General features: G+C 39.0%; 27 protein-coding genes, 2 long non-coding RNA genes and 6 other non-coding genes across 51 annotated transcripts in view; 15 read left to right on the top strand and 20 right to left on the bottom strand.

Moving 5' to 3' along the window:
* Positions 1–276: 276 nt before the first annotated feature.
* LOC135629741 (uncharacterized protein At4g28440-like) lies at positions 277–4190 on the bottom strand. 2 transcript variants are annotated; one of them, XM_065137620.1, is made up of 3 exons: positions 4014–4190; positions 3409–3634; positions 277–718 (listed from the first exon to the last, which is right to left on the bottom strand). In XM_065137620.1, the coding sequence occupies exons 2-3, from the start codon at positions 3629–3631 to the stop codon at positions 528–530; spliced, it is 414 nt and encodes a 137-aa protein (XP_064993692.1). In that variant the 5' UTR covers positions 3632–3634; positions 4014–4190; the 3' UTR covers positions 277–527. The 2 variants fall into 2 exon arrangements, with proteins under 2 accessions (XP_064993692.1, XP_064993691.1); XM_065137619.1 differs by having other exon boundaries at positions 3993–4151.
* Positions 4191–4796: 606 nt separating this feature from the next.
* Positions 4797–10305, top strand: LOC103986282 (protease Do-like 1, chloroplastic). 2 transcript variants are annotated; one of them, XR_010493296.1, is made up of 9 exons: positions 4797–5310; positions 5390–5512; positions 5728–5899; positions 6648–6685; positions 6904–7102; positions 7214–7366; positions 8274–8408; positions 9398–9535; positions 9960–10305. XR_010493296.1 is itself a non-coding variant. In XM_009404243.3 (8 exons), exons 1-8 carry the CDS (start codon positions 4871–4873, stop codon positions 9473–9475), a joined length of 1338 nt encoding a protein of 445 aa, XP_009402518.1. In that variant the 5' UTR covers positions 4797–4870; the 3' UTR covers positions 9476–9628. The 2 variants fall into 2 exon arrangements, 1 of the variants encoding a protein (XP_009402518.1); XM_009404243.3 differs by lacking the exon at positions 9960–10305 and having other exon boundaries at positions 9398–9628.
* Positions 10306–10800: 495 nt separating this feature from the next.
* LOC103986291 (uncharacterized) lies at positions 10801–15319 on the top strand. The gene is made up of 10 exons (XM_009404255.3): positions 10801–10950; positions 11030–11104; positions 11216–11302; positions 11604–11660; positions 13208–13300; positions 13721–13793; positions 14122–14197; positions 14303–14393; positions 14531–14652; positions 14942–15319. Exons 1-9 carry the CDS (start codon positions 10897–10899, stop codon positions 14648–14650), a joined length of 726 nt encoding a protein of 241 aa, XP_009402530.2. The 5' UTR covers positions 10801–10896; the 3' UTR covers positions 14651–14652; positions 14942–15319.
* Positions 15320–15749: 430 nt separating this feature from the next.
* On the bottom strand, positions 15750–17828 carry LOC103986302 (beta carbonic anhydrase 2, chloroplastic). Its single transcript, XM_009404265.3, has 8 exons — positions 17626–17828; positions 17400–17461; positions 17278–17326; positions 17034–17150; positions 16893–16946; positions 16587–16672; positions 16293–16398; positions 15750–15952 (listed from the first exon to the last, which is right to left on the bottom strand). The coding sequence occupies exons 2-8, from the start codon at positions 17456–17458 to the stop codon at positions 15818–15820; spliced, it is 606 nt and encodes a 201-aa protein (XP_009402540.2). The 5' UTR covers positions 17459–17461; positions 17626–17828; the 3' UTR covers positions 15750–15817.
* Positions 17829–20338: 2510 nt separating this feature from the next.
* On the top strand, positions 20339–23729 carry LOC103989453 (proline-rich receptor-like protein kinase PERK13). Its single transcript, XM_009408302.3, has 8 exons — positions 20339–21231; positions 21300–21638; positions 21727–21813; positions 21882–21952; positions 22227–22303; positions 22446–22593; positions 22730–22891; positions 22958–23729. The coding sequence occupies exons 1-8, from the start codon at positions 20385–20387 to the stop codon at positions 23189–23191; spliced, it is 1965 nt and encodes a 654-aa protein (XP_009406577.2). The 5' UTR covers positions 20339–20384; the 3' UTR covers positions 23192–23729.
* LOC135628638 (uncharacterized) lies at positions 22536–26616 on the bottom strand. The gene is made up of 3 exons (XR_010492917.1): positions 24594–26616; positions 22992–23431; positions 22536–22908 (listed from the first exon to the last, which is right to left on the bottom strand). It is a non-coding gene; the product is annotated as an uncharacterized LOC135628638 (long non-coding RNA).
* A 2366-nt stretch (positions 26617–28982) lies between these two features.
* On the top strand, positions 28983–29054 carry TRNAG-UCC (transfer RNA glycine (anticodon UCC)). Its single transcript has one exon. It is a non-coding gene; the product is annotated as a tRNA-Gly (tRNA).
* A 139-nt stretch (positions 29055–29193) lies between these two features.
* Positions 29194–29265, top strand: TRNAG-UCC (transfer RNA glycine (anticodon UCC)). The gene has a single exon. It is a non-coding gene; the product is annotated as a tRNA-Gly (tRNA).
* Positions 29266–29392: 127 nt separating this feature from the next.
* TRNAG-UCC (transfer RNA glycine (anticodon UCC)) lies at positions 29393–29464 on the top strand. The gene has a single exon. It is a non-coding gene; the product is annotated as a tRNA-Gly (tRNA).
* A 784-nt stretch (positions 29465–30248) lies between these two features.
* LOC135629370 (uncharacterized) lies at positions 30249–42411 on the top strand. Of its 7 annotated transcripts, XM_065136624.1 has the most exons (12): positions 30533–30673; positions 31713–31807; positions 32256–35115; positions 35219–35312; positions 35447–35508; positions 35610–35675; positions 35764–35853; positions 37514–37690; positions 39309–40064; positions 40436–40531; positions 40626–40757; positions 42146–42411. In XM_065136624.1, exons 2-9 carry the CDS (start codon positions 31731–31733, stop codon positions 39342–39344), a joined length of 3462 nt encoding a protein of 1153 aa, XP_064992696.1. In that variant the 5' UTR covers positions 30533–30673; positions 31713–31730; the 3' UTR covers positions 39345–40064; positions 40436–40531; positions 40626–40757; positions 42146–42411. The 7 variants fall into 7 exon arrangements, with proteins under 7 accessions (XP_064992693.1, XP_064992692.1, XP_064992691.1 ...); XM_065136621.1 differs by having other exon boundaries at positions 30249–30673; positions 31713–35115; positions 35219–35246; XM_065136620.1 differs by having other exon boundaries at positions 30249–30673; positions 31713–35115; positions 35219–35300.
* Positions 42412–42918: 507 nt separating this feature from the next.
* LOC135628340 (uncharacterized) lies at positions 42919–43548 on the top strand. The gene has a single exon (XM_065134960.1). It carries the CDS (start codon positions 42919–42921, stop codon positions 43546–43548), a length of 630 nt encoding a protein of 209 aa, XP_064991032.1.
* A 989-nt stretch (positions 43549–44537) lies between these two features.
* Positions 44538–45226, top strand: LOC135628891 (uncharacterized). Its single transcript, XR_010493076.1, has 2 exons — positions 44538–44708; positions 44870–45226. It is a non-coding gene; the product is annotated as an uncharacterized LOC135628891 (long non-coding RNA).
* Positions 45227–49912: 4686 nt separating this feature from the next.
* On the bottom strand, positions 49913–56317 carry LOC103986343 (protein REDUCED WALL ACETYLATION 3). The gene is made up of 17 exons (XM_009404327.3): positions 56148–56317; positions 56003–56068; positions 55772–55863; positions 54923–55060; positions 54772–54828; positions 54613–54685; positions 53362–53520; positions 52309–52458; positions 51960–52215; positions 51770–51891; positions 51503–51589; positions 51327–51415; positions 51176–51238; positions 51036–51092; positions 50520–50616; positions 50283–50441; positions 49913–50201 (listed from the first exon to the last, which is right to left on the bottom strand). Exons 2-17 carry the CDS (start codon positions 56033–56035, stop codon positions 50196–50198), a joined length of 1638 nt encoding a protein of 545 aa, XP_009402602.2. The 5' UTR covers positions 56036–56068; positions 56148–56317; the 3' UTR covers positions 49913–50195.
* A 9888-nt stretch (positions 56318–66205) lies between these two features.
* LOC103986350 (eukaryotic translation initiation factor 3 subunit D-like) lies at positions 66206–68354 on the bottom strand. The gene has a single exon (XM_009404340.3). The coding sequence runs from the start codon at positions 68255–68257 to the stop codon at positions 66485–66487; it is 1773 nt and encodes a 590-aa protein (XP_009402615.2). The 5' UTR covers positions 68258–68354; the 3' UTR covers positions 66206–66484.
* Positions 68355–70175: 1821 nt separating this feature from the next.
* On the bottom strand, positions 70176–76727 carry LOC135583489 (pentatricopeptide repeat-containing protein At4g02750-like). Of its 2 annotated transcripts, none has more exons than XM_065137418.1 (3): positions 76358–76727; positions 72650–74143; positions 70176–71899 (listed from the first exon to the last, which is right to left on the bottom strand). In XM_065137418.1, exons 2-3 carry the CDS (start codon positions 73964–73966, stop codon positions 71093–71095), a joined length of 2124 nt encoding a protein of 707 aa, XP_064993490.1. In that variant the 5' UTR covers positions 73967–74143; positions 76358–76727; the 3' UTR covers positions 70176–71092. The 2 variants fall into 2 exon arrangements, with proteins under 2 accessions (XP_064993490.1, XP_064993489.1); XM_065137417.1 differs by lacking the exon at positions 76358–76727 and adding an exon at positions 75011–76104.
* LOC135629678 (monothiol glutaredoxin-S9-like) lies at positions 76257–77217 on the bottom strand. The gene is made up of 2 exons (XM_065137419.1): positions 76725–77217; positions 76257–76443 (listed from the first exon to the last, which is right to left on the bottom strand). The coding sequence occupies exons 1-2, from the start codon at positions 77215–77217 to the stop codon at positions 76427–76429; spliced, it is 510 nt and encodes a 169-aa protein (XP_064993491.1). The 3' UTR covers positions 76257–76426.
* A 1954-nt stretch (positions 77218–79171) lies between these two features.
* LOC103986378 (uncharacterized) lies at positions 79172–89915 on the top strand. The gene is made up of 6 exons (XM_009404377.3): positions 79172–80599; positions 82343–82483; positions 82592–84347; positions 85820–86046; positions 86946–87895; positions 88552–89915. The coding sequence occupies exons 1-6, from the start codon at positions 79319–79321 to the stop codon at positions 89723–89725; spliced, it is 5529 nt and encodes a 1842-aa protein (XP_009402652.2). The 5' UTR covers positions 79172–79318; the 3' UTR covers positions 89726–89915.
* Positions 89916–96444: 6529 nt separating this feature from the next.
* Positions 96445–99811, bottom strand: LOC135628861 (uncharacterized protein At4g28440-like). The gene is made up of 2 exons (XM_065135809.1): positions 99483–99811; positions 96445–96901 (listed from the first exon to the last, which is right to left on the bottom strand). The coding sequence occupies exons 1-2, from the start codon at positions 99730–99732 to the stop codon at positions 96711–96713; spliced, it is 441 nt and encodes a 146-aa protein (XP_064991881.1). The 5' UTR covers positions 99733–99811; the 3' UTR covers positions 96445–96710.
* A 15195-nt stretch (positions 99812–115006) lies between these two features.
* LOC103986402 (la-related protein 6A) lies at positions 115007–122819 on the bottom strand. Its single transcript, XM_009404415.3, has 11 exons — positions 122413–122819; positions 121772–121853; positions 117394–117488; positions 117169–117240; positions 117000–117079; positions 116839–116923; positions 116635–116682; positions 116473–116541; positions 116266–116400; positions 115882–115966; positions 115007–115343 (listed from the first exon to the last, which is right to left on the bottom strand). The coding sequence occupies exons 1-11, from the start codon at positions 122746–122748 to the stop codon at positions 115192–115194; spliced, it is 1239 nt and encodes a 412-aa protein (XP_009402690.2). The 5' UTR covers positions 122749–122819; the 3' UTR covers positions 115007–115191.
* A 2283-nt stretch (positions 122820–125102) lies between these two features.
* TRNAY-GUA (transfer RNA tyrosine (anticodon GUA)) lies at positions 125103–125190 on the bottom strand. The gene is given in 2 exon segments: positions 125103–125138; positions 125154–125190. It is a non-coding gene; the product is annotated as a tRNA-Tyr (tRNA).
* An 893-nt stretch (positions 125191–126083) lies between these two features.
* On the bottom strand, positions 126084–126173 carry TRNAY-GUA (transfer RNA tyrosine (anticodon GUA)). Its single transcript is given in 2 exon segments — positions 126084–126119; positions 126137–126173. It is a non-coding gene; the product is annotated as a tRNA-Tyr (tRNA).
* Positions 126174–126568: 395 nt separating this feature from the next.
* TRNAY-GUA (transfer RNA tyrosine (anticodon GUA)) lies at positions 126569–126655 on the bottom strand. The gene is given in 2 exon segments: positions 126569–126604; positions 126619–126655. It is a non-coding gene; the product is annotated as a tRNA-Tyr (tRNA).
* Positions 126656–126771: 116 nt separating this feature from the next.
* Positions 126772–127590, bottom strand: LOC135628628 (photosystem I reaction center subunit VI, chloroplastic-like). Its single transcript, XM_065135414.1, has 2 exons — positions 127225–127590; positions 126772–127132 (listed from the first exon to the last, which is right to left on the bottom strand). The coding sequence occupies exons 1-2, from the start codon at positions 127477–127479 to the stop codon at positions 126953–126955; spliced, it is 435 nt and encodes a 144-aa protein (XP_064991486.1). The 5' UTR covers positions 127480–127590; the 3' UTR covers positions 126772–126952.
* A 387-nt stretch (positions 127591–127977) lies between these two features.
* Positions 127978–134474, top strand: LOC135628617 (DEAD-box ATP-dependent RNA helicase 35-like). The gene is made up of 2 exons (XM_065135383.1): positions 127978–129038; positions 133211–134474. Exons 1-2 carry the CDS (start codon positions 128074–128076, stop codon positions 134073–134075), a joined length of 1830 nt encoding a protein of 609 aa, XP_064991455.1. The 5' UTR covers positions 127978–128073; the 3' UTR covers positions 134076–134474.
* A 383-nt stretch (positions 134475–134857) lies between these two features.
* LOC103986427 (uncharacterized) lies at positions 134858–135571 on the bottom strand. Its single transcript, XM_009404451.3, has one exon. The coding sequence runs from the start codon at positions 135484–135486 to the stop codon at positions 135001–135003; it is 486 nt and encodes a 161-aa protein (XP_009402726.1). The 5' UTR covers positions 135487–135571; the 3' UTR covers positions 134858–135000.
* A 5108-nt stretch (positions 135572–140679) lies between these two features.
* On the top strand, positions 140680–142094 carry LOC135628892 (probable aquaporin TIP4-3). Its single transcript, XM_065135848.1, has 3 exons — positions 140680–140860; positions 140943–141193; positions 141563–142094. The coding sequence occupies exons 1-3, from the start codon at positions 140734–140736 to the stop codon at positions 141947–141949; spliced, it is 765 nt and encodes a 254-aa protein (XP_064991920.1). The 5' UTR covers positions 140680–140733; the 3' UTR covers positions 141950–142094.
* Positions 142095–143846: 1752 nt separating this feature from the next.
* Positions 143847–151978, bottom strand: LOC135628618 (calcineurin B-like protein 4). Its single transcript, XM_065135384.1, has 9 exons — positions 151822–151978; positions 150822–150963; positions 149666–149748; positions 149513–149572; positions 149159–149267; positions 148931–148983; positions 146165–146245; positions 145943–146055; positions 143847–144238 (listed from the first exon to the last, which is right to left on the bottom strand). The coding sequence occupies exons 2-9, from the start codon at positions 150901–150903 to the stop codon at positions 144169–144171; spliced, it is 651 nt and encodes a 216-aa protein (XP_064991456.1). The 5' UTR covers positions 150904–150963; positions 151822–151978; the 3' UTR covers positions 143847–144168.
* Positions 151979–156376: 4398 nt separating this feature from the next.
* On the bottom strand, positions 156377–162649 carry LOC135628616 (calcineurin B-like protein 7). The gene is made up of 9 exons (XM_065135382.1): positions 162493–162649; positions 161451–161592; positions 160919–161001; positions 160758–160817; positions 160403–160511; positions 160168–160220; positions 157667–157747; positions 157450–157562; positions 156377–156829 (listed from the first exon to the last, which is right to left on the bottom strand). The coding sequence occupies exons 2-9, from the start codon at positions 161530–161532 to the stop codon at positions 156760–156762; spliced, it is 651 nt and encodes a 216-aa protein (XP_064991454.1). The 5' UTR covers positions 161533–161592; positions 162493–162649; the 3' UTR covers positions 156377–156759.
* Positions 162650–169385: 6736 nt separating this feature from the next.
* Positions 169386–175440, bottom strand: LOC135583471 (E3 ubiquitin-protein ligase SINAT5-like). 3 transcript variants are annotated; one of them, XM_065134801.1, is made up of 3 exons: positions 175111–175440; positions 170323–170709; positions 169386–169932 (listed from the first exon to the last, which is right to left on the bottom strand). In XM_065134801.1, exons 1-3 carry the CDS (start codon positions 175297–175299, stop codon positions 169570–169572), a joined length of 939 nt encoding a protein of 312 aa, XP_064990873.1. In that variant the 5' UTR covers positions 175300–175440; the 3' UTR covers positions 169386–169569. The 3 variants fall into 3 exon arrangements, with proteins under 3 accessions (XP_064990873.1, XP_064990874.1, XP_064990876.1); XM_065134802.1 differs by having other exon boundaries at positions 170323–170722; positions 175111–175426; XM_065134804.1 differs by lacking the exon at positions 175111–175440 and adding an exon at positions 173880–174160 and having other exon boundaries at positions 170323–170722.
* Positions 175441–178033: 2593 nt separating this feature from the next.
* LOC135583469 (uncharacterized) lies at positions 178034–181177 on the bottom strand. Of its 2 annotated transcripts, none has more exons than XM_065135825.1 (3): positions 181022–181177; positions 180474–180671; positions 178034–178523 (listed from the first exon to the last, which is right to left on the bottom strand). In XM_065135825.1, exons 2-3 carry the CDS (start codon positions 180653–180655, stop codon positions 178337–178339), a joined length of 369 nt encoding a protein of 122 aa, XP_064991897.1. In that variant the 5' UTR covers positions 180656–180671; positions 181022–181177; the 3' UTR covers positions 178034–178336. The 2 variants fall into 2 exon arrangements, with proteins under 2 accessions (XP_064991897.1, XP_064991898.1); XM_065135826.1 differs by having other exon boundaries at positions 180914–181022.
* A 1971-nt stretch (positions 181178–183148) lies between these two features.
* On the top strand, positions 183149–184871 carry LOC135629139 (probable pectinesterase 53). Its single transcript, XM_065136326.1, has 5 exons — positions 183149–183573; positions 183665–183854; positions 183919–184125; positions 184293–184528; positions 184605–184871. The coding sequence occupies exons 1-5, from the start codon at positions 183215–183217 to the stop codon at positions 184750–184752; spliced, it is 1140 nt and encodes a 379-aa protein (XP_064992398.1). The 5' UTR covers positions 183149–183214; the 3' UTR covers positions 184753–184871.
* Positions 184872–185205: 334 nt separating this feature from the next.
* LOC103986507 (U-box domain-containing protein 4) lies at positions 185206–200037 on the bottom strand. 2 transcript variants are annotated; one of them, XM_009404529.3, is made up of 5 exons: positions 199883–200037; positions 197500–197780; positions 194051–194167; positions 191880–193919; positions 185206–185489 (listed from the first exon to the last, which is right to left on the bottom strand). In XM_009404529.3, the coding sequence occupies exons 2-5, from the start codon at positions 197773–197775 to the stop codon at positions 185430–185432; spliced, it is 2493 nt and encodes an 830-aa protein (XP_009402804.2). In that variant the 5' UTR covers positions 197776–197780; positions 199883–200037; the 3' UTR covers positions 185206–185429. The 2 variants fall into 2 exon arrangements, with proteins under 2 accessions (XP_009402804.2, XP_009402810.2); XM_009404535.3 differs by lacking the exon at positions 199883–200037 and adding an exon at positions 198000–199812.
* Positions 200038–201851: 1814 nt separating this feature from the next.
* On the bottom strand, positions 201852–217188 carry LOC103986525 (golgin-84). 2 transcript variants are annotated; one of them, XM_009404543.3, is made up of 21 exons: positions 216996–217188; positions 214793–214873; positions 214589–214638; positions 213891–214505; positions 213738–213800; positions 212031–212108; positions 211711–211914; positions 210632–210688; positions 210444–210518; positions 210299–210370; positions 209111–209173; positions 208925–209023; positions 208170–208247; positions 207816–207884; positions 207037–207084; positions 206847–206942; positions 206655–206731; positions 203887–203932; positions 203711–203809; positions 203573–203617; positions 201852–202129 (listed from the first exon to the last, which is right to left on the bottom strand). In XM_009404543.3, exons 1-21 carry the CDS (start codon positions 217021–217023, stop codon positions 202058–202060), a joined length of 2115 nt encoding a protein of 704 aa, XP_009402818.2. In that variant the 5' UTR covers positions 217024–217188; the 3' UTR covers positions 201852–202057. The 2 variants fall into 2 exon arrangements, with proteins under 2 accessions (XP_009402818.2, XP_064993191.1); XM_065137119.1 differs by lacking the exon at positions 201852–202129 and adding an exon at positions 202193–202396 and having other exon boundaries at positions 216996–217169.
* A 3324-nt stretch (positions 217189–220512) lies between these two features.
* On the top strand, positions 220513–224448 carry LOC135628610 (chaperone protein ClpB1). Of its 2 annotated transcripts, none has more exons than XM_065135366.1 (7): positions 220513–221798; positions 222139–222320; positions 222423–222708; positions 222783–223119; positions 223200–223479; positions 223574–223771; positions 223865–224448. In XM_065135366.1, exons 1-7 carry the CDS (start codon positions 220640–220642, stop codon positions 224171–224173), a joined length of 2751 nt encoding a protein of 916 aa, XP_064991438.1. In that variant the 5' UTR covers positions 220513–220639; the 3' UTR covers positions 224174–224448. The 2 variants fall into 2 exon arrangements, with proteins under 2 accessions (XP_064991438.1, XP_064991437.1); XM_065135365.1 differs by having other exon boundaries at positions 220520–221798; positions 222423–222704; positions 222779–223119.
* Positions 224449–226237: 1789 nt separating this feature from the next.
* LOC135628611 (protein SPA1-RELATED 4-like) overlaps positions 226238–236759 on the top strand; it is a 14834-nt gene continuing 4312 nt past the window's right edge. Inside the window, exons 1-6 of one of the 2 annotated variants that reach the window (XM_065135367.1) lie at positions 226238–227195; positions 227294–227451; positions 227721–228687; positions 228752–228898; positions 229016–229327; positions 229531–229590. In XM_065135367.1, coding sequence (XP_064991439.1) covers positions 226488–227195; positions 227294–227451; positions 227721–228687; positions 228752–228898; positions 229016–229327; positions 229531–229590 — 2352 coding nt within the window. In that variant the 5' untranslated portion in view covers positions 226238–226487. Of the gene's footprint in view, positions 227196–227293; positions 227452–227720; positions 228688–228751; positions 228922–229015; positions 229328–229530; positions 229591–236759 lie in introns of those variants that run through there. The other variant, XM_065135368.1, reaches the window with a different exon arrangement.

Raw genomic sequence — 236759 nt, 5'->3', positions numbered from 1 at the left:
CAGGGAATGAAAGGAGTAATGGAAGAAAAATAAAAGCTCCATTTATTATGGAAAACTTGTTCCACTGTAGAGAATACGAATGGGAGGAAGAAAGCTAGAAACCATTCGGTTTGAGGGAAGAAAAGAAGAGGAGAAGACTAGACCAGTCCGGGCATGTCTCATCTGATTCATAATCTGACTAGACCTCACTAAACTTTGATTCATAATCTGATGGTGAATTGGTTCATTTCAGAAAATTGAAGCTGCTGCCACAAAGAATTAATCAGAAATTTGCAATAACAGTAAGAACAATGCAATAGCATTTGAAACTGAAAATATTTTGTGAAAAGCAATCTGATTCTAGATGATAATGTTTTGTGATTACCAGCATGTTGCCATTGTATCGCTGAGTGTTTTCATGTCCGGAAGGTAGCTTCCTGATGATTATATCTAAGACTTGTCTTTCAACCTCAAAAAACCTTCAGCTGAGCAACTTCAGATTAGAGATAAGAGAGGGAGAGCCATGCCTTTGCATAACTATTTTTCAGCTACTGTTCAACAACTGTCACCAGTTCGTATTCGATCAAAGACAAATTGCTGTCCTCTTTCACGGTGAAATCAGCCGGATCTGTGACTTCTATACGTCCCCATTTGTCCACAGCAAGCCTCATTGATCCTTTAAACATGTCAATCTTTGCATTCCTGAGTATTATGGTTGAATCTGGCTTCATCACATCCACTGTGATTATGAAATTTCAAGCATCAGACCAGTATATATATATATATAATACAAGAAAAGTATCAAAAATATGAAGCTTGCCAACAATTTTATCAAATCATTGACTTCATAAAAAAAAAAAAAACCCCATGATCGGTTGTGATTGTAGATTAGTATCTCAGATTGTACCGGAGAAAAAAGAGAAATTACCATTGCACAGATAACTACATGCATTCACTGTTCTAAAAGATGGATCCACAGGTAACACTGGCCTTGGGAGGACAACTAATTGCCCACCTTAGGAGCCTACTAAGACACCCACTTTAATATTAGTATCTTATTTAAAAATTTATGAGAAATTTGATGTATAAATTAGTTAAACAGGACGAAATGCAAGCATATTCTACTATGAAGAAGGTACAGAGTGCAAGTATAAACTTGCTGGAACTTCAAATATGATTATTCATAAATTTCAGGAATTTCAGATATGATTTTATTATAAACGAATTTGAAATATGATTTTGTTATAAACTTCAGGAATGAGACCATTAACAAGAAACTAATGCACATAATGCATTTTCACCAATTGTCAGCATCTCATTAGAGATACAAAATATCAGGTTAGAAACATCTAATTCAATGTTTAAGGAAGGTTGCTGGAATTCATGCAGCAATGAACTGCTTTGGCAAGTACTGTTATATCTAGGAAACTTGGAACAAAAAAGTTACATAAGCAAATAGCATCCCTCCAAAGTTGCAAATGTAACAGATGCCATTGTAGTCATAAATGTAACATTTTCTATACATGCCCACAGCCTCACTGTGTTTTGGCATGTGATTGCATAATTATAGCAAGACTAAGGTTTCATTCAAATTAAAATGTAAACTGACCGATCTACTACTCATTTTTTACTCTTTTCTTGAGTTGTTTTTGTCTCTTCATAGTATGTCTTTGCTGTGAATGATGGCAATGTGTTTATTCACCTGGAAGGACCATAAACTATGCTACTCCAATGACAAAGTTCAATCTTGATATGTGTAGAATTTCCAACCTTATATGTCTGCCACAATAACTTACAAGAATATTTCCCATCTTTTTACATTTCCACCAGAACCAAATTACATTTTCTTTAGCTAAAAAGAAACAACTCATCAACAGACCAAGTATTTTGCATGTGTATCTCCCATCTTGGAACATTTCCCCCACAACCAAATTATATATTCTTTATATCTTGTTCATATTAGAGCAGAACCAAGAATTTCCAAGGTTATGTCTGCCACAATAACTTAATAGAATATTTCCCATCTTTTTACATTTCCACCATAACCAAATTACATGTTTTTTAGCTAAAAAGAAACAACAACTCATCAACAGACCAAGTATTTTGCATGTGTATCTCCCATATTGGTACATTTCCTCCACAATCAAATTATATATTCTTTACATGCTGTGCATATTAGAGCAATAGATAAGTAATTTAAGTATTCATAATGACTAGATTAAGTAATCATCTTTATGTCGATTTCATAAAATTCAGATGGTAGAATTTCTTCTTAGGATCACAACACCAAGAAGATGCACAATTATATGTTCTCCACATTTCTGTATATTAGAACAGTCATGAGTCAATAAGTTATTGACCATAAGTCATCACCTTTATGCCAATGTCACATGATTCAGGAAGTAGAAGTTCTACTTAGGATTGATGTGCCAAGAAGATGCACAAGGTAACTTATCCAGTAATTGAGTCATCATATAGGGTGCAATATTCTGTTCTAGGTAAAAAAAGGGTCCTAATCATTGATCAAAAGCAGTCACTTTCGACTGTCAAAGAAACCCTCCAACCTATAGTGGATCTTTATTAATGCCAATGAAAAAATAATTGAGATTTGCGAAAATGATCATATAAAAGTAGGATGAGAAAAAAAAAGGTGCTATAGCACACAAAAAGGCGTGCATTATTTTTGACACAAGGCTAAAAGATGAAAGAAAAGAAAAGATACAACACAATGAAGCTAAGGCCATTAGCAGCAGCAGAAAATTTAGGAGCATTGGAGAGTACGGGCAGAACACAAACCCTATGATGTAACCAAAGGAGAACCTTTAGGTAAGAAATCTCCTTTATATTCATTCTAAAGTTGCTAAAAACCACAACCATTTCGAAAGTATCTTATAATGAACTTTCAGGTCATACATTCAGTTCATGTTACTCAAAACATGTGGAAGAGGTAATTCCCATTATTTATCTAGCTATCAGCCGGGGAGGGTTTCTCTCCATTAATTTTTCCCTTAATTATCTCTCTGAAGCAACTCCGATATCATTCATATTCTATAATAATAAAAACTGGAAAAATACAAATAACCAAGTTAAATGAAACAAGGGAGTAACCAACATTGTATCAATTATCTCAAAAATCTTTCACTTATTGTTTAATAGTATTTTTTCCTTTTTTATTTCTCAGCTATAAAGTGAACTAATTGCACATTTCTAAAGGCATTAATTTCACTATATAAATACATATAAATTACTGCTACATATACCAATATTTATCATGAAAGATAAGACAATGTACACTAACTTTTCAAAACAGAATGGAAGCTTATCCATATGTGCATAATAGCCATGTGTAATTACTGAAGACCATCCACCAAGCCAAATCTTAAAACTTAGTCCTTTTTATCTAAAGAAAAAGAAGAAGAGAGACCCTACCTTGATCATTCCTGGCTGTGAAGACGATCATTCCAGTTTCATCCCCCACCAAACATTCCGCTAGGCGCATCTGACGAACTTGTGGGCCAGCAGTTCGCCCCTTCTGCAGCACCATCTTTGAGCTCACCACCTTCACTGTGAGCGTATGACCGGTGGTACCAGGCCTGAGCTGATCAACCTTAGTAAACTCTGGCTTCCTCATGGTGGGTTTTGATTCAGCCATTTCCTGCAGATTAATTAACCATCACTTGACCCCATCTTAAATTTGACTCCATAACAACCAGGAAATAACATAACCATATGAATAATCGATAAAACAATATCTACAGAGCGTAATTCATTCTTCATATAAATGATGATTAATCAATACATCTGTGTACAAAGCGATCTTATACGAGTAGGCACATATCAAACATATGGGGTCATCAGAAATAGAATTCCGTCAAACAAATCAGAAATCCAACTCATAATAGTCGTCGTGAACTACCGCTAAAAAGGAAAATCTATCCAGTGATTTTTGGTATCCACATAGAGGTTACAGAATCAAATTAGAAACATAACGATGTATCAAGCCAAAGCAATACCGGACGAGAGATGGAACTGACAACAACACAGGGAGCAAATCCGAGAATTAGGGTTTCCAAAGACCTAAAAGCTCCAAGTTTGGGGTGGATTCCTCCCCCGATAACAGACTGCAGAGATTTAACCACCGGCGAGACACGTTTAAACAGCCGTCGAAAAGAAGCACATCGTGGCCGTACATTTAGCCAAACAAGATGCCGGATCAAGGATCGTAAAGCGGTGGGTCGTCGCGTGTCGGGTTGGGTTGGATGGAAACAAGTCGTGGGCGGGTGAGCCCAATCGTTGTTCTTATATGATCATTGTCGGGTCGAATTCTACTAATATTTGAATCCGATTCCAGAAAGCTTAGTAGACGCCCCCAAATGGACTCATCGTTCATGTCCTGTTTCGGGTTTCTAGTCGTTTCGGACTTGAACCCAATATCCCTGTCTGATCTAGCAATTTGTTTGGATCCAATATGGAGCCATACCCGATACCAACCCGACATCCCTGTCAATAATGGCAAGGGTTACAACTGGTTTCCTACACATGTGAGATGCTTCTTATGGACCCATTTATTTTGCATGGACACGGCCGAACCACATTTATATGAACCTAACATTAACGCGTCCTAATCGAATCATGATAAAGATTTGGTCCGAGTCAGATTAGCATTTCCGGGTTAGCGTACTGATTGCCGTTCTCAACAGGGAACCCAATCAGGTCGATTTGCCTGCCTCGTGATTCTTCCAGTCCGGCGGACACGGTGATTTGGTGCGCGTTACTGATCTGTCCACTCAAATAATCTAATTATATCCGTTTTGCTCGCCCGAAATAATTGGTGGTACCGATCGCAAGTTCGCGAGCAAAGCAAGCAGCTCGTCCGCTTGTCCGGCTAACAATGGCTGCTGCTGCTGCCGCCGTCGCCTCCTCCTCGTCGCCACTCTCTCTCTTCTCCTGTTTCTCTTCCTCCTCTTCATCCTCAAAATCACCATCTCACTCTCCAAGATTAATAAGAGCTTTCGGCCCCAATTTCTCCACCTCCGTTCCTCCGAGATTACTCCTAAAGAGATCTGATAAGTCGATTGCATGCCCCTCCCGAATCTTTCTCCTCCTCCAGAGATTAACGCCGATCGCGGCGACCAGTGGGCTGTTCGAATCCGTCATCACCGTCCTCGCTTCCGTCGCCCTTTCCGCGTCGCTCCTCGTCTCCGACGTCGACCCAGCCTCCGCCTTCGTCGTCACCACCCCGAGGAGGCTCCAATCCGACGAGCTCGCCACCGTGCGGCTCTTCCAGGAGAACACCCCTTCCGTCGTCTACATCACCAACCTCGCCGCGCGGTTGCTCCCTCGATTCGATTTGGTTCGCGCGCGATAGTTCGGTCTTGTGAGCGATAAAAATCGGTGCTTTTGGATGTAGGCAAGATGCCTTCACGCTGGACGTGTTGGAGGTGCCGCAGGGCTCCGGCTCGGGCTTCGTCTGGGACAAGGACGGCCATATCGTGACCAACTACCATGTCATCCGCGGGGCATCCGACCTCAGGTTCATCTTCTTGGATCCTCCGTTACCGTTTCTACAACTAGTTGTTTCTGTTCGAAACTTGTTCAATTCATTAGTGTCAATAAGAGTACCTTGCCGTTGAACATGCTTTTAGTTTTGGTTCTTGTTTCGTCACTCACTGTTTGCTTGTTGTTTTAAGATGTTTGGATTGTCGTTCTCGCAATTGGAATGATGCTGGAATTTCTCGTTGCTTACAGGGTTACTTTGGCTGATCAGACCACATACGAAGCAAGAGTCGTCGGATTTGACCAAGACAAGGATGTTGCTGTCTTGCGCATTGATGCACCCAAGGAAAAGTTGCGACCCATACCGGTTGGCATCTCATCGGACCTGCTAGTGGGTCAAAAAGTTTATGCCATTGGCAATCCTGTGAGTAATCCAACAATCTGCAAGTTGTCTGTTTTAGATTTTCTTTGTTGCAGGCGACTCTTGTACCATAAACTTTCCTCTCACCCTTAAGCACAATCAGCAAATAGATATAGAAGGGCAAAGTTCTTTTAAGTGTTGCATTCCTGATAATACAGAGAAACCCACTCCAAAGAAACTTTTCTAGGATCACCCTCTCTAACTTTTCATGGAACATTGAGGCTATTTATGGTTGTTTTATTCCATGATCTCTGAAACCTCTACACCATTATCATGTTTTCTTAGAAAAAATGTACTTCGTGGTGGATCGATGAGCATAGGACATTAAGTGTAAATTGAGCTGGTTTTGATATTAAAATTCAGGAAGATTTTGTTAAGTAGCTATTATAGGGGCTACTTTCTCTATCTTTACGTGTGGATAACATATCCTTGGCATGTTTATTTCTTCTGTAACTAAAGAAAAGTAAGAAAATGGTGTCATTTTCTGATGCTGAAAATGAAACCTCAATAAATAATTTTCTTTTGGAAAATCTAATTATGAGGTTTTATGTTTATTTTCTAACTCAAGTTTCCATCAGCAAAATCTGGGATTTTTTTGCTCACTTAGTGATAATTCTACGAAACATGCCCTGTTGGTAAAGGATTTTACAAAATTTTCTGATTTACAATGATCACACCATTTAGTGTGCAGTTAGCAAATTATTTAAAGAAATTATTACAATTTCTTTTCTTTTGTGGATTCTGTTTGCAGTTTGGCCTGGATCACACGCTTACTACCGGTGTTATCAGGTTAACAATCTTTTCTGCTGTTTTTACTATCAGACACTTGATTGCTTGAAACATAGAACCAGGTGTTGCAGTAAAATAGTGGCAGGCCATGACCTTGTCTAATTTCTGCTGATAATATACTAAACTGCAAGATTTATTGATATTTGAAATATGTAACATATTTATCTTCTTTCTTAATTTGTTATCATATGGATTCTGTCCATGTTGCACTTCTGCAGTGGACTTCGGAGAGAAATAAGCTCTGCTGCCACCGGACGTCCTATACAGGATGTAATACAGACTGATGCAGCTATAAATCCTGGTAATAGTGGTGGTCCACTGCTTGATAGTTCCGGAAACTTGATAGGCATAAACACAGCGATATACTCCCCCTCTGGAGCATCCTCTGGTGTTGGATTTTCCATTCCAGTTGATACAGTGCGTTATTTTTATTTAGCTGACTCTAGTTATTAAATAGTTATTAAATATATATAGTAGAGCCATTGAGTTAGTGGCTTATCGAAACAAACTCTAATTGCAAAATTTTAGGTCAATGGTATCGTTGATCAGATTGTAAAATTTGGAAAAGTTACACGACCTATATTAGGAATCAAATTTGCACCAGATCAGTCAGTTGAACAGCTTGGAGTTAGTGGAGTGCTTGTCTTGGATGCTCCTGCAAATGGTCCAGCTGGAAAAGCGGTATTGTCATTGGCTTTCATTAAATTAATTTTGTTCTTTGCCTAAATGATTTGCTACCAATTTATAGATAACATATTAATCTTTTCTTTTATGTTTCTTCAAGTATCTCTTACCAATCATTGGATACGTATCTTTTGTAATTCCATGATTTCTGCAAGAATTGTGATGGAATTTGATAATGCTGAATCTTAATATTTGGTTGTATGTCAGAAAGAAAAAAAAATCCCAAAACCATTAAAATGGTACTATTCGTGCTAGAGCTATCAGGCTAATTGTTCTTGAAATCTTACTGAAATTAGTTTCAACAAGCAGGAAGTCCACCAATTCGTTTACTTCACGCTTCAAAGGATTCACCACAATTTTTTATATTAGAAATGAGTGGAAACCTTCTGATGTATCTGTCAAGGTTTGCTATGTACACAATATGTTTAGGGCACTATCTTCTGTAGACACTTCTCATGTGTTCTTCCATGTCGATAACAAAATACAACTTCTAATGTTATGTAGACTTCATGAACAAGATAAATATATAAAATAAATGATAGCTAAAGAGATCTCTCAGGAATAGCCGACATGCCAGCATACTATTAACAAAGAGGATGTCCGAAGGAAAATCAACCTCGAGGGTGAACTGCATGGTTAAGCTTGACTATGTGCCATCACTAATTACATAACGAAGCAAGTTATTTTTCGAAATTCAGCTGTCTGACCATTCGATTACCTGACTATGGTGTTCCTTAACAAGTAACATACTCACTGTATGGCTTCATGGGTCAAGAAATTTCATTCAGCAATCTTTGTCAAGAGTGTTTCATGTTCATGTATCTGTAGATGGAGTTGTGTGTTTAATTTTGTTTTTGGATTTTGAAAGATGGATCAAGCTTGCACAATACTTTGATATTCACAGGGCCTGCAACCAACCAAGCGGGATGCATATGGCCGGCTTATTTTGGGAGATATCATTACATCAGTGAATGGTAAAAAAGTCACAAATGGCAGTGATTTGTATCGAATCTTGGATCAATGCAAAGTTGGTGATACGGTAATTTCAGTTTCTTTCTTTCTTGATATGGAGAATTATTATTTTTGCTGAAAACATTATGCTTTATATCTGGAAACTTAAACTTGCAGATCTGCATGGTACTTAGTTTTAATTTGTCACACCATCCAGTGTACTTCTGTAAGCTGTGCTTTATTGAATTGGGAAAAGAATCATGAAACCGCAATTCCTAATAAAAAATGCATCGACTGGTGTTTCATTACTATATGTGAATATCCTTGTGGCTCTTGGGTACAGATGTATGTCATATCATGCTACAATGAATCAATAAGCATGAGTTTTGAACAATTTTTTCATGATGAAAGTTCAGGTCACCCATGTGTGCATTTCTGTCAACAAAGCTGGTCCAACCAATTAAACAAAGTTGGTTATTCCGTCTCACTCAAAATGGTTGTTTTCCTGGAAAAACAAGGCTGTCAGTTACCACCCAATCCCGATATGACTGAGATCATTACACACATAAAAGAAAATTGTGAATAAAACTTGAGAAGGATTGCATGCTGCCTTGGATCTGCTGATGATGGTGTATCTGAATGAAAAAAAATGGATGCTGTTGCTGTTACTAAGGATAATTTTTATAATGTTAGCATACCATATCTCTTAACCATTTTCTTGTATTATAGCAATAAACTATTTTATTTCCCATTTATTTTTGCTTGTAGGGGCATCTTCTTCTCTTCAAGTTAGAGTAACACTGAAGATCAAATATTACTTCTTTTAAGGATGAACTTTTAAATTATTACTGCTAGTGGAATTAAGATCAAATATAATTTTTTTTCTAGAAATTTGTTGAATGAAGCAACTTTGAGTCATTAGCCACATTTTTGCTGGAGTAACTTCATGTGCAACCTCTTTAAGTTTCCAATACCTTATAATAATTGTATAGTGAATAAGAACTTTTTTGTGGTGCAGTTGCATGTAGGTGTTATTCATGCTTTAAACTAATTCTCTGTTGCCCTCCTCTACTTTAGGTGACTGTGGAAGTTCTGCGTGGTGATCACAAAGAGAAAATCTCTGTAGTGCTTGAGCCAAAGCCTGATGAGTCATAAGAATTAGCATAATGGCTACTCAGCATTTTTACAAATCCTAATTGGGACTTTCTGCTCCATGTTAGTTGTTTGTACTTTGTACATAATGTGGCTTCAAAGGAGATTCCGTTGTATCATGTACTTAGATTCATATTAAGGAAAGGCTTATCTGTACATTATGACTACTGGCAATTAACCATTAGCATTTATTTGCCAAGTGATAGCACTATAACAGAAATGCCAGTGCTTGTGCAGAATAGTTCAGTAGCTGATACATTCTGAAGGTAACATTTAACCATAGTAAATTAATTTTACATCAAGATGGCTCATCCAGTTCTTCTCAATATATATATCAGTAGGCATTGGCTGTTGTTCTACTGAATTATCATCAAATGAAGAAAAGGAAGATACAAGAATGCCATATTGGTTAGATCTAGTTAAAGAAGAAAAAAAAAAAAAACTGATCTGGCTTTTGGCTGATGACGTTATGCTCGTTTGCTTGCAGGTTTTTCAACGGTCATGCAAAAGAAAGATGGAGGAAATGCTATCCCATGCCTCATCACAAGCTGGCTGCTGGAATTCCTTGTGAACAATACTAGTATCTGCAAGGATGATGATGAATTTTAATGTCTGCTATCTTAGTCTGGTAAATGTATAACTGTGGAGGTTTCTAGTATTTGGCTGGGCTCTCAAGGTAATAAGTTGTTTAAGGGGTCATCCCAAGCTTAGATTAAGTATATACATGAGAGGTAAAGCCAATCATGAATTTTCAATGTATGGATTGTACTCATGAATTTTCAAGCAAAAAAGATTACATGATGCATGTGAATTAAAGTGGTATTTCTCTTACAGCTCTACCTTTGTACTGAATGACTCACATCTCACAGGTGCATGCTAAAGGTTGGCATAATACTGTTGACGACAACATTGTTGATTATATCTTTATTTATCTCTTTTTGTTCCATCAATCTTTAATTTACTTCACTTGATTTTTTTTCTATTAGCAAAAGAAATGCGATTGAGCGAGCCAATAAAAGGATGATTGTGAGACATGTTTCAAAAAATGTCTCTTTTTAATTTGGGTATTTGATATTAATATAAACGGATTAAGCAGATACAAATATTTAAGATTTTTTATCTTTAAAATATAATTATAAAAAGATGACGAGAACGCATAAGAATTTTTCTATATTTGAAACCAAACCTAACTTTCTTTACACACGTGTTTGTATTTGAATCCGCTCGTATGCTGTCAACATACATATGTACGAACCGGTTATGAATGGTTCAAATAGATCCGACCCGAAAATTTTGGACCCGCTCCATTTCTAAGCCCGAGCCAAAACCCCTAATCTGCCGGCCGCATACACTCTCTTCCATTTGCTTTGCCTCGCTCCTCTGCTCCGACACGATCAGTACCCAAAGAAACTCTAACCTCGGAGATGAATGCAGAGACCTCCGATGCCCCGCCGACGAGCCTCGTCGACAGAACCGTCGTGAGTTCACCATTCCATCAATCTCCCATCTCCTTTACCTTATCTTGCGAGTCCGTCGATCACTGAATTTTTCTCTTAGGTCCCCGGCGACACCGTTCTGGATCTCACGGCCATGGCGAACCAGACCATCAAATTGGGAGCAGGGCTACGCCAGGTGTTGTTATGTGTTGCAGAATTTTGTGTTTTCGAAGATTGTGGTTTCTGTTCTTGCTTCTCTTTTTCTCTTGTGAACCTGATTTGCTTATTTTCTTTGATTGGTCTGCAGGATTGCGATACGATATCGGTCATGAAGGCTGGGAAGCTGAGGTTATCGAAACCGAACAAGTACTGGGTCGAGAGCTCTCACAAAAGAGTGAGCGATCTTTTTCTCTTCTTCTTTTTGGTCTTCGTTGTCTATCACTGGCAGCAAAAGTGCAGTATGCTTTGAGAGTACTATCTGGTGAGGTTGGATACTTGTCTGTCACCAAAAAAAAAAAGTTGAACCATCGCTCTGATGCACCCTTTGTTTGGTGATTGTGCTGGAGAATCTTTGTGTATTTATGATTAGGAGCTATTTTTTCCTCGATAAAATAATCTTTATGTAGTATATGAGTTCATATTATGTCTCAATCATTCTTTTTGGGTTCTTCTTAATGGTACTTTATATATTGCAGTATGTGCCGTGTGTGGAAGATACAGTTCTTGGCATTGTGGTCGATTGTAAACCAGATGTAAGTGTCTTGACAACGTCAGGCCTTTTACATATTCACATATTCGTGTTGTGTTACATTTAAGAGCAAATGTCTGTCCGCATAATCTTTCCATTTGCATACACTGGGATCATGCATAGAATGGAGAAACAAAGATGAAAAATAAGCGGAGGACTTGTCCTTTTTTTTTTCTCTGTTTATGGTCGTACCCTTCTAGACCTACCATAAAAAATGTCATACTAAAATCCTTCATATTGTCCTGATTTCTTGTGTGTTCTTAACTAAGTAGAATGTAATTAATCCTCTTGAGCTTGGCATGTAAATCTTGTCTAAACTTAGCGCGAAGATATCTTTCATATTTAGCCTTGTTTGTTTGAGTCATTCTTAGCCAGGTCCCTTTTATGTAATAGCCATCAATTTTATATGATAGTTGGACCCTTGGTGAATAAGTTCTCATTTATATGTTCTCTTGCTACATCCTTTAATATCTCGTTATTTTACATTGATGCTACTTAGGTTGCCATGTTCTTGGTTAAGCTTCTCATGGTTTATAAAGTTGATTAATATGTGGGCAACAACAAAAATTTCTCTTAGGATGTAGGAATTGTGGACTAATGATTAGTGCATATGTCAGATAAGAAATACAACAAAACAAGTAAATGAGCTACAGTATATGGATTAATAGATTATGAGGCAGATGTAGTTTTACAATGATGAAATACATGGGTTAAATTAATGTGACAAATGGAAAAGGTTTTGAGTTAAAGAATCTAATCTGAAGCTTCTAGCATGCAAGGATATTTCTTTTCTTAGTTTCTATTGGTTCATAGAGAGGTAATAGGTGGTTCCACTTTGTATCAGCCATTGAGTAACTACCTCAGTGTGATCTCATTTTTTTAATCTATAATTTTGCTAAACAAGACCGAATGTGTATATTAGCTATAACAAAAGATGAATTGTAAGGATAGTTAAAATGGAATGCCAAGAATTTACTAGAAGTAGACGTTTAAGGTGTTTTATATTTTATAATTGATTGATGAAGTTACTATTCCTAGTGTTAAAGCAGGGTGGTTAATAGGGAGATCGATATTAGTTCTATGTGATTGGTATTATTCCTAGTGTTAAAGCAGGATGGTTAAAAGAACATTTTTGTATGATAGTTGTAAGTTGTGCGATGCTTTGTCGACCAGAATATTTTACTTTTAGGAAATAGCGCATACAAAATGTTAGTGTTGCTAAGATGAATGTGTGAGGATACTAGAAAGATCAAGAAATTTTAACACTTGTTAACGTAGGAAAATATCCTAGGAAGTTCTGTAGATGTTCTGACTAAACTAGGAGGTTGATTGAAATTAGTGGTATAAGATGAGGTAGAGACCCAAGAAAACTTTATTAGAAGTAATGAAAGAGATTGACTAGTAATGTTGTCATAAAACAAAAAAAAAGAGATTGACGTTATGGCTTGTTGTTTGAAGTCGTCCATTTGGTTTTGCAGAATTATATTTGTGTTCGATTAAGAAGTAGTTTTGTTCTTTATGAGTATGTTACTGTTCTTTGTTTTTACTCAGAACTTTCTGGTTGACATAAAAGCTCCTACGTTGGCATTTTTACCTGTGCTTGCATTTGAAGGTGGAACTCGGAGAAACATACCAAAGTTTGAGGTATTAGTTTACTTGGTGATTTTACCACCATTTTCCTTCAGATCTTCCTTTAATTCTGTCTGTCACTTTAATGGCAAAATTTATTATTATTATTTATTGTGATATAGTGGATAGTATTCAGTTTTATCATTTAACCATTATGCAACATGCTTTGTTTTTTTCTGGTCTAGGTTAAGATTACATGCTTTATTGTGTGCATCATCTCATGCATCTTGAATTTGTGAAACAATGCTGATTTTTCCACTTTTCAGTGTAGCCTGTGCTTTACATCCAATAGAGGATCCTAAAAGCAATCTTGGATGACTTGACTGATGTTGTGCATTGTTTTTCCATGTTGCTTGTCCTATAATTTTATGCTACCTATGAGTTATGATATATATCTGTTGCTTATCTGTACTCATCGGTGAACATCTGCTGCAGATAGGTACTTTGCTATATGTCCGGGTGGTCAAAGCTAATAACAGCATGAATCCTGAACTTTCTTGCGTGGATGGTACTATGTTCTTGCTGAATCTATCTGCTGCTTGCTTTCCTTTTCTTACTCAACAAAAGAGTTCTTATGATGCTTTTATTTAGTCCCAAACCAAAAGTTGGAAGATGCATGTGATTGTTTATAGCAACTATATGAACTTGTTACCATTAACTCAACTTAAGGATTTTGAATCATGTGGTTTCAGACATCATTAATGTGTTTGTTTATTCATCATTTGGGTCATGACAATTTCTTAGTGATGCAGAATGAGAACTACATCTTACTGCTTGGTGGTTTCTGGTTTTGGCATGCTTATATGCTGACTGAATTGTCTGTTTTCCTTATATAGAGACTGGAAAAGCTTCAGAGTTTGGTCAGTTGAAGGATGGTTACATGTTTGAAACATCAACTGGCTTATCACGGATGTGAGAAGATGTCAACTTAGCTATTGGTTTAAGCAACTCAATTCGAACTGACAAGTGTTTATCAGATTTTTTTTTTCTTTTTATTTCTTACCTTCTCTTCTTCAGGCTACTAAGCTCTCCGACATGCCCTGTTCTTGAGGCTCTTGGAAAGACATTGTCGTATGAAATAGCCGTTGGTTTAAATGGCCGAGTCTGGGTATCATATTATCATTCTTGATGTTATTCTGTCTTGATTATTGGAACTAAAGAGAAGTTACTATAATTGTACAGTAGAACCATTACCAGATTACACTTTTCTCTGTTTGTTAATTCCTTTTCGGCTTTTTATATTAGGTAAATGCTTCCTCCCCATCGACAGTCATTCTCGTATCAAATGCAATCATGAACTCGGAATCTTTGAGTGGCATGCAGCAAAAGATCATGGTGGAGAAACTCATGCAGAGACTTCAATGAGGGTCTGTAGTTTTCCATATTCTTCATCGGCTTCTTCCTGGCTACGGATGTCTAACAATCCAAGTTGGAATATGATGCTAAGAGATATTTATTTAATCGACTTTGTATTCTTGACATTGTGTTCCCATATGGTACGGTTGATGTTTTAGCTTAGAAAAGCTGTTTTACGCTTTTTTCCAGGGTTCCGCTATTTTTTTCCTTCCTAGTTTGATCCATTCTGCTTTTGAATTGCTGATTTGAGATCTGCTTGAGATATGAAACTGTTAATAAGTTGGGTGTTTCAATGCGCAGGGATCATTATTGGCACATATCATCAGTCAACAACTGCTCGGTGTCTCTGCTGCAAGAATGGCTTGCAAGCCTAACAAAACCTGGTTGTTGTCGGTGATGAATCATCCAAATCTGTTGCTGCTTTGAACATCTGGGGATACAAGATTGAACAGTGGAAATATGTGGCAAGCCATATTACTTGTGTTTTCTGGACGCTTAATGATCCAAGCAATGGTGAAGGAGCATTAAAGGATTTTTGTCACATTAATCTGACCATTCTTTCGCTTCAGTCTCTTTCTTTAAAAAGCCATCCAAAGGTCCCTCTCTTTCTACACATTACATCTACATTACATTCCCAGGTTTCGTTTTATACAAAACTTAAATGATTTAAAAGATTCATATTGACGGCTCTCCAAATGGTTTGGTTATTGCAGCTTATTGTAGTATTAAACTCTGATGTTAGTTCTTCCATGTAGTGAATCTTTTTTACTTGTGTCGATGCCTCCATAGAGTGTTCAATTCCTGTATCACTAAAATCACAAAAGGAAAATTTATCCTGATCTTAACGATAAATGTGTAGTTGAGTTTGCTTCGAATTGTGACCTCTACTACTGTTTGCCAGTGCAAAGACAGATTCAATGACGCACAGTAATGCAGCTTATTTTTCTCTCTTTCAGAAAATAAACTGGATTAACTGTTCTCAAAATATTAAAATATGTTAAATGTTGATTCAAGATCAACGAATCTTTTGAACACCAAAATTGTTGCATAGATAGATATTGGTAAATAAGAACCAAATGAAACATGATGATTTAAAGACCCTTAATCAATCAAAAGCATGATTTATTACTGAGAAACATGGGATCCTCAGCGCCAAGTGGTGAAGGATCGATCGGCTCAGCTCTCCCATGTCTCCAAGCTGCCACTAACGAAATCGTAGTGGGCTCCGATCAGCTTCAGGGAATTCTTCTCCACAGCTTCTTTCACAAAGGGATAGGTCTTTAGGTTTTGGAGGGACACATTAACAGCCTCCTGTGAAAGGATGAAAAGGACAGAGCAAAGTTACAAGGAGATATAACTAACAATACATGTCCTATAAATTTTCATCAAAGAGATTTTTTCTATTATTGTGAGATTTTAATACCATAAAAAAAGAAAACATATAAAAAGAAATTTGTTTATAAATATTTAAAAATATATGATGTAGTTTTAGATGTTATTGTTACGTTTCGAATTGAGATAATCAAATAATTATCTTTATATCGAGGTTAATATTATTTTTAACAATAAATGTAGAATAAGATGACAAGAGAAAAATAAGAATTTATGCACCATCTAAATCAAAGGAGGGAGAGAGGGCAGAAAGGAATACCATCTCGCACCGAGTGCACTGATCTTCCAAAGACAGTGCCGAGTGCTCCGCCTTCACCTTCTCTCTTGCCGCATTGCATATCTTCACCCAGTCCTCGATGAAGTCACTGATCACAAGAAGTCAACTCAAATGGTAAGCAGAAGTATGGAGAAAATGGAACGTTTCAATCCTTGAGTTCTTCTGGCAGTTCTCTCTGTGCATGTGTTGCGAAAGATTGAGGTCTAGTTGTTTGTGTAAATGCTCATAAGAATTGGGTTTCTTCTCTTTCTTTTGGAGGATTGGAGGGATTCTTACGTGCTGGTGGTGCCGTCGTCCTTGATGGACATGAGCCCCTTGATCCCACCGCATCGGCTGTGACCCATCACCACTATGTTCTCCACCTGCACCATAACGCTGCATAGCTCAGTTAAGTTCGAAACGAGGAGTGGCATTCTCCTGCTCCTGATGAACTCAGAAACAAGTCGATTGCTTGTTTATGAGGGGAGCCTCTGTGGTCTCTTTGTGGTTGTCGATAGAAGCTTCAACCTTCTCTTGAAAATGCAATGCGAGGAGGAAGAGATTGGAGTGGCAGGAGGGTGGAGAACCAAGTTAATTACTGACCTTGAGATGGTGCACAGCGTACTCGATGGCTGCTCCGGCACCACAGCACTTCGTCTGCATGAGGAAGGGGACACGAGTACAAGTTCAACAATGGTGGAGCTCCAGAGCTCAACAGGAGGAGAGTTGGAAGGGGCACGGAACCTGGTCATAGGGAGGCACCATGTTGGCTATGTTGCGGACGGCGAAGGCTTCACCGGGCTGGAAGTTGAGCACCACCGACGGGCACACGCGGGAGTCGGCGCACGCGAACACCATGAACTGCATCACCAAAACCACCACAACTTGAGCTCTTCTTGATATATGAAAAGAGGACCTCCCAAACATAAACATACACTCTCTTCATCGAATTCTCTTGGTTATTTAGAATAGGGGACGTGAACATCACCTTGGGGCTTTGACCCTCCTTGAGCTGAGCAAACATATCGGGCTTCTTCCTGCCATGAACAGCGGAGCAAGAGGTCAGCAGGTACATGCCATCGAGAGGAAGAACACATGAAATCTACTCACTCGTAGACCTCCTTCTTGAAGTGTTCAAAGCCAGACTTGATCCGCTCCAGTGGCTCCATTTCCTGCAAGCAACAACGACACTGATCTCCTTCAGGAATCTGTCATGAAACCTTGTACATAATCATCTCATTACTGCAAAGCTATGAAATCAGGCTGTAAGTTCTGGATAAGAGAAAGAGAAAGAGCAGAAGAGAGGAAGAAGGGAGTGGTGGTGCCTCCCACTCACCTTCCTTGCTTTAGCTCTCGTGAACTCTGCTTCAAAATTACACTGTTCTGCTCTGCAACTACGGAGCTAACAATCGGCTTTCATGGTCATCTTATAGCTCGAGAGTGGAGCCATCGATGGCTGATTCGATGACACTTTGCTCGATCTCGTGCACTTCTCCTGAGCTCAGACTTGATCTTGTCGTCGGCGAGCAGAGACTTGCGGCGAGTGAATGATTTAGCTTTAACGCGAGACCGAGCTTGAGGAAGAGCGCAATCTCCGCCTGGGATTTGCCCGCAAACGGTGACAAGACCGGGGGACTCGCTCGCTATAATTACTAATTAGATGAGAAGGCTGCAGCTTAGTCTCTAACGGATAAAATTAAGATTAACTTATAGTTGATAGACCAATTAACCCATCAAATCCATAAAATCAATGACCCTAAATAATTTCTCTTTTTATGATGTTTTTAAATGAGAAATAGTAGAACTTAGCAGTAACGATGAAGCAAAATTATAATAACTATAATGCATTAAAGATAAAGAAAAAGATAACTTTAGTCACCTCAACTTTGGTCACCTCAACTTTAACAGCAAGGAGGGAGGAGGTATGTATATATTATGATTGAAAATGAAAAAGGGGTTGATGATGCATTTGCTCATATTTGAGAGTCATAATATACTATTAATAGGTTTAAAATTGTAAGTATACATGGCATATGTGTTGCTGAGGTGTTCACTGCCAATTAAGTAGATGAGAACAGGGAGCGTTTTCGGTCCTTGGGTCAGGGTCCAGCGTCGTTCCCATCGTACAAGGCCGCGGGTGAAAGCGGCGGAGCAACTGTCGGCGCCGGAAACGATGAAGTCTCGGCCCAGCAGTTCAACACGCGTCCATCACGTGATGGAACAGCTGGCTAAGGATTCAAACGCACTCCCGATCCCATCATCCGCTGCACCTTCCACGATCATCCTTGCGATTGGCGCAGTTTAACTCTTCCGGCAATCTTCCCCCTTCTGGCGTCGCTGCCAACTCGATCTCATCCGTTACTTCCTCTTTTCCCATTGATTCCGCAATCAATCCTGCCTTAATGGTTCAAAACCCACCTACTAAATCCTATGACACCCGTGATTCGGGGACTATGACGGTGGATCCGATGAACAAGGCGAACTCAGCCATGGATTCTGCGATCAAGCAGGATCTGGCGGCTTTGGATGATCCCCGAATCCTTGGCGGGATCCGTCCCAGCCTGCCTTAATCGCCACCGCCTCTTCTACGCCTTCGAACTCGGAGATGAATCATGCGGAGGAAATGCTGCACGCGGAACATACTCTGGAAGGAACGCCGACTTCAAATGCTGCTACTCCTCTCAGCCTTCTTCCTGCGCCTCAACCGAGCCTTACTGCGCCTTCTCCAAATCCCAACGAATGAAAGGTCTCTGGGAAGTGCAGAATCAAATATGAGAGACTGCTTCTCCAACATAACGAACTCTGTGACGAGAGGTGATACGGCACATTTCGGTAAACTGACCCTTTGACTGTAGCCCATGCCAACAATCACATCAACAGAGATGGTCGGGTATAAGTCCGCCGTGAAAAACTTGGGACAACACTGTGAAGTATAAGCCTATCCCGAGAAACTCGGGACGATGCCATCAGACATAAAACCACCTCGAGAAACTCAGGACGATACCGTCGAGTACAACGCAGCCCCGAGAAACTTAGACACATCATATGACCAACTCCCATGTACATATATAAATGTCCACTGCCTAACGCGGAGGGGACACATTCGACTCACTCTTATTTTACTCAATTCTAACTTAAGCTTCAAAGAGGTCAGATCGGAAAAAACTCCTCTCGACCTTGGCCTGACTGTTGAGATTGGTGACACGAGGGTAACTTTTGCGACCCATCCCAACTCGACGTCCCTCGCTCATGAAAGTTCTCGCATGAGCACCCTTGGACATCAGAAGCTCGATCAAACTATACTAACTCTTCGATCACGACATAAAGGTGTACTAACAAGAGGAATATATGCATTCCAACTTTAAACCTCTGATACTAACTTGAAAAATAAGAGAATAAGAGCTAACATTATTTTTATTTTTAAAATTAAATGATGGGGTTTTTCTTGGAAATTCGTTCAAAATTTAATCAAAATGTGTAACGCCCTTCTCAACCGTTAATTGAGAGATATTAATTACAATGAGATATATATTACGTTGAGAGCGGCGGGGGAAGGAGGGGATGACGCTGGATTGCGCGGGAGGGGCTTCTTGAAGCCCCCTATTCTTGGGGCCGCTTTACCGCCAAACGAACGGACGAGCTGATCTCGAGACAGCTACTACTGCATGCTCGTCGAATTCTTCTCCCCGGTCGTTCCTCTCCATCGCTCTCGTCCCATCCCACGGTTTTGGATTCCTTCCCCGGCCATTCTCGACCCATTTCAGGTCGCTTCAGCCTCCGCCAAGATTCCCTCGGTGCATCCGCTTCATGGATGCACATCCATCGATCCTGCTCCTGTTTCTCTGCTTCCGAGACCTACGGAATGCAGAACCCGCATCCTCTTTCTCCTGGTAATGTCGTCATCTTCTCCCACTGCGCCTGTTGCGCGTACGGGTTGTTCAGGATGACAGATCGCCTGAAAACCATCGTTTTGAGCTTTGGAATTGTAACAGAGGAGTAAAGGGAGAATAGATTGGAGAGGGAGAGAGAGAGAGAGAGAGAGAGAGAGAGAGAGAGAGAGAGAAAGAGAAAGAGAGAGAGAGAGAGAGAGAGAGGATGTCGGAATCAGCTCCATCTCCTGCGACTCCAAGTTCTGATTTGACGTCTCCTCCACCTGTCGCTTCTCCGCCGACTCTGCCTTCCCCGGCGGCGGCATCTCCGCCACCGTCAACCTCCCAATCGCCATCTCCACCATCTCCGACGCAACCTCCTCCGGTCGCCCCAGCGCCACTTCCCGCTGAGAAATCAACCCCGCCTCCACCAACACCGACCCCACCTTCCACCTCCAATGAATCGTTCACCCCTCCGCCAGCCGTCTCCTCCTCCCCTCCTCCTCCTCCCCCTCCCAAAACCGTCTCCCCCGTTCCTACTCCACCACCTTATGACTCAGCATCCCCTCCTCCGCCTCCTCTGCCAGCATCATCGCCTCCACCTACCCCGGCATCGGATTCCAAATTCCCCCCTCCGCCGCCAGACGCCCCTGTCGTCGTGACAGCTCCTCCTACACCAATCTCTACTCCATCACCCCCTTCCCCACCCACGCAGACAACTCCACCAGGCTCTGCTCTATCTCCTCCATCCACTTCCACCCCTGCACCTTCAACCACCGCCGCTCCTCCTCCTGCGACAGCTACCCAAATAAACACCCCTCCTCCTCCAGCATATACTAGTTTGCGGCCGTCCTCCACATCTTCTACCAAAAACTCAACTGCCTCACCATCGACCACACCATCAGCCCACTCCAACGACAATTCCGTGGCCAAAACCCTCGTCGGAATAGCTGTTGCCGGGGCGTTGGTCGCGCTGGCGGTCATCTTCTTTGTGGCCTTGAGGAAGAAGAAGAGAAGCACGAAGGGTTCCCGAGGACAATACCGGCATCCACCTGGTCAAATCGCATTTCCAAGTAAGTGACCGACTGCAGAGTCCTAAATCTTCAATCGATGATCGACAATCCAGGCAATGGGCATGCAGATACCAAGACAGAGAGCCTGTATGGCAGCAACGGCGGGCAGTTCACGTACGACGAGCTGATGGGCATAACCAGTGGGTTCTCTCGCGACAATCACATCGGCGAGGGCGGGTTCGGACCTGTGTACAAGGGCACGCTGCCGGACGGGAGGCAAGTCGCGGTGAAGCAGCTCAAGATCGGGAGTGGACAAGGAGAAAGGGAGTTCAGAGCCGAAGTGGAGATCATCAGCCGCATTCACCATCGCCATCTGGTTTCCCTGGTGGGCTACTGCATCGTGGAGCACCACCGGTTGCTCGTCTACGAGTTCGTCTCCAACAAAACACTGGAGCACCATTTGCATGGTAAGTTAGATTCATGAACACGCTCTTGTTCTTGTTTGGCTTGAAGAGATCGTTATCGTGTCGAACTCCATCGATCTTTGGCTATCAGGGGAAGGGCTTCCTGTTCTCGACTGGGCAAAGAGAACGAGGATTGCCATAGGCTCAGCTCGTGGACTGGCATATCTGCATGAAGACTGTAAGTGGCAATTTACGTTCTTCATCTGTGACAAGCAAGCTTCATTCCTGATTCCTGTGTTTTCCCAGGCCATCCTCGGATCATCCACAGGGACATCAAGTCAGCCAACATCCTTTTGGATGAATCTTTCGAAGCACAGGCAAAACTCTTCACCTAGTTTCTTTTTTTCTTATTCTTCACAATAATATCAATATGAATCTTTTCCCATCATGCAATAAAAATCACTCTTTTTTTTCCCCAAATTTTTCTCACATTTTCCAACAACAATAGGCATCTCCAGTGCATGTTGCTACTGTCCTAAATAATTCCTACTCAATTGATCCTCTGTAATAGTTCACCAATAATGATTTTTTTCCTTCTTTCTCGAATTACTTTTATCCAAGTTTCTAAAGCTAGCTCTTACCGGCACACAGGTTGCGGACTTTGGGCTGGCAAAACTATCAAATGATGCCCACACTCATGTGTCAACTAGAGTCATGGGAACCTTTGGGTATTATTTTTCGCTGCTTTGCAGACTAATTCCCTGATCATTTTTGTGTAGCACCAATTAATTTGATCAGTAGAGACATTAGTATTATTGTTATTATTATTGAGACTACTAACCCAATCTAAAATTCTTCCATGATTTTTAGGTACTTGGCACCAGAATATGCATCAAGTGGAAAATTGACAGATAGATCTGATGTGTATTCCTTTGGAGTTGTGCTACTAGAACTCATAACTGGGAGAAAGCCTGTGGATCCATCTCAGCCTTTAGGGGATGAGAGTTTAGTCGAATGGGTACGCTCAATTAATCTACATGATTGTTGATCATTATGAAGCTAAAGAATGTGTATGATCTTGATGTCAACTTCATATAGTAGATTTCCATGCTCCATTGCTCCTTACATCAAACTCTGTAACTTCGCTTCTGCAGGCTCGACCGCTATTGGTTCATGCTCTCGAAACAGGTGAATACGAAGAACTGGTAGACCCCAAGCTCGAAAACAATTTCGCCAAGAGTGACATGTTACAGATGATTGAAGCTGCTGCTGCTTGTGTTCGTCATTCTGCTCCCAAGCGACCAAGAATGGTGCAGGTACTCCACGGGTTGTTCTGCATGCCAATTCAAACAATCAAATTTACCATCTTCTTCTTGTTGTAGGTGTTGAGAGCTTTGGATGGCGGGGGAAGCTTACCTGACCTATCCAATGGTGTCAAATTTGGACAGAGCACTGTGTATGACTCTGGGAAGTACTCGGCTGACATCGAAAAGCTGCAAAAGATAGCGTTCGGGAGCAATACCTTCAGCATCGACTATGATCATTCCACAGAACACGAACACGATGAACAGCAGAGCGTGACGCAGACGCAGACGCAGAGCAGCAACGGAGTCTAGAGCTTGGCGGACTCTGAAGTGAATCCTTGAGATATCTGAGGAATGTATACCAGCAAACTGGTTCTGAGCAAAGAAGAGATGTGATGCATGTGTTTTACCACCATGGAGTAGCTGGGAAGAAAGAGTTGAGCCCTTGATGTTCCTCAGCAAGAAAGAAATGCCTCGAGTAGGATTATAGTGCAGAGAACCCTGTGATCGGACCACATTCTTCTCGTCTGAGTTGCTGCCGATTCTTGAATCCTATAAAACTAAACAAGTCATAGCATTTCCAATGTTCTACATATACTATATATAAAAGAAAAGGCAGGATGACAATTTCCACATTGTTTTGTTAAAGAACAGCTTCTCAAGAATTTTCAAGTCTTAGTAGCTTAACATGTACTCTGACATGCAACTGACCTCTCTTTATAATTCTGGTGCTATTGCCAGCGAATTAAGAAGGATTTAGTTTGTGGTACAAATCATGGTTTTAAACTTCGCTCAGATCAGTTCACACTAGTTCGTATTTGCCAGTCTGTACTTGAACTGACATGCAAAATGTGCAAAATCTGACTCTGAATAATGCTGGTATTACTACGATAGTAAATTTCGCTTGGATCAGGTGGCATTTACTGATCCGTGTTTGACCTGACCAATTTTGCCGGATCCAGATATTATTTTATTTTTGAGACAAACAACAGTCTTTTTAACACACCTCTTAATCCGATTTTTTTTATGCTGCATAATCCTTCTCTCTCTACGCCAATTTTCTTTGCATCACCTACTGTCTTGCATTGCCTGCTGCCTTGTCCTCTCCGTTACTCCTCCCACTCCATTTTTCTCCTCCTCCCCTCATATTCTCCTCCTCGTTTCCTTCTCCTTTTCTTTTCCTTATCCTCCCCTCTGGTAGTTAGTTGCTAGTCCGGCCAAGGACCAATACATATCCATTATCCACATTTAAAACCATGATATAAATTTCTCAAAAAGCTATGTAACCAAAGAAGATACTGTGTTAGGGCAGTTGAGCATTAAAAAAATATATATATTTCATGGGTAAAAGCATATCGTTGGAACCAAACACTAAATCAAGATATAAGCAATGCCCTCTAACTGATGTAAACGCTAATACCATACATCTTATACTTATAGGACATGTATAATATCCCTAAACAGCAACTCAGACCTTAGGATAACCAAAGTTTTCAGACAAAATAATCTAGCATCTACTACGACAAAAACATAAGTAGATTTTTGAATGTAGGAAAATGCCACAAGGGAGATACCAATAATGGCAACATTTTTTGGAACAATCTACAATGTCAATCATGGAATATTTTTAGCTAGTGAAAAAGGAAGAGGAGGCATAAGACCATGTGGACTGAAATTATGTACTAACAAAAGGTCCAGTGAGAAGCTTGCTAACCTTTTCCAATAGGTTGTTCATTTCATCCACTTGATTGTCCTTTAGGTTTGGGATGGGACCCAGTAAGCTAGGAAATCACCCTCTCAAGCATAGAACACTTGATGTCTGTATTTGAGAACTTACATTTCCAGGCATATAATAAAGCTCATGATTAGTTACTGAGATGCCAAAGGCCCAACGTTATCTAATCTTTTCAAGGCCTTCTATGTGTCCATGCCTTTCTCAAACAAAGCACAAGCGTAATCTGAACCTTAGAACATTTGTGTATCACATTCAACCAAGGCTCAGCATAAGCCAAATCTTGGATGGCAAAGCAGTTTCAGGTGCAAACTTCAGTAGCAGAGATGCAGAATGGTGGTTAGTTTCCTCTTTCTGCTTACTCTTCTGCTTTGATCCAGATACTTAAGAAGCACTTGTAGGTTTGTGTTCCACCTCTGAAACAGATTCAGCAGTACCTTCACACGTACCCTACTTCCTTTTTCTGCCGAATATGTTCAATTCAGAATGATCACCGAATCCACTAATGGTAGTAGGTTGAATGTCCACATTGGCTGGATCTTTGTCCTTGTCTGTTCTCCTACTCAAGTCACCTTTCTTTGGCATTATTTCTGAGCTCAGGACATGAATCAACCTTGTTTTTAACACTGACACCACTACCCTAGCTCATTTCTCTCTCCTTTGTGCCATTTACACTACTATCAGCTTTGCCATTCTCTTTTGAACTTTTTTAGTGCAAAGTCTCATCATAATGCCATTCATATATTAATCCTCTTTCCTGCAGTTTTCACCTTTACTGAACTATATAATTCATGTAGTCCTCCATAGAGGAATTCAACAAAGAAGTCAGAACCTCGAGGAAACAGAGTTCTAAACATGTCAAAGAAGGCCTAATCTGCATTAGCTGCCGACAGGAACAATGATAAGATCCCGTTATTGGAACCCTGATCACCACCAGATACATACACTACTACACCTATCATCTTTTCCTTATCTGAAACCTGATAAATGTGCCCTAATTTTGCAGGGACCAACGAGTGGATGATAAAGAAGCCTACCTCCTAACTTACGTATAGGGAAGTGAGAGATGCTAGTTTCTCTTGCAACTTCACCCACCAGACCTTGTCTCCTGTTCAGCCAAAACACCATCATCCATTGAAAACTCTGCTTTTCTCACCCTTCCTTGTTCACTTATGGAATGACCATGATGAGGGATCTGGTCTATAAACTTGAGAGCTTTCTCCTCTTGAACCCAACTACACTGAACATGAACTCAGAGCTCCTGTCACCTTTCTTGCTTCTCTGTTGGGACTATGATGTTGATGATGGCCTGGTCTCTCCGATAACAAGGGCTCCGCTATTTCAGAAATTTTATCAGTGATGAGTTCCACAATGCTCCTCTCTTTCCTCCTCTGTCCGGAATCTCTAGCATCTCTAATCCCTTACTTATCCTGACCTCACATTCCACTTCAAGCCTGTCCATGGTCGAACCATCCAATTAGTTCAGTCGGGAATTGCATTGCACATTAAAAAGTTCAATCCCAGCAACTAAGCACCACAAGCTCAAGCCTATCAACACCTGAAACATCTCAGGCAGCATCAAGCAGATGCTCATGGAATTTGGCCAGGGAATGATTAGTGACTGCATGCTTACCAACCCCTCCAGCAACTTATTGTTCGAAGCAGGTAAACAGCAGAAGAGAATCTCCAACTCCAACCACTTCTCTGTCTCAACTAAAGCATTCTTCACAGATTTCCTGAAGTTAGCAGAACTATCAGCATTTGCAGGAACTCCCATGGTCTCAATTGAGATAGCTCAAATGGAGTGGCAGCAGCATTGGCATCACTGAAGAAGGCCATGAGGTAACATCAGCTGGATCCCCACTGCATCTCCCAGTTATCACGGAAGCACACACCGACAGATTGGGAATCTCCCACCGCACCATGACATGGTCAGAGTCAGGAATCAAGGGCTCCCCAGCTATCTTCTGACATGTCTGTAGCTCCAACGCACCATCTCAACATACCTGAGGAGAAGAAACCATCTCTCAGATGCTGCATCTGCATCTGTCGAACTCTTTTAGAAGCTGCAGGATTAGGGACAGAAACGGATTTGGTTTTGTAGGAATCCCAATCAATTAAGATCGAATCAGAGATACTTTAATCTGGTTTGCAACTGACTCGAGTGAAAAATAAGATTGGTTTCAGGATGAATTCAAACAGAAAAAATGAATATTGAAATGAAATTTAAATATCTAGCTAGTCAAATTCAAATTCATCATTCCAATCCAGGATTTCTTCAAACAGGAATTTTAGTTGGTGCTTTATCCTACGAAGAGAAGCAATAGAAGTTCAACAACTTCACTGAGCTCTTTTTTTATTTTTTCAAGCAAAGGTTGATTGCATCTTTCAATTGGCCTTAGTCTAGAATGGTTTCTGGAAAAACAGACAATTCATCTTCTTGCAAACATTAACAAACAATTGATCCATCCTGTCCTAATGATAAAGACAACAAAATAGACAACTACTAAATTGAATCATTGAGATATTATGAAATCCATTTTAACCTTAAGATAAAACCTGATGGAAACAAGATAAATAGAAGAATGGAGAGATTGGTATTGAAACATGCTAGTCGGTACGATCAGGTATTTATCGGTCTGATTAAATACTCAATGATATCAGGTGGTAGAGATTGGTATAAAACACAGTATACTGGTAACACATTGTTCGAGCACCAGGTTGATAAAACCATACTGGACCAAAGACTTAAATCCTTGACCACAATCATGAAAATGCTTACATGCCTACAGATCGTGATGCGAGCACTAACATAAACAGATTAAGAGATGCAAGATAAACAAACAGAGAGAGGCACCTGATATGTGGATGACAACACTTGGAGGACTACGGATACCTCACCAATACATGAACAACACCTCATTGTCATGCGGATGACACATCATCACCATCCGGATGACGTGGCAGCCCTATGGAGTTAGTTACATAGGAAGCTGATTCAACCAGTAGTTAACCTAGTTTTTCGAAATTCGGTACTACATGGATGCATCTATAGTCAAAGGTATCAAGAAGCTAGGCATTTAATCACAACCTCGAGTGAAAGGGTATCAGACCGTAAAATAAAAAGGCCCCTCATGTATGTTCACCGGGGGGACTTTTTCGGTGTTTTGATTTCATATAGACTCGGCACTTGATTAAATTCTCGGAATCCGATCTAACTTAAGCATCGAAGGAGCTTTGTCCGACATGCCCTTCGTAGTCTTGTAGGACATCGGCATGGATCTCTTCTTGCTCAACACCATATCGCTCAGAGACAGACGCAGAGTAAATCCTTGGTTGACTCCAAATCAACATCCAAATTGGACAATCGTAATTTACTTTAACAAATTAAGAGAAGCAAGATAAACGAGTCAGAGAGAAAGCTACCAATATAAAACAGTGAGATCATTACAAACTAATTTAACAATTACCACAATGACAGTAACAAGTTGTACGTGACATGAAGTAAACAACAAAATGTGATCGACTAAACAGAACCTGAATTCGCTAGGAAGAGTTCAAGGACTGATCATCGAGCTCAATCGAACAGATTAAAGGATGAGCACAACTGTGCAAACCTAGCCATCGAATTGTTTGCATCTTCTGTTTCGAGAAGGAGTTCACACGATGGAGATCTTCGCCCCGACTTCCTCGAGCTGCTTCTTGGCCTCCTCGGCCTCCTCCTTCGACACGACCTCCTTGAACTTCTTCGGCAGGCCCTCGATCAATTCCTTGGCCTCCTTGAGCGCCAGGCTGGCCAGCGCCTGAATCACCTTGATGGTCGCGATCCTGGCGTTGCTCGGGACGTCCTCGATGACGTTAGACATCAGGGTGCCGAGCTTCTCGATTTTGGGGGAGACGGCGGCGCGCGGAGGAGAGCGGCACGGCGGTGGGTGCGGAGGGGCAAGTATCGGGAGTTAAGCTTTAGGGCCGAGGAGGGAGGCGGAGGAGGAAGGGGTGGAGTAGGAGGAGACGAGAAAGAGCGTGGCCGCCATTCTCCGCCTCGGCTAATGCAGTCCGGCGGCAAGAAATGGGAGGTTTGGACGGTCAAAAAAGCGATCGTTTCTTCGAGGGCATAAGCCCACTGCTGATGATTGTTGGGTTCGGTTAAAACTATGCTCGCCAGCGGGGAGGGTTGAGTCAATTTCACTTCGAAAAATTAAAATAAAATAATTTATTTAATTTCAAAATATTATTGTTAATTTATATTTAAGCATTTTAAATTCATCAAGTTAATCATTCTTTATCTGGTAGAATTGAACCATAACAATTGAATTCATCGACTCCCCGCAAACGCATGTTTGTGTTTTGCTTTCGATATCTAATCAAGTTGCGTTTGTAGTCCAACGGTTAGGATAATTGCCTTCCAAGCAATAGACCCGGGTTCGACTCCCGGCAAACGCATGTCGGTTTTTTGCTTTCGATATCCAATCAACTGTAAAGGCGTAATGCAGTGGATCACTTCTTTTCGCATTTTTGTTTTTGTTGTTGTTTTTGTTTTATATTATTAATCTTTATAAAATGTAATCTTCATCAGGAAGTAGCGTTTGTAGTCCAACGGTTAGGATAATTGCCTTCCAAGCAATAGACCCGGGTTCGACTCCCGGCAAACGCATGTCGATTTTTTGCTTTCAATATCTAATCGACTGTAAAGGCGTAATGCAGTGCAATCACTCTTTTCCACATTTTTATTTTTGTTTTATACTATTAATATTTGTAAAATGAAATATCCATCAGGAAGCGCGTTTGTAGTCCAACGGTTAGGATAATTGCCTTCCAAGCAATAGACCCGGGTTCGACTCCCGGCAAACGCATATTAATGTTTGTTTTGGATATCTAATCGACGGTAAAGGCGTAATACCCCTAAACTCTTTTTTAAGATAAAATTGCATATATCGATAGTAAATAAGTCCTCCTGTAGCTATTTTTATTTTGTCTAATTTTATATTTTTTTAAAAAAAATAAACTTTACTAAATATAATATTATATTTTTTAAATAAATAGAAAATTTTACTTTTACAAAACCAACTGTTCAAAGCAGAATTGAACAGCTCATACTAAGACCAGATTGGCCAGTGACATTGACAAAGAAAACTAAAAGACAAGTGTTATTAAAAGCGGAAAGGACACCAATAATGTCTACATTATTGTCAAATATTTAAAATAATAATATAAAATTATTTATTAAAAGGAGTGCTTATTGTTAAAAATAGAAAATAAGGATTTTTTCGACTAAATAATCCATCTTAATATTATATCTATATGGAGTGAAAATATTAGAAAGATCCAGCCTATGGCCAAAAGAAAACTAAACTTAATTGTTAAGCTCTCTAAATATCAAATTCAAATTAAAATGTATTTAAATTCATGATATAAAATAAAAATACCTTCTTTTTTTTTAAGACATCTTATGAGTTTATAATTAGTAATAACACCGATTGAAATTTCTTTCAGCAATAAGTCAAATAATAATCTATGAGGGAGGTAATTACAAAAATACATACACACGTTACGTACACAGCGAGAAGGACAATAAAAAATAATTAATTATGAGGGATATATATAAATATATGTGCAAGTTTACCTTTTCCTTCCGCCGGTAATCCTCAGTCGACGGATAGTAGAAGAGAAAGAGACGACTGAAACGAAGCCTTGAATCCAAGCCCTCCCTCCTCTGTCTCCGTCCCCATGGAGGACGCTCGGAGCCGAAGCGACGGCAGCTCTGAGCAGTCCGCCGACGCCGACGTCCTCGGCGATCGGTCCAGGCGTGGTGCCCCATTCGCTGATCGCCTGGGCGACTACGCCGAGATCTTTGCCGACCACGCTGGTTCGATCTCCATTCCGTTTCTCGATCTACCGCCGGCTCTGGACGGCTTCGATGCTGCTGCCCCTGTCCGGACCCGGGGCGCCGGCTTCGACTACTCCGATGTGTTCGGGGGTGTAGACTCTGGAGAGTCCGCCGCTCTGCACGATGAGCTCTTTGCGGCGCCTAAGCTGGAGGAGACTTGTTCTTCGAAAGGGAGGTGTGGGTTTGAAAGAGCTCTCCTTTCCCCGTCTTGTTTGAATGCTAATCTTTATATGCTTCTCTCCTAGCGATCTACTGACTCTTGTTCCCACCAGTGGTTGAGCTTATTCTTCTCTATGTTTGTGCTTCCAGCTTAATTTGCACTCCTAATGGATAATTAGCTTTAGCACCTTCAAAGGCTTCATGTCTACTTCTCTTGAAATGAGCTGTTAGAGAGACAAAAAAAAAACATGGTTCTTCAGAAATGAAATTGTTCTTTGCCTACTAAGGGAAGTAGAGGACTATTTGGAGTTTGCCAACCAGCTGTTACTATGGTCTTCCAAGAACACTCGTCTGTTTTTGCATTGTTGGTAACATGATGATGATATTACCTTACTATTATCTTAAAGTACGTCAAATATCAGGTCGCATATATGCATGTTCCATTGTTTCCCCTTGTGTTCATGATTGCTGAAGGATTTACAGATAATTTTTTCTCTGTTGACAATTGTAAATCCATTGTTTGAATCTCTTTTCTGTTTATTTTGGTAAAGAAAATTGCCATTGTAATCCTATAAAATGCTTTATGATAAAGGATATTGGGTTGAATAGGTATGTTGTCATGGACGTCTGGAAAAAACCCTTCTAGTGCATTTCAAAGTCAGGAGTCAAACAACATTAAGATTGTCTCCGAGTTTCGCATTACCTGGAAGTCCTTTCTTTTTCTAATCTATTTGCATCTATTCTGGTGACCTTAGGAAATTCTTTTGACTGCCTCAAGGTGGACTTAAAATTACACAGGAAGTTTCATCATGATTTGATCTCCATGGGGAATTTTATCTGGGAAAGTATTTTTTAGGAAATGTTGGATACAGATGATCGACTATTTTGCTCATATGCATTCAGTCTCTTTTATCTCTTTCTATGATTTAATTTTATTGAATAGGATATAAAATTTTGTATTGGCAAGTATAATTATTTGTATAAATATCTTTGTCCTAAAAGGTACGCAGATATGATCATTAATTAGTTTTTGTCTTTCTTTCATTCATCAAAAGGACTACAGAGGAAGCAACATGCAGCCAGCACATGACGAGAGAACCGAAAGTCACCCCAGAACAGTCACATGGGGGTCGTATGACTTGTCAAGAAGGTGATAGGTCCTCACCAAACTCCACTCCTTCAGATATTTGTTCCACACAATTCAATGTGTCATATAACAAGAGTAGCCAAGGAAGTAAAGAGGGTGCAATGAGTGGAAAAACACATATAACTCAACTTCATGCCATTCCTGCATTTAGCTTTGTTGTTGACACAGACACCCCCTTCCAGACTATTGGAGGTGACGGCCCTCGAAACATGTTAAATGAAGGAGTAGATAACAGGAAAGACCAAAATAAAGTTTTAAGTGCCTCTTCTGGCAATATTTCAAAGAGTTCAGAAAATTACTTGAGAGCAGATCAGAAGAATACCAATAGATATCCTGTTTCTGATAATGGGCATGCAAATGCAAGTCATCATTCACACTCTTTTAGTCATTCCATATCAAATGGGAATGTACCACCCTCTGATACTGTGTTTTTTACTGCATCTGAATTCAGTCTTCAGACACAACCATTGAGAGTGCCACCACCATCAAGGCCATCTCCTAGGTTATATGATAAGCAAGAACTCTCCAAACCAAGGTTGTCGTCAAGTTCAAAATTTGGCCTGGATGAAGTAAGCTTCCTAAAATCAATTCCTAAAGAAAAAGACTTCCATGTGCGTCAAGAGGTTGCCAAGGACAACTCTCCTAGCTTCACTGATGTGCAGGTCGATATTAGTTCAGCTGCTGCAGCTTCTGTTGCTGCTGTAAAAGAAGCAATGGAACTTGCTCAAGCTAAACTAAAAAGGGCAAAACAGTTGATGGAAAGAAAACATGGTATCCTTCGGAACAGCAGGAAGCTAGGTCACCTTGAAAGCATGAAATATAAAGAACAAAAACTGTGTCAAGCGTCACCGAGGCGTGAAGATTTTGATGAAATGCTAGTTGCTTCAGAGAGAAGACAGGAAGTTACAAGTACTGCCAAACTGACTCCATGTGATGAAAAGAAGGAAAAAGTTAAATTTACCGAAGAGGAAGGAAAGGCAAGTCAAGTAAATGACTTGAAATCATCTGAATTGCTCAGTGGATCAGCAGGCAAATACAATGAGCTGGTGAGCAGTGAGAATCACATACTGATTGAAGAGGTATCTGAGAGGAAAGATTTTATGAGGAAAACAAAAATAATTACAATGATCGGTGAGATCAAACAAAATGAGAGCACAAATGATACACTGGCTTGTCAAACTGAAAGCAACAGGAACTTGCAGAAAGATAAGGCAGCACCTGTGGTTTGTGTACATGAAGACAATTCTAACTTAGAAGCTCATGTGTCTCATACGGAGGAAGTTGAGAAGCCAGGAGAGGTTCACAAACTCCACATACAAGAAGAGGTAACAAAAGCACCATGTGCAGGTGAAGAGACTCTTTCATCTGCAAGGAGTGAAAAGAAAATGGAACCTTCATATTACTGTAATCTTCACTATACTCATGTTGACAAAGAAGAAAACAGCAAACTGAAATCTGCTTTAGGGAAGTCAGCAGCTGCTAAACCTCAAGTTCAAAACTATTCAAAGGAAATTGACATCACTAACATAGCTCCTGTACCTGGTAAGGGTGAAGATAAGTTTAACATGGCCAGTGTCACTGTTGTGCAAGAAGAAATGGATATTGAAGTGCCTTATGTATCATGTGTATCAAAAGGGGAGGGAAGAGTAGCAGCTTCTAAGTGCACAGATTCTGAAAAGACAAGGAGAGAAGAAAAGCAATGTGATGCCGAGAATGTAAATCGATCTGAAGGAATGATGGTAGTGCATGAGCAGGAAAGACGAGAGGAACTAAATATGAAACAGCAGACATGCTTATCTGCAGAAAATGAAATAAGATTTAAAGAAGATAAAGAAGCTGATGAACTTGAAGAGGTTCTGAAGAAATGGAAAACATCAGGAAGAGCAACAACACTTGAAGACCAAGAGAAGCTGATCAAAGCAACAAAAGCTGCCTTCTGGCTAAATTATGATGGAAATAATCCAAAAGAAACTCAGCTTGAACTGCAGCAAAGGGACAAGAAAAAAGATGCAACCCCAGAGCCATACAACCTGGAAAACTTTGAGGGACAGAATAAATATGAAAGAGGTTTTCAAGTTTGTGGAAATGAAGGTATTATAGAAATTCAAGTTGAGCCTCATTTTATGGATAAAATATTCTCCATAAATACAATTCCAATTATCTGCAACAGGCCTCTTCACATGGCTTTGAATGCCCAGCCATCTAATTTATCGGAAAATGAAGTTAACTTATCATATTCATCTCTAATTGCAACTGATAGACTTCCTGTGGCTTCTCAAAAGATTATTTTGGATACTAAGAAAACCGAACAAAAAGAAAAAGAATTAATGGAGAAAAAAGGAGTACAGATAAAGAAACCATCAAGAAATTTAAAAGAAAAAGAGAAGGAAAGAATTCAAGAACAAGAGGAAGAGAAAACAAGGTTATTGCAAGAAGCAATTGAGAGAGAAGAAAAATTAGTAGAGGAAGAGAGAACAAGATTATGGGAAGAAACAAAAGACAGGGTAACAAAATTGGAAGAAGAGAAAAAGCAAGGAAGGCTACTAGAAGAAGCCAATGAGAGGGAAAGAAAATTGAAAGAAGAAAAAGAACGAGCAAGGTTATCAGAAGAAGCAAAAGAGATTGAATGGCAAATGGAAGAAGAGGAGCTAGCAAAGTTGTTAGAAAAAGGAAAAGATAGTATAATGAAAGAAGAAGAGGAGCAAGCAAAGTTGTTCAAAGAAGCAATAATGAGGGAAATGAAAGTAGAAATGGCACGAGTAAGGTCATTAGAGGAAGCAAAGGAGAGAGATAGGAAAGAAGAAGAGGAACGAGCACAGTTATTAGAAGAAGCAAAAAAGAGGGAAAGGAAATTAGAAGAAGAGGAGAGGGCAAGGTTATTAGAAGAAGCAAACGAGTGGGAGAGAGGAAGAGAAAAGGACCGACTTGCCGAGGAAAGAGCAATCCATGAAGCACATGAAAGGGCATTTACTGAAGCCAGAGAAAGGGCAGAAAGGATGGCTGTAGAGAGGATTACTTCTGAGGCTCGGCAAAGAGCACTAAAGGAAGCCCAAGAAAAGGCAAAGAAGACCTCTTGTGATGCTCTGGACAAATCATTAACTGAGAAGGCTTCTAGAGATGCTAGGTTAAGGGCTGAGCGTGCTGCAGTTGAACGGGCCACTGCAGAAGCTCGTGAGCGTGCTATAGAAAGAGCACTTGCTGTAAAAGTTGCTGCAGATGCCAGAGAGCATGCTGAGAGATACAATGCTACTTCTAGAGACACAACAAGGAAAGAAAATGTGACGGAAGAGTGTTCAAATACCAGAGATAAGGTAGAGGTTTTCTTTTTGCTAATTCAAAATTCAGCTTTTCCTCTTTTGCCTTCTTATTTATCTCTTGGATAATTAACTAAATGAGTTGTGGTGTGACATACAGGATGGCCCACTTGATGCACAATTTCAAAGTACTAGTTCTTTGAACAGTTACCAAGCAAATTCAGATTCTAATTATCAACAGAGTAGTAATTTTGGTGAACCATTTTTTTGTTTTTGCCATGTGCCATCAGTTTATAATTTAAAGCTTCTACAGTTCTGTTGAAACTCTATATATTTACTTTTCTTGTAACTTGGGGTTATTCTGATAATTGATTTGATTCAAATGAAGGTGAATCAGCTTTAAGGTGTAAAGCTAGACTAGAGAGGCATCAGAGAATAGCTGAACGTGCTGTATGTCCACTTTCTATCACATAACTTCTGTTTTCTGTAGGGCAAAATTGGATTTGGGATTTAGATTGTCAGTCTCAAATAATTTGCTTTGTGGTCCACAGGCCAAAGCTCTTGCAGAAAAGAACATGCGGGATGTTCTTGCACAAAGAGAGCAAGCTGAGAAAAATGTAAGCTTTTTGAAAATTAACAAAATGTAGCAACAATTTGATATGTTCTTTCTGTAGATGACCAATCTCAATAAAACTGTGGTAGTAGAGGTTGGCAGAGTACCTGGATGGTGACATTAAGAGATGGTCGAATGGAAAAGAAGGAAATTTGCGTGCACTGCTATCAACACTGCAATATGTATGTATAGATTTTGGTTTCCAGTTTTTATTTTAATATTGTTGTTTAAACAATTTTATTTGCCAATGTTCTCTGCCAGTTGCTCTTTTGTGGAAAGAAAAAGGTGACTTTACTAAATTTTTTTTTATAACACAAATTTATTTCTTCACTATTTCTGAAAAATCCTAGGGACTCAGATCGAATAGACAAGTTGGAAGTTTTGGTTTGTTAAATGGCTAGGCTATGCTATTGTGGTATATTGATGCACTAAAATTCTATATCAAGGTAAACTTATATTTGGATAAATGATCCATATCAATTGGTCTGAGAAGTTCGATTGCTTCTGATGTTTCTTCAGATGGATTTTAAAGAAGTGATTTTGATACCATTTATAAGTACCTTAGGTGACTCTATCTTCTTTGATGTTGGGTAATGGGTACTGAAATCCTAACTCTGATGTCGCTTTTGTATATGCTCTTGAAAATTGGAATGTGTTAAGCTGAAGTGTGTAATTTCAGACCTTTTACACAGAATTAACTGATTTTTTATGTTTAAAATGTTTAAGCTGAAGAATGTCATTATTACTCAGTTTTTTGGGTTAAATTATTATTGAGTGGTTAAATTTCTTTAACAGATATTAGGTCTGGTTTACTTGGAAGTGAAAGAATGATTGGAAAGTGCCCATGTTAGGCATTCTCTAACTCACTTGACAGTTGGTGTTCTCAAATTTCAACAACGAAGGACTCTTTTGATATCAATAGGAAATTCTTGCTGATTTTTCTTCAAATGATTTTGTGTTATGTACTAATATGTCTATGTTGCTTGATAAAAATCTTAGTCAATGCAATGCCTGAATAATGCATTTAGTAACATAAGTTGTCTTGTATTTCTCTTAAAATATAATGCTGACTAGCTTCTACTATCACTGGTATTTTACACAAAAATCTTAGCTTCTACTATCACAAAGTTTTCTTGGCATACTGATACTTTACATCAAGGATTGAAATTACGTATCGTACCAAAATTTCGAGACTTATTCGATATGGTATCATATACCGAGTGGTATATTTCGGTATACCGCTTGGTATATATATATAGGTAAACCGCTCGGTTTACCTTTATGCAAGGCGACATCGCCTCTCTTCCCGGGCGACATTGCAGATAAAAAAAAAAAATTTGTGACGTCGCCTCCCTTCTCGGGCGACGTTGCCAAGACAACGTCGCAGATAAAAAAAAAATTGCAAGCGACATCGCCCGAGAAGAGAAGAAAAAAAAATCTCCGCCTCTCTTCACCCCACGACGTCGATGCCTCTTCTCCCGTGCACGGATGAGAAGTCGTCGACAGACGAGGAGGAGAGCGGCGATATCCAGGTTCTCCCTTTTTCTCCTATTTCTTTCTTCCCCTTCTCCCTCTTCTTTCTTCTCCCTCGGTCACCGTCAATGATAATGCCTCAATCGACGACGATAACGCCTCAATCGACGCTACCGCTTAGTAGCTGGCGGTCCGTGTACTGGTCTGTTGACGGACCGGTACGTACCACCCGGTACGGGCGGTATCATTCAGTATTGCGGACCTTGCTTTACATAATTAAATAGTGAAAGTGTGAAACTAGAGGTAGCAAGCATGTCTTGACTAAAAAAATATTCTCAAAATGTTTTACTTGATGTTTTCCATTTGCAGATCCTTGGCCCTGAGAGTGGTTGGCAGCCTATACAACTGACAGATGTTATCACATCTTCTGCAGTAAAGAAAGCTTACAGGAGGGCTACTCTCTGTGTTCATCCAGATAAGTTACAGCAAAGAGGGGCCAGCATTCAACAGAAGTACATTTGTGAGAAAGTTTTCGATCTCCTTAAGGTGACTGGTTAACTTTATTGACTTTCTTGATAAGATGGACAACTTTAAATGGATGAAAGCTTTTACAAAGTCTTTAGTAATCAAAGGGGTTTTTCTATTTGCTGAACTTCTAGGATCGATTTAAGGGAACAAGAAAATCAATTTTGTTTTGGTGGCACTAGTTCCACTCATTTTCTAGCTGGTAAACCATTTTGTATTTGGAAAGTGATAATAGTGGTTCCTGCTACATATGTTGGATTCATGAATGCTTTTGAAACTTCCAGTGATCTGTGCTTGTTATGATATAATTAAAATATACACTTACTTTTTGGGGGACATAATTTTTTATGCTATTTGACCCACCCCCCTTGAGCCTTTTTCTTTAACATTTTTTCTGAGGGATCCATGATTAGCAATATGCATTTCATAAGGTTTGAGATGTAACATTAGAGAAGTATGGTAGTACAGGCCAGGAGGGGGAAGGTGAGTGGTACATTTAAAGTCATTTGTAGCTCAGTATATGTCTTTTTTTTATTATACAAAACCCACTTATATGAGATCTTCTCAATGTCACTACGTAAGTGCAGAAATGTTTAGTAAGCTTCCTTAACAATGTAAATTCTGATGTTGCATTGTACTGTCGAAGAAAGTAAACAACATGCTCTCATTCAAAAGTTATTTTCCTTGGTAAATAGAGTAATGTCCTTGAATTTGTGCTTTTATTATAAAGATGTCTCCGTGTCAATGTAATATCTAGTATCTGTTTAACCCTGTTCCAGCTTTTGAGATTCTATGATAGTTTGTTCTAGAGCAGCAGATTAAATCCTCTTGATCAAGTTCATATCCTATGTCAATTGAGGATCAAATGTGGGTTTATTCATCATGAATTGTCACTGTCCTAATTCATTTTACTGTGTATTTAACCACTAATGATTTATATCATACCTCTGCTTTTGGCTTTGGCCAGCATTTGATATTTCTAATGCTTACAATTTTGAAAAGGTTAAACAGTCATCAATCTGTAAAAAATGTGAATTAGTTCTTAATGACACCATGTTCACAATTTTGTCAATTTGTTATTGGTGTTAGCATTGTCTTGTTAAAATTCTTTATTCAGGCTTGCTGGTTGCCCGTGAGCAATATTCTTTCCTAATGATTGTCAAATGTTTATTCCTACTTGCTTAATAGATGTATTTGGTGTAAATAGTACTGTTTCATGCATACATAACTTGAAGCAAATAGGTAGTCTTCATGATGTTAGTTTCTTGCTATAGTTTGTGATTATCGACCTTGAACCATCATCACATGAAGTTTTAAATCATAAAGGAAATTTCACCACTTCTTTTGCTGCATATGGATTCCAAGCCCTTTGTATAAATTTATATGTATAATTTGCATAAGCTTTTAGTGCTTGCCCATCCAACTCTTCATTCTTTGCTCTCATTAGTTAAGTACCAGTATACATAAGCTCGACTTACATTCTTGTGTCTGAGAGTCTTAACAAGCCAATCCAAGCTGTATGCATGACCTAGTGAATCACACTCCACTGTCTATCCCACTGTCACAGCACTTATGTTCAAGATTGTGTTTTCTTATATCTGGTTAGATTTGGTTTTAACTCTGACGAAACTTGATGCAGGAAGCTTGGAACAGATTCAACTCAGAAGAAAGATAGCAGTTGTAATGTACACTATAGCATTTGCCTCTCAATCTTTCAATTATTGTCTAGAAATAATGCATTGAAGTTTTGGAAAGAAAACATCAGTTTTGTAATGATTATAGCGACTGAGCATTCTTGGCATTTGAGGATTTGAAATTTGTGCAAGTGCACTCTCTAAAATACTAGACTTGTTCTGATCTTAGGATAAACACCAAGCAGGGGTGCTTCACGTCACAAAGTGATTTGTGACAGTAAGATTAGCTAGGCATTCCTCCACGGGCTAAATCATTTGAGAATTGAGATCATCTTTTCATCTTGACAACGTCAAAGTATGATGGCAACATGGCATGGTGACAAACATAGTGGCAATGATCTTTGTTGTGTTGCAAGCTTTCTACCAGTTATGATCATATCTCCCTCATCTGCATGGCATGCAACCTGATCGAGCAGCCACCTGAGGAGATTCTTGAATCCATCGATAGAGGAGAAAATGGCAGGATGCTGTGTCTGAGAGTCGTCAATCCCTCATGTTGATGTTGCTTGGCGTCGCCAATAAGAAGTTGCTCTCACCACTGAGACAACAGTCTATTCGATTTTTCCTTTTTTCAGGCTATTAGACTTCCACACACTTCTTTGTTCATCTGAAGGTTTCAGCCTGAGGAGGCCAGCAGATGGAAGCTTCCATTTTCTGTAGAGTGAATGCTGCTCTGATCACTCTTAACATCTCCAATTTCGGTGAGTTCATTGTAGCTTTCTTCGTCTTGCTTTCTTTCAGACTTTTATTAATATATATGCCTGCACACACATGCAATCAAGAAATTGAAATCTGAACCTATGAAAAGTTTTTGTGTTGACCATTATATACTGCAAGAGCAATGCTTGTAGCTTTATATTGCTTTCTTTTACATCTCCAGTTTTTTTACTCAACACACACACAATTATATATATGAATCTTAACGCATTGTTCATGCAGAGGGAGAGTGTGTGTTGTAATAAATTTTGTAAACCTTTTTTTTAAATTAGTAAACGAATTCCTTCCATGCAGTGTCGTGTAGCCTTGCATGAAACTTTAGCAAGAGTGAAACTTAGTGATTAATAACATGCAGGAACTACTACTGCTTCTCAGATGATACTACCAGAAGGAAAAGAGAATTGCCCATGAAGATAGAAAATTGCAATATGCTTACTGAAACTGGAACATGGTATCAGTAATACTAGTCCTGAGCTTGATAGCTTCATTGAGTAACTACTTTGTTGTCCAGGGACATCTTCAATGTACTTTGTCTTGTTGGACAGGGAAGCATCTTTCAAAGGGAGACAAATGTTATCGGCACTCCAGACCTTCGATCTACTACTGGCATCTACTAAACTTTTATCTGAGAAGACCAAAACAACTCCGGTAGCATTTATCAACCTTAGCAAACATTAGTAAGTTACTTCCAGTTGCTTTGATATAATATTTTGATAGTCTAAACAGTTCTTTTTGTTTCAGAAATAGTATAACCTTAGCATTCACAAAATTACATCACGTACTAATGTGTGTTTTTTGGTTTACTGCTTCTCTGCTCCTTTCAAACACCAACTAGATTACCTAAAACAACAGGTTTCTCTCTTTAACAGCACACTTCTTGCAAATTAAGATCAATCCTGACTTTCCCTGTATACAATTTCTCTTGCTGCAAACAATTTCTGAATTCAAGTCACAAGTTAAATTACACTCTTACAAGTGTAACACATACTACTACTATTCTTATAGGAAAGCAGGTTCTGCTCTTCTCCACAAGGTTTCATATTGTTTTCTCTGCGTCACTAAAGAAGCAACTGTATCACTGCATGCTAAAACAACAGTAAAATCTTCTTTCTAGATTGATGACATTTCAAATATCTATTCCACAAGTGCAGCATCCTAACTTTAGATATCAAAATGATACAAAAATTGATTAGTTACTAGAGTATTAAAGCGAATTATGCTTAATTTCCTGACTGGTATGAGATTTAACCGTTGATGTCTCTAGAAATGCAACAGTACATGAAAGAGTGTGTGTGTGTGTGTGTGTATCATGCTCATGGGCAGTGATTCTATGGTCTGCATGAGATAGTTGAGAATTTATTTCTAGCTCATCAATGAACTCATGGTTGCTTCCCTTAGATTCAGCTTTAACCTTGTTAATTTCCTGGTAAAGCATGTATAGCTTCAAGTGCACTTGCATATGACTAGATAGAAGAAAACTGGGCATGCATGATTTAGAGGCTTTGCTAGATATCATGTTTGATCACAAGAAAGAAAACCAAAAGTTTGTGCAGTGGTTGCTGGGAATCCAGCTGCAGAAGAACTTGCTTCTTTTTTCCTCTCTCTCCATTCATCTCATTGCCTTTTTGAAACCACTACAGCAGCAACAGATAAAGGCTAGGTTTTAGGGCTCTATCACCCTGGAGCTAATGGCCATCCCCTTGAAGTTGCCAGATTCTTGAAAGAAGTGGGTTTGTAAAGTAGGAAAGCCAGGGAATCTGATTCCAAGGAGCCAAGCACGATGCAAACACTTGGTATCAGAGACCACGTCACTGCATGATATATAGACACACACACATGTGATATGTTTAAGCTTGATAAGATTTTATAATCTCGGATAGATCGATCCGGGAAATCAAGTGAGAGGGAGGGTTTTATCAGAATTAATGTTTCAGAATAGAACTTTAATTGGTACATTTTATATTTGCGAATCGATGAATGCCTTTATTTTGATGAGTCTTTACCTAATCTACACTTTTGTGGATGAAATATACATGTTTTCAATCATATCATTTTCTTTCCGCAGCCGATCTCCCAAAAGTTGTACCTGGACATGGCCGCCCTGCAGTGGCGTTTGGCTTTCCATGTGTGCTGCTGTCTCCATTAGAATCGTAGTGCTTGAATTGGCAGCCGCGAGTTCCCAACCCGTCCGCTTTGAGGAAGAACATGCCTTGTCGATTCTGTTTTGATAGTGACTGTACTGTCTTCAGTGTTTGATCCGGTGGTGACTCATTGAGTTTAAATTCTTTGTCTATTCTCATTTGCGTTATAGATTTAGCTTATATTGCTCAACTCATGAATGACAGCACAAGGATCAACCAAATTATATATAAGCTGCTTCCTTGCCACGATCACATGCAAAAAAGGAAAACATAATTAGTCCATAAATTAGCCAAAGATCATAAAAAAATCACCTTCAATAATAAAAGATGTCATTTTGTGCTTTTTATTCGTTGTTTTTGTTGAAATTTAACTCATATTGTTGAATCTTAGCATGGATTTTTCGCTTGCTAAGAAACACAACACGCAGTCCACCAACAATTGATGCTTTAAATATATATATATATATATATATATATATATATATATATATATATATATATATATATATATATATATATATATATATATATATATATATAAAGAAGCAAAAGTGGCGATGCCACCTCTATAAAACCCAATCGGCCTCCGACTTCCCAAGAGCTCATTTCGGTTCCCAGTTACGGAGTCTCCGTTTCGTCATCCGGTGCTTTAAAATTCGTCACCCGGTGATTTGTTTTGGACCGTCAGATCCCGGAAATGGACGCGATCCAAGCGGCGAAAAGGAGGGCGATGCGGCGGTACCGCCGGCTCCAAAGGATCGGAACGCTGCTCCGCTGCCTCGAGGCCTCCGCTGCTCTCTTCCTCCTCTCCTGGTCCTCCGCCCGCATCCCCGCCGGTTTCCTCCGCCACCTCGCCTCCGTCCTCCTCAGCTCCCGCTTCGTCTTCCTCCTCGGCAACGCCATCGTTCTACTCCTCCTCGCCGACTCCGGCCGGAAATTTCCCGCCTCTCCCAACTCCTCCTCCGGCGATTTCTACGAGGAGTTCCTCGAGACCCGCGGCAGCCGGCTCTCCTGCCCCCTCCCGCCGCCACCGGTGGCGGTGGTGTTCGAGGACAAGGCGGTGTGCGTGGAGATGCGCGCAGACCAGCGGAGCCAGTCGGACGGGGTGGATCCTCGCAGGGGGGCGCCACCCGAGCTCCCGGGCGACAAGACGCAGGTGACGGAGGAGGAGATTCCGGCGGATGCGGAGGAGTTCCGGCGCGCAGTGGAGGCGTTCATCGCGAAACAGACCAAGTTTCACCTGCAGGAGCGCATGGCCATCGTCTCGGCGCCCGCGCCCTTAAACTGTTCCGTGGGATCACCAGAACCGACTATTTTACAACAATAAAAATCATATATATATATATATATGGAAAAATAAAAATGTAGATGATATAAAGAGTTATCACGCAATGTGATGACTTCTCTGGAATTTGGCGGCATTATATTCCAAGAAAAATTAGTTTTAAATGACATCAAAGGAAGTATCCACCAATCAAATAATCACTGAAGTAAAAGATTACAAGTAATAGTTAATGTTGGTATTCAAATAATATCTTTTAGAAAATTAATGAGTTTGTAGAATACATATGATCAATAAAATATACTCTTATATAATGATGATAATTTTTTTAAAATATAAATGAGCAATAAATAAATTTATTTATTTATAGTTCTGTTTTTTATCTTACATTATTTTCATTTTGTCTATAATTCATTAAAATTGTACTTCCATGGAAATCAATAAATCATTTTGACATGAAATAGATATTAGTATATTACAGATCATGTTAAACTTATTGCACATCGTTACATGATCCAAACTCATTAATAACCCAAAAATAATATTGAAGTATTCCATATTTTATTTCATTAATATATATTTAAAGTGAATTTTATTCAGTATATATTGATCTGATTTCAATTTTAGTAAAAAAAAAGAAACTATGTACATCGACATTGAGTTTTCTCTCTAGATATAAAACTCAATCGAATCCGTAAATATCGATCGATAGATATATCTTGATCTAATCAATATTTAAAATCTTATGAAGTAATAGTAAATTGCATATATTTAATTAAAACCTCATCCAGTGGTGCTCACTTTAGCTAGATTCACAAATCCAACATAAGATAAATGGGTATTGCTTAGTGGCAGGTTTTAGTCAAAAAGTCCCACAGGCTTCGAAAGAGATATGTCCTTTACGTCAACTTAGATTGTATTTTTGTGAACAAGTGTGGAGTGACTCAAATGATTCTGGAATTCTTGGATGAGGTTGTAGTTATCTGAACGAAAGAGACGAAAGTAAGATCAAGGAATAGATTCTAAGTTCTGATGATGCCTTGTTCAATCCTTCTACTGCCAACCCAACAACACCTTCCCTTCTCCTCTCTCTTTCTCTCTCTCTCTCTCTGATCGTCATTCCCAGTTGATTTGCTTTGTGTTGAATCACAGCAGCTTTAAGAGTGTCTCCCTTTTCACCACATTGATTTCTTTAGCCTTCTCTGGTAAAGCTTGGACGGTGTTTGTTTGAGTGCTTCAAGTTGTATTGCTAAGCCATAACTTGTTGCGATTTTTTGAAGGCAAATTTGATTTCTCGCATCAGATACTCATGCAGCTAAACTAGAAGCACTGAGTACATTTTGCTTTGGCTTGTCTACTGCAACAGGCGAAGGTGCATCTTTAAGACCATGTCCTCATCATCTGGATCCTCCCCACCATTCTAAAAGTCGAAGTAGTGTAGACTAAGTGGAGGCTGTTCTCTGCGGCAGCAATCAAGTTGGGAATGTATTTTACAACCAATCATCTGAGGATTGATGACAGGCTCCGTTTATCTAAGATTTCAGTGAGAGACTGCTTTTACTCGAGAGATGTTCTTGCCCCAAGTTTAGGTCTAAGGATTGAAGTTTCCTCAGCTCTAAGTTGTAGGTCTTTTTGTGCCCGAGTTTAATCTTGATACAGTTACTTCGCATTATGTAGTTTCATATCTGTTATTTCAGAGATAAACAAAGAATCTGTGACTTAATCTAAGCAAGCCATCATCTTCATAGTGGATTCCAACATCCACTAAAACAACATAAACCTAACGAAAGCAGCATATATTCTCATGGCTAAGTAAAGAATGTATATTACTTGTCTCTTTCCTAGGAGGACTCTAACCCTTTGTTTCAGACATCCACTGATCATTAAGATCATATCCTCAGACTATTCTCATGGTTCCCAAGTGAAACGAGGACACTTACCCCATGTACCTCACATGAGAATCTGATTCCCCTGGTCACTGTCCCCCAGCTCTCGCAAGCATCGCCAGCTCTCGGAAATCACTGTGTTTGGCTTCCTGCAATAGTTCGTGCAGATTCTGTGACTAGTTAAAGGATTAGATCCACGGAAAATGTTCAAGAACTGCTTTGTTTCTATTTTAAGAACAATTTATCCTTGATCAAGCTTTAAAAATGGTGAAGATCGATCATTTAGGGACCAAGCAAACAATGTTTTCAGTTCATATATGAAACCCTTGCAGAATTTACGACTCATAACAATATTTTTGCATATTAACTCTTCTTTAATATTCTGGTCACTAAATTAAAAAATTTATATTAGAATCTATATAATTATAGAAGTAAAATATTTAATCTCATCGACTTTACCGACGAAAGATACAATGACAAAAAAATAACTTCAACGTCCTAATTATATTTTTTATTATATTTTAATTAAAATTTCTTAGTCGACTGTTATGGTGGTAGTAGATAGTGGTGTTGTCGGTGATCGCAAGTGGCTGTTGTGGTAGTGGTTGGTCTTGTCGATGTGGATCCAAACATCTACAACTGAGGTAGGGGCAATGATCATAACAATGGTAATGGTTTGATGATGATAGTGGTAGATCTCATAAATGTCCTTAGAGACATTCATGGTGGAGTCCTAGAGGTGGAGTTAAGGACTTCTACGACTTCTCATGAGGGGAGGATGAGAAAAAGGAGGAAGAGCAATGACGGGATATGAGGCAAAGGGAGAGCAAGAAAAGGATGAGGACAATGGCCACGCTAACACAGATGCAAAGCAGCATCACTCTACTATACATCTATAGCTTTTTCTCTACATCGCCCTATATCTGGGTTAGCGTCAATGGAAATGCAAAGTGGCGCTTATCCTTCTTTCCCTTTTCTGCGATCTCTCATTCTTCTTCCCAGTCATCGTCATCATTCTTTTCCTCCTCTCCCTTTGCCTTACTTCCCACCACTGTCCTCCCACAAGAAGCCACAAAAGTCCCTTTAGCACTATCTCGTCTGTGTCCAAAGACATCTCCGAGATTCACCGCCATCATCATCAAATCGCCATTGCTGCCATACCCGTCCCCTCTGTCTGGATTATCAATATTCAAATCTACATTAGTAAGATCGACTATCGCATCATTCTCATCAATCACTATCACAACAATCATGGCTCTAGTGATGTCGTTATCTGTCATCACCATAATAGTCGATTAAGAAATTTTAATTAGGATATGATAAAAAAAAAATATTATTAAAATATTAAAATTATTATTTTTTGCTTATATGTGACCGATCAAAGAATTATCGACCATAGGCCATTTGAAGGTGGGTCTGCTCTGATAACGGTGAGTTTAATGAATGGGCCAACTCCTTCTCGGGCCTTCAGCTGCCTGTCAGCATCTCGTTAGGCGATGCACCGTTCCTTTCCCGTCGGAGATCTATCTCTCTCTCTCTCTCTCTCTCTCTTTCTCTCTCTCTTCAGGAAACCTGTCCAAAGGCCATCCGCGGCTGGTACGACGTCTTCCCTCGAATTCGTCGTGTGTTTTTGGTGACCGTCTGCATGGAAATTGATCCCTGTCGGATCATACTCTCATTAACATAACTTTTTGTTTGGATAATATTGCTATAGATTAGTATTAGAATGTTTGAATATTAAAAGTAATTTATAATTTAATTATACACTCGTTGCTCATGAAAACCACGAAGAATGTTTCATGATTGCATACATGCATGCATTGATTTCATTCCCTAATTCTCAACATTATTAAAGTTCTAAGTCATGCAGTAATATTGCCCAAAAAATGTTAAGCTCATGTGTCAGTTGGGTTAAGATACGATTCAACTTATATAGCCAAACATAATTTAATTTAGAGTTAAACATGAAGCTTAACCTAATCCGTGAGTGAGATTTAACCTAGTTCAAAAATTAGATCTATGCAGTTATAGGAATGACACTAAACACATCGTAATCTCCTCTATCCAATCCATTGTATTTTAACCCAACTTATTATCTATGATCGGCATCTATACTATATGTGATATATCTAAGACTCAAATGGGTTAGTTTGATGTAGGCTAACACTCTACAATATAGTCTAAATTCATCTTTTAGAATGACTTTAGACCAATTTAACTGAGTCAAACTCACTTGATCTAATTAAAAAATTATAAAATTAATCATAAAATTAATTAGAATGACTATAAAATTATAAAATTGTTGATGTAAGAAATGTCATCTTACACTTAGGTGATGGTCATACAGAGGATTGCAAATTTTAGATGATAGCTTTGGAACAGAGTGAATTCTTCTCACCTTTTCAGAACAATCAGTCAAGCAGGTTAAGACAGATACATCTCACATAAGCAGTAGCCTTGTAAATTTTCTCCAGAGAGGTTCATGAAAAAATCTTAGTCGTGTTGATTGATTCTTCCCCCAATTAATGAAGATATTTTAGTAAAATTATTATTTTTTAAAATATAAAATAAAAATAAAAGATATATTCATTGTATTTAAAAGCCTAACAACACTCACACAAATGAACTAACCAACTCAATCATTTATAAAGATTTTATCTATCTTAACATAATCATCCCTCTCAAGAAAAAAATGAAAATAGAATACTTGTCTCAACTGTTTTGTTGTTTGAATAAATTTTTATTTTCAATTGATTTTTTTAGACATGCTCTTCTTACATGGTGAAAGGCATTTAAACAATTATCAAGCATGATCCTTAGGACTTATAGAAAATATATGTATATATATATTAAATATAGTTTTCTAATTGGATCTTTATATATGAATTTTTTAATATTTATTTTGAAGATATTCCAAATGTAAAAGAAGAGCCTTTCTTTGGCGCCGTTCACATGAAGAAGAAATAGAAACGTGGGTCCTTTTCCAGTGAATCACCACTGTCCGTGGACGTTGTTGCACTTGTCAGTGTATCTTTGCGATCACCGCACCCGATTGATTCCAGACCGCAAACCATATTGAATGCACTCCTCTTCGTCGCCACCGGATAGATACGGGCGGGCGTTGCATTTTCCATTTCCCTCTCCCTTTATATCTTCGATCACTCCGAACCATTCTTTGCTCTGCTAAACTGAGCAATGGCCGGGAGAGTTGTAGCAACCTTCTCCTCCTCTTTCCTTGTGTCTCTCGCTTGCGCACTGGTACTCCTCTCTCTAGCGCCAGGTGCTGTCTTTATAAAGCCCTCTCCTTTTCTTGCTCCATTCATCTCTGTCGATGATTCTAACACATCTTTCTCGCAGCAGGAGGATCGGTGAAGCTGGTGCAGGCGCAGGAACAGGTAACTTTCCGGCTCATCTTGGCAACAGTTTACTACTTACTGTATGTATCGCCTGGGGATTGCAGCAGCTTCCTCTGTGCGTTTGCAGAAGACTTGGTGCGTGGCGAAACCCTCGTCGGACAAAGCAACTCTCATCGCCAACTTGGACTACGCCTGCTCTCAGGTGGACTGCAGCGTGCTGCAGCGGAAAGGCGCCTGCTTCGACCCGGATATCCTCATCTCCCATGCTTCCATCGCCATGAACCTCTACTACCGGGCGATGGGCAGGAACAGGTGGAACTGCTACTTCGACAACTCGGCGCTCGTCGTGACGACCGACCCGAGTGAGTCCCCCATCTTCAAAAACCGATCACATCAGGAGATGTAAAGGATCAAAATTGCATTGCATTGCATTTTTCTTCTTGCAGGTTTTGGCAGCTGCGTGTATGGCTGAAGAGCGGTCCCAAGATTTCGTATGCGATCCAACATCCAAGTTGAGATTATGAATGACGATGGAAGGTTTTGGTGAGACGATCTCGGATTAGAAGATTGTAAGCGACTCAGTATGCATTACCATTTATTACAGTCTTCGATGTTGGTGTGGTTAGTAGAACAGATAATTTGATTTTGCTCTTCAATTATGTGGTTAAATACCTCGAAAACTCCTAATATAATTAAATTGTATTCACCAAGGTTTCCTTGAGGAGACTCCTGTTAACTTGTGAACATATACATCCAACCTGAGTCCAGCTGAGTCAAAAAGCCTAAAGTGAATTAGTTCTTACAAGAAACCTAAAAGATGGAATGTTAATCTATTACTTTCATCATAAGAAACAAACAAGCATATTTATGTTCTATTCCTAATCTCTAACCAACATCCTGTGGAATAATGCCATGAAATTACAAACCCGATTCCTCAATAAACGTTTACAGCAATTTGTGCTAATCTAAAAGTTTCATGAAGTTCTGCTCGGCTGTCAGTCAACACAGTTGAGTTATTAGCCGCGAATCAATACAGTGTCATGATTTATTGTGGTGAAGACATGAAGAAAGCCTTCCTCTTATAATTTTTCCTGTAATGTCAATATAAAATAAATGAAATATTGACACTAAAGTATCCAATTATTTAGAGAAAAAGAAAAACCACCATAAGCCCCCACCAGATTACTAGTGACGAATGGTCATTCAATATTATCGGTAAAACACAAAAGATTGGCTTGTTTTTGAATAAAATTGCCCCTAACCTTTCTAAATACTTATCTCCAATTGTGTGCCAAAACAAGTTGTCTGGTATAACTGAGGCATATAATTATCACCAAAATTGCATTTATCGGAATGTTACAAGTTGCGACAAACAGGAACCGTCTCGCCAAAACCGAAAGATTTGGCAGCCCAACAGAAGACCTCATTTTTTGGTGCAGATTGTGGCTCTTCATCCCTGTTAAAAAGGTCAATTAGTAATAAGTAAAAGCTCTTCACAAGGTTTTCGAGATCTTTAACAGAAAACAAGATGTCATACCGATATCCCAGGAATGTGAAGAATAACTGTTGAGATACAATATAAGCAGAAGGAAACGATAGCTCCAGATATAAGATTATGAAAGAGGCGTTTGTTGTCTTTACTCGGAATGAATGTTGCCTTCAGCAAATTTGTCAGGTCAAATATTCTGTATGATATCTGCAGCAACGGTACAACCAATTATTTTAGTTGAATTTATTTATGGAGTTCTGCTGAGTTGATGTGAGATCAACTTACAAAGAGATACATGGCAGTAGTAAGCAGGAAATTGAGCAAAGGGTAACTTGGAATGAAACAAAGAAGCCACTTGGGCTGGCCATTTGGCATGTTTGACCTGCATATCATGTAAAACAAACATTGAAGTCCATTAGGACCTAAAATTCCTGGTAATTCCGATAGCGAAATAAGTTTTAAGAGTCAAGACGTGGAGGCTGGAACATGAAACTTCAAAATATTTTGTACCCACATTTATTTGGTAGTCAATTCATCATGGACATTATGGCAACAATAGGTGCATTATAGTTTTAAACTTTTAATTTTTGCCCTGTGAAGCTTTGTCAGCTACAATAGATTCAGGAAGATAACTGGACATGGTTGTCATTCAAAAGACTTCAACCTCACCATAGTTTATTGCTTGAGTTTTTTAAAACATGAAATACGATGCAGTTGTATGCTCAAGTTGTCAAATTGTGAAGTTCATGATAATGTTAAGAACAGGCCTGTCAAATTGCAGCAGGACTAGAATTATCATACCGCAGCCAGATATGGATCTGAGAGATGTAGGTCTCCAGGGTGACCTTGCCAAGCCACCTGGTGAATAAAGAGGTTAAAAAAATTCTTCCAAAAGCAAATATCCTTAAAGCAAAAAACCGGAGAAAATGATTGAAACATACGCAAAGAGAGTGAGGGAGGAACTGCGAAGCTGCTGGGTGAAATTCCGTAGGCAAATGTAAACACTGGAATTAACAAAACCAGAGTCATGACCTTTTCGAGAGGACACCAAATTAAAAATTAAAATGACTTTGAACAAGCTTTCATACGCACGTGATGGGGATCCATGATGTGTATGGATGGAACTTGTTGTAGGTAATTTTGTCTAGTTTGTAGATGTACTCATACCATAAATAACCAACCTGCAAGAATAAAGAAGATGTCCCTTTGAACTGTTATACTGTACAAGTCACTTTATAAAAGTTCAAAACCAATAAACAATGAGTCACCAATAATGAAGCAGAAACTATGCTTGTTTTGATATACAGCCTCCTTTTTGTATCAGATTCTTCGATCTTCTCCATCCATCTTTCAACCTGTCACAAGCTTGAAAATATAAGCAGCTGAAGAAAGAAGAGATCAAATGCACAACAATCAAAAGTAAATGTGAAAGTATTCCATGAGTGCCACTACTACCAATAATATGAAGATGCTTCCTTCAAACAATTGAAAAGACTAGATCCATGGATCACATTAATTGAATACAAGACACTTACAGTTGGATGGTAATAAGCATATATCATTCCGACAATCCAAATATAGCGATCAAGGCCTGATCTGAAGTGCCACTCATGTAAGAGTGGTAAGTTTGATTTGGAAGGATCGGGATCTTTGTATCCTGCATCAGAAAGTCTAAGAAGAATAAAAAAATTCAAGTTACAGACAGGATATGTAGTTAAAATTTACCTATTAGGAACGTGAAAGGAGCCCACAGGAGATCAAATACCCCGGGAACTTCCCAGATTAAAATAACCACCAGAAAGCAGCATATTATCTTCACAGCCATTACGGGTGCAATCTCATTATACTTGTTAAAAATGCCAAGGGCTCCATACACCATGAGAGTAAAGAGTGTGTGCATGGGGCAGATATAGTACAGGGTGTAATCATTGTTCAGGACAATGCAACAAAATGACACAAAAAAGTTAAGCCGCCACATCATCTGCATTTTGATAGATATTGTGCTTCCAGATTAGTAAGGGAGAATATTAGTAACTTAAAGCACTTATCAGGGGAACAGAACTAATGCAAGTACCTGAGCAAACCGGGCAACACTAAAATCCTTGCGAACATAATAGTAAGAGAAGTTTCCGAAGCCAGTCATCCAAACATAAGCAGCAATGAACACTCTTATCGCGTTGTATATTTCATAGGCAGCAAAGTAGTGATACATTAAGAATAGAACCTGGGAAGAAGATGGTTAAATAAATAACTGATACAGATAAGCTCAATCAAAATGGTAGTGTTCAGCAGTTTGCAACAGTCAGTTTTACTGTTGCACATTATTTAGTGATAACTAAGTGAGATGTGGTTTGTTGAATGATACTAAAATCAGTGTAAAACTATTATTTTGAAGCAATGCCACTCAGAATTTGGGAAGATACACACTTCAAAATTGAAGTCTCATTAAAATATCAAGGCAGCCTGAGATACTTGCAGGGGAATTATTTATCATGCTAGTTACAATTCAGCAATGACAAAATTATGTTCCAAAGTCATATCCGTACATTATATCAAGTTGTGTAGGCTTTCTACAAACTTACAGTGGTTAGAAATTATTAACCTACTAGGTTAACTTAATATTCATCTGGTGCAGTTTCTGTTGCAACGACAACAATATGAAGGGCTATCATCAAAAATTTGTATTACTATTGGGAAAGAAATCCCACATGTTTGGATGTGATAAAGATACTTGACAAACTAACTTAGCTCTAATTTGTACCAGTAACTGACAAACAATTTAGACAATTATGCTCTTCAAGACTCCAAGTAGCATCTTCATTAACTGATATAACTGATAAGCTCTTGGCCTACAATTGAACTTAAAATTTAAAAATCTTAGATCCAAATAGAAAATGGCATGCCATGCAAGCAAACACAGTGACATCCAAAAGGATGTGTCAGCACACCCTGAGAACAGAATCAGGGTTGTGCTGATTATCATGCCGGCACAGAAGAATCTCAGATGCTGAACCAAGGAAAATGGTAGTAAACACTCTCGTGACAATTTTGGCGACAATCTATGAATTGATGTCCTACAAGAGTTAAAAGAACTAGCACGCTAAGAAGGAAAAAAGTGACAACTGACCTGCATCCATCCTTTCCATTCCTCAGTTTGATGACGATTTAAGTAAAATATAGATTTCCCTGTAAAAGTTGACTTGTCATGGTGCTTCTTCAGAGAAGTCAGGGCTGATGCTATAATAAGAAGGATATAAAGAAAAAGAAACAGGTCCCGGCTGTAACTCTGGAAAAATTAAATCACAGAGATAAGGAAAAAAAACTTCAATGGATTAAAATGTCAGTTGACAAAATCAAGGAATTCTCAACACAATTTTATTGGAAAATTATAAGAAAATAAAACAATTGCCATTGTTCACATAGTCTGGTTCACATGCAAAAATGATAACCAGATGCGAACTACACTGTGTTGCACGTACAATTACAGAGACAGGTGTAAAGAAAATATTAAAATATCTCAAACTGTAAAATGGGTACAGAGAATGATTATATCTGCAAGTTGGTCCATAACTGCAAGTTAGCAATAGCTCTACTATAGCAATTTCATGGCATCATCATGTTGCTCTGGTCATTCATAAAGCCAACTGTAAGCTCTTCTATGAAAAGCAGGAACCCAGAAAAGTGTTCATTCTGGTCATGTATTACTGCAAGTTAAAAGCAACCAAGAACCAGGATACGATGTGTCATCTTTATGTAAGAATGTCCATAAGAATACAACTTATTCTGATGCAACACAAAATATCCTGAATATGAGCATAACATGAGGGTCTGTCCAATATCACTATCACAATCACATTTCTAAATTCTGAAGTTATCCGGTTAATACCAAAAAACATTTTAATCTTTTAGCTACCTATAATATATGGATAAGCTTTGAGATGCTGGATGCTGGTTTTAGAAACAAAATGCCATATGTTTTTTACAAACAAGTGCTGATGCTTAGACAATTGCATAATTTTTTTTTAATTCATACAGATCTTATATTTCTATAAACACTTTGCATAGTTTAGACAAAATATATACTTCTGGATTATCAATTTAGCAAGCACGAAACCAAGCATATAAATTTCGGTCACATATAAGAATTGGTACGTTTCCGAAAGATACTGGATGGCACACCAATCTATATTTTGTGGTATCATTGAAAATAATAATAAAAATAGAAAAAAATAATACTATGCCAACATCGAGCTATATGTTTCGATATCGATAATTGGTTAGACCAATAAATAGTTATTTCTACTAACCAGCTTAGTCAAGATTATAAACTTTGCAAAGAAGAATACACAATGATCAAATCAAAGCACAAGGCAAGGACCTTGGTGGATTGTGAGAACAGAGTTGTCCGATCACAAATATAGAAGTAAACGAGAATTGACCCAAATTCTGCCCTGCATAGTATCAACCAAATAATCAGAGTTAGATAGTCATCCTTTGTGAACTTATCAGATTGAAGTATATCATAGTGGCATCTCACATGGCTCTCAATGCTTCTCGATGTTCAAGCAAGAAAGGCTCATCCATTGATATAAACCTAGAATTTTATAACAATTCCAACATCAATATTAATAATTTAGTTAAAATACAGAATGATGAATTACAGCACCTTCCGTCACTCTTCAACTAACCTGATTAAATTTGCTCTAACTGACAAATTATGAAGTCTTGCAGAAGAAGGTCTTGATAAACCTCCTTCAAGCAAAGCATCCCGATCATCTTCCCTGACTGTTTCATTGTCCAGGCCATCCAGATTTACATCTGAGTGACTGAAGCACAAAAAATAAAGAATTGCTAAAAGGCATATAGAACCATTAAAGTAGGTGATACATGCATGTTGATGTTCCATGTTTTTGAATTGGTAACAGCATGTAAGCTGAGAACATTCCATATAATTCTTAATGAAATCATAGTGTCATTTCAGATAAAGCAAATTGCATCAGACAAGCTCTACCAATGGTGTATCTACTAAAGTATTATGATCCAATACAATGTACTTTGATGGATGAAAAAAGTACAACAATGCCACTGTTCATTCATCAGTTAACAAGTTAAGATTGCTCTTGTCAGGAGTTTGACTTGTTCCCTGAGTATGTGTTCCTGCACTAGTTGTCATAAACCATGTTCTTAACTGTGAGAAAGTACTAAATGCATTTCATAAGCTGAAACACTTTCAAGCATCATGATCTATAAATTACTGCAGTTTGGCAGAGGAACTTCAGGACACACTCGGGGAAGTATTTCAATTTACAATGAAGGTTTTAGTGATTAACCAGAAAGTAAAATTCTTCTTCCACAACCAAGTAAACAAAAAGGTCAAAAGTTCCTACCTTTTATTGTTGCAATTGCATATAAGGCTTTTCGTATCCTTTATAATAAAATTGATTATGCCCATTATTTTCTAATACAATTACAAATGCATATTCTTTGAGGACGAAAAAAGTTTAATCATATTGTTTGCTTCAGATTAGATATCTTACACTTTCATCGGAGAGGAAGACTTCCGGTATTCCAGAATTTCTGAATATAGCCACGCAATAATAACAGGAAAAAGGCCAAGCAAGAATGACACCTGCAACAGAACACATGATAAAAGACATAAATACCATGCCATTCAGAAATCGGCATACAAGAAATGGAGGAAACAAGAACAATTGAATGCGTCAGGGTAACCCAAGAACTAAACCAAAAAGCGCAAAGGTTCCGCGTACCTGACCGGGGGTCACTGGACTAGACACCGCCATCTTCCTATAGAATTGAGCGCCACAAAAAGGAAACTGCAAGAAGCGATTGAATCAAGCACCAAGCAGATCCAACATCAAGACCGGAAGAAGGAAATCGAACGCGAGATCTCACCCTTCTTCTCCGGATCAGAGGGATAGCAGGTGGATCTTCATCAACACGGGCGGAATCCAAAGGATTCAAGCCCCGGCGCTAGGACGGATCTGAAGCAACCGACGAGGAAGTCCGAAGAGAGCGGGGTTATAATGGCTTGAGTCGGAGAGTAGTCGCCTTCGTAGGGCGATGCATCCCTCCATTTCTATTTTCTCCGTCGAATTTTGTTCATTTAAAATCATTTTTCAATAGGAAAAACCCCAAAAAAAAAATGCAGCGGGAGATAATATAATTGCAGAGGAAAGAATGGTGAGCGGTAGACGAGACTCGTCCGTTCGATTTGCTCGTCCTCATGACTTCTACGGTCGATCTGGCATCTGCATAGCTCTGCTTCTTCTATTTATTGCTTGCCTATTTTATTTAGCCAAAATGAGATATCATATTACATAATGTGATAATAATTATTAAAGAAGATAAAGGAATTATTATATTAGACAAGTTGACATGGTCAACGTAAGCTCAAGATCACCTGTCAGCGGCGAGCCATGGAACACGGTTCTCCCTCTCACAGAGCCCGCATGTCTGACGTCCGAATCTCAACCCATGACATCAGCAAACGGTGCATGGGCAACTCTAACTTTGTGTTCCCTGTCTTCCAGAGACAGGCGAGCTCTCAAGGCACGTTACAGTGACCACGACAACAATGTGAAAATATTTTTTTCTGTCATTAAATAACGTCAATTTTTTTCTTGTATTAAATGATTAAATGCCATTAGATACTTAGAACATGTTGTGGAGTGAAGTAAAAGAAAAGGTGGTTGCAATGCCATGGTTTGGGAGCAATCAAAGTCTCTGGTTGGTGGGAAGTGACAATTTAGGAATAAGAGAAGTGGTTGGCTGTATGGGTTGGTCAAAACGTCAACTATAAGCAAATCAGTGATGATGGGAATGTCTGATGTAGCCAAGATGTTCTTTTTATTTTTTATTTTTTTGGGACATATTCTTTTTCTTAAGTTTACTCAATTCAAATATTGAACTAGAATATTTTCCTCGACTTTATAGGATGGATATTCATAATCGTCTCACCTACTTAGGTTGAACTAGATACTCATTAATCAGATTTAGGAGGGCTAATTATATATTAACCATTCTAATTAATTATTTTTAGTATTTTAATTTTTATATTTTAAAAAGTTACATTGGCATCTCTATAGATATGAAAGTGAAACATCTAAATCTATTTACCTTGACATTGTTAGTTTTACCGATGAAAACATAAAAATAAATAAATAATAATAATTTTAATGTTTTAATTTGTGGTGATGGATGATGACGTGTCGAGGGCTCAATAACCACTCACAAGCCAACCTTCTAGAGCTTCCCTTCTCGATCGATGATAACTGCGATAAATAGAACTCCTCCTTCGATGAACCCTCCATCTCCCCTTTTTATTGCCCATGTCAAAACTTATACGGGAGCAAGGGGAATGGTAGGGGCTCCAGTGACCCTAGCTTTGGGTCGAGCGATCCACCCAACGGGTCAGCGACATCATCTTTGACGTAGACATTGCGATGGCCACCACCATCTACATCGACGCTGATGCAGTTATTGAGCGGTCCTTTTGCCGTTTGGCATCTGTGCAGATGTCGACTACATAGACACCAATGCAAATGCAGAGCGACACCGCTCTGCATTTGTATCGACGCTGTTGCAAATGCCAAGCAGTCTTTCGCCACTCAACAACTATGTCGACGTCGGCATAGATGGTGGTGGCCACCGCATCATCTACGACAAAGATGGTGGCCACCTAGGGTTGCTGGAGCTCCTACTGCTCTCCTCACTACCACGTTTGTTCCGACATGGGCATAAAAAAAGGGAGATGGGAAGCTCGTCAGAGGAGTTCTATTCTCACAAATGACGTCGATCGAGAAGTGAAGCTTTGGAAGGCTGGTAGGCGAGCGATTATCGAGCTCTTAACGATGTCACCGTCTGTCACCATCGATGTCATTCGTCACCACTAACTAAAATATTAAAATTACTTTTATACCTTTTATTTTTCATATTTTCATTGATAAAATCAACAACATTAAGATAAATAAACAAATATGTTTTATTTTCATAATTATAAGAAAACTAATGTAACTTTTTAAATAGTAAGGATCAAGTTGTTAAGATTAGCTAACAACGTGAAATAATATATAATTAATCCGATTTAGGATAAGTAAAAAATATGAGCGTTGGGTTTAGAATTGGTTTACAACCTAAATAATCAATCGATAGGTTTCTGATAAATTGATAGAGGTTTTTTCGGTCATACTTGGACTGCTTAATTTGGATTAGAATACTAGTTGATATGGCAAAAAATGGCAATGTGACACGTCATCCCCCTGACCAACGCACTGCCCGAGGCTCGCCATACCCTGCAGCAGCTCGGCCTCCCACGCAACCAAAGGTACAGTCCTGCCCTGCAGACAGCTACATCAGGTAACATTAAACCTCCTCTATAAATACCCCCGAGCCCTAAGCAAAAGGGGGGATCACACACTCAACGCACGGAGGTTTTCTCCTCCTCCTGAACCCCCTCCACATCTCTCTAACTTGATCGTCGGAGGGGTCGGGCCGAGTCTCCGACCCGACCTGTGTGCAGGAACGAAGGCGAGGTGGCCTCTTCCCGGCGCTGCTGCGGAGCTGCCGACCCGATCTACCGCTCCGAACGACCGATCCCGACCGGGAGACCCCGAGGGAGCTGCGCCCGAGATCCCCGACATTCCGAGCCCCAGAACCGAGCCGCGACGGCCCCGAGGCCACGGCTAAAAAAAAAGTTACTTACACTAACATAATGGCGCTAGAAGGAGGGCCCGGAATGACGGTACGTTAGCTTTCTCCTTGGTTGCTCCACTGCAGCCGACCTACACCAGCAGCAGCAGCGACTTCCGGGGTCGGTCTCGGCTTCTCGGCCCCGCGCGTCTCGGCCACTCGGCCCCACGCGCGCGGCCAGACCGCGCGCCTCGCCCCCTCGGTCCCACGTGCGCGGCCAACCCGCGCGCCTGGGCCCCTCGGTCCCACGCGCGCGGCTAACCCGCGCGCCTCACGCGCGGCCAAACCGCCCGCGTCCCACGCGCGCGGCCAAACCGCCCGCGTCCCATGAGCGCGGCCAGCCCGACCGCGCCGAGCGTCTCGGCCACTCGGCCCCACGTGCGCGGCTAACCCGCGCGCCTCACGCGCGGCCAAACCGCCCGCGTCCCACGCGCGCGGCCAAACCGCCTCCCATGCGCGCGGCCAGCCCGACAGCGCCGAGCGTCTCGGCCACTCGGCCCCACGCGCGCCTCGGCCCCTCGGTCCCTCGCGCGCGACCAGCCCGCGCGTCTCGGCTCCTCGGCCACGCGCGTGGCTCGGCCACAAGCGCCTCGACCCCTCGGTCCCACGCGCGCGGCCAACCCGCGCGCCTCACGCACCGGCCAAACCCCCCTCGGTCCCACGCGCGCGACCAGCCCGCGCGCCTGGGCCCCTCGGTCCCACGCGCGCGGCCAACCCGCGCGCCTCACGCGCGGCCAACCCGCGCGCCTCACGCGCGGCCAAACCACCCGCGCGCCTCACGTGCGGCCAAACCGCCCGCGTCCCGCGCGCGCGGCATAACCGCCCGCGGCCCATGCGCGCGGCCAGCCCGACCGCGCCGAACACCTCGGCCACAGCCTACCCGAGACCTCCTCGGCCATAGCGTGCCCGAGACCTCCTCGGCCACGGCTTACCCGAGACCTCCTCGGCCACAGCCTACCCGAGACCTCCTCGGCCACGGCTTACCCGAGACTTCCTCTACGCGGCCTAAGTAGCTCCTCGGCCATGGTATGCCCGAGAGCTCCACGGCCACGGCTTGCCCGAGACTTCCTCTATGCATGTGCAAGTAGCTCCTCGGCCGCGGCATGCATGAGGAGAGATATGGCGTCGCTCGAGAGACTTGGCCCATGCGCGGCCAGCACGTAGCCTTGCTGCCACGCTGCCTCGCCACCTTGGCCCCTCGGCCTCATGCGCAGCCAGCACGCTGCCTCGGCCACTCGGCCTCGTGCGCAGCCAGCACGCAGCCTCGCTGCCTCGGCCTCATGCGCAGCCAGCACGCTGCCTCGGCCACTCGGCCTCGTGCGCAGCCAGCACGCAGCCTCGCTGCCTCAGCCTCATGCGCAGCCAGCACGCTGCCTCGGCCCCTCGGCCTCATTCGCAGCCAGCGAGCGGCCTCATGCAAACACGCCGCCTTGCTGCCTCGCTGCCTCGGCCACTCGGCCGCATGCGCAGCCAACACGCCGCCTCGCTGCCTCGGCCACTCGGCCACATGCGCAGCCGGCAAGCAGCATCGCAGCCTCGGCCACTCGGCCACATACGCAGCTGCCTCACTGCCTCGGCCACTCGGCCACATGCGCAGCCGGCAAGCAGCATCGCAGCCTCGGCCACTCGGCCACATACGCAGCTGCCTCACTGCCTCAGCCACTCGGCCTCGTGCGCAGCCGGCGAGCAGCATCGCTGCCTCAGCCACTCGGCCTCGTGCGCAGCCAGCGAGCAGCATCGCTGCCTCAGCCACTCGGCCTCGTGCGCAGCCAGCAAGCAGCATCGCTGCCTCGGCCACTCGGCCTCATGCACAGCCAACGCGCTGCCTCGCTACCTCGGCCCCATGCGCAGCCAACACGCTGCCTCGGCCACTCGGCCACATGCGCAGCTGCCTCACTGCCTCGGCCACTCGGCCTCGTGCGCAGCCAGCAAGCAGCATCGCTGCCTCGGCCACTCGGCCTCATGCGCAGCAAACACGCTGCCTTGCTGCCTCGCTGCCTCGGCCACTCGGCCACATGCGCAGCCGACACGCTGCCTCGCTGCCTCGTCCACTCGGCCACATGAGCAGCCGGCAAGCAGCATCGCTGCCTCGGCCACTCGGCCACATACGCAGCTGCCTCACTGCCTCGTCCACTCGGCCTCGTGCGTAGCCAGCACGCAACCTCGCTGCCTCGGCCACTCGGCCACATGCACAGCCAACGTGCTGCGCGCTGCCTCGGCCCCATGCGCGGTCTATCCGCCCACACCGAGCACCTAGGCCAATCACTTCCGAGATCCACCTCGGCGCGGCCCGACCGCCTGTCGTGTTCCTCGGCCGCGTGGTGCCCGAGGCCACGTCCTCGCGTCCTGCCCGCCTGATCGTGCTACTTGGTCGCATGACCCTCGCGACCACGCCTGCGCGGTCACCCCGCCTGCGTCGTGCTCCTTGGCCCCATGTTCCCGAGACAGACCAGTGCCGCCAGTACGCCCGCGTCGTGCCCCTCGGCTCCATAAACCCCGAGACACGTCTGCACGGCCAGCCTGCCCGCGCCGAACTCCATGGCCCTACCCACCTGGTTCACGTCCCTCGGTCGCAGCCTGCCTGCACCGAGCACCTCGGCCAATCTCTGCCGAGACCCGCCTCGGCGCGGCCCGACCGCCTGTCGTGTTCCTCGGCCGCGTGGTGCCCGAGGCCACGTCCTCGCGTCCTGCCCGCCTGATCGTGCTACTCGGCCGCATGGCCCTCGCGACCGCGCCTGCGCGGTCTGCTCGCCTGCGTCGTGCTCCTCGGCAGCATGATGACCGAGACCACACCTGCGCGGCCTGCCCGCCTGCGTCGTGCTCCTCGCCTCCATCATCCCCGAGACACACCTGCGCGACCAGACCGCCTGCGTCGTGCTCCTTGGCTCCATGTTCCCGAGACAGACCAGTGCCGCCAGTACGCCTGCGTCATGCCCCTCGGCTCCATAAACCCCGAGATACGTCTGTGCGGCCAGCCTGCCCGCGCCGAACTCCTCGACCATATCCATCGCCTTGCCCACCTAGGTTACGTCCCTCGGCCGCAGCCTGCCTGCGCCGAGTGCCTCGGCTCCATGCTTGCCGAGTCCACCACCTCGGTCGCGTAATGCCCGAGGCCGCCACCTCGGTCGCATAATGCCCGAGGCCACCTCGGTCGCATAATGCCCGAGGCCTCCTCGGTCGCTTAATGCTCGAGGACACCCCCTTTGGCTCCGTACCAACCCGAGACCACGCCAGCGCGACCTGCCCGCCTGCGTCGTGCTCCTTGGCTCTTCGGATTTACGCCACCCGAGACCTCGCCAGCGCGACCTGCCCGCCTGCGTCGTGCTCCTCGGCAGCATGATGACCGAGACCACACCTGCGCGGCCTGCCCGCCTGCGTCGTGCTCCTCGCCTCCATCATCCCCGGGACACACCTGAGCGGTTCACCCGCCCGCGTCGTGTTCCCCGACCTAGCTCTCGGGACACACCTGCGCGGTCCACCCGCCTGCGTCGTGCTCCCCGACCTTCAGCTCTCGGGACACACCTGAGCGGTTCACCCGCCCGCGTCGTGTTCCCCGACCTAGCTCTCGGGACACACCTGCGCGGTCCACCCGCCTGCGTCGTGCTCCCCGACCTTCAGCTCTCGGGACACACCTGCGCGGTTCACCCGCCTGCGTCGTGCTCCCCGACCTTCAGCTCTCGGGACACACCTGAGCGGTTCACCCGCCCGCGTCGTGTTCCCCGACCTAGCTCTCGGGACACACCTGCGCGGTTCACCCGCCTGCGTCGTGCTCCCCGACCTTCAGCTCTCGGGACACACTTGAGCGGTTCACCCGCCCGCGTCGTGTTCCCCGACCTTCAGCTCTCGGGACACACCTGAGCGGTTCACCCGCCCGCGTCGTGTTCCCCGACCTCCAGCTCTCGGGACACACCTGAGCGGTTCACCCGCCCGCGTCGTGTTCCCCGACCTTCAGCTCTCGGGACACACCTGAGCGGTTCACCCGCCCGCGTCGTGTTCCCCGACCTCCGGCTCTCGGGACACACCTGCGCGGTTCACCCGCTTGCGTCGTGCTCCTCGGCTCTTCGGCTTTACGCCCCCCGAGACCACGCCCGCGCGGCCAGCCCGCCTGCGTCGTGCTCCTCGGCTCTTCGGCTTTACGCCACCGAGACCACGCCTGCGCGGCCAGCCCGCCTGCGTCGTGCTCCTCGGCTTTACGCCACCCGAGACCACGCCTGCGCGGCCTGCCCGCCTGCGTCGTGCTCCTCGGCTCTTCGACTTTACGCCACCCGAGACCACGCCAGCGCGGCCTGCCCGCCTGCGTCGTGCTCCTCGGCTCTTCGGCTTCACGCCTGCTCGGCCTGCCCGCCTGCGTCGTGCTCGTCGGCTCTTCGGCTTTACGCCGCCCGAGACCACGCCTGCGCGGCCTGCCCGCCTGCGTTGTGCTCCTCGGCCCTTCTACGCCATCCCGAGACCACACCTGCGCGGTTGCCCCGCCTGCGTTGTGCTCCTCGGCCCTCGGCTCTACGCCTCCCGAGATCACACCTGCGCGGTCACCCCGCCTGCGTTGTGCTCCTCGGCCCTCGGCTCTATGCCTCCCGAGATCACGCCTGCGCGGTCACCCCGCCTGCGTTGTGCTTCTCAGCCCTCATCGGCTCCATCGGCCCCGAGTCTTACCCTGCTCGGCTTCCTGACTAAATTACGCACCACGGCCTCATGCTCCTCGAGACGCGCTCGCGCGACCGGCCCTTCTGCGTCATGCCCCTCGGATCCGCATGAACAACCTACCTAAAGTAAGGAGCCATGCATCGGACTCCCTGCATGCAAGAACCGACGCATAGCTCCTTTCGGGGGGGCATATGATATGGCAAAAAATGGCAATGTGACACGTCATCCCCCTGACCAACGCACTGCCCGAGGCTCGCCATACCCTGCAGCAGCTCGGCCTCCCACGCAACCAAAGGTACAGTCCTGCCCTGCAGACAGCTACATCAGGTAACATTAAACCTCCTCTATAAATACCCCCGAGCCCTAAGCAAAAGGGGGGATCACACACTCAACGCACGGAGGTTTTCTCCTCCTCCTGAACCCCCTCCACATCTCTCTAACTTGATCGTCGGAGGGGTCGGGCCGAGTCTCCGACCCGACCTGTGTGCAGGAACGAAGGCGAGGTGGCCTCTTCCCGGCGCTGCTGCGGAGCTGCCGACCCGATCTACCGCTCCGAACGACCGATCCCGACCGGGAGACCCCGAGGGAGCTGCGCCCGAGATCCCCGACATTCCGAGCCCCAGAACCGAGCCGCGACGGCCCCGAGGCCACGGCTAAAAAAAAAGTTACTTACACTAACACTAGTGATCGATCAGATTTGGGAAGGATACGCGTAGAAAAATAGGGAGCCGAGTTAGATTTAGACACCGATTTGACTATTTAGGTAGTTATTGAATTCTGACTCGAGTAAATAAAAATCACAAATATTGTACTGATATGATCAATTTTGATCGTCTATCATCAACATAATGAATTGATCCGATCTATCTCGTTTTCTAACTACTGTCATGTCGAGGGACAAAAATTCGACGGGTCACAGATGGATGATCAGAGATTTGCTATTCAAATGTGCAAATGCAAAACGTGATGCAAAACGTCCATTGTTCAAATGCAAAACGTGATTTGCTATTCATTTCCTAACAGATGATGCAGGATCAGAGTATCATATAAAGGGATGCAAAGATCTTAATTAAGAATTAAAATCTCAGACCAGTCTCCATACCTACAACCTACAACATTTGGAACAAGAGCTACGCCTCATGAACTCTGAGATGAGAAGATAGTACAATGTTTTAATGTTACCTTGTAAATGATTACACAAGAAACCTGTATCTACATATAGAATCTTTTAAACATCAAATACATGTATTAAACCTGACTAAGATAACATGAGCAACTATAAAAGCTTGTTAAAAACCACAGTTTCACTGAACTACAAAAGTTTCAATGAGAAGCCAGAAGCATTATCAATGTTTCTAACTACATGCAATGATGTGGAAACCAACCACTAATCATGACATAGGGGTATCAGATTGCTGCTTAGTGATTCCGTTTATGTTGATCCTCCCAGACAATCCCCACCAACAAAGATAGGGGAATAAGGTATAGGAATGGAATAAAGACACACAAGATTCAGAAACCAAATAACATACCAGGCAGTGGGGCTGTGCAAGGTCCAGTTTGGTTTGCAGACTAAATGAGCAAATTCTGATTTGAGAATTTCCCAAACCAAGTCTAGCCTTTGTATCAAGAAAAATGAACCATAATATTGTGGAATGGTCTAGTTGCTAATATTGGTTTACACACTCATTTATGTAACTTCAAACATGCACTCATCTGATATGTATTTTTTATGAAATTTCTGATCTCATCATTGAAAGCTCATGAAGAAATGAGAACATTGTTGACAATGAACAAAATAATGGGCTCAACAGATGTTTGTAGACAAGGTCTTTAGGGTAAGCGGAAAAAAATTGAAAGAATAAATTTATATAGCTTGTAATGGTTGCACTGGTTGAGGGAAAAAGCAAAAAGAAATCGAATTATTTTAGGTCCTAACTATTTTAGCAAACCAAACTGTTTTTCTTACCATCTCACCAAGCCAAACAACATATGTTGGTTTAGTTCACTATAGTTTAATAGTTTAGACAATGGGATTATGAAATGCGGATATCAGGAGGGAATCTAGCTAGATCACACAACCCTTCTTCAAAATGGCAATAAAGAATACTGAGTGACCTTATCTAGGTATGTTAAACCACAAGGATAAAGATGAGAAAAAAATACACTACTTTTCTTTCCTAAAACATACGGTTCTATCAAAGGATTTTAGTTCAATTGCTTAAAAAACTCAAATAGCAAGAGGTGAATTCAGCTGTTCTTTATATCAACAAAGGAAACAGTCATAATGGAAGTTCTGAAGAAGTATCTGAAAATAGTAAAGGAAAATCGTGGCTCAACATCAGCCTACAGCTTGACCTCCAAAAAGAAAAGCGATTGCCAAATATAATACCAGCATAGATACCAAGATTTCTAACAAATTATAAAAAATCTTCCAATCAGTTGGTAGAATAGCAATGCCTCACAAGTGAAATCAAGCCTCAAACTATGTGTTTTACTGTATTCATACATCTTCATAACTTTTAAGAAAAGATAAATCTTGCAGAAACTTGTCAGATATGTATGTATATAAAAATAATAAGCCCATCAATTTACCAATAGTAAGGCTACCTCATCAGTTGGACAATGAAGGCATGCATACTGAATAACAGAACATAACATAAGCTAAACATATCAGCAAATGTCCTGCCAAAAATGAAGCAAGCTAGCATTTTGACCAAGCACTACCCTAACAGTGAGAAGCATAAGCCAGTCTTAGAAGACTCAACCCACTATTCAAGCATAACAAAAAGAAAATAATCCCACAAGTTCAAAACTTCAGATGGCACAGCTTAGTCCTCATGAAAATGTTGTTGCTACTAAAGATCAAAAATATTAATGAAGAACACGAGTAACCTTCAGACAGTGGAAGCGCTAACATCCTTCTCCTCCTCTGCTGCTCCAGCAGCAGAATTGGCCTCTGCTTCTGCTGCTGCATCCATAGCATTGCCAGTGGCATCTTCCTCTGCAGGCGGCTGCACCTGCTCCTCCTCTGGCAGTGGCTCCTCCACATACTCATTCTCAAATGCATCGGCCGGCACCTCATAGATCCTTACCTGCGGCTTGACAGGGTCCTTCACAAGCACATATTTCCCTTCATTTAGCTTCATGCAAAGGTCTACGATCGATTTTACAATCCCCCACATGTTCGACGTATTGAGGTTGATCTGAGCGGCAAAATCCCTCGGCTTGTAGCCGATCACACTCAAGATAACATGGTTAAAGTGGTCCCGAGGATGGACTCTAGAGACATAACCCAGTTTCATCAGGTCAGCGCCTGCAAGGAGGGCTTGAGCGGTCCACTTGGCTAGCTTGTTGGTGTTGTTCTTGAGCTCGGTGGCGAGAACTGCTCCCCTCTGTGTCTCAAGTTTCTGCCTCCAGTCTACCCCCGAGTACTTCGGATCAAACTCATTGAGAGCGTTCAGGGTCATGAAGGCTCGTTGCCCCTTGACGTCAGTCACACTGTGCACCTCACAGCGGGCGACGAGGTGAGTATCCTCATCGAGCTTCCAGCGGCGGTACCGGTATGCAACAGAGGCGACCTCCTCGCCTTCAGTAGCAAAGGGGTTAGGTTCATCAAACGTAACCTTGTTGCCATCACGCACAAGGACCTGCTGCGAGAAGTTCTGGTTGACGTAAGTGGCCTCAATGGCGAGGGAGTAGGCAGAGTTAATGTCCTCCTTGGCATCGGGGAGTGCCTCCTGCGAGGTCTCGTTGACGGAGAGGAGGTCCAGTTGAGACCCCTCGCGCTTGTCAAAGAAGAGCTTGTTGCCGACGCGCTGGATGACAATGTCCCAGGATGACACGGACCGCGGGGAGCACATGAGAGCAGAGAGGATGACGTCGGTGGCGAAGACGGTGGCCTTGTCATCAGCGGCGAGACGGCGGATGACGGGGTCGTCGGTGGTTGTGACCTTGAAGAAGTTGCGGGACTTGAAGCGCTCAAGGCGGCGCTCGTTCTTGGGATTGACGCGGTCGAAGGAGCGGTCGTAGAACTCGAGGGCGCCACAGACGAGGAGGTCCTCGGGCGGATCGGGGACGGAAAAGGAGAGCTTAGAGAAGGTGGAGAAGGGGATCTGGTCCAGCATGGTCCACTCGGGCTGGATGTCGACAGAGGACTTGGGGGCGGGGGTGTCCCGGCGAGGACCGTGACCGCCGGCGGACGAGGAGAAGCGATGGTTGAGGTGATAGAGGCGATCGCGGCGGGCGCGCTCCTTCTCGGCCTCGCGCTTCCGAGCCTCAACCTCTTCGTCGCGGCGCTGCGGCAGCTGCGGGCGCTGCTGGAAGCGCCAGCGAGGGCCGAACTTGGGGCGAGGAGGGGGCTTACCGTCAACGAGGCGGAAGGACGAGTCATCGGTGGCCGCGCCGGCGAGGGCGGAGGACTCGTCGAGAGCGAAGTCGAAGACGGCGTCGCGGCCGCCGCCGGCAGATCGGGAAGGATTGGCGGCAAAGTTGGAGTTGCGAGTCCAGTCCGCAACGCGGCCGAGCTTCTCGGATCGGGAGAAGGGGGCGAAGGGAATGTTGGCCGGGTGAGCGGCGCCGTCGTGCTTGCTGAGGAGAGGGGAGGCGGGCGTCTCCGGCGGACCCCAACCGTCGGAGTTAAAGGGGACGGTGCCGACGTCGAAGCCCATCAGCTTTCCCGCTTCGCTAGGGTTTCAGATCGGGACGGCGGCCGCGAGGGGAAACGAGACCAAAGAAGGACTTTGCTCAGCTTTTTTGTCTTGAAGGTTCGGGATGATGTGCCGATGGTTAGATCGCTTTAGGATTTGGGATTCGCGATCCATTTGGTTTATGACGGCTGGATCTTAATCCAACAGTTGGATGAACGCTCGCGATTATAAGTGATCACATCGGACCGGTATTTACCAGAATCAAGTTTGGGCATCGAGTCAGGTCGAATTCGGGTGCAATAGGACCCGGTTGACATCCAATAGCGGATCCGGATCTTCGGATGACGATGCAGGGGTCAAGTTAGGACACAGCCCATTAAAACTCTTTCGGATTATTTTTTAGCACTCGAAAGAACGGAGCAATGTTGTGATTCTTTCGGTTTACCTTTAAAGCTTCCTTTATCAGTCGTTTCATTTCTGAATGGTTTGATTCGATTCTCTAATAAATGACAAAATCGAGTTATTTTTTCATGCATACTCTATACGGTTTAAAAGCATCAAAAATTGTCTCATAGACTTAAAAGTTTGATTAAGTCGATCGTATGAGAATCGGTTACCTTATATTTTATCATCAGACAAGCTTTCATATTATGTATGATTTGTATCTTGAATATTTTATCCATCATCCCATAGGATCTTTTTATATTGTTGGAGTTCATCGATTTGGGATATCTTGATTTCCTTTTACCCAAAAAAGTATTCCTAAGGGTCAAGAGTTCATACGGTATCAACAAGTTGTATCATTCGAGGTAAGAGAGTCCTTAACCAAAGTACATTCTCTATTTTTCAAGGTCAATCCCTATCATCTCTCCAAGTGACTATACAAAAATTTGAAAATTCATCCACGTGAAGTTGATAAGCTCGCCTTTATTATAGCACTAAATCAATCTTTATCGAACAACCAGGTTGATTCTAGTCAAGCATGATCCCGTCCAACTCATCTACCTCAATATACAAGAAATGTAGTTGGGATCCATCTTGAGATCCAATTGTTGAATGACCTTCTCAAAGAGAGGTAAAGGTTAAGTAGCACCACTAAAACTCTCGAGTTGCTCTTCAACTTTGGCTCTAGTATATAACTTCATCAATATACAGTAAGTTGAGACTATAGTTCGGAGTTTGATCAGATTCAACCTTCTTGTAATGGCTGTGTAGACCGAAGATATATTAACCAATAAAAATTTTGATTTGATATTTTTTTAACGAGGCAAGCCAAATGTCACATATAAATTAGTCATCCCAAGCAAGGAGATAGAGTCACCCATGATATTAGTCAAAGTAGAAGATGTCAAAACCCATTTTCTGATAGACATAAAAAAAAGGTATATCGGTGGAACTACCTATATCGATCATTACTCCTTTGATAAGTTCATTATGAATCTAAACAGAGATGACCTATGCATCATTATCATCATTACTCCTTTAATTACTCCTTTTCTAATAAACGAATCGTTTGTTCCGACATGGGACTACCAATGATTACGTTGATCTACCTTTTAATTGACCCCTCATGACATAGGGATAACTCCTTTATCTGTCGCAAAAATACTTGTTAAGGTGACCTCACCCCTTGATTTGCACTTTAAGATCATAACAATCTTTGGTATCATGCTTATGGTCTCAATGAAATCTATAGTTTTTTATTTTATCCCGTCTAGTGTGGCTCTCTTAGTAGCTCCTCGTTGATATGAAAAAAGACCTCAGCCCAAAAAAATTTTAAGGCTACGGAGTCTATTCTCAGACAAGAGTGACCCCTCGAGAAGGACCGACCCTGTGGTGAGATGGCTGTTGAGATCAGGATCACCAGCAATGTCGAGGATGAAAGAAAGACCTATGCAATGCTACATGTTTCCACAAAGGTTAATAGCAATTCTAGACGAAAAAAAGAACAATCTTTCCGAGGTGATGTATTCTGTTTCACAAAGTTACAAAGCAGTTCTATAGGTTTCACAAAAGTGAAATAACAATTATAGATGAAAGAAATAATTAACTATCCAAGATGATGTATTCTGTATCACAAGATTGCATATAAATTTTACGTGTTTCACTGGATTGGATAGCAAATCTAGAAGAAAGAAGAACTACCTACTTGCTGGTATTCTTCCACATCGATCTCTTGTATTGATGATTATTCAACAATACTATTACACTGATGGATCTCTATGATGTGGCTTTAGAAGTTCTATGCATTCAACTCACCGTTCTCTTTTTCTTGGATCTACCAAACTGTAGTTGAAATCCCATTTAAGTGTGATGGGCAGCTCTAAGTATAATATAATATGTTGCCTTCAGTTGTCGTGTATATACTGGATGGCGTTGGCGTGCGAGGATCCTTCTGGATCATTTCATCTATCTTTTATCTTCAAAATTGGTAACAGGTTGATGTTGAACTTCTTTCTGTTGACAGGTATCCTTTCGGCTGGGATATCAAGATTGATGATCACATAATAGCTGCTCAGTTCTGTTGGTTCAGTGTATGAGCAATCATATTCCACCGATAGAAGAAAGTGCAGCCATTACTGTTGAAAAGAAAAGGCACTGTATCCATAATTTATGGGCACATAAATTTGTAACAAACCTGGTTATTCCCCTCATACATGCTGCAATTTAGCCTTCCTTTTCAAACAACTTGTCCATGTTAAACTCGTCTTTCCAGCTTATTGAAACACCTGCCAGTGAAAATTTTCTAGTATTCACGTACAGCCAGGAACTTTCTTACAGTTTTCTCTTGAAACACCTTATATGTTGAAACACCAGCAAAAATACTCTAGTCTTCATCGAAACACCTTATACATGTCACCAGTAATCCCCACATGAACATGAGCCACCACTAAAATGGTGAAAACGGTTAGAATCTCGCAAAATGATCAATCTATTCTCGATCACAGATATGAACTTAACAGCATTGTGACAGTCTTCACATACTCTAAGGTTCTTGATTACTCGAATTGGCCTTCGGGATGGCACATTTAAAATACCAAATGCAACTGCTAGCTTTTCACTGTGATATTTGAGCATGTGTTCTTTCTCTTCCTCTTCCACGTCATGCAAAACCATTTCTGTAGCTGATACATAGCCTTCCTTTTTCATTTTCATATCCAATTCCTCAAGAAAAGCATATATCTTATCCTTATCAGGGTGCAGCATGTCCCCAACAGAAAATGTATGCACTTTATTGTTTGCCTCAATCCAACTAAAACCAGGTACCTTTTTGACACCCCTTTCCCGCATCATCACTCTCATCTTATTGACATTAGCCCATTTACCAGATGTTGCATATATATTTGAAAGAAGTACGTACATTCCAGCATTATCAGGTTCCATCTCAAAGATCCTTTTTGCTGCCTTCTCTCCCAGTTCAGTGTTCCTATGAATCCTGCTTGCACCCAATAATGCACCCCACATAGTTGCATCTGGTTCAAATGGCATGTCCTTCATAAGAGCCTGAGCATCATCTAGACGTCCAGCTCTGCCAAGAAGATCTATCATGCAAGTATAGTGTTCTGCTTTTGCTGTTACACCAAAATCTCTATGCATAGTATAAAAGTAATTGATGCCTTTATCCACCAATCCAGCATGACTACATGCAGATAAGACTCCGACCTAAAAAGTTGAAGATGGATGAGAATATGAAACTTAGGGAGGTCATTTCAGCACAGAAAAAGTGTGCTTGATAAGAAGCCCAGTTACATACCAACAGAATGCACCTCAAGATCTAGTGAGCGAAATGGAAGATTGTGCATTAAAATTAAACTTTGTAAGATAAAAATTTTCAACACAAATGAATCTTTTACAATCAGACAATTCCAAAAAGGCAATGTAATTTGTATATTGAATATACTATTGTTATAAGGCGACTAGTGATTCAGAAGGTTTAACATATACTAAAAGAAAGAATAAGATGGCTGCATAGGTACAGCTGCAAAAATAATAGTAGTAATAATAATATAGTCATCTACAGCTAATATCAAGTATGAAAAAAGAACTGAGTAAGAAATGGAAAAGGATCTTCAAATAGCCAGCAGTTGATGCTTACTACTCATGTGGTTCCTAGACAAAAAAGATTAAGACGATTAAAGTTATATGGTAACTGTATGTTGACTCCGTCTATTATCGTAGTTTGATTTAATACCACTATTACTGGTGATGTCCACTACATTTTAATATCTTTTATTTGATCAGATGATTCATCCTTGCATCATCAAGTACATTACTTTCCTTTCATGATCTCTAATTTCTGTTTTCAGTGACTAGTTAGTTTAGGGTTTTGGCTCGTGTCAGCCAGGCAAAATAGGTAACTCTACTGGTATAGTGCAAAAGAGTCTGCAGTATATTAACCACAAAACCACTTACCATGGTCACATCATCTGGTCTTGTATCTGTCATTCTCATCAAATTGAAGACTTTTAATGCCTCCTTTCCATACCCATGTCGAGCATAACCAGCGATCATAGTGTTCCATGAAACCACATCCTTCTCTGTCATCTCCTCGAATGCCTCGTAGGCCTCATCTATGCTCCCACATTTGCAATACATTGCAAGGAGGGCATTTCCAACAAAGCAGCCCATTCCATATCCAGCCTTAACAAGCCTCCCATGCACTTGTTTGCCACACTCCAACATCGAAATGTCAGCACATGTGCTCAACACACATGTAAATGACGACCTATTTATTCTCTCACCATACCTACCCATCTCTATGAACAGCTGCAGAGCTTCCTCACTGGACCCCTCCTGAGAATAACCAGCAATCATGGCAGCCCATGAGACTGAATCCCTTTGTGGCATTGTATCAAAGATCCACCTTGCCCGTTCGACCATCCCAGCCTGAGCATACCCAGTAATCATCGAGTTCCAGGAGTTGACATTCCTACAAGGCATCACATCGAACAGTTCCTTTGCCTGATCCATCTTCTGGCACTGCACGTATGCTGCAATCATGGCATTCCATGAAACTGAGTTCCTCTCTGGCATCTCGTCAAACACCCTCCTTGCGTCTTCCAGCATCCCATTCTGTGCATACCCAGAAACCATGGCAGTCCAAGTGAAGACATCCCGAGAAGGAGATTCGTCAAAAAGCCTCGTTGCTACAGACATATCCCCATTCTGGGCATAACCCGAGATTAAGGTGTTCCACGAAACGATGTCCCTCTCCGGCATCCGATCAAAGAGCTGCAGGGCTTCGGCAAGACTCCTCCTTTGCACATAACCAGCGATCATCGCATTCCAAGATACGGTCCCCCAGTCAGAATTCGAGTCAAAGAGCCGCCGCGCCAACTCCAGGCGTCCGTTCTGCACGTAGGCAGCAAGGATGGCGTTCCAAGAGATGGCATTCTTGTGGGGCGTGCGGTCGAAGATCTCGCGAGCCTCCTCGACGAGGCCGCTCTGGGCGTAAGCGGAGATCATGGTGTTCCAAGTGACGGTGCCCTTCACGGGCATTTGGTCGAAGAGGCGGCGGGCGGAGGCAAGGTCGCGGTTGAGGACATAGCCGTGGATCATAGTGTTGAAGGACACAAGATCCGGGTCCGGAATGGCGTCGAACAGGCGGAGGGCGAGGGAGAAGCAGCCGTTGGAGAGGTATCCGGAGAGCATGGCGTTCCATGAGACGGTGGTGCATCGGGGCATGCGGCGGAAGATGGCGGCGGCGGCGGCCATTCGGCCGTGGCGCATGTGGGCGGTGATGTCCTTGTTCCATCGCACAACCTCGGAGTCGGACGCCAGAGGAGGCGGGTTCTTGCCGCGCTTGGTAGTCCGGCGACGCTTGGTAGTCCGGCGACGCTTGGTTGGGTTCAAGACGGAGGGTGGGTTGGAGGCGGCAACGGCCGCGTGGAAGCGGCGGGTGAAGTCCTTGCAGCGGGGAAACATAGTTCGGTAAGGTGTTTGCGAAAATTGGCGTTGCTTTAAGCTAAATGACAGGTTTCCTTCGGTTTATTTTTTTATTAAATGTATTAATATATTCCATGATTCCATCAACACTAAAGAATTGTGACAGTTGAAATTAAATATATATATATATATATATATATATGATCGATAACAAGAAATTGAATTGACATAAGAAAAATGCAGCATAATAACTTGACCACCCAAAAAGAAAGGGAAAATATACTTCTTTTTTACCCTATGCAGCAGTTACCGACAACTATTTATGTAGTGTGTTTTAACAGGTAAAGGAATATTTTTTTATTTTTTAAAATAAAAATATTATATTAAATTAGTCATCACTATGTGAAATATAATAATCATCAAAATTGGGGGCTCATGATTTGTAAGATTAAGATATCTATCCAAATATGTAAAAGAAAAAAATTATTGAGCTAGGATGCAACTGGTTGAATGTCTAGTATGATTGTACATACATATCTCCCAAATGGTGTTGTTGATTGAGTTAATGAGTTGAAGGGAGTCTAAATAAACTCTAATATGATATAGGGTGTGGAGTTGGGCTTATTTGAGCCCTTCCATCATCCGCATAGCTTTGCTACCATCGACGCCAAGTACAATATGTCATTCCCAATCCTTGATCATGTATCTTCCTAATGCAAGTCCACAAATCGAAGCTATTACATTCAAGACTTAAGGATGAAAATAATTTTTGTTCTGCACGAACATTCTGCATCAAATTGGCCCCCTCAAGTGCGTCAACAGGACACAAATCATTTGTGTCACCAATAATATTACAGAATAGGAAAAACCTATTAAAACAGTGATTACCAAAGTGATAATTGATAACGAAGCTCTTAATCCAGTGGCAATCATGCTTTGAGAGATCGGCCCCTCGTTTAATCAAGTTCTAGCTCTTCAATCGTAGAAGGTCTGGAATGAGTAGGGAATCTTTTTCTCGGATCAAGCTTAAAACAAAAAAACAAAGTACAAGAGAAAATAGCTAAAAGACGAGAGATAGATATGGTTGGCAACCAAGAGCCATCGGTTTCTAAGTCCTAATTAGATCACTAAATGATGTTTATGTTAATGCACTTGATTGCTTGGGATATTATTATGTCCTGCAAAAATTTAATGTGAGTCTAAGAGTACATGATTTTTAAATTACTAATAATTCAACGTGCGCACTAAATTGATTGGTAATGAAAAAACCACTAGGAATATATTTTTTTAACATTACTATTTACAAGATTTTTATAATTTTTATATAAAAAGATAAATGATGAAGATAAAATTTAACTTTATAATCTTGCGATGATTTATCAAAATATTTATCTCTAAGAGCTGAAAATTTTGATTCTTAGTATATTTGTGTCGTCTAGATCTTATCAATCATATCAATACAATACGATTAAGATTGCATTAGTCACTAATTTTAATAAGAAGAGACATCTTAAGAGTTGTATGTCACAAAGTTGTTGTTACAATTAGCTTTTTCTCCAGTTTTATTAAAATTAAATAGTAAATGCTTGGGATTAGATGGCTCTGTATTCTACTGCAAAGGAATAATTGATTATCTATTAAAAATATTGTAGACTGATTCATAATTAATATAGATATATTTTCTTTGCAAAAAGAAAACCATATTTGTTTTTTTGGGGATAAATCTGGGCTAGTGAGGTCCAAAGTTAGCAGTCCTCAGACCTGTCAAATGTCCACAAAAGGCTGCAGAATTAGAATCCATAATATAAAGGATGCTCCCAGATAAATCTAAATCTCCCTTTAGAAAAGGAATGTCTTTGTCATGCAGTGTATCTGTGTTGGATTGATTTGGGCAGGGAATATGACCTTTCAGATGTGGGCGGTAATCTTTATGATTGTTAATGTGTATAAGATGAAAAGATATGGACTGAGAGGATAATCTAATATCACTAATGAATAAAAGCTTTAATTTATATTATTATTTGACCCATAACCTATAAACTTAAATCTTAAGTTGAATTGGTGCTAAAAAAAAAGTCAAGCTTAATGATGCGATCGAATGAGAATAAATCATACCATCATGACGGAAAAAATGTAAATAAGTGAATCATCCAATAGCATAGGAAAGTTGATAGATTCTCAAACTTATCATCATGACGTGAGCATGCTTTCTGGTTCGGTCAAAGTCCCACTCACAAAGCCAATGGAAGTAGGTGAGGTGTTGCCTTCGATTTGATCGAGTGCGGCCAATGAAAGCTAGTGAGATCAAGTCTCACCTTCCCCTGAAATTGTAATTCTGTTAATTTCAAGATCTCAATTTGAAAGTTCAGTAGCCAAATTGATTTCGAGGCCGTGAGAACGGAAGATATATGCAATAACGGAATGCCATCATACTGTGTTGTTAAAACAGTTTATATACGAGCATGATAACTTGTAAAACCAATCGAAGGGACCATGAAATTTCAAATATGTAGATCTTCATTTTTTATGCAACAAAATTATTTATATATATATATATATATATATATATATAAGAGAAAAAGAAATTAGAGCCAGAGTGCACCGGCTTCTTTCAAGATGGGGACGAGCTCGCCGGTGATGTGGACGGCGACGAGGCGATCCAGCCCCCCCAGCAACCTGCCCCCGACGAACACCACCGGGAGCATCGCCGGCGGCCGGCGATTTCCCCCGAGGGCCTCGATCTCGGCCGCAGCCTCGACCAGAGCCGTCGCCTCCCCCGCGGCCGCGGCCTCCTCGCCGACCTCGCACACCGCAGGGTTGACCCCGAGCCCCAGCAAGAGGCGCCTCGCCGCGTGGCATATGCAGCACCCCCTCTGCGCCACCACCACCACCGGGTTCTCCGCCACCATCTGCTTCATTGCCCCGTCGCCTTCACCACCGAGAAAGGGGGAGGAGGTGGACGACGACGATGAAGACCGGGAAGAGGAGGGTGTGAGCAAGCCGTCCTGTCCGCCGCCGACGGCCGCACGGTCCCTGTTGCTCGCCGGCGAGGGGAATCGCGTCCGCGCCGATCGGCACCGGGTCGCTTTCCGCATCCTAACCTGGGGCAAATTAAGGAGAGAATTTGAGAGAAAGTACACAGAAATCAGAGAAGGGAGGCGGATACGGTTATATAGTGGAGGGGCCGATGACGTCAGGAGAAGCTTCTTCTTCCCACAAGTCGTCGGCAGTTAGGGAGGCGCGCTCTGTTTCTCCTGCTCGTTCATCACGGGCTTGGGTTCTCCCTGACGCGAGTCGCACACGTGTCCTTGCGGATCGTGGATGACGGCGGCCTGGCGTCAGCCCCGCCTACGCGATGCTCGTGACGTCAGGCGTGAGCCTAGCTGGTGCGGGGCCCACGGATATAGCCTGCGATCGAGCGACAACCACGTCTCATGCGACGTGGCGTCATTCCTCTCGGCGCTATCTGTCGCTCGGTAACGACGGTAGGACGATGAGATGTCGATGACACTGCTGATTTCATGCATTATCTGTGATTTCCAACAGCAAATCCTTGTATTTATAAAAAATTGGATCATTATTGTATACAGCACCAAATATTGTATTTTAGTCTGTGAACATTTGTAATTAAAATTAAATCCCTAAAACCAGTTATTCAGTCTTTCTTTGGATAGAGAAATGATTGGAGTGTTAAATATTCATTTTATTTTGCGTTTATCACCCATAAAAAAAAAACCCTCATCTTGCGTCTAAAAATAGGTTAGTTTCGATATTTAATAAATTTTCGATATATAACCAATATAGATAAGTTGACATGTTAATGATTTACCTCACACCATGTTAGTGCTTAGACAATAATATATCATCAATCATGTCATTGTTGAATCCCTGATAACTTAATCCTGATAGATACTCTGTATTAGTTTTAATTCAAATTATATTTTATCGTATATAATTAGAGTTCTTCTAATTGTATAGGATCAACTTTGAGTATTACAGAAGTCTTAATCTTTTATAAATTTTTATAATTCCATATTCATGTGGAATAAATTAGATATGGGATGACCCATTCAACATGTCTAGTTATCAAATTTAACTTTAATATAAATAAAATATCACAACAAAAGATTTGAGTGAACATTCATTGCTCAAAGTTATATGATGAGTTATCTTTTTAATCTTTTATGTTTATAAGCGAATAAGTAAGTTTACATAAAGACTCATTAATTTTATGTGATTATTGAATTATTAATTAAATAAATAAAAAATTATGATTGTCATATAATTCTCAAGATAGGATAGGATTTCAGAATATCGATTTCATAAAAAATTAAGTTACAATATCGTCCTTGAGAGTATATCAATGAACACCTATAACACACAATATTGTGAAATGGATTTTTGTTGAAGAAGGAAATTTTATTGAAGCTGTTTTTTTTAATCTGATGAAATATGGTGAATTAAAAATAAAATTTTATAAAATATAATTATTTTGAATATATTATTATTATCATTTTTGATCTCGAACTCAGATTAATTTTTTTGTTGTTGGTGTTTAGTTATAATATAATATATATGTTCCTCCAATTACTATCGGCCACCAAAAGTATCCATCTCGTTAACATTCATAAAACAAAACTAAAGTTAATCATCAGTAATTATGATCATCACTATTAAAATATAAATGAGATAATTTTCGAAATATTACTATTTTAATATAAATCTAAAATCAATTTCCGGAGATCAACCATATATATATGTGGTGACCTTAAATTTAAAGAGATTAGAATCACTTAATTTAATGAGATATATGTATATATCTGCTGTATATTTTTTGTTTTATTTGTCAACACCTCTAAGCAGATAAAATTGGCAGCTTTGTTTTATATAATTCATTGTTTATATTTTTTTGGGAGATCCGAAATTTTTGGAATCAGGATAAATTTATCCTAACATTTGTCACCACTACCAAAAAGTGTTTTTAGAAACAAGAATAAAAAATAAGTGTTAATGAATTTATGTTTTCTGTTTCAGAGCACTCGGGTCTAATCGCATTTCCTTCCTCGAAGCCTTATGCGGCGAGCGACCCACTCGAGCACAAGGAAACCCTCGTCGTCTCCTTCCTCGTCGTCTTCGCTGCGACAATAGAAAGCTAATCTCTCCGTTTTCTCTCTGCCTCGCCCAGCTCTTCTCTCGATGCCGTTGTCTCAGCACGCGGCCGCACCAGGCTCTTCGCTGATCCGCGGGGGTAAACGGCGGAGGGGCCGGTCGAAGGGATCGCGCGCCAAGAAGAAGCAGAAGAGGCTGGACTCAATTTGCGACGCTCCTGGCCCTGCTACCCCCGCGGGTCCGCAATCGCCCGGCGACGACCGCGCCCTCATCCGCCGCAGCTCCCGCGTCCGCCGGGCCCCGGCCTTCCTCGACTCGTCCCCTGCCCCCGCGCGCCGGAGGAAGAAGCGTAGGCTCCGGGATTCCCCAATACGGTCCGGCTCTGGTGTTGGTGGTGGTCGCAGGAGGAAGAAGAAGAGGCGGAAGAGAAGGGATGATGGAGATGATCTAGAAGAGGGAAATCCGGTTTCGTTGCAGGAAAAAGATGGTTCTCCTACTCAAGAAATTAAAATGTCGGAAGAGGAAGCAGAAGATTGGAGATCACGACTGCGATCTAGGGTTGGAAAAAGAAAGGGAAAATCACTCTCTTTTGAAGAGGTCGCTACGAGGAAAGAAAAGGAGTCAGTGAAGCCAGTGACAAGTGGGAGCATACTTAGTTCACAGGCAATTCGATCCAGTAGGAGGGGCCGAAGAAGGGGTTTTGGCGACGAAGTCAGTGTGATCGCTGAAGAAACTGGATATCAAGGTGAGGTTTTGTCTTCAAATGATCATGAAGATAGTCGTGACAAAGCCTCTCATGGAGAGGAACCTAAAATTGTCACAGATTCGCCAGTATTTAGTGAACCAAACCAGGAAATTGTAGCTCCTTTACCATCCGAGGAGGGTAAAGAAAATGCAGACCGTACAGATGTGGCTGATAAAGAAGATCTCGAGCAGTCCGAAGAAGGAACTGCAATCCCAAATCTGCAGCTGGATGATGTTGATCCTGGAAATTGTTTAGCTACCTCATTAAGTGAACATGTTGAGGACAAACCTGTAAAGAGTGAAGACATCTTAAAGGAAGATAAACCGAAGCCACCCATTTTTGATGATAAGATTGCAAGGAAGCATGTTAAGGAGGGCCGGAGGTGTGGGCTGTGCGGGGGTGGGACTGATGGAAGGCCACCTAAGAGACTTGTTCATGAGTCATCAGGGAGTGATAATGAGGCTTATGAAGGATCTTCAGCTTCGGAGGAACCAAACTATGACGTATGGGATGGGTTTGGTGATGAGCCTGGATGGCTTGGTAGGCTCTTGGGTCCCATTAATGATCGGTTTGGCATTCCTCGTATTTGGGTTCATCAACATTGTGCTGTTTGGAGTCCAGAGGTAATTGCATGTGTCAAGCTATTGTTCCTTTTATTATTTTGTAATTTAATTGGTGATTGTTGACATAGTTGTTTCTTAATTACCAGATTTATGTTGTCCTTATTATAAAGTCTAATTTATTTGTTTTATTGATCCATTTGTCAAACACTTCTAGTTTCCAATAACAACAACTCAGTCTAAGATTCTGATTCTGCTCAGTTAGACAAATGACTAGGGATGAGTATTAGACTGTTAATGGTTTTTTTTTTTTTTATGCTAGTGTTTGTTCCAGGGGCGAACTAATCTAGGTCAAAACTCAGGTAGCTTGTAGCTAATGCTGACATGGTCTTGAGGCTTTCTCTTATCTTTCATGTCTGGATTTAGCTAGGCTTGTACTTTAGTTGTCCACTTCTTTTTATTTAGGAACATTGTGGGCCTTACACAATTTAGAGAAATCTTGCAATTTCTGTTTGTTTGCTCGCTTTTTCTTAATTTGTCTTCAGTTAGGAAGTGCTTTCCTAACTGAAAGCACAATGTTTATGAACATTGTGCTGCTTTCCACCCTCTCATTTCGTATACTTTTTCAGTCGTTGGACCATTAATTCAACAGATGATGAGCTCAATCTTCCTTTTGAGGGAAAGTGATTGGCTCAAGTGAACCTTTCTGAACTTTATCTTTTGTTCAGAGCCAACTTCAGTTTCTTTTCAGTCAAAGATGTTCAAGTAAAGATAAACGTAGAATGATTTTTTCAACTTAAATCAAGGCCTGCATTTAGTTTTTTTTTTCATGTCCAATCATTTGTAAAATATTTGATTTGTATGATCAATTTGCAGACATCGGCCATTTGGAAGGATTTCCTAGGTATTTATGCTGAAAATAAAATATGAAAATGATTCATAATAAAGGTTGATGTATTTGCAACTGTTTTAGACCAAGGAACAGGGATTTCATTTTTTCGTGTCCTTCAGATTTTGTTTCTTTAATATGCTTCCTTCTTTCCTTTTTATGGCCTATAGGGACTGTGCCTATCTAATATAATTTGATGGTTCTTTATATTTGACGATTTTAATTTGATGTCTAAGTTTCTTATTGATGTTATTCTTGAATACTTCTGGTTTCTTTTGTTGAAATGTTTTGACATCAGAAATTATGTGAAAAGTTATCTATCTGGGTACCCAACTTTAGGTGCAATGGACCATCAGCAGCACTGCAGAATTAGTGCTTTTAATCTGGAGATTTGGCATTATGAAATTATTTCTTTTTGTTCCCCCGCCAGGCTTCAATGTATCTTAAGTTAAAAAAAATTTAGGATCATCATCTGCAGGTCCGGCTTGTAGGTTGATGGCATGCCTTGGAGAAATGAAGACTATTATTGTGATATAGTGGCATATGGGATGCAATCATTTCATGTTTCCATAATTTTCTTCATGTCTTGGAAATAACTTCTAAGGCTGCATACATTGAGCTCACCTAGACCTCATATTGGCAGGAGCCTCGTGCACTAGGTTTTCTGGTAATTTCCTTCATGTATGAGCATATTTGATATCTGACAATGTTTCCCTGATATTTTCATGAATCTGCCTTTTTTTCTTGTTTGAATTATGGGATACTGCATATTTATATGAATATATATCCTAATACCAGAAGAGCCAATATCCTGGTAGTTCCAGATGCTTCATTCATTTGCTTCTATGTAGATCTTCATGATGATCTTTTCATAAATAGCATCCTTATTTTTACTATATTCATGGTTGTTATTCCAGGTTTATTTTGCTGGCTTGGGCTGCCTGAAAAATGTTAGAGCTGCACTATGTAGGGGAAAAGCATTAAAGTGCAGTCGCTGTGGGAGACCTGGAGCAACCATTGGTTGCCGTGTTGATCGATGCCCTAAAACTTATCATCTGGTTACAGTCATTCCCTTTATATAGGATAATTTTTTAGTCTTCAACCCCCCTATATTTTATTTATGCTCCTCCAGTTTTCTATTTATATGTCATTTTTTCTTTTTGCAGCCTTGCAGTCGGGCAGATGGTTGTGTATTTGATCATCGCAAGTTTCTCATAGCATGCTATGATCATAGGCATCTATTCCAACCTCAAGGAGCTGAATATGCTCAACAAGTTAAGAAAATGAAAACTAAGAAGCTAAAGCTAGAAATGAGAAAACTTTCACATGATGCATGGAGAAAGGACTTAGAAGCTGAAGAGAAATGGTTAGAGAACTGCGGAGAAGATGAAGAGTTTTTGAAGCGAGAAGGCAAGAGGCTTCATAGAGATCTCTTAAGAATTGCACCTATATATATTGGGGGTTCTGAAAATGAAAAAAATTTTCAAGGCTGGGAGTCTGTTGCTGGTCTGCAAGATGTCATCAATTGCTTGAAAGAAGTAGTGATATTACCTCTTTTGTATCCTGAAATCTTCAATAGTTTGGGCCTTACACCTCCTAGGGGTGTTCTATTGCATGGTTACCCTGGTACTGGTAAAACGCTGGTTGTGAGAGCATTGATTGGTGCATGCTCTCGTGGGGATAAAAGAATTGCTTACTTTGCTCGCAAGGGTGCTGATTGTTTGGGAAAGTATGTTGGTGATGCAGAGAGACAATTAAGACTTCTTTTTCAGGTAGCAGAGAGATGTCAGCCTTCTATAATCTTTTTTGATGAGATTGATGGTTTAGCCCCATGCCGCTCTAGGCATCAAGATCAAACACATAATTCGGTTGTATCTACTTTACTTTCCTTGCTTGATGGTTTAAAATCTCGAGGTTCAGTGATTGTAATAGGTGCTACTAATCGTCCGGATGCTGTTGATCCTGCTCTGAGGAGACCAGGTAGATTTGACCGGGAAATATACTTCCCGCTTCCCAAACTGAAGGATAGATCTGCTATTTTATCACTTCACACAAAGAGTTGGTCGAATCCTGTATCTGGACCTCTTCTTTCATGGATTGCAAACCAAACCGCTGGTTATGCTGGAGCTGATCTGCAGGCACTTTGTACCCAAGCAGCAATGAATGCCTTGAAGAGGAATTGTGCACTGCATGCACTGTTATCTTCTGCTGAAAAAGGGTTTGGTGGTGGTAAACTTCCTTCCCTGCCTTTGTTTATGGTTGAGGAAAGGGACTGGTTGACAGCTCTTGCAGCTGCTCCTCCCCCGTGTTCACGTAGAGAAGCAGGAATGGCAGCAAATGATGTAGTCACTTCACCTCTTCACTCTCATCTCATTCCATGTCTTCTCAAGCCACTGTCAAAACTCCTGATTTCGTTTTACATTGATGAACGGCTCTGGTTACCTCCTGCAATTCTGAAGGCGTCAGAGTCTCTTAAGAGTGTCATTACTGCAGCACTTGAACAGAAAAGACTTCACATTGGCTTTTGGTGGTCTCATTTTGATTCTTTGATTAACCAACCATCTGTTGCAAATGAGATAGAGAGAACTCTTTGTCACTATGGCCTTGTAACTGCTAGATCAGGATATGATCATTCTTATATGCTGGATGATGTCAATTTTGACTTTGAAAAGTTTGATTCATATAGATCGAAACTGTCTGAATTTTCTGATCCTAGTAAGTCAAAAATAAAGCTTGTTGAATTAGGACAATCATCAGGGTTCCGAGCTTTAATTGCTGGAACACCCAGGTCTGGCCAGCAACATCTAGCCAGCTGTCTCCTTCATGGCTTCTCAGGCCATTTAGAAATTCAGAAGGTTAATTTGGCGACTATGTCACAGGAAGGACATGGAGATATCATTCATGGATTGACACAGATACTCTGTATGTTTTTTATTTTCTTTTTTTGTTATAAAATTAAAGTTGGTAGAGGTGCTTAGCTTGAAAGGCATAGGGATGGACATTATCCATTTCTGAGGTCGTTCAGAACAGGATAACATGTGAACTTCTTGCTTATTTTGGTTAAACAATGTCTTTTGTTTTGTTGATCTGTTCTTTTCAAATTGCATTTTAATTGCTTAAGTTCTGCATGCAACACATTAACCAAACTTTAGCAAGAATCTACTAACTATCATTTGATACCTGCTTCTGTTTCATGGAGATCTGGCTTCCACACCAGGTTGAAAGGTGTTTCCACATTTGTTATTTTTAAATTTTTTACCACCATGCTTTTGCACATGGAATGCTTGTGGACCTGCTGCAATATCCTATACCTGCTTATTGCATTGGGGATACCCACACCGGAGTATCATATTAGAATCCCATGGCCCGGTCTTAACAATTATGTAGTATCATTTACCTTTTATTCCATATCCTCCATGTTCACCCTGTCCATATCTTGGTAGATAATTAATTTATAACATAACTCTTGCTTAGTGGATGTTCTCTGGTGCTTTTGTGCACTATAATTTGCATTTGAAATTTGAATATACACTGTTTTTGTAATGGAGCCCTCTTTCAGCTCATGATCTCCCATATTACATTTGACATGTCTTTCTTTTTCTATTGATAGTGTGTGTGTTGTATTTGATGATATTGTCTTAATTGATGAGAGCCTAAGTGGAATTTATTATAAACTTGAGTTGTGGAGTTAATTCTTAGAAACTAAATGTTTTAGATTAAGTAGGATTAAAACTAAATGTATGATATATAATTTTAGTAATTCTAGGAATAGACAGTAGAATATAGTTAAGTTGGATTGACCAATAAGATAGTTGTGAGACCAATAATGTTTTATGGATCAGAGTGTTGGACAATTAAAAAACAACATATATAAAAAGTTTGTGCTGCCGAGATGAGAATGCTGAGATGGATGTGTGGAGTTTAATAGGAAAGATGAGACAAAATATATTTTTATTCGTGAACAACTAGGTATCGCTTCAATGGAGGATAAAATGAGAGAAAATTATTTAAAATAGTATGGGCATGTGCTTAGAAGTCCTTCGGATGTGATAGTCAGAAGAGATGAAATGATTAATATTGATGGTACGAGGAGAGATAGAGGAAGATATAAAAAACTATAATAGAAACTATAAATAAAGATCTAAGTACTCTAAACTTAATGACGACAAAAGATATAAGTACTCTAAGCTATAAATAAAGATCTAAGTACTCTAAACATATGATTTTTTATAGATCTCAATGGCGGTAAAAGATCCATGTAGCCAACCCAATAGGTGGGACTTATGGTTTTGTTTTTGTTGTTGTAGTGCGTGTGTTGTATTTATCTACTGATCTTGTGATTTCTCGCCAACCAATTTTTGAACGCCAATTAACTGACATATATTCTTGAACAGTGAAATGCATGAAGGGAGGAAGATGCATGATCTATATGCCTAGGATTGATCTGTGGGCAATTGAAACTCTCAGGAAGGAGCCCGAGTATAATGATTCTGGCCCAGAGACCTGCAAATTATCCACTGTGTCTGTGGTAAATGACGTGATAAGAATTGCTTCAGAAGCTTGGAATCTTTTTGTCGAGCAGGTGGATTCTGTGACAGCACCTGCTTCTTTAATCATTATGGTAAGATTGAGATATGGTGTAAGTTGCTTACTTAGTCTGAATTGTTTTCTTTAGTTGTTCAAATTTTAGAGCCTTTCAAGGCTTTTGTATCTTAGCTTATTTTCTTAAAAAAACCTATTTGTTGTCTCTCTGTTTCTATAAAGGTATTAAATCTTCCTGCATTCAAGCAACTTAATGTTTTTTCTCTTCGAGGTTCTTTATAGTATCTATTTTTGATGGGCTTCAGACCCATGGTTCTCTTTATTCATCAGAATAATTGTTCCATTATTGCTTGTGATCTTTTCTTTATATATCTGAAATATAAGCACTAACTTTTTAAAACTCATTTATAATGTGAACTTATGGTAGACTGCTGCTGTTTAAGGCTTTTTATTTTCTACTTGCCAATTACAAATGCTGACTTCGTTTTATTTCTCAACATGATAAAGTCAGTGACAGATAAGATCTTTGTCTTATATGAAATTCTTTAGTGTATTCTGAATGACAATGTGTATTTTGGATCATATTAATCAGTAGCTAGGCTGGATAGCCTCTGCTTAGTCACTAGTTGATGTAAGTTGTACATCTCATCTTGGTTCTTAAAAGGAGAAATAATTGTTAATGACTTCAATATAATTCATATTTGTATCTAATTGATGAATTTTTTGGGCTGCAATTTTCGTTTGTCTTATATAGCATTTTACATATTCTGAAGTTTATGGTTTCTGCAATTGTTTAAGAAGGTCCCTTCTCAGTAGATATATTAATATTTTTCATCAATGCCATGCTTGTTTCGTGAAGATGGTTTAAGATGCAAAAGTGTGGCTAACCATTTTATTCGCTATAGCTCTCTCTTTGTGCTTGTTTTCCTTTGAAAAACTATACTCCATCTTTTGTAATCTATGGTCTTTATTCAACAGGCCACTTGTGAAATGCAAATTCATAGTCTTCCAGTTGGAATAAAGAAATTCTTCACAAATTATGTGCCAGATGATGCTGGTTCAATTCCTCTCGAGCACACTGTACCACGATTCTCAGTTGATGTAGATGGAAAATTTAACCATGATCTGCTAATTAGTTCATGTGCTGCAAAATTATCAGAGGATTTGGTGCAGCATTATATTCAGTTGATTCATCACCATACTCATTTGGTCAATTCTCATGATGTGAATGAAACCTTTCAAACCATGGAAGCTCATTCAGAACCTCAAACACACTGTGAGAGACAAGCAACTTTAGTCACTAACAAGCAAATGGATCCTAATCAGAAAGCTTCAGGAGTTGGAGACCAAGATCAGCAACATGTAGCTGGCGATCAGGTGTGGCCCCTGCCATCTACTTTAAGAGGTCATGACGAAATTGGCAATCAGCACCATAGTCATCAAGATTCGATTCCAAAAACTCTTCATAAAGGCGTGAAGGGTGGTTCCGTGTTGTCAATTGCAACATTTGGCTACCAAATTTTACGATGCCCTCATTTTGCAGAGCTTTGTTGGGTAACCTCAAAACTGAAAGAAGGACCTTGTGCAGATGTAAATGGTCCTTGGAAGCGTTGGTCATTTAATTCTTGTGTGATGAATACTTGCAGCTCACCTGAAAAAGTAGTTACTGGAGTAAATAGCAATCCTAAAGATAGGGAACTCTCTGGTACAGTAAGAGGCTTAATAGCAGTAGGCTTATTGGCTTACCGTGGTATTTACACATCAGTCAGAGAAGTGTCATTTGAGGTTAGAAAGGTTTTAGAGCTCTTAGTTGGACAGATTTGTGCTAGGATTTCAGGCAGGAAAGACACATTCCGTTACCTTCGTATTCTCTCACAGGTGGCTTACCTTGAGGATGTTGTTAATAGTTGGGCTTACACTTTCCGCAGGTAATTTTTTTGTCACTGAGGTCTCCAGTCTAGCATTCTATTTAATCTTCAGTACCCTCGTAATTGGATGCCAATTTCATGCCTGTCCCAACTATCTGTCTTCATTTTGGTAATCATTATTATAGAAGGTCATTCTATGCTGAATCAGGGGCCAGAGCATGTATTAGGTGGTATGCACTGGTACACTCATTTGGGGGATTCCTTATTGTCTTCATCTATCTCTTAGTTATTCTGTATAATATAAGATACTGAGTTGATAATCTCCAAGCTTAAGGTATTGAAATAACTGTGGTATCTTCATGCTGTCATATTTGATCTGGCCCTAAAGTTGTATCTGTTTCTATTATATGGTTTCATAACTATGTTTCGTATCCAGATTCTTGTGATATATTTTTCTTAATTCTACTATTGGGTACCAGAGAACTTGCTTCCTTAGTTATTAATACTTTAAGCTGTACTTGGCTACCTCCAGAAGTTCTATCTTCTCTTGAGTTTGTTATTTAATTATAAAACTGTAATAAAACTTCTATCTTCTCTTTCTCTTGAGCTTCTGTATTATAAAACTGTTAAGCAGTTTAAGTTTTGGGTTTCATCTGTAGGATGAGCTTCATTTCTCTGTTCTTTTTCCTCCTCTTTTATTTTCTCTTCTCTTACAGTTTACCAGCGGAGAGTCATAGAACAGCACCAAATGCTAAGCCAACAATTTTAGGGGATGCAGCAATGGATATTGGCCTTAATGAAAACTACATTCTTGGAAATAGATCAAGTGTGCCAATTGTTCCTGAAAAGGGCTGCAATGAACTTCAAGACATGTTAGCCAGAGGAAATCCTGATGAATTTGTGAATGATGGTGAAGACAATAATTTGATCCAAGGACTGGCATCTCAGTCAGTGTCTACTTCTGATGTTTGTGTCTTAGAAAAAGGTGAGCTTTTCCCATCTGCTCCTTGTCCATCTGGATTATATCAAAGTTCTGAAGCTGCAGGTGCACTACCAAGTGGAAACGGAATGAGCAGATTTGAGAGTCCAATTGTGAAAAGTCCAGAAACCAAGGATCAATCTAGTGGCTTGGAAAAGACAGAAAGCAAACTTCCTTCAGTGACTAATATCTATAATGATGACAGCGTAGTGAAGGATACAACCTCTTACTCCACAAGATTTTCAAATCCTTGCAATGATTCGGTAAATGTTCTTTCTTCAAACAATGCTGGGTTTGTTACTGATGAACTGGCTACAGCAACTAACTTCGCACATGGAAGTAGTAGCAGTCTTTCAACTGTTTCTGGTATTTCGTGTCTTTACTGCTGTTGTTGCCTCTGCCTGCAAACTTTGTTTGTGTTGGTTCGCGGGATTCTCTCTGATTCCTGGAGGTCTTGTGGTCATTGTTCAAGGATTGATGATATTCATGATATTCTTGCTTCATGTTCCTTGAATATCGTAGCAACAATTAGGCAATGCTTTTGTTCTCCAAGTAGTCATGGTAATGAAGAAAGCTTTGGAAGAGAACAATATGTCAGAATGCAGTCTGAACATTGTGCCTGTGAGAAACACAGTGATAAACAACTTCAGAAGGTACCTGGCCATTGCTCTTCTTCTGAAGTCGAAAGTGTACCTGCAGAATGTGTTTACCACTTAAGAAACAAGAATGAGACTGGGACAACTGATTATGAGAGTTATTCCCTTGCACCAGTTTTGAAGTTTTTTCTTAAAGATGGTGTATTGATGCCTGCAGATCCCCAAATAGGAGCCGCCCTCCATTGTAGATTTGATAAGCTATGCCTTTCTTCCATAGTACAAATGATTTTACTGAATAAGCAACATTTGGATTGATATCATGCAGTTGTGTTGATTGAAATCAATTCTCTGTTTCTCCTGCATCAATGTAACTGCACAGATGCACAAATTTTCTCCGTTCAAATCCTGCTTGACCCTTTACAGGAACATCGTGGTTTGTTATTTTTTATATGGAATTAATTCTTTGAAAACATTTAGGTATGGATAGTGATGTATCCTTTTTCGAGATCTTTCAAACACTATCTTTTTCAAAAATTGGATTATGAGGTGGAGATCCAAGAATATGACGAACTTTTTCGATTGCTCGCAACCTGCTCATCAACATAATACAAACATAGACACTTCCATAATGCTTGCTACAATCATTTATGTCCATGCTGGACGACAGTAAAATGCTTACTGTTCTGCAGAAATTTTGTGGAACACCAGATTATACAACATTGCAACTAGACCAGGTCATGAACTGCAGGTATGCTTAAAACACTAGCTACTTTGTTCCTTGCACTCTACTAAGATGAGATGATTGCACTGATTATGTCATGCTTGTCATTTCTCTTATGGCATGAATTCCCAGGTTTCTGAGTTTAAATGCTTCTATCCAGCTTCTGTCCTTTTATGTTTACGAAAAAGACTTTCATAATGCATTTTTCCATATTTATTATAATTTGTTAAAAGGTTTAACATGGGTTAGCAGCAGGCTATAGAATTCTACTGGGATCTCCGATAGAGCTTTCTTGGTTTAGACTTCAGCAGGTGGTCACATATGAAAATAAGGCTTGGAGATTAATAATATGATGAAAAAACACTTATATGAGGTTGCAATGCTAGTTATATTTCACAATTTTCTTGCTGCATTAGATATCTTTCTTAAAGAACAAAAATCCATTTTGGCTGTTTATGACACTTCTATTGCCAGTGAATGCTTGCTTGGCCTATTCTGGAGTATTATTACATGTGATTCTTTTATTTGTGGTTTATTGTGGTCATTAGCTGCATTTTTCAAGTGATTATGTTCAAATGAGTTATTAAATATATGTTTTCCTTTTTTTTCTGGTCTTTTGTGGCTTTCTCAATTTCCATAGGATGCTGTTGAAATATGAAATTAAGTGCTTTGAGGATGTTCAATATTGCAATTTCCATATTCATGGCTTCGCAAGGGGGGGGCTTCTGCTGGTTGGTTAATCTTTAGATGCCAGCAAGTCTTTGAAACTTACAGAGAGTACTTCATATAGCCCTGATCTTGTGGTTCTGATTTCATGTAGGGGTAGTTTCTAGCTTCATATCATGAAAATTCCAAGTTCAGGTGTCTCATTTAGGTTGAGATGACTAGCTTAATGGGGTGTCAAAGTGCACAAGGTTCCCTTGGACATGGGATTTGGGAATGGTCAATGTACATAGCTCTTGCCTGCAAGCAAAGAGGTTAGTTTTGCAACTTGAACCTGACCACTTAGATCATAGACTATGACAGCAAGATCTGCTATTAGCAAAATAGCGAGACTTTAATATGAGTTAAGTCATGCAAGTCATACAGTTCAGCAAGGTCCGCAATACCGTACCGTACCGGAGTTTCGACCTGGGCTCGGTACCGATACGGTGCGGTATACCGAGCGGTACACCCAGGTGTACCGAGCGGTATATTCAGGCGTGTCGAGCACTGTAGCTGTGCTACAGTGCAGCTACAGTGTCGGACCTGTACGAGACGGTCCGCGTACCGGAAGCCTGTCGGACCGGTATGTACCGCCCATACTGGGCGGTACAATCCAGTACTGCAGACCATGCAGTTCAGTACTTCAATTGTGCTTCTTTATAACTTCTAAGAAGCTCATACATAACTCTTAGATTTTAAGTGAGTTATTGGATGTTGTTGACTGATTTTAAAATACTTTCTATTTTGTTTATTTCCTTGTAAACATATTCCTAATTTATAATTTTTTTTATGATTTTTCTTTTTTTAGTATCCTTATTGTGGGAATAACTTTTTCGATTTTGACGAGATTAGTCTCCTGAAATTGTATGAGTTAGTGTCCCCATTTATGCAAATGTGCTCTATAAATTTTGTAACCTTCTTATAGTCAAATGAGTGAAGAAGAGTTTCTTTCTACATGGTATCAATGCCTATCTCATAGATGGCCAAAAGCTTTTGATTGTTTCTTCATTACCCCAAAAATCTTTCTTTCTCATGTCCTATTCAACCCAAACCACTTCTGATTCAACCTTTAAAGAAATCATGCATCAACTGTTCACTAGTGAACTTCATAGGGTAATTTCTCGAAAAAATCCCTTATTTGGAGAAATTCCCAGATAGTGCTCCCTTTTTCAAAAATTCTCATAGAATGGCCTTTTTTCCCTAAAAGATGATTTTGCCTTTGCCTTCACATTATCGATCACCGCCTTCGCCCCTGGTCATCCATGCCTATGCCTCCACCCAGGCCCTTGGCCACCTATGCGTCCGCCCCACTGCCTCATCTTCGCCCCATTATTCCCACCCCCACCTCCTGTCGTCCCTGCCCCACTACTGTCATCCTCGCTGTCACCTTGGCAGAGGGGCTGCAGGCAAGCGCACGTGAGCCCCCTTCCCTCCGGTCATCGTCTCCATCGTCCCTATCATCTACCTTGGTGGAGGGTGCTACGGGCGAGGTCGGCGAGGAAGGTAGAGGAAGAGGGAGGGCAACTTTCATGCCACAATGTAATATTCTTTATCTGCATTTCAGTACTATAATGGTGTGAAAGGATCATGGATTGAATTCAATTATTACAAAATGTTAAGATGAACTGTAGCAAAGATGCTGCTATATTACTAATGATTGTTGAAACTTAAAAGAGGTTTTCCAAATTCTTGGTTGGATTTAACATGGAATATAATCTACGTGCATATTTAAGTACTTGGAAAAGACCTGTTTTCAACTTGAATTCAATTATTATCAAAATGTTAAAGATGAACTGTAGCAAAGATGCTACTATACTACCAATGATTGTTGAAGCTTGAAAGAGGTTTTCTGAATTCTTGGTTGGATTCAACATAGAATATAATCTATGTGCATATTTTAGTAGTACTTGTGAAAGACCTGTTTTCCCTAGTTAGAGCCTTCTCTATCATTAGAGCTGGAGCAAGGAAAAAGGTATATAATACTAATTGCTAAACAATCCAGCAACTGAAAGGTCTGCACTTGCTACAATCAAGAGCCATTTGAGATCTTAAGTGGTTTGAGCTCTAACATGGTTCCTGAGAAAGGAGAGACATCTATAACACCAAACAACAAAGTGGCCTTTGGTATGCTTACTGTAAGAAATTGAGACATAACAAAGAGACATGTCAGAAGTTACACAAAAAAACAATAAGAAGGAATTCAACAGTAGTACGGAATATGGACAACAATGTCAAGCAAACTACGCTTAGTCTGAGACTCTGAAGATACTTCTATGTATGGAAGCTTGGTTTCTAATAACTCTGAGATTGGGGGACTAAATAAACAACAGATTAAGAAGCTTTAGAGTTTTCAGGTAAATATTATACATCTCATATTCTAAATGCCTTGAAAGATTATTGGTGTGGATCTTGGGTGATTGATTTAGTAGCCACTAACTATATGACTAACTCATCTAACCATTTTATATCTTATAGCTAATGTTTTGGAAATCAAAAAATTAAAGTAGCTGGATGGTACTTTAATTGAAAAATTAAAGTAGCTAAGACAGTTGCACAGATACCCTTTCTTTAAAATCTGTGTTGCATGTACCTTGCCTGTCAATAAGCCTTTGGGATTTAAATTATTAGAGATTTAAAATATACTGTAACTCTTTCCATCTCATTGTAATTTTCAAGATCAAGTTATGGGGAGGGCAATTGGGCTTTCCAAGTAAAAAGAAGGCCCTACTATCTTGAATTAAGTAATAGTAATGATTGTAACTATTTACCATTATTCTATCTTGGAAAAAAAAAAGAGAGTCTAAATTTGACTTCAATACATGTACCTCACATTCATCTTTTTTGTTAAAAAACATGTAATTTTAATTATTTCAAGGCTTGAACATTAATGAATTTTATTATGATTCTTGTTAGTTAGCCAAACACCAACATTTTTCATTTCCACATGTCCTTACAGATCCCAAATATTACTGGAGCTCATTGGTATCATATTCGTTATTTTTAAAAGATGATTCGAACCCAAATTGATGTTATTAAAAGTTTCATAACAACATGATGTTGTCGTTTTTATCCTAATTTATAAAGATTATTGAGGTTTTTATCCTATTTTTGATTTGTGGAAATTTAGTTACCTGATTCCTTTCTACAGTTGTCCTAATTTATCATCTCGTTAGGAGCCATTGATCACAATTCTTAGCTGATATTTGAAATTGGGGTATTGTAATTAACCTATGGTCCATGAATTAAAGACACATTGGTCTCTAGTGTAAGTCTTTGGCTTTATGACCAAGGAAGGATTGAAAAATAACAACCAAATAGTGGTATCTGAAAAATTCTATGTTCTAGTATAGGATCCACAGAACATGGCACAAATTAGCACAGTGGTTCATGTTAACATGAAAATCAGTTGGAATGATCTAGTACAAGCAAATAGGCTATAGTTAGCCACTGGGAAAATAGAGAATGGACTCAGGTATTCCATGTTGATACAGATGAAACATAATTGAGGGGTATATTTTTTGCCCTTAAGTTGATTTGTCTTGTATCAGACTAAAAGCAGACACAATGCTGTCATTAATTTTGAGGTAAATGTAACTGGAATAACAACATTAGGGAAGCAAGTTTTATGCTATATGATGCCATGCATCACATATGGACAGAAAGCTATTATGCAGTCTGTGGTATAAACTATAAATTCACATTCATATACTATTGTTGTCCAGAAATTTCGTGCAAACTATGGTATGAGTTGATCTAGATAGCTATTGTCTTCATAAACCAATTATTGTGTTGAAACATTGGTGGAGCTTTAAATGCTAGCATAAAACTTCGAGTGTGTGCATGAAAGTCAAAGATAATGTATATTTTAGTTGGTCTAGGCATGGTTTAAACTTTAAACTACGTACTGGTCTGTTACAAAATTGTATTGGCTTGTATTTATTGGTCCGACTAGGATCCAGTAATGGTATATGGCATCTGTTGGTCCGATCAGAATATATGAAGGCATCTTTTTTCCAGTGTTATCGGGTGATACATGTCTGTGTACCACCCAATGCACTGGTAAGGTACTGTCCTGATGGTGTATGAAAACTAGTACAGGATGGGTATTTAAATTTTTGGTTTTAGGCTTGGAAGAATCTGAAAGAGGTTTCTCTGGGTACTAATCATAACCTGTGTGGGTATCATATTTACCAATATCCCACCGACGATGGAGGAAAGTTTCAGTTGGAGGTGTCTTAAAGAGCGTTAACTTGGTCAATAATGTTCAGTTTTGCAATTGTCCATACTAGTGTTGTTCCAATTACTCATTAAAGTTTCTGGTTGAATTTGCATGTATTAAATGTCTCTGTTCTTGAATATTCAATAACGCACTTATTTTTATTGCTTATTCTATATCAACAAAAACATGAAGAGTTGACATGAATTCTCGACTGACATACACGCTTTGAGCTTGTGGACCCATATTGTGGTGATAATTCCAACTCAAAGGATGTAACGACTCAAAGGATCTATCTAGACTTTTTAAGACAAGTTTCGCCTGAAAATTAAACTGCTTTTGATGCCCTGACGCAACATTCTACATCTTCCTTGCATGGGCCAACATCCATCGGATTTACTTTCTGTGGTGCCTAAACTGCTACTTGTTCTGCATGTTTCAGAGTATCTCTTGATGCAAGTTTTACTGGATATCCTCCATTTGCTCCCTGGTAATTATCAACTCTGCAAACATCTACAGGATATTTTTTGTGGTTTGTGAGTTTTAGTCAAGAAAGTTGTAAGGATATCGTTTGTGTAGCATGACAGATGATCCAACTTTTTTGCAATTCTGTTCTTGTTTCAATGTAGGATAAGATGCTATTAGCAAATCCTCCCTCGCGAATAGGCTTCACAAAAGATGCTGACGAAGTCCATGTCTTCCATTCTCTGCCTCAGAGCAGCAGCGACGGCGATTGAGAGACTTGGTTCGTGAGTTTGTTGTTCAGAATAATTTTGATGAGTAATTACTTTTAATCTTTTTCCGACAATAGAAAAGAAGCAAGTTGCATATTATTCTAGATTCTCAGATGTCTTCCTAGTTCTTGCATTCTACATGCAGAGATACAAGACGGGACGTTGTTATGTTTGTTCTGTTTGGTATAAAAACTAAGCAAACAAGGGAATTATGTAGCAGTGATCAGAACATTCATTTCTCTCAATTATATGTGACGAAAGATCTACATTAATCACCCCCAGAGTTCTGAAAGATCTACATTCATTTCTTTTCTTCCTTTTTTCATCTTATTTTTCTTCTATTTCAATGTCATTGTTGCGGTGCGCCAACGGTCGGGTCTCTGGCTTCCTGTGGCGGCATCTCAATCTTTTTATTTTCTTTCTTTTACAAGTTAATTCTTTCTGAGGTATATTTGCATTTAGAAATAGTATAAACAAAGGATTTTTTTTAATTAATTGTTGTTGCATCTCTGAGAAGAACTCCTAAAAGTTCTTGACCACCTGATGCGCGATTGCATCCACTCCTAGTGTTGGCAACGCACTGCTGCATCAACAAGTCAAAAAAAATAATAAATAAAAATAAAAATAAAAACATGACATAATGAGACAACACAAGAAATTAATTTGAAGTATCTGGATAGAAGATGTGAAAGTGTCAATCAGTTTTCAGAGTTCGAAATCTGTGCCTCAGACAATAATATCCAGTGAAAATCTTAAAGCTTTAGCCCTGACTGATTACAAGGTTTACATGGCCTGACTACCTCCCTCAAACTACTTGCCTCCATACCCTCCTCCCTGCACACTCAAATCTATCACCGGACGACGACGTAGAACCGGCGACTCCGGTCGGTCAAATGTGACCGACCATCTGCTAGGGTGTACCCGTCACTCGTCCGCCACATTCACCAGCTCATACTCGATGAGGGATAAGTTGTTGTCCTCTTTTACCGTGAAATTAGCAGGCCCGGTGACCTCGATGCGCCCCCACTTGTCGACGGCCAGTCTCATTGACCCCTTGAACATATCAATCTTTGCATTGCGGAGGGTGACTGTGGTGCCCGGTTTCATCAAATCAACTGTCAAAGAATATAATCATTCATCAATACTGAGAGAGCAAGTTTTGTAACGCAAACAGCATAATTGGTAGTTTTCGTAAGCTACAGTTACGGAAACATAAGTATGTTCAGAATAACAGAGCAACCATAAATGCAAACATCAACATAATGTCTGTCCAAGACAAATTATAGCTTCTTGAAATCAAGGATATCTGAGTCTAGTAGATAAATACTGTTCATTTCAAACATCATATACTACTCCGACCTGGCTGATTTTTCACTACAGCCATATTTCTGGACCTTCTGAAAGATCAGCACTGTCACATGCCTTTTCAACATATGGGAACAAACGTAAATCCTAAGAAATAATTCTGACAACAATCCATGGCTCAAAATGCTATATATATGCCTATATGTGACAAAAATTAAATTAATAATTTGAGGATCTTGTGCAAAACATATAGGTATGAAAGATGAAGCAGGTGCACCATTATCCACTGCAGGGTGGTGCTACTGCACTCGAAAGACATGAGACAACTGTGACTTCTTTGTGTGTAGATCTATTGCCTATGAAGGAACCATGTAAGCATTTGCATGCATGAGCACATGCCTAAACACACCAACATACTTGTATACACAGAGAGGTCCTTTCCAGATGCACTTTTTTTCAAGAACACTAAATATTTTTAACATTAATGTTACAAGTTTTAAAAAAAAGGAAAAAGGACAACAAGCAAAGGGGGAACGTTCAGCATTCTGACACAATGGATATTCTAAAATAAAATAACTGCTAAGACATTCCCGAAAGTAACAGTACGATGTAGAAAGTCTAAAATTATTGCCTTATCAACTGTTATGCACTTTTAGATGGAAAAGACAATGAAAAGAAAAGCAGTTCACTAGGAAACACTCATCTCCTTGCACAAGCTATACATATCTTTTGATGTGTAAAAGTGGGTTTTGTAGAGGATGGTTATCAGAAGAAAACAGCGATTTAATGTTTAAGCACGAGAAATTATTAGTAAAAAACATCAAGTTATTGATATATCAAGGTCAAGCTGGAACTCTAAGACATGTCATCCAAATAAAGTACAATGAAAGACTCCAAAATTTTTAATAAGGATAAACGTTTTTGCTGCTCATAAACTATTTGAAAAGCTGAAACAATCCTCAAAGAGTAGAAGACAAATATAGATACTGATTGGAGGAATAAACTTTGCAGGTGTTAATTTCCTGGGAATTGGTGAGGCTGAATTTGACCTTGCACCTTTTCTTGTTATTTTATTTTGGACGGTTCACCAAAGATGTGGGAAAATAACTCCATCCTTCAATGTTTGAACTAGAATGTATTTTAATCACCTACTTTCCCATACCTTACAACTTGCAAGTGTACTCTCATCCTTATCTTTGCATAAGTCACTGCTACCAAAGAAAAAATTGTCTTTCTTTCTCTTCTAATAAGAAAGCCCTAAGAAAAATTCAATAGAGAAGTTTCCCACTGTCAATACCTTGAATGTGTGGGGAAGATCACATATAGGGTTGTTCAAAAAGGTTAAAAATACTATTTAGTTTGGTTAAAGCAATGTACTCCAAATAAAACCATTTCAGACCTACCTAATCAAATTGGTTCAAAACCGATTAATCTGATTCGGTTAACTGGTTTTCAATTTTAAGTAATTTGAATATATATATATATATATATATATATATATATATATATATATATATATATATATATATATATATATATATATATATATATCAAATGAATCGGTTCAATTCGGTGAACCGATTCAGTTTAATTGAATCGAACAAGAATTTTGATTCAATTGGACCTACATTCTCAAAATGTTTATATCACAAATATCATTCTAAATATTTTAAACAACAGTACCTATGCACAAATGATTTTTTATTTTTTTTATTGAAAAACACTCTAGAGGAATAACGACTTCATATGAAATTCTTTTTTTTTTTTTATGATGAAGATATGCATTGATATATACAAATCAACAAAAGGGATTATTAACGAAAAAAATGATGACAAAAATATGTGGTTCACAAGAGAGCAAGGACAAGAAGGGAACGGGGACGACGATGAAGAGCCATAGAAACAAAGGAAGAGAGATGAACTCGTCAAAGTTTGAAAAGAGCTTTTAGGGTTCTTAAGTTTGTTGGGTTGAGTTAAGTTAGATTCAGTCCGAACCGGTTAACCAAATCCTTCCAAATTGAAAAGAGCTTTTAGGGTTCTTAAGTTAGATTCAGTATCCTTCCAAATTGGAACCATATATAGTCTTCAAACTCGAATCATTAATAAATAATGATTTTCCGGTTCGATTTGAATACTCCTAATCATATGTACTGCTTCAAAGAGCATCTTTCTCACTATGCTTCCAAACTTATGATGTTTCAAGATTAACTTTTTTCTATGGTCACTATCTCAAAAAGGATCAGAAACCCAAGAAGAGCATTTAAACGAACAGCTAACCATCAAGTCCAACTTCAACTAAGAGAGTATAGATGCATGTAAAAGAGCAATCGCCCGCTTAGATCAAAATAGCATTTGCCGACGAACAAAAGATAGATAGGGAGGGTACCGAACCCTGTTCGTTGCGGGCGGTGAAGAGAATGGTGCCCGTCTCGTCGCCAATGAGGCACTCTGCGATCGTGGTCGGGTGGAGGTGGACGGCGGCGGCACCGGCGCGGCCCTTGTGAAGGACGGTCTCGGAGGTGAGCACCTTGGCCGTGAGGGTGTGGCCGCTGGTTCCGGGCTTCAGCTGATCCACCTTCGTGAACACCGGCTTCCTCTTCGCGCCTCCTGCTCCTCCCTGCTTCTGCTGCTCCGTCGCCATGGCTGCCGAAACCCTAACCCTAGAAAGCGGACAAAAGCAAGACGAAACCGCTTAATTTATGTTGACCGAAATTGACTGGTGCGGTTCGGTTTGCTTCGGTTCGATTCGCATGCTTATCTCGCCCAACTGGTTATATCGTAAATTTAGTAAAAATCATTTAAAAGCCCAATTTTATCCCTCCTGATATAAATGAAGAAAAATAAATATCTTAGAAAGCTTTCTATTTCTATTGATAGTGAAGCTTTTTTATTGTAATCCCTTTTTGCTATTGATAATCATAAAAATGCTAAAATATAATTGTATTATTTATTATTACTAATTTTATCTTCGTTTTTCTCTTAGCATCCTCGCTCGCTTTATTTCCCCTCCACCTCCTCGAGCTCTACCCACTTTCTTCCTCCTCCTTCTTCCTCACCTTTTGTCATCCAACATCATTTGACGGACATCGCTCGATGATTCGATACAGGTGGAAAATGATATTCATAAAGAAAAAAAGAGAGAAAAAAATAATATTTATGTTAGAGATATTTTTAAAATGTTAAATATTTTAAAAATAAGGGGTTGTCAATAAAAATCTGCAAAGAGATCAAAATCATCTTCATCATTTATGTTTATAGAAAAAAATAAAGAAACATATATATCATTGGGTGTTCGATTCGAGGTCTAGAATTCGGATGCAACAATTGTTTCTTGAGCCTCAGATTCGTTCTTTTTGCATTCCTTAATAATTTCATATAAATTTCCTTTGAATTCTCTTTGATTTAATTATATATTTTAATCTAAGAAGCATATCAATTTATAACATTCCAAGTCTCCTCTCCTAATATTAATATATTTTAAATCTCAATCTCTTTCCCTCTATTCTTTGGATATCATTTTTAAATTTATTTTTTTATTATATTGAATTATATATCAAGTATTCACCAAGTATCTACCTAATAATATTACATAGTGTTCCAAATGCATCTACCTTCATATGCCAATACCCTTCTCTCCATTTATCTAGTTTACAGCAATAATACAATCATAATATCTCAATTATTTGGATTGAGTATATGATTTTTTTTTTATCATCATTGAGTTATAGAGATATTATAATCAAAATAAATCCCTTATTTTTCCTATGATCATTTCATAAAGCATGAGATGTACCAAGTGGGAAGAGAAATTATAACACCCTTGATTAGTTTTACAATGAAAATAGATAAAGATTAAGTCTGATGAGTATATTATTATCAACTTTAGTTTAAATATTTTGATCGATGATTTAAATCAAACGAAGTTGATAGATCAGTTAACCCATCAGGGTCATCGTAGGAACACTAACAAGAGCTAGTCAAGCCATAGAATAAGGTCAATTGCATTGACAATTCTATGACAAATCTTATTGCAAACATCACAAAGGGTAAATCTTGTGATACCCAAACACATCCTGTCATGTTCCTTTCTTTCCCATGCAGAATTGAACATTTGCTACAACATAATTCTACAGGTTATGTTCTTCAACTAAATCATCTTGGTTGAAGCATATAATGATGCCCTAATCAACTAAGCAATTGGTTTTGTGATTGATGAATAATTGGTACAATATAATGATTCACAATTCACAATTCACAATCAGAGTTCTAATACATGACTAAACCACAAAATGTAACTTCTCAAAATCTGATTGCTGCTCGCATTCTTATTGAAGCTTAATCCATACCCAACTCGAAACTAATCGAACGCTTATTATTAGAATCTTTAGAGTTGACAAATTTTTTTAGATTTTTTAATCGAAAATAGATTGCTCAAAGAATAAACTACTTTGAAGATAAAAAATTCTTCTTAAAGAGAAAAAACACTGATTTATTACTCTATAAATATCCTATATATTTTAGGGTCTTAAAGTACATGATACCGAAGAGTCACTTAAAGTATATTTACATAGATCGAGAAGAAAAATTCTAATAAATCGAGATTTATTATAATAGGAGTATAAGACTTGGGTTTTATTTTTCATATTTAATTTAGAAGAATTTAGATTTTTTTCTGTAAATATAAACGAAAGATACAATAATATAAATAAAATCATAAAGTCTTAACTATTTAAGGACTCATTTATCCTCGTTGAGATATATAAACAATCATATATTTAGTTAAGTTAAAAATATTTAAATTATTATTATTATTTAAAAATAATCTTCTCTATTTACTCATACTAATAATAATAATAATAATCAATTCACATCTTCTAACATTTATATTCTATCGAATCATATCGAGCCCTCATCCCTCTTCGCCACCCAAACAGCTCACTTGCATTCTATTCGCCAGCACTTGCAGTAGTAATCTTATCCCCAGAAAGCTCGTGTTAATGTGGTGGAGATTGGAGACGCTGAACTGACATCCAATCGGCCATGGCGCAGTCAAAACTCCATTAAGGCTTTGACACCGACGATTTCTGTGCCTGTCTGCCGACATGTTGTTGCTTGACCTGTTAGATTTGCGTTGTGTGAAGTCAACATGAGGATAAGGTCAACCTTATCGAATCTTCTTATCCTCCCTTTGGATTTCCATCATCTTTGGGTGTGTGTCGTAGGTTGGTAAGTAGTTCAGTCATCTGAAATGCTAACTTCTTTATCTTTTTGTTTATGAAACTAAGGATAAGATGAAGATCAAGTAGAGATAAAACTAAGATACCTAAAAGTAAAACACATGGCCAAAAAAAATTGTAACACCTATAATCCAATAAGTATTTAAATTGGATTAGCATTCACATCTATTCCTGAAATTTTTTTATGAACTTTATCTGCTGGAAAATTTGGTGGATAAGTTTGGTTGATTAACCAACCAAAAGCTACATTAATTTGGTAAGACTTTTGACATGTCCTATGCACAAAAAAAAAAATACTTTTTGTATTTTTTAGTAGATCTCGAAAGATTAAACATCTTCAAGTTTGTGAGTGAGAATGTTGATTATTGAACATAATAAAAAATATAATTACCTCGCCATGGACATTAACAGTGTTTCGAATCATGCCAAAGGTTATGGTTCCGGTTTTGTGATTATTCTAACATAATGAAGAATCTAATTATCTTAATAGGAATTGATAGAAGTGTTTGGAATCACATAAGTCTTATATGTACTTTAATTATTTTCATTTTGTGACCAAAGTATGCCATCTATAACATTGATATTTCATATAAAATCATAGTAAAGTTTAAAAATCTGAAATGATTAAAGGTTTAAAGAATGTTTCCGTAAGTCTTATTCTAAAAAAAACAATGAAATAAATAATTTATAGTGAAACTTAGCAAAAGCAATGAAGAGATGAGTGTAGGAATCTTTGAAGCTAGGCATAATGTGTCTTGACATAATGGTCCACATTATTACTACCAATGATGAATTGGGTGAGTCGAATAAGTTTTATTTGACTAAAATAATAATAAGTTGTTTCTGATGTAAAATTATACAACTTGGAGATTAAGTAAGATAGGGACTTTGATCGAGCATTCAAGTAAATTCAAAGCAATATAAGATTAAGTAAGGAAGTTGATGTTTCTTGTAAGGTTCTATTTGTGTTACTCGTGAATTTTAAGCAAAGGTATCTAGATTTTTTTGTTCGTAAAAGATAAGTGATGGGAAGCAAAGCATAAGATTTATCTTGCACATATTTTATTAGATTATAATAGAATTTGGATGTATGAGGTCATCAAAGGGGATATCATTCACATATTAAAGTACGCATGATAGAAAATTTTGGAGTGGATATGTCTCCAATCCATAATCCCCTCCATACTATAAGAGAAATATGGGATATTCGATGGATATTTATCTCTCATTTTATGGATCCCTACTTATCACTCTTCTAGAAAGAGGAATGTGATACTATCCAAAGAACATTCATCCGTATAAAAATATTATAAATCTCATATTATGAAAAAGGAATGAAAAATTAAAAGTTTATAACCACAAAGAACTTTAGATGAGATGCCTAACGAGGAAATAGTCCTCTAATTTCTATTTTTTCTCTTTCACTCTTCTATGTTATCTTCACCTATCATAGTAATCCCATCACCATAATTTTGTGTTGATACTATGAAGATTAATGTATTTGAAGTGATATATTCTTGAAATAAAATACAATAATGGTTTGAAAGAGATTATATATATATATATATATATATATATATATATATATATATATATATATATATATATATATATATATATATATATATATATATATGTATGAATGTAATATATATATAGATGTATACATGTATGTATGTATGTATATATATTGAGGCTAATGAATTTGATAGGCTTGTTATAGGAGACAGAAAGTGATAAAAATATATGATCTACAAGTTTGGTTGATCAATAGAGAGTGCATATTTGGAATAATTTTTTCTTAAAGAAAATAATCCTAAAAAACTAAACAATGATTTATAAGTTTCATATGTATTTAGGTGTTTGCATGTGGAAAGTAATTAGAGTATTTATAGAGTTTTATTTTTTTAATATATCTAAAAAGATTGACAGAATTTTTTTAGATAGGAGATGTCTATTTGAGTTGACTTAGGATAGAATTTTTTTAGAAATAGACAGATAATATTGAATCATATAAATCTTACATGTATTATTTTTAATTTTAATATTAATATTTTTATTATTTAAATTGTATTTTGTTATTTAGATATAATTTTTAATAACAAAGTTGTCTCTCAAAAAAGTAGAACATAATCCTCTATGTTGGCCATTTTAAATAGTTATATAATTTTATGATTTTAATATATTTTTAAAGAATAAATAATAAAAATAGAATTCGAATCAATTATTTTATTTTATAATAAACTATGGAGGCCTTTATCAACTATGATGACACATTCATGACTTTAGTTACATGAAAAAGCTCACTCACACACCCTATTTACTACTGAGAACAAAAGCTTAATTATTACACCATGATTAAGTAGCAAAGAATCGAGCACAAAGAACAGTATCTTATTAGACAATGAAGTAGTTGACCAACAAGCCAAAAGATGGTTAGAGACGGAAGACAGATTCTAGCCAAAAGATTAAGTAGCAAAGAATCCGCAACCTTTCTTCTCCGAGTACAGAAGGAACAGCAAAAATCAACATCCAAGCTCATGGATTCACGGAGTGATGTTGGGGATCAGGTCCTCCTGGGATCGCCCTCTTCGTGTCATCTACGTCCTCCGCTGCGTCCCCGTGGATCGACCTGCCCGTAGCAAACCCCATATGATATCTCATCAGCTTCGATCTCCCGCGCCCGTAATCGGCAACCCGAGACGGCGCCTCAACGGACATAATGCGACACTGACCGTTCCCGATCGAAAACACGAGTAGGATTAGAAGTAAACCAGTGCTAAGACCCGATCTCATCGTCTACTCTCCTTGCTGATAAACCTTCACCTTGAAGGCGTAGTGTTAGCAGCACTTCTGTATATATAGGTAGTCGTTAGATCGAGAGAGAGAGAGAGAGAGAGGGTGGTCCAGTTATGAGCGTTTCTGTTTCGCGACCACCCATTTGGGAGATGGCGATTGAAGCTCTGAGGGATCGGAATACCTCGTGATAGTTCTTTAAGAGCACCGCACTTCACATCGTTCTTATCCGGTTGTGTCCTCGTTGGCACCACCGAACTGTTGGCCGACGCCGGCCACCTTCGCTATTCTAAAACGGCACGTAAGTCGCAGATGCATGTCTCACGCCATTCTTATATATATCCATTACGATAATTCATTTCTCATGATGGGACCTCCACAGATTTGTGTAGTTATCGTCACAATGGCTTGTATGGCACCCACTAATGATTATTTTTAGCCAAAAGAGTAGAAGCTTTTGGGGTAATCGAATGGGCATTTGCATCATCACAGCTATCAGTGATCCTATCCAAGTTTTCGTTCGTGGATTTATGAGTGTTAGCATGCAATGTCCCTCTACTCGTTCATCAGCAATGCTGCGGGCATTGGCTGCCAAAACAGTGATCACTTGAAGTGAGGTACAGTTAGTTCTTCTTCCCTTTCTCCTCGAATCCTCTCTACTTTCTCCAAGGGTTTCAGTTGGAGCTTCCCTCATGCCACATTGATATCGACCGACTGATGAATCCAAATCCATGTCACCATCCACAAGCATAAGTGGAAGCTCAGCATGAGTAGGATCGATCGCCAGAGAAATAAAACATTGGATTCTCGGGCCCGTGGCATTCTGCAGAATCAAAGTGGGCGCCTTGTAATGGAAGGATGAGCCACGCATTATCCGCTAAAAAGTGCATCAGTGGGGGAATCATGTTGGACAGCCAAGTGCTGACTACAAACACAGTCGACTCTCCACTTCAAAGGTCAAAATGAAGCTGCATGCACGAGACCATCCAATGTCCTCAAAAGAACTTTCTCGACGTGAAATGCACTGGCGGATTGACTATGGAGCATTTGACGTGAATGGGTGATGAGTTGACCAATAAAAAGAATTAACACTTTGGAAATTGGAGACATCCATTAGTGAGACTACTAATGAGAGATGGGGTCCGATACAAAATCTTCACGTTGATGTAATCTAATAAAATAACAGCATCCACTTCCTTTTGCTTGAGCATTATACAGATAATGTTAGGAAAATTAGGACATGTCTTAGATAACGTATATTCAATTGATTTTGTTATCTTCATATGATGCGTTGATTAATTATTGGAATCTATGAAATCCTCTTTATCATATTTTAGGTCGACTTTGCTACCGTAACTCTCTGTATTCAACTAGCGTGGGCTGTAGAAAAATAAGTCTTGACATCATACGAGTTCTAGGGAACCTTCTTGATTGTGCACCGTTTTTCCTCAAGGATAAGTCTTCTTCCCTGAGTATAATGCCTTCTCCCTGAGTTCAAAGAAGGTTGGTCGGTCGATATAATTTTAGCATAGAGAGATCTCCATAAAACGAGAGAATGATTTAAACTCATAAGACTTTTTTTTTTTTTTTTTTTTTTCGATCGACCCTCTCTTTCTGGATGAAAGGTGCCTAAGACAATGAAGTTCGATCAGGCCCGGATCATGGTCAAACCCAACATTCGACCTATGGGTCAATCAAGTTCAACCAATCTACAAGCACGATCTTGGTCCATACCAACATGACAAGAGAGGATAATTTCAAACAAATTTAGTATAAAAATGTAATGTAGAGATACAAAAATTCATATATATCATCTCATTAGATATAAAATCGTAAATATCATTTTATTAAAAATATATTTGATTCATAACAAATTGAATAAAGAATAATGGAAGCATATCAATGAAGTAAGAAGAATTTCAAGATATATTAATGGCGTACGAAATATTTCGAAATATATCAATAATATGTGAAATATTTTAGAACATATCAGTGACATATAAAATATTTCGGAGTATATCAACAACATATGAAATGTTATGATATTTAAAATATTTCAGAATATATCAATAACAAATGAAACATTTCGAAATATATCAATGGATAAATAAAAAATCTAAGCTCAAATACCATATTTGACATTACATTCATTCTTATTCAAAGTATATATATATATATATATATATATATATATATATATATATATATATATATATATATATATATATATAGAAACTCATATAATCAATCTATGAGTGGTTCTGTTTCGTCACCACTCACTTCGGGAGATGGCGATTGAAGCTTTGAGGTAGGATAGGAATCGAAATACCTCGTAATAGTTCTTTATACGCACTCCACCGCGTTCTTATCCGGTTGGAGTCTCCTCGTTCGTACCACCGAACTGTCAGTCGACGCCGGCGACTTTCGCTGTTCTAAAACGGCACGTAAACTGCAGATGCATGTCTCATGCCATTCTCGTGTAGTTCTCGTCATTCCATGGTCTAATGGATATATACATCCATTACGATTACTCATTTCTCATTATAGGACCTCCACAGGTTTGTGTAGTTCTCGTCACTGTGGCGTATATGGCACCCACTAACGATTCTTTTGAGCTAAAAGAGTATAAGCTTTTGGGGTAATCGAATGGGCATTTGCATTGTCACAGCTGTCAGTGATCCTATCCAAGTTTTGGATCGTGCATTTGAGAGTGGTAGCATGCAATGTCCCTCTACTCGTCCATCAGCAATGCCGTGGGCGTTTCTGGCAAAACAGTGAGCACTTGAAGTAAGGTAGAGTGGTTCTTCTTCCGTTTCTCCTCGAATCCTCTCTATTTTCTCCAAGGGTTTCAGTTGACGCTTCCTTGATGGCACATTGATATCGACTGACTGATGAATCCAAATCCATGTCACCATCCATTTTCCAAGCATCGGTAGTAGAAGCTCAACACGAATAGGGTCGATGGCATTCTGCAGGATCAAAGTGAACGCCTTGTGATGGAAGGATGAGCCACGCAAATGGAGATATGTCCATAAATGGAGAGAATGATTTGAATTCATAAGATCATTTTTTCCGATCAAACCTCCCTTCATGAAGGAAGGTGCCTAACATAATCAAGTTAGATCAACATATTGATAGGTCAATCAAGTTATGAGGATAACCTTGGTCATAATCAAGACCAAGATTTGCCCTATGCATCAACCAAGCTCTCATTCGGCCTATGGACCCAACCTCGGCTGTGATGGAACTAGACTTACAAGTGCATAGAGTCCAATCGGACCAACTGCTTCGAGCTCATGTGTCGACATATTATGTCATAGATTGGGTAGCCTTATAGTTAACATAAGTCATTCGTAAGCTCAAATTAACAATAATATACCTATCAGACAAGTTATATAATTGCATATTATAAATTGCTGAAAGAAGTCAGTAAATTATCGATTTATAAAGATATCATCCTCAAAAATCACGAAAGGAAGGTACTGATTTTTAGATCACAAAGATGTTATTATTTATCAGAGATGATAAACAAATTATTGATGAGAAATCAAATTATCCAATAAAAGCTTGGGCTACGACTTAAGCTAAGCTTATATAATTTACAAAATAGGTCAAAAAATTATAATTTCCATAGAAATTATATATTTATGCTTGAAAATGATAAAATTTTAGGATGAGGAAGTGAAGCATAATAAAAATTGTTTGAAAAGTCAATATCATTTATATAACCCTACCAAAGTGAGCAATATAACCATTTGACTTAAAACTTTCACCCATACAAAAAAAGAAGCGTTATTTGGATCTCCATTTTAGTAAAATGCATATGTTAGATGCCACATCCATCAATTAGAGGAAATTTTAAACCCTCCAGCCATATCAAAGGGATTGTCATTCAATGCATTATAATAGATTTTTCCTATGTGTTAACCATTATGATCCCTCAATGATCCATTTAGTTTTTGATTAATCCATCCAAGAGGACCTAGATATGATAGAGAAAATATAAAAATAATAATTCCTTTTATTTTAAGAAACAACAAATCAATATGACGTAGGAAACACAAAGAATGATATCATGAATGAATGATTCTTTTTTAAGGCTCAAACCATGCTTGATTTAGTCTCACATATGAAGTAGATTAATTTAAATTGATTTATAAAGATCTATTGTTTTTTAACTTCAATATTTTTTAGATTCAGATTTAACAAATCAATCCTGAAAATTTAGATAAACTTATAGAGGGGCTCGGAGAATGGGGAGAAGGGAGGGTGATGACCCTTCTTCTTGGTCGCAGTAGAGAAGGTCGAGGTGGCCATCTTGACGTAGAAACACAGATTCTGCCTAAACACTACTAGTATGCAAACACTGCTACATCCCTTCTCAGAATTGTTGCACTGGACCAGGCTTTTCGGAGAGTTTAAGGCCTAAGATCAAGGAGGATAGATGGTGAGATCGGGTCTTAGCACTAGTTTAATTATTTCTGGTCTTACTCCCACACTCATTTCGGATGGCCTCTTCGTGTGTTTCCTTATGTGATGCTTCTAAGGCAAGTCTTAGAGCTAGTCTCAGAAAATTTATCAACCCAACAAAGATAATAAAGCAGAAATAATAAAAGCGATAAGAACACCGACTATTACAAATGCTTTAGAAAGATGTTCCTAAACCATAAAACACGAAACTACTAAATAAGAAAAGCCTAAAGTAAACAATTATGTTTTCTTATGGTGTACCTTACTTCAAAACCCAAACACTTATTTATAGTTTAAATAGGAGATACTAACCGTAAGTAATTGGAGTTTGCAGCATCCAGAATAAATTCTTGGGCCGATTTTAGAAATAAAAAAATACTAAAATTATTGAGCATTTATGAGTTCGTAAAGTTAGCAAAACAGTACACATTAAAAATACTCCAGAAAATATGACAGATTAAAAGTAATGAAAACATTACATAGTACTCCTTATTTTTTTTGTACTATTCTCTTCTCCTTCGCCCTCAAATTCTACATAAAAAACAACAGCAAACACCATTTGATAGTCCATCAGCGTGAGCTCCTGAAGCTCGTCGACCGCCGCCGGTCGGTAACCCGAGACGGTGCGTCGCCGTACATAAAGCGAGACTTACTGTTCCCGATGGAAGACACGAGTAGGATCAGAACTAAACTAGTGCTAAGACCCGATCTCATCGTCTACCCTCCTTGCTGATAACGCTTCTCCTTGAAGGCGCTGCGTTAGTAGCGCTTCTGTATATGTAGGTATCGAGAGAGAGAGAGAGAGAGAGGATGGTGGTCCAGTTATGAGCGTTCTTGTTTCGCCACCACCCACTTTGGGAGATGGCGATTGAAGCTCTGAGGTAGGAAACGGATCGAAATACCTCGTAATAGTTCTTTAAGAGCACCGCACTTCACATCGTTCTTATCCGGTTGTATCTTCGTTGGCACCACCGAACTGTTGGTCGACGCCGGCCACCTTCGCTATTCTAAAACGGCACGTAAGTCGCAGATGCATGTCTCATGCCATTCTTATATATATCCATTACGATAATTCATTTCTCATGATGGGAACTCCACAGGTTTTTGTAGTTCACGTCACTATAGCGTATATGACACCCACTAATGATTCTTTTGACCCAAAAGAGTAGAAGCTTTTGGGGTAATCGAATGGGCATTTGCATCATCACAGCTATCAGTGATCCTATCCAAGTTTTTGATCGTGCATTTGAGAGTGGTACCATTCACTGGCCCTCTACTCGTCCATCAGCAATGCTGTGGGCGTTTGCTACCAAAACAGTAATAATTTGAGAGTGGTAGTTCTTCCTCCCTTTCTCCTCGAATCCTCTCTATTTTCTCCAAGGGTTTCAGTGGAAGCTTCCCTGATGGCACATTGATATCGACTGACCGATGAATCCAAATCCATGTCACCATCCATTTTCCAAGCATCGGTCGTAAAGGCTCAACATGAATAGGATAGATGGCATTCTGCAGGATCAAAGTGGGCGCCTTGTGATGGAAGGATGAGCCACGCACTATCGGGAAAAAGTGCATCAGCAGTAGAAACATGTTGGACAACCAAGTGCTGACTACAAACACAGTCGACTCTCCACTTCAAAGGTCGAAATGAAGCTGCATGCACAAGACCATCCATTGTCGTGAATGTTGTTTGAAAGAGTCTCCTAGATAACGTATATTCAATTGATTTTGTTGTCTTCACATGATGCGTTGATTAATTATTGGAATACATGAATCCTCTTTACGTCGACTTTGCTACCGTGATATGTGCTGATATCATACGAGCTCTAGGGAACACTTGTTGATCATGCACAGCGATTCCCTCAAGTCCAAAGGAGGTTGGTTAGTCGAGGCTAAGGCTTCTTCCCCGAGTAAAGAGAAGGTTGGTCGGTCGAGGAAAAGGCCTTCTCCCTGAGTTCAAACAAGGTTGGTCAGTCGATGTAAGACTAGTAGAGGGAGATCTTCATACAAGGAGAGAATGATTTGAACTCATAAAACTTAATTTTTTCCGATCAAGCCTCCCTTTGTGAGGAAGGTGCCTAACACAATCAAGTTCGATCAACGTTGGCCATAATCGAGCCCAAGATCTGATCTATGCATCAACTAAGTTCATTCGGCCTATGGACCCAACCTCGGTTATCGTCGAACCAGAGACCTACAAGTCCATAGAGCTCAATCGGATCAAGGGCTTTGATCTTGTGTCTACATATTATGTCATAGATTAGGTAGCCTTAAAGTTAATATAAGTAGTCATCGGTAATAATGTTTGTCTTCTTATGTTTATTGTAGGATTATAAAAGCATTTGAAAGCATAATGGTCAAACCTTTTATAAAGGAAACATTCGATTTCATATTTATCATTGCTCAATTTAAAATTTCTACAACTTTAAATTTTCTATGGTTCACTGGTGGTTTTGTTACCTCCTCTCCTCTTTGCTCATCACCTATTTTTTTGAAGTTTAGTTTTAAATGCACTATAAAGCTATAATCTCTTTTATTTATTTATTTGCAAACATATCTTCATGCAAACTCATTATTTGTTTGACAGATATGTGTTTATCCCTTTTGGATTCTTTAAATTCTATAAACTTTTGATTCAAAGGTCACAAGATTTTTTTCTTTGCTATTATTTGATCATTTATTTCTTTACAATTTATTTTCATTTGGTGAACTATCACGATCCAGTCATAAGATAATTGATATATTAAATTCATTGAGTCTAAACTATTTCAGTATACCTATAAGAGGTTACAAAATTGTATACCATAAATCGATGAGAGAAGTCAGTAAATTATTGATTTATAAAGATATAATTGCAAATAAGTAGTTTATCATTATTTTTTTCAAGTCAATCTAAATCAAAATCACTAAAGGAAGGTACTGTTTTTGGGTCATAAAGATATTGATATAAATAATTTTATCAGAGATGACAAACAAATTGTTCATGAGAAATCAAATTATCTAATAAAAGCTTAGGCCAAGACTTAAGCTAAGCTTATATAATTTATGCGATAGGTCAAAATTTTTAAATTTCATAGAAATTATATATTAATGATTAAAAATGATAACATTTTAAGATCAATTACAAGGAAGTGAAACATAATAGAAAATATTTGAAAAGTCAATATCATATATATATATATATATATATATATATATATATATATATATATATATAACCCAAAAAAAGTGAGCAGTATAACCATCAGACCTAAAACTTTTACCCATACCAAAAGAAGCTTTTTTTGGATCTCCATTTTAGCAAAATGCATATGTTAGATGCCACATTCACCAATTAGAGGGAATTTTGAGCCCTCTAGGCATATCAGAGGGATTGTCATTCCATGCATTATAATAGATTTTTCCTGTATGTTAACTACAGTCAGCATTATGATCCCTCAGTGGTCCATTTAGTTTTAGATTAATCCATCCAAGAGGACCTATCCATGACCAGAGGAAGATTTGAAATCCTAACCATAGAACTACGTAACAACAAATCAAGTTAATATAGGAAATACAAAGAATGATATGAGAAATGATTCATTTTTAAGACTCGAATAATAATGTCTTTGATTTAGTCTCACAGGTTAATTTAAATTGATTTATAAAGATCTATATATTGTTTTTAACTTAAGTATATTGAGATTCAGATTTAACAAAGTTAATAGATCAATTATCCTATTAAGTCGTCCTGAAAATTTAGATAAATTTAAGAGCAGCAGAATTTTTTTTTTTTTTAATGAGAGATTACGGAAACTCGTAATACTTTGGAGGAGGCTCCGAGAATGAGGAGAAGGGAGGGTGATGACCCTTCTTCTTGGTCGCAGCAGAGAAGGTCGAAGCGGCCATGTTGACGTAGAAACACAGATTCTGCCTAAACACTACTAATATGCAAACACCGCTACATCCCTTCTCAGAATTGCTGCACTGGACCAGCCTTTTCGGAGAGTTTAAGGCCTAAGAACAAGGAGGATAGATGGTGAGATTGGGTCTTAGCACTAGTTTAATTATTTCTGGTCTTACTCCTACTACTGACAAAATGTGTCAGTTTTTAGTTTTAAGAGTAAGACCAGAGATTAAACTAGCGCTAAGTCCCAATCTCACTATCACCCAAGCTTCGTGGTGTACAACACATTGCAGTCGATCGTTAGCTTATATAGAAACAGAGGGAGAGAGAGAGAGAGAGAGAGGGGTTCTATATCCCTACTGTACACTTTTTCTTCCTAGATTGCATTGAATCTTTGAAGTAGGATATGGATGTGAATACCTGGCAATGCCTTTTCCCTCTCTGTGCCGCCATATCGAGAAGTTTAGCAGTAGATGGATGTCTCGTGATGCCTATCTGGTATCGCACTCGTTTCGGATGGTCTCGCCATGTGTTTGTATAATCTTCCTGTACTGATTCATACGATGCTTCTGAGGCAAGGAATCGGAGTTTGCTGCACAGCCGTCAGTAGTGATGCTGCCGAAGCTTTTTGATCGTGCATTCGAGAGTGTCAACACTATCTAGAATTAATTCTTGGGTCGATTCTTAAGAGCAATTGGAAATAAAGAAATGCTGCATTATGCACGAAATGATTCTTCTCACTTTTGCTTTCATTTTTGATGCTCGAGTGAAGGTACAGCTGCGGCCTCTTTGCGCTTTCCTTTGCCCCTCGTTTCTTCTCTGATCTCCGTTTCTTCCTCCACCAGTTGGCCGCCTCCATTTCTCCTCGTTTCAGTCGGAGCATCGTCTGACCAAATCGACATCGACTGATGAGGATACGATATCCACGTCGGAGCCCATTACCGAACTGGATTTGATGGTTGGAATTTGGTAAGTGCTCACCAGCTTCAGTGGTGGAAGATGAGCAGGCAAATCACGTTGCGGCATATCGCAGGATCGAAGTGGGCGCCTTGGCAGCATCGTTGAGGACAATAACATCCGTTCATCATGCTTGCAACACAAGCATAGGCAAGTCATACTCCCATCACATCCACGCACTAGCACCCAAAAGCGCAGATGTGGTAGGACAAACGACTCCTCAACATCCAAGTACTGAACACACATTCCAGAGTCCATTTCCAGCACCCAAAGGTCAAATGATGTTGCACGACAACTCAAGTCTGAGAGACCAAATTGATAGGTAAAAGAGATATGATGCATCGAAGGACTTAGATTTCAGATTCCAGTCCGATTCAACACAGACTAATCGGAAGAAGACTTTGCTCTAATGCGGAATCTTTGTCAAGCATATACCTGAACAACGTTATGGTTGGTCTTTAACTTTGCAAATACATGTAACAAGGCAAACATAGTAATAGCTTGAAATCTAGCCAATGTATTACATCTTATTTATCCTAGAAATCAAAAAGGTGCGTCAAGTTTGATCCACATCAAACCAAACAAAAGATTTTTGATTATGCTTGTGACCCTCATCATCCGATACATGTCAAGTGTGATTTACAAACATGGATTTTAGAAAATGTACAGGTTTTTTTGTTGCTTGAAGCACATCAATTTTGGCATGCATAGAAGACCAGGATTACAGTGGCACAGTATCACTGATTGTGAACCAGTCTCAAAATAACTTATGTTGATCAGGCTTGTGGTCAGAAATGGCAGGTTTACCCCGTCCAAATGAGAAACCCCTTGTTCCATCTGGCATCCTCGGCCCTTGTACAGGCTTGTTTGGAAAATCAAAAGCAGAAGCAGGGGGATTGCGTCCATGGCCTGTGGAGAAGAATGATGAGAATTACATGGACTAATAAACTGAACATACCGGGCAAATATGCAAGGAACATACCATGGTCATGCACGCTCAAAATGTAATTTTCTTATAATATACAAAAGTTATGAACACAGTAGTGAACCCACAATCTGGTCAGCATAGCAGATATACATCAACAAAATGCATGGAATATCTATCATACAAGCTTATGCTATCTGGCCATCTATATAAATATTAGTGGTATGCCCACATGTCCGATGGTGAAAAGTAACTCACCACACTGAACAGATGGCCTAGGGACATAGAACTTTAGGAGTTAAAACTTCAGTTGGCAAACCAAAAATATACTAGCACTCCCAGTCCTTACAGTGTTCTACGTCAAGCTATGACTAATAGCTGATTGTAGTGACAACATATTACTAGATTCCTGACATTTTCTCTTGAAAAGAAGTGAAATGACAACCCAAAATGCTTGAAAGAAATACAAAGCTGAAGTAAACAAACATATGACGGGACTAGAGAAGCCATAAGGTACTATACCATGTCCATTATCACTTTGTCGAACTTGACCTCTTCCTCGACTTTTGTATCGATTCCTTCGAACACCTTTACCCTGCTCTCCTTCCTACATAAACAAGGATTTAGGGAGAGGAGGAAGTAATTCAAGGTCACAATGCCATTATGTTAAGAATGCTCATATGACACATTAGGTACCAAATGGGCAGGGGAAAAAAGAAAATCTCATGATGCTGTTATTTGTCTATCAAAATATCCATGATAGATGTTAAAGTTTATAGTTGTGTTGGTGCATCCGTCTCAATTAGCTGCATATAAACATCTGGTTTAAATACTTGATAAACTGGACCTTTTAGGAAACCAAATACCAAATGACATTGCTAGTGCATAAACTCAGAAGCGACCAACCTCAGTTGTGGGTAGCTCCTCATGGTTGTCTAATGAACTCTTCTCCCTATCTGCAGTTGGTTCGTCTACTTGAGCACTATTGCTCTTCTCAACGGATGTTGCTTTGCGTCCTTTTGGGACAAGCCCATACTTTCCCTGAAATAAAATGACTTTAGTTATGAAAATAAGTCAGCCAATCCAAGAAATGCAAAACAGGATGCAAATTACCATTCTCTTGAGCAAAAGCTCGACACGCATGCCACTTCTCCAATTCTTTTCATCATTCAGAGAGCTGACCTGAGTTAGTGACAAAAGAAAACAATACTTTGTGATGATGCTACTCTCATATAAGCACTACAAAACATCTTTAGATATAAATGGATCACTCACAGCACTCGCAGCTGCATCAACTGTTTCGTACTCAACAAGAGCATGCACCTGAGAAAGGTACCGGCAAAATAAACATTAGACACTGGACACAGACAAGTTCAACTCTAATCACCAAAAAACAGCCATTTATTTCCTACATATACATCCCATAAAAAGTAAATGAAGACCGGTTTTGGTCACTTGTGTACACAAAATTTTGTATACCTTAGAGCTGATTGTGGCTCCAGACTTCCAGTTACTTGCTGATTTGTCTACTGATCGTGGATCATGGAGAGTAATCTTCACAATCCTAAACAATTTAAGCAGAAGCTTCCACAAATAGATTCCCAAAGGATTCTTTAGTTAAAGATATAACAATAACATACTTTCCAAGTTTGCCAAAGATTCTTTGCATATTTTCTTCTGATCTATCATCTGGTAAATTCTCCACTAAAATAGTGCGTGACTAGCAGGTTAACAGTCACATTTTGGAAATTAGCACCAATCTGGGATAGATCAACATGTCAGAGAAGATTAAGAAATTACAAAATGTACCTTCGCTTCAGTGGTTGCAACAACTGGCAATGGATTTAATCTCCTCACTTTTTTCCCATCCTTACTAACAACCTGCAGTAAATATATCAATTTGCTTAGTTTGCTGAATAAAGTCACCAGCATAACCACCTCAAAGAGCACAAAATTCCACATGTCTGCATATAATTAAAAGGCCATATATGCAAGGAAAGAAAATACAACAAGAAAATTTATGCAACAACTTACAAGCTGGGAGGATGTTCTAAGTGCAGCTTCAATTAAAGATAGGTCTTGAACAAGCTTTTTCATTCTTCTAAAGGATGCAATAACTGCAATAGGAACTGCAAGAACCAAATAGAATACAGTTACAGATTAATGAGTAACACAACTCCTTGTGTTCTTATCTAAATTGTATTCAATAATATGTATGACACGATGAAGGCCATATTGCAGCCAAACTTCATATCATTAAGAAAGTCTTATTGTCTACTCCATTACACGACATTTTCTTATGTAAACTATAACTGTTCTAGTTCTATTATGTGTCAACGCTCAGCCTTGTCAGCGTTCTTAGTACTAGGCCAAGCCCAAGTTGAGGTCAGCGCAATCCCTAACCTCAACACCAATCCCAAAATTCCTTGTACAAATCAGTTTACTTCAATTAAATTCATGATTTCATTCCTAATTTCTCAGAGTCATATTTCATCCACAATAACATAAATTTATTCTACATCACAGCATATTACAAATTTGATTCTGCATAAATTTGCACAAATCATAATTGTAAATTAAAATTTATAACCTCTTCCATGGTGCAAAAAGGCACTATATGTTAACAACAATAGTCAACCAGTAATTGGCTATTACAATATGTTCAGACAACATGCCCCAAGCACAAGTCCAATACAGATACTCAAAAGGTGACAACATTCTGCTAACATCATCACCGGTCAATAATCTCAGTTTATTACAAAAATCCAATTTTATTACATTTCAAAAGTTTTAACTTTATTTCAATCACAGTTTAAAAGCTACTAGAATAAACAAAAGTCTAAGCTGACGATAGAAGGGTATTTAAATTAAATAGGTTTGCAGTGTTTCTGATGCTAATGCCCGCAATTGTCATGTGTCTTTCAAAAAAATCAACAACTATTCTTAGTAACATTGAAGAGTAGGGTTGTGCCAAACAGAATATCAAAAAGAAAGTCTCAATGGAAGGCTGAATAATAAACTCTACTGGAATACACTCAGTATGCACAACAAAGCAAATAGATTTATATCAAGCATACACAAGATATCATACACTATCAATGGCACATGAGACGTTCGATTGACTTAGACTCTTCAGCGAATGGAAAGGCATCATGTTGCACTTGCAACAGATGATCAAGTGTTGTCGTACCCACCATGGCGACAACACGCCTCCCTTAACAAATAAGAGACTATCTAGCTACAGCTCGTAATTCCAATGGGCATCACCCTACCGTCACAGGACTTTGGTCCTCGACAAGAATCAATGTCCATCCTAAATACTCAGTGTCATGCATTTATATCATCATTTTCAAATTGCATCATGAACACATCCAAGCATATATACATATGATGGGTGACATCAGCATCAACAAGTCAAGAGAAGTAGGTAATATAAAACATGAAATTGATTCCCAAAGATAATGGAACTAAGGGGTAGGTTGGATCTTGATTCAAGAACTATTAATATTTGAACTAAGGGGTATGTTCCATTTTTATATTACACGGTAGGTCAGTATTGGTAGTGTGATACCTTCGGGTATCAGTGAACTATTAGACATGATTGCTAGATGATCTTCTACTTGGTAAGGGAGACGTGTCGTAGCAAGTGAGACATTGTTCCAACTGTTAAGTGTGTGACACAATTCCTCTCAGTTAGCTGAAGTCATCTAGAAATCAAACTTCTCATGTGTCATTGATGATGTGTCTGATATGTTGTGTACTTGATATAAATTGATCAACTTCGTTGTGTGTACTAAACATTTATTATATTATTCATCCATTGATCCTACTTGGCACTTTCTTTCTTGTTGTTCCTTTCTTTCCTATTTGAGACTATCATATCCAACAATGTTTCTGATATGCATTTTTCAGTTCTAATATACTTTAAACTGTGATTGATATAAAGTTAAATGTTTGAAATATAATAAATTTAAAATTCTTGTAATAAATTGAGATTATCCTCATGTGATGGTATTAGTAGAATGTGGCCACTTTTTGAGTATTTATATTGGAGTTGTACTTGGGGTGTGATAGCAATTATGAGAGTTCTCAGGGGGTATATAATAGATTGAGGAGAGAGAGTTGTGTCGATATAGCTTATACAATAGAAATTTCTAACTCTCCAGGTACAAGATATATCATAAAAAATGCATGGGGAGACATTATTGCTACTAGACGTGTCTCATGCATGCTAAGGAGGCAAGTAAGATATGAAGCTAGAGTGATTTTGGCGGATTTGAACAGCACACAACTCAAAGACTTAAGCATAACATAGGATTGTATAAGCAAATGAAATAGTTATATGTTCAAATGAATATCCACTTGTGCCTTGGATTGTTAAATCCTCAATGGAAAATGTAAGATCACTTGCTAAGTTGGTTCACATATTGACCAACTTTGGCAGATTGTGCGTGGTTACACACAGCTGGGGAGATGAGGCTTACAACATCTTATAAAGAGACTTTTAGGTCAATCCCATAGTCGGGGGTTAATTAATGTCCAAAAAATTAATTGGCTTAAACAAACTAAAATGAAAAAGAAATAACCATGCTGAATAAAATATATAGCAATCACAAAATTAAAAGTTAAAATGTCCTGAAACCCAAAAAAGTATCAACCAAAATTTTTGCATTGCCAAACTAATATGTCAATTCTATTATATTACATGTTAAAGTGATAGCAAACAAAAAAATGATAAGCTTGAGAGAACTAGGGGTAACTTAGAACCTAACATTTGCCTCGGGATCACTATAGGTACTCACTCCTTTAAACAGTGTTACAAACAGTAAAATGTAGAACTAATTAAGCAGGCAATCAGACCTAGAGTAGATAAACAGCACTTTGATAGTTGGTTCAGGTAAAGCATCTGCTGGTAGTAATTACAATTTTCGATTACTACAGACAGTTGATAGAACCTGCAGACATTTTACACACACCAAGATGAACGTAAAATAATTTATCGAGGGACAAGCTCAGGTGAGTAAGGAAGACATCACTTCCTGCCAGAAAATCAAGCTGATGAGCCACCTTCAGTACCGCACTGGGCAGCAATCATCAAGTACAGGATCATCAATATTCTGTCTTCATGGTCCCTTAACAAGTATAGAGGTCATGCTAAGAAGCAAAAAAAGAAAAAAGAGGCTGACAAAACAAACTGTATCAGCTATTCAGAAACCGTCAGAACGTCAACTGATTCTGCAATACAAAATAGACAAAGAGAAACTATATCGGTACAAGGGGAAGAGGCCCTGTAGACAGTATTCTTATATGGAAGTACTAAAATATACCAAAAAAGGACATGGAGAGTAGCTTTTCCAACAAACCATGTCCAGAAATAAGTTCAAAGACAAAAAAAAATGTGAAGTTGCAACCAGTGTGAAACCACAATAATAAAAAAAATAGGTTATTTGTAGAAGGAATTCTTGAAGAAAATGATAATGGCATTAACAAAGCATAAATCCTTGAATATTACAAAAATCTTAGGGATAGAGAGAATCAGTTGGCAGTTGGTTGAGTAGTCATTCAGACAAACTAGATGCTCAGCACAACTGTGAATAGCTGCACCAGGAGAATCATCTAGTTGGGCCAACCTGTCATCAGTACCTGCTTTATTTCATCAACTTCTCCCTCAGTCTTGGTTTCATGTTTTAATAATATATGTACAGTATATCTCTGGAGTTGTTTATCAAGAAACTATCAAAGAATTTGACAAACCTAACGATAGAAACATTATGGCACAAGCATACAACCATCCTATAAGTCAATCATAGAAATCTGAGAAGGCTGAAAAATATTGATAAATGATCCTTGAAAAAGGAACTAAATACTGTTTTTCAAAGAAATTTTCAAAGAATTTGACAAACCTATTGATACAAGCATTGTGACACAAGCATAGAACCATCCTCCTAGTCAATCATAAAAAAACTGAGAAGGATGAAAAAATATTAATAAATGATCCATAAAAAGAATGCACTATAAAATAAGAAGAAAACTAATAGATATAATACAAAAAGACAACCAAAGTGAACTTGATGGATTTTATTATGAACTGTCAGGATTATACAAAATAAAGAAAGGAACAAACCACAGCATATGTGAACCTACATCTTATTTCATGTCAAAGTGGACTTGATGGAATGAAAAGCGTGATCACATCATTTGGAAGAATATTTTGAATAACTAAACTTCTGATTGGGGCCTCTAAGCAACTTAATCATTCATACTCTTCATATGAACAACAACAATCAACCAACAATGAATATATAATCACATCTACCACCAGACACAAAATGAAAACCTTTTTGGGTATAAATGCAACTAATATTGAGCTACAGAAAATAAATCCAGCAAGTCAGAAGGTCTAAAAACTTACCATATCCCTTCTTGTCCTTCTTGATGAACTTTAACAAAAACTTATCTGTAGGCAGATTTTCATCGCTGAAGTAGTACTCTACCTACAAAGTGATCAATTAATTAATCAAAGAAAAAGGAGATCCTACACTGCACTATAATCATAACATTACCCCTGCCACTGAGTTTAATTCACTAAATTTTGTTTATTGGAGATAAATTTACCTAATAATTTATGCTAGTATTAGCCCTTAAAATTGGTACTATGATACAACTAAAAATTAGATTAAATGCAACAACTCTAGATGTCTTTGCTCCATTGAGATATAAGGTATAAGCGACTACCAATGTTGCGTCCAATTCCTTAACTCAGACACCAGGTTACTCATTGTAACGTGTGTTTGTTATACGCATCATGCAATAGTTATTATTTAATATTTTATATTAATCTTTTTCTTTGTTGTAAAATTCCATTATCATTTTAAACAACAACTTATGCTTCATCAATATGACTACCTATGCCTCCCAATCCAATCATTCCTGCCTGTTACTAAGGTAGATAAGTACACTCAAGAAAAACGAACCAACTACAAAGGCATCCGCAGATATCTACGATTCGTCCTCAAGTATAAGGAAATTGTATATCTACGGTACGATTCGAACCTGACGAACGATCTGATCACGGAGTTCGTCAGAGAGAACTTCCGGACCGGAGGGAGCCGCCTCCGCTTCTTCGAGAATAAGGTCTTCAGGGGCATCAGGGAAGGCGTCGACTTCAAGAAGGGGGTCGATTTCAGAGTCGCCAGCGCCTTCTTGCGGGTCACAGCCGAGATCAACGGCCGAAGGGTCGACCACGGGGTCTTCCATTGCTCCTTGGGTGACCCCGCCTACCGACGCGTCCGCGAGAGGAGGGACGACGTCGGGTAAGGGAAGGGGCGGCCGAGAGGAGGGAGGTGGATGTGGAGGCGGAGAGGAGGGAGGCCGCTCTTGGGTTTCCATTTCCCACGGCGAGCGGCCACCGGGTTTCTATGAACGCGGCTCCCTCGACTCCGCCCCTATACGACCCCACTCCGGTGTGACTCCACTTTTATAGGGCGGTGAGACGGGCCGAGATCAGGACATGATGGTTAGGGTTAGGGTTTGTGGAAATGGGCCGGGCCGGATTTGTTTCGAGTCCAAGAAAAATAAATAGACTATAGTGCGTTTAATCATATAGTTAAACACAATGTTAATATTTAGAGGATTAATTATGGACTAAATAATGTTTCTTTTTTGCCAAATACTAAAATATGCTATCTATGCAATATTATTGATAATTATTCCATCATCGATAAGGTTTCAAGCCTTATCAATAAATATAAATAATTTATAATGCATCTAATCGTGTAGTTGGCTGATGACACCACTCAGGAGATCAGTAGTTTTGAGCGAAGGAAGAAGATGGCAGAGTCAAGCATGGACTTAAATACTCCATTTTCATGTTTCTTCTATATTTCATTGGGTAATTCAAATCCATTGTATAATGAGAAAGACTCTCAATTACTTGAAAACCAAAAGTTGATTCGAGTATAGCTGAAAATTGATAAGGCCAACCAATTAATTGAACCGGAGAAAATATAAGATTAATCAAAAATAAAAATGGACGAATTTTCAAAAAAAAATATCTGTTTTTTGGATTTTTATTCGAAAAGTAACCATCATTTTCATAATTATTTAGCAGTATTTTTTCTGCATAATACTTATTTTTTTTTTTATTTGAGAGTCAACTATCAATTTTTTCTATATTAATCGACCTATAGGGTTATAGTATTCTTAGCAAGGTTTTTAATCTTGTGTCTTACCGGCGAGTGTTACGTCTAAAATAGACATAAAATTTTTCAAAAATATCTAAAAAAAATGATGAAGTTTTTAAGTTAGAAATAAATTTACATTTAGTATAGTTTTAACAAAACTAATATAAATTAGGTAAGAAGAGTGTTACATTTCTTTTTTGGATTTTGATGAGTAGTCTTGCATAAGGTTCATAATTTCAGTATGTTTCGGATTATCCTTTTATTAATATTAAATTATCTATAGAGAAAATTATTTTAATTGTTAGATTATTTTTATATACAACTTAAACTTTAAGTTTCAAATAAATTAAGTAAACACATATATCAATATTCTGTCACCAAAATAAACGCATATATCAAGCCTCCAAAAGTGGTGAATCGGGGTTGTATGTATATGTATATCAATATGATATGTTTATCAAATACAATCTTGAAATTAATCTTACGACATAGTGTATTGATATATTGTATGTCATTAGTGCATTGATAGTGTATCAATACGATAATGGCTGTAGATTAATTATTTTGAATCATATGTGTCTTCAATTAGTCATCTAAATTTGATCTAATCTATAAATTATTGTTTGTTGAGTTGAAGAGAGTTAAAATGTGAGAATATGTGAGTAAAAAAGAGTTTAAGAGAACGTGAAAGTGAAATAGAGGAAGGTAATGGTTTAAAAACACTTTAGAATGTATCCAATAGTCAAATTGATTATTTAAAATTGATATAAATTGGTTCAACTAGTATCCCATGGTAAAGGTTGGTAACCGTTGAATTTTTGATTGTTATTGTCAGTACAATCTCATATTGTCCAATACGAACAAAAAATCTGGTATCATCTAGTAGTGGGCAATCCGCGTGCCGATAGGTTAGTGGACCGATATACATCGCTTGCATTGGATAGTATAGTATGAAATTAAAAACTTTGATTTCTTCGTAATATTTTTATACTATATTATAATATTCTTTGTAATATCAAAAAATATATTATAATATAATATAAAAATATTATATTATAATATTTTTGTCTTATGTTGTAATATATTTTGATGGTGTTATAATATTTTCAACTATACAAACAAATTATTATATTATATTATAATATATCATAATATTTTTCTATATTGTTGAAAATACTATATCACACGACTATATTATAGTTGGATCGATCCATTGAAAAATGAACGAAAAGTGAGGTAGGTAAAGGGGTATTAAGGTATATTAAATTATAAATTTTCAGTAATATAAAAAATATTATATTTTTTTTTATTATATTGTAATAATTTTCTAATGTGTTATACTATTTTCAATAATATCAAAAATATCATATTATATTATTTTTATGCTACATTAAAAAAAAATACTATTATACAATATGAACATATATAGTCGGACTCATCTAAATGAAGGAAAAATGAGGTAAATGGAGAAAAAAAGAGGCAGGTGCTTAGTGAATTAGATTTTTTTTAATAAAAGAAGAATTCTGAAAATAATCCTAAAATAAAATAAAGAAATGAACATCCGACCTGCCGGATTCGAACCAGCGACCTAAGGATCAATCTGTAAACACACTACAGTCCTCCGCTCTACCATCTGAGCTAAGGTCGGTCACACACACTTTTTACATCTAAGATTTATATATCAATAAATATTAATGGAAACAACCGTTTTAATTATTTTTTATAAGTTGTATGAATCTCTCCTTCATCGTTGAGTTTTGTAATAAACCAATAACCTATTTATACTATTAAATTATTTTTTGTTGTTTATAGTAAGGTCCCGGTAGCACCTGATGTAACAATGTCTTAAGTTTTCCCAAAATGTTCTATGGTTCGTCGTCCTATTTTGTGAATAAGATAGCGAACCAATCTTAGACGAAGGAAAACAAACGTACTGTAGTTGGGCCGACCTAAATGGAGAAAAAAAAAAGAAAAAAGCAGGTGCTTTGTGAATTAGATTTTTGTTTTTACAAAAGCAGAATTCTGAAAATGATCCAAAAAATAAAATAAAATAATGAATTTCCGACCTGCCGGATTCGAACCAGCGACCTAAGGATCAAGCTGTAACACACTACAGTCCTCCGCTATACCATCTGAGCTATGGTCGGTCACATACAAACTTTGCAGCAAAGTTTTATATATATAAATATGAATTATAATTAATGGAAACAATCCACCATTTTAATTATTTTCTATAAGCTTTATGAATAACTTCTTGATCGATGAGTTTTGTAATAAACCAATATCCTATTTATACTACTCAATTAGTTTTTATTATTTCTAGTGAAGTCTTGGTAGCACCTGATGTAACAATGCCGTAAGTTTTCCCAAAATATTTTATTCGTTGTCTTATTTTATGAATAAGATAGTGAACCAATATTAAAAAACACACATACGGTGTTAGGTCCGACCTAAATGGAGTAAAAAAATTAGTGGATTAGATTTTTGTTTTGGAAAAGCAGAATTCTGAAAATGATCAAAAAGAAACTAAAATTACGAATTTCCGACCTGCCGGATTCGAACCAGCGACCTAAGGATCAATCTGTCCCACAACACTACAGTCCTCCGCTCTACCATCTGAGCTAAGGTCGGTCACATTCATAGGGTACAGCTTAGATATATATATCAAGAATAATTAATCGAAACATACCATTATTTTAATTATTATAAGCTGTATGAATCTCTTGTCATTGTTGAGTTTTGTAATAAACCAATATCCTATTTATACTATTCAATTAATTTTTATTATTTCTAGTAAGGTCCCGGTAGCACCTCATGTAATAATACCCTAAGTTTTCCCAAAATAGTAAGGTCTTATTTGGTGAATAAGATAACGAATCAATCATATATGAAGGAAAACAAACGTATTGTGGTTGGACCGATCTAAATGGAGGAAAAAAGAGGCAGATGTTTAGTGAATTAGATTCTTTTTCTTTTTAAAGCAGAATTCTGAAAATGATCCAAAAAGTAAAATGAAGTTATGATATTCCGACCTGCCGGATTCGAACCAGCGACCTAAGGATTAATCTGTGCCACACTACAGTCCTCCGCTCTACCATCTGAGCTAAGGTCGGTTACATGTACCTTCATCTCAAGAGAAGACTAAATTGTTGCAACCATACAATCTTCAGCATCAGCTAATGTGATCACATCTATGATGTATATTCCCTTAGATTAAATAGGATAAAACTGAGCAGAAAGGAACCATTTCCAGATCATTCTTCTTACATCTAGATCAGCATAAGTAAAACATGTGTAAGACGGGGTACAAAGGTTCAGGTGTTACATGGGAAGATGATCAAACAGGTAGATATCGACAATACAGATGAGAAAATAATCGAGCATATTTGATTGATGTTCACACAAATCACCTATATCTTGCCGCGCGGCCCAGGAGTAGGTGGCAGCTGAGGCCCCTTCTTGATTGGCAGTATGTCGCCCGAGGAGGTGGCTCCCAGGTAGGCTATGGTGGAGCCGCCACCCAGCAGCAGGAACTTGAGCAACAAACCCCTCTTAGCGAAAGGAGCTGCGAAAGTCTCGAAGAACTTGCTCTGCAATTCGACAAACGACTCATCGGCATCAATCGAAACACGACTCATCCCGAAACGGAAGCGGCGATGCGAGATTGGACCATGTCGCCTACCTGGAGAGGGTTGTAAGGCGAGGGGCCGTCGGAGCCGTAGAGGTCCCACTGGCCGGTGGTGTTCCCGAGGTCCTCGAGGTCGAAGTACACGCTCTTCTCACCGTACTTTGCAACCACGGCGGTAGACCTGAGGTTGGCGCGAGGGGCGGCTCGGCGGGAGGGCTTGAGGGCGAGTTTCTTACCGTTGAAGGAGCTCCCAGCGAGGCCTTTCACGGCCACCGGTTGAACGGCTGCGACGGCGGTGAGGGAGGCCATTGTTGCGTTCTTGCCCCTTCGCTGCTACAATTCGAAGGACTGCGTTCTTTGCCTCGCGTCGCGGCGAGAATCTTTATCAGATCCAGCACATATCGAACAGGTCGTGTGGAGCGCGAGTGCTGGGGACGATGAGAGTCCAATGAGGGAACGCCTTGTGGACCGACTTTAGATAAGCTTATCCCTATAAATGCTACGTGTCACAACTCACAAGACATGGCACGAATATTAAAGTCGAATTCCCTGTAAAATGCGATGTCTTTTTTCCTTTCTTTTCTAAACGGGTTCAAAGTAAATAATAATAATAATAATAATAATAATAATTATTATTATTATTATTATTTAATGTCTTATTCAACACAACCAAAGAAAAGGCAGTGTGGAGGGGAAATAGGAATAATATTAGGATTTTGAAAAGTGTGGACGTTTCTTAAGGGAAAAAAATAAAAATTAGAGAGTAAATACATACTCTCTGTGTGCCCTAATTGTGTGTATGTACATACACAATCTATTGTTTGGACCCCAATTCTACTTCCGACCCCTAATCACCCTTCTCCGCCCTCCTCTGGAGACCCTCTCTTCTTGGAGCCAACACCGATGGCTGCCGCCGACGCGCCACCGAAACCCCCTCCTCCGTCTACCGCCGACCCTGACGACGATGATGACTACCAGGATTACATCCCCGTCAATAAGCGCCGTTCCATGGAGGCCCAGAAGATCCTCCAGCGCAAGGGCCGCTCTGCATCCGCCGGCGATGCCGACGCGGACGAAGCCAACCACCCGCCGGCCCCCGCCGAGGCCAAGCCGAGTCTACTCGTCAAGGCTTCCCAGCTGAAGCGCGACCTGCCGGAGGTCAGCCCCACCGAGCAGCTCGTCCAGCAGGAGAAGGAGATGATTGAGCACCTCTCCGACCGCAAGACCCTAATGTCCGTCCGCGAGCTCGCCAAGGGCATCACCTACACTGACCCCATCTCCACCGGCTGGAAGCCGCCGCTGGCCATCCGCCGTATGCCCGCCCTCCACGCCGACGCCATCCGGCGCCAGTGGCACATCCTTGTCGAGGGCGAGAACGTGCCGCCCCCTATCAAGAACTTCCGCGATATGCGCCTTCCGGAGCCCGTCCTTAAGAAACTGAAAGAGAAGGGGATCGTTCAGCCGACACCGATACAGGTGCAGGGGCTGCCGGTGATCCTATCGGGGCGGGATATGATTGGGATCGCATTCACCGGATCGGGAAAGACACTGGTTTTTGTGCTTCCATTGATTATGACGGCAATGCAGGAGGAGATCATGATGCCAATCGTGCCCGGTGAGGGTCCCTTTGGGCTCGTTGTGTGCCCTTCGAGAGAGCTTGCAAGGCAGACCTATGAGGTTGTGGAGCAGTTCCTGGCTCCACTGCAGGAGCATGGTTGCCCGGAGCTGAGGCCGCTGCTATGCATCGGTGGGGTTGATATGAGGTCGCAGCTGGAGGTGGTGAAGAAAGGGGTGCATATTGTTGTGGCCACACCAGGGAGATTGAAAGATTTGCTTGGAAAGAAGAAGATGAATCTTGATAATTGCAGGTATGATTGCTGCAGACTGTCGACATCATTAGCAAATTATGTTATAACATATTATAGTAAGTCATGTGAGGATTCACTTTCTAATGTATGCTGATAACAAGTAAGGAAATGAATATGCTTCAAGAATATTCAGCCTCATATAGTTTTACAATTTCTGAAAGATTCTTATGCTCCTTAATTGTTATTGTTTGACTAATGTACTTCAACATTATTCTAATCAATTAGTAGTTCTTTGATGATATTCTTTCGTAGACTGTAGTCTTCCTGCACTGAACTTCTTCAAAACTGTATCCTCAGTTGCCTTTGAACATCAAGCTATTTGCAAGATCCTTTCACAAAGCTGTTAAATCACTAGCATCCTTCATTTAGGGCTTATGACTAGTCTAACACTGGATTGAAGGTATTAGATGGTGGACTGGTTTTCATCAAGCCCTTACCTGAACTCAAGAAGGGGCTTCCCTTAATAAAATGAATATGCCGGTCCCTTTTTGAGGGATACTCTTTGGGCTTGCTCTGTTCTTCACACTGGGTTCTACATTGTGTAGGACTGTGCCCCTAGATCCAGACTTAAGCCTCTCCAATTGCAGCAAGAGACAATCCAGTTTCTCATTGTGGTCACTCGGCCAAGATTCTCAATGTTATTTTATATTCTTTTGGGTTGTTTTTCTATCATCTAAAAATTTGAACATTATTTGACCAGTGATGGAATTTATCTTGCATCTTAATTTCATTGACTTATTTGATTGACAAGAAATTTTTAACTCTTATTTGTTATCTTTAGGTTCTTCTATTGGAAAAACTTTTCTCATAACAAAGATATTCGTTTTACCTTCCTTTTGCTCTGAGTTAAAAAAATTTTAGATGATAAGAAACAACAAAAGTAGATCTTGTGGAATTGATCATTGACAATACATTTTGTGCCTTGCTAAGAAATTGATCCTTGTTTACCAACCACAAAATTTTCCTTCCATAGGGAACTTGCGAACCTTTGCTTTCCCCATTCCTCATGGATGGGAATGCTCTCATGTTGTGAGTGAACAAGGGTTATATCCTGAGGAAAGTGTCACTTTGCACATTCCCACATCCCTAAACCTATTTATACATCTTTCCCAGATTGCAAAGAAGGGGAATGATTTCATCTTTTTATTTCTCTGTGTTTCCTGCACCATTCCTTTATTCCTTTGTTGTTGGTATTAGAGATCTCGTCTTCATCGTCCATGATCATGAATGCAGGCAGATAGTCCCAATTTACCTTGGGGCAGTGTTCTTGATTAATACTTGCACAAAGGCGGGAATGCATCTTAAGAGAGTGTTCGGGTTCCTTCTAATAATTTTTTAATGTTCCAACAAGTGTACCATTTCTGTAAATTGTTGCTAACTCCTCAAAACAAAATATTTTTGTCTATTAGCAGAAATAATCTAGTAGAGATTTTCATGAACTTCTATCACCAGATGACAGCAAATATTCCTGACCTATCCGTGGATGGATAGTAAATATTCACTTGTTTGCGAACAATACAACTGTCATAATGAGGGTGTTACCAGTGTCTGTTAGACCTCTAAATAACTGTTAGCTACACTAAATAATCTAACACAATTAACTTGTTATTTAGTCATAAAATCATTGTCTTCCTGCTTGTCATTGTGCTATTAAGTTCTTCCGTATATTGGCACTTGCATCTTTTATTACTTTTAGATTCAGAAGTTATTTACAAGAAAAGAAATAAGACTTTCTTAAATATATTACTTGATCTTAATGTTGACGGTCAGTTGTGATACTTTTCCAGTTCTCTTATAAATCCAACCCCTTTTACTTCCCTAACTTCTTATGGACACACATGCAATGTAAACATACATAGCAACAACAAGAACTCATGTGTCCTTAAATATATGGGGTTGGCTTTATCGATCAGTTGAGGGCTACATAGATCTAGAAACTTACAGTTCTCTTATCAAATACAACCCCTGTTACTTACATAACATACAATGCCACCCGCATAGCATCAACAAGAGCTCGTATGTTCTTAACTATTTGGGGTTGGCTACATCGATTGTTTCACATTATCGATCTGTCAAGGGCAACATTTTAGTTAAACCAGGAGCTAACAAATTATAGAAGTACTTTTTTTTTTAATCACTAGGCTAGTCTAATCATATGGACTCGGGTGAAGTTCCTATTTTAATCTTGCAGAACGATGACTGTTAATTTTTATTGCATTTATGTGTTAATATAATGGTTTTCTTGTCAACAATCTCCTGATCTATCCTTTTCCTAGGTTTGGGATTGGCTATTAAAAGATATTCAACAATATTCATGCACAAGCAAGTTTTGATTCCTTACCAAATGTTGTAGGAAGTGATCCTGCATTTATTTTGTCAACATGGTATTCACTCTCCTTTATATTAACCGTCTTGCTCTGTAACTTCATGTAATTTCTTTCAATGAACAGAGCTTTTGGCTGAATAGTTTTATTCTTTTGCTATTTTTGAATTGTTTGGTAATTAATTTTTTTTTCATGTTAGAGTTATTCTAACCAATCAACAGTTCTATGATTGTGGCAATGAAGTTTTTGTTATCGATGTTGTTGTGTATGGTTACTCTTTAAACTTTAACTGATCAGCTTGGTCCATCTTGTCAAACTTTATCAATTTTATTATTTTTTGACAAATATTAATAACCTAATTGATCAGATACTTTAACTTGTCTTGATATCCTTTGTAGTTTATTTTGCTTAGATTAAACTACAAACTTCTCTTTTTTTAATTTTTTGAACTTCTTCTTACCGTCTCAAAACAAAGAGTCCAGAACGAGTCCAGTACATTTAGAAGTTGATTGGATGGATCTTTATTTCATTTTCCATCAGTAGTACATTAGTCATCATTTCCTAACAGTCGTCCTGCACACACTAAATAGATGGTAAGCCTCCTTTTTTGCTTTGTATTTCACAATCTCATAGAATCCCTTGTCATAGTGTAGTAAATTGTTCCCTGTGAAATTGTGGTATGTTCTCCAGCATCTTCACTAAAGATTTTCATTCACGGATTACAAAGAAAGTAAATAAATAAAAAGAGAAATTATTCATTATCTGGAGACTAACTAAAGGAAGAGCTACATTAACTGAAATAAGATTAAAAAGGCTGTAGCATGACACAGATTCTTCTTCATCTCTGACTGGAACATGAAGGGTGTTCTTTACTTCAAAAATCATTTTCTTTGTTTCTATCTTAGATTTTTGTTTTTCTAATTTATATCTACATGGAAAGTTTAAAAAGATAAGTTGCTGGTTCAAAACTTGAAAAATACATCTCTTTCTCATCCCTCAGCTCTTCTTATGATGGTTGCAATAATGACAACCATGATGGGAGTGGCAGTGACTATGGTGGCAGCAGTGGTGATGACCTATGATAATAACAAAAGGTGATGGTAGTGATGAAGATAAAATAGTGTACCCAGTGCACGAGGCTACCGCCAATACGGGTTCTGGGAAGTGTCAATGTACGAAGCCTTATCTTTAAATGATGACAAAGATAGTAGCAATAATGATGTTGACCTCTGTGGTTATGGTTAAGAGCGAAGATGCTTCTCAACTACTTACATGTGATGCTTTGAAATACTAAAAAGCTACTTTAGTAGTTTATGAATCTTATTAGAAAATGAAAAGGTGGAGTTTCAGAAAAAGTTGCATTATCTAGAAAGTGATTTTTTTTTTTTTACTTTCTAGCTTCATTACATCAATTTATAGTGGAAAATGGAAAAAAATTTGGAAGCAAACATCCCTAAGTTTTGCAAGTGTGTCATGTTAGGCAACCATATCCAATGAACTTGGTATAACTAATGATATTTTCAGCAAAAATTGTTAGCTGTTCCTTGCATGCGCTAAAAGATCTAACTGTGATTAGCTATTTGTGAATTCATCTAGCATATGTGCAAGGATTGGTGCCCATATATTATAAGAACAATTGCACCACTCAACCACTACCTCCGCTGCCCCACCCCCTAAAATATTTCACAAAGAAAAGAAAAAGAATTTTAAAGGTCTATTGTTCTGCTTTCTTTTCTATATACTATAACATCATGAACCAGAAAAGGAACATCAAGGTTTATTTCATATCATGTAGGAAAACTCAGCCATCTGTCTTTCACCTATATGATCTTACAATTTTTGTTACAGGTACTTGACATTGGATGAGGCTGATAGGTTGGTAGACTTGGGCTTTGAGGATGACATAAGGGAGGTCTTTGACCATTTTAAGGCTCAAAGACAAACTTTACTCTTCTCTGCCACCATGCCCAAAAAGATCCAAAATTTTGCAAAAAGTGCTCTGGTGAAACCTGTTACAGTCAATGTGGGAAGAGCTGGAGCAGCAAACCTTGATGTCATTCAAGAGGTTGAGTATGTGAAGCAAGAAGCAAAAATCGTATATCTTCTTGAATGCCTCCAAAAGACACCGCCCCCTGTCTTGATTTTTTGTGAGAACAAAGCAGATGTGGATGACATCCATGAGTATCTTCTTCTCAAGGGAGTTGAAGCCGTCGCAGTTCATGGTGGCAAGGACCAAGAAGAAAGAGAATATGCTATTGCATCCTTTAAATTTGGCAAGAAGGATGTGTTGGTTGCTACTGATGTTGCTTCCAAGGGTCTTGATTTTCCCGACATCCAGCATGTGATTAACTACGACATGCCTGCTGAAATTGAGAATTATGTCCATCGTATTGGCCGAACTGGGAGATGCGGTAAAACAGGAATAGCAACAACATTTATAAACAAGAACCAAACTGAGACGACACTGCTTGACTTGAAGCACCTATTGCAAGAAGCAAAGCAAAGAATTCCGCCAGTGTTGGCAGAGCTCAACGACCCAATGGAAGATGGTGATGCTCTTACCAGTGCTAGTGGAGTTAAAGGTTGTGCATACTGTGGTGGGCTTGGTCATCGTATCCGAGACTGCCCCAAACTGGAGCATCAGAAATCTATGGCTATTGCAGGTTCAAGAAGGGACTACTTTGGTTCAGGAGGCTATCGAGGCGAAATATGACCCTGCTTCTTTCATCTATATGTACTGGGAATCACTATGACATTTCGGCTAGCGAACAGGTGCTTATCAAAGTTTAGATGTCTAAAAAACCAGACAAAAATCACAGTAACCAGAGATTAGAACCCATCTTGAAACTTGCAGTGCCAAACTATGTTGGGCTGGATGGTCTCTCATTCCTTTGCTGTTAGTGCGCAATGTATCAGCTGTTAATTTTGTTTGGGCTGTATCAGTTATCTTAGCATAATGGAAACATTATAATGGTAAACACCGACATGAATGCAATTAGTGAGAGTTTTGTAAGATAGTAATATTTGTGAGATTAATTTATTAACTGAAGCCCATCGAATGTTCATCAGTTGTCAGAACAACGTCATGCTGTGTGTGTGTTGCTTGTTCAAATGTTTCTGTTGGTGGTTCGTGATTACTGCTGTTTGTGGATGATTCTGATGCTAAATGGTCTCAGCTGTTGATTGTGTTATTGGATGTCAAAGCCCTAGTGGTCTCTTTCCAACATTTGCTTGAACATGACCTTGTCCATCACAAATTATTCTTCTTGAACAGATCCAAGTAAATTTAATTAAAGAATATAAGTCTTTAATTAAATTCATATACTTGATTCTAAGGAGTTGGAACATTACGTTATAAAGATGCCTATTACTTATTTAGTACTTAGAAAATCCAATCAAGATAATTAAGTCAAATCCCTAATTATGTCGATAAGATGATCAAAATAAATAATAATTAAATGATAACAGCATAATATTATAAAAAAAAAAAGAAAGTAAAAAAGGGGGACATTATATTGGATAATATTACAGGCACCCGTTGGATACAGTTTCTTCCCATGTCCATATCTTGTGAGGCCAGCCACTGACTTCAACCATGGCCACCGAGTATCCCCAAATTTACAACCCTAACCCTCACCTCAGGACAAGCTCAGGTAGACGGCAGCGGCCACGCCGGCTGCGTACACCCCCATCACTCTGGCGACCACCTCCGCGCCGGCACGGGTCGCCACCCCGACGCCGGCGATTCCAGCGGCCCCGATCGGTATGAGGCGGACCACCGCCCCTCCGGCGCCGGCCATTACCGCGTCCCGGAAGAGGTCCCCGGCAAACGCCCGGAAATCGGTCGGGTTGAGGTCCTCCGTGCCGCCCTGGATGGTCCTGCGGAACGCCGCGTCGACCTGGGCGCGGCCGGGGGGCGCAGGGACCCAGCGGCGCACGAGGGGGAGGGCCCCGAGCTCGGCGTGGAGGCGGGCGGCGGCGTCGAGGAGCTGATAGCGGCGGACGCCCGGGAAGGCGTGCTGCGCCTCGGCGCGGCACCAATTGTAGACCGCCTCGCAGGTGGCGTCGAACTCCGGCGACGAGGTCAGCGCTCGCTCCACCCTCTTCGATGCGTTTAGTCCCATGTCTTCCCCCACAGCTTCCGTGCGTGCGTGCTAGATAAGCCAGCTATTTGGGCGGATATCAAATGCTCCGGGTGGGACCGCAAGTGGGCCGTTAATGATTTTTTATTAGACGTCAGGTAACAGAGCGGGTAAGTACTGCGGGTGTGAAGACATATTAGTTATTTATTTAAGAAGAGAATATTATTTTTTTCCCATTGGTACAAATATTTAAGTAAGAAAAAAATAAGCAAAAAAATATAAATTATGTTTTAGATGGTGACGAACAACGATGCACTAAGGGTCGAGAGTGACTATTGTAGATGAGAAGGGAGAATGACTACGAGAGATGAAGCAACAATATAGATGCTGATGTTTTGTATCTGAATCAGTGTTGCTTAGCATTTGCACCAATGCATATGCAGAGCATCAGTATTTGCGTTGTCACCTTACCTCTTGCTATTACTCTATTTTCTCATCTACAATAGCCACATGTGATCACAGCTACATTGTCATCCACTATCATAAAAAACGTAACTGGGATATTAAAATTATCTTTTTACCCTTCGTTTTCGTGTTTTTATCGGTAAAACCAACGATACTGAGGTAATGGAGATAGATGTTTCACTTTTATAATTATAGATATTTTAATATAAATTTTTGAAATCTAGAAATTGGGATATCAGAGAGATCTAACTATATGGGGTAACATATAATTATCCTTACAAATATTCCTATATTATGATCTTATACCTCTTATAAATAGTTTTTGAAGCTTAACTTAGATCAACTAAAACCATCATAATTACCTTATCCCCAAAAATGTTAGTTTGAGGATCATAATTACCTTATCCCCAAAAATATTAGGGAAATAGGTTGGTCCTTCGTGTGAGATATTTTCTAATTGCAAATATTTTTTAAAATAAGAATTTAATGAATAATATAAAGAAGGACTCATGAGATTTTGTGGCCTTATTATCTTTCATATCATAAGAAAAAAATTATATAGACGATTGTTGAATGAGCAATATCGATCTAATATAATTGAAAAATAACATATAAATAAACTCGTGCTTTTAAGAAAAAAAGTTAAGATACTTGAATGAAAATAAGAATAAATCATTCACATGTATTAAGAAGATTTAAAAATATTATAGTTAAAAGAGGTAAGTCAATTAGCATATTAGTACAAGACCACAAAAATTTTACTAGAGAATAAAAATAAAAATAAATAAATACTAGAGAAAGCTACTATAAGTGTATGAAGCTTATTTGTTCCAAACACTACCTCAGATCAAAAACTTGAGATGCTTAGGAATAGAACAACCAACATTTAATTTCGAAGGGTTCTTTTATTCATTTGGAAGTTTTTCTATACTTGGATTTCTTATCTCTCAAGCAACTTGACTTTTTTTTGCCTCAGTATGTTTGTTCTTAATGTCATTTCTTCCTATTGTTAAAACTGAAAAAAGACAATTCCTACATTTACATAAAAGATAATTGTTTAGGATTCTTTCCATGAATAAGAACTTGAGGATATGATCCTTCAAAAAACTTGATTGTTTAAGCAAACTTGCCTTTTGCTTCAGTATGTTTGTTCTTAATGTTATTTCTTTCTGTAGTTCAAACTGAAAAAGGAAGCTTTTAACTTCTTGGTGGAAGAAAATTGTCAGTTTAGGGCTACTTTCTTACTCTTAAGAGCTCATGATTTATCAAGGAAATGGTGGGGGATCAGAATTGATCCAATACCTCTTCAGGCACATTCAATTATGAATATTTTCCCCATACAGCAATTCCAAATGACACAAGCAAAAAAGAAAAAAACAAGTTCATTCACCCACAGCTAGTGCAGCAAAGGAAGAATTCAATTGGGAACAGATTGAAGTGTTGGAAAAGGCATCATCCCAAACTAATTATGAACAAATTTGCAGGTTGTTCCAACTTGATTTCTGACAGCTGAAAATTATGAATAAACTTGTTAGGTAAAAGGAACTCAAAATGCCATGGGTTGAAGAAGATCACAGGAATCTTCAAAGATCTTATTAAGTGGTGAAGAGCCAAGACAGAGCTCAAAGCCAAAGTCACTTTCTCCCAAAGTTACTTTATGTTAGATTGGACAATTCCACATTGGTCAAAGGATCCATCCTTAATGACGATTAGTGATGATTGAGATGACATCCATCCTGGGACTGACCTCCGAGTCTCTGATAAGCATAGACAAGTGTGCAGAGGTTCAATCCAGACTGGAGTGGATACTTCTTCTTCTTCTTAGATGAGAGTACTATAACCTTATTAGTGAGTTTCCTTCCTCCTTAGATTCATCCAAGAGAAGAAGAGAAAATTAAAAGGCCTTGGATTGAATCAGTCTAGAATTATTAATCAAACTCATGCTTTACTTACTGCACAACCTTTAGGAATTAAATAAAATTTATTGTTTTTTTACTTTAAAATAAAAAAAACAATCTGTTGGGCTTTTATTCCACTTTTTTTAATCTCTAGTTCCATATACATATGCATACACCTTATATTAAGGTTTCATGAATAATATTATTTTTAGGTACTTTTAATCTTTTTTATGTGCTACGAAAATTTACGATAAGAATATGCACTAAAAACTTTGCTATATATCATTTAAAACATTAATACAAACTGTCTTTGTTACTCAGACAGGCCTTTACCATGAATCAGAGAAAACTAAAATAATTACATTTATGGAAAATAGTAAAACACCATGTAATATATTTTCATTGAACCCATTGTTATCTTCATCTAAAGAAATTGTCCTTGCAATATATTTTCATTGCATCCATAATCTTCAGTGATGTAATAATTTCCACTCACTTTTAGCCAGTAAGACACTGACACATCTTTATGATGCAACAAGGGTTACTAGAAGATTTACTCCAATAGAATAGTACTACATGATGGATGAGGAACAAAACCCATGCAGGTGACATGAAAGCATGACTTAGGAAGAGCCAATAGCATGCTGATACCATTCACTATCTCAATCCCAACAACAATGTCTTTGATCCAGTGGAGGGAGAAAAACCAAAAGGTGATACATTAATGTGAGGCTATACGTCAGTGTTACAGATAGGGAATGCCACATTCAATGAAACAAATTGTGATTGTGAGGCAAAGTGACAACAAGCTGAAAGAGCTTAGAAGCCATATATCCATACACCTTTTTAAGTTCTTCTATTTATCAAAAGTTAATGATTGATTGCATTGTAGCGTTTGATGATCATCAAACGCAAGATAAAATAAATGTTAAAAAGTATTTAGATGTGAAGGTAAAAATAAAAATTAAGAATCGAAAGAATCAAGTTATATATATTTGATTTCTTCGATGATTTTAAATTCAATTATTTTCAACTATGATATTAGAGCCATAGTCGATCTATCCAGAGAGAGAGAGAGAGAGAGAGAGAGAGAGAGAGAGAGAGGTTCCACAGAAAGGGCACGACAAGGCATTGGACACTTCGGATTGGTATGTTCCTCTGATAACTGCAGATTAGATCGATAGAAAGAGAGTGATGTGCGTTCGATGTGTTATATGGTAGAGGAGAACGACACCGAGTGCAGATTACGTGATGGACTTTTTTTGTTGGATGTCCTCTGCATGTCCATTCAAGTTGCGTTGATTAACGTTACACCACCTCATCCTCTTCCTCCCTCTCCCATATGTGGAGTCCTGTCTGTTCTTCTCACCCTCCTTTCATGGGGAAAAATAGACGTGCATCTGAATCGATTGAAAAGGCTTGAAGGTTGAAATATCTCAGATGGCAACAATAAAGAAACAGGAAAACGAAGAATCAAGAGCTTATCTGAATCCTTGTAGCATATTTTTTTTCTACCTATGAACTTAAATATAATTATATATTTTATAAAAGAAATAGAACTTTCAATATTCGTAATATATTCATCTGTAAAATGCTTTTAATTTATCACATAATTTTAATACTATTTTAACCCTATATAATATCTTTTTCTTTTTATTCTCCTTCTCCTCCTCCTAATCGTTAATCGTCGGAATTTGGTGCATCATCTCCCTCATTCTCATTCCTGTACTATCAAAGAAGAAGAAGAAGAAGAAGAAGAAGAAGATGGAATCCAAGTCTTGTTGGTGGGTCTCATCCCCTCTCCTTCTGTCTCATACTCCATTTTCCATGGGAGTGTTATCTTGCCTTTTATAATCACATCAACATGACTCGTCTGTGAATCAATGGCTACTGGATGCTGAACGACATCTGAATCCTTCAATGTCATATCCCTCTTCTTTCATCCCCCTGTCCTGTGGTCCATTTCTTGTGTGGTCTGAGAGAGCAAAAGATGCTTTAAGACTTGTGCTCCTTTTTCATGCTCTTATTCATCAACATCTTCATCAAGCATGGACTCAAAATATGCTTCTTTCTTGCAATTGGAACTCCTTGCTGAGCTTACATTCAATTCTAAAAGTTCAAGCTTTCCCAGATATAGGATTCTGAAACTGACCCTTGAGCTTGGTGCCAAAGTCATGACACATAAATGATGCATGAGATGGGTCATCTCAAATAAGGAAGGGAAAAAGAAAAGAGACAATGAATGATAGTAGTTTCATATTAGTCATAAGCTTATCTAAATTCCTTTATGTTTTGGAGGACGTGAGGGGTTAAGTTTATCTTGGATAAGCAAAATATTTATGCCCAATCATATTTCGACAGATGACATTATAGTTAATATAAAAGTCAAAAGTCCTTGATTGCCGATCGATGATTATGCTAAGCATAAAATTTAAATAATTTTTATTATGCAAAATATTTCTCTTAAATATCAAAGAGATCGATATATATATAAAGGAAACTGACTTAAGCATTTTCTCATTACACTTGTGCTTAATCCACTTCAGAAATCTAATTTAAGCATTAGAGATACATCGAAAGATCATATCGAAATCTCACCCAACCTAACGTTAATCTTAGTGTAAAACATTCGATATTGGTCTTAGTATAGATCGACCTCAGATTAAATATCATCAAATATATCAAATAAATTTGAAGATTTTTAACGAGATCGACTCAAATTGGTCGAGCAATCTAAGTCAACCATCGACCTCTTTACCTATTCCTTAATTAGCTCTGAGCAATTCATTTAACATAATGATTTTTATCTAGCAATAATAGGACGGCTCTATCAAATTGTGAAATGATCTCTCTCTCTCTCTCTCTACATGTATATAGTCACTTCAACCTTGAGAAGCAACAAAAGAATACTACTACATCTCAGGAAATGAGAAAGATAACGTTAGGCAGCAGAAACGAGGCGGTTGAGCCGGACTTTGTCCGTTCGGTCTTCACCGAACTGCTCCTCACCTTCCTCTTTGTCTTCGCCGGGGTCGGCGCCGCCATGACTGCAGGTAATTAACCCAGCTTTCCATTTCTGAGCCTGTTATGTGTGCATGGTGGTGATGGCGACGGCGGTGGTGGTGGTGGTTGCAGAGGAGGTCGCAGGAGGCGAGGACCGGATCATGTGGGTGGTGGCGGCCCCGGCAGCAGCTCACGCGATGCTGGTGGCGGTGATTACAGCGGTTGGCCTCGATGTCTCGGCCGGCCACCTGAACCCCGCCGTCACCATCGGGTTTGCGACCGGCGGCTACGTCACCGTCGTCCGCTGCGTCCTCTACGTGATCGCCCAGCTATTGGGCTCCTCCATGGCCTGCCTTCTCCTCAAGTACGTTGCTGCAGGACTGGTAAGCTCGACCACGCTTCCCTTACCACTTCCCCTTCTTCATTCCTCCTTTCTTGGTAATCAGCTGGCCAGAATCGAATCCGATCGTTGCTATATTATCTCCTTTCTTGGTGACGAAGGATGCACTCCTTGCATACGTAATTGCTTCATTCGAAGCATGAAAGGTGTGTAGTTGAACATTATATGAATCCAAAGAGTATAGTTCGTAGTATATTTCAAACAAGCATAGAGGAGAAGGGTTTGATTTGATTTGATGTTCTGCTTTCCAATTTCGAATTAAAATATGTTAATAAAAACAGCAAATTAAAATCTCAAATATAATTTAATAAATATTTATTTTCAATACATTACAGCACTAATCTTGATGCAGGATGTACTCCCAGTTCATGCACTTGCTGCAGGAATGGATCCGCTCCAAGGCGTGATCATGGAGGCCGTCTTCACCTTCTCCATGGTCTTCGCCGTCTACGCCTTGATCATGGACCCCAAGAAGGGCGCAATCGCCGGCTCCGCTCCCCTCCTCATCGGCCTCACCGTCGGCGCCAACTCCTTGGCCGGCGGGGCCTTCTCCGGCGCGTCGATGAACCCGGCGAGGTCATTCGGGCCGGCGCTGGCCAACTGGGACTGGACCAATCACTGGGTGTATTGGCTGGGGCCCCTCGTCGGAAGTGGCCTCGCAGGGTTCGCTCACCACCACCTCTACGTCGCCGGGACGCATGGCGTTCTCCTTCCCAAAGATGACGAAGTCGGCTTTTGATACTACTGATCTGTGTTGTGAGAATACTTCGTTACATGTGGATGAGACGGTTTCTATAACGTCATTCTACGTATCGTTTTGAAGTCTGTAAATAGCGAGCTTGATAAATATTCATATATGTCTAAATATTAAGATTCTTCTCATATATTCCTTTCATTGAATTCATCAAAAAAAAAAAAATTAAGTTAAATAATAAATCATATTTTTAATGTGCTTTCACTCCTTGCGTAGCGATAATTATAGGTTAATTTTTTATCCAATTACCAAAAACATTTCTCTTGTTGATCTTTTCCTGTTCTTTTTTCAAAGCATCGCCTATTTGTCATAATCCCTGAAATATATTATAAAAAGATATTTATATTAGTCTAAATGTCAAAAAATATTTATACTAGCAACTTCATGGAGATATTATAAGCCTATTCAAATTATATATATATATATATATATATATATATATATATATATATATATAATCAACTAATACAAAAAAAATTCAAATAAACATTCTTATTAGTTATATAAAAATATAAGAATAACCAAATAGAAATATTTTTTATGGTATTTTTGAATAAACTTATAGTTTTTTTAACACGTTATAAGCCGAATTTAATAGATACTAGCTTATGTACAAAATAAAATTTTAAATAAGTATTTTTATTGAATTGGGAATAAGAACAACTAAACATGGATTTTCATGAGTTAGCGTGTGTTTGATAAGTTTACAATGTATTCTACTTATATTGCAAATCTATTCAAACATACTGTAATTGAGGAATTTGGCCGGTTCACTTCATGGAGTAGTTTAAATCGATGGATCGGTTCATCAAAAAGGACAAAGGTTGATGTTCTATCTTAAAATCAGATTGGACCAATCACTCGGGCCAATTAAATCGGAAACCACCTTTTTACTTGATTCATTAATTATATTTTTTTTAGAAGCATTTTATTATTCACAATTCCTTACTATCGACTGTCTCTTAAAAGAATTATTTTATTATTTATAATTTTTGTATTACTGATTTTATCTTTTGTTTGTCTCTCCATAATCTCTCTTTCTCTCTATTTTTTTTTTTTTATCTCACTCCCTATTGACATTGTCATCGTCATTGTTGCTATCGAGATGGCTTGTCATCATGATGCTACTTGCCTTCCCTTGACGTTACGATTGCAAAGGAAGAAGAGAAGAAAGAAGAATAGAATATTTATGTACGATTGTAAAAGAATAATTTAAAAATATTAATATTTTTAAATCTTTCATTTGAAAATGAAAATAAATACTTTCTTCTTCTTCTTTCATTTTCTCCTCCTCTTGTCATCTTCTTCTTTCACCTTAAAGGACGACATGGAGCGATGAAATAAGAGATTATGGGGGAAAAAATAAAAGAAAAGGATAAAATCGATGGATCTATTCATTTCCAATTTCTTTTTTGAAGCTTCACTTCAAATGCCATAAGCTGAAGAAATTTTCTACACTCGAGTTCTTCCACTTGAGACGTGGAAGATTTGTTAGGATTACCTTCTCGTTGTTGCCTACACATTTAAGACTTGCTAGAATTATCATCGTTCTGCACATTTAACAGATCATTTGCTTATGTTCTTCGAAGGTAGTCCCTCTCACCTCCATAATTAAATTTTGAAGCATGCAGTTTTCAAAGCTGGTTTTGGATGTAAGAAGAAGAGAATTAAGTTGGTTTATTTTGGACTAATGGAACATCAAATCTGCCAGGAGATTTGAACTTATTTATAATGCCAGATGGTTCATTTAACTATTGGATGCTAATTATTATCTCATAAACGATCATTTTATGTAGTTATATACGAAACCTAATTAATGTGCAAGCTGATGATAGATGATGAGTACATATTAATATAACGTCTTCACAAAAAGTGGGAGGAGTGTTCAAATCCATGCACAATCTTCATATTATTCTTAGCCACACTCAAACTATATCACTATTAAGCAACACTTTGTATGTACATGACAAGAGGCCAGAGTTCATGAAGCTAATATTGGCCTCCAGGAGATACATGAAAAATAACAAACATCAACTCCCAAGGCTAAAATGCATAAGGTTCAGCATTACTTTGGCAGAAGGTGGTTTGCAGAAAAAAGCATCATCTTACACAGAACCCACCTCTTGAAGCAGTTTCTGGTCAGGATCTACATTTGATATGCAGTGGTCTGGATTGGAACCTTTGTGATAGTGGATGCTATCATACTAAGTCGTGTCTGGATCATCACTGCCTTCTGAGTGCATGACAAAGCTCGGAAAGGCCATGCTTATGTCCCTGCAGAAACAATTCCCATATGCGCCAACACAAATGAGATCGAAATGGCATATCATTTTAGATATTAAGGTGGTTGGACACATTTAGCAACAATGAATTAGGGAAAACCTTTTTTTGCTAATAGATATGTGCGTTAAAATTGAACTATAACTAATTGATTCTTGTTCTTATTTATAATTGCATTAGACATTCTTAGAACAGGAAAGTCGAGCATATATAAAGATGATGGTCACAGAGGACTCGAGGAAGAGATGCAGTTGATCGGTTGGTGAGTTTAAAGTCAGTCGTGTGAAGATGCAACCTCAGAATCCACCTCGAAAGAGCAAAGTCGTGCAGGGCCCATCCCTGGTCATACGGTCGACCAAGGTTTCTGATGAGACCACATCATCAATAAAGATGCACAAGGCCTACACAGGCTTTCTAACAACATTATGAAATGCCATGTCGCAACAAATTGGTCAAGCATAATTCCTAGAGAAAAATCTGAATAAGGCTTTTACCCAGTCATTTTTTGGGTGAATATGGCTTAAATTTTGTCACTGAAATATTCTTTCAACAGGTTCTTGTTTGAAATTCAGAAGTATAAGTTACCATGAACAGTTATAGTATCCGAGGTGGTAAGGAATCACTAAAATATTGTGTGTAAGATGGCTGTTGCCGTTCACATCAGTGTAGAATGATCAAATGACTTGCTTCAGAATTCCCAAGAAAGGCTGGTGGTCTTAGACCATGTTTTTTTAGTTCTTGGTTAGATAGGGAGATCAGGGATTCTAGAACCAATGGTTTAATTTCCAAACATGTATTAGTTTTGATAAACCACATACTTCTCACCTGTTGTCTTGCTACCTCTTATCTTCCTTGCCATTTCTTCTTTGCACTCTTTGTATTTTCTCTATTCCGTTTTCATTTTGTTCTTAATATTCACCTTTTCTTAACTCAATATTTTGCTGTTAATAGATTCCACTCACCACAAACTTTTATTTATGATCTCTGTCCTCTGCTATTTTTAAATCTGTTGCGAGGCCTGCAGCAGCTGTTAGCAATAGTACAGATTTACCAACTATGATTAAATTATTTCCATCATTATCCAGCACTCTTTAGCTGCATCTCTTGTTCTGTCGTACAATGTTGTTTTCTTGGTAGATAACATTGTGGTGGCTAATTGTACTTCTTTATATTAGGCTCTATATGATATTATAATTTGATTCAATTCCTGAAAAAATAATATAGACAACAGCTCTTTTTTTTTTAATCAACTACTTCAAACTGGACATCCTAAAATGCTTGCAGGAGTAGCTCTTACTTGGTCATGCCTTATAATATGCTGCTTAAAGTCCACTGGCTCCATTATCCAGATGTAGGGAAATGATCACACTACCAAATATGCCTAGAGACTTTTTGATTACAGCAAAAGAGGAAAATGTTTGGAATTCATCCAAGAGATGGGATAATGAACCTACAATATCTAGTAGCTTCATCACAAGCCAACAAAAAGAGTCCAACCCAGGATGAACAAAAGCACCAATTATTCTTTCATGTATATGAGATTTTGATTAATAATTTGTTTATTGACAACATTTAAATCTTAATGGAACATTAAACCTACCATACATGACATAATCAGATAATTCTAACCAAAATAATGTTAAGACAGATAAGAAGACAATAGATGCTGAAAGTGCGAAACTTCAGTTTAAGACTTACTTCAAGTATGGAAGAGTCATATTTCTGATCAAGGATGGATTTTTTTTAACAAATTCCCTCCATTCATCTAGATCTATCTTCCCATCGCCATTTAGATCTGCCTGAACAAAAGTCTACAAGAGATGGAAATAAGAATAGACTTTGACAGAGGAAGTTACAAGTTACAACAATAAATGATGTAATAAATATGAAACTATCTTCATTAAGAAGTTTCAATCTTACATTACCCACGATTGTCTCAACAATATCATTGGAAAGAAACACATCAGATTCATCGAGAAGAGCCAATACCATCTCCTTCAACTGTTAAAATCAACCAAAAAGAAGAATATTATTCTCAAATGAGATAAAGCATGACAACATTCAAAATAAATTATCCATACAAGTTTATTCTCAGTATACAAGGCATAGTCCAACAAACAAGCATTACACATTACTCCTAAAATAGGGTAAGCCAATAAATGCAAAATCTAAGGTATATAAAGTATGTAGTAGAATGGCATAAATTGGCTCTTCAAGTGATGGAACTTATATTGCAATTATGGAATCAACTCAACTCATCTTGCCACATTTCAAAAGCCATGGTTACAATGATTATATATCAACATAGTTCTAAGAATCGGTCTCCTAGGTTATTGGCACATGGACCACCCTAAACTGGAGGGTCCACTTCCAAAACGGAGATTATCATTTGGTAAGCCATGTAAACTGGGTATGCACCATCGCTTGTTGCACTGCCAACTACTTTCGGCCCTTACTAGTTGCTTCTGGTTCTCCTCGGCCTTCTTGTATTCCTCTCCTTCCTCCTCCTCTTGCTCCTTTGCTGCCACTACTGATACCTTGTCCTCCTCTTCTTCTTCTCCTCTCTATCCCACACCACCCCATCCGAACCCCTCCCACCCCCACCCCACCCCACCTTTTCAGTTGTACTTTTTCGTGGTATGTCCTAGGGTACCATGTTGTCCCGGACCATTTGAGCATGCTCACAATGTGCAAAGTCTTGTCTGCATAGCCATCAATCTTTTCGGTTCATGGTTTAAACAACATGTAACAAAGCTTGTAGAAGTCTTGGTAGCCATATTTTTGTTAAGTCATATGGTCGTTTCATCTTATAAGCGGAGTTCATGGGTGATCATCATGCGGAGGCAAAACTACCTTTAGCTGCAAAAACATCTCGGCATGTGGAAGAAAATTCATCGGTCATCAAAGCACCTTAAAACCAAAGCCTTAGATGACACAAGGCTGAATGGAGCTTTGTGTGGTGTTCAGGATTTGATTGTTTCATGGCCTTGTAGTCATGCACTTGTGAGTGGGGACTTTGCGAGCGACAGGCTAGCCTTGGACCCTTTGTCTCATGATCATCCCAAACAAGCAAAGTTTGTGAATTTTCAATTGCTAATTATTTGTTGAGTTACGCTTATGTGATACTCAATCACACCTTGATGGAGTGCGGTGGCAGTTTGCCCGACATTTGCTCATCACTAAACCATTTTCTTTGTATGCAGATCTTCAGGGGACTGTTTGAGGTTATGGAAAAATTGATCTTTTGTGAGCAGGTGTGATAGGAGTGCACACAACCTAAGCAAAACCAATTACGTCTATGAACTATGTCAGCATGTAGGAATGGACCAGAGCCATACTGATCCAACCATGTACTGACATGGGGCCAGTACTCAATTGAAAACCTTGCATAACAAATTACTGGAGTTTGTGATAATCAACTTATGTTCTAGCTCTGACATTCATTAGACAAAGCCAAGAAAAATATAGCCTATGGTGGTACTTAAGGACCGTTTGCTCAGGTAGGACTGTCCACCTTGTTTATTATGCAGTTTTGAGATCGTAGAACAGACCTACTCCCTTTACATGATCCTGTAGAAGGAACCAGATCAATGATGTCATACACAAAGTTGCATCCTTCTCAAAGACCACATAGAAAAGCAGAATTCTAAAACTTCTTGATTCATATCCAGTTTGGTGTCTGCCTTAGTCTAAGAAGCACCTATTAGAAGTAGTCTGAGTTGTGATAGTTATGGAAATCATCAGACTTTCAGATGTTACTGAATTATCATACTGTAGTCTCTGTTTGAGAGACACCAAAATTTTAGCCTGAAAATCTTTTACAATCCTTTATAACAAATTCTTTAAAAAATTGGAAGTACCACTATATGAATAAAAACAGTTTTAGATACTTCATCAGCATATTTCTTCTAAGACAAAAAGTAGGCTATGTTGGGGAACTCAAGATCAATCAGACAGATTAAGGAAGAATTTAGAGGCACATGAATATAGGCCTGACCATGATTTGGTTTGAACCAGAACCAGAACCGAACCGAACCGAAACCGAACCGGCCCCGGGCGGTTTGGTTCCGGTTCCTAGGTTTGGAAAACCAAAACAGAGCTAGCAGTTACGATTCTGGTTCGAACCACTAATTCCATAATCTTAATTTTTTTTATTATTCAAAAATAAATTTATAATTTTTTATATTTTAATTTTTTTAATTAAAATTAATAAAAAATTGGTTGTTCGAACCAAAACCGTCGATTCCGATTATGAAACTGGCTCTTGTCAGTTCAGTTCTGGTTCTTGGTTTTGGGGAGGTTCCAGTAACTAGAACCGTGATTAGACCTACATGCATATGAGTATCAATTATAATGCTACGTAAGATGTTATTCTTTATGCAAAAGTAACATCTACAATGATAAAATCAGAAAACTTAACATAGTGGTACTTGAGCATGTTGTACAGACAACACATAGAATATGCAGTGTTTTATATAGTTTTAACCATTTTTCAATATTCTATGATTACTTCTTTGTTTGGTACCTTATAGGAGTTCTAAACCTTAGCGATGTTTCACAATCTTTGCCAACAAAATGGAAATATCTAAAAATTTGATACACAGAAAAAGATACCAGTTGTCCAGGTGTTCTGCGATATCATATGATAACAAATGGAATCTAAGAGAAACAAGAAATGACACTCACCTCCTCACGCTCTATGTAGCCTGTTTGCCTTAAATCATACAATTTAAATGCAACTGCAGGGATAAAAAAGAACATTATTGAGGCATAAGCTATATTTGAAATTGCATCAATAAGAAATTACTAATAATAAGTAGACTGACTAAATCTGATTTTGAGAACTATCACCAGCTGATCTATTTCACTTTGAAGACCAGACTACCAGAAGGCATGATATAAAGAATTTCGTACATGCAATTTTCTCAGCTTTGGGAGTATTTGGGTGAAAGATGCTAAGTGATCGAACAAATTCTCCAAACTCAATAACCCCATTGTTTTTTATGTCAAACAAATCAAACACCTGCAAAAAATTTAACATATGACATATCATATTTCAACTATGAATCACCTTTATTTTTGAGAAGTACTTCCATTAAGTTTGTCAGTACAAAAAACAATCATGTCCTTGTGACAAAATGGAAAGAAAAGAAGGATAAATCATAAAACAGTAGATTCAATCAGATAAATAGAAGCCAACTGTTAACAGAAAATCCTTGGATAGATAATTAAAGTAAACAAGTTTCAATTATAAACCATCATACTGACCCTGTCGGCAAAGAGATTCTTCCTGTTGCTGTTCCTGAATAAAGCAAGCTGAAATTCTTCCTGCTCGATGAGATGATCTAAGAGTAAATATACAAAAGCAACGAAGAAAATAAGGTATTGTGTTGTAGGTCAATTGCTAAGCATAGTAAATACCTTGTGGATAAGTCCATCCTTGATTATTGAAAAGCTCAACTTTTTAAATAGTTCATAGAGTGCTTCTACTTCATGTACAGTGACTGCCATGCAATACAAAGAGATGGTCATTTTGGCAACACATACATAATCAACATCAACAATTGCTGTACTGCCCGAAATGGTATGGTACGAGCGATACGTATCAGTCCGGTCATGGACCGATACGCAGACCACCCTGTTTCGGGCAGTCCAAATTAAAATAATAAAAAAATCAAAAAGTGGTGGGGTCCAATCCATTTCAGCATTAAAAAAAAAACAGATCAGGGCTCTTCTTGAGTACAAAGCCGTAGCGCTGCCTCTTCATCGCTTTGCCACTGCGATGCTGTACCGGTGCTACTTATTTTCCGCTTCGTTGTTGCAGTGGCACTACCTCTTCGTCGCTTCGCCGCTGCAGCAGCACTGCCTCTTTGCCGCTGTAATGTTGCTGCTTCCCTTCAATGCTACTGCTGCTTCCCAAGTATCACTACACTTCTTCTCCTCCTCTTTTTCTTTCTTTCTTTCTTTCTTTCTTTCTTTCTTCTTCTTCTTCTTCTTCTTCCTTTCTCCTTCTTCCTCTATTCCTTCATCGGCCCACCCTCTTCAACCTCTTTCTCTTCCACGTCGAAACACCAATAAGCACCGGCATACCATGTGCTGGTACATTGGTACAAACTGGTATGTACTATTCGAACAGATTGCCGAAGTGGGTCCGGTACCCGAGAAGGCAAACCTTGGTCAAGATACCATAAGCTCTTAATAAATCGTATATGCTGCACTTGTAACTGATAAGAAATTCGAGCACATAATAAAATACTGGAACATTTGATACAAGTATAAGCAAAACGTCAAGTGGGCTGCTATTGGCCAAGAAAATTCAAGTACATCAACATGTATCAAAAGAGAAGTTTTGAATAAAAAAATGTAACTGAGTCCATGGGTTTTGTTCCAGTATCTTCAAAATGCTATAATGGATGAGAAGGCAAACAAGATCTTGTAATGGCACATCATAAAAATACACAACAGCAGTGTCTGGGAATTATTAGAATGTTAGTGTGAAATATTACACAACCATGATAAATTACAGAAAGTTTTAGGGAAAAACAAAAGGAGAAAAAGAGAAATTGTAGATACTTACAAGCTGTTTCAGAAGCAAGTATAATGGGATCTTCGTACCCCGGTGGGTGTTTGACAACATGCTTAGAAGACACACAACCCATCGAACCTCAGCAAGCAGAAGCAACTAAGTTTAATTATAATGTCTTGCTTCAGATAAGCACCTGAGACTCGAGTGGAGAAAATCCAATTAGATGCAACATACAGAAACAGAATCAAATTACCATAGATCGACATAAAGTGGAAAGATGAGTGTTAATCAAAAGAAATTAAAATTGATGGAACACAAGACTAAGAAGTCCAGTTGCTTCAGCTAAAGGACTTGTGTGATCTGAACTGGTCAGAAAATTCAAGCACAAAACCGTATTTTGTGAAAGATTATATAATCACACGTATCAGATGAAATGAATGATCATATCAAAGTCAGCTTTGAGATAATTCTCTTCCTTTCAATTGCTTCTGTGTGCCGAAAATTTGCTTGTACGTTCATATACCAAAAGAGAAGGAGAAGGAAATCAAAATTATACCATGAAAGGCAAAATTGACAGAAGCTGCAAAGTTTAGAACTTTAGCAGAACGAATACCGATACGAGATAGAAAGAAAATGTGATGTTTCATTTCATTGGGAATCTCAAACTTGTTCATGCATGGGATTGATCCATACACAGCTAGAACTGCGATATCAGGATCACCATAGGCCACATGAACTAGGTAACCTGACCCCATCCGAATCATGTTCGAAAAATTAGCCTAAATGCCAAAAGGATCAGTTTTTGACGCACCCCCAATAAGCCTGGAGCTAAGGGCTCGTGTCTGGTATGCGTTTCCTCAGAAAACGAAGGAAGAAGAAAAAAGCTTCCTTGGAAACACCGCTTAACATTGACATCAGAGGCTAAACAAGAAAATCAAGGAAAAGAGAAAACCATGGAGAAATCGAAAGGAAAAGAAGCCGAAGAAGAAGAATCAAGAGTAACCGTATCGAATCGAGCGAGATTGACAACGAAGAGAGCAATGGTCTCAACCTGTGAGAAGACGGTCTCCGGGGCCGTCGAAAGAAGACTCGGAGGTCTTCCGGGAGCGGTTGGACGGAGCGGGAGTACCAGAAATGGGGATCTTCTCGGGCTTCTCGTGCACCACTGCTTGGCTTCGCCACTCTCTCGGTTCTCTCTATAAATAACAATGACGACGGCGACGACAAGTCGTAGAATCCTCTGCCCTTAATTTTTAATTAATTACATTTTTAAAGGATAATTTTCCAAAAATAACTCACTTATTTTAAAAAATTAAAAAAAAATCACTAATGCAAATTTTTTTAAAAAAAATCTCTTAAAGCGTATTTTATTTTATTTTTTCTCCTAACAAATCTCTTTAAAAAAATTCACCTTGACCTTAATCATATCAAGCCACTTCCATCTTGGGTCTGCTTCATTACTTCATTATTTTCGTTCTTATTTATTGTTGTTGAGATATCAGTCGGGATCAATCTTGCTCGTTGTTCCAATCACTAAGACTCTCCTGCTCAACCTATTGCACATGTCGTTGATCTTTACAAACAAGACCATGGACGAGGACGAGGATTGCTTGTCGTCCTCATCATTGGCTTTGGTGAAGAAGGTCATAAATGAGAGCCACAAGAGCAAAGACGAGAAAGAGGGGAGAGAAGGTGAAGGCGATGGACGAGAGGCGGAGATCAACAGAGTAATATCATCTTTTAGAAAAAAAAATCGTTATATAAAATTTGTAAAAATGAGGCATTAACTAAAAGTGTCTGAAAATGAGGGTTTTTTTTAAAAAAAATCTTTTATTTTACAATGCCATGCATAAAAAAAGGTAATAAATAAATAAATAAAATGGATAAACTTTAATATATGGATTGTGTATCGATATATATCTTATGAAGAATTGAAGGTTTTGAGATCAAATTTCACAAACTTACTGATTAAAAATATTTATATTAAGGATGGTAATAATTAAATTAAATTTGTTGAATTCTTATTTAAAATATAAAAAACCTTAAGCTCTCACTTTCAATTTACATTTATTCCTTAATATCCAATTTGGTGTAGGCCTCATCAAAGTTTTACATAAAATTTAATATATATATATATCGATATTAATAATTATTTTAGTATATTATTTTTTTATGATTTTAATAACAATAATCATGTTTAGAAATAGTTAAACAAAGTTGACGGAATCACAAATAATAATGGGGTTTATATAATGTATTATGATTAATGATTGTGATCATGTTAGACATCAAATAATAGATTTGATATGGATATAAAGGTGAATGAGTCGTTGAAAATGAGCATGATTCACAAGCAAGCTCGCGAGCAAGACCTTTCGTCCTTTCTCTGTCTCTTTCTTTGTTTAGCTTCTAAATCTCTCCATCAACAACATCTTGGATTCACTCCACCTAATCGCTTTGGGCTCCGATGTGATTCAACGATAATGTATAAAATTGCCCCTCGGTGATTAAAATAAGCCATTATTAGAGTATCGATTGAGCACACATTATTAGCTTATAATTGTTCGACCCAACTCAATCTCGGTCATCGTTTTGAGTGCCACCTATCATTTATTCACATAGTTATCAGAATTATATGAGTTTTTGACCAAGTCAAGCTTTCATCACTCGTGGAACCTCTGATCAATCTATGAAACCAAAGATTAGTCGCTTACTTCTTTTCTTTGTTTCACTTTCTTATGCTCATCCTTTTCTCTCTCTCTCTCTCTCTCTCTCTCTCTCTCTTGTCTTACTCTTCTTCTTCTTCACCTTTGTCAATGGTCCTTTATTCTTCTTCTTCCTTGGTTTTGTTTTCTTCTAATCTTTTGTTTCTTTCCTTGTCTTTCACTCATTAACAAAATCCATTGTGAAAGGAGAAAAATAGGATGATAATTTTCTTTATTTTTCAAAACAATAAATTTTAGTTAGATTTTTAAGGCATAGTTACTAGAAAAATTCTTTAAAATTATATGTATATGTCAAAATAATAGAAAAATGAATAGTCCTAAACGAATGAAAGTAAAGCTTCGGTGGTATAGAATAAGATAACATTAATCAACATTAAGAATATAAACCTCTATCCACATTAATGGCAACGTGAATATGCAATTCAATTACTTGAGCCATATGAACATTATCGAAGGAAGATAAACGAATAGAAAATACAAAAAAAGAAAACGTAGAAAGAGATATGGTTGAAAGAAAAATAGGTGAAGAGAGACTGAATAAATAGAGACTAGTGGTGGAGGGAGAGAGGGAGGCACGAGAGGTTGTCGGAGGGAGAGATGGCAACGAGATGGAGAAAAGCTTTCAATCTTTCTCGACGTTATGAGTAAGAGACAATTATATTCAATCAAAAAGGGAGAAGAGCTTTCCATCTTTCTCAACATGATGATAAAGAGACAATTATATTCCATTAAAAAGGGAGAAGAGCTTTCCATCCTTCTCAACATGATGAGTAAGAGACAATTATATTCAATTTTTAATGTGTAACAGACAAATATATTTCATTAAAACTGGAGAAGAGGAGCTTTCCATTGATCCGTTTCTCCAGAACAGGTTAAATACAATGGACTTTGAAATCATCAACAGCTACTCTTATTCTAATTGCAATAATGCAGTACAATCTCATGGACTTCTCGAACAGGCGAGCTCAGCATCAAGTCGGAGGTGGTACAAGTCAAAGCTTCTTAGATCACGTTTCATAGGGAGAAGTCTAACACTAGAATCTATAATTGTTCTAGCATTAACATTATATAATTTAATTAAATAAGATATATTATGAATATAATTATGGTTACTAATCAATAAAAAAAAAGTTCACTTGTTATATGAATCTTTAGATAATGATATGAAATGAAGAGACTCTCCTAATTATTTATCATCTACTCTTGTCTATGAAAAGATATAATTTTTTTAAAAATTCAAGATGAATAATTGAATATGCGAATAAACGGATACACGAATACATAGATAAGTAATGATATATGAATATGTCCTATAAATGATAGGAAGAGAGGCAAAGAATTACTATAGCTTGATATTACTATAGCTTTTGAATCCAACGATGATATATTCGTAAATCGGATAAAGGCTTTTTAAATGATATTAAAAGATATACATCATAAATTTAGATATATTATTATTTAATTTTTATATTTTAATAATAATTTTTTTGAAAATATTTGGATGAATTTTATGCTTATATACAGTGGTATAAAATTGATAATTCATGAATGACATGAGTGAGCAGAATTGGAATGCATCAAACACAGCAGTTTCGAAGTACTTATCCGGCAAACAGCACTATAACTCCTCATTTATTTATATCTACTTTTACTTTAGCAATATTTTACATGAAAATAGGAGAGGAACGTCCAATATATGACAGTCGGCTATTAATATAACCTTAAGTTCAAATTATTATGTTGAGTGTCAACTCTCTCTCTCTCTCTCTCTCTCTCTCTCTCTCTCTCTCTCTCTCTCTCTATATATATATATATATATATATATATATATATATATATATATATATATATATATATATAATATGTATATATATATATATAATATATATATGTATATACATATATACATATATATATATATATGTATGTATATATATATATACAAATATATATATACATACATATATATATATATATGTATGTATATATATATATATACATCCCTTACCAACGTGATCATTCCTAACATCTTTTCTTTCCACGGACGTATTGAGTGATCCAAATGAGCAAACTTTGAATTAGAATAAGATTGACGAGATTGACGGATGACGCCTTATCTTGCATGTAGATTGAGATATGAACCAAGAAAATAGAACGTGATGAGCCCCTACTTTTGTCCAACGTGATGCGGTTCTCATTTCTAAAATTTAGCAATCATAATCGGATTAGGTCTAAGTTCATCCATCATATGTTTTATGTAGTAACAATTAATGAAGATAATTTTTTTTTAATTTTTGAAAGACAAGTGAAAAGACGGGATTCGATCCAAAACGTTACTATTAATAGTCAAGATCTTAGTAGAAAGACTAGTTGATATCTTTAAATTTATTGGATTAGATTTTGAATCTCGAACATCTAAGTTGATCCAACATATAAAATTTCATAGAAGGATTTGACCCATATTTGATGAGGTTTTAAATTCTTAATTAAAAAAAAGTGAAATATGAGTATAGAGTTTTCATTTTGTTGTGTGAATTAAGAGAACTTGTATTTGAAAGGTTCTTTAGGGAATGAAAAATTATGTGAACACAAGTAATAATAATAGAGAGCCACATACATATAATAGATCTAATAGTGTAATACATACACCATCCACCTTGCCAAATAATAAGGATGTGGCCAAGGTGACAATTTGAAGAGCAACCACATCATCAAAATGATAAAAATGGATGAATCATCGATGATTTTTTATTTTTTAATATAAAAAATTTATTACTCAAAAAAATATATAATTATTATTTCTAATCCATCAATATTCAACATGTATAGCCCAATAAATATCCATTAGACATGCCATGTTATAAGAGCATTCGAAAGATATATTCCATCACCTAATCGGCGATCACAACACTAATAATATTAAATAACTTTGAACGAATATTTTTTATTCGCAATGAACAAACAATCACTCACTATTAAGCAACACTTAGTATGTACATGACAAGAGGCCAGAGTTCATGAAGCTAATATTGGACTCTAGGAGATACCTACAAGTTAAGAAGATACATGAATATTAACAAACATTAGCTCCCAAGGCTCTGTAAATGCACAAGGTTCAGCATTACTTTGGCAGGAGGTGGTTTGCAGATATCAGCATCATCATCTAACACAGAAGCCACCTCTTGAAGCAGTTTCTGATCAGGATCTACATTTGATATGCAGTGGTCTGGATTGGAACCGTTGTGACAGTGGATGTTATCATATTAAGTCATGTCTGGATCATCACTGACTTCTGAGTGCACGACAAAGCTCGGAAAGGACATGGTTATGTCCCTGCAGAAACAGTTCCCGTATGCACCAAACCGTATGAGACCATAATGGCATTTAGTTTTAGATATTAATGCGGTTGGACACATTTAGCAACACTGAATTATGGCCAAACCTTCTTTTGCTTCCAACTCTTGACGAACACAAGCACAAAAAGATTCCAACTCATGATGAACAAAAGCACTGATTATTCTTTTATGTAGATCAGATTTTGATTAATAATTTGCTCATTGGTGGCATTTAAATGTTAATGGAAAAACATTAAACCTACCACACATCACATAATAAGAAAATTCTAACCAAATAATGTTAAGACAGATTAGAAGACAAGTTCAGATTTTGATTAATAATTTGCTCATTGGCAGCATTTAAATCTTAATGGAAAAACATTAAACCAACCACACATCACATGATGAGAAAATTCTAACCAAATAATGTTAAGACAGATTAGAAGACAATATCAGATTTTGATTAATAATTTGCTCATTGGCAGCATTTAAATCTTAATGGAAAAACATTAAACCTACCATACATCACATAATGAGAAAATTCTAACCAAATACTGTTAAGACAGATTAGAAGACAAATGAAATGCTGCAAGTGTAAAACTTCAGTTCAAGACTTACTTCAAGTATGGAAGTGTCATATTTCTGATCAATGATGGATTTTTTTTAACAAATTCCCTCCATTCATCTAGATCTATCTTCCCATCGCCATTTAAATCGGCCTGAACGAAAGTCTGCAAGAGATGGACATAAGAATAGGATTTTGACAAAAGAAAGTTACAACAATAAATGATGTAATAAATATTAAAAAATCTTCATTAAGAAGTTTCAATCTCACAGTATCCACGATTGTCTGGACAATATCATCTGAAAGAACCACATCAGATTCATTGAGAAGAGCCAATACCATCTCTTTCAACTGTTAAAATCAACCAAAAAGAAGAATATTATTCTCAAATGAGATAAAGCATGACAACATTCAAAATAAATTATCCATACAGGTTTATTCTCAGTATACAAGGCATAGTCCAACAAACAAGCATTACACATTACTCTTAAAATAGGATAAGCCAATAAATTCAAAACCTATGGTATATAAAGTATGTAGTAGAATAATATAAATTGGCTCTTCAAGTGATGGAGCTTATATAGCAATTATGAAATAAACTCAAATTTGTCAACCGGCATCTTGTCACATCTCAAAAGCCATTGTTAGAATGCTTATATATCAACATAGTTCTAAGTATCAGTATGCCAGGTTAGTGGCACGTGGACCACCCTAAACTGGAGGGTCCACTTCAAAACAGTGCTTATCATTTGGTAAGTCCTGTAAACTGGGTGGTAAGACCAACTCTTTTCTTCGTAATTTAGCATATAGCCCAACCAGCTCACCCTCTTGTACGTATCTCTCTCCTCCTCATGCAGTTCCCTGCACTCACACCATGGCTTTTTGCACCACCTACTACTTTCGGCCCTTGCCTGCTGCCTCTGGTTCTCCTCAGCCTTCCTGTGCTACTCTCCTCTGTCACTACTGCCACCTTGTCCTCCTTTTCTACTTATTCTCCTTCTCCACTCTTCCCCTTTCCCAATCACCTCCTTTCTTTGTACTGTGGTACATCCCAGAGTACCATGTTGTCACGGACTGTTTGCACAGGCCCACAATGCACAAAGGCTCGTCTGCATAGCTATCAGTCTTTTCAGTTTGTGCAAGCTTAAAGCAACATGTAACAAAGCTTGTAGTAGGCTTCGTAGCCGAATTTTAGTTAAGTCATGTAGTCGTTTTATCTTATAAGTGGAGTACATGAGTGATCATCACGTGGAGGCAAAACTGCCTCTAGCCCGCAAAAACATCTCCACATGTGGAAGAAAAATCCTCAATCATCAAAGCACCTTAAAACCAAACCCTTAGATGACTTAGGACTGGATGGGGCTTTGTGTAGCATCCAGAATTTGATTGTTTCATGGCCTTGTAGTTGATATGCAATTGTGAGTGGGGACTTTGCGAGTGACGAACTAGCCTTGAAACCTTAGTCACATGATCATCCCAAATGAGCAAAGTGTGTCAATTTTCAATTGCTAATTAAGTGTTTTGTTGAGTTATGCTTATGTCATACCGAGTTACACCTAGATAGAGTGCGGTGGCAGTTTGCCCGACATTTGCTCATTACTAAACCATTTCTTTGTATGCAGATCTTCAGGGGACTGTCTGAGGTTATGGGAAAATTGCTCTTTTGTGAGCAGGTGTCATAGGAGTGCACACAACCCAACCAAAACCAGTTAAGTCTATGATATTATGTCAGTATGTAGGAATGGACCAGATCCATACTGGTCCAACCATGGACTGGCACTCGGCCAGTACTCAAAATTGAAAACCTTGCATATCAAATTACTAGAGTTTGTGATAATCAACCAATGTTCTAGCTTTGACATTCACTCAGTAGACATAAGTCAAGAAAAATACACCCTATGGCCGTACCCAAGGACCAATTGCTCAGGTAGGACTGTCCACCTTGTTTATTATGCAGTTTGAGATCCTGGAACAGACCTAACCCCTTTACAGAATCCTGTAGAAGAACCAGATCAAGATAGATGACAGCATGATGTAATATACGAAGTTGTATCCTTCTCGAAGGCCACATATTAAAGCAGAATTGTAATACTTCTTATCCAGTTTGGTGTCTGTCTTAGTCTAAGACGCACCTATTAGAAGCAGTCTGAGTTGTGATACCTATGGAAATCATCAAACTTTCAGATGGTACTTAATTATCATACTGTAGTCTTCGTTTGAGACACACCAGAATTTTAGCCTGAAAATCATTTATAATTCTTTATACCAAATTCTTTTAAAAAATGGGAAGTACCACTATATGAATAAAAACAGATGTAGATACTTCATGTGTATTTCTTCTAAGTTAAAAATAGGCTATGTTGGGTAACTCAAGATCAATCAGACAAATTTAGGAAGAATGTAGATGCAAATGCACATGAATGTCAAATATAGTGCTCTGTAAGCCGTTATACTTTGTGCAAAAGCAACATCTACAATGATTAAAATCAGAAAACATAGTCGTACTTGAGCACGTTGTACAAACAATACATATAATATGCAGTGTCTTAGATAGCTTTAACCATTTTTCAATATTCTATGATTGCTTCTTTGTTTGGTAACCTTATTGAAGTTATAAACCTTAGTGAAGTTTCACGATATAAGGTTTGCTAACAAAATGAAAATATCAAAAAGTTTGATACACATGGAAAATGATACCAGTATTGTCCAAGTGTTCTGTGATATCATAGGATAACAAACAGAATCTAAGAGAAACAAGAAATGACACTCACCTCCTCACGTCCTATGTAGCCCATTTGCCGTAAATCATACAATTTAAATGCAACTGCAGGGTTAAAAAAGAAATCTATTGAGGCATAAGCTATATTTGAAATTGCATCAATTAAGCAATTACTAACAAAAACTAGGCTGGCTAAATCCAATTTTGAGAACTATCACTAGCTAATCTATTTCACTTTGAAGACAAGACTACTAGAAAAGTAAGGCACGATACAAAGAATTTCGTACATGCAATTTTCTCTGCTTTGGGAGCATTTGGGTGAAAGATGCTAAGTGATCGAACAAATTCTCCAAACTCAATAACCCCATTGTTTTTTATGTCAAACAAATCAAACACCTGCAAAAAATTTAAAATATGACAGATCATATTTCAACTATGAATCACCTTTATTTTTTAGAAGCACTTCTATTAAGTTTGTCAGTACAAAAAACAGTCATGTCCTTGTGACAAAATGAAAAAAGACGGATAAATCGTAAAGCAGTAGATCCAATCAGATAAATAGAAACCAATTGTTAACAGAAAGTCATTGGATAGAAAACTAAAGTGAGTAAACAAGTCTCAATTATAAACCATCATACTGACCCTGTCAGCAAAGAGATTCTTCCTGTTGCTGTTCCTGAACAAAGCAAGCTGGAATTCTTCCTGCTCAATGAGATGATCTAAGGGTAATATACAAAAAAAAAAAAGAAAAAAAGAAGAGGGGGTATTGTATGGTAGTTCAATTGCTAAGCATTAGTAAATACCTTGTGGATAAGCCAATCTTTGATTATTGAACAGCTCAACTTTTTAAATAGCTCATAGAGTGTTTCTACTTCATTTACAGTGACTGCCATGCAATACAAAGAGATGATCATTTTGGCAACATATGCATAGTCAACATACCAAAAGCTCTTAATAAATTGAATCCGCTGCATATGTAGCTGATAAGAAATTTGAGCATATAATAAAATACTGGAACATTTGAGTACAAGTATAAGCAAAACGTCAAGTGGGTTGACATGGCCATGAAAATTCAAGTACATCAACATCATGTATCAAAAAGGAGTTTTGAATAAAAAATGGAGCTGAGTCCATGGGTTTCATTACAGTATCTCCAAAATGCTATAATGGTTGAGAAGGCAAACTAGAACTTGTACTGGCACATTATAAGAATACAGAACAGCAGTGTCCAAGCATTTCCAGAACGTTAGTGTGAAATATTACAAAAGAATAATAAATTACAGAAAAGTTTAGGGAAGAACAAAAGGAGAAAAAAGAGAAATGGTAGATACTCACAAGCCGTTTCAGAAGCAAGTATAACGGGATCTTCATACCCTGGTGTGTGTTTGGCTTCATGCTTAGAAGACATACAGCCCATCGAACCTCAGCAAGCAGAAGCAGCTAAGTTTAATTATGATGTCTTGCTTCAAATAAGCACCTGATACTCGAATGGAGGAAATCCAATTAGATGCAACAGACCAAGACAGTGCCAAATTACCATAAATCGGCATAGAGTGGAAGGATGGGTGCTAATCAAAAGGAAAAAAATTGATGGAACACAAGACTCAAAATCTGAACTAGTCTGGACATTCAAGCAAAGACAACTATATTTTGTGCAAGATTATATCATCAAACTTATCATACAAAATAAATGATCATATGAAGGTCAACTTTGAGTTTATTCCCTTCCTTCCAACTGCTTCCATGTGCCGAACATTTGCTTGTACTTTCATATACCAAAAGAGAAGGTAATCAAAATTATGCCTTGAAAGGAAAAATTGACTGAAGCTGCAAAGTCTAGAACTTCAGCAGAACGAATGCCGAAACGAGATAGAAAGAAAATGTGAGGTTTCGTTTCATTGGGACGCTCAAACTTGTTCATGGATGGGATTGATCCACCTCTTCCTATAAGCAACTTCTTCCATATTCAAATCTTCACCTCCAACAAGATTTGAAACCTCACACAGGACACAGCTACAGCTGCGATCTTAGGATCACCATGAGCCACATGCACTAGGTAACCTGACCGCATCCGGATCATGTTCGAGAAATTAGCCTAAATGCCAAAAGGATCTGTTGTTAACGCACCCCCAATAATCTTGGAGGTAAGAGTTCGTGTCTGATATGCGTTTTCCTCAAAAAAGAAAAGGGAAGAAGAAAAAAGCTTCCTTGCAAACTCCGGTTATCATTCTCTCCGACATCAGAGGCTAAACAAGCAAATCAAAGAAGAGAAAAAACCATGGAGAAATCGGAAGGAAAAAGAAGCCGAAGAATAACAATCAAGAGGAACCGTATCGAATCGAGCGAGATTGACAATGAAGTGGGCAATGAACTCAACCTGTGACAAAAGGATCTTCGGGGAGCAGTTGGTCGGAGCGGGAGTCCCAGAAATGGGGATTTTCTTGGGCTTCTAAAGCACCACCGCTTGGATTCGCCCCTCCTTCGGTTCACTCCATAAATGAGCACAACGGCGACGACGACGACAAGTAGTTTCCTGAGTCCCTAATTATTAATTTTTTTTCCAAAAGAAGTAAGTATCACTTAAAAAAGGAACGATACAGATCTCACGGCTAATTCATATAATTACATATTATCCCTGATCTTTATATTTTAAAAAATTATATTATTATTCTTATAATTATAAAATTAAAATATCTAAGTCTATTTATATTAACGTCGTCGGTTTTTTTAACGGAGTAAAAAAAAAATCTTAAAGTGTTAGTCAATGGTGGTGTATGACGATTTTGCTGGGGTCGTGAGTGGTTATTATAGATAAAGAGAACGAGGACGAGAGGTGAGGATCGTTCTGCATGACGCTTTGTATCTACATTAACATTGATGCAATTACCGAGTGACGAAAGAGTTACTTGGCATATGCATTAGCACTAACACATATACAAAGCAATGTCGCTTGACAATTTTGTCGCATCAATGCCAACGCAGATGCAAAACGTGTCGATGCAATTATCGAGCGATGAAAGGGCCACTCGACAATTGCATCGACATCGATACAGATGCATAATGACCCTCACCTTTCATCGTCACTCTCTTCATCCACAACAGCCACCCATTGTTCCCAACAATATTGTCATCCTCCACCATTAACTAAAACGTTAAAAATACCTTATTATATTTTATTTTCATGTCTTCGTTAGGAAAACTATTTCGTTAGGGTAAATGGACCTAAATATTTTAATTTCGTAATAATAAGGGTGTTAATATAAGTTTTTAAAATATAGAGACCAAAATACTAAAGATAGTTAATTACATAGGATAATATATAGTTAATCCCAAATCAATGCTAAAGGGTAGTTCTGGATCCATCCGCCACAACCTGGATGGCCTCGTAATAGAGAGCACTTCGATTTAGAAAAGACTTACATCTAGCCAAAAAAACAAAAGACACTATCAGGATCCATTAGAGTTCAATTTAACCCACCATTTACGTGGCAAACTTGATTTTTAATTAATTATATATGTTTAAATTTAAAATATAATAAATAAATAAATAAAAGGCAACAGAATAATTGGCTTTTGTGCTCATCATAACTTTTTAAACATCAATCCTTGGTAATTAGGTCAAGTAAAATTTGTGAGTTTACAATCTCCTAGTATAAATTTTAATCAAGAATATGAATCTATTAGTAGGGCATATGTATAGTGATGATGTGTGAGACGCAAAATAAGGACAAATTCTTTAAAAAAATCATAAGTTTTTACCTTTATTTTGGTTTTAATGAAAGAGCATCTTCTTTTTTGATTTATTCTTATGTAGTGTTTCTTATTTTCTAAAAGATAAGATCAACCATGACTTCCACCTCATCGGTTATTGTCTTCACCTCATTATCTCATAGTGGTTATTGGTAATTAGGTCAAGTAAAAATTGTGAGTTTACAATCTCCTAGTATAAATTTTAATCAAGAATATGAATCTATTAGTAGGGCATATGTATAGTGATGATGTGTGAAACGCAAAATAAGGACAAATTCTTTAAAAAAATCATAAGTTTTTACCTTTATTTTGGTTTTAATGAAAGAGCATCTTCTTTTTTGATTTATTCTTATGTAGTGTTTCTTATTTTCTAAAAGATAAGATCAACCATGACTTCCACCTCATCGGTTATTGTCTTCATCTCACAAACCTTATCGTGCAATGCACCTCATGCCTCTGTCCCAGTGTACAGTGTGCCTCTCACCACCACCCATCTCCACTTTGCTATTGAGGTAATTGTAAGGCTTCATAGCCTCTTAGATTTTGGGCCTCTCGTGTCAAAGAAACATGCCCTCACCTAATTTTACTACTCAATCAAGGGAGCATAGCACCTCGGGAAGGAGGCGGGGTGGTACCTGATGCAATGGGCTATGTGAGAGAGGAGGGAAGAGAACCCCGCCATGGATGTGATGCCTAACATGGTGGATAAATTGATGTGCAAAAATAGTGGTAATGACTCCCCTTGAGTAGAAGTATTATGAGTCGAGGATAAAATTTTTTTTGCTCGAGCATTCATTGATAGGATCAACGGACGAGTGTTCTTGTCACATCTAGCCTTCCTTCTGGCGCTAAAATATTATGAAAATATGTCATTGACATCCTAGTCAGTTCGACATGATTTCGACCTATGTGCAGAGGGGTTATCAAAGATATGATCGTGGTGCCTCCGAGATAAAAATGTCAAGCTCCCAAAGGTATCACCTGTATGAAGATCGATGTCATTTCAATACTCAAGTTAGTAACATGAGGTATGTGACTGTAGTAATAAGTGATAAAAAATTATTTTCCTAATAACTATGCTAAAAGTGAGATTTTATATCTGATAATAAATAAGTAAAATATTTTGTGAGAAGATAGCTCTTAATTACCTCTAATAATTTTTATTTATCCTTTTGTCTATCTAAGACATAAGAAAAAAAAGACAATGGCATAACTGTTTGTTTTGGACTCACATTTACATAGCTAGTAGCTAGTGAAGGACCATGGAGATAACAACTCTCATAAACATATTGATACCAAGTCATATGCTGAGAATAACGTATATATTGACATGTTAAAGAGCTAAAGACTAAGATGTGGGTTATAACCGAGAACTTCTACATTGGACAATTATATCAATGCTTGGGGACATCAGATGTAATGGAAGTTTGATACAAATGCGTGGCAATGCTGTAGATGGAGACTTTTGTCACACTGAACTAAGAGACAATTATACTCCATTAAAAATGGAGAAGAGATCTTTAAATGATCCACTTCTCCATAACAGGTGGTTAAGTACAATGGACTTTGAATCATCAACAGTTACTTCTAATCTCATGGACTTCTCCGACAGTCCAGCTCAGCATCTAGTTGGCATGAATCTGCTCTTCATCATGACCTCATGCAGCCAAACCCACAGGTGGTAAGTCAAAGCTTCTTCGATCACCTTTAAAGCATACATTGAATTAGAATAAGATTGACGTGATTGATGGATGGTGCCTTATCTTGCATGGGCTGACATATCAACCAAGAAAATAGAACGTGATGGGTCCGTTCTTTTGTCGGAACTTTTGTCCAAAGTAGGTGAGAAGCAAATCCAAACTAATGGAGTCTCTTCTTCATCATCCAATATATGAATATAAGAATGCATCGTATCTTACCGCCCAAAAGATCTTGAACCAATTCTAGATAGAAGCTCTTGGTTTTAGACTTATGGATGACCATAAAGTCATCCAAGGATTCTAATCCATTGAGTTTGACGTACCATGTGGCTTGTTTGACTTCCAAATCTTTTAGGAGAGAGAAGGCAAACTAAGCATGCAGGAGAGGTGACGGGCCGTGCGGCGCCCACCGTTCCTCCGCCTGGTTGGAGGAGACAGTATATATGACGACGGAGGTTGTGATAGATTCGGACGCGGAGCGCAAGTGGATGTCTACTCCCTCCCTCTCTCCCTTGGATTATTGTCTGTCGTGTATAGTACCGATGGAACGCAATGTGACATAAACAATGCAAAGGGTGGGTTTCAGCGGAGAAGTGACTGCGTATTTTAGTGTTGCATGCGGTTGAGATCGAAGAGCTGGAATTATTTGGAGTAAGTTGGCACTCACGATTGGGTTTTAGTGAGTTGTTCTCTGCCCCTCACACCAAAAGGTCAAAATCCTACCTACGTCTTCTTCTTCTTCTTCTTCTTCTTCCATCTTCATCGATAAGAGCCAGTTAAACAGACACACAAGTTCGCATGTAATACTGCAGCAGGCAGCATGTATCAGGAAGAGATCATATAGAAGTTATTCCGTGCTCTTGAGGAAGTAGGATCTCCTGTAGATCCTCTGGGTTCATCATATGTTTTAAGCAGTACTAAGTGATAAGGATGGGGTTCGATCTGATACTTTACTACTCAATAGTCGAGATCTTTACTAGATACGCTGACATATTTAAATTTGTTTGATTAGATTCCAAATCCTTAATATTTAAGTGGATCTAATATAAATTTAGTACATCACCATCAAGCTAGTCTTATGAGATAAGATTTTAAACTCTCAACATAAGATAAGTGGAATGTTGGTGCAGAGTTTTTTTTTTCCTTTGTGAATTAAAAGAACGTTTATTTGAAGTATTTGAATTAAGAGAAATTATGTGAACACAATGAATAAGAAACAACAATGTCAAGCCACATATGTGATTTAGCTAATAACTTATTAAGTATAAGGGTACATTTGGAAATACATTTAAGATGTGCATCAAGAATCCAATGCATATTTTAAATATGAATTGTTATTTAATATATTTTTTAAAAATTTCATCTAGCTTAGATGATGCATTGAAAATGCTTAAATGCTGATAATATCTCAGGGTAACATTATTATTTCAGTATTTATAGCATTCTAATATAATTTTTAAAAATTTTAATGTTTCTTGTATTTTATCTAAAATTACAAGATTACCAAAATGATTTAGTGAGAAATCAATATGATTTGTATTTTCTATAAGGTCAAATTTTATTTATTTATTTTTAAATATTATTTTATATTTATTTATACGATTATATTTTTTTATTTGAGCCATATAAATTTTGTATAAGATTATATATTTTATTTTATTTAAATAAAAAATATATTTTAAAAAATAAATATTAAAAATATTACAAGGTTAAATTTATCATATAATATTTAATAACTTTTGAAATATAATTTTACTTATCATAAAATATTCGATGAACATTTGAAATATAATTTTATCAAACAAAACTTATGTCAATTCATATTTAAAATATAGTTTTCATCAATTATTTATCAAACACTTGGAGTAATCCACAACTACATATTTATTCAAATTTTTTTTGACTGTATATTAAAAATTATAAATATATACTAAACACAACCTAAATCTTTCAAATCTATGTGGCAATGTTATGTAAAACCGCGTTCATCTAGGCAAATAATAAGGATGTGGCCGCATTGTAGAGCTGCCACATCATCACCAATCAAAATGATAAAAGGAATTTCTCTTTCATTCAATAAAGACGATTTAATATTTTTCTAAGAAAGGCAGACCATTCTCGATAAGTGATATGATCATATTTTGGACTCGACACGTGGAGTCCAATAAGCATCTATTAGAGATATAGTCTGTTACGAGAGACCTAATTATATATTACTCCTGTAATTAGATTTTTTTAATATCCTGATCCTTATATTTAAAAAATTTATATTAAAATCTCTATAATTATTAAAGTGAAATATTTAACTTTAACTATCGATTTTTCTAATAAAAGATATAACACGTGATAACATGTGCATGAATGATAAAAAAAAACGGAGCAAAAAGATAATTTCAACATCTTAGTTATATTTTTGATAGTGATGGACAACGATGTTATTGAGAGTCATGGGTGACTATGTTCATTGAGAATGATGCAATGGTCGACGAGAGCGTTGGGGACTTTTGCGACTTGTTATGAAGGGAGGAGGAGGATGAAGAGGGAGAGCGACGATTAGAGGTGAGGCAAAGGGAGAGAAGGAAAATGATGATGTAGATGCCAACACACCGTATCTATGTCTACGCCGACAATAATGCGAGCAATGATAGTGCTCATCCTTCTTCCCCCCCCTTCCTCGATCCTTTATCATTTTCCCCCATTTCGTCTCTCAGCATGCACAAGGAAGGAAGAAGGTTGAACGATGCAAATAATGTGGGGATGTTGAGCATCGCTCATCCTTCTTCCCTTCTATATTTGCATCGATACTAATGTAAAAACAAATGTAGAGCATTGCTCTACATATGAGGAGAAGAATGGTCGCTCGGGATTTACATCGATGACACTTGTATTTATATTAGTACCGACAAGATGCAAGAAAGGGTAGTGCTCATCCTTCTTCCCCCTTTCGATGCTCGGTATACGCAAGGCGGGAAAAAGGAACAAGCGATGTAGAATGTTGTCGGCATGCAAATATGTTGAATGGCCCTCTGCAACTGTATTTGCATTGGCACTAATGCATATGCTGAGCGGCCCTTTCACTGCTCTGCATCTATGTCAGCGTCGATACAATTGCCGAGCAATGTCAACGCAAATGTAGAATATCAGCATTTACATCATCCTCTTCCTCCCCTCGCAAGAAGCCATAGAAGTCCTTAACGTTCTCGTCAATCACTATGTCATTCTCATTGACCACAATCACCTGCACCCCCAGCGGTGTCGCCACCCACCACCATCGAAAAAATAATTGAGACATTTAAATTATCATTTTTTTTTTCTGCATGTGTTATCAACTGTTTCTTCCGTTGATAAATCCAAATATGTTAAAGTAAATGAAGTTAAATATTTCACAAGTTAAAACCAACTAATTAGCTCGTTTATGAAAACATGATCAAACATATGGGATACAATCTCGCCATATCAGATATGGGGCACATACATTTTCTACCATCAAGTAAAATTCGTATTGATTTGTTTCATAATTTATACTGATTGTTTGGTTGAAGAGATCCATCCACATAATACACATTTAATAATAGCAAAGAGATGTAATGTCCCAATTATTTGGGCTGATAAATATCTTTATCTGCTTTTGAACCATAACATAGCTATATTCTTAAGTAAATTAAATAGAAAATATTTAAATATTTATTTGTAAATTCTAATACTGTCTTCTTAAACCTCCATCTAACTCCTCTGGCATCAATTCACCTCTTTCATGTTCCTTCACATTTGCTAATGCTATTTCTTTAAATAGATAACCCTAGAAGAACACAGGACGCTCTTAAGTTCAAATTGCAACTTAAGTATCATTATGGTTGAGTTTCACACATTAGACAATGTTTGAGCCGCATATAATAATTAGAACATATAAGAAGTCTCAGAGTGTAACGTTGGTGAAGCATCTTTGTGCTTGCTGCATTGTAACCAGATTGATGGCCATAACTCAGCATGGTTAGGAATGGCTTTCAGCTGCAGAGATTTGGCATGCAAACTGCAGCATCGCTGTTCTGTTGCTCCTTCCAAATCCGGCCAGTGACCCTCAGTTTGAGCTCTTTCCGCTCGCCGCCCGAAAAGAAGAGTGCCATGTTCCTCTGTATGATGAGCCCATCATGACTGTCGCGAACTTTACGGTGACTGTCACGGATGCTCCGAGGTGTACCTTCCCATGTTAGTTTCCGTCCATTGGCCCCGACTTCAAGACTATAACTGAAGTTCCTTGCGTCATTCTCATCACCCATGAAGCGCAAAAATGCCATGTACACAGGGGCCATTCCTAGCTGGAAGGCCTCAAAGTGCAAGCAGAAGGACTGCCCAAAACAGTTAAAGACCTGCAAAGATAATTTATGTGAAAATGATAGAAAGACATGCAATGCAGAAAAAAATTTCACGAGAGAGATTAAACAGAAGTCCACATTACAGTAGAGACTTTAAAATATTTGAACAGCAAATAAATGATCTATATCACCAATTATGGAATGAAAATTCTAGTAAAGTAGAAGCCATGGTGATTGATGCAGTCATTCTAGCAACCATGATTCTTTCTTTTAAGCTATTCATAGCAGGTGGCTGACTTCCCATCCTAAGTTCACTTTCTATTAGATAAATGCCAGATTTCAAATTGACCAATTGAAATGAAATGTGAAAAAGTTTAGAGAATTGCAAAAGATTCCTAAGAATATGTGCACTTTCAAGTATTAAACTGTAGCAAGACTGCTTACCGTCAGCATCCATGTGGCATTTTCAACCTCACGGGGATTGGATTTGACATATCGATGATTGAATGTGCAGCCAGTGTGCATGTCTACTTTGTGGTCATCTCTTAAATGTGTGACCAGGAAAGGAATGTCTCCCACAACTGAGCATTCAGATCCAGCATATGGGCAATTATATGGTCTATAGTTGCACTGAGATTCATGTTTCAATTTGCTGTAGTATGGAAAGACTTCAGGGCAGCCATGTGAGTAATATTTGCATGGAAGCTCAAGCGATTCCGCCACCTTTTCCAGTGCTAAACACCTGATGTCTCCAAGCTCTTGTCGACAAGTAGGGCACCGATTCTGCACCCTTGTTTTACATGTTGAACAGAGTGTATGGCCATTTTGGCACTGCAAAATTAAGCTACATTTGAAATAATTAAATTGTAAATGCAAAGAATAAATGTTATTTGTAGCCCACAATGCTCTGCTTACTGAAATCATGATATCAATGAATAGCCAATGTATATATAATAATAATGTTTAAAAATCACGATGATGCTATCCTAGCAGTCTAATATACATTCTGCTGGATCTATAATTTTATAACTCAAGAAAAGTTCTAGAGCACAAGGAGTCAAGAATTGATTAAAGATAACATGCTAACATAAAAATGCCATTAGATTAAGCTACAAGTGTGTTAATAGAAGCATGATAAAAGGAATACAACTAGCATAGGATATTTATCCCATAAGAAGCATAAGGCCATATGATTGACTCCACAATTCCACTACTTAGTCAACCAAAGGAATACAACTTAGTTTGTCATATGATTGACTACTACTGATTTTTATTAACTTAGAGAAAGCCTATGATAAGGTTTCAAGAGGTTTATTATGGTGGGTTTTAGAAAAGAAATATGTATTCACTAATTATATTGATGTTATTAAAGATATGTATGATAATGTAGCTACTAATGTTAGATTTATAGGGAGTGTGTTTTGTGAATTTCTTATTAGCATGGGACTACATCAAGGATCCGCATTAAGTCCTACCTTGTCATATTGATAATGGATGAACTTACTAGTCATTTACATGATAGACCTCCATGATATACGTATTTGTTAATAATATTATCTTAGTTGATGAGAGCCTAAATAAAATTAATTATAAACTTGAGTTATGGAAATAAGCCTTAGAAACTAAATATTTTAGATTAAATAGAGAACTAAAACTCAATATATAAAATGTAATTTTAGTGATTTTAGAAATAGATAGAAAAATATAGTTAAATTGAATGGACAAGAAGTCTCTTCAAGTAAAAGTTTTAGGTATCTTGGATTAATTATTTAATAAGATGAAGATATTGATGAAGATATTATTCATAGAGTAAAAACAGGATAGTTAAAGTGACAAGGGGCGTTAGGAGTCTTGTATGAACATATACTTTTGAGATTAAAAGAAAAATTTTATGAAATGGTTGTGAGATTAATAATGCTTTATGGATCTAAATGTTGGATAGTAAAGAAACAACACATGCAAAAAAGTTAAAGTTACCGAGATAAGAAAGATGAGATGCATGTGTGGAGTTACTAGGAAATATTAAGAAAAGAAATACTTTTATTTGTGAACAACTAGGTATCGCTTCGATAAAGGATAAGATGAGAAAAAATCGTTTAAGATGGCATGGACATATGCCTAAGAGACATCCAGATATAGTGGTTAAAAAAGAAAAAATGATTAATATTATTGGTATGAGGAGAGGTAAAGGAAGACATAAAAAGACTTTAACAGAAACTATAAATAAAGATTTAAGTATACTGAACTTAACTAACCATATGACTTTTTACAAATCTTAATAGTGACAAAAGATCCATATAGCTGATCCAAAATAGTTGGGATTTATGACTTTGTTGTTGTTGTTGTACTTTGCCAAAGCTTATAGAGTCAATGTTGCTTCATGTTTGTCCGCCGTATTGTCACGAACGGTCGTCGCGCACCCGCAACAACTCCGTTCAACGAACCGTTCGTTGCTCTCATCTACATATACAGCTACTTGGCAGCCTGTTTTGCCTTGGTTTTGAGTCATTTTGCTTGTAAAAATATAAGTTCGAACAAGCTGCAGCGTTACAAAGCGACCGCTCACCGAACCGAGCAAAACAGCCCAAAACAGCTCCGTTTTCGTGTGTCACGGACTGATTTCTGAAATCTGCCTCCGCTCACCAAAACGTCAGCCATCTCAGCCCCTTGGAACCCCTCGGGTGGCACAGGGCTGGATGGGGCTTCGGTATAATATCGGGCGTTGAACACTCCTTCGCAAGTTCGCACGTTGCCTTGATGGGAACTTGTTGTCGCGCCCGAGACTTGGTGAGCAGCTGTTTGTGGGCTTGCAACTGTTCGTTCAACCTTCTAAAGCCCTTGTTTTCCCCCTCTCCCTCTTTTCTCTTGTGCACGCAAGGTGCTCGCTGAATTGCTTGTAAAGCTTCCCCTCTTTTCGCGAGACGTCGGGACTTGTCCGTCGCTCGTTCTTTCGAACTAATCAACTTTCTCTTTTACAGGTCCTTCGGGACCTTCGAGAGGTTGCAAGTGAGCTGATCTTTGCAGAGCAATATCGCAAGGGCGAAGCGCGACTTAGGCAACGCAAGCAAAGTTCGCGTCTTGGCTGCAAGGGTGTCTCATGCCTTAGGCAATTCCAGCTAAGGCCGTGACAGTATAGTAAATGTATATGTTTTTCTCTCTTCTTCAGCATAATAAAACATTTAGAAAAAGGAGTAGAATCCAGAAAAATTGAGGACATATATCTTTAGGTCATATTTTTGAACGCACATGTCTAGCACATATAATACTTTAGCATAGAGTTTTAAAACTGGTCTATCGCTAGTTTATCCTCTATATGAAATAACATGTGTTAGTAATTCAATTAGTTTTGTCAACAAAAGATAATCATTTAGAGGAATAAATAGCCACCCAAATGGGTAAAACTAAAAACCTGTGGTGATTAGGCACCAATTTGAACTATGATGTCAGTCATTCTAGCATAATTGTAATATCTTAACGACACACCCACTCTTTGGATATTCATGACAAAACAAACTCATTATCTCTTCTCATACAGCATTGCCTTCTATTTTGCTAACAAACAAAAAATCTATATCATTCATTTATACTTCACAAGTTTGCAAAAATATGTGGATTCTGAACCCCAATTGCAGATCACATTGCTGGTACCTAAGAAATTATAAACAGTTGACTAATTGATTTAGTAAACAAATAATTTTCAGTCTGATAATTAAGGAACTACGATAGCGTAAAACACCTAAAGGAATAACTAGATGATAGGACATCCTTTTTTGATCAGATAAGCAAGGACAGATTGACAGATAAGAGACATCTTCTTGCCATAACCACCAGTGTAAATGTGAAGCATGCAAAACAGTTCAAGCTTAATTGTTCAAAAGTACCATCTCTGTGAATGAATAAGCAGCAAAAGAACACCAGATATTAATATAATTTGGAAAATAAATGCTTCTTAATGGCATAGAAGAACCACAATGAGTCAGAGAAACATGCTTCCTGCTAACCTTAGAAGATCAACAACAACAGAGAGACTATAGTGGTTTAACATTTGAATTGTCAGTAACGATGCCAAATTTCCATCCTTGGAAACCAATTATTCAGCCAGCAATCACATGTTTCAAATATGCATAGACAGCATTCAATAAATTTCATAATTTCAAGCATCTGCATGTATTAACATGCTGGGCAACTAGAGAGTGTGAACCAACAAAATTCCAAGAAGCAAACCCTATTGCCAAGTATTATAAAGATTAGTCAAATATTCAAGCCAACCATTAATCAAAATTGGAACAAGAAACTCATAAGCATTGTCTACAAAGACAATAATAACTAATAAAAAATTAACCAAAAACAAGAAAATCCATTAGCCTACAACTTTAGCTAGCAAATGTCAAAAGTAAATGTGCATTTTTCAGCAAGACATTAGACGTTGAAAAGATATGCAGCTCACTATTATTCCCAAAACATGAATCAATTCATTAGTTCACAAGAGCAGAAAGTTCATTAGAGCAGCTTTTAACCATTGACTTAAGCTAGAACAATAACGCCTCAAACTGACAAGTATCATACACCAGAAAGACACAAAGAAACAATAATATCAGATCAATCAGAATTGTCATATACTTACGGGACTTCTTTGAGGGCTATGCCCAACTATCAATGAGAAGCCTAAACCATCAATTTCTTGGAAATTCACAAACGTCCAAACAGTCACTCACAACCAGAATTCCAAGGCCTAAATATTGGACAGACTTGTGCAAGTTCAACCAATTCAACCAATGTTGCGAACGGGATCCTATATTAATTTCACAACCACAATCAATCACATGATAGAAATCAATAAAATGAGCACAAGGAAAATTTAAATAAAAAGATGCAATTACTTGAAAATTAAAAAATCATAATCCCACGACATCCAAGAGAACCAAGAGTCAGATTATTGAAGTGTTCGACAAACACATATCATCTCACTATCCATCGTCTTAAAAAGGTATAATTTTGTGAAGTACGTGCTCGAATAATCAATTTTATTATATAGTTGCATATTGTATCACCCAAATGACGAAAATTTTGAGAAATTACAAATCAAAAGCACATTAGGTTGCCGCATTTGCCCCAATTACCCCATCGAAAATAGCCATAGCCAAACCACACCTTATAAATCAAATGCCAGAATAAGCCGCAAGGTCGCAAGATCATCAGAATATCAAATTGAAATAAGGGAACGGAATCGACCTGGTGAATCGGGGGGTACATGGAGTTGGCGCAGACGGGGCATTCGAGCAGCTCGTGTACGCTCGTGGAGGGGGCGATGCCTGCGGGAGGGGCGGCGCCGCCGTGGGGCTTCGAGGATTGGGTACGGGCGGTGTCCTCCTCATCCATCCCGTCGATCGAAGACACACACTCGATGCTATCCGATCCCATTCATCCGGCGGCGAGGGATTCAGTCGCTCGCACCTGCTCTCTCCCCTGTCAGACCTCGGCGTGGAAAAGAGGGATACCAAAGGAAAAGGAGCGCCTTTGAAGGGCGACGGACAACAAGGGAGACGAGTGAGATAGAAAGAGGGGGAGGCAAAAGAGGTCGCTTTCTCGGTCTCTAGTCCTGAGTACCAGCGGTGACGAGATCACCAGTATTATTAACATATAACTTTCGAACCATCTTTCACCATCTACCCGCCTGGTTATTGGATGGAGTTAACGGGACCCAACTAAACCTGCCTATGCCCTACAAATAAATCAAGTACAAAAAAAAGCATTTAGTCCCGTGGTCTTTTTCCGGAATCCCAACGGTGACGGGATCACAGTTGTTTGTTACAGCAGTACCTTCCCAACGTGTTCCAGTCACCCGTTCAACTACCTACCTTGTGATAGGATAAAGTAAGTGGGACCAGGCTGTCCCACCTAAAGTACAGGAAAGTCGTCAGGAAAAGCATCTCGGTATTATTTTTGTCAGACCAAAATATATAGTTGGATGACGCGGGAAAACAGTCAAATCTTCACGCTTCCCCATACTATATAGTGCATAATATTGCATTTATCTACAAGCAAAATAAATTATTTTTGAATTTGTCTAATATATTTATATATAGCATCCATATTCTTATAAAATCTAAATACCTGCACACATATATATACAGATAATTGTAATAATTGGCCTCATGAGTTATATATATATATATATATATATATATATATATATATATATATGTATATATATATATATATATGTATATATGTATATATATATGTATATGTATATGTATATGTATATATATATGTATATATATACATATATATATATATATACATATACATATATATACATATATATATATATACAATATATATATATACATATATATATATATATACAATATATATATATACATATATATATATATATATATATATATATATATATATATATATATATATATATATATATATATGTGTGTGTGTGTGTGTGTGTGTGTGTGTGTGTGTGTGAATTAATCACATCAGTAGCGCCCTGTCGTTACGAGCATTTATCAGAAATATGCGATCAAATAGGACAAAAGCCATATTGATGTACAATACGAAATCATACAGAAACTCTAAAGCAATATTGCTTAAACAACGAAGGCATCATCAAATCGTGTTTTGGATGATACATAAGAGAGCATGTCGGATAACACGATCACATAATTGAGAAACTAATTTGAATCAGTCGATCATATTTCTCAAATAAAAACAAAAACAATATAATGAATAAGTTATATATTGTATACTCTGGAAATTCAATGAAGAATCTTTATGAGATTAGTAAATATAAATTAATAATTTTTCATATATTCACATATTTTGATACAATTTAAATTCAACTCATGAAGGTATATGAAAGGAATACGAGCATAAGAACAGATCAAAGCTTATGAAATTGTGGCTCATATGAAACATGAAAGGATGCAAACAAAATGACCCTCACCACCATAGTGTTAGAGGAGAGCGGGAAGGAGGATGAGGGTTTGTTGTCTCTAGTGCCATCAGATTTGTACTATTTGGGCCTCTATTTTGTGCGATAATCAGTCTTCGTCGTCTGATTGAATCCTCTCTAATCGCGTGTGGAGCTTATCTAGAAGCAGGTCAGCAACCATGTCGTTGTGGTCGGGACGTACATGTCGTTCGCACACTGGCTAAAGTTCAAAAGCTCGAAACATGTGCACCTCTTTACCGAGCTCGTTTGCAACTTCTCCCTCCTCGTTGCCACCCCTTCCTCGAATATGTCGTGCCACTAGACGAAGTGATTGTCCAAGGATTTGAGCGCGACACCAATGCAGATGTTTCACTTGCCTCCTTTTCCTCCTCCAACATTGATGTAGATGTAGAGTGACGCCGGAGGAGGAAAATATGGCAAAGCGATGCAGCATCAACACAAATGCCTCATCGCTCTGCCTTCTCTTCCTCTTTGACGTCGATGTTCGTATAGACATCGACATTGATAAGGCCGACCACCATCACGACAACTAACCACAATATTACTGTCTACCAATACCATCGAAATTACCTTTTTGTCTATCATTTTTGTGTCATTCGTACACGTACTGTATTTTTCCTCAGTAAAATCGACAACATAGGACAATTGATATTAATATTTGACTTTAACAATTATAGATATTTCTATGTAGTTTTTTTTAAGTCTTAAGGGCTGAGATGGTAAAGAGATCTATTATGCGAGATAATATAATATATAATTAGCTCGTAAAATGAGCTAAAAAGCTTCAAGTCCATATAAAAAAAAGACTCATCCAGGTCACATTTAGAAAGTGAGGTGATCACGAACTAATTACCATAGTCAACCTTGGTGAGGCACCCCATTGGAGGCTCCTCCTAGAGCTTTTATGGGCAATTCATGTAAGCACCGTAGAAGCAGTCGGATGTTAGAACTCGAACAAAAATGAGTACCCATGTTAGTAACAATATTAGGGCAACAACATGCGGCTAATTATGGCAACAACAATGATCTATGCCATGCTACTGCCACACCACATTGTTTTAACACAAGGAAAGCACAAACACATACCACGGACAGCCATATCATGATCACAAGATCCTGAAAAGCAAGTTAATAGCAGGCATTATTATCATTCATCCAATAAGCGAAAACATGATTTCTCCATAATGACGAGAATAGTAATCAAGGATATGATTCACTGAAATAGTTTTTAGAAATAAGTGGGCTCTCTTTTTTATACAAATTGATCATGTAAAAGAGTGTTTCTTGCACAGCCATGAAGAAGTGCAAGAGTAGTTGTGGACTCTGGAGAGAAATGAGCCATCAAATTATTTGGGGACTGTCACTAGTCTTGCTGACCACCAGCTTAATGAATTTATGGGCAAGGATCAAAAATGAGGTCAAAAACTCATCATCCAACAATAAAAATTTAATCCGGGATATTGTCAACTTGCTTCATAACCAGGGGTTCTAAACATAGTAGCCAGTGAAAGTGAACCCTCTTCCAACTATCTCACCAACACAGAACCATGCATATAATTCAAGCCCGAACAATGCTGCGATGCCAGCATCCTCAACTTTAAGCTCCTTTCTGTTTCTCCATATGTGCTTCACTCCGTCAAGCTCCTTCCAAAATGACTCATAACGACCAGGGATGCTGTGATTACAAGATGTTAGTATTGACACATAATTGTTCTTAAGCCTAAACTTCTTTTTCTTCCAGAAACTGAACATGCGCTTGGCCCAACCAGAATTAAATATTTACAGTATCATACTAGACCTTTTAACCATGCAGGATAACATCTAAAAGAATGGTTTGTGGATTGTGCAATGTAGGAAATAGGTATGTCACACAAAACAGACAATCTCTGAACAGGAACATCATCGAATAAATTGAAGTCACTTCTCCAAGCAAATAAAAAAGAAAAACAAGTATTGATGCTTTTGGTTTTCTGAAAGTAAGTCCGACTAGGAAACTAGAATCAATTTCATGCAAAATAACACAAAAAACCTAACGACATAGGTGTCTTTGAATGCTCACCGAAAGCTGCTGCTTCAATTCCTGGAGATTGCAAGTATATAACCTAGTATTTGCATTACAAATTTTAACACACACACACAACACAGATTAACCATTTCTAACCATGGTAAAATTAGTTAAAGTTAAGGAATCATATAATATATAAAATACCATTAATGTTCACACACATGCATGCATGCATGTATATATATCAAGTTATGGCATATCCAATGAAACACTCTAGATAGGCAAACATTCAAGTGTAAACAAATATATGCAATTTGTCTCCCAGTATTAGGCACTAGCACATTTTCACTAGACTAAAAATGTGGATCTCAAATAATGATTTATCATCGGAGGTTTCATGGGATGACTTCATAGTTGGTTTCATCCTAAGGAAATCCTGGTGGAAAATGAAGTGTCTATCTAAATTTGAATGATAAATCCTGACCAAGAATGCAATGGCTGATATAGAATTCCTCACATTTCAATTTAATGGGTTCTTTTTTTGGAACATTGACAAGTCTCTTTCAATATAGTAATTTGCAAATGATGAGAGACTAATTTGTTGTCCTTATATCTATTTCATGCTTATTTCTTTGGTAATAGCTTAGGACAAAGTTCAACTTCATTGTTAAGGCTGGTGCCACTCTATATGTATGTCCTGGTGCACAGCTATCATTCGTCAAACGTGTTCCAGGTAATGTAATTTTGGCCAATGTCCTACAGATGAATCCTGGATACTGCATGATTTTTGCACCGGAAAACTGGATGGAGTAGGAAATTCATTACTGCAGTAGAAGGATAATTGAGAACTACCTGATTTGTGAGAATGATGACTGGCTTAGATGAGAGCCTTCTGAGATCAACTTGTTGGAAAAGAAAAAGGTAGGTGTGCAAAGGCAAGCCAGACAGGTGAAATTTGAGAGAGGTACTTTATCATATTTGAGAGACGATTGGAGAAGATCCGACCATACCCAACTGACAAAGATAACCTTCGACCAATCTAAATAACTCACAACCTTTCATCGCAGTGTGTCCACTAAGCTAAGATCTTGGCTTTAAATGACAAATCTTTTTCGACTAAGGTACTTTATTTACATATATAAGTTCCAATGTTAACTGCAGCTTCAAGGTAAATTTCCTATCTCTGTGACATCTCAATTCTCCAATATGTATTTTCATTTCAAGGCAAGATTTTACACACTAAAGCAACCAAGGAAATTATCTGTCCTATGAATTTCGGCTATTTTCTGTAGTCCAAGGGGTTTATCGTTGGAGTCCATTTTTAGTCATTATGACGAGAAATATAATGATGCAAAGAGACTATATTCACTAACTAATACACACCATAGAAAACAATTTGAGAGGAAACCCTCAAATGTTGGCTTATCCCTTCACTATGACTGTTGCTCAGCACAGAAGAACAGCCAAAGGAAGCCAAACCACGATAACAAGCTTTGCCGTGGAATACCATGCCACCCACGAAGGCTAATTCATATGCTGATGAAAGTAACAGAATAAGCCCCTACATATGCCTCAACAAAGCAGCCAAACAGGCAGCACAGGATACATACAAAGCCAAACCTTGCAAGACGTGTGTAAAACAGCTGTTTTGACAGTTCTTGACACTTCTCGATGGTGGGCGGTTGAACAATATACTGCTTGTTCTTCTCCAAAAGCTCCCTGTAGTAAGCGCACCCGTTCTTGGCCACAAACTCTGAGGCTTGAACAGCCTTAGATCGTAGCTGATGCAGTTTGGACGCCATCCACCAACTAAAACAACTGCAAAACCACTTTCTTTTCGTCAACCATCCATTTCAAGAACGACATCTAAATCATGCAAAGTAAGCGTCGCAGACCACGGAGATCAAAAGATCAAGAAGCACATGAGGGTGCAAACTCACGTATATTTCACAGACCCAGACCAAAAGAACACCAAAAATAATCAAAGCGAGAATGGCAAAAAAACTAATCGAGATCGAAACCCCTAGCGACGATCGAGAGAAAATCAGGGAGAAACAAACCCTAGATCCGACTAAACCGTTAGATGAAAGGAATCACGGGAAAACGGCTCCATTTAGAGATTGGAGGCATTTCGATCAAGAGATTAAGAATCGAAGATGGGAATTTACCGATAAAATCCACGTCCCCCCTATCGGCCAAGGAAGAGATCGGACAGTAGACGAAAGCGTCGAAAACCCGGCACGGGGCGTCCGTAATTTCTGCGTATCGGTGCCATCTGTGTAATTTCGTAAATTTACGCACATGTAAGGGTTCTGCGAGTCACATAGGTCATGTTGCGGTGTATACAGTAGTCTCTTGCGCTAATTACATGTGATAGTCACAGCTATTTTAAGGATGAATTGTTTATGAACATGCACGTTATCAACCTCAATTCGCTTATATCTCAACTAATGATTACATATTATCTCGGTATAGTTAGATTTCTGATCTCTACACTTCAAAAATTTATATTAAAATTATAATAGTTATAAAAATTAAATATTTAATCTTATTCAATCTAATATCATCGATTTTATTGATAAAAGATATAGTACATGATAGCAGAATGACACGAAAATTATGGACAAAAAGTAACTTCAATAATTATGACGGACAATGACATCGTAGGTGGCTATTGTGATAGTAGTCGACGAGAACGATGTGGTGGTCAATCTTACCAATGTTAATCCGAATATTAATGATAATGAGAAAGAGAAGGTAGAGTAATGAAACATGTGTTAGTGCCAAAGAAGGAAGAGGAGGGAGGTGAGATATCTACGTTGGCATTGCACCACTCTACCTCCTATTCTTCCTCCGGCATCGCTCCTCATCTGTGTTAGCGCCCGAGAAGTAAGAAGAGGCAAGTGAGACATTTGCATCACTAACAACGAGAAGAGATGGCACATGAGAAGGCAGGTGAGGTAGATCTGTGTCGCGTCGACGCAAATGCCACACCTACCTCCTTTTCCTCCTCTAGCATCGCACCACATGTTGTCATCCTCTTAGAATTCGTTGAGGCAAACGGAGCAATCGATGCCTTGCACCGATTCCTTACCTTTTCATTACTTATTGATTGTGATTTTACTGATTAATGCCTCATCAAACCCATTCAACGGGGAAGCATTCGAAGTCTCGTTGAATGGGCTTGATAAGGTATTAATTAACAAGATCACAATCCACGAGTATCGGAAAAGATGAGAGATCGATGTAGGGCACCAATTGCTCCATTTGCCTTAGCAAATTTTGAGAGTATGATAGCCTACGATGTGGCGTCTGAGGAGGAAGAGGAGGCATATGCATCAACACACGCACCACTCTACCCCCTCTTCCTCCTCCAGCGTTGCTCTACATTTGCCTTGGTGCCGCACTGCTCTGCAATCATTTACCTCCTCTCTCCTCATTAGCAACGTAGATGCCTTGCTTGCCTCCTCTTTCTCCTCCGACATCAATACAAATGTAGAGCAGCATTGGAGGAGGAAGAGGAGGCAGAGCAGTACAGTGCTAATGCAAATGCCTCACCTCCATTCTCTTCCTCCTTTGGCACCGACGCAGATGTCTCACCACTTTACTTTCTCTTCCTCATCGTTCATATTCGGATCAACATCAGTAAGGCCGACCACCATATCGTTTTCGTCAACTACCATCATAACAACCATCTATGACACCATCGTCTATTACCATCGTTGAAATTATCTTTTGTCTATCATTTTTGTATCATTCATGTACATGTTATTACATGTATCTTTCATTAGGGAAACTAATAATATTATGATAAATATGATTAAATATTTTATTTTTTATAATTATAAAAATTTTAATATAAAATTTTTAAGTTAAAAAAATATAAAATTATAAGATTAAATATTTTACTTTTATAATTAATCCTATAAAATAACCATGCCTTTATCACACATACCTAAGAGCCACAGAGACCTAAAGGTTAAATGACGACAATCACAAGCTTAGTCCCAAGAGAGAGAGAGAGAGAGAGAGAGAGAGAGATCACGGGCTGCAACAACGAAATAATAGACCAAGAAGAAGCAAACAACCAACATCAACACTACCGAAAGAAACCAAAAGAAATAAAAGTAGCATTTGGAAGAACACACATCATTCTTATCATCATAAAAGAAAACACAAACAGGTGAATCGATCCACAACAGAACAAAGGCAATTCCAAAACACACAAAGGGAATCGTGTCAACAAAGCACTAAAGAAATATGTACATGCATAGAAGTAGCAGTACTCTACTTTTTGGTTGCCAGTAGAATAAATAGCTCGTGATCTCTCACAGTCATTCCCACCACCACTTTTCCTCACGATGTTCAGATTCCGGGCTGTAGCATTCATCACAATTCTTTTGATTCTATTAGACAGCGGTCGTGTCCTCTGCCACACAAAAGGACTCCGGTCGCCGCGGGCGCCGTCGGAGCAGTACCCGGAGAACTCGACGCAGGGGGGGTTGACGGAGCAGCAGTTCATGCTGTGGGTCAAGTTCGTCGGCAGCCTCCGGCACAGTGCCTTCGGCAGGGCAGTGAACGAGGCCTTCTCTTCCCGCGCGCTCACCGTCGACAAAAACCCGTCGGCCGGAGACTTCACGACGATCCAGGCTGCCGTCGACTCTCTGCCTCTCATCAATTTGGTGCGAGTTGTGATCAAGGTCAATGCCGGCACGTACACGTGAGTGTCGTTCCCTTTCTACCTCATCACACATACATACAAGCTCTGATGTGTGGAATCACGACACTTACTGGTTGATTTCTTGGAACAGAGAGAAGGTGCGGATATCGCCGATGAGAGCCTTCGTCACCATACAAGGAGCAGGAGCTGGTAAGACGGTGGTTCAGTGGGGTGACACAGCCGAAACACTGGGGCCGACAGGGCAGCCAATCGGGACCTTCAACTCCGCCACCTTCGCCGTCAATGCCCCTTATTTCATGGCAAAGAACATCACCTTCAAGGTAAAGTAAATTACACAGTTTCAGGATGAAGCTTTGGGGAGTTCATTGTTTGTTGCTGTTGCAGAACACAACCCCTGTTCCGCCACCAGGGGCGATGGGGAAGCAGGCGGTGGCGCTGAGGGTGTCCGCGGACGCGGCGACATTTGTGGGCTGCAATATTTTGGGGGCACAAGACACGCTCTACGATCAGTTCGGCAGGCATTACTACAAGGATTGCTACATCGAAGGCTCTGTGGATTTCATCTTCGGGAACGCTCTCTCGCTCTACGAGGTCAGAACCTAATCTGCACACACCATGCGTTCACGGCAAGCTTCCGCTTGTCACGTAGCAGCACGAGGCGAGTACGCCGTGGGGACAAGCGCCGCTTTGTGCTGCGAGACCCGATTCACGTGCTGTGGCACTGTTGCGTCTGTGTCTGAGTCGTGGTGTTGGTGCAGGGATGTCATGTGCACGCGGTGGCGCGGAACTACGGCGCCGTCACGGCGCAGAACCGGATGAACCTTTTGGAGGACACAGGGTTCTCGTTCGTGAGATGCAAGGTGACGGGGTCGGGGGCGCTCTACCTGGGGCGGGCATGGGGAACCTTCTCCAGGGTCATCTTCGCCTACACGTACATGGACGCCATCATCGTCCCCAGAGGATGGTACAACTGGGGAGACCCCAACAGAGAGATGTAAGCCCCCTACCTCACCACAACTTGTATGATGAGGCGATCAGAGTCTCACACAGCATTTGTGATGATACAACAGGACTGTGTTCTACGGGCAGTACAAGTGCAGCGGCCCCGGAGCGAGCTACGCGGGAAGGGTTTCATGGTCGAGGGAGCTCACGGACGAGGAAGCCAAGCCTTTCATTACCTTAAGCTTCATCGACGGCTCCGAGTGGGTCAAGTTGTGAATGCCGTCCACCATTTGCCTTTTCTTCCCTTGGAGATTGTCCAAAACAATACAGCAGCAGAAGAAGAAGAAGAAGAAGACGTCTCTTAGGATTCTTCGAATAAAACAATGGTTGCTCAAGTCACTTGTGTTTCACCAAACATACCTCATCCATGAATTGGTGATTCCATGCATTCAGCAAACATATATACTTATCATGTCAAACATACATTTGCAATCAAAGCACGCGCATATAGGCTCAACCATTTAGAGTCGCTAATAATTTATCGACTATTTCATCGAGCATTGAGAAAGTGTTTTCAAGAGAGGAACAAATGCCACAGTGATAAAGTGGATTGACATATACAGAACTACGTATACATTGGAATATATTTTGAGAAAGTGCTTCGGACAGCAACTATTTTCTATGAACAGGAGAGAGCATAAGAGGTTCCATGGAATTGGAAGCCGCATGTTACAGAAAAGAGATCACTATATGTGATACATGAAATAAACCCGTACAGACAGCAATACTGCAACGAGAAAAGAATCAACTGACGCCGAGGAACGCTGTACAGATCAGTCTTTTTTTTTTATACAGGAAAACAACCCGACAAATCTTCAACGCATCAAAATGCTAGGAAACTCTGACGACAGTCGTGATAATTACATAGAACTGAGAAACCTAAACCTAGGTGATCATCTCCTCCCAGCACCACCATGCCGTTGGTTTCGGAAATAGCTTAGAAGAGCCTGAGCCTGGAGAAAAATGAGAGAAAAAAATGACTCATGTTATGGACCCGAATTACTGATTAAACAATATAATTATATTAAGCCAATGCAAGAAAATGATCCAATGTGTCCTGTTCTCTTAATTCCTCTTTGTTCGGAAACCACAGCAAGAATTAAAGTAGTAAGAGGACAGGAAAGAAAAGAGAATGTATTTGGCACATGATCAAACATGAAAAAGATAGCGCAGGTAAGTCTTAACCTAGCCGTCTGGAGCATTTGCTCCAAGAAGTAGAAAAATCTGACCTAAATAAATTTGTTGCTATAGGCAAAGATAATGTGATTAAATCATTAGTACGATGACTATTTTATTTAAATCTCAATACAAATACCACCTTAAACCACTCTAGTGGCCTACAGAAGGAATTTCGAAAAGCAATTGAAGCAACATTTACAAACTCCCATAAGCAAACTATCACAATAAGCTGCAGGTGACTTGCAAGATCAAAGAAGCTTATCCTACATTTGGAACTCGAAATTTGCCATAAACCTTTCAGCAAATTGCAATTTTTTGAATGAAAAAATCCAAAGAAAATAAAATAATCTAAGAGCAACACATAAGCAAGCAAGCTACGTACTGTGTTAAGGCCATTCAAGAAACTGTTGCTACATTCTTAGCAAAATTTTTGGATCATCCCTTTTACAAAAGTTATCCACAATGTGAAATTCCAGGTCCAGTGTTGGATGTCTCCTTATGGCCCCAATCAGCTTTCCGCACCTACTTGATCAAATAATTTGTAAGTACCTGAGTGTCTTTTTATGGCTATCAGGAAAAATGGCAATTTAACAGTCATGAAGGCTATATATCTAACCCTGATCACACTCCGGCTCTGATAGCAACCCTCATTTTTTAAAATGTTTAATACACTACTAATTATTTGAACACTCAATACACCAATTTCATCTGTTCAATATTCTTATCCACTCTCAATCTCATGTGTCTAACCCTCTCATTGACACTATAGAACTTTAAAATAGTAAGCCTTCACCAGATGGATTCCCATCAAATGTCTAAGGCATTATTGGTTGCTTGAACTTTAAACTTCAAATTAGAAATTAATGTCATCTGTCCCACACTCATCCCATAAGTTGCATCCATCTATGATCCACATATAGTGTCATATACATTCTAGCTACCAATATTAACATCAGGAACTCTTCAAATCATATCCCAAGTTCAAGGCAACATATTCCAGTTCTGTACTAGTACTTATATCATTGCCAGTTTATTGTACTCATACCAATGTGTCAGATACAAATGCTCATTGTCACATCTTCAGGTACATGATGTATGTTTCCTTGAATGATCTAATAAAATGTTGTCTAAAATCAAATACATTGAGGATAAAATTTCCTGAATACCATATTAGAAGAATTTCTTGAGTTGATAATACAATGTATAGGACTTACACCGCTAAAACTATATTAGATCTTGTGATCATGAATCTTAATTGCTTTCATGGTGGAAAAGTTTTCCACAGAGCTAAACCCAAATAGTCAGGACATTATAATGTACAAGACTGATGTTGTTGTTGTTGTTGTATTATAATGTACAAGACTGGTATATGACATATACATCAAGAATCTGATTATGATTACCTTCTCTATATTCTTGAAGCATTATGTGATTAGAAGTATTTTCATTCTTGCCAATATACTGGGAGGCTCATTACATTCATCATACAAAACAGTGTATGAAGTTTAACACATTATATGTCATATCATATCTCTTCCTTTCGGGATGTGACATATCCCTGTGAATATTGGTAGTCCATATTTGAATTTATGCTTCATGATCTCTTTTTTATGCTTTCTAACAGTGATTTTAAAAACGTTAGGCGCTAAGATCCGAAAACGCCCGAAGTGCTAGGCGCTTGCCCGAGCGAAACGAGACGCTCTGAAATATTAAAATATAAAAAATATAATATAATTTAAAAAATAATTATTTAAATAAAACTATAATATTAAATTAAAAATATACTGTTAATAATATATTACTTAAGTTAGAGGGGGAGAAAAATTATTCAGTAAAATATTAAAATATAAAAATATATAATATAATTATTTAAATTAAAATATGATATTAATTTAAAATATACTGTTAACAGTATATTATTTAAAGTTAAAGGGGGAAAAAAAATGTTAACAGTAACAGAGGGAGATAGAAGCAGCGGCGGAGGATTAGTTTAAGATAGTTGTGGCAGCATTGCGAATGACAGCAGCGACAATGGCAAAAGCTGTGGACAGTAGCAACGACAGCGAGCGAAGGACAGTAGTAGTGACAGCGGCGTAAGTTGTGGACAGTAGCAGTGGCAACGACGGAAGCTGCGGACAGCAGCGATGACGGCAGTGAAAGCTGTGGACAACAGCGACAACAACAACGGAAGCTCCAGAGGGCATCCGATGGTGGCGGAGGAACCTACGGTCCTCTCCCTCAACAGTGGAAGGAAGCTACGGGGGCCATCGGACTCATCCGTCGACAATAAGGGAAGGCTTGGTTCGTTGCGTCTGCAACGAAGGCAGCGGCAGAAAACGTCGACAGCAGAGATAGAAGCGACACTAGGGTTCCTCGGGGTTGTGCGGGCGTGAAGCGTGGTTTTGAGGTAAGAAACTACGAACCGAACCAACATTAAACCGATTCGATTCGCCTAATAGAATCGGACGCTCGCCCGAAGCGCCCAACGCTTGCGTTCGAGCGAGTGCCCAAGCGACGCCTCATTGAAGCGTGCCGTCTAATGCACACACGAGGCGCTCGGGCCTCGCCTCGGCTTGCCCAAGTGCTTATTTAAATCACTGCTTTCTAGTAGGAAATTACAAGTCATAAGGAAAAGTAGATAAAAAGAATTGCTAGGCTTTTTTCTTCAACTGATATGGTTCTGCATCTATTTATCATGCTAAACTCATAAGAAGTCTCAATACTTTACTATTCAATTTTTAACGAAACTTAAACTCTAAATTATATCAAATATTCCAATCCTAACTGAACTCAAATTTCAACACTATTTTAACACTCTCCCAAAACGTCGATGTTCTCAACTCCAAGTTTTTCTCCAATATAGGGATGTTGCAACATCTCATGCTTCAAACATATGTGATATAATGAGTTATGAGGAGTGACAATCATAACCTTGTTAATGATGCCTAAAAAATTTCTTCATTTATAGCTACTACCATAGTATTAAGGAGATCCCCAATACTTTCTAAAAAATGAATATAAACTTGAACTCATCCTTGGATTTTCAGACTCAACTCTAAGTGGTTGCAAACATACTTTCATCACTTTAGTCAAATCTTAGAAAATCTTGTGAAGGGTGGACCAAAAATCATGTGATGTTTTGGCTGCTAAAATTCGAAGGAACACTATCTCATCAATGACTCGTTGCAATGAGCACAGGACATGTAGGTCTTTTCTTTAATCGTCTTTGTAAGCCTGGCCACATGATGGCCTTCAATTAGATTCTGTAAATCTTAATAACAAAATCATATTTCCATCGTCACACTACACATCTAATAATTATCTCTCTAATAATTGAGAGAAGTCAACTACAAAATCTCCATGTTGGGGCCTGCGTTGCTGCTCACCATCATCAACAAAAAGTTATATTATGACAACTGTGTTGCCGCTCGATATCATCAATAAAAAGAAATCTCATGATGACGTCTGTGTTGTTGCTCGTCGTCATCAACAAAAGTTAACTACAACTCTGAGCTCTAATATCATTCGCTGAGGACATGGATCAAAAAATAAAGGAGAAAGAAACCCATATGACAATAACATAAAAGATCTGATGTATCAAATAAGAACTTTATTAGCTAAAGAACCTGAAGAACCTTGCAGCTCATTCACTGTTGTTTATCCAATATTATTTGACCACATATATCAAAGGAGATTCAGCCATTATTTATAGAGCTAAACACATAAAGAGTCTCATTATTTTGAAACTCAATTTTTAACCAAACTCAAAGTCTAAACCATATTCAATTATTTTAATCCTAATCAAGCTCAAACTTCAATGTTATCTTAATATATCCAGTATCACTTATGCAATACCCCGATTTAGCCTTATAAGGATTAGATGAGTCTACTACTACTAATTTGGGCTTAGCTATTTTTTATTCAGACTCAACAAGTTAATGGATTAGTTATTCATCAGATTGAATCATAAGAAATAGTATGAAAACTGATCCTGTATTCGGTATGGTTAGAGGTCTCGAGTAGAAAAAGACTACACGAAGATAACACAAGGAATGTCATGGCATGAAGCCACCACTAGGCTGGGCCTCATGTACATAATGCTAGAGTTTGATGCTATTAATGGAGATTATAAGACCCCAGTTTGGTCCCCATCGAAAGTGGAAAATTGAATGAACTTACTAGATGAATCTACTATTAATAACCTATGTTTAAACATTTTGGGCTAGTAGTTCAATGTCAACAAGCTAATGGACCAATTATTCCATCGGGTTAGATCATGATACTTTGTCTTTCATAACATTATTAACCCAACCATGCAATTTAATACATTTCTTTTATTGCTAACTACCAAATTCAATCCTTACTAGGAATTTCTTATTTTGCTTATGATTTTATTAGTAGCATGAATATCAATAAATGCTGATGATTTTTTTCATCTCTCTATTCACCTTTCTAAAATCTTTCCCTTTTTTTGCAATAATTGTAGAGTTTTTTTCTTTATGGTCATGGAGAGGGCAATTCATGAATACATTACAATAAATAGCATATAATTGCCAATCTGACATATCATGCCAAAGCAAATGATAAAATTCAGGAGAAGGTTCCTCATGAGAGACTCTATTATCTAAACTACAATAGAAGCCTGCTTTAACTAGAATCCTTGTCATTGAAAAGGTATTAAAGGAGTAAGATGATTTTTAAATAATTTAACAACTTCAAATCCCTTACTAATTTTTCTATATTTTTGGATGGAAAACACTTAATTTGTATCACTCTCATCCATCAATAACCTCAACGGATATTAACCTTGAGCAAAACTAGTGTAATGGATCATGATAAGACACAAAATCTACGTAAGAGTTGATTTGCTTAGATTTCCAGTTCTCTGGGAACTCTTCCTCTTTGTTAAGGGTAGCTTTAGGTGTACATTGATTGAATCTAAACCTAGGCCCAGCATGCCACACAATTATGACCTTAGCACAGTACATGGATGTCTGTCAATGTACCATGTCCAACCTAAATGCTGGAATTAACAAGGACCTTACTAGCAAAGCAAAGCACTAACACATGTTGAGCTAGCCTTGGACCAGTAGAAGCATGATATCCACTGTAGCAATCATTGCCAGTTGATAAGTATAGATTGTACTAACAAAATTCATAAAATCTGCCAATTGTCATTTAATTGTTCTATACTTATAGATCTGAAGCACACATAAGCATACATAATTTTAAAAAAGGGAAAACATTTCAAGAAGCATGAGAGAATTAAAAGTATTGGAAAAATATAATGAAGAAGTAAAGATTGACATCCATTAAAGAGAATGATTTTAATTGTGTATCAGAGAATGGACCAATGAACTTAAGTTCTCTTCCCACATTATAAGTGGTTCAAGGCCACATATATCATCCAATTGTACAATTACGTGGTCTCCGTCAACATTCTTGGGCTAGAGGAGTCTAATAGTTATCATTTTTGTTTTTTATTATCTTTTCATTATAATATTTTTCTTTCACTCCTTCCTTCTATTCTTCTATTATAAAAAAATTCTTCATCATCTTTTTCTTACACTCTTTCCTTCTATTCTTCATCAGATTTGATATCAAAAGTTCCGGTTTAGCCAAGATGTTTAATCATCAAAGTCGGTCCATATTTTATGCATATGACCTTGGGACAAGTTCCTATATAATGGAAATAAATAATATGGTGTCATTCTTAATCATTTCTTGTCTAAACAAACTTGACTATTTTAGAGGAATTTTAGTTTTACTCTGAGAGAAAAAAAGAAAGTAAATACGAAAAAATGGAGAAAATTATATTTAGATTTTGATTGAAGATTATGAATCTTGACTGAGGATTTCAGTTCTACATAAAAGGCTACCAAGTCAGAGCAAGGCTCATAGTTATTATTTTTATTTTCTATTATTTCTTATCATTATCTTTCTCCTCCACTTTTACTAAAACAAAAAAAAAACATTGTTGTCCTACATCAGATTTGTATCAACTTCGTACACAAGCACAAATAACGAAAACCTACACCGAAGAACTGATATCTGACTTACAAATCTAAAATTGATAAATTTTATTATATTCAAAGCAAGAACACCAGACACTAACAGAATTTTTTACAAATGCAGACAAAGAAACAGAATAAAAATGACAATACCTTCTCTTTAGCTCGTGGAGTGCCAGACTGTGACAACGCTACCAGTGGGGGCACAGCACCTTCTTGAAGAACTAGACTACAAAATCTACCACTATTCGTACATAACTGAAGCAAAGCTGCAGCAGCATTTTCTTTTCCTCGTGCAGACCCCAATTCAACAACCTCCACAAGTACTGGGATGCCACCAGCTTGACCAATCGCATTTCTCCCTTCTGGTATTGTTGCAAGGTTTGCCAAAACAGCCACAGCCTTGTCAACCATACCAGCTGCTGGATCCATCAGTTCCACTAAGTGTCTCACAGCTCCAGCCTGCACAATCCGTAACTTGTTTTCATGAAATATTGACAGATTAAATAATGCTGTTGCTGCATCTTTCTTTCCTCGAGGAGTCCCATTTGCTAATAATTCTACCAATGGTTTGATAGCACGAGACCGGCCAATGCGAACCTTATTTTCTTCAATTACTGAAAGGCTAAATAATGTTGCTGCCGAATTCTCTTTTGCCTCAGAGTTGCCTGTCTCAAGCACATAAATCAGAGGATCTACGGCACCAGCATTTGCAATGGCAATCTTATTGTTGTCATTTATTGACAAATTTAAAAGGGCTGTTACAGCATTTTCTTGAATCTTGGACTCTGTTGAATGAAGCAGGTCAACCAACAAGCTAATAACTCCACAGTTTGCAATCACAATCCTGTTTTCCATGTTGTGTTTGGCAAGAAGGCGCAGTTCTTCTGTGGCGGTTATCTGCAGATCCAGGGATTCACTCTTCAAATCCTCAATCAGCTTACGAACTTGAGCTTCAACACCTGATATATCAGGCCTAGAATCCATGAACTGAGAAGAAATGATACGAGGCGCAGATGGTCGTCGCCAAAGACTTTGGCTTCTAAAACGAGCATCCTCCAATGCTGATGGGAACTCAGATTCTCTTTGGGAAGTGGAGGAGGCACTGTCCTGTGCAATTTCTCCCATGGCATCACTGCTGCAATGTGTCAGATCACTTGAAACCCGTGAAACCAAATTAGCATCCTCAGGTCCTTGAAGATGGTTTATACTTGAAACGGCCAGTGAAGCAGAGTCAGTCCAGTTATGTCCTGGAAATTGCTCAGCAGCTGAAAAGGGCTCTGAATCCTGTTTTGGTTGGTTGACAGTTTGGTTGTTGGAACTCACAAGCCTCTGATCCATGCTAGATTCGTTGTTGCCTTCAGCACTTTCTAGAGACAATCTTGGAACATTTGCCTCGGATCCATTTGCAATTTGCACAGGCAATGACCCAGAGGAAGAATGATGTGGAGAAGATACAGGCTTCTCATTTAGATAAGTCACTTGGTGCACTCCATTGGAGGCATGCAAGTCGGTTTGTGAAGTCACCAATCTCGCATGAGATTCTGAAGACCTTGAATGGTTTCTTGTGGCATGCGCAGAATGAGTTACAAAGTCATTTATATTTGCATCTGTGGGCTTTAGGAAAGAAGAATGAAGATTCAAACTCGTGGACTTCATTGGATCAGGAAGCTTAATGTTGTTCGACTCACACCAGTTAGCAATTAACGCTTTAACAGTATAATTTGGAATCAAATTGGTGTGCCCAAGTGTCTGACGGGTCCTAGGACAAACATTGAAACCTTGATCAAGCCATTTCCAGATGAAAGCCCGCTCATATGTTTGACCGGAAGCCACAATTACTGGGTCAGACATCAGTTCTAATGAAAGTGGGCAGCAGAAGTCAGCAGGAATAGGCACACCATTAATACTATGCAACTGCTTTACTTTAACAAGGCAATCATGCATATAAGTGATAAGGGCAATCATGTGATCAATGTTCTCCATTTCTGCCTGGTTCTCACTGCAGCCAACCTCCACTTTAAGTTTCTCGAGTGCAACAACCTCCGCAAGCAATTCATGATTAGATGACAAGCTCAAAGAGTTTGAAATCATATCCAAATGCTCAGATCTAGGCATATCTTTTTCTGTTTGATCTCTTATGGCTTTTTCAATGATAACAGATATCTGTTCCTTATTCATGTATTCAATTTCCTGTGCACAATTATATAGCCAGCTTTTCTAAATAAATTCCAGCAAAAAAAGCATGGCATATGATCTGAAGAGCTTAATACACCTTATAAAGGAGATTTGTAAAGCAAGGTAACAATCATGTGTTTCATTACCTCTATGCATTTTGCAGTGGCACTATCTATTGGAGATTGAAGCAGAGAAGTAACCAGTTGACATATTCTGAAAGCAGATGTACAAATCTTCATAACAATTGTTTCTATTTGTAGAACCTGCAGAAAGCGTTTCAATGTCCAAAAAACAATTAACCAGGAGGATGTTGGCCACCACAGCAGCCTCAATACGAAAAGGCTCTTTTCTCCATAATGACATGGAAGCAAGATAAGGGACTATACAGTAGTGTGCATAGATTGTGCATTGTGCTGTTTGAATAAAGGACTATACAGCAGGTATACAATTAAAAACCATGTGAAACTAACTAAAATGCAAAAGTTACAAAACTAGCAAAAGTAAACTGCATCAAAGAGAGAAGTCAGAAGTATATGTAGAAACTTGGGTACAACAAATTTTCTGGCAACAAATATGAATAAACAAAACAAGCAGAGGAGAGTACAGCCATACAATCTCAAAAGGTCATTCCTTAGGTTTGTTTGCTTAACTATTATATAAAGTTATACATAACAAAAAAAATAATGTTTTGGGTCAAGGATTGCATAACCAACCGGACTAGTTTGTACAGCCAACAGTTACTGGTCTAGATGTGAACTGGGACACAGACCATCCTTTTTCAGGGAGTCCAGTTTGTTTATTTTTTAACAGCCTTAGGATTTGCAAGACATGAGTCATGAGTATCCAAGAGTCGCGACATTGCCCACCCACAAGTGCAGGCTCGCCAGCTCACCACTCTCTACCACCCATTGCTTGCTGCCTGTTGCTGGCCCTCAGTTCACGAGTGTCTCAGTACTCCTTGTCCTCCTCCGATCCGCCTTTGTACCATGTTACATACCAATATACCATCTGTTAGTACGTCAGCATAAACCGGACCCATATCAATCCAACCATGGGATGGCTCAAGTCTGATACCCGAAATGCAATCATTGTTTTGAACGATGAGGCAACATCCATGATCATCTATGAATAAAAATCGCAGTGCACCTTCCAATTCCCTGTTGGAACATATATAGGGAAAACACAAAATTTACTAGTATCTTTCTTTTACCCTTTTTTGTAATTTTACTATTTTTGTCTTATTGTTATCCATTAGTAGACTTGGTATAATATCAATTTGTTGTTGTACACAATGGGATGCACGACCTAAGAAGCGCCTCCCCTCCCGTGTATGTTCCATCAAAGTGATTCGTTAAGTGATGTGGCACCATCTTATTAGACAAAAGAAGCTACAAAAGTTTTTTTGCATTAGGGAGTTAGGCAAGGCTTCAACACTTCCCAATTGATACTTCTACTACTACTCTTCCGCACAAACTCAATTATTTCTTCCCTTTCTCTTATAATATATATTTCTTTGATTTTGATGGTGTTGGAATGTCTCCAAGGATTTTCTATGATCATGTGTGAGAGAGGATTATTATATAGTTGTATTGTTTCTTAAGTGATACCTCAACAAATTGCCTACAGAAGGTCAAGAAACACGCTTAGAACAATGTTAAAGTGAACAATGTTTATGGGCCTCCGCCTCTGGGTTTCTTTCTTAAACTCTCTCTTTTAGTTTCTTTATTTTTAATATGTTTGTTGTTACAATCCAACAGGCAGGTGGAATAAACCTAAAGTGATAGAATAATAAGACAAATCTAGCTCCTATTAAAAGGATATCCATATTATAAATAAACTAAAAGAGAAAGTTGAAGAAAGGAACCCAAGGGATATAAACGATGTCCTACACGTATTCTTCAACTTCACGCAAGTCGTTGTCGAGGAATTACCTAGGATATAACCACATACAAATACTATGCACACACGATCATTAAGAATCCTTAAAGACATTTCAACACTAGCAAAATCGAAGAAAAATATTTACTGAAAGAAAGAAAAGAAATAATTGAGATTGAGTGAGTTGCATATATCAATTGAGATTTGAGAGTGTCGAAGCCTCGCCCCAACAAGACATTTAAAGCATCTTTCATCCAATGGAATGGTGCCATGTTATCCCAAAAATTACTCATGGGGAACATGCACACAATGGGAGACACGTGCTGCATGCCCCAATACATGCAACAACAAATTGTTGTTACACCAAGTCCACTAACGGATAAGGATAATGGTAAAATTGCAAAGAAAAAGAATAAAAGAAAGATATAAGAAAATTTCGTGTTTTCCTAAATATGTTCCAAGAATCCCCAACAAATATCATTCGATATATCAAATGATCCTCTAACATGACTATATTTGGCATCACAATTGGTAACATTGACATTTTACATGTCATCAACAACATTTTCTGATGAAATAACAGCAAATACATAAAGATCATTATTCTAATAGACTAGCAAGGGGCCTAGATTACAAAATTCTAATTGGTGCACCCAAGTGTTTGATGGGTACTAGGACAAACATTGGAACCTTCACAAAGCCATTTCCTGATTGAAACTACTTATATGTTTGAAGCTACAGTGACAGGGCCACATCAGTTCTAGAGAAAATGGGTAGCAATAGTCAACAAGAATAGGCTGGGAAAGGGTCTAGATAGAAGAATCCAATCTTACTCAAACGACGAGAAAGAATGTAGTAGAGGGAAGATATGGAGGATGAAGAGATAAGCAGAAGCAACAAAAAGAGAGCACTCAGCATGAGCAGACAAGGTGCCTAGAAAACAATGAATGAGCAAAGTGTTTACGCAAACAGTTCTTTGCAGACAAACTAGCATACATGTAGTCAAATTATCTATCTGCAAAATTTTGAGCTTTGAGCTAGGCGTAGGTTTTGGCCTAGCTCAAGCATAACTTATAAACTCTTTTAGGTGAAGGAATATACACAGGAACCAGTCCATACCGCATTAAATGAACCTTGTGCAGGGGTAGGCCAAGAACTTCAACTAGATCCTACACGGCAAAAGAATGCTTTCATAGGCATTGAAAGTTCTAGAAGTTCACAATCCAATGTTACAATTAGGAACTTCAAAACAAAATTCAGAAGACTCCTCCATCTTTCTAAGGCTCCATTAAGTTCCACAATCATGATCTAATTTTACAATAATCTTTCTAAGACCACCTGATTCCATTATCTAAAATCCAAGTTATACCATCAGTTCTTTCTTCAGTGGGCACCTAAACATCCATACTGCAAAAGTGCAGCATGGTTAATGCTGACTTCTATTCATAAATCTTAATTTGCTGCAGCCATCAAGACAAATTTATATGCTTAAACCTGAAACTTCACAAAACTTCTCATAAAATTATTGTTGCAAATAATCAATAAGAAAGGTTTTCATGTTGATTAGTTCAATCAAACAGATTGTGAAACTAAATGAAACATGCATAACTCCAGGAAAAAGAATATGGTAATGAAAAGGATCAAATATTTATTTAAAGCATAAAGTGACCAACAGGAACAATCTAATAAGTGCTGGAAAACAAGGTCATCAACTTACAAAATAGATTTTGCTCATCATTGGATACCAGCTCATAACAAGTTCCCTAGCTTCATTGGCTAAAGCATCTAGTTCTCCCAGCCCCTTGACCAACTGTTCATCCAATGATATCTCAGAAGCAGCAATTTCATCACACACAGATTTGAAATGCTCGAGGATCTGATCAATTATTTGACAGTATTTTTGAACCAGCGCAGGCTTTACATTGCTGCTAGAAGATACATGACCAAACTTTGTGATGCTATCAAGCAGTGCCTTCAGCAGTAATATTTCCATTGTACCTATAAAAAAGCAAAATATAACTGTACTGCACAGCAGAAATAGATCTAAAACAGAATTGGTATCCCCATCTTGAAGTAGATGAGAACATCTACTACAGGATGATGTACTAAGCAAAAGAAGTATACCCTGAGCTAGTAACATGATACCATTGTACGACACACAATACAGTATAATACAGCACAACATTAAAAATATGCCAATGTATACATCAGCACAACCTTGGCACAGCAAAGACCTCCATGTTGATAAGGGACCGCATGGTAAAAACTCCCCAGAACTCCCCGAAACGCAAAACCATGCTTGAGAAGAAAGAACCTCACACACAACAAGCAATGATAACAAGGTACAGTTTGTGATCAATCTCAAACATTAGTATCCTCATATTCGTAATCTGTTGGCACTTAGCATAGTGGAGTTTATACAGCATATGATTAGGTTACAGTCTGAATGGCAGGAAAGTGCTGCCAATGTATGTCAAATGATTAACCACGTGCAATAGGGCATCTAAACCAACAAGTGTAACTATACACTCATGAGTTATCAAACACTATAGCAAAGAAAATCATAAGAATGAAAGAGGCATTTACAACATTTTGAACAAGAGCAAGGAGATCTAAATTATTACTCTCAATAAAATAAAATGCTTTTATAAATAGAATTGTAAAAGCAGTAACTATTCACCCAGTTAACAGTTAGATAAAATGAGTTTGTGAAAAGCTAGAAGACCGTTAATTATGAGCCAACAATAGGTGGATAAGCAGGATGATTTGAATATCCACATGGAAAATTTATAAGATCCATGTTTGCTGTGTTAGTTCCACATCAGAAATTCAGACAAGATATCCAGAATATATAAAAACCAAGATTAAAATAGTACGATCGGAAAGCCCCTCTACAGAAAGTTTGTGTTAATTCCCTCATATGAATGTTCTCAAAAAATATTTTTGACTTAGATAAACCAACCTCACCAATATCCGATTTCATAATCAATCAAATAATTACAAACTATTACAACCTAACAAAAAATTTAATTACATCAGGTAATTAAATTAGCGAACATTTCATTCTGGACATAAAAAAGACATCAGAATACATAAATATCTGAATTTACAGCAAGCTTCCATTTTGACACACACAGGAGATTTTGACCAACCTCAAAAAAGTAAATTTAAAAGTGGTTATAATTTAAAGGATCTCTTCATACTGGCATTAAACATTAAAGTGCTAGTGTCAGCATTGTTATAGTTTTTTCTTTCAGAATTGGATGAAGAATTGCTACACATGACTCTGCACTCCTTCTGAGCCCTCACTTTGTGCTACCAACATGATAATACCTTCTCATTCAACATATGCACTGATCCAATGAAAATGGATTGATGGTTTATTTCAAGAATCAGAGAGCAATATCCAGAACGGTCCAAGAAGGTAAGAGTTTTTTCATGTTATGAGCCCTGGAAGGAGGAGGTGCGCATGGTAGCCTAATCTCCATCCCTAGGCAAGCTGCTCATATGGTAATGTTTAGCCATAGTTATCATAGTAGCCACGATGTTGATGAAAAAAGGGAGCTTCGGTTTTAAACCCTAAAGTTGTGTAGGTCAAATGTGACATGATATGATTGTGTCCATCTCAATGCTACATTTAACCAGGACAACAAGATGGGGGAATAAGTTTTCTAGGGTTACTACTACCGAAGACTCTTCAAATCCTATCTGAAACCCGTAATTATGACCTAAACCGCATAACTTTGCTTAAATATAGTACAGAATGATTACTATTTAGACAGGGGATCATCAAAACAACAGAGATAGTTCTATGAGGATCTAAAATTGATCACAGCGTAGTCAAAATTAATTAACATGTTCTGAATCCAAGCATGATATCACAGAAGTAACTGTGCCAATCTGAAGAAGGGCAAGCATGTGGATCGAATGGAAGAAATGTTTGTTTGCGTATCTGAGGCTCTATTCGAGGTGGGAGGGAGAGGCGAGCGGAAGAAAGGGGAAATCTAAGGGAGGGGGGAGATCAGCACAGATCCGGCCTGGGTCCGGCTGCGGAGAAGAGGGGGAAGAGGAGGGAGAGGTGAAGCAGGACAGGGACTCACCTCCGTGCAGCCTGGGTCTCGGGCGGCAGCGGCGGTCGCGTTCGCGGACGCAGAGAGCGGAGCGCCGCGGACCAGCAGAAGGCACGAGGGGAGGGGTTGTCGTTATTTGACACGCTGGGTTTCCAATCCCTGCAAGTCCACTTGCAGACCAAGTCTCCAATAGATTCGCTGATATTATAACTATAATTATACTTCCTGCAATCACAATTCCCAATAACTCTGTAGACAACCTCTATATATATATATATAAATATATATATAAAAGGTAGCCAAACTCTCATTAATATAATTTTAAAAAATATTACGATACCACATAGATTGGAGATACTTTTGGTATTTCATGTTTTTATGTACTCCTACAGTCCATTTTCTAAATGAATATTTACAATAGTAAATTAGTCTTATTTTCTGACGGGATATATGTTACACTCAATTTTATAGTAGTTAAAAAAATTATGATTGTTCGAAAAATAAAAAGCATTCAAATCCAGTAAGGTTTTACTTTGACATTTGTCATAGCCAGTAGTCTTGGAACTCGAGCATTCAACCTGTGACCTTAGAAAATTTTATTCAGCGACTTATTTGACAAAAATATCCATCTAGAATATATTTGGGGGCTTATATAATGTGTTAGGTCAATCATTTGAACCGATATGATGGTTATTGTCGAACAATAATTATGTTTGGATGCTTGGCTATATTGAGCCATGGAATGGAATTATATGTCAAATTGTCGAGGGTGATAAAATAACTTAGCTTTAACGTGATATATTTGATTGGTGTCGTGTTGGTCAATCCTGTGGATTACCTTATTAGCATAGTCTCAGTACCTGTCACGTTGTCAATCTTGTGGATCAGAGATTCGATGATTTCCGGGAGGGGGGGTGGTGTGCGTGGGTATCACCGTTGCCTAAGATCCGCACGTGCGAGATCTAGCCTGATCCCTACGGTGCCTCGCCGCCGCCAATCGCTCGCACGCGAGGGCTATGAACCCGACGCCACGACGACATCCTCCATCTCCCCGCGCCGCCCCACGGTCGTCCGCGACGCTCGTCGACACCGCAGACGCGCCCGATGCCACAGTGACGGCAGAGCACTCTATCTCTTGCGCGGCCGAGAACGACGGGTTCCGACGGGGGATCGGATTCGACTACCGAGGGGGAGGAAATAAGGAGAGGCGACGAATCGACATTTAATGAGGAGGATCAACAAATGGCGTGGCGACATGCAGGCACTTGTGCACGCCTCCGGCTCGACGTAGCAATTAACCGTCGCTCGTGCTGCGGCCGAAACGTGTCGAGCGGCGGAGTCCCACAAGGCCCGGATAATTGAGGCCGACTAAATCGCGACGATGGGAACGTTCAAAGACGAAGGTGGGGACAGCAAACATCCATCCCGCTCGTACTTCGTACGTTGGGCATCCGTACCATCAAATATCCCCGTAGTGACTCAATCCTAACCGGTGAAGTCAATTCGGATGCAATTATCTGACGTGACATCCTCTCGGCCGCGCCTCTCATCCGGGGAGAAAACTGTGGGAAGAACGGTGAATTCCCAATAAACTTGAGGGTATAGAACCGGATAAAATAAAGAAACGGTAGGGGAGACCAGAACTCCTGCAGTCCAACTCAGCAGAAGCTCAAGGTCTTCGGAGTATAAAGAGTTACTCCAGCATTAATATAAGTCAATACAAGTCAGTATCTTATGGTTTACAAACAAAAGAACTCGTACATCAAATAGGAATCTGCAAGTTGACATGATAAAGTCTAATCCATACCCATTTTGCTGCTGTTTTATACAGATTATTTCGTATGTACATCCACAGGTAGATATTAAGTATAATCCATGTCCATTTTGCTGCTGTTTTATACAGATTATCTCGTATTTACTTACCTCCACAGACAGATATTACCATAAATTGTCGACCAGATTACTAAACTTATATTCTTAATAAGACCAAATAAACATATGAAGTTCCAACAGATTATTACTTATTAATCATTAGCTTGAGACAAATGAAACATCATATTTGATTCAAAAAATTGATGAACATTTGCAAGAAGATTATATCATTTACAATTACCAAATTGACAAGTGATGGGCTCCTGTGGAAGAGACATTTTGACCTGTTGGTGATCACGGACACCACATGAAGTCCCAAGTCTGAAATCTGTATTAACCCAAGCTTGACTTGCTAAGTCCCATAGAAGCAGCGACTTCTTTGGAGGCAAATTTGTCTGCTTGCTCCTATGCATCAGAAAAAAAAATTTTGTGGATGATGAAGATAAGTAAAGCAACACCTGCAATGCTAATGGTAGCATGTTATGGTGCACCATAAGCAAACAAACACACATTTAAGTTCCATCGAGAATAGACATATAATGCATATACATCGCAGATAGCATTTACTTCCCTAGCAATGTGATTAGTCAAAAATATCCAGTAGAGGAGTTAGGCATCAAGGATGAAGGCATCAGTATGGTGGCTTGCCACACCTACAGAATCCCGCATCATCTGCAGGAAAGTCTCACAATCCTATAAGCACAAGGGGATCATGATAATCCAATGGGCTCGGTTGACAATATCAACAATTTGGGTAAAAAGTTTGTGGCAACTCATACAGTTCACATCATGTGGCCTATAATGCAAGATGGTACATCATCACCCACCTCTAGGAGTAATTCCAAAGTTTTCCACATGGTTTTGGATATGTAACATAATAAAATGCTCTTAAATCTATCCTCGAATCTAGATGAAACTCATTTTTTTTCACATGCTTATGATTAAAGGAACACTCTGCTAGTGGACATTAATTAGCCTATCCACTATATTAACCAAGCAATAAATAACAAAGAGAATTTTCATGTTTGGTGAGTATCATTGAGTCAACATTTTAGCCTGTTCATGCCTTGAAGCTGCTCCCAGCAGCGAAGTATGTCATTTAAGCTTTGTTCTAGGCTCTACCTGCAACAAAATCTTCAAAGTGTGGTTTTGTCATAATATTACTCATTCCTCATTAGTAATATTTTCTATTCAGGAACATCACCTTGTATTGATTTAGGCTTTGAATGGTTAGCATATTCCATATAATACATATCTTAAAGACATAATTGCCACTATATATGGTAATCAGAATTAGATATTTATTTGCTAACAAAGATATGTAGTTATGTACACACACATCCACTCGCCTTCCTCCCTCTATGGACCCATTATAACCAATTATGTTAAGCATAATAGATTATCGCAACTAGCACGGGATTGGTGTCAGTACATAAATCCTGGCCACATACACAAACAAGTTCTGCAAGTACCATGAAGAGGTACAAGACAAAAGATGATATTGATCACAAAAAGAAGACATAATTTCTCTTTTGCTACTATAGTCTTAGATTCTCATTTTCAACCCCTTAAGATGATCGAGACTAATCTTAGTTATCTTAAAGTTTTGTGTTACTCTTTGTTATTTGAGTTACATCAAGATAACTGAACTAACCAGTTCTCCTAGAGGACAACTAGAGGAACAAAATCATGCATTGGGCCAAAAAAATGTGGTTTCTAACATTTGTTCTAAGACTTATCAGTCAGCGTCAATAAGTAAACCTCCTCAATAGTCCAAAGAATCAATATAGCACATCAAATTTCTTCAAGAAACTATTACAACAGCATATGAGTAAAAATCAAGCATACCTGTAGGTGATGCAACAAGTACATCAAGAAGAGATGTACAAATACCTGCAGATAATTTCAATTTATCTTATTCTACATATGCTTTTGGATTATGTATAAATGTTGTTTAACAAACAAAGTAGATATGTCCATTCTGACCAGGTAGAATAGCAGGATGACTCGAGCAGTTGGATACCGCCATAAAAATCGAGTGGCACGGACGGCTCCCGAATCTAAAAGCTTTGCAGCTCTTTGCAACTGTTTAGAAATATTTGCACTTAAGAGGAAAGGGAGAGAGAAAATGAGAAGATATGGAAATTAAGCGAGATATGGACCTGTTTGGTTGCTCCAACCATATGCCGATGATACAAGGGCAGAGGCCTGCAAAGCACCTATTAGTTATAGTGATTTACTTATGCTTCAAAAATTCAGAAATAAGAAAAATAAAAAACTTGAGAAGTTATGCTTTTCTTGATTTCAAGCAGATTTTTTTCACAAACCACCTTCATTGAAGTTAATGTAGATAGAAATAGAATAAGCACCACCATGAGATCTAAGGATGAACCCAAACTACATCAGAATTTTAAAATGCTCATATGAAATATGATACAACCTTCTGACTCTCAAGTTGCTTAGCTCAGGCTTTTTCCTTTAAGGTTTTAACAAATGAATGAATTAGTTTAAACTTATACAAGATACATATTCCTTTGAATCAAAATCCTCAGCTACATCCAAGAGTCAACTTTTCAACTGTTATCTACCTTCTACTTGGATGAATAGATTCTCATCCTCATTGCTGTTGAACAAGTGTAAAACCAACATGTTTGATGATCTTTGACTTTATGAGCCATGCTTGGGTTAACTGCAATGAATCTTCAATCACAAAATGTTTTTGTTTTTGAAAAGAACTTCTTAGTAATGGTGGTGTCTTAGCCTTGCCTTGTTTGAGTGTCTGAGACACCACTCAAAGATATTCTACAATCTGTATAACAGTTACCAAGAATGAACACATATAACAGTTGGCAACTTTCCGAAAAATGAATCAATCTGCGAATTCTTGTCATTAATTAAGAAAAGGTTCTCTCTTGATCCAAACTTATCCCTTCTGAAGCAGCATGTCAAGTTTCTTCACCTACATATCAACTACCTTCCTAAGACTTCAAGGGATCAAGGGTAGGCATAAGTTCGATTTGCTTTTTCTTGAGTTGTGCGGCTCATATTCAAATGTTCACTATCAACTAAAGCTAAAATCTCATGGGGGCCGATACAGACTAGCATTGAGTCTGGAATGAGCCCAAGCAAGCCTGTGTAATCAAGACACATCAAGATTTTCATATAATAATGTGAAGATGAGAACCTAGAATCATATAGACATCTTCAAATCCAGTTTCTAGTGTAAAGACTTTTGCAAGGGTCTCGAACGGCTTAAGCATATTGCTGAACAAAAAATTATTTTTTAAGCTTGTTTTGACCCTAGTTATGTCTATGCAACTATTAGCCAAGTTCTAAGTGGTTTCTCCTACTTATCTTTTGCTTGTGCTTTTAAATACATACAAGATTAAAACTTAAATTCTCAGTAACCATTCATATCAGAATGTCATGACTCTAAACTATAGAGAGCACTTGTTGGTATCATCCTCTTTAAACCTTCAAGTGAGTTCTTTTTCAGAAGCTTCTAAAATCTAGTTTGTTTGGTTCGCTTGTAATCAATTATACCTTGCTACTTAATAAAAAAATGTTTTCCTTACTTCTTTGCACATTGTGAAAAAAAAAATATATCATCTATGTCAGCAAGAATACCAAATAAAAATAACTTCTATAAATTCATAAATATCTCTTGACACAGAGTTAAGATGCTTGAGTGGAGAGATCAATCTTTGTGAACCTAAAAAATATGAATCATAAAATGATAAAATTATTATTCATTCAAATACGAGATTATGCATTCACTTTATTAAGAATGCAATTATTACCATAGAATATACAGGTTTATTAAACACTATAAAAAAATATATTTATAAATTTCTTTTAAATATATATATATATATGTATTTTAAAATTATTTTCTAATAGATTTTTAGGGTCTTACAATCTTACAATCTGATCCTACGCAACGAGTTTATTACACCAATCTCAAAAGGGGTTTATTTACTCATAAGAAGATGCCTCCAACAAAGCATGTTATAGGAGTACTATCAGGTTACAAAAGCTGATATAACACTATTTTGGCTTGGATGGATGTGACTGGAGATGGAATAGCTCAGGAGTTACTTTCTCTTCCTTCTTTTCATGTTTAGAAATACAATGGGATATTCAGAGATTTGTGAGCTTGATCCTGGGAAGCTATTGTCCAAGCAAGTTATGTGTCTTTCTCTGGTTAGTTCTTTTGGGTAAGCTGCACATAAAGAAGAAATTAAGGGGAGTGCAAACCTTGTAGAGATTAGCCAGAATCAATTAATCATTTGCTTCTGCCACCTTTTTTTTCAAGGTACACTCTCGAATAGATGGAGGAGAAACTCAACTTCCATGATATGGAAGAGCTTTGGAGTAATTGGAGGAAAAAAGCATATTTAAGAAAATTCCACCTGCTGTGAACAAGCTTCTGATTGCTATCTTCCGGAACAAGGGATTACTAAAAACTAGCATATGTTTGAAAGACCTTGCATTGGTCTGCACCGTGCTGTTACTTGAGACCTCTACTTCTTCATACTAGAGTCAGCTTGTGTGGCTGTGGAACCAAGTGTATAGTAAATTCTAGTTTGTGGAAGTTGGTTGTTTAGGATGTTTGTCCTCACTTGGCGAGGAGTCTATTTGTTTAATTGTTGAGGTTGTTGATTGGGATGTAATTTGTTGCAGGTTTTGATTCTTAAGAAAACAGACTAATTAACCAGTAATTTTATGTAAAAAAGATTCAGATACTTTAGAATATGTAGCAAAAGGTAACATTTTGATGTGTCAATTTATAGCAGCACGGTGGACCCCAAATCCAATAAGCAGAAAAAAAATGACTATTGAGTAGGAACGCTCATGAGTGTACTTAACAGTTTAATAGGCAAACAGCATTATAGATATTGCTGAATGAGGTGATGAGCAGTTATCTTACTCGAGAGCTTTTATATCAGTATCTTCTTCCCACGATGATGATGCTCTGCTGGTAACCCGACTCCTTTCTGCTTCTAACTATCAAATAATGATCAATTTTTTAAATGAAATGATTAAACTTGCTTCTATGAGAATAATAAACAGTGAGCCAGTAATTATATTAGCAGAAATATTTTAGAATCGAAACAAAAACCTGTGCTTCCTGAAGACGATTTAGCTCCTTTACCAATTGAAATTCTAAAGCAGCCTTTTCACTAGTCATGGTTTCTAGTTGTGTTTGCTTATGATACTGCAGCAATGTGCACAGTTTATACATAAAATTAGACAACCAGAACAGTGAATGTAACCTGTATTCTCCTCATATTACATAAATAGTAACATACCAGCAAATCAGTCAACTCCCGATATCGTTTCTCAAGTTCCATATGTTCCTGCATTATATATGTTAGAAGAATTTAAAAAGCATGTTAAGGAGCAAAGAAACTAATCTGTCAACTCAAGTGAATGTTATTGTGCCAGGACAAAGAATAGGTTGGCTGGGTCAAACCTAATGGCAGTATCTGTGTCCAAAGCCTATATGGGTAAATATGTGCATCCACTTGTGATTCTCATAGAAAAATACATCTTAAATAGCTAATTATACTCCTTATTTTCATTGTCAACCACTTGCAAATTCTTAGTCTATCAAGAATGTCAGTTTTTTCTTATATAGTTATTGTTTGTTTGTTTTTTTAGAAAATCATAGTCTGTAACCTCGTATTCGCATTAAAATGTGTCATGGATCAGCACAATGTACATATTTCGAAATGCTTGAATGAATCAAAAATGACTTTAGCAGCTTTAGCCAAATCTCTTAGTGACCTAGGTTTCACGAAGAGTAATATAATGATTATCTCAATTACTTTTAGGACTGAACTAGTAGTTTCATAAATGCTTACTTGCCACAACATGCCTCTTCTTTGGTGTTGCACCAGTGTGGGTGGCTTTACTAGCCAGCATACCAACAAATGTGGGTATAGACCAATGACACTATGATGTTATCCTCTTGGTGTAAGGCATGCTAGTTATGGCATGGCAAACAAGGGTAATCCATGGATTTAGTGATCAGGTTAGAATTAGAATATCACTGAAAATATGAAGCAAGAGAACAAGAATCAACTACCTGTCGTGAGTAATGCTCTGCATCCCTTTTCATTCCAGCCATCTCTACTCGCATCTTTTGCAACTCGGCCTGCCAACCATGATCAAGATGGTAAATTGTTGTATGTCTTCTATGACACTAAATAACAGGGATTATACAAACCAGCGAATAATAGGATTATAGATTGCCATTATGATTGATATTATTACTAAATGAAAATTTAGCTTAATAGCAATAGAATTTTTATAACCTAAACATATTCTTTAATTAAAGTACAACAACAACAACAAAACCGTATTAATTAAAGTATGATAAAAGACAAAAAAATGTCTCGTCTTACTTAATAGCTTCATAGTAAAAAATAAGGAGAACCACCTCTAGATAACAAAGCTTGTTCTCTGCTTCTCTTTGTCCTTGGCGTGCACGCTCCACTTCTTCCTGCCATGCCTGCATCTATATTTTCAAAAGTACTAGTAAGCAGTTTATTCATCATTTTCCAAAACTAGCTTTACTGTTTCCCAATTTAGCTGCTATGTTAAATTTTGCTACCAATATTGGTACCAGTAGAAATATACAGTAGGTGCATGTGGTTCTTATCATGTTTATGTCACTAATTTCTGCCCATTGCAAGGTGGATACAATGTTATCTAGGATTCAGCTTCTTTCTTGTGCATATGGGCTGAAGATGCCACCATTTTGCCCACAGAGAGCCAGTACTCTCAATGCCAACCATAAAGGAGCTGAACACATCTCAAGCTGGAGAGGACTTAGTTAGACATAGATCACATGCAGGAACAGATCTCTTGTGTATCAGAAAAATCCTGGTTCTTTGGTTACATAGTGGGCAATATGTCTGCAACAAGTCATGCAACATGCTTCACATAGAAGTCATGGGTGGAGAAGTCCAAAAGTTCTACAAGATACCCTAAACATGTTCTTTATTAGGCCTTTCTTTCTATCCTAAAGTAATCCATCCACACTCATGGATACATGCTCTAAAAAATAGGTAAAACAGTATCAAATATTTTTAGAAATCAAACACTGCAATCTTGTTCAAGCATTCTGCAACTTTTAAACATTCCTATTTGATATGTGAATAGCCAGAAGAAATACAAGTTAACATATTTTACTTGAAGAATTTGGTTAGAATCTTCAGAAGATTTCTTCTGTCCACGTCGATTTCGAGCTTCCAGATCTTGTAGCTCTTGGTTCAGAGATGCATATTCAACCTATAATAACAAATGAAATGCACAAGAGATAAAATAAAAAATATTTTTTTCCTCGGTAGCAAACATTTTCGAAAAGGTCTGTGTTACCTCAAGCAGAGCCAATTTATGTTCCAGCTCTGCAGCCCTTGATGTGCTTTCATCAGCTGCTCTCTGAGTATGTATGATTAAATTGAGATAAGAGCAATTCAAAATTGAGATTGCTGAAAGCAGAAACACATGTTTCTTAAGATAACTGCACAAATGGCGATAAAGAGATACTGGACATGATCTGTACAGCTCCATGCTAATCAATGGTATTTTCAGAGAAGCTGAAAAGCAGCTAATTCATGTGGAGTCTTGATATAATATGAGAACCAGGTAATTTGACAATCCTGAATTTTATTTTTTAATTTTGTTGACTTTTCACTGTTCTGACCAGACATATATATAATACAAGAACAAAAACTGATAAAATAATGCATGCTGACATTACTATGTCTGTTGTCAAAAACACTCGAAAAGGCTTCTTCTAGAAATAAGTATAAAATAAATACAAAATGAACAAAAGAAAGCACAAATTTTATTGTCACCCAAACTCCTAACCAGATGAAAGCTTCATCTCCATGATACTAGGAATGAGATGGCGAACAAGTGAACCTATAGTCTGACCACTGACCACTCACCTACTTTGATTGACCTCACTACAGATTGGTGGGGCCATTAATGGGTAAACAACGGTTGGGAAGTTGATCACTTTATTAATCATATTGCACACTTTTCTCTTTTCTCTCATTTCACCTTATTTCCCCATTTTAAATTGGTACCATCAACCATGCCAGCACAGAAACAGCAAATTGCATGCCCACTGCACATACATGTCAAACAGCAGTTGTTGGACCAGTTATGGCATCACTTGAGAGGAAAATCATGTTGAAATTTGATTGAAAACTTGTCAAATCTACTATGAGGTCTTCAATATTTTTGACTTGTGAACAGGACGACAACCTTAGTCATGATCCAATGAAGTAATGCGCATCGATAACAAACTTAAAATGATTGCACAATATAGACATCCGGTGACTAGTGGGAAACTGTGTTTTTCCACATATTAGCCAGTGGTTTACCCAGTTAGTTGTTTCCTGTAGATTTGCTTACATATATTCCTAGGAAGTCAACAAATCATGTTATTTCCATAGTCAACTTTTGCTCATATACAGAATGGAGAATCCTGCTAATCAGCAACAGAAGGGCAAACAAATGATCGCACAGAATTAATCACTAGTTTTTAAAGATTACCTGGATTCTAGCTAGAGCGTTAGATGACTCAACAGCTCGATGTTCTAGCTCTACCTCTCTTTCTACCGCTGCCTGTTCATTTTGCCAGTCATAAACTAAAAAGGGACTTGAGGATCATCAAAGATTTATAGTTATAAGGATGCACCATTTTAGTAGCATTGTGTGCTGTACGCTCTTCTTCAGCTCTACGTTCTGCGGAAGTAAGCTCTTCCCTCAAAGCCTATCAAGCAAGGAATATTTATAATTTGATATATTTTATGGTGTGAGACTTGAAAATCATGAAGAAACAACATCACTTTACAGTGAGATTAACCCTACCATTCAAAATATTACCTGGATCATACGGGTTTCAGTTAATTCACGACTCCTCCTAATGGTATCCATGTCCATCTGATTCAAACAGAAAAAACTAAGGATTAGTCAGTTTTATAGACATGAATGCATCTTCAGGAATTGAGAAAACAATAAGAATGCAACACACCCATTAGTTCCTTGTTTAATAGACTACAGCTTGATTTCAACTCACAGTACAATGGGTTTTTGTAAATATTTATAAAAGAACTTCTGGATTTAATATCTTGTAACTGCAACCAGTTGTCTCTTTACAATTGCGGACCATGGCATGTGCTTTGTGTAAGATATAAGACACATTCATGTCTCCAGATATAGAGGACAAACAGACAATAAAAAACATAACTGGCTTTATGGGAAGTGTAAATTGTGATTGTTTTTGCAATAATCTTGTCGACAATCACATAGAAGCAGGTCATCTGCATAATACACAAACACTAAAACTCCTATATGACTTGAAAAATGTTTTCATAATTACTGTTGTCAATTCTCTCTATGCCTTTGACCCTGCCTATGTCCACCATGTTTATATCTAGCAACTCTGCCCACAATACGTTCAGCTGACTCGAATGGTGATTCTCTATAAATGTGCAAAGCACCTTAAAAGCTTAAACAATTTTCAAATACCCAAATTTGTTGACAAGTGCAAACATCTTTAATTCTATTTTCTAGTAACTCCATACATCCAAATTACCATGTGTGTGTGTGTGTGTATATATATATATCTTAGACACTAATTTTTTGGGTATATTATTTCCTAATTTCCTAAATAATACGCTTAGCTTGTTTTAAATAATTATAACAAACAAGCTTGCTAAACTATAACCAATTAACCATAATAAGTCACAGTTAGTAATTCACCTAACCTCTCTCCTACAACATTCAAATAGATTTGCTGTCTCAAATTTAATCTATTGCCCTTGATGTCACGGATCAACTGCAACTAAAACTCTTAATTGTGGCAGCTTCATTTGGCACCACACGGTCTCAGGAAGGGTGTTGATTCACAATTAACAAATCTCTCACTGTAATCACAAAATGCAACTTCAAGGAAACGAAACCTGTAATGATGCCAGCTTTTCTTCTGAAGTAGCAGCTTCTTTCTTCAGAGCATCCAATGAATTAACGAGAGCATCAATTTCAGAGTTTTTTGCAGCTAGAGCATCTGACAAATTTGATTCAACTCTTGCCACTTCCATCTTGGACCCAGATAAATCTTGATGCAGTTGCTTTATGCTAGCCTCATAAGAACTAGTCAACTCTCTCTGTTCAACATCTCAAATCATGATTAAATGAGAAACTACAAGATCAGTTAAAAAAATAGTATTCTTTACTATTAACAACATGAATAAACAAGGAATACAAGTGATGCAGCATTTACCTCAGCAACCAGAAGTTCCTCCAGCTGCTTATTCTCAGCCTTGTATTCTTGAAGACGGGATGAAAGACCAGCACAAACCTGTTATAAGTCAAATGATGCAATAAGCAATCATAAAGAAATACAAATCCAGATGTCACAAGAAAAATTAAGCAATGGATCAAGGATGTATCACAGTACTTCAATTGGTGAAGTTCTCCCATAACCATCAATATTTAACTAAAATGCATACAAAAAATCATCCCAGATTTCAAATCCTACAACTAGAAGTCTATAATAGTCATAGTATCCAATTTGCCATCAATGACCAATGCTTAGTTTGATGATATATATTTCAATCAAGGTTCGCAATATCGTACCGTACCGGTATTTTCGACCTGGGCTCGGTACCAGTATGATACGGTATACCGAGCGGTACACCTAGGTGTACCGAGTACTGTAGCGATGCTACAGTGCTACAGTACCTCAGAACAGTAACAGTCGGTCCGTGTACCGAAAACCTGTCGGACCGGTACATACCGCCCGTACCGGGCGGTACGGCTCGGTACGGCAGACCCTGATTTCAATCCTGACCACTTAGCTTAATCAACAGTTCTGTTATGCCGATCAGAATTTCTGCACTCTTATTACCTTAACCTCACTTAGTGAAGAAAATAATTAGAAGAAATATAATGTTTCATCAGCGTATAACATGTAACATCTCTAAAGATTCAAAGAACAAGTGAAATAGAAAAAAAGTAATTTGCTATTTGCATTCATCACATAGGATCCAGATAATAAGGGCAAGAACCTAACAAGTAAATTGGAATGATAATTCACATCTTATACCACATAGCTCACATCTCAACTTTTTGTCGATTTTCAAATTCTTCTATAAGGTTCATGGATGCTTAATGGCACAGTCCCTCTTACTTGAAATTACAGTATCCAGAAGATGAGCATCTACTTTGGGAGGGTTGAAGATACTGACTGTATCTTTTTGCAAATATGATTAATCGTTAAGTGGTGCATTGAAGAAATTAGAGCTATGCATTACATTAACGGTATTTTTACAGGAAGGTTACAATCACTACCAAACAATGGAATGTCTTCTCGAAGATTTTTTACTCCAGCGTATCACTAGCTTCTTGCTATGGTACCTAAATTTGAAAACATCATATTGATACTTTCACGTTCTATGGCTAATTCATATACATGCAAAGCATATAGTTGGGCTGATAGCAAGTTCAGTCTCAAAGATGTGCTTCTATCTCAGTTATTAATTGAACATGAAGGTAAGCATAAATTCAAGAGTAAAGACATCATTCCAACACTCATAATCTGATACTTCAAGTTGAGTTTCAGCTGGTAAATTAGAATGACAAGTAAATGTTTCAATGTTGGCTGTACCAGGTTGGTTCGCAGGCTGCAATTGCCGCAGTTAAGCCAATCTATATTTTGGTTATAAATCTTTCTATGTAAGTATGTGGAACTTGTTATTGTATAATAACTATTCTCCATACTTTGGCATAAACAGACAAGAACACAAGATGCATGTGTCAACTATAATTATCAAATAGTCAAAATAATGCACAAATCATCTGTCTTGATGTCTTTACTTCCACAAGATAAACACATACAAACAAGGCCTGAGATTTCTTAAAGTTTACACAAAATGATGTTGTCAAATAATGAAGAATAGTAAATGCAGGTCAAAAAGTGTGGCCTTACCCTAGCTAACCTGGCCTCTTTTGACTGACCAGTTTTAACTGCACTTTTAAGAAGCCCTTGAGCCTGTTAAACAACCAGAGAAGAAAAAGAAACACCCAAGTGAGGGAAGGTTCTTCGTTATCAGTGTGCCTATTGTCTAGTATCAACATGTACCTCATCAAGCTGCTCCTGAACTTTCACGTGAGAGTCACTTAATTGCTCTTGCTGCTTGTTCACACTTGGTGAAGTTTCTGGAGTTTGTCTTTCGTTTTCTGCAGCATTGTTAATATTTTCTTTTACTTCTTTTACAACTTTCTCAGATTCCAATTTCTCTTGGCCGGTGGTCAAGAAAGAATCCTCATTCAACAAGTTGGCATTTGAATCAGCATCAGCAGAATGATCATTGTTGACATCTTCGATCTGCTTGTCCACCAACAAAGGAGAAGAAGATGTTTCCAGTTGATTGTTCATATCTGGATTAGCAGCATCTTCATCCACAGAGGGATTTGAGGCCTCTATATTATTTTCTTTAAGTTGAACTTCCACCATATTGTTACTCTGTCCGCCATTACCATTTTCCATGTCCAAACCAACTGTCTCCATATTGTTATCTGACAAATGCTCTTTTCCAACAGTTTTGTCGCTAACTCCAAAATCTACAGAATGACTAGAACGATAGTTCTTCGGATTATCAGATTTTGCATCAGGAACTGATTTTTCTTTGTGTTTCTGGTCATGCTCAGGCCTAGTACTGACTACATTTTCGATGCTGGAAGACTTTGCATGACCCTATATAAAGAACACAGCGAATTCTTGTGATATAACACAATTCATGGTATGTCACAAGAAAAGGTAAATGATTGATTATCAACCTTCTCTTTTGCTTTTGGCCTCCTGGAGTAAACTTCTTCAGCATTTGATGCTTTATGGTTGCAGGAGAGTCAGAAAAAGAAAAAAGCAAATGACCTTCAGTTAAAAGAACTTGCAAGAGATTAAAAAATGTAAAAAAAAAAAACGAAAAGGACAACCAGAAAACATTTTGAGGATCTCACACAATTAAATGAAATAATTTCTACCTGAAGCTTGCAAGCCAGACTGCTCATCAGCCAACTCACTAGCAACGAGTTTTGCTCTTCGGTCCACAACTTCAAACAAATCTATTTCCAGAAATAAGTGTTTTAGAGCATTTTACAATAGGATAATATGTTCTCATAATGGAAGTAACTTCAAAAGTATTTCAAATATGTCTTTGAGAATGTTAAAAAAAAAAGCGTACACAATGCATGAGGCTCCCGCCAATACGAGGTCGGGGGAGAGTCAATGTACACAGCCTTATCTTTAAATATTTAAAGAAGTTGTTTCCATGACTCAAACCCTGGTCTCCTAGATTGCAAAAGAGCAACCTTACTATTATACCAAGAGCATTGTACGAGGTCTTTGAAAATGTAAACTTAACATGAAATACAAACAGTGAACTCTAAATCCTGAAGGGCACAACAGAATAACAGAATGGGAACATAATTGTAGTTGTTAAGGCAACAACTCTAGCATGTGACTGAAGAAATTGTATGAGTAGAAACGCCAAACACTAATTGTTTCAATACACAAGAGTTTGCTAGTTTCATTATTCAATTCATTTTAGAAAAATAATAGCCTAATAGTTTGGACTAGATATGTATGCTCAAACAACATATCATCTGATCGGTGCCTCTAAAGGGTACCACTATTGAGTTCTCCATGCCTGAAATTATCTGGATTCTCTCAGAATTTTTTTCCTCTTGATCGAACAATTTTCCATTCTCTTAAAAGTTGGAATACTTTGGCTAATACATGGTCATTTGTGTCTGTGTTTGTTATCCTCCTCCTATCTTATCTCCTGAAAATTTGTTTGCTCCTTGTCAGCTTGACACAGTCAGCAGACCTTTTGGGCTACCATTAATCAAGTTGATCTTAGTTCCTCTGAAAACATAAGCCCAGATTATCAATAGAAAATTGACAGATCAAGATATCCTTCTTGATGGAGTAACATAACCCATCATCCAATTCTCCTGCTCCACCTCCTTGACAACCACTTATGCATAAATCAGAAATTATATATATATATATATATATATATATATATATATAGTGATTTTTATGAGTCATTATATGATTTGATCATACAAGCAAGTTCTTGATGAGTTGTTTCTACTTCTGGCTGGCCTTTACAAAAAAACTGTAAGAGGTTTCCGCCATTTTTCTTAGTAGGAAAAGAACTCTCTGCCATGAAATCAAGATCTAATGTAGCCTAATTACATCATAAGCACAGAAGCAACTCATAATAACACCAAGAACTATGCACCGATTATTTGCAACCAACATGCTTATCCTTCTATGTCATGCTTCCAACTAATAAGAACTACTAATCCAACGAAAGATAAACCAGACTAGGATAGCTAGCAATAAGAGAAGGATGACAAATCGATCAAGCCAATTCAAGACCCAGAAAATTGTTTATCCAAGCATGTTCTGGATGAGTTGTTTTTTACTTCTGGCCTTCCTTCACAAAGGGTCACAGGTTTCAGCCATTTTTCTCAGTGGGAAAAAAGAAGTCTTCCATGAAATCAAGAGCTAGGGTTGTGTGATTACATCATAAGCACAGAAGCGATTAGAATAGATCATATAACACTGAGAACAATGCACCGATTATTTGCAACAAAAGAGCTTATGCTTCTATGTCATGATTCTAACTGCTAAGATCTACTAATGCAACTACAGATAAGCCCCAATTTCCATAGGCTTGGATCGATGCCAATGAGTAATGACGACATAACGATCAAACCGATTCAAGACACAGAAGATCCCTTATCGAAGCATGTTCTTGATCAGTTGTTTCTGCTTCTGACCTTCCTTTAACAAAGTAGTCACCAGTTTCCACCATTTTTCTCAGTGGGAAAAGAAATCGTCGCCATGACAGCAAGAGCTAGGGTTGCAGAATTAGATCACAAGCACAGAAGCAACTCGGAATAGCCCATATAAATTACGGAAAACTATGCACCGATTACTTGCAACCGAAGCGTTCATCCTTCTATGTCATGATTCCATCTCCAACTACTAAGATCTATTAATCCAACGGCGGACAAACCCCAATTTCCACAGGCTTGGATCGATGCCAACAAGAGAAGGACACCGAATCGATCAAGCCAATTCGAGACACAGGAAGATCGCAACGACGAAACAGATCGCGGGAAAGGGTACGAATCGGAGGAAGGAGATGAGGAGCGAATGAGATCGGCTTACCTTCTGCGACCTTGAGCCAGGAAGCCATGAGCGTAGGGGATTCCGAGCGCAGGGAAAGGTTAGGGCTACGAGGAAGAGGGCGGATCTCGCTGCATTTAAATGGCGGGGGCGGAGATCGGAGGGGGAGAACACCGGATGTTCGCGAGCTGTTGTGGGGAAGCTTTCACGTCGGTTTGGTTCTTCGGATCTACTAAAATTATGTTCATTCCCGTTAGCAAAATTGCTTTGTGTGTACATAATAAGCCTCTAAAGCTTTGTATTCCGTATTTACCCCTATCAATTTTAATTTAGCACATATCCCTGTCAAGCATGGAAAATTATGTCAGTTAAACATTAGCCAAATGAGATTAATACTAACTTCAGAAAGTATTACATATATTTCTATAAATTAGTAGTTTCAATTTCATCTTTTAAATTTAAGTTTTTTGATAAATTAATTAAAAGGTATTTTAAGTATGTTAGATTAAATTTTTTTGGACTTACTGAAAATAACTAATGATATTAATTAATCTGAGTTTATTAAATGGATTCTGACAAAGTATTTGAAGAGAGTAAATTTTGGTGGGACAAATTTGCTATTTCCCTTTAAAAGGGTAGATAAGTAAAAGCATCTTTCTTTATGCAGACTTTGGAAGTATCACATCTATAATTACAAATTATGTCTTTCAATCCTATTAATATTCATCTAAAAAATTCCAAGTTAAACCTTTGTAGCCGTTATTCCAACTCATTTATTTAAGTCAATAAATATATAAAAATACCATTTGAGGTTTTAAACCACCATCAAATTAATATTTAATGTGTATAATGTGTAAATATATTAGATGATATTTTGAATCCACAATCTTTCATAAATTTATTGATTTGGTACATCAGGATTATTCTTGTAATTAAATATCTTTAGCAGTTGAGATCTATGCTTAAAAAATTTATATTAAAATTAGTATACTTATGAAAGTGAAATATTTAACTCTATTTATTATAATATTATCGATTTTACTGATAGAAGATATAGTCACGTGATAATATGTGTAGGAATGAAACGATAGGTAAAAAGGTAATTTTAATGCATTGATTATGTTTTCTTTCTACTTAGGTGACTGTTATCGTGGTGGTGAATGATGGGACCGTGAGTGACTGTTATGGTTGTGGTTGATGAAAATGACATAGTGATTGATAATAACAATACAAGGATATCCTTAGAGGCAAGCAAGGTGAAGTCCTAAAGGTGGAGTTGAGAAACTTTTGTAATTTTTTAGGGAGGAGGAGATGGAAAAGAAGGGAGAGCAACGACGATATATGAGGCAAAGGGAGAGAAGGAAGAGGACAACAATCGTGTCAACGTAGACCTAAAGTGACATCGCTCTGCTCTGCATTGCCCTACGTCTTTATCGATGCTGACGTAGATGGAAAGTGGTACTTATCCTTCTTTTCCCTTTCCCCAATCTCTCATCATTCTTCCCTATTTCGTCACTCTACATCTACATCGATGTTGACACAGATATTGATACTCTGCATCTATGTCGATGCAGCCATCATCCTCATCCACTTTCTCATCTTTCTTTGTCTCACTTCTCACCATCGCTCTCCCTCCTCTTCCCCCTTCAATGTAGATGCAGAGTGGTACAAAGAAAAAGTCGTAAATGCAAAGCAAAGTGACGTTGCATATGCATCGGCAAACCGTCGTCCTCGTTCTTTTCCTCTTATTCTTTTGTCTCACCTTTTATCATCGCTCTCTCTCCTCTTCCTCCTCCTCCCCCAGAAACAATAAAAGTCCCTCAACTCCACCTCCAAAACTTTACTCGACCCATCTCCAAGGACATTCTCACATCATTCTTGCTGACCACTGTATCATTCTCACCGACCACTATGCTCTCGACATTTTCTCCTAATAAAGATATATTTGATACATATTCCAAAGTTACATGTGATCATATTCATTCCTGAAATCGAATTTAAAAAAATTATAAGATTAGACTTAAAAAGTATCTAAAATTATCAAAAAATAAAATCTATGGATTCACTATTAAGATGTTGTTCATCTGTGCTAAAAACTTGAGGTCGAATGAACAAGTATTATGAAGTTAGATTCATAAATGAAGTCAGTTAACTAGCTTATAGTATCACTAATGTTTAAGCTGCAATCAACTAACTCTTTGATGATTTTATGTATCTTTTGAGTTTAATTTACAACATTATCAGAATGATTTTGTGAAGGTGTAACCATGCTCAATTTTTAGTTGAACTTCAGAATATTTGTCCATTGCATCTCAAAATTTCACCACAAAGGGACAACAACATCTCAATAGTGAATCCTCAGGGATTTTGATTTTGTGATGGTTTAAGTGACTTTTAAGTCCAATTCGATACATTTTCAAGTAGATTTTGTGAATGAGTCTAATGACATTCATTTATTAGTATAGCTTCAAGATAGGCGTCAATTGCACCTCATTCTTCAACCATAGATGAACAACAATACCTAAAAGTAAATTCATAGATAAATCTGTTTTTCATAATTTTGGCCTTTTAAAGTCTAATTTAACATATTTTCAAGTTGATTTACTCATTTATTAGTGTCACTTCAGAATACATAATCCATTGTATATCAAATTTCCACATAGAAAAGCAATAATATTTTAATTGAATTTATATTTTATATGTTTATTTATTTTTTTTTAAATATTTAAATTAAAATGTATATATTTTTATTTATTCTATGATCAAGTGTGACGATGTTCATTTAGTAGCACAACTTGAATTGGCACTTTTGCACCATAAATTTCTAGTTCCATGAACAACACAATAGTAAATTCATAGTTTTTTTATTTATTAATATTTTAGGAGCCTTTTATGTCCTATTTATATACTTTCAGCTTGATTTGGTAAATGAGTGTGACTGTGCTCATTTATCTGTGTAACTTCAGATAACTTATCAATAACACCTAAAAATTTTCATCACAAGTGCACAATAATATCCTCTTTATATATATATATATATATATATATATATATATATATATATATATATATATATATATATATATATATATATATATAAAGAGAGAGAGAGAGAGAGAGAGAGAGAGAGAGAAAGGATCTACTAAAATTTAGAATAGGAAATATAAAAATTAATAACTTCGAAGGTGATAAAAACTTTCATAAACATCTCATTATTATTAATATTTTGTAATAAAAAAATAATTAGTTAGTGGGAAAATGCTTGTAAACTTATAGATAGGGTCGGCCGGGGAGTTATTGCTCGTTTCACGTGCTCCTCCCAAACCTTTTATCTCAAGCAATGCCAGCGCAAACAACAGCCCATCTCGGTCCCCCACTCCACCAACCCAAAGCGCCATATCGGAACTCTCTCAAACGTTCCAGAGGGAACATAATACCACGACCGAACCATGAATAGAACCGTGCGATGCCCATCTGACGGTTCACTATCACGGGTCATTTCTCCACGCCGCTTCGGACGCAGCCCCAACACCTCCCGCACTCTCTCGCACCTTCGTCTCCCTTCGCGAAGCCTCTCCTCTTCGTCCTCCCCCCATCTCGTATAAAAGCAACGCTCCTCTCCGCTTTTCCGGCCAAGAAACAAAGAAACCAACATCGACGCATCGAAGCAAGCACCGCGATCCGCCATGAATCCTGACAAGTTCACGCACAAGACGAACGAGGCCCTCGTCGCCGCCCACGAGCTTGCCCTCAATTCGGGCCACGCCCAAATCACGCCGCTCCACCTCGCCTCCGTCCTCGCCGCTGACGCCAATGGCATCCTTCGACAGGCCCTCACTAACGCCTCCGGTGGCGCCGGAGATTCTGCCGCGCAGTCGTTCGAGCGCGTCCTCTCCGCCGCCCTCAAGAAGCTCCCCTCCCAGTCCCCCCCGCCCGACGAGGTGCCTGCCTCCACCTCCCTCATCAAGGTCATCCGCCGTGCTCAGTCTTCCCAGAAGTCACGCGGTGACTCCCACCTCGCTGTCGACCAGCTGATCCTTGGCATCCTCGAGGACCATCAGATTGGTGACTGCCTCAAGGAGGCCGGCGTCAGCGCCGCACGAGTCCGCGCCGAGGTCGAGAAACTCCGTGGCAAGGAGGGCAAGAAAGTCGAGAGCGCTTCCGGGGACACCAATTTCCAGGCACTCAAGACCTACGGCCGCGACCTCGTCGAGGTTGCGGGGAAGCTTGACCCCGTAATCGGCCGTGATGAGGAGATCCGCCGCGTCGTCCGCATCCTGTCGAGGCGGACCAAGAACAACCCTGTGCTGATCGGTGAGCCCGGTGTCGGCAAGACCGCCGTCGTCGAGGGCCTCGCGCAGAGGATCGTGCGAGGCGATGTCCCCAGCAATCTGCTAGACGTCCGCCTCGTGGCGCTCGACATGGGCGCATTGGTTGCTGGGGCGAAGTACCGCGGCGAGTTCGAGGAGCGCCTTAAGGCGGTACTCAAGGAGGTGGAGGAGGCCGATGGAAAGGTCATCCTCTTCATCGACGAAATCCACCTCGTTCTCGGCGCGGGCCGCACTGAGGGCTCCATGGACGCCGCAAACCTCTTCAAGCCGATGCTTGCGAGGGGGCAACTGCGGTGCATCGGAGCAACGACATTGGAGGAGTACAGGAAGTACGTCGAGAAAGATGCAGCCTTCGAGCGACGATTCCAGCAAGTGTATGTGGCAGAGCCCAGCGTCGCTGACACTATTAGCATCCTTCGTGGCCTAAAGGAGAAGTACGAAGGACATCATGGTGTTCGAATCCAGGACCGGGCTCTTGTGGTCGCTGCCCAGCTCTCTAGCCGATATATTACTGGTACGTCTCCATACTTCTTCTCCCAGCTTTTATAACTGCTCATTAAACATATGATTCCTCCAAACAGTAGCAAGAATAGTAATTAGACAGCCAGTGTGTACAGATGACAAAAAAATTGTTGCTTTATAGTGTCCAATTCTCCAAGCAATGGCGAAATTATCTACATTTGTGAACCTTTTGTGCATTTGGGACTGCATAAGGAACTGCTTTGGATTGCTAAACATGCTAATTGCTTCATCTTTAGATAATATTGTTTAATGTCATAGGCATAACCAAAATTTGATTCTTTAAAGTCTCTTGTTCTTCTGCTCTGAGATTGTTTTCTTTTTGTTTCTTCAAGGCCGACATCTTCCGGACAAGGCAATTGACTTGGTCGATGAGGCTTGTGCGAACGTGAGGGTGCAGCTTGATAGCCAGCCAGAGGAGATCGATAACCTGGAGAGGAAAAGGATTCAGCTTGAAGTTGAATTGCATGCACTTGAGAAGGAGAAGGACAAGGCCAGTAAAGCTAGGCTAGTTGAGGTGGGTCTCTGTTACCTTGTAGCTCTTCATCTTTTTTCAGATTTTCTCTCTCTCTCATTTGCGATGCGTGCTGACAATGCTGCTCGGTGTGCTCCTATCCAGGTTCGTAAGGAGCTGGATGATTTGAGGGATAAGCTGCAACCGCTGATGATGAAGTACAGGAAGGAGAAGGAGAGAATCGACGAGATTCGTAGCTTGAAGCAGCGCCGGGAGGAGCTCATGTTTACTCTGCAGGAGGCCGAGCGGAGGATGGATCTCGCTCGCGTTGCGGACCTCAAGTACGGTGCCCTGCAAGAGATTGATGCTGCTATTGCGAGACTCGAGGGAGACACCAATGAGAATTTGATGCTGACGGAGACTGTTGGGCCTGATCATATTGCAGAGGTGTGTGTCCCGAACTCAGGATTAAGATTGTCGTTGCCATCGATCCCTATGTTAAAAGTTTGGTTCTTGGTCAGGTAGTGGGCCGATGGACGGGAATTCCGGTGACAAGGCTGGGACAGAATGAGAAGGAAAGGTTGATTGGCCTCGCAGAGAGGTTGCACAAGAGAGTGGTCGGCCAACATCAGGCGGTGGAGGCGGTGGCAGAGGCAGTTCTCCGGTCGAGAGCTGGTCTCGGCCGACCGCAGCAGCCTACTGGCTCATTCCTCTTCTTGGGTCCGACCGGCGTGGGTAAAACAGAACTGGCCAAGGCTCTTGCCGAGCAACTGTTTGACGATGAGAACCTTCTTGTTCGCATCGACATGTCCGAGTACATGGAGCAGCATTCCGTATCACGTCTGATTGGCGCTCCGCCAGGGTGAGTAATCTACTCGAGCTTGCCATCGCTGCCTTCTTCGATTCCCTTGCAAGCGAGGTATTCATCCTCTCGATTTGCAGGTACGTGGGCCACGAGGAAGGAGGGCAGCTGACCGAGGCGGTGAGGCGGAGGCCTTACAGTGTCATTCTCTTCGATGAAGTGGAGAAGGCCCATATCGCCGTCTTCAATACTCTCCTCCAGGTTCTCGACGATGGCAGACTAACCGACGGCCAAGGGAGGACTGTCGATTTCACCAACACAGTCATCATCATGACTTCTAATCTTGGAGCTGAACACCTCCTCGCCGGAATGGTGGGCGAGTCGTCGATGCAGATCGCACGCGAACGCGTACTGCTAGAGGTACTTCATGGAGACCATCTCTTTTATAGCGTTATATGAACTGATTTGTATTCTTAATCTTATCAAATGTATAACCCATCGATTGATCCTGCAGGTCAGAAAGCATTTCAGGCCGGAGTTGCTGAACAGATTGGACGAGATAGTAATCTTCGATCCGCTATCACATGATCAACTGAGGAAGGTAGCCAGGCTCCAAATGAAGGATGTCGCTCTCCGCCTCGCAGAGAGGGGCATTGCCTTGGCCGTGACAGATGCTGCCTTGGACATTGTGCTATCTGAATCCTATGATCCGGTAAGCTTAGATGCTTCCAGTGTTGCCCCTCGTGCCATGTTCCTGTTACTAGGATCGTGAACTAACGGGAGTTCCGCGTGCTCGAGCTTGCAGGTGTACGGTGCAAGACCGATCAGGAGATGGCTGGAGAAGAAGGTCGTGACGCACCTGTCCAAGATGCTTATACGAGGGGAGATCGACGAGAACACGACTGTGTACATCGATACAGCCCGAGGGAAGAAGGAGCTGCATTACAGGGTTGAGAGGAACGGAGGGTTTGTCAACGCCACCACTGGGCAGAAGTCGGACATCCTCATCGAGATCCCCAATGGTGCCGTCAAGAAGAAGGACCCAGTGCAGGCCATGAAGAAAATGAAGGTCCTGCACGATGAGGAGGACGTCGATGATATGGACGAAGAGTAGTTACACGCCGATGATCATTGGTCGGTTCAGGAGACGGGAAATAAACCGGGGGGGGGGGGGGGATATTGCTGCCTGTCTTGGATGTTTATTTTGTTGTTTGATCGAAGATGATCTTTGTGGTGATGTAATTACCGTGAAATCCTTCTTGTTTATCCTCTTGGAGAGTATATGCTAAGTCTGTTCGGAGTCCCCGTTGAAGTATTTCATTTGTTAAGCGTGCCAAATTCTAGTTTATTTAGAATGAACAGTACAAATAGAAAGGGTTAAGTGTGCCAGCAGACATAGCAATTGAAACCAGAATTACTTACTTGTAATGTGATTTTGAGACCTATCGATGGTTGGACCAAACTCAAAAAGGGTAGCAATTCTTGAGATCCTAATGTACTAACATCGACCGGGATCCACCCGCAGGCATTTAGGGTCGCACGCTACAATAACTGTGGTTTAGCTTTTGCAAGTTGATTTGATTGTCATTTCAATTGTTCTAATAGTGCTACATACTCTGACAATCTATAGTTAAGGAAACCCGAGAATCTATTTATATTATGCAGAGCATGCATATCATACTTATCATGTTGAGAATTTAGGCAACGTTTCCCAAGTCTAGACTTGGCCAGTGAGACATAGCAGTTGGAATCACATGCTAGAACAGCTAACATTATTTGGTTTGAACCTTGTTCAGGACTTCAATGTTTTGCAATGTACCTTGAAACATGTTACTTTGAGACAACACTCTGAAGCAGGTTGGCAGTGCTGTTTTCATGTCGGGCCACCTCTGACTCCTAGGCTCTAAATTGCCATCAACTATGTTCTACCTTCAAGCATATTCTTATGGAGGTGATTATGAAACCAATATCATCTCACTGATATATGGAAATTTTCCAACATAATGTGGTCTAATATTCACATTTTGGAAACTTCGATATTGTTTTGGGTTGATAATTTCTCAAGTTAGTTCAATATCCTTCACCTGACAACATGCAATAGCAATGTCCTTATAAGTGTTTTGTAAGAAAAGTTTGTATGTCACACATCAGTTTGATAGGATAATTAGTTTATTAATATGGTTAAGTCTAAACCATTAACTCAAGAATGTTCAAACTTAAATTAATAATAATATATTTATCAGATCTTTATATATCAATCTAATTTTTAATTCAATTCAATGATGATATATATCAATATATGTAAAATAAAATAATAATTTTTATATTTGTTCCTTTTCTATCAATTTATACATACACAAACACACATTATATATAATATATATATAATCATATTTAACCCTTATTGAGCATCTATATTCCAGAGTCTCACCACGTCCTTCCTTCCGCGGTTACATCGGCGAGCGAAAAAACGTAGTCGCCCGCTCCCGCACTCCACTGCATAGTCTGCTCATAGCTCCTCCCCAGGCGCGTTTGCTCTCCTTGCTTTTCCTCGAACACCTTGCGTGCATCATCGAGCGCAGCGAACAGCACCACTGCTTCGTCTCTCTCTCTCTCTCTCCCTCGGCACCACTGCTGCTACTGACACCGAAACTCCATCCCCCTCAAGATTCCCACGCCCTTCGGGGAAACCTTGTCCACGAGAACATCCCCTCTTGGATCGTGGCTTTCTGCGGCCCGCGTTGAGCCACGTAAAGCCGCCTGCCATATTTATATCACCACGCCACCCACTGGGGACACGACCTATAATGTAATGGCATAATTCCACGTCCCCGGTCCAGAGAAGCCGCTCGGTCTTTTGACGTACAGTGTTATTATTTTTATGGGACGAGTCAAAACTGACGCCGTCGCTACGGGCGTCATTCATTTCGTGGTCCAGGAAACCCTCTCGCTACGTTTCACCGTGGAGACAAAAGGCAAAGGACGAGCGAGTGTGCGTAAGTTAAAGCAATGCACACAGTGACGGATTTTGTGAGGCTGAGGTGAGCCTGAGATGTCCAATGAACGAGAGGGGTAGACAAGGAGGCAATAAAGAAAGAGGAAAGGGCGACCGAGTAAAGCTAGAAATATGCGGCTCTCTTTCTTCTCAGGCTGAGGGCAGCTTGCAGCCGGTACTCCTTATCCCACCCTCTCCCACCCTCTCCGCCACTCTCTCTCTCTCTCTCTCTCTCTATCTATCTATCTATCTATCTATCTATCTATCTATCTATCTATCTATCCCTACTTGTTGCTTCTTTCTTGTTTGTTTCTTTCTCTCCGCTCCTGGTTTTGCTGCGACCTCCGCAACACCTGGTTTTCGGGCTGTGCTGCTTCGGTTGATCCACATATGTTGCGGCTTCTGTAGCATGAGGAGGAGATAAACATATGTGATGGATGGTTCCGAGGAGGCGTCAGGGTGGGCGGCGCGGTCGTCCGCTTCTGGTGCCCCGGGCGCGGCCTACCCCGCGTCCAGCAGTAGCCTCGGCCTCGTCCGCCATCGCCGGCGCACGTTGGTCAGGGAGGAGGATGAGTTCGAGGAGGAGGAGGAGGTAGAGGCAGCGCAGGAGCAGGTCAGCCGCATCCTCTCCTCCGCCGACAAGGGCGGGGGAGGGGACGCGGACGTCAGCCTCCGAGAATGGCTCGACCGGCCGGGCCGGGCAGTGGACCTCCTGGAATGCCTCCACATCTTCCGGCAGATAGCGGAGGCGGTGGGCTCGGCGCACGGGCAGGGCGTCGTCGTCGCCAACGTGCGTCCCTCCTGCTTCGTCATGTCGCCCCTCAACAGCGTCTCCTTCATCGAGTCCGCTTCTTGTTCCACCTCCGGCTCCGTCTCCGCCTCCTCCTCCGATGACGACGATGCCGCCGGCGGGTCGGGCCCCGGCCCTCCGGAGAGGAACAGGTCCTTCTATGGCCCTTCCTCCTCCACCCGTCTCAAAGATCGCAGGGAGGAGGACGGCGCCGATGAGAAGAAGACCTTCCCGCTGAAGCGGATCTTGCTCATGGAGTGGAGCTGGTACACCAGCCCGGAGGAGGCCGACGGCGTGGGTCGGGGCACATTCGCTGCCGACGTTTACCGCTTGGGCGTTCTTCTGTTCGAGGTCGATGCTCCATGGATCTGCGAGATCAGTATTCTCTTGCTATATGACCCCTGTGGTTTGATCCGCTGACGTCGAGGTGGGCCTTCCTTTGTTCGCAGTTGTTCTGCACGTTCGATTCGCTGGAGGAGAAGCTCACCACCATGGCCGACCTCCGGCATCGCGTCCTTCCGCCGCAGCTGCTGCTCAAGTGGCCAAAGGAAGCTTCCTTCTGCCTCTGGCTGTTGCACCCTCAGCCAGATACCCGGCCCAAGATCAGGTCCGTTCTCTCTCCTTCTTGATTCAGGTGTGACCACATCTCTCATGGTGAACGAGTTCATCACAGTCCACATACTTTTTCGCTCATTTAGCGTTTGAAGCTTGAACATGCTCCCCAACTTAATCAAATTCAACTCAGCTGAAGCTTTTCATCCAAATGTTACTCGTTGCAACTATTTGCATTGTGATCCATGCTCATATGCTTGCAAATTAGTTTTTGATGGCCATTGGAGTGACAAAAAACATTGCAATTTGTGTGGCATCTGCCAGTGAGGTGCTGCGCAGTGAGTTCCTCAATCGACCAACAAGCAAGTTGGAAGAGCGGGTAGCAGCGATCAAGTTAACAGAGGAGATAGAAGATGAGGAACTACTACTTGAGTTTCTTCTGCACCTGAAGCAAAGGAAGCAAGAAGTCGCGGATAGGTTGCGTGATTCCATTTGTTTCATCTCTGCGGACGTACAAGAAGTTCAAGATCAGCGCTCGATCCTTCTGCAGAATTCATACCCTGAATTGGACACAGGCGGGCGTTCAGCCACATCAACGTTGGATCATCCTGTAGCGGATGTGGACTCATCCTGCTTTGCCTCGAGGAAACGCTTCAGATCAGAGTTCAACAACGGAGTGGGCGAAGAGGAGCTCGGCCATCTCATGGCTGAGGCACCGAGATCAGGAACAGAGCTGCAGATTCAGGTCAGCATCGCGTCGAAGAGCTCCAGATTGATGAAGAACTTCAAGAAGCTGGAGGCAGCCTACTTTTCCACGAGACGCAGGGGATCAAGATCGACACGCAGACCAGAGAGCAAACAGTTGCAGGGCACAAGCAGCGGCACGGGATCGGCCGTCCGGACGGAGCGGAGCTCCGTCGATGACGTGGTGCTCCAGGAAGGACGTGGTGGTGGGAGAAGAAACGAGTGGATAAACCCCTTCCTCGAGGGCCTGTGCAAGTACCTCTCCTTCAGCAGATTGAAGGTGAAAGCTGACCTGAAACAAGGAGATCTGCTGAACTCCATGAACCTGGTGTGCTCCATGGACTTCGACCGCGACAACGAGTTCTTTGCCACCGCCGGCGTCAACAAGAAGATCAAAGTCTTCGAATGCGACATGATTCTCAACGAGGACCGCGGCATCCATTACCCCGTCGTCGAGATGTCCAACCGATCAAAGCTCAGCTGCATCTGCTGGAACGGCTACATCAAGAGTCAGATCGCTTCAAGCGACTTCGAAGGTGTCGTGCAGGTAGCCACCAAGAAATCTATCCATCGATCTCCATCACAAATCTCATCGCTCCCGACGCATACAGGTGTGGGATGTGACGAGGAGCCAAAGCCTGGCGGAGATGAGGGAGCACGAGAAGCGGGTGTGGTCGGTGGACTTCTCCCTCGCGGACCCAACCAGGCTGGCCAGTGGAGGCGACGATGGTACCGTGAAGCTGTGGAGCATCAATAAGGCAATTCTATTCTTGCACTTGCTGTATGTCTGCTTTTGAACTATGTATGCCACACAGTGAATTCAAGGTGACGAGGAAACTGCGATGCATTGTGGTTGAAATGCGGTGATGTTGCAGGCCGGAAGCGTCGGCACCATCAGAACCAAGGCGAACGTGTGTTCCATTCAGTTCCAGCCGGAGTCGGCGCACTTGCTGGCGGTGGGCTCAGCGGATCACAAGGTCTACTGCTTCGATCTCCGGAACTTGAGAATGCCTTGTTGCACATTAGCCGGCCACACCAAGACTGTGAGCGACGTGAAGTACCTCGATTCGTCGCACGTCGTCTCCGCCTCGACCGATAACTCCCTCAAGCTCTGGAATTTGCCGGCGAGCACATCAGGAGTGCACGAAGCCCCTCTTCAGACATTCGCAGGTCATACCAACAATAAGGTAAGCTGACAACCTGACAAGAAAGATCAGCACTGCTATACTTTAGGTGGATGCATGAAAATCCACAGGAAACATCACACTGCTGCTATATGATCACATTCTTTGAAGTCATATGAGATTGCAACTACTCTTTCTTTTATTACATTAGTCAGTGTTGAAACCCATTTCTCATTGCCGGAGCTTTTCCCTTTTTCATGTTGCAGAACTTTGTTGGCCTCTCCGTTTCTGATGGATACATTGCTACAGGCTCAGAAACAAATGAGGTATGCATATCTTGTGCTTCAACTTCATCCGTCCTTCTCATAGATACCATTCACATGCTAGTTGTTGGCATCTTCACGCCGTGTCCTGATGGTCAATACGGTTTGGTCCGGTTCCGATCGTACGAGGGCATCCACATGGGTATCCAAGATGGGGGTAGAAGGGTAAGGTCGGGTCAGAGATGGCGTCTCCAGGGCTAACTTGAGGTGGGACTTGGATTCTTGCTTCAGCGTCACTTTCCTGCACAATAAGTCAATGTCGGTAGGAGGATTCCTGACTCGATCCCTCCGAAGCTTAAGTTAGTTAGAGATGGATCCGAGAGTGTTTTTTCATGTCCGAGGTATGATCCCTGGAGCTGACCAATGGGTCAATATTTATACATGTCGTAGAGAGTCGGTCGTACTTAGGTTGTTAATGGTTGTTGATGTTCCGAGCGGTCGTACAAATTCTCCAAGAGATGCGCGGTGACATCTTGTATGACCTCGGGTGGCACAACCATGATCGCATGTCATCACGGGGATGCTGCTTCCCTTCAAGTTCGTACTCGTGCATACACCTCCTCGATATTGAGGCATAACTGTCGACTCCGAGGTGCCACATCGGCTTCGAGATGCCACACCGATTGTTGTCGCGTGAATGATACTAGAATATTCCCTATCATTCTCTCCCCCTCACAAAGGCGTGCCCCAAGTTCCTCGTAAGAGGCTCAGGGTACATCTTCTGTGTTATGGGTGATCAGGGTCTTTGCTTTTCGATTTGATCCGATGTGCCTTCAGGTGCAGGAGATTTATCGTGGTAAGCCCTTTTTTAGGTCAAGTGGTTCGTCTTTGTTTCCTTGGCTTACTATAGTAGGTTGTCTGTTGTTATATCCTAGATATTTTTTTTTTCAGAATCACATCTTTCCACACATTTAAAGCCAAGTAGATAAACATCATTTTATTCATAATTTATAAATATTTATTATAATTTATTTATTCATCAAATCACAAGTTAAAAAGTAGACATAATGATGTTAACTCAAAGAATCATCCAAGTAGCTCTACCTAACAGTAGAGAAAGGTCCGCTCTCTATTGTAATCTAATTTAGTACTAATGAGAGACTGTTTTAAAAATTAAAAATAAAAAAAATTCAGCAACGCTGAGTAGGAACCCAAAAAGTCAACTCAAAATGAATACATGATAAAAAATCAATCATCCCATTGGCGCATATCAAATACTTGAAGGAGCACTCCCCCAACAGCGGATGGAGAGGCTTTATCCTACGGAATGAGTTTGTGTTCTCCACATAGCGGATGGAGGCAAACTCATGTCGCACTCCCAACAGCAGATGGGGTGATGTCCCTCACCTACCAAAGTGGGGACACGTTCCTCCCAATAGCGGATGGAAGAACCATCCAACCACCACGTTTGATGGTTCACTAATTTTCAAAAAGAATTGCCCTACCTGCACTCAACAGGGTAATAACATTATCTCATACTGGTTATGTCTATATTAGGATGAAATAATACTTTAAAAATATCTCTTTTAAATATCATTCATATCAAATACTATCAATTAGTCCTCAATTAACTTAACTATAGTTCAATCGATCATATTAAACTCAGATTTAACTAGAACCTAGTTGAACTGATCTCTAATCCTCATTTAACTGATCTGAAACCATCTTAAACTAGTATGATTTGAACTAGATTAGGTTTAAATTAGATTAAACTGACTTGAATAAATCAATCAATTCAGAATCATCCTGAATTGATCTAGACTAATCAAGTCTCGTTTAGTTGAATCAATGTTTGGGCTCAAATCCAACAATCACATGATATTGGACTAAGTTGGGTCAACTGTAATATACATTGCATATAACTGTGCATGCATCACACAAGATTGGGCCAACCTTGGCCTATGGACTGGTCATATGTGTCACACATGACTACACATGTTGGGTTAGGTTGGGTTAGCCTACGGGCTAGGGCCTAACCCGTGAGTTGGGTTTGGCCTATGGGTTGGGCCTAGTTTGCTGACTATGCCTAGCTAGTGGGTTGTGGCCTGACCTATGGGTTGGGCTAGGCTTGTGGACTGTTTTAACCATATTTTTATTCAATTTCATCAATATTAAATTATGATAACATATATTCACTAACAATAATACATTAATACATAACAATAGACTAAAGAATAAGATTAAGGAAATGAAATTCTTAATTCAATAATAATTAGAAGTCATACTTTAATATGACATGAATAATTTCAATATGATCTAATTAAATAATAAAATTTTAAATATTTAAAGGGATAAATTTTTTTTAGATAATATATTATAATCTAACAATAAAAATTTTAACATATAAAGGATTAAGAAATATGTTTTTGAACTACTCATAATATAGTTTCATCGATTAAAAGATAAACTGCAATACGAGGAAATAACATTCTTAATCCAAATATAAAAAATCAGATATCATGTATTTAATACATAAAATATGTATACTTTCAGTATGTCTAAATTCAAAATAAAAACCTTTAAAGAGGATTGAAGAATCCTTTAAAAACTTCAAATAATATATTTTAATTTAATAAGAAATATTTTAATATTAAAAAGATTGATAAATATTTTCAAACTATAAAAATTTTAATATTTAAGGAATTGAAATAAATACTTTTATTTTCAAGAAAGATAGGGAAACCCTTAAAGGATGAGATGAACCTCCATTAAAAGAAGTTTTCCTTAATTTTTGTATTTATTTAATATATATTATTTTTATTTAATACACTAATAAATTTGATATCATATTTAGAATTCTTAATAATCATTTCCTAATTCTCAATAGCAAACAAGGAAATAAGATTAATATTTCTTAAATTAGGAAGGTAAGTAAAGAAATAAAAGTTAATTCCTAAATTAAATATTTCGATCTTCCTAAATTAAATTAATACACAACTCGGGCGTAGATCCACCTTAGCGTGCCTTGCACGATCGAGGTGCACGACTTAGGCACACATCCGTCGTAGCGAACCTTCTGGCTAAGGTAGGCCCTCCTTCTAACGCTAATTTGATAAGGAACTATTTGGTTAGTTGATTATTAGTATGGCCCATAAGCTTGCGAAGAATTATCCACTTTGGTCGATAGGTGTACCTGCACGATTTAGGGTAAGAGAGACCCGACGGACTTATGAGCCCTTGGTTCCCATACTCCTCAACCAATGTGGGACTAAATGATCTTATCAATGCTCCCCCCCTTGGGGAGCTAAGAGCTCATAGTCGAGGTGCATAGCACGGGAGCGATTTTGCTTGATCGAGGTAAAGGCTTGGTCTAATCCCGATCGTGCGAGGGTGTCCACGTGGGTGTCCGAGATTGGGATGTAAGGGTGAGGTCAAGTCGGAGCTGGCGTCTCTGAGGTCGACCCGAGGTGGGACTTGGATTCCTACTTTAGTGTTGCCTTCCTGCACAAGCAGTCAATGTCGGGAGGTGGATTCTCGACTCAACCCCTTCGAAGCTTAAGTTAGTTAGAGGTGGATCTGAGGATTTTTTTGTGTCCGAGGTTCGATCCCCTGGCACTGACCAGGGGGTCGATATTTATACCTATCGCAGGGAGTTGGTCATAATCAGGTTGTTAAGGGTCGTCAATGCTCTAGGCAGTCTATCACGGACTTAGCTGGAATTGCCTAAGTCGTGAGGCACCTTTACGGCAAAGTCACGAACTTAGTTAAAGTTACCTAAGTCGTGAAGCACCCTTGTACCAACTCCTCGGACTTAGCTGAGATTGCCTAAATCATAAGGTGCCCTTGCGATATATGCGTTCGCAAAGGTTCAGCCTAGTTGCAACCTCATACAGGTCCCGAAGGACCTGTAAAACAGAAAGTTGATTAGAATGAAAATAAGCGACGAACAAATCTCGACATCTCGTGAAAACGAAAGCTTTACAAGAAATTCAGTGAGCACCTTGAGTGTAAGAGAGAAAAGAGAGAAAAGATAAAACAAAGACTTTAGAAGGTAGAATGAACAACGACAAATCCACAAACAACGGCTCACCAGATATCGAGTGCGAATGCAAGTTCTCATAAAGTTAACGTGCGAACTTGTGAAGATTGTTCAACGCCCTACAATATATCAAAGCTCCATCTAGCCCTATGCCACCTGGGGGGTTCCAGGGTGTTGTGATGGCTGATGTTTCGCGTACAACTGCGGTTTGTAGAAAACAAGCCATGACACGCGAAAATAGAGCCATTTTGGGCAATTCGGCCTAGCGCGGCGAGCGGTCGCACTACAACGCTACGAATTATCGTTGCTTACATTTTCCAAGAAAAAAAAAACATAAAACCAAGGTAAAACATGCTGGCATGTCTCTGTATAAGCATACAAAAGTGACGAACGGTTCGTTGAATGAAGTTATTATGGGTGCATGATAACCGTTCGTGACATTCTCCCCCACTTAAACTATCAACGCCCTCGTTGATGCTTATTGGTAGTTGTTGACGACTGCTTCTTCATGTCATAGGGCATCTTCGAGCTCCCAACTAGCTTTAGTTCGGGGAAGCTTTCGCTACTTCACCAAGTACTCTGTCTGCTCAGCTCCATTGGGTAGCTTTATCTTGTGATATGCTAAAATAGTTTCAACTCGCTTCTCGTAGGAGGCTCTGGTCGGGGGTAGCCGAGTTGGAACACTTCGAGAAGCATCTTGTGGATCTGAATGGTAGGCTTTGAAGTTGCTGGTGTGAAAAATATTATGAATTTTGAGCCACGCCGGTAGCTGCAACTTATAGGAGACATTGTCTACCCTACTGATAATTGGGAAGGGCCCTTCATACTTATGCACCAATCCTTTGTATACTTTGTGCGTAAAGAATTGGAGTGATGCTGGTTGGAGCTTTACCAATACCAAATCGTTGACTTTGAACTCTTGTGGTCGCCTTCCTAAGTCTGCCCACTTCTTCATCTTTTTGGATGCCTTCTCCAAGTAAGCCATGTCTTTTACAAAGTGATATGCTGACGGATTACTTCCAGTATACTCGATAGCCAAGGTGTGAGGAGTCAACGACTGTTGTCATGTAATGATCTCGAAGGGGCTCTTGTTGGACGTACAGCTCCGCTGCAAATTGTAGGAGAATTGGGCTATGTCTAACAGCTTCACCAAATCTCATTGGTTGGCACTGACGCAGCGTCAAAGATATTGCTTAAGGAGCGAGTTTATCCTTTCGGTTTGGTCATCCGTCGGAGGGTGGAGACTTGTGGAGAAGTATAACTTAGACCCCAACAATTTAAATAGTTCAGTCTAGAATCATCCCAAGAACCAAGCGTCTCGATCACTAATGATATTATGCGGGACCCCCCAATATTTCACCATATTCATCATCATCAGCTTGGCCGCCTCCTCTGTTGAATAGTATAGAGGTGCAACAATGAAAGTTGCATATTTTGAAAATCGATCAACCACCACAAGTATCAATCTGAGTCCCTCTATTATTGGCAAGCTTGATATGAAGTCGAAGGAAATACTCTCCCATGGCTTTTTTGGTACGGGCAACGGCTCCAAATGTCTCGCTGGCTTCCGTTGCTCCACCTTATCTTATTGGCAAGTAAGGCACGTTCGAACATATTCTTCCACATCAGTCCCCATCTTCAGCCAGTAGAAGGCCCTCTCCATGAGAGTCAATATTCGACGAATGCCCGGATGTCTTGCCCAAAGGGAATCGTGACACTCTCTCAAGAGTTTGCACCTCAAATTGTCCATTTGAGGAATATAAACCCTATTCCCTTTGGTGTAAATGAGTCCCTCCTGGATCCAAAATCATCGTGTCTTGCCTTCTTTGATTAGTTGCATCAGGGTCACTGCTTGGGGATCACTATACAGTCCATCCCTGATTCTGGAAAGGAAGTTGGAGTGTAGCTAACTTGCTTGGCTTCCGCCTTCTAGCTGCATGGCATTCACTCGCTCCACTTTCTGACTCAGCGCATCGGCCATGACATTTGCTCATCCGGGCTTGTACTTCATTGTCATATTAAATTTGGCCAAGAAGTCCTGCCATCGTGCTTACTTTGGGGAGAGTTTCTTTTGAGTTTGAAAGTAACTTAAAGCGATGTTATTTATCCTCAGCACAAATCACGATCCGAGAAGGTAGTGTCATCAAATTCGTAGACAGTGAACCACTGCTATCATCTCCTTCTCGTGCATCGGAAACCGTCGCTCGGTCTCATTGAGCTTGCGGCTCCGGTAGGCCACCGGATGACCCTCCTATATGAGTACCCCCTAATAACAAAATCTAAAACATCTGTATGGACTTCGAAGGGCTCCCCATAATCCAGCAATTTGAGCATTGGTTCTTCCAATACAACAACCTTTAAATCTTGGAATGTAGCTTCATATTTGTCAGACCATCTCCAACGCTGCTCTTTCTTCAACAACTTCATCAGTGAGGTTGCATGCTTCGAATACCCAGTTATGAAGCGTCGATAGTAGTTTATGAAACCAAAGAAGGATCTCAGATCTGACACCTTCTTTGGAGTTCTTCATTCTGCAACAGCTTGCACATTTGATTTGTCCATCGAATAGAAACATTACTGATTCGATGCCTCAAGAATAAGATCTTCATCTAAGTAAAGTAGCATTTCTCCCTTTTCATGAACAAGGTGTTCTCCCTGAGAACCTTGAAAATTGTCCGAATGTGCTCGATGTGCTCCTCGAGCGTTTGGTTAGTCACGTAGGTAGTTTTCGTTTTGTTGTCTTTAGCAATGCACACCTGCCAGTACCCCGACCAGAGGTCGAGTTTGGAGAAATACTTTGCTTTGCCTAATTGGTCGAATAAGTCCGTGATGAGCGGGATGAGATACTTGTTCTTCACCGTTACCTTGTTGAGGCTCGATAATCGATGCATAGTCGAAGGCTCCAATCTTGTTTCTTTTGGAATAAAACTGGAGCTCCGAATGATGCTTTAGAACTGTAGATGAGACCATCGCTTAGAAGTTCATCTAACTACTTTCTGAGCTCTGCTAACTCTGGAGGGGACATGCGGTATAGTGGTCTCGCTAGAGGCTTTAGTCCCGACTCCAGCATGATATGATGATCCATGCCTCTACATGGTAGTAGAGTTTTCGGCAACTCAGGTGGCATAACATCTGTGAACTCCTTTAGAACGTTCACCACCATAGTAGGTTCATGAATGACCTCCCCATCGAG

Source organism: Musa acuminata, chromosome BXJ3-1, assembly GCF_036884655.1.
Source record: "Musa acuminata AAA Group cultivar baxijiao chromosome BXJ3-1, Cavendish_Baxijiao_AAA, whole genome shotgun sequence".
NCBI classification, from domain to species: Eukaryota; Viridiplantae; Streptophyta; class Magnoliopsida; order Zingiberales; family Musaceae; genus Musa; species Musa acuminata.
The sequence above is the reverse complement of the archived record's forward strand: the minus strand, read 5'-3'. Positions and strand labels throughout refer to the sequence as shown.

Bases quoted from the DNA above. Each gene is read 5' to 3' on its own strand.
- LOC135629741 (XM_065137620.1), bottom strand. From the start codon at position 3,631: ATGGCTGAATCAAAACCCACCATGAGGAAGCCAGAGTTTACTAAGGTT. The intron at 719-3,408 runs GTAGGGTCTCTC...TCATAATCACAG, and splicing joins CACAGCCAGGAATGATCAAG to TGGATGTGATGAAGCCAGAT.
- LOC103986282 (XM_009404243.3), top strand. From the start codon at position 4,871: ATGGCTGCTGCTGCTGCCGCCGTCGCCTCCTCCTCGTCGCCACTCTCT. The intron at 5,900-6,647 runs GTGAGTAATCCA...TTCTGTTTGCAG, and splicing joins TTTATGCCATTGGCAATCCT to TTTGGCCTGGATCACACGCT. The intron at 6,686-6,903 runs GTTAACAATCTT...GCACTTCTGCAG, and splicing joins CTTACTACCGGTGTTATCAG to TGGACTTCGGAGAGAAATAA.
- LOC103986291 (XM_009404255.3), top strand. From the start codon at position 10,897: ATGAATGCAGAGACCTCCGATGCCCCGCCGACGAGCCTCGTCGACAGA. The intron at 11,661-13,207 runs GTAAGTGTCTTG...GTTTTTACTCAG, and splicing joins TGGTCGATTGTAAACCAGAT to AACTTTCTGGTTGACATAAA. The intron at 14,394-14,530 runs GTATCATATTAT...TTTTTATATTAG, and splicing joins GTTTAAATGGCCGAGTCTGG to GTAAATGCTTCCTCCCCATC.
- LOC103986302 (XM_009404265.3), bottom strand. From the start codon at position 17,458: ATGGAGCCACTGGAGCGGATCAAGTCTGGCTTTGAACACTTCAAGAAG. The intron at 17,327-17,399 runs GTGAGTAGATTT...TGTTCATGGCAG, and splicing joins TTCAAGAAGGAGGTCTACGA to GAAGAAGCCCGATATGTTTG. The intron at 15,953-16,292 runs GTATTCCTTTCT...ATCCTTTCACAG, and splicing joins AGTGCACTCGGTGCGAGATG to GAGGCTGTTAATGTGTCCCT.
- LOC103989453 (XM_009408302.3), top strand. From the start codon at position 20,385: ATGTCGGAATCAGCTCCATCTCCTGCGACTCCAAGTTCTGATTTGACG. The intron at 21,639-21,726 runs GTAAGTTAGATT...TTTGGCTATCAG, and splicing joins ACTGGAGCACCATTTGCATG to GGGAAGGGCTTCCTGTTCTC. The intron at 22,594-22,729 runs GTACGCTCAATT...TCGCTTCTGCAG, and splicing joins ATGAGAGTTTAGTCGAATGG to GCTCGACCGCTATTGGTTCA.
- LOC135629370 (XM_065136618.1), top strand. From the start codon at position 30,339: ATGGAGGACGCTCGGAGCCGAAGCGACGGCAGCTCTGAGCAGTCCGCC. The intron at 35,116-35,218 runs GTAGAGGTTTTC...TGTGACATACAG, and splicing joins GTTCAAATACCAGAGATAAG to GATGGCCCACTTGATGCACA. The intron at 37,691-39,308 runs GTGACTGGTTAA...AACTTGATGCAG, and splicing joins AAGTTTTCGATCTCCTTAAG to GAAGCTTGGAACAGATTCAA.
- LOC135628340 (XM_065134960.1), top strand. From the start codon at position 42,919: ATGGACGCGATCCAAGCGGCGAAAAGGAGGGCGATGCGGCGGTACCGC.
- LOC103986343 (XM_009404327.3), bottom strand. From the start codon at position 56,035: ATGGCGGTGTCTAGTCCAGTGACCCCCGGTCAG. The intron at 51,239-51,326 runs GTGCGTATGAAA...TGTTAATTCCAG, and splicing joins ACATCATGGATCCCCATCAC to TGTTTACATTTGCCTACGGA. The intron at 51,093-51,175 runs GTATGTTTCAAT...TTTATTCACCAG, and splicing joins TCCTCCCTCACTCTCTTTGC to GTGGCTTGGCAAGGTCACCC.
- LOC103986350 (XM_009404340.3), bottom strand. From the start codon at position 68,257: ATGGGCTTCGACGTCGGCACCGTCCCCTTTAACTCCGACGGTTGGGGT.
- LOC135583489 (XM_065137417.1), bottom strand. From the start codon at position 75,055: ATGATTGCCACTGGATTAAGAGCTTCGTTATCAATTATCACTTTG. The intron at 74,144-75,010 runs GTAATCACTGTT...CCCCGCTGCAAG, and splicing joins CGTTATCAATTATCACTTTG to GACTTCACCCGCCGCTTCCA. The intron at 71,900-72,649 runs GTAAGTGGTTTT...TCAACTTTTTAG, and splicing joins GACCAGATGATGTGACCATG to GTCGGAGTCTTATCTGCATG.
- LOC135629678 (XM_065137419.1), bottom strand. From the start codon at position 77,217: ATGCGGAAAGCGACCCGGTGCCGATCGGCGCGGACGCGATTCCCCTCG.
- LOC103986378 (XM_009404377.3), top strand. From the start codon at position 79,319: ATGCCGTTGTCTCAGCACGCGGCCGCACCAGGCTCTTCGCTGATCCGC. The intron at 82,484-82,591 runs GTTACAGTCATT...TTCTTTTTGCAG, and splicing joins GCCCTAAAACTTATCATCTG to CCTTGCAGTCGGGCAGATGG. The intron at 84,348-85,819 runs GTATGTTTTTTA...ATTCTTGAACAG, and splicing joins TGGATTGACACAGATACTCT to TGAAATGCATGAAGGGAGGA.
- LOC135628861 (XM_065135809.1), bottom strand. From the start codon at position 99,732: ATGGCGACGGAGCAGCAGAAGCAGGGAGGAGCAGGAGGCGCGAAGAGG. The intron at 96,902-99,482 runs GTTCGGTACCCT...ATTCTTTGACAG, and splicing joins CACCGCCCGCAACGAACAGG to TTGATTTGATGAAACCGGGC.
- LOC103986402 (XM_009404415.3), bottom strand. From the start codon at position 122,748: ATGGAAACCCAAGAGCGGCCTCCCTCCTCTCCGCCTCCACATCCACCT. The intron at 121,854-122,412 runs GTTCGAATCGTA...ATCACTTTGTAG, and splicing joins GTGATCAGATCGTTCGTCAG to GTAGAGTACTACTTCAGCGA. The intron at 115,344-115,881 runs GTATAGTACCTT...TCTTCTCCACAG, and splicing joins ACAAAGTGATAATGGACATG to GCCATGGACGCAATCCCCCT.
- LOC135628628 (XM_065135414.1), bottom strand. From the start codon at position 127,479: ATGGCCTCCCTCACCGCCGTCGCAGCCGTTCAACCGGTGGCCGTGAAA. The intron at 127,133-127,224 runs GTAGGCGACATG...GTCGAATTGCAG, and splicing joins CGCCTTACAACCCTCTCCAG to AGCAAGTTCTTCGAGACTTT.
- LOC135628617 (XM_065135383.1), top strand. From the start codon at position 128,074: ATGGCTGCCGCCGACGCGCCACCGAAACCCCCTCCTCCGTCTACCGCC. The intron at 129,039-133,210 runs GTATGATTGCTG...TTTTTGTTACAG, and splicing joins ATGAATCTTGATAATTGCAG to GTACTTGACATTGGATGAGG.
- LOC103986427 (XM_009404451.3), bottom strand. From the start codon at position 135,486: ATGGGACTAAACGCATCGAAGAGGGTGGAGCGAGCGCTGACCTCGTCG.
- LOC135628892 (XM_065135848.1), top strand. From the start codon at position 140,734: ATGAGAAAGATAACGTTAGGCAGCAGAAACGAGGCGGTTGAGCCGGAC. The intron at 140,861-140,942 runs GTAATTAACCCA...TGGTGGTTGCAG, and splicing joins CGGCGCCGCCATGACTGCAG to AGGAGGTCGCAGGAGGCGAG. The intron at 141,194-141,562 runs GTAAGCTCGACC...ATCTTGATGCAG, and splicing joins AGTACGTTGCTGCAGGACTG to GATGTACTCCCAGTTCATGC.
- LOC135628618 (XM_065135384.1), bottom strand. From the start codon at position 150,903: ATGGGTTGTGTGTCTTCTAAGCATGTTGTCAAACACCCACCGGGGTAC. The intron at 149,268-149,512 runs GTCAGTATGATG...AATTTTTTGCAG, and splicing joins AGAATCTCTTTGCCGACAGG to GTGTTTGATTTGTTTGACAT. The intron at 144,239-145,942 runs GTAAGTCTTAAA...TTGTTTCTGCAG, and splicing joins ATGACTCTTCCATACTTGAA to GGACATAAGCATGGCCTTTC.
- LOC135628616 (XM_065135382.1), bottom strand. From the start codon at position 161,532: ATGGGCTGTATGTCTTCTAAGCATGAAGCCAAACACACACCAGGGTAT. The intron at 161,002-161,450 runs GTGAGTATCTAC...ATTGCATGGCAG, and splicing joins ACTTGCTTCTGAAACGGCTT to TCACTGTAAATGAAGTAGAA. The intron at 160,221-160,402 runs GTACGAAATTCT...TTAACCCTGCAG, and splicing joins CAAAGCAGAGAAAATTGCAT to TTGCATTTAAATTGTATGAT.
- LOC135583471 (XM_065134801.1), bottom strand. From the start codon at position 175,299: ATGGGATCGGATAGCATCGAGTGTGTGTCTTCGATCGACGGGATGGAT. The intron at 170,710-175,110 runs GTCGATTCCGTT...TTAATTTTGCAG, and splicing joins TGTACCCCCCGATTCACCAG to TGCCAAAATGGCCATACACT. The intron at 169,933-170,322 runs GTAAGCAGTCTT...TTATCTTTGCAG, and splicing joins ATGCCACATGGATGCTGACG to GTCTTTAACTGTTTTGGGCA.
- LOC135583469 (XM_065135825.1), bottom strand. From the start codon at position 180,655: ATGGCGTCCAAACTGCATCAGCTACGATCTAAGGCTGTTCAAGCCTCA. The intron at 178,524-180,473 runs GTTTGGCTTTGT...TTGTAATCACAG, and splicing joins TTTTACACACGTCTTGCAAG to CATCCCTGGTCGTTATGAGT.
- LOC135629139 (XM_065136326.1), top strand. From the start codon at position 183,215: ATGTTCAGATTCCGGGCTGTAGCATTCATCACAATTCTTTTGATTCTA. The intron at 183,855-183,918 runs GTAAAGTAAATT...TTGCTGTTGCAG, and splicing joins CAAAGAACATCACCTTCAAG to AACACAACCCCTGTTCCGCC. The intron at 184,529-184,604 runs GTAAGCCCCCTA...ATGATACAACAG, and splicing joins GGAGACCCCAACAGAGAGAT to GACTGTGTTCTACGGGCAGT.
- LOC103986507 (XM_009404529.3), bottom strand. From the start codon at position 197,775: ATGGAAATATTACTGCTGAAGGCACTGCTTGATAGCATCACAAAGTTT. The intron at 194,168-197,499 runs GTAAGTTGATGA...CGCTTTCTGCAG, and splicing joins TGATGAGCAAAATCTATTTT to GTTCTACAAATAGAAACAAT. The intron at 185,490-191,879 runs GTATTGTCATTT...ATTTTTCTCCAG, and splicing joins CTCCACGAGCTAAAGAGAAG to GCTCAGGCTCTTCTAAGCTA.
- LOC103986525 (XM_009404543.3), bottom strand. From the start codon at position 217,023: ATGGCTTCCTGGCTCAAGGTCGCAGAAG. The intron at 214,874-216,995 runs GTAAGCCGATCT...TTCTGGAAATAG, and splicing joins CTGGCTCAAGGTCGCAGAAG to ATTTGTTTGAAGTTGTGGAC. The intron at 208,248-208,924 runs GTAAAATATGTT...TTGAAAATATAG, and splicing joins ATTCTAACCAAATTCTTCAA to ATGCAGGCATGGCAGGAAGA.
- LOC135628610 (XM_065135366.1), top strand. From the start codon at position 220,640: ATGAATCCTGACAAGTTCACGCACAAGACGAACGAGGCCCTCGTCGCC. The intron at 223,120-223,199 runs GTGAGTAATCTA...CTCGATTTGCAG, and splicing joins CTGATTGGCGCTCCGCCAGG to GTACGTGGGCCACGAGGAAG. The intron at 223,480-223,573 runs GTACTTCATGGA...TTGATCCTGCAG, and splicing joins GCGAACGCGTACTGCTAGAG to GTCAGAAAGCATTTCAGGCC.